Below are 284,187 nucleotides of genomic sequence, written 5' to 3' on the forward strand. Positions count from 1 at the left end.
GCTCTCTCACACACACACACACACACACACACACACACACACACACACACACACACACACACACACACACACACACACACACACACACACACACACACACACACACACACACATATATATACTCAGACAATGTGAGGATGTTGTGGAGGGTGGAGAGTGGAGGGGTGTTATTGATCAAGCCCTGGGCTTGGTGATGAAGGCAGCTGCTTTGATGTGAGCACTCTCTCCTGCTTGGTGCTCTGTTTCTCTGACAGCAATGCCCATTAAAAAAAACCTCTATGAACTCTAAACATCAGGCTACATTCATTTCTTTCAGCTTTGCATGTTAGCATGTGGCTCAACTATCTATCCATTTTCTTTCGATAAACAGAGCAGCCATTAGTATTGCTGGTGAGGTACAACAGGGTGTAAGGGGCAGGAGAATAAAACGGGGCGCGGCTGGAATTCTTAAGTTTGAATGTCGAGATCACATTTTTGAGTTGTATTTCTCTTGGTGCACTAACGCTAACTGCTGCAGCTCCCCTCCAGCTGAAAGAGTATTCATTACAAAAACAAACCGTCAAATGTCGTAAGAAGGAGAGAGGGAAGGAAGGAGAGAGAGGGGGGAAGGGAGAGAGAGAGGGGGAGAGAAAGGATAAGAAAAGAAGCTGACAGATGATTCTGCTATTCTACTCAGCCCATGTGCCGAGAGGGATGGACCTCAGCCAAACCTCAGCACCTAACTCAATAAACAGGCACTGACACCAGGCAGGAAGAGAAAGATTGGGAACAAGAAGAAAGAAAGAAAGAAAGAAAGAAAGAAAGAAAGAAAGAAAAAGAAAGAAAGAAACGCAATAGATGGCCAGAGGTGGCAGCATCTCTCTCTACAGCAGCAGCAGCTGACAATAGCGGGGAGCTGGCAGTGCTGATCAATCAGCTGTCTCTTCAGGGACTGGACACAGAGGAAGAAAGAGGGAAAGTGTGTGATGCGTGTGTGTGTGCGTGCGTGCGTGCGTGCGTGTGTGTCTCGAGGGCACTGAGTAGACCTTTTTCATAGCTCCTGGGCAGAGGGGTTGGAGGATGGGAGTGAGAGCACAGGTTTCTGGTTGGGCCTCCAGGGGGGGTCAAAGGTCAGGCCTCTGGTTAACCCTGCACAGCCGTGCTACAGTTCATCTGGGGCAGAGGGTGTGTGTGTTTGGGGTCGGGGTGGGGGCTCAGTGACAGGCATCAGCTGTGTAGGCCCATCAGCTGCTCCCAGAGTGCTGACGGCTGGGAGATGTGTGTGTGTGTGTGTATGTGTGTGTGTGTGTGTGTGTGTGTGTGTGAGGCTGGGGGGTGGTGAGGTGGACCGCAGTATTGAGTGTGAGAGGGATGTGCTGCTGCCCCACGGGGCGAGTAAGACCACTGCAGGAGGAGACCTGATCAATACGCAATTAGGAAATGCTCCTGTTCTGAGAAACACACACACACACACACACACACACACACATGTACACACATGCAATTATTGCCTATACACACGACAACACCACACACAAAGACATTTACAAGAACATAGACATACTACACACTGCAGCACTCACATGCAAGCATACACACAGCGCTGTCTCATACACACACCCTCACACTAACACACACACACACTCTTTAAGAAGCTGTCTCCACTGAGGTGTGCAGAGCACGGTCTCTCCCTCAGGAGGGGTGCCACCTCAGAGAGCTGCACGCAAGGAGCTGCACACAGGCCTCAGGAGTCAGAGCAGTCTGGACCGCAGGCAAGACATCATCACGCACATCACACACTCTCTCTCACACTCACACACACACACACACACACACACACACACACACTCACACTCACACTCACACTCACACTCACACTCACACTCACACTCACACTCACACTCACACTCACACTCACACTCACACTCACACTCACACACACACACACACACACACACACACACACACACGGGATCAGCCGGGATCAGGGAGGGTGCCGTCTCTCGGAGCAGAGCCATTACGCTGCTGTCACAACCCATACTACTCAGGATGCTCGGCCCAGACTCATGACGCCTCACTGAGCTCAGCCTACACCAGAGCACTGGTCACTGACAGTCACTCACGCCACTGATGGTCACACACACATGTTTGTGACAATGACTGAGGCAGCGATGTAGGAAAGTGCTCTAGATAAGGTGGCTGTTAGGAATGATGGACTGCTAATGCTGAAGATGGCAATGGAGATTAGAATAATTACAATGAGATGGCACATAATGTTCCTGTCAGCTATGAGGATTTGTCAACTCATGCTCTCTGCTCCCCTCTCCTCTCTAATGCCCAACTCTCTTCTCTCCTTTCACTCCTTCCCTCCATTTCCCTGTGCTCTCGTTCCTGCTCTCCTCTCCTCATCTGCTTTCTCCATCTTCCCCGTTGTCCTTCTGTCCACTCCAGTGGCAGCATGGCTGTGCACTTCCAGTTCCAGAGGGGAGGGCTGCTCCTTCTCCTCCTCCTCCTCCCCCAGCTGCTCTCCCTGACCCACTGCTTGGCGGCACTCCTGTACGCTCTCACTCCCTCTCTCTCTCTCACTCACTCTCTCCATTCCTCTTTCCCCAGCGTCCTGGGCTCCCCTCTGCCAAAAAACACGGGCAGAACAAATCTGCTCCAGCCCCCATGAGCATGGAGGAGAGGAGAGGAGAATAGAGGAGAGGAGAGGCTTGGATGCATTATAAGATGGAGTCATATCAGAGCAAAGGTCCCACACTCCCTCCCTGGCCTCATCTTGAAATATAGCCATGGGCAGGCTACACAAATACATTAGGACTCTTTTCTGTTCTTCATTTTTGTGGGTGTCTGTGGGGGGGGGGGGGGGGGGTATATAGCTTGAGTTTGGACCGGCGTTCCTGCTAACCTCAAGGGACCTCAGGAGGGAAAAACCTGCCCTGATGGATGGCTGATAGTGCAGCCGCCGTGCTCTCAGGGTAAACGAATGGGCTGGAATTTTTTCCCCTGACAGAGGGAAGGAAAAAAAACAAAAAAAAAAGAGAGCGAGACGGATTTGTTTTGACTGCAAGAGGGGTGTTTGGATCACCGCGGAGTCCACCAGCGCAGGAGCAGCAGAAATAACAAGAGATGGACAGGAGAGGAGAAGACAGCAGGAGGGACGGGTCGGAGCTGGGAAACCTGGGAAACCAGAGACACAGACGGGCTGTGCACAGCCTGGGACAGCCTGGCGCTGGAGGCAGCGTGCCTCGGGGCTGATAAAAAAAAAACTCCTCGGCCGTGCCACTGCAACGCCGCAAGATGAACAAACGCCGGCATCAACCTAATTCACTTTAGCAGTCATTAAATTGAAGCAATCTATTACCACCGGGGGCAAAGTGGAGACACCAGGTCTAAGCTCATTGCTCTGGGGCTAAAGGGACAAACCGTAATCAACTTATGGGTCACACAAACACACATACCACACACACAGAGAACCAGAGAGGGCAACCACATCATGCTCACACATTCCACATGAGGCCAGCTCACCTCCGTGTGTTTGACCTGGTGCTTGGATGACCGCGCAGGACTGGTCTTGTGACGGCCGCGCTCAGGGAGGTGTGGGGCAGATAAGGGGCCTGCAGAGAGGAGCCGCACATACGAGGCGTCCTACAGCCAGCCAACAACAACAACAACAACAGAAGCCACAGGAACCAAGACCGCATTCGCACGTTTCAAAAATAGAAGCGGGCCTGTTGGTCACAGAGGAGGAGACAGCACAAGAAGAAAGACTAGCCTACATTTGGCATATGGCTAGGATGATGAGAGAATTAGACTATCCTACCCTGTGCCTTCACTTCTCTTACTCCCACAAACTGACAGGTGTGTGTGTGTGTGTGTGTGTATGTGTGTCTGTGTGTGTGTGTGTAAGGTGGAGGAGACAGACAGCAAGATGGGCACACTAATCACCTACTGGCACTGGCCACAGCCGACAGCTGGCGTGCACTTGTTAGATGGTTTGGCGCTTGGCGCTCCTCCTCCCAGACTCACATGTCGAGGCGATTAGGAGGTGGCGAGTGGACACCGGCCCAGAATCCAGAGGCCCGACAGCAGGAGAACCTGAGGCAACAGAACCAGCCTGATAGAGGCAACGGAACACAAAGAACCCTGATGCTGTTCTAGGAGGGAACCCTGGGCAGGAGCTCTCAGGCCTCCCGTGGAGTCTCTCCTCCAGTCTCCGTCCACTGGATACCACAGCTGCACACACACAGCGTGTGGAATGAAGGAGTCTCTCTGCAGCATCCAGTCAGGAGGAATGCCTTGGGAGCTATGAGCCGTGTGTGTGTGTGTGTGTGTGTGAGCGTTATTAGATTACAGGCCAGGGTTCAGCTATGTGTCCAGTTCATTGTTGGTCTGCAGGGTGCCTGAGATTCTTTAAATATTAGACACACCGTGTGGTTGTGCGCTCAGCCCCCGGGCGGGACACCAGAGCACCAGAGCACCTAGAGCACGCTCAACAAGCAGGGCCGTCACACTGAAACACCACACCACACCACACAGGGGAAGGGCCTGCACCTCCAAAAAATTCACAGGACACACACACACACACACAGACACACACACACACACACACAGACAGAGTAAGAGAGAAACATTTTGCAACTTAGGAGTCAGAACTACACAAGAACGGAAAAACAGGTGGCTACATAACATTAATAATTCAGCATAGTTCTGATTGAAAAACATGACCATCTTGGCATTCTTACTCTGCCACTTTCTCTGCAAACATCCTGAACGATCTTATTATCTTGTGTTTTTTGAAAAGGAAGACAACTCCCTTCTTTAAAAAAGAAGAATGCCCAAATGTTGCAGGCCTCCTAAATAATGCATCTGCAAACAGAGCCCCTGCCTGGGCTGCCTCAGACTCTAATTAAGGTGGAGGCGCTGGGATCTGGGGCTTGGCGGGGAGGCGGCGCAAGGCTCGTTTCCCCAGCATCTGTCTGCTCTGCTCAGACAGCCGCAGGTTGTCCGTCTGAAGCGCTGCCAAACAGCCGAGGCTCTCAGGTGACTGGCACACCTCAAGCCTCTCAGCTTAGCAGGGAGAGAAATGTGTGAAGTTGAGAAAAACACACACACACACACACACACACACACACACACACACACACACACACACACACACACACACACACACACACACACACACACACACACACACACAGCTAAAAAACTTGAATTTCCCCTAGGGATCAATAAAGTATATCTATCTATCTATCTATCTAAAACACCCTTGGGCTACTTTCAACATCATACATCCCTCCATCCATCTCTCCAACCTTCCCATCAGGAGTCTGCTTGCTTTCTTTCTTTCTTTTTCTTTCTTTCTTTCTTTCTGTCTTCCTTTCTTTATTTTTTCCATCTAAAACTCTCTCCCAGCAAACAACGGGAGATCATAAATACAGAGCAGCGTTTTTAGGTGTGAAGAACAAAAAGGAAAAACTTTGATTTAGCTTTGGCCCCAAAAACGCAACCCTAGCCTGAACCCCTGAACACTCACACTGACTGGCTGCTCCAGAGCGGCTGCAAAGCAGAAGAGTTAGACCCTAGCAGGACAACCTAGACGGACTCTGTAGAGGGGGTGGGGGCTGGGAGGAAAAACAAGGTCAAGTCCTTCATAAGAGAAGCAGCACCACCCTCACCTCCACCACTTCACCAGCCCTGCGGGGCACAAGAGGACTGCAGCTCCACCTCCACCTCCACGCCCTGCGAGGCCATGAGTGCATACGACACATTCCAAACATTTTCTGCCTGTTTGGTTTTGCCAGAGCCGGAGAGAAGCACGCTGCCTGCGGACGGAAAAGCCCTCCACCCATCCACACGCCACCGCAGAGTCCCACACCCCAGCGCCTCCACCTCCTCCTCCTCCTCCTCCTCATTCACACCCATCCAGCCAGGCAGGGACCACCCCTGTGCCCCACCAACACCACCTCCCACAGTGCAGGGTGCAGTTCACACCCTCCTCCGTGGTCGGAGAAACAAACTGCGATGATGAACGTGCTTCATGGGGACTGATGAGCTGATTAAAGTTGTGTCCCCCGCCCCGTTTCTTGCTACACACCAGACACAGCCCAGACTGCATTCACATTTCAGACAAGGAGACGCTAAGCAGAGGACCTAAAAATGCTGCAGCTTTCCAGATGTGAAGAGCATTTAACAAAATTAAAAGACCTGAACATTCATCCAGAGACAGAAAAACAGATTGCTTCATAGACATGGGACTACAAAATCACACTGACACACACACACACACACACACACACCTCTTCAGTGGTTCACTTTAAGTGCTCAGGTCAATCTAATCCCTGCTGTTTAATCAAGCCCTGGTGGAAGTAATTAACACGTAAATCACTGGGATTGCTCCCTTATTAGTTCTGCCGGTGAGTAGGAGAGAGTGCTGACTCTCCCTCAGTGCTCTCGGTGTGGATGCCGTCTGACCCCCACACCGGACACCCAAGGGCTAATGGCAGCACAGCGGATGGGCGCTTGACCAGTGAACTCACTCACCACACTTCCTATCTGGCAGGTGAGATATGAATTATTCACCTGTGCTTTAGCGGAGTCTGGCGGACCTTTACAGATATCTGATACGCTGCAGGTTCTCTGCTCGCACACACGTGGAGCCAGAGAAGGGAGTCCGCCGGACCACGTGCCAAAATGGGCCACTGCTTTTATCCCGTTCTGTCAGACGACTCCCACGAGACATCCACGCTTCCAAGAAAGCAACAGTAAAATGTACACAGACATCCATCATTCATTAAGTACACACACACACACACACACACACACACACACACACACACACACACACACACACACACACACACACACACACACACACACACACACACACACACACACACACACACACACACACACACAAAAAACCTGGAATAAAGCAAAAGGCACTAGAGGGACGGCTTCAGACACAAAGGTTGGATGTACCTCCACTGTTGTTGTTTATTTCCACCTTGGGTAGAGAAAAGCCTCTTAACACAAAAGCCCACTAGTGAGTCCTGATGGTCTGAATGTTTCTTCTCTCTCTCTCTCTCACACACACACACTCACCTCCCCCACGCTCTCTCTATCTCGGTCTTTCAGTCCTACATTTTGTTTTAAATACCCCTCTCATCTCACAGCCTTTCATAAGGCTTGTCATTTGTCATTATGCCACTGGGCTACTTGGTTATTTTGGGGAGGGGTGTGTTTATGGCCGTTGGGCGTGACCTGTGCCTGTGACCCTGTGTTGTTTCACCACTGCGGGGAGCAACAACAGATCAATATGGGTAGCAAATGATACCTTCTTATTCAAGGGCCATGACGGGCATTGATCCCCTTCAGACCTCTGAGGGACCAGCGGTCAGGATGACCCTTTTCACACAGTCCTACAAGAGGTCGGACTTGATTACGCATTGTGTTGGCCTGCCCACAGGGCAATCTATGCAGCGGAGATTAGATCATGAATGATGCCCGCAATTTAAAAAACCAGGCCCTTCCTACATACAGAGGGAAATATACACACATGCACGCAGTTTGGTAAGATTAGCCACCTATTTACACACATAGAAACACACTCATGAGGCAGAAAGGATTCTTTTGTTATGCACTAAGCCCTCCTTGGGTGATGCTTGGCTGAGGCAGCCATGACCAGGTTTATGAAATGGGCAGATTGTAACAGTGTTCTTGGCCCAGGGAGGTGTCCTTGACTGGCACACACAGCACACAGAAACACACACACACAGACACACACAGACACTGCTGTTGCTGCTGCTGGCTTTACCCAGACCTGAGTGGGCATGGCCTCTCATTCATTCTTTCTTTCTCTTTCTCCCTCCCTCCCTCCCAAACCATGTCTCCTATCTGTTCCCTTCTAAGATAATACATGGCAGAGCTTGAGGTCAACTTCCTGAAAGACCAAAGTGTAGTGTTGTGGCCAGTACAATAATTCTGTGACAGCTCTCTCCTGTTGCTAAATAGTGACTCGAGGAAGTGACAGAATAGGGCTGACTTTCTCTCTCAGGTGTCGTCCATTTCTCTGGATGCTACTCTTATCTGCGGTCAGCACCAACGCTGCACGTAGCTCAGCAGCAATGTTCTGCTTGGACAGAGGAGAACGGCTTGCTTGCACTGTGGGAACAAATTGGCACTGACTGTCCAACCAATGAGAGCATCGCGCCACTGAGCGGGAGAGAGCAGACCGCATGGCTGACTGGACAGATGGCAGCAGCGAGAGCTCTGGACGGTGGACAGGATCTGTTTGCGTGGTGTGCTTGAGGTGCCAGTAGCCGCTGTGATCAAACACTCCTTACTTCCTTAAAGCCTCGGGAGTGACGTCAATGTTAAACAAATGCCAGCTGCAGTCGGTGTAACATAATGACCTTTGATTACCTACCTGCAAGGCCTATAGTGCTCTATCCATTCTGATGAAACAGCAGTTTGGTGGTCACACACCCTGAAGCCTGGAGCACAAGAGATGTCAGAAAAACATCTAGGCTACGGAACACTTCCTTAGCATCACATCAAAACAAAGTCTGTCTATGAACTACAGCCTATAGGAAATGTGGGCACAACACATTGCTTTAAGTTATGTTTTGTCCAAAGCATGTGAACATACGTGTATATGTATGCTAAGGTGGTTATACTGTATTACTAGCATGTACTGAAAACCCAAAACACAAGCTGGAACACAACCATATTTACCAATTAGCCATGCACACTCAGCAGCTGGGGGTGGAAGTGAGCTGTATCCAGTATCAACAGCCTCAGGAAATGAAGCACAATAGCTACTGGAACACTGCATGAGAGAGGGCACTCAGACAACACTGGTGATAAAGACGGTTAAAAAACTACCAAAGGTACCCTCGGTGACCTTAGAACTAATGCTACTAATGTGTGGAGTGAATTCAATTGGACAGAGACTTGTTTAGAATACCAGACTGCTACATAGGGAGAGGGTCACATGAAGACAACCTCATTTTAAATTCCTCAAGAGAGGGAGAGGCTTTTTGATGGCAGCCAGTACAGCCAAAGTACAATTGTACTGCAAAGACTTTTTACAATGCATTGCCACCAAAAATGACACAGTGGCGAAAAAAGATGGCAAGTTAAATCTGATGTAGCGGGCTTTGTCATTAAATGTAAATAAATGGAGGAGAAGCAGACACATATTTCGAGATATTCCCTTCCCCTGGCAAAGTCCATTAATTATTCATGTTTAATCTTATGGCATGAGATGAAAAGATGCTCTAGAGGGGGAGAAAATAAACAACGCCCAGGAGGAGGAGAGTCCTGGACAACCACTACTCCACCATGACCTGGAATAAAGACAGGCTCAATCTCTTGAAAAAAGTGGGGGAAAGCCTGCATCAATAAACAAACACAACCAAACAAGACATAACAGCCCCAGCTTTATGCAAACATACACCTCCCCCCTCAAACACTCACACACACACTACCACAGAACACGCAAATGTGCACTTCCAGGCAGTGCATTGCAGGAAAATAATAATAAAAAAAAATCCTTCAAAGCCAGTCTGAAAAGCTGACAGGCTTGAAATATTTATGACCCCCCCCCCCCCCCACGCAGGTCCTATTCTGCACAGCAGCAAGCACCCAGATTTTTGTCTGCTAGAGCCGTCTGAACCCTGCACCCAAAGCGCCACCTCCGAGCCGAGGCCTGCTTTTGTCCAGATCCGCTTAAGGTGCAAGTCAGCAGCCGCGGAACAGGCCTCCTTTTGTGAACGGCTGGAAATCCTCTGGTCTGGCTGCAGGCTCCAGCTCAGAAAAATTAATGCTTGTGGATGTTAGTTTATTCAACACGCGGTGGGCTTGTGTAATTCTGCTGTCACGCATTCATGAACAATATTACTGAGGTGTTGGATTTCTGTCGGGAGGACGAGTCAAGCGTGGGTCATGTACACATGGGTGTGTGCTGTGGAGCTTCATAAACCTCAACTTTAACTCCACAGCACACACACACACACAATGTGTGCACACAAAAACATACTTTTACCAGAGCTGCTGAGGGAAGAGATGAGTCATTGTAGCTTCTCTCTTGGACTTTTGCTTCATGCTTCTAGCCTGTCTTCTTACTGCCTGGATATTGCTCAATAATCATGAGGAATGAAAGGGCAAAGATGCAGGTTCACCAAAAGTGTGATGTCAATCAATTGAACGGGCTAGATTCTAAATATATTATATCAAATCACAAAGCAAATCACAAAGGCATTGGCTATTAATGCCTCGGGCACTGCAGCAAGAGCCTATTCTTGTTAACATATTGCCTAACATGACTTCATGATCCAGCAGTAAAATTCTAATCACGCCAACACTACTATGGACATTATAAGGGGTTCCAGTGCATGCATTTGGAATTGCTGAGATAGCCTAACACTATCTTCCTGGTCCAGCCTAATAAAACAACACCTCCATGACACTTGGGAGACTTGCACTCTGCCCCTGGCGATAAACACCATGGAGTGCAGCTCACACCATAAGCCACAAGTCTAACGCACCAGCGGGCAACCAGAAATAACGTGCAAAAAACAACGCCACGCCCCACGGGCCGCGGGAGAGATGAGGACACCAGCGTCTGCCGCTTCTGACAGGCCTTTCGCCGTCACGCCACACAGATGCATCGTGGGCCGCAGAACTTTCCCCTCGGCTGAGCTCACACCTCTGATTCTGTCTTCCACCAGAGGCCTGTGGCAGGGGAGGGAGCCAACTCCAGCTCCGAGAGAGCTCAGCTGCAACACCTCTGATTCACCGCATCACATCACCGGCGCGTCGCCGCCAGCCTCCCACAGCCAACTCCTCCATCTGTTACGCTCACCAATGACACTTGGCCAGAGTGCCAACTACTGTAGGAGAAAATACATGAGGTCCAAATTCAGATCAAGATGGCAAAAAGGACCCCAGTCATCTCCTATCAGCGTGAGCATGACATAAGTGAACATCCCAAGTTAACCGAAACAACATAATTTCCTCCCAGAGATACTGAGACAGAGCCAGGCCCTCCTCTGAAGAGAGCTGAGGTCCGGCTTTATCAACACCCAAACTCTACTCTTGGAGAACCAACAGTGTGAGAGTTGTGTCTTGAGTAACTTCTTGAGAGGAGGAAAGAGAAATAAACATTCAGAGCTGCAAGACCAAACACAAACATAACAGAATGAAATGTTCCCCACTGCTACAATCCAAAGCTCCCTAACTCTAGCTTGCATTTCAAGAGCTGGCTTTGAGCTGTTCTGTCTTTACAAGAAACTTCACAATAAAAAAAAAAAAACACCTGACTGAGGGAGTTACTGAAGTGGCCACCTGACCATGTTTGGGCTGTTGAAACGCATTAAAAACGTACTGTTCAATCCTCATAAATACTGGGAAATCATGCAGTGCCCAGTCATGTGCTCTGCTCTTGGGCTTGACCACGCAGCCCTGTCCAAGAACGCACTGCACAACAAGGAATGAGGGAGGTGGAGGAGAGCCAGTGAGCAGGCACGCTGAACCAGCAGAGATGGGCTGAGAGGAGAATTAGGCAGGCAGACAAAGCGTCACTACTAGACTTAATGCAGCCCATTTGTCTTCCTGACCTTGTTTTGCGTCCACCGGCCCCGGAGCCACTGGTCCGCATCCAGGACACTGACTGTCATCTGTCAGAACCCAGCAGATAGGACCCTGGACACATCTGCACTCACTGCCCCACCACTCTCCACATCAACACACAAGCAAAAGTGTCACAGTAAAATGCCACATGCTCCTACCACACAACATCTCAGCTATAATCCCTTATCCTTTCGCAGGGCTCCCATTGGATATAATTCTGAGTGCCTCGGTAAGACCCAAGGCCGCCACCACGCTGCCCATAAAAAAAGAAGCCAGAATATCGAGCATTCTGTGGGGATGATGAATAATTCACGTGCGCAAGAGTCAGGCTCCAGATTTGCTAGGAACTCAGTTTCACATGGCATGCAACTCACTTATTTATTAGTCTCGAATACAGGGATAATTAAGTACTGGGTAGGATAACAGCGCGTGGAACTCCCACACACCCTCTTGAGACAGACATAAAAAGGAAAAGTGGAAGACATAATTCAGGGGTGGGGGGGGGGTGCAATTAAGCATAACCTACACAATTTCCTCTTCCTCCCAAAAGAGGAGCACTCTAAGAAGGCAGTGGACCTGCTGGTGATGACACATATTGATCTAGCACTGTCTTTACACTCCTTCATGCTTCCTCAAGATTGATCTAGCCTAACCAAGGATGATCCTTGAGAATGAGGATGAGAATAACGACTTTACCTTTCAGAAAAACTAGCACCAACAAACTGCCTAAGCCCTGGGGCAACCATCTGGTTACACCAATATAACCATCTTTTTTTCTACAGTATAATTTGCTTCAGCCTTTTCGAATGAGATTCACAGGAAGTGAATCTCATAGCAGGAATCAAACTTTTATTTGATTTTGCAGTCATCGGTTTACATAGAGGATGCAAGATAATGAGATACTGGTAGACTGGGAACATAGGCCTACATAAATACTGGCATCTGTGGGAAGAAAAACAACAAACAAACAGAGCGAATAACCCAAAACAGAACCTTAGCGGCATATTAACATATCCACAACATCTCCTATTTCACAAAGCTCATCAAACAAATGAGTTTGTTCAGCTATGAATTTGGCCTATATGTGATGAGAGGATGGTACAGCCTAACCCGGCTCTGCAAACAGGTCGGAGTTGCTGGATTTGAGGTGAGATTTAGTCACTTCCCAGTCTCACTGACAGAAGTGAAAGAAGTTCCTAAGACAGGTGAGTCATACATTACTCTACATGACTACCTTCATCAACACCATACTGAAGATCACTTCAGCTGGTGGCAACCATATTCTTTTGGGTGACTAATAGTAGCAAAAGTCATGGCAAGTCAGTCTGTTGACCAGCAAAAGACACGGACAGCTATCAGACTGAGACAGCAGGACAGGAAGTGACATGCGGAGCAGAGCAGGAAAACAGAGGCCATGCAGATAGAGGGCGTGGCGATCAGTCATGCCACCCGGCTGTTTTCACTGAGGTGGTGAAAAAAATTTGCTTATTTGGAGGGCTGTATTAATCCGTTTAAACCCAAAACAAAATGATTAGGCATAGGCTTAAGTTTGCCTGGGAGATTTACCCTCTGCCCACACACACACACACACACACACACAGACTAGGAAATTACTGATTTGGGTCCTCAAACAGACTGACTGCCAACCATTGCCCTGTCATGAGCTTCTATTTCCGTTCCTCTCTCCCAGGCAACCTTCTCTCCCTCAAGCCTGACAAGGAAATAGGTCTACTGAAGCACATCAGCACCCAGTCCCCAATCTAATCAAATGCAATATAGGTCATTAGTGTGCACGGCCTGGCCTTATGCACTGCTCCATGTTACTGTTGAGCCACTAAGATGCTGACAAATTTCCAGCATGGACCTTTCAATCAGATATGGCCAACAAGAAAGCAGGTGGGCAGGTACTGTAGCTAAGGGTAACAGGGATTCTTTTCTAATCTGCTTGATTTGGGCTGTACTACACAATAGTAACAAACACACAACGGCTACATGGTTGACATCTAACTTTTCCTGTTGAGTTCTGATAATAAAGTTACTCGAGTCACAAGATAATAACTAGTTAAATCTCTTACCTCTAACTTCACTACAATGGCTAGACACACTTGCTAGATGACAGTGTGTCATATAGACCTAACAGCATAACATAGCCTCACAGCAACATCCCTCCACACCCTTGGTCCTCTCTTCCACAGCTGTGTGGCCTGTCTCATCTCTGTAAGAGGAGATTACAAGTTCACATATATCATTTCTTGACTAACTGCCCAAGAATAATGTCAGTTCCTCTCACTACATATCAAACCTATCAAAACCCATCTTGCACCCATGGCTGCTACAGAGCCTCTCATGCTTCTGATGGGTCTCCAAAAAAAGAACCTCTGCTATGACTTTCTTCATTCCAAAATAAAAACATGTGCAGGACAGACCATTTGGCAATGATTCTACACAGGAATAGACAAAGACATTATTCAAAAACTGACCTAGTGCTTACTCCATTTGTTACAGTGACGCATGGAAAACAGCTTAGTCTCCTTTCATACATGGAAAGCATGGATGGTTCATGGCACAGATTCACCTGCAATTTCCCACCAAAAAAACAGAATCTCTGAGAAAAGACAGGTAGAGCTCAACTTCAGCCACCCACACTCCAAAGTTATGTGGATATGCTTCAGTTAAAATGAGCCGGTTCATTGCCATTTCCTTTTGCTCAATTAAATAGCTGCTCCCATGATACCTTAGCCTTGCCTTTAACAACAATATTCCCAAAAGACTGAGTTTTGTGAGGTATGAGAGTTCTTGTTTTGTGAGAATATTCCAAAACAATCTTTTCCCAAATAACTCATATAATTCAAATAGATACGAGCATAAGCCTAATGCATAACATAAGATATTTTGCAGCCTTCTAGGTGTTCAGGACAGAACAACTGTACACGCACATGTTTCCATGGGAGTTGACAAGACATTCCCATTCACAGCTGACCAAAACTGTGAACAGTAGGCTACCAGAACCTCTTAATTCATGACAGTCTGTCTTGTCCCTGTTCCACTACTTCACTGGACGACCTCATCAACGCAAAACAACAGGCGGACCTTTCCAGAGGAAGCCACATGTTTGTGGTCCTCGAAAAAAGCTTATAGAAATGAACAAAAGCAATACAACTTATTTTTCTTTCTTATACGACTAAGTTAACAGGCCGATTCTTTCATGTCATCACCAACCTGGTCATCCTGTCAGAATAGTTTGCTGCACTCTAGCAATTGTGTCATAACTTGCACAATTTAGGTTGTTAGCCCCACTTTGTATTTGATCTTTAGATAAGGAGTAGCAAAATGTCACAGCACATAAGGGTGTTTGCCCTGCGTAGCCTATGTTGACCATAATGTGCTATGAAACACAATAGTTTACCTTAACTCAAAAACAAGGCTTAACGTTACCATTACCCTTCAACCTATCGTCTTGAGTCTTTATCAGTAGGCTACTAACGCCGGATAGATCAAACATACCAGATTTATCAAATAATTTACCTATAACCTAGGGAACGAAATTAACAGACTAGCAGTGTCTGTTTGAACTGTCTTTTCCTGATTTACACCTTGCGCATACTGTGTCCGCCTTGCCCAGTGTAACGTTAGCAATAAAAGGTGAATACCTTCGGATAGCTCTAGCTCCAGCTCCGCGAGTTTCTCTCGAACCTCAGCCGGGAGAGTCATTGCAATTGCCGGAGTTGGCTCCATCATCATCATTAGTAATCCAGTGGAGTTTCGTTCAGCCATGATGTTCCAGTTCACTCTGTGATTCACTGGTTTGTGAATACTCCTCCTGAAATTGTCCAACGAGCGAGTAGTGGTGGGTGGTGGTGGTTCCCTATTGCATGCAGATGTGAGATGATTCCACGGAGCGGTTGCATAGGCTACTGTTCGCTAGCACGGCTAGCACATTTCTCTCTCAACAGAAATGCAGGAACGAAGACACTTATCAGAATTCGTTTGCCACTGAAGCTTTGTTCTCCTTCGCGTATTCTTGCCACAATCCATACACGACACACGGAAATAAACTCATTCAACTTCAATCTTCAGCGCGCCGCCATTGCAGCAGTGTGGCAACAGCAGCCCTGATACTGCGCGTGCACTGTGCCTGGCTGCGCGTTATCGCCCTCAAACTCACCTAGATACTACTGGTGTGAAATAATTAGCTTTAATTTCTTCTTCAGCACAATAATTTCTCCTCTCATGATGTGTTTCTAGGACTAAAACACTGTAACCAACTTGAACCACATTGACGACTAATTTGCGCCCCAGCACTTTCTAGATTGACCATGTTAACTTTTGTAACGTCAGGCAGGTGCGTAGGCTATAAAGGCCTACGAGCGATGTGACCTGGCCGTGCCTGTGTTCTCTGTTAGATCTAGACCTTTAATGAATCACAGAATTGCCAAGCATTTTTATTGCTTAGCTTGCACAAATTCGATGCCATTAGCTAAACTGTATGAATATTAGGTCAGGTGTGCTTAGGCTGGTGCAAAGTGAGGATCAGCATTCCACAGACTATAGGCCTATTAAGCACGCTCTTGTATTGAAATCATATAGGCTAATTTAGTAGGAATGGATAGCCTAATTAGGACGCCGTATGTCGTCTAGGCTACTTGGGCTGGGCTATCCTACTTATAAAGGGCTTGGCTACATTCAAGAGTCGACGTCGCCATCAAGTGGACTATTTTGAAAAATACAGTAGAGCCTATTTATATCCCTCAGTGGTTTCGTTCAATGCCAAAATCACTTAGTCTATGAACACAGAATAACTGTATAAACACTGTATAAACCAAACCACTAATAATCGAATCTTCACCAGTTATCATTCCATACAACAAACAACACAATGACCATGAGGTTAGGTAGGTAAGGTAACTTTATAAATAGCGCATTTTTGTATGCAGAGTGCAACCCAAAGCGCTCCACACAAGACATTGACACATAAAGACAAAAGTCGCCAGCATACCCGTGAGTGAATAATTCAATTTCATTATTTTATTTATTTATTCATAAAAGGGACATATGTGTATAAACAATATATATTTCATAAATAATTTAAATTGTCCAACTTAAAGTGTACATAGACTAATATTGTAAAGCACCACCATAGCCTACAGTAAAGAAGAAAATTGTCTTGGATAAAAGAAACCGCTGCATCAAGCACACACATCAAATGAGACAATGATTGGCACACATTTACATCACTCTGACATACATTACAGACTCACTTCCCTTAAAAGCACAATAAATAAACCTTAAATTGCACACATATGTATTTTACTGACATGACTGACAAAAAATAGCCTACAGTCACACAACTCTCTTTTACATAATTCCACACACAACACAGCCACCCGTATAGCCTCACCTTACTTGTATCCTCTATGTAACTGATGACTGCAAAAATCAAATCAAAGTTTGCTTGTTGCCAATTTTCATTTGGTGCTAGGCAGTTTGTTGATGCTAGTTTTTCTGAAATCCCTGGTTAGGCTAGATCAATCTTGAGTTAGCATGAAGGAGTGTGAAGACAGTGCTAGATCAATATGTGTCATCACCAGCAGGTCCACTGCCTTGGAGTGCTCCTCTTTTTACACTTGCCACATCTGCCTCCAATTAGGCTAAGATCACTGTTGGCATGCCCTCCTAAGAAGTAACTTGTTTAATATCCTTATGGCAACAGTGCTGGTTACTGATTGATCTGGAATCTATCAGTGCTTCTTCTGTTTTGCGTACATTCATGAGAAAGTAATGCTCATCATCATCACACCAATGGGCTATACTACGAATCTCGATTAGTAGGTTAGCGAGGTATGTTGCGCTTAAAGCTAGGGTATGCTGTGACACGAAAGTGGCTCTGTTTTAGCGTCACTGTATCACCATGGTGTCTTATGCTCTCAACCACACCTGGTCGGAAGCAGGTTATGTGCTAAGTTATAGCTCAAATCGTGTAAAACTACTGCCCACTGACCAATCAATTATCTTGAAAAATGAAGTTCTCTCACATATAGGATTCTGTCATATATCTTACAGGTGGAGCTCCGCCTCTACAAACATTTTGGATCTCGTATGCCCTTTAATAGCGCGTGCAAATATGTCACTATGGACGTGCATACCATAGCCTACAACATCTGATGACAATCAATTTATTTGATGTTATAGGCTAGACACTAAAAATGACCGCAGTGTAGATTACCCTATCGCTCATAAATCCGGAAGTAATTGTTTTTTTAATATAGGCGGTCTTGTGCGTCTCCACGTTTCACGATTGGCCAACATCATCCCAACACAGAGAACCCGCACAGATCTGAGTTGAAAGCCTAGTTTGACAAATATATCACATAACTGCTATCGTAGTATCACTTAACTTATACCCCTGAGTCAAGGCTTTGTGTAGCCTCGATATGTCTAGATAGCCTAGATAAGTCTAACATGCTTCGTAGTATACCCCACTGTTCAACCTGTCCCCTCTGGCTACATGGGTGGCAAATGCTGTCCTTTAACAATTTATTTATGAGATAGATGCAAAATGGTGCAACCCACTTAGACATGTCATTGTAGCTGCTAAAAAGGATTAATGCAAAGTTAATAATGTCAGTCAATAACTAATACTAATCAAATAAATACTAAAATTAGCACCTTGTGATATCCTTGGGGGCAAGTTCACAACAACGTCAGTGCAACAACAAACAAGTACATACAAATTAGCCTAATGGGTAAAATTCAAAGAACATTCTTGAAGCAATATATATATATATTATTGTTAGCATACACATGCTATAAATGTATCTGAAAGACTGTTTTTCAAGTTCACAATGCAATGATATTCCCTCAAAATAAGGAATTATGACAGAAATAAAATTTTTCGAAGTGTGTGTCTAAGATCAAGTCCATACGTTTGTGCTGGATTCCTATCATTGTGCTCAAAAATTTTTTGATTCACCTCCATATGAACATCCAGAAGATTTCTCTTTCTGCAACAGAATAGAGAAAAAAAAATCCATAATACATAACACATAATTAGCAATGAATGACATAAGCATCAACTGTAATAATGATGATCTTAATGAACAAACATAGATGCAAGCAGCAATGAGGGGGCTAAGCAGTCAAGCATGCTATTAGCAATGCTATTACATAAGACATATGCATTTACATTTACATTTATTCATTTGGCGGACACACATTTGTCCAAAGCGACTTACAGCAATGCAATAACATTTAGGCCAGGGCTGTTCCAACTTCATTACCAAGCGGGACAGGAAAACCACTGGGTCTTTGCAGGCCACCCAAAATACGGTGTTGCGAAAATTAATCCTATTGCAGCTATAAGACATACGCTCATGAGTAGCCTATTCAGCTACATTTAATGAGTTCAGTCAAATATATTCACAAACACTGGATGTGGTGGACATTCCTTTCTGAGATGCATCAATAGGCTCTCAGAACAATTCCAAACAGACATAAGGTGCTTATAGGGCAGGTCTATAGATTATTTGTCAAATCAACCAGTAAAACAGTATACTATCAGGGGACAGAATATATAACATTCACATCCCAACATCCCAACTTCTGTCACAGCTCATAGAAAGAAATCAGTGAAACAGTATCCTGACAAACAATACAATACAAACAATCAAATGATAGGCTAATGGATGCAATGGCAACCATTGGTGGCGCTAGAGTGGTGCAGACATGAAACTTGGTGAAATGAATCATGGGACTGTACTAAGGTTGGTAATGAATAATCGATGATCGATTATTTGTTTGTAAGAATTTATTCGACTAAAATTCTAAGCCTAAGGGATAACGGCCGCCGAGGTGTCCTGTTATACGGAATTAATGGACGAGGGCGAGGGGCAAAAACTCCCCGACGCGCAGCAGTTGCCTCCGCCCAAGTCCATTAATTCCGTATAACTGGACACACCTCGAAGGCCGTTATCCCGCTTATCACCCGGTTGCCACTGTAAACACTGTAAACACGCGGTTCTGTTTAAAAAGAAGCTCACTAGTTCAGCTTGTTGTACAACTTTAGCATGGACAGTTAGCTTGTTTACAGTTGATTCCATTGTTGGGAAGCCTGCAACCAAAAGATTCTAGAGCGCTGCAACCGTCGTCCTACTATGGTTGTTATAGTTACCATTCATAAGCATTGATATGGAACGGTGTCCTGTTATTCAGAATTAAAGGCCACCCGCCAGCCAATCAGAAAAGAGTATTTCTTCTCTCCGGGTGATAATAATAAATAATCGTTCTAGTCGCGCGCATTATGAGAACAGCTATAACGTCCAGTATCTTGTGCGACAACAGACGACGAGACGAGCAGAGATGAAGCGGGCTAGGAGAAGTGCAGTGTGGGATTTCTCTAGAAAAGACGATAAAGTCCAATGTAATTATTGTGACGCCCTGTTTACCTACCATAGTGCAACGTCTCCACTAATATATAATCTGAAAAATGTAGGCTACATCCGAACGTTAATTCCGGCGAAGCCAGCTCAAGCGGAGGGATCCAGCAGCCAACCATTCAGGCTACACTAGCCTCCGTCCCATCTGAACGAGTTTTTTCAGCTGCAGGACTGACAGTAAATCGATTGCGCACACGCCTTACCCCAGAACATGTGAATATGTTGATTTTTATGAACAAGAACACATAGGTGAGGATACAAGGATACAAGGATACAAGGAAGTTTATTGTCACATGCATATAGTTACTGGAAGTAAGAAATGCAGTGAAATTAAGTATGGTGTCAGCCTATTTGTGCATTTATGGGGGGGGGGGGGGTAAAAAAGTGCAGTAGAAGAGGGGTTTAGTAGATTAAGTGGCAAGGGCTGCATAAGAAAGGTGGGGGAGGATTGCGATTGGGGGGGGGGGGGCACCAACAAGGAGCACCCAAGAGCAACAGGGGCAAGGAAAAACTCCCTTACCAAGGAAGAAACCTTGGGCATATCCACGGCTCAAGGGGCTAACCCAACTGCCAAGGGTCTTGGTGTGTGTGTTGGGGGGATGACAAGGGAGATGGGATAGTGTGCTGTGTATGTGGGGAGAGGGCAGTGTGCAATATGTGTGTTGGAGAAGCTTCCTCATGAGACAATGTGCTGTGTATTGGGGGGCGGGGGCAGTGTGCTGTAAGTATGTTGAGGATGTGTGTTGGAGAAGCTTCCTGATGAAATAATGTGCTGTGTATGTAGGGGAGAGGGGGGGGGGGGCAGTGTACTGCAAGTATGATGTATGTGAGTGATGACAGTGAAGATGTGTGTGTGGGCGGGAGGGGAGTGGAGCAGTGACTGTGTGTGTGTGTGTGTAGTGTGTGTGTGGGTAGGTGGGGGCAGTATGCTGTAAGTATGTAGAGGATGTGTGTTGGAGAAGATCCTGAAGACAATGTGCTGTGTATGTAGGGGGGGGGGGGGGGGGCAGTGTGCTGTAAGTATGTTGGGGATGTGTGTTGGAGAAGCTTCCTGATGAAATAATGTGCTGTGTATGTAGGGGAGAGGGGGGGGCAGTGTACTGCAAGTATGATGTATGTGAGTGATGACAGTGAAGATGTGTGTGTGGGCGGGAGGGGAGTGAAGCAGTGACTGTGTGTGTGTGTATGTATAGTGTGTGTGTGGGTAGGTGGGGGCAGTATGCTGTAAGTAAGTAGAGGATGTGTGTTGGAGAAGATCCTGAAGACAATGTGCTGTGTATGTAGGGAGGGGGGGGGGGCAGTGTGCAGCAAGTATGTAGAGGAGGCTTACTGTAGCAAGCAGTGTGCTGTATGTATGTGAGGTGATGACAGTGATGATGTAAGAGTGTGTGTTTTTTTTTTGTGTGTGTGTGTTGGGGATGGGGGGGGGGGGGGGACAGAAAGGCTAGGCAATCAAGGACATGGGTAGATAGATGGAGGAGAAATCAAAAATAATAAATAAAAAGTTCTATAGAGATGTGCAAAAGTTGGAGAAAGTCAGATATGTGTGTGTGTGTGTGTGTGTGTGTGTGTGTGTGTGTGTTTTGACGTGTGATGAATAATAAAATAAATAAAAGGTCTGCAGCATAGGGAGAGGGATGTAAAAGTGCTAAAAGTCATGTAGGTGTGTGTGTGTGTGTGGGGGGGGGGGGGGGGGGGTCATGAGTGCTGAGGAGTGGATGAGTGCAAAGTCAGTATAGTGTGAGTTCAGAGTTGGGAAATGTTTGAGAGTGCTGAGGAGTGAATGTGTGCAAAGTCAGTATAGTGTGAGTTCAGAGTTCGGATGGCCTGGGGATAAAAACTTCTCCTGAGTCTCTCAGTTCTGGCTTTGTGACTACATAGGCGTCTTCTTGATTTCAGCGGTAGGAATAATCCATTGTTAGGATGAGAAGAGTCCTTCAGAGTCTGTGATAGGTAATGTATGCCCAGACAGTCCATGCAGGCCAGTTTCTCACCTTACTGTAGCCTGCATCTCGCCAATGCGTTGCCACGACAGTCAGTTTATAACAGTTTAATGATCTAATATGGCAATAAGCCAGGTTTTGATATCATTATTGTGAATTTGTGTCGAGTTTGATGGCCGTCAATTTCGTTCATAGTAACGTAATCTAAGTTAAAACTCAATTGTCAAATAGGCTAATTGCCGCCAGCGTTGAGCTGAAGTTTAACAGAATACAGTCATTAGACCGTGTTATTTATTAATGTCTACTTGCCTACTTTTTTTTTTTAAAGTGATCAGGCAGGCAGTGATGCGTTTGCATAGCCTACATGTTAAAAATCCGTCGGATGCCATAATGCACTGTAATAAACTAAAGTTGACTACTAAATGGCGTATTTCTTTAATAAATCTATTTTTGATAAATCAGTCCTGTCATGTGCGTGTTTTGACCTTAATTTGTGTGGGGGTGATGGTGAAGGCAAATTCAAACCATGCGGCTCTGAGCGGAGACAAGTGACGTCATGCTTTAGTGAATAATCGATTAATTGTTTGATAACGTTATCAATATTCTAACATGAAAATTCCTGAAAAGTCCCAACCCTAGACTGTACCCAATCAGTGTGCCAAATCTCACAACTTTTTACCAGACGGTTCTATGGGCTGCCATCCCTCCCATTGCGAAGGATCCATAATAATAAGAAAACGTAAAAACACAATGGGCGCCATCGCAGCTTCGCAGGCCCCCAATAATGTTTTAAGACAACCCAAAACAAGCTTACCTTCGTTGCCCATTCAAAAGTGATGACTGCAAAGCTTGCAGATATGCAGACTGGTGGTTTTGCTCTTTCAGAGCTGTCTCCTGTGTCCAGCAGTGGCTCCAAAAGACATCTGCAGATGTGGGGATGGCCTCATCATAGGCCACAGCAGGCCCATCTGTTTCAAGATACTTATCCCAGTAGTTGTAGTAGCCTGAGCACCCAGCTGACCTCGGAGGCTCAAAGGCGCTGTAGCTCTGGACAAAGAATAGTTTGGGTTTGCCCACCAGCCCTGGACAGGAGTTGGAATTAAAGAGATGCCTGACCGCATCCAGGCTCAGGCCCGAGCCCTGTGGCTCTGTGCCCAGCAGGTGACTTTCGGAAGCCCGGCTGATGAGACAGCAGGCGAAGGCGTCCGCATCACAGTGGCGACTGAGCTGGGCCACCTCTCGCAGGGTAGACAGGCAGTCTGTCACACTCAGCAGCTTCCGCATGATCACGTGGAAATGTAGACACTTAAACGTCTGTTCAAGCCTGTCTGTGTGAATAACAATTGCTCAAATCAGCTGCTACAACCTTCTAGAGACAGATTTAGTGCATGGCAATAAAATATCCATTGTCGAGTTTCTTAACATTTACTCTCATTCTCAGCATAGTTAGATCATAAACTAGTGATAAGAATGAAAAAGACCATTCCAGGACAATGAGGCACTTTGTAAATGCTCACCTCCATCATATCCCACACAGTCGATGATCACACATACTCCACGAGGCTGGGCCTGCAATCTATACACATGCAATGAATTCTGCAGAAAAAAAAACATTACTACATTCCCATTCGGCCATTTAGAATTAGCAGTGAAAGGTCTTCTAATTGTGTCTATTATCAATACACTTGGAGACTAATAAATAGTTGACAAATTGTATGAGAAAGTTGTTCGCAAATGTAGATTGTAGTAAGACCAAGTATGCCAAAATGTATGTGTGTGGGGGTGGGCTCAATGAATGAACAGTGGCAGTCTTACCTGATAGGATATTCTTTCACTTTTGGTGGGCCTACCAGACATTCTGTCATTTTCTACATTAAAAATAGAAAGCGCATTCAAATAGAAACCAAAACTCAACTGAGAGACACGTCAGACAACAGATTGCTTTTATACAAAATGCACAACTAAACAATGAGAAACAAATTCTTAATATCATACTGTAATGAAAGACATGATTAGTCAGATAAATTCCATAACTTAATTTGAATAAAATTAAAGCAATGTTAATTTCTTCTTACTCTGAAGTTTGAGTAGTTCCCACTTCTCATTTGAAACCTCAGGGGTAACCCTGGACTCTTGTTCTGACTGCGGAGAGAATAAATGTACCTGTAACTACAAAGCGCTTCATAGGTTTCACTTGAAAAACAAGGTCACAAAACAGTTGTCTGGGAAAATATTTACAGTGCTTCTCACCTTTCTAAGATTCTTAATACCACTTGTGTGATTTGACACAGACGTTCCTTGTATTTCTGCTACTGGAAAAAAACCACACTAACATGACTCATGTCAGCAATGCAAAATGAAGAAAAGCGTGACACAGGCTACTATGAAATGATTAGTCGTCATCATCATAAGGAGATGAATAATCATAATATGTGGAGTGCATTTGTTGAACACAGTCTCTTTAAAAATGAATACAATTAAAAATGCTCACCTTTCTCCTTGTACTTGTTTATCTTTTTTACAAGATCAATACGGTGAATGCTCTTAAGACACTGTTCTATTAGGTCCATACTCCCATTGGACACTTCACCTTGCTTTTCAAGGTCAGTGACTATGTCCAAGAAACTCTGTGATATTGACAAAGAATACAGTCCTCTCTGTTAACTCCTCTGATTTGTTTGGTTTAAACAGGGACTTAAAAATAAAGTCTTATAGGCCAATGTAGCCTACCTGCATGCCATCCAGCCTTTCTCTTGACAGGGAACTACTGAGCAGAAATCCTATGGAGCGCAAATCCTCTGCTCCAATATTGTCACTTAGATCAACCATAAGCACTCTGAAATGAAATTGGAATCAGACACACTAGGCTTATAATAGCTTCATATTTTGTAGGTTTAGGCTATGCTTGACACGTGTTAAACCTGTGGAGAGAGTGTCGTTTATAGATCTGATGTCTAAGGCCTACAGGCTAACATTAAATGGCAACTAGCTATTGAATGAATGGCCTACGTGACAGTAGCCTACCTGTAGTTTGAGACGAACTGTACAGTTCTCAGTATTTCTTCAACTTCTGTCCTGCTGGCTTGTAGTACTTTCTTTAATATGTCGAAACGTCTCATCCTGAACATGAGTTCCATCAAAAATACATCCATATCCACTACATTTGTCACGCAACTCAGTACATTTCTGATATCTGCTGATGCGAAATTGACTTCCTCCACTCCGGATAAGTATAGTAATGTCTTACGCTCCGCAAAACTAAGACTTTCAGCAATTTGCTTAATAGTTAGCGATAACTGTCCGGTCATTATGCCTGTTGTGTGATCCAAAGCCATGTAAGATAGCCTACCTTAGTCCTAGCCTACTCAACCCGAAATGATCGGACAGTAGCCTAAAGAGAGCATATTATTTTGTCATAACATCTGAGAGGGAGGCTACCCATGACGCAATTTCACTTCCCCCGAGGAATCCCCCAGCAAGGGAAATTAGTTTTTTCTTATGAAAGGAAACTCATGTAAAGTGAAGTCATATATAGGCAACGAATAAGCTATAAAGTGAAGTGATGAGGTTTCGAGAAAAATTCCATTGCACTTCGTAGGCTTACAAACAAATTGAGAGTCGGCTCTTCCTGTCATTACTTCTACATTGAAGGCTATTTCTGCTACTCACAAAAAGGTAGGGATAGCCTATCTGGCTTTCGGGTGAAATTTAATGTTCAGTACAGAAAGTAGCCTAGCCTACTGAAACATTGAACTGTTGGACATGCGCATTCAAAAGTTTAGAAAGGTTAGGCTGGTGGATTAAGTTAATCCTGAAATTTCACCCGAAAGCCGTAGCCTGACTTTTTGTGAGTAGTGTGTTAAAAATAGGCCTTGGCCTAGTGAAAATAATAGAATAGCTGCAGTTTTCCCTAATAAACTTGATGCGTGTTGCTTCATTCCCAATGCCTGATGATGCTTGCAAAGAATACATAATATTAGTGTAAAGGGAACTGGCAAATTTCACCAAGTTGACTGCTCAAGTATATAGACAGATTAGATAGATATACTTTATTGATCCCCAAGGGGAAATTCAAGTATCACAAGAGTATACCTCAACATTTTTATGAAATTATTTGATATCTGGGTTGCTTAATCATAAGGACTGACATCTTAACCTGAGTTGTTAAGACCTTCAGTAGCAGTCACAACAACCAGCCACTACCAGCTCTCCATTTTATCTAAAATATTAGGCTATATGAAAAAGATCTAAATTAGCCTATACAATTGTTGCATTACTGGAGTACTCTGCAGTAATTATGACTGACTTGGGTGTAGCTGAGCAAATACAAATTAGACTTCAATGACACCATTGCATGTCTTGAAAAGTAAGTCCACAAGAATATCAGGGTCAGACCCAGATAGGTAGAGCAGAGTCAGGCAACATAGGAAACAAAACAGTCCAGGTAAACCGAACCGACCGAACAAAACTGTCGAGGTAAACCGAACCGACTGAACAAAAACTGACATTTTTGCTCCAAAGTTTTGAGGTGGGCAACTAGCATACTTATAGCAGGGATTTCCACCACAGTGGTTGCCTGTGAACTAAACGTACAGAAGTGCTCACTAATGATGGTTTTACCGTATTTGTGAACAAATAAACCTTTTCTGTGTAAGCTTTAGATCTTTTACTTCAACTCATGTAAAATGGGAAATTGAAAATGCTCAGTGAATATATTTTTGTTCAGTAGCCTTCACTTTTCTGATACTGTCCTATGCCATGATCTTTTTTTTTTTTAAATGCAGTAAACTGCATCCAACTAGCCTGGCTAGCATCCAACAACATCCTTAGTAATGCTGAACAGTTCCTCCCTGCTTCAACCCAAAACATGAAAGTGGTAAGCCTAGAAATTGAGGTGAAAACCTCATCAGTTGTTGAAAACACAAAGCAAGGATAACTTTTTTCAGTAAGGCATCGAATATACTTGATGCTGTTTGTACCACCCTTCTCACAAGGTTTAGGATGCTATTGCAATTGTAGCCACTGAAATTAAATCACCTAGAAGTGATGACTAAAAACTGCCAATTACATTTTTATATTATTTTATTAATGCATGTAGTTAAACATGACCATACAATCTAATTACAACATCCAAGGAATATTCATGGGAAAGACAAAAAGTACACATCTTGGTTAACACCATTATGATCACATACAGTGATAGATGCCTCCAAAGTCCAGCTTTTACTTCCAAAGATGAATCAGTGCTCTGATTTCTTGGGAGGGAAAAAAGCATACTCCACTGCCAGGCACACAGCAAAAGCAAGGAATCCTTTCTTGAACCCACGGGCAAGGACATCTTTAAAGGTAACTGGAACACCAAATGATCCTGTGTATCTCCAAGCTTCATTCCTGCAATACATATTTTAGCATTTAAACATTCACTTCCACAGACCACTTATAATCCATAGAGGGAATACAACACAGTTAAGAGTTGAACTACAGTTGAACTTTTTGGTTTAGTTTAGTTTAAAGGTGCAGTCAGGGAAGTCTATAGTCGTCAAGAGGCACAGCTAATTCAGAGACCTTCATTTACCAATTCTCTCCACTATTTGGCCAATGATGGGCTATCTGAAACTCAACATAAAATGTATCTTCCAAGTTGTCAATTCAAAACAAGCAACAAATTTACAATAATAAATTTGTGATAATGACAATAGTTCTATGCAAAGGCTGGTCTGGCTCCCTACCGCATCCATGGGTCCCGCAATCCCCTCCGAGCAAGCCTCTGCTGTGTCTCTGCAAGTGGCGTTCCCTCCCATTTCCAGATCTTGTAGTCTGGCAGTGCCACTTTGCCGTGGCCGTGATCCCCACCCATACCTGTCAAAAAAGTTTGATGTGAACATGTGAAAGTGCAGGGGATAAACAAAACGAATTGTTTCACTGGGATAGAAACCAATACAACATCATTTCCATATTAGACCTATGCTTTGTAACACCTAAATCAAAGTTGTCGAGAATTATTTTTTAAGCATGACCAGTATACTCAGAATAGAACTGTACAGTTATCTTGGAAAAAGTGCTCACCAGAACATAAGACTAGCTTTAACATTACCTCCAGCACACTGGCACAACTCAGCTAAGCAAAGTCATCCTACATCTACTTTGTTGTGACATGGGTCATTCCATGTAATTTCTGTTTAAATCCTAGGTCCTCTTTTTTTTCAGCCATTGATATTACTTCAGTTTTACAGCCTGATTTTTTTTTTTTTTTTATCTGGGAAGCAATGTTTGGGCATTAATATCATGAAAATCATTATTCATAGCCAGCCCAAACTCTGTAGGATGGAAGACAAGCATGTTCTCAGTATGACTCAGTATGATTAACAGTTTGTATGGCATGGTAGTATAAACTTGTTTTTTATTAAATGCAATATTTTAATAATCTGTCAATATTTCAGCTTTCCACATACAATGGGCTTGAAGTAGGGGTGTCATGATTTCGGTCTTAAGTCAAAAATCGATCAAAATTATATCTTGAATGTCGAAATCAAATGTAGAATTGACAATGCAGCCACCCCCCCAATGTCACATCCAGCATGCATGTCAAGAGACCAAAAAACAAACACACACACATTGAACTGTGGGTTCTGTCCTCTAACTTCAAGCTGCAAAAAAAAAAAAAAAAAAACATGAACCGAACTTGCCACTCTGAAATCTCCGGTATGGAAGTATTCTATTTTGTCTTTCATTCACGTCAGTTAACACTTACTTAGCCTACTCAACTTATAAAGTGAAGAGAAGTTCTAGTTACAGTCCAGAATTAGGCTTACTTTAAGGCATAACATACACATTAATAAGTGCAATATTCGATGAACACCTTGTGTCTCTTTGGAGTGTGCTGAAACAATGAAATTATAGTTTTGTGTCATTTCATGTTCACGTCTATGTTTAATGTCTGGTCTGTTCGCTGTAGGCTTGTTTTAAAATATGCAGTTTCAAAATAAAAATCCCCAAAACAAGGAAATAAGACAAAAAGGTAAAAAAAAAAAAAACTTGCATTAATAGTAATATAATTGAAAAAAGATTGAAAATCGAATCCTGACTTTAAAATCGAATATGAAATCGAATCAAGATTTGGAGAAGCGTGACACCCCCATCTTCAAGATTTTAATGATTAAACAGGGGAAAGTTACATTTTTCAGTGATTTCAAAGATTCAAAATGGTATGTGGAGTAGCTAGAAGGCACATGAAAATCTATGTGGAAGTAGCTCAATGTATGCACATTTAGTGAACAAAGTGCCAATGTTGTACAATGGATAAATAAGCTTAGATAGTAGGGGTTTAATGGTACATAAAAATCACGGTTCGGTGTGTACCTCGGTTTATAAGTCACGGTTCGGTTAATTTTCGGTACATGAACACGTAAATTCACGGACAATATTTTTGTTGCACGAATTGGAAATGGTATTTTATGTTTTTTAGTATAAAAAACATTTTAGTCCCATCAAAACTGCCAACTGTGTGTGTGAGGGTGAATGTGGATGTTTTGTCTATGTTAGGTGTGGGTATGTGGGGGTGGTGGTTGGGGGGGTACTGGGGTAGTTAGAGGGTATGTGGATATGGGTGTAGATGAATGCTGTATGTATAGCCAGAGACTTTCTAATGAGGAGACACAGCACTCAAAAATTCCTCCATAGAAATGCATGGGGCTAGTTTGTAACGCCAATATGGTAGTTGTCTACGCATATCACACCCCTTCCGCGGCAAAACGTCGACATGTGAATACATTGAGCCAATCATATGGTGTGATGTGAAGACATCGTGCCAATCATGTGTTGTGAACTCGCCGCTGGAACAAGATTGGTGTCGTGAAGCCTTGCACACGCGCATTTCTGCCGAACAGGATGCCCGATGAGTGCCCACAAAACGTTGAAATATGGCCGCCGGAGTGGAGGGACTTGCCTAAAAGGACTTTGGTATAGCCTATGTGGGTGGAAGCCATATTGTATTGTGTGACTGATTTGTTGTACTGTAATTGAGATTATGATGGTAAAGATCTAATATACTGTTGATATGCATATTGGGACTCCAATGTAATCTCTGAAAAGTAAATAAAAACAATTATAAAAAATAAAAATATTTTTTTTTTAAACTGCCAAGACAAATGCAATCACACCTCATTTTATCCTTGGCCGAATATTTCACGTGCATTTGCTACAGAGACTTCAAATATTGGCACAAGATTAAGTAACTATTTTTTGTATCCACATGACATCAATCAGTATTTTGATCCTGAATATCACCAGTTTTAGCCTGACGTACGTCTAGATTTCTAGGCTACACCAGTTTTGCACTTAGTTCCAAATCTAGGGCATGCACTACAAACTGTTACTGGTCCAGTCATACTGAGAACATGTGTTTCATGGCTTCCAAGATAAGACATTTTTGAGAGATTAACAATTATGGAAACATTTTTGGAATTTAACAAAATATATCTTACTGGTCTTAGTTTTGGGACCTAGGCTAAACATTATGTAAACAAACTCTGAGCAAAATCTGAAAAGGTGCCGCAGCAACCAGTCCTGGATTCTATCTGATTTGACATGGAATGACCCACACCACAGACGAATGGCACAGTAGACTGGCAAAATGTTATGGTAGTGAAATAATTAATGTTTACATGACTTATGTTTAACCTAGCCATCTCACACTATCTGGCATGTCTTTGAAGTTAGCCAGCTGTGAAGTTAGCCTACCGTATCTCTGCTAACATCATCTGCTATGGCTAGCCGGCTAGCATTCTGACCTCACTAACAAGCAGACATTAGGCAGAAGTCATCCATCCATTAATAGCTGCAAACAATGACCACAGTGCATTTCAATAAAACAGCTGTTCTGAAAATAAATATTATTGTAATACAGGAAAATATATCAAACCTTCTCTTGTTTAGGTTGGTGACCTTAGAATAGCCAAACACGAATACGTAGCCTACTGCGCACCTGCGCACTGGTATGGTTGTGATGCATAGATGTCACTTCCTCTTCACTATTGCCCTCTAGTGATTTGGAGAGCATACATACAAAGACTCACAAATCACAGTTAATCAGTAGGCTAAACTAGGCTAATGGGCAACCTAATTTTCGCTATTAATAATCAGCTTTTTGAATGAACACGCCCTATGGGATCTGATTAGATAGGATGATCTACCAGGCTACCATCAGGTTAGCCTAATTGTGTGTTTAAGCTATAGTATTTTTTGTTCCATATGTTCATGTGGCGTAACTGCACCTGAGCTCGGGCACCTGGCAGGCAAGGTTTAAACCGATTATTGATATCCTTTTGAAAATATCAGCTTTCAAAAATCAGACAAATCAACTACTGTTACTGTATACTACAAGTATTCTCTGAAAGAGTTAATTAAAAATAAATAAATAAATAAATCCAGAGAAATGGCCACTGCTTGAGCACATTTGATTTGCTCAGGTGTTTCTCATAAAAGCCCTGCACCCATCTGTGAAGTTTCACAGGTATCACAATGCTACTTAACTGAGACCTAATTTACATATAATCCACATTTGTTTCAGCACAGTAGGCCCTAGTTGCAGGGACATCAAACCCACCCCGACAATGAATCCCCTTCTCCCAATGTGTTTTATTTTATTTTTTTAAACAACCTACAATGTTTATTATTATAGCAGAATAAAACGTGTGTAGAAGTAAATCTACTTAATCTAGGCCTATCTGTTCCTTGCATGTCTTTGCATACATGGCAGCAACGGGGAGTGCATAGGCCTACAACTCTTAATATTAACACAGTAGTCTACAATAAAACCTATTTTGAACTGATAACAGTTTTCAGTTCCTGTTCTGATACACAGATGGAGAGGGAGGTGTCAGTGTGGAGGGTAAAGTCCATATTTGACCATCGTTGGCAAGCGTGAAGTCTTACCTGGCAAGGTGTGGCCAGCGCCAGTGCGCAGTCCAGTGAAAGACAGTCTTGGAGTAAAAAAGTAAAAACTTTGCTTTATTAGGTGGAAATTGTTTGGCATAATTAAATACCAGACGAGAATGGGTACTGGGCAAAAGTTAACATTTGGACTTTACATACTCTCAGGTAAGAGTTTTTACTTTTTTTCATTTATTCAGTTGGTAACTTTAATCAGTTTAGGTTGCCACACCTAACGTTAGACCATTTTCTAACTGATAGCATATTCAACTATTGTATTAATATGGAGCTAGCATTTTGTCTTTTGAGAAATAGTTGCAGTTCTTTGGATATTACAACTGCATATTTTGTCTTGAAGCTCTCTATGAAGTTCATTTCACAGAGTGATTTTGCTATAAAATAGCAAATATTTAATTGAGTGAAAAAACACAGTGTGTCCTTAACTCAAAATAAGTCTCTTTTTGCTCAAGGTGATAACTGAATGCAAACTAATCGTATACAATTCAGTAACCTGTTGTCTAGCTGTGAATAGGGGTCATGCTTGCTCATGCAGTGAACCTTACTTCCTGCACTTTGAAAAATGCAAATGTGTGTAATGTGTTGGTGCAATGAATCACCTTGGTGAAAAGAAAAACATCTGAAAGAATGAAGACAGAGATTCAAAAGACTTTTCAACGTCTTTCTGCTGGCAATTGCATGTCACTTTTGGCAAAATGTCTTTCAAGTGTTGCAAGGTCGCAGGTGTTCCCGTTTACTCCCATTGTATAGGTGTAGGTCAGATATATCAGCCGTTGATGTCATTACACTACACATGCAAGATTTGCTTGATATGTAGCTTACTTGTGTTACAAATTCATTGTCACTTCAGCAATATTGCAAAATCATTTTATTTTAGAATTCAGTTACCTTCGGTTTTGCACCTATGACTTCCAATTAAAATGGAAATTAACAGGAATGTGATATATAATTTAAATACAATGGAGGGAGTCCTAGCTTCCAGAAAGGCTTGTACTGTTGTCCTCAAAGTAGGGAAATCTTATAGGAAACACAATTCTTCAAAAATGATCCATTTTCATGTCAACATGATACAGATGGGATGTATTTTTTTGCACATCACAAGGCCAGGGCATGAGATTAACACCAAAGGTGCAATGGATTTATCATTTAGTTAGTCAAATGTTAATGTTACTTCTTTGTGTTTGTTAAGCTCTCTCAGTCATCTTGGGGATTAATGTAGAGTTTCAGCAGCCAGAGTATGAGGTTGCTAGGGATGATCCGGTCACCATGACATGCATTTTCCGGACCAAAATACCAAACAGTCCCACTGTTATAATCTCCTGGACAGCTGATGCGGATGACCCAACAGAGCCACAGGTGACACTGTACAAGCGTTATGGCATATGTTCACATCACAACTTTTTCTCCTAAATACTTCAAATGAATTGTCTCTTTGTTACACTGATTTCCTTTTAATGGGAATCAGGAAGATCTGTTGGACTTCATTCCTTTTACATTCCATGCTTTTCTTGCATATACAGATATCGATTGGAACTTTTTACCACCCTGGTAACCAGCTAGACATCAATACTGAATATGAGGGCAGAGTTACCATGACAAATGATGTAGCTGCTGGAATATCATCGCTGTCCTTCTCTCATGTCACCATGCAAGAGAACAGAGTTTTCCAATGTGCAGTGAAGATCCCTAAGGATAATGATGGCCAGCCAGCAGCCGCAACCAGACTGGTGGTACTGGGTGAGACACTATAACATGTTCTGAATGTTGACTTCTGTTACCTCTCAATTCAAAAGGGCTGATGGTTAAATGGCAGTTACACTTATGGTGGAACGATCAGTGAATGATAGTTCCACTTCTGATGGAAATCCATTTTAGTCCCATGCTCCCCCAAATGACCCTGAGCTATCAGTATTTAGTTTCTGGTTGCTGTTCAGAACATGCTACACAATGGAAAGCAACTCTGGACTTTTGTTTGCTCAATGATAGCTAATATCAATCAAAAATAAATCCATAAGCTTTTTAAATGTGATCTAACATGAAAGCTCTGTGCTCCGTGTCAAACAGAGGAAGGAGAGGATGTGGAAATACATTCAGGAAACTCAGGAAATTTCAGAAACAAAAGTAGGGCAGATCCAGTGCTATGAAAACTAGACCTACAGTGAGCATTAAGTGTAGTTTTACCTAAAAGTTTAAATAGCCAAGTCATTCTGACACAAATCTCGTTAAGGTAAATGCCAGATTTTTTGGAACATAATATATATAATAGATATACTGGTTAGCGCTTTAGACTTGTAACCGGAGGGTTGCCGGTTCGAACCCCGATCACAGGAATGGCTGAAGTGCCTTTGAGCAAGGCACCTAACCCCTCACTGTTCCCCGAGCGCCGCTGTAGCAGGCAGCTCATTGCGTCGGGATTAAGTGTGTGCTTCACCTCACTGTGTGCTGAGTGTGTTTCACTAATTCACAGATTGGGATAAATGCAGAGACCAAATTTCCCTCACGGGATATACTTATATACTATACTATATACAGTTTATAATTGTGCACAAATGTATAATAAATAAATGTTGAGAAAGTTAGTGAGTACAGGGCAATTCCACGGAAAATTTACTTTTTGTAACATCCATAACGCCAGTGAAATTCCTTGGCATTTGTATGATGTGAATGATAACATTCATTTTTTGTGCATTTTTTCTCATTTGCATTCTTCAGCCAAAAATAGCAAATGCTCAAATTTCATGTAATCATTCACATCATACCATACCATCACATTTTATTGGCGTTATGGATGTTACAAAAAATTTAATTTTCCATGGAATTGCCCTACAGCAGCCACTGATTATGAAAAAAGTGGCAGTCATATGAACCGTCAGTCACCTGATTTCTTTCAATTATCCATCCAACTGTTGGTCTTGCCAAGCTTAATTAATATTGTGTACAGAGGCAGACAAAGGACATGTTGGCCCAGAACACCTATCTAAAATGAATGCCTGTTTTCTCTCCATAGTTGCTCCATCTGTACCTGTCTGTAATGTCCAGGGTACAGCAGAGTATGGCCACAATATTAACCTAACCTGCAAGTCTGCGGAGGGGTCTCCACCTCCCACATACAAGTGGGAGAGATTTGACACCAGAAGTATCCCCCAACCCTTTCCACCAAGGACCACTGAGAGTATGTGTGTGCATGGTCACATGTGTTTTGTGTGTGTCCCTGGATATATTTTGTTCACCATTATTTTCTGTTATATTCTTTTTTTACTGTTAGTGTTTTAAATATGTTTTTTTCAATAGGCAATGGAGTTCTGTCTCTCTTCAATGTATCAAGGGAAACATCAGGATATTATAAATGCACCTCAACCAATAAGATTCGGTCAGTGTCATACAACATGACACTCAGTGTTATGCCACGTGAGTGTTGTTTTTAACCATATCCTTCAGGGCCATAGCAATGAGGAGAGGTGGGGTAGAAGTGGTTATTGTATTATCTGATATCTGATAGATGGATCTCAATTGATCAAACTTCTATGATCCTGCTGTAGCCCCATCACTCATGGTGTTTTGCATCTTTCTTTGACTGAACTCTCTCTTGAGGAGAATTTTTAGGTAGTTTAGGTTTGAGCTGGGATAGATCGGTTTTCAGTACAGGAGCTGGATAGAGGACATCTGTACTTCTGCAAAGGATATAGCCTTTTGCAACCAATTGCCATGTTTTATTGTCCATTTATTACATTCTTTCTCTCTGCAGCTTCCATGAACATCGGTTCCACAGCAGGTATCATCGGTGGTTGTGCTGCTGGACTAGTGGTCCTCCTCATTGTTGTGTATTGCTGCTGCTGTAGGAAAAAGAAGAACGCACCAGATCATGAAATGGGGTGCGCTTCTGACAACATATGTTTGTGTATTTTGTGTGTGTGTGTGTTTGTGTGTGTGTGTGTGTCAGTGTTGACTCAGCACAACTTATATAATAACTTTTTATAATAATTATTAACAAATAATTGTTTTCTAAACCCTGTAGAGATGCAGTTGAGTTCCATGATAAACCACCTTTGGAGACTGAAAATGAGAGTGATGGGATTCGGTATGAAGAGTCCAGAGAGGACACCATCAAACAACGCACCGGTTATCTAGTGGAGGATCGCAGTGATCGCTTTGACAATCACAACAGTGACACTGATGGTCGTCAAGGCGGCAATCGCTATGATGATCGCTATGAGGGCAGTCACAGCCGCTCTCGTGATCGACTTGATCGCCAAGAGGACAGTCGCAGTCGCTCCAGTGATCGACTAGATCGCTATGACGACACTCGCAGTCGCTCAAGTGATCGTCTTGACCGCTATGATGATGGTCGCAGTCGGTCCAGTGATCGACTTGATCGCTACGATGATGGTCGCAGTCGGTCCAATGATCGACTTGATCGCTATGATGACAGTCGTAGTCGCTCCAAAGAACACCTTGATCGCTATGACGACAGTCGCAGTCGCTCTAATGATCGACTTGACCGCTATGAGGGCAGACGAGATCATTATGACGATCGCAGTGGCCGCTACGAGGACCGACGTGATTACAGTGATCGTTACGAGGACAATCACACTCGATATGATGATCGGCGTAACTATGAGGACAATTGAGATAGTTATGATGATCATCGTTAATACCTGGATGGTCAGTTGATTGTCATGATGATCACAGAAATGGTCGGTAGGATGATCGTCTTATGGATTATGGCCCCTTTATGGGACTGAGACTGAGACTATCATACATTTCAAGCTTGTGCTTCAAATTGTCTTTTATTTTATGCTTACAAGGATTAGGCAATTTAGAAGTTTGTGTTTTTTATTTACTATTGCAATAGCTTTCTTACCATTGGCAACTGGTAATGTAAGTGCAGTTATTATTTGTGGATTAACATCAAATTAATGTTCATTTTAACTTCAGGAATTTTTAAGTGTTGTATCATGCTTGTGTGTCTCCATAGTGATGGTCTACTTAATCCATGATTATGCTTTACTTAAGTCATGTGTGCAAATCATTTTAGAAATTGAGTAGCATTTATTAGATCTACATATAAAAGTATTGTTTTGTTTGCTTTTCTTTTGTAACTTTGATATCATTTTAATAAAAATCTTGATGTTTGCTGATGAAATAGAAAAATATTCATGAGATATGCAGCAAAATGTATTGAATATCATTGATTAGTATGTTAATTCATATTTGTTAAAATATATTACTTTTGAATAGGGATGTTTGCTTGTCGTTCAGCAATTGCGGTAAAGCAGGGTTCACCTAGGCCCAGGCTAGGTTTAGGCCTTTCAAAACAATGTATAATCTTCATCTGGAATGAGAATGGGATTACAAGATTTTAAACTTGTAGATATTTATCAAACCTTCTCAGGAGATGGCAGCGTATTTTGTTTCCCTGTGCAATTATGTTAGGGCTATAATACCCGATTATGAAAATCTTGCACTGTAAATTCAAGACTGTTCTATCACAAGTAGGGGGTCGTTTTCATAGTTTATTAGGCTACACTTATATAGGCTACATTGTATGTTAGGTGCAGGTGTGGATTGCCCATTGAAATCACCACATCTGTAATACTGTCCTGTATGCCTGTAATTGTTGTCTTTAAATGGTGAGGTGGGTAGGATATTTTACCCACGGTCCTTGCTGAAGCCATACAGCACCCCTGTTTTTGAAGTGGTATAGTCCTTAGTCCTGGATTGACTGCGTCTTGCTTATTCCTGCACAGAGCCTGAGAAAGAGGTGGAACGCGGTTTGAGAATGAGATGGACTGAACTTCTATAAATGTCCGTTTTATTATTCGGAAATGGCCTTGACGTTGAGTTGGATACTTTTAATGTTTTTCTTTGGTAAGTTTGTCATTTTCGGTGTCGATTCAAAATCCTTAAATCGAGTAGCAGGTCGCGCAACAGGTTGATTCCAGTGGTGGGTAGCGTTGGCTATCCCCGTCAAAATATCTTTGTCTTGAAGTTCTTGTAACCAGTGATTTAATGGATGTAGATAATTTATTTTTAATTGCCATGTTTAATATCGACTGCAGGCTAAAGGTTCTGTATTTTTTCTGTTGACCAGCAAAAAACAAGCAGCACTCTTATAGAATAGGCTAAACGTACGCTATTGCGGTTTTTTTTATGCTGGTTGATATAGCCTAATAATTACAGTTTTAAGTGGGGTCATATCTTCATAGCCTATGCCGTTTGCCTCTTACTCAAGGACGAATTTAAAAGTAGCCTAGCCTAGGATAACCTATTTCCAATAGGGGGCCTACCGTTATCTCCCGTTAAGTTTCATTTTTCGATTCGGTATCCTACTAGAGTTTTGACTATAAATTGAGTTTGAATTTGAGAACTGAGAAATTATTTGGCCTATATGATAGGCCTACGTGTTGACTGGTCTTCCACCAATCTTTAATTAAGGAACACAGTTGCCCAGTTTAACTGTTGGAATGCTGCTTTTCATTCCAGCTTTCGATACATTCTTGATCGTTGGTCTTGATCTTGAATGTTGCATTTCTACAGAGGCCTATCAGATTGCTTACTGTTTGCTATGAAAATTTCCATTAGGTTGAAATGGGAGATGTAAAGCTCTTTTGGAGATGGAGAGTCATTTTGCTCTGAAAGTGTTAATATAAACTCTAAAGGTAAAACAATCTAAGTATTGCTTATTTGAACACAGAGGTACCCATTTACATTGTTATGAAGGAAGCTTAGATAGCAACAGCTGGAGGGTTTCTACTTCACTTGGAAGAGGTGAGAGACTTGTATTATTGCTGTGAGCTAGACTGGCATATTTGAAATGGCTTGGTTTAAATCTCTAACGGGCAAATGGGTGTTCATGCCTGACTAGGCCAGTGAGTTTATCTCATTGGCTAGGAGTTTTGTCTCCCCCTCAACTACCCCTCCTGCACAGGATCCTTTGGAGGGGTGGGAAAAGGAGGGGGGTCTCCCTAATGCCAAACAATGAGTCAGAACAGGGAACAAAAGGACAAAGGGAAGGACTGGACAACCCTGCAAGTGAAAATTTAGTACTGAACTCTAGCGTCTTGCCAACCTGTTCTGTCTCCCATTTTAGAGTCATCTCCTTTCTCAATAGCCAATGCACTAGATAAACCTTGCAGCATTCCAGATCTGGACTACCTCTGAGAAATGACTGATGGCTGAATTTGAAGCACAAACGCCCTTGTTGAGTATCTGTATTGAACATGCGTCACACACTTCCTCTCCTCTGGGAAAGTTTAGGCTTTGCTTCCTCAACTCCAATCAGATAGTTTGAGAGATGATGACAAGCACTGCACCACATCTATTACTTCTCTCTCTCTCTTTCCGTCTTTGTCTGACTTTTTTACCCCCACACCCAACTGCCTCATACCTCTGTGCACCCCCCACACACAGTGGAATGTAACCTCTCTGCCTCTGCCTGGTTCAGGAGAGGAGATCAGGCCAGTGCACTCCTCATTTTGTCCAGCTCACTGCTCCGCTTTCTCCCACACACGAGTCTTAGAAAAGCACCCCGGATTACTTGGGCCAGATGTTTTTGGGCGTTGGTGTTTTCAGTTCATCACTCCCCTCTTTTTCTCTCTATCTCAGACACACTCTCCTCTCTCTGATCTTTTGAAGATAAAGAGTACTCTCTTGTTGACAAGGCCTCCTCTTTGACAGGAAGAAAGGAGGCACAGTTTGACTGGGTAATAAATATGAAAACACAAGCCTGTAACTGGATCTGATTCTTTCAGAGTGAGGGGACCCTCTATGGTTTTAAAAGTCCTCCGTTCCAACACTATTTCTTTTCAAGTTTATGGATCAGTAATCTATCATCCTTTATATACTGATTATATTGTCTCATGTCTGTTATGATCAAATGAAGGGCAGTATGATTTAAAGCATTATGTGTCTGAACTTTGATCTAACGTCTCTCTCCCACTCTTTCTTTATTTCTCCCCCTCCGTCAGCGTTGAGCTGTAATGGTGTTGACGTGCTGGTGCGAGAGAACAAGAAGTTCGCCACGCTCTTCCAGTCGGTGGTGCTCCCATGTCAGTACTCCACGCCCTCCACCCAGAAGGCCGTGGTGCAGTGGTGGTACAAGTCCTACTGCACAGACCGCACGCGCGACTCCTTCTCCTTTCCCGAGACCCTGGGGGTCCGCGCCTCCGAGCTGGGCTCCAAGTCCCATTTGGAGTGTGCAGACAGCACCCGCACCGTCCACATCGTGGCCTCCGGACAGGGGGCCTCCCAGACGCTGTCGCCACAGTACAAGGGGAGAGACATCTCCATCATCAACCGTAATGGCTCTTTATTCACTTGTGTAGAAACTAATTTAGCTGCTTTCAAAATTGTTTGTGAACATTCAAACGTACACACATAAATAAATACGCATAGGCAGATGAAATGAGTGCTTATTCTAAGCAGTGACCTCAGTTCCTGTTGTTTGGGATATGATCCAGTGGGACCTTTTTTACGTATTCTTGTTCCTTTGGAGAAAGATTATAAGCACATACAGCTGCATTGTGTGAACAAGGGAGAAATATCCCTTTCCAGCAAAGACTGGGGCAGTGAGTGTACATGTTCACTCCCCCCAGCAGGAAACATAGCCGATTGTGCTTGGCTTTTCCTGTTCCCCTAAATAGGTCTGTATTCTCTCTGCGGCACAAAGGAGCAGGCAACACTCTAAACAGATACCCCCACACGACACCACCTCACTCACCCAGACCCAGTATTAGTGCCCTTATCACAAGTAAACACTCTCGTCCTTCTTCTCCTATCACTGCCGCCAACCCCTAGGTCTTTCTTTGTCTAACACAGTGGAAAAGGTTGTGGAATAACAAGCGTTATTTATTACTGTCTTTGTGTGTGGAGCTGTTTGATTAATTAATATCTGAATGACCTTTGGCCTTTGTTTACCTTACCCTGGCAGAGGCGGACTTGCGCATCGGAGAGCTGCAATGGGGAGACAGCGGCGTGTACTACTGCAAGGTGGTCATCGCCGACGATGTAGTGGGCCAGAACGAAGCGTATGTGGAGCTCCTTGTAATGGGTGAGTCGCCTGAGGAAGTGAGTCATTATTTCGGACAGGAAACTCCGTCGGCTGGTCTGAGGGAGTGTTTGCTTGCAGTGCTTAACGGTATACTGACCCCGCAGGCCATTTCCTCTGATCCTGCAATCTAGATAGCCCACATTCCTTGCATCTTCCCTCTTCTTCCTTCCTCCTGCAACTCCTGTTCTGTTCAATGATGGGCAGGATCTGGATCATGGCACACGGCGGCTACCCCCTAACACAATGAAGGCGTTGTTTGTTGGTCTTAAATGAGGACAAAATGCTGCATGTTTGTGTGTGTGTGTGTGTGTATGTATGCGCATGCACACTCCTGTCTGTTTGGAATGTTTTTGTTGTTGTTTTTTTTGTCGTTGTGGCCGTTGGAGTACCAACTGCGGAGCCCTCATCGGCACCAGTGTCTGAGTTCCGAAGGGCCCTTACAAGAGCTGCCATGACGACTGCTGAATGGCGCATGCCTCTCGGCAGGGCTCCGCTCCTCAAAGAGAGCCTCTATTGTTCTGCGCTCCCGCTAAAGCCAGTGTAGCTTAGTGAAGCCGTCCCATATCAGAGGCAGGGGAAGGTATGTTTGTACAGCCCAGGAGAGCCACATGTAGCCTGGCTTCACTGCTATGGCCGCACAGACAGAATTCCAAGGACCCTCCTCGCCAGACAAAAGAAAAATAGCTCGTAGTTATTGACTCGAGCAATGTAAGCTACTTCTTAAGCCATTTCCATGGAAACCGAGGGCTCCTGCGAGGCCAAAGGACCTCTGTTGTGGAGTCCAAAAAAGATGAGGTGGACAGAGGGGCAGGAGGGAGACAAAGAAGGACAGACTTTGGGACAGGATCTTGAGGGAATTATTGTAAACTCTTGACGAATGTAACAAGCTTTTCCTGGCTTGAGTAATCAAGTTATAATTGACTTAGGAAAAGGTTGGGATGATCAGTGGCTTCTTTGTCTGAATGAGCAACAGGTTGATTCAGCTGTTACAGTACAATCAGATGACTGAAACCTCCCTTTAGAATGCCTTTAGTCATCGGCCTCTCCTTTTAGCGCTTGGTTCTTTCTTTTTCTTTCTGCCTTATCTACTCTTCCCCCTCCCTTACTTCTCCCCCTGCTGTTCCGTGTGACCTCTCTCTCTCTCTCTCTCTCTCTCTCTCTCTCTCTCTCTCGCTCTATGTCTACCTCTGGGCTTCAGGTTCAGTGTTTTCTAAGACTCTCCAGTTTCGCTGCTGATGACTGAGAGGTTGAGCATGTGGCTATTTCTCTCCCTCACGCCTGCTTATTCAGCAGTGACATGACTAGAGCTTAAATCTGCAATGACAGCTAACCAGCCTGTGTCCTACAGCAGTCAGGGGGAGAGGTGGTGGGTGGGGGAACAGGGGGAGGTGAGGAGGGGGGCATTATGTGCGGTTGAAGTGAGTAAGCTGCTTTTAAACTCACAAACAGTCATGGCACCATGGAGATGGCAGATAGTTACAACTGTGTATGTATTATATCAAGGTGACGCATTGCTGTTGCAGTATCTATGGCACATTCAGCAGTAAGCCAGGTGTTTTTTGGGGAGGAATATGTTGCTATCTATGGGTGCATGTCATCAGGAGATAAGACCAGCTAGATTTGGGCTGCTAGCTCTTCCACTTTGACTAATGTTGTTAGTGTAAGGGTTTTGATAACACTCAGATGATGTGGGAGGATGACTGTGTTCTCTCCTGGCTCGGTGGGAGTGTTTTTTAGCTGCCTTTTTTTGGGAACATTAGCAACATTGAGGTCAGTTTAAACTGTGACAATTCTCTGTTGTCATTAGCTATGTGAGAATATGTGTCTCTCTGGGGAGTGACCCTTTCATGCAAAGTCCTGATCCAGTCGTAGTGGGAGGGAATTGAAGGATGGATCTCTGTCTGTCCAGTGTTGATTGGACAGTCAGGTAGGACACCCATAGCTTCCTAACAAAGCCGGCACTGTTGCCGTGGAGATGACGCTCCCATAACCCCCATTTGCCTGAAAACTAATGAGTGGGGGAGTGCTTAATTAGACCCATAATTCCTCCATGTCTGCCCCCCTTTTGTGTGCTCAAACTGTACCCTTTCCACCCTGCCCCTGCCCCCCCACACCACGCTCCTCTGCCTGTCCCCATGGCAAGCCTCTCTGGGCCCCACAACCATCTGTAGAAACGGATCTGCTGTTGGGGCTAAATATAACCCTACTGCAAAAGTTCCCAGGAACAAACAACTTCCTACCTGCTGCCACCCAACCATGGACCTCATATTGGATTAAGTATTTTAATTAAGAAATCTGAAGAAAAGCTCATTTACTTACTGCGGCTGTTGGCTCACATTGATATGTGTAAGACTGGTGTTTTTCGGCAGGGCATGTTCTGGTGAGCAGATGTGCTAAAGATAGGTGGTGTCTCTTAGAGGTGTTTCATGGATGTCATATAAGCATGAGTAAAATGAAGCGCTCACGCAAGCCTGAGACTAAAATGAGTGGTGCCAGACATGCCTCATCCACACAGTCCAAGTGTGTTGTTTACGGTGTCACATCAAACAAGCATCAGTGCTCCTGCTCCAGTTCCCTCTCAGCTAAAATTAGTTTCACTGCTCGTGAGAGGATACTTTGCTCTCTGAACCCTAACACTTGCCCTTACCGTCAGAGAAGTCATTCCAAGCGTAGGTTCTGATCATATTCACAACACTCACACATGCTGATTCAGTTCCACCTCAAAAAAAAACATCACCCATACACTGAAATAGAACATTCTTTGTTGCATGCATGCATGATGTAACGTTTCTTTGAATGCTTAGAATTTCTCTTTGAATCTGTTTTTAGGGAAACTCTTGCCATTCTGTTTATTCGCTAACTCTCGATAGTCAAGCTCTATCACAAGCTTCTCTGCATCATCACTTCCTCCTCCTGTTCGCCCTTTTTTGCCGAGTCTGACCTCTGCCCTTTATCTCTTCGCTGCCAGCCTGTCGGCCGCCGCTCACCTGTGCTCTCCCTTTCTCTCTAGGTAGGACAGGTGAGCTGGACGATATCCTGCCTGAGTTTGATATGGAGATAATGCCAGGTATGGCGGCTTCCTCTCTCCCTTCCTCTCTCCTGCTCTCTCCAGCAGTTTCTCTTCTGCTGCTGCCTGCTAGGAGTGCTGCAGTTTCCCCTCCACTGGCTCTCTTCTCACTATGCCTCTGTGATTCATTCTCTCCAGCTCTATAGAGTAAGCCACTAATGAGTCATGAGACTAACGTTTTCAATCAAACACAGGACACTCGCTTGTACCATCCACTGTCCCAATAGCTGATTAGCTTGTGGTATTTATTAATTGTATTGCATTGTAGACCCTTGTCGGTAGAATATCTAATGAACAAGGGATGATTGGAGTGAGTTAGATAACAGGAAGTCCCTCATTATGCTGGTGGGTTTGCCCAACTTTTTGAGATAGCATCAGAGGCAAACATCCACACCCCAGCCCATCAGCTCAAGATTAAGGGATCAGAAAAGAGAAATACAGTGGCCTATTGAGGACATATCTGAGTGCCTGACAAGCATTGTTTTGTTGACATTTTACCTGGATACAGAGACCTACAGAGACCTGAAATTTACTCTTTTCTGAAAAGAGTGTTTTCTGAAATTCAAATTAAAATAGTTTAACAATTTATAAATATCACCTGTCCAAAATAGTTGTTATAAGTTCTTAACATGGTTTATAATGTGATCATCTGTAGGTAGTCTATAACACCTTAGTGTTTATTAGTCTAATTGATTTAGTAGGTTTAGAAATGCAGAGCTCCATTCCATGTGAGTGGTGTTGTAATGGTGGGCTCCGCCTGCTGGCGTGTGTCTGTTCCAGAGTGGCTGTTTGTGGGGGCTGTAGTGCTGGGCAGCATCCTCTTCCTGTTACTGGTGGGCATCTGCTGGTGCCAGTGTTGCCCTCACTCCTGCTGCTGTTACGTGCGCTGCTGCTGCTGTCCAGAAACCTGCTGCTGCCCACGCCATCGTGAGTGACACACACACACACACACACACAGAGACACATACATACATACACACCACACAAGGCATATAAATATATTTCATGTACACACACATTAACATGTACACAGATAAATAAACTGGTATATACTGCACGTGTGTACAGGTACCTTATATTTATATTTGTATATATGTAAAGCCCTGGTATACCCTGAGGCTGTTATAGTTCTAATGTTATTATAATACAATATAAGCAATATCAATTTCAATACTTACATACAGGTAATGAGCTAATCTACACCAAAAAGTAGTTAAACACATTACTAATGGAGAGACAGATGCAGAATGACACATAGCGGATGGCTGAATGACAGCCATATAGACAGATGCTGAAGAGCTGCACAAATAGTGGTGTGACTAATAGGGCTCGTGGTTTCTTTGAGCAAGCCTCTGTGTAGGCGTAACACTTTACTGGGATAGTCCGCCCGCAGAGATGATCTCTTACCATTTAAGTTCAGTATGTAAAATTTTGTGGAAAAATTAAGTATAAGTATATATACTCTTTTGATCCTGTGAGGGAAATTTGGTCTCTGCATTTATCCCAATCCATGAATTAGTGAAACACACTCAGCCTACAGTGTACACACAGTGAGGTGAAGCACACACTAACCCGGAGCAGTGAGCTGCCTGCTACGGGGGCGCTTGGGGAGCAGTGAGGGGTTAGGTGCCTTGTTCAAGGGCACTTCAGTCATTCCTACTGGTAGGGGTTCGAACCGGCAACCCTCCGGTTACAAGTCCGAATTGCTAACCAGTAGGCCACGGCTGGCCCCACTTACTGAATTTCACAATTCTGAATTTCTGAATCACAATTACTGAACATCAATATAACCAAATCCAACCCTTAAGCACAAACTGTAGTTCACATAGTGTCAACAGATGGTTTGTTGATTATTATTATTATTATTATTATTATTATTATTATTATTATTATTATTATTAATGATAATAATAATAAGCTTTATTTGTATAGCACCTTTCATACACAGAATGCAGCTCAAAGTGCTTTACATTTGGAGCACTTAACACAATAATGTCTTAGCATCTGTATCTACAGTCTGTGGGCGGACTATCCAAGTAAAGTGTTTTATATTTTATAGCCCCAACTGACTTTTAATAAACTTTTATAGTCCCAACTGACTTTTAATAAATAGGAGACTTAATTAGAATGAGTTAGGTGGCAAGGTATTACAGAACTCCCAAACACACACACACCCATGTCAGTGTCTTTATACATGTGCACCACTGATGACAATGTGATGTGCTGCGCTCCAGTGTATGAGGCAGGAAAGATGATCAAGAGCACCCAGCCCACCCCCATCCCCATGTATGCGCCCTACTACCTGCCCGGCGTCCCCACCATCGTCCCCCAGCCCTCCCTCTCTATAATCGAGCCCAAGATGGCCTCCGTCCCCCCGTCTGTGGACCACAGCGGCCCTGGAGGTGAGTGAGCCTCTTTTCCTGTGGTGTGGGGTCCTGATCAGGCTCCTACCCCAGTCAGTCTGCTTATCAAGCTAAGCTTCTATAGTGAGGCTTTGTAGGTTAGTCCATTTGGTCAGTCCTTTACTCCGAAAATTCAGTCCAATACTAATGTTCACTAACATCATTGTAGATTGTCATTCAAGTTCATCTTAATCCTCTAACTATGTGTCTCTTTTCAAGTCTCTTTCTTAAATCACATGATGTAGTATCTTTTATATTTCAGTGTTTTTTATTTTAAGAAGAAAGACTGGTGACAATTGGTTAGTGTGGTTTCTGTAAGAGGGCTGAAAGCAAGGGAAAATCAGTTGACCTCATAAAGGGGATGTTTGATCTGGAGTGGCTGACCGTGTGAATGTCTGGAAAGCCCACCGTGTGAAGTGAGTAGGTTGTGGATGACGAACACAGAGGTGTGTGTGTGTGTGTGTGAGAGAGAGAGAGAGAGGGGGGCGAGAAGAGAGAAAGAAAGAGAATTTACCTATAGTCCATCTAGTCTCTGTGTGTGTCCACAGTGCGCAGTGGTTATCGACTCCAGTCAAGTCAGGGTCAGGACTCTATGAAGGTTGTGTACTACATAGAGAAGGAGCTTGCACAGTTCCAGCCCACCCCGATGACAAACCATAAATGTAAGCCTGTGTGGAGTTAGCCTAATTCTTTGCAATCATGTGACCTTGTGTGTGTGTGTGAGAGAGAGAGAAAGAGAGTGGATTTGCTTGTGCACGAGTCTGTGTGTGAGTGTTAGCAGTAGCTGTAGCTGTGTGTGTGTGTGTGTGTGTGGGGGGGGGGGGGGTTGTTTGTAGATCAAAGGTCAGGTGAAACGTTTGCATTTATGGCCCATGCCACCCTTTCACTTTCCCTTTTTCCACTCTCATACTCTCTAGCCTTTGTCTATAGATTTGCATGCATTTTGTTACGTGTGTCATGTCTGTCAAGTGAATGTCACTGTACCCGTCCACAGACAAGTACTGAACATTTTCATGTGTTCATGACCTTGATATCAGTAGTCCACTACAGTGACTTTTAGGACGGAATGTTTTCTTCCTAAGTCTTGTATAGTCAGGAGGTTTGACCAGAGAGGGTTAAAGCTAGTAATCAAGGATCTTTGGTTTGACTGTTGCATCACTCGAGAGTAACATAGCGTGTTGAGTCATTTTGAGTCACTGGAATATAAAGAGAGAACAGTGTCATCATAACTGTGGAATTCGGTCTCCACACGGTCCTAAATTGCACATTACATTTCAGCTGCTGGAAGTGTATCAGAATTAAGCTCTCTGCACGAGGGCGATACAGATTTCCGGCAGACCTATCGGCAGGTGCAGAGGAAAGCTCTTCCACCAATCAGTGACTTTGATGATGAGCCGCGTGTCCGGACGGGTTCCACCTCCCATGGACACCGGTCCACACGCTACCCCAGCAACCACACAGAGGAGCACCATGATGGCAGGTGTGTTTGGGTGTGCGTGTTTGTGTGTGTGCATGCATGTAGTTGTGTGTTTATGTTGTTCTTATTACACTATATACACTATCTGGGTTTCTACGTTAACTGTATCCTCAACTGCAGGTGGAACCCTCGCTCGGAGCACTTGCAGAGGAAGGCCTTCGGCACCAGGGGGCGCACTGGCTCTCTGGACGAGCTAGAAGAGTTTGCCAGGTCCTACGGGGATCATGGCCGCCGGGGCGAGGCCAGAGACCTTGAGCGCGACTACGACCTGGAGCTCAGGCCACGGGACAACTATCCGACCTATCGGGCCGGCTCGCCGAGGCGCTACCGCGATGATGACGGCGGTGGCAGCGGTGGCTGGCATAGCCGTCATAGCCCACCGCCGTCGCCGCGGAAGCGGCGGGACACGGCCGACAGCGAGCGGCGCGGGCCCCGCAGCAACTCCTACGACGACACGTTCCTGAACACGCTGCTGGAGCGCAAGGCCCGGGGCGGGGGCGGGAGGGGGGCGCGGGGGGAGGGGGACGACAGTGACACGCCCTCCAAGGGCAGCTCCAAGAAGAGCAGCGACTGCTACTACAGCCGCTCGCCCAGCAACAGGCCTGAGGAGGATGACCCGTTGCCTCCGTACACGGAGCTGGTGCTTGAGCGGAACCGGGCCCTCAGTCCACCCAAACCGCCCGATCGCTACCGGACTGTGGACCCCAGTACGCAGCCTTTCTCGTACACGCGGCCCGCTAACGGGCAGAGCATGGCCCACACCTTGCAGGAGCGGCGTGATGACCGTGACAAGTCCAGGAAAGTGGTGAGTTATCTGTAGGAGAAGGTGGCCATCCGAATTGGCGGCCTTGAGTTACTGTAAAAGCTAAGCTTTAAAGATGCCTTGCTATGGAGCTGAAGACACCAGCAAAAACTCAGAGCTTCAGATATGCAGGAATGCCTTCTGTATTAAAGCTACACATCCAAGATGTTCAATCTTCAGCATCAGTTCAGCAGCCTTATCAGAAAGTAAGCCTACAGTACCTCACATTTGCGAGCAGGAGGAAGCAGGTGGTCAGTCCTTAGTGCTCAGGAATAGCCGGTTACTCTGTGTAATAAACAGGACCAACTCCAAGCAGCCCTGGGCGTTGACGAAATAGGAAATATCTGATGCTCTTACCTCAGAGTCGCATAACCAGCATCTTAACATCAGTCAGGTTATAAGAGGCCTCTAAGCCAAAATAGGAAGTGGACATAACTTTTTGCACCAGTTATGCTGTAAATTTGATCTGTGTGTGTTGCCAAACTGTATGTGTCTTATTGAAAAGTATTTTTACCACTGTAGTCATTTATGAACAGAAATTATCTATTGAATATAAAAGATTATCTATTAAGATGATATTGTGAATATACAAGTTGATTTGATTTTTCTGTGTTTTTAGCACTGTCATAATTGGTTAGCATTTTTATTTGTATTTTATTTTGTTCATGTTATTGTTTTATAATTGCCTAAATGTACATAACACATACCTAACAGACCTTACTAACCGAGCATGAGCTGCATGTTTGCCGTGGATCCTCACAACTCACTGACATACCTGACTAATCGAGCTTGACCATCACGATAACAGGGTCCCTAATGTCTGGCATTTGGTGTTTTTTAACAGAACACTCATCTAAGCAGAGACTCTCTCATAGTATGACTCCACCAGAGAAGCTTGCGGGCGCAAAGCGCCAGTCACACACAGCAGACTAACTAAGCAGCAGATACGCCAATCTGCCCGAGATCCAGCGATCAGACTGACTGAGAGGAAAATAACTGGATAACTTACCCAGAGGACACAAGGATTGTGTGTGTGTGTGCGTGTGTGTGTGTGTGTGTGTGTGCGTGCTCGCGCACCTATGTGTGTGTGCGTGCGTGTGTCAATATACATAAGTGTGCATATGCACATGTATTTCTGTGTATTTACATATGTTACCTAACCTGACTAAGTGCCGTGTGTGTGTGTGTGTGAGAGAGTGGTAAGATGTGCAACCCTCCTAGCCCACTTACCATCTCCTTGTCTTCTTGAAGTCATGCCTTTATATGCTCCCGAAAAAAGGAACACTAATGATTGTGATTGTTTTCTTTTTCAATCTGTACAATGACCATGCTGCATCCAATAACAGTTACACACTGCAAGGGAGCAGTAGTCACATAATGGGCTATGTTACAACAGCACATTATTGTGTGGACTTGCTGTGGAGCTTTTCTGTGCTGACGCTTCTCTAGAAGCTCAGTGTCACCTACACTCTTAAAACGAATGTGTTGAAAACAACACAACTGGCGTTGTTTTTTTAACACATCTCTGTGTCCAGATAGGGACAACACATTTCTTTTAAGAGTGTACAAGTTTATTTCTTTTTATGTACTGTAAGTGCACACACTCTAAAAAATGCTGGGTTATTTTTTCAACCCAAACGCTGGGTTGAGGCTGTTGGGTCGTTTTGTTTGGTTGTTTTTACTCATATTGGGTCATTTCTGTAACCCAGCTTGCTGGGTTGATAGTTTATCACTGCTGGGTTGATAGTTTAGGGCTGTGCTCCCCCCTGTCCCCCACCTGACGTGGAGTACACTACCCAGCACCAGGGTGACTTCAACACAGCTGCATAGTTATTTGAAGGTTGAGAGAAAAAAAATCGGCAGGCAGGCATATTCTTTCAACCGTCCAGTCCAGCAGCTGTCAACATGCAATGGAGATCAGGTGATTTCGGAAGGTATGTATCTGCTTTTATTTATTTATTTTTATCCAGACGGATTTTAAAAGTCCACCCAGAGACATACCCTTCGTGATATCAAGGAATATTCTGCCTGCCATTTCGTTCAGCTTCAAGCAGGTTAGCAGGTGTCATTCATTCCAGCTAATATTAGCTACTGTTAATGTTAAATCTACACAAAGACAGACTCATAAAACATATTTCTGTATTCACTGGGTAGGAACTGCTGAACAGAAACAAAACAAACTTTTACAACGAACTACAATTAGCATACCAGCAGCTGGTAGGTAACGTTAGCAGACTTGGAAACTTTATGCTAATTAAATATGCTTCGTGGCTAACGTTTGTTAACTAGCTAACACAGTCGAAGTAGTCTCAGTCTTCACAACACACGTAACTTACGATAATAATCATGCCAAACAACATCTTATTAAATCATTCAGGGTAGCCTCATATTATAGCCATGTAACTTACTGGGTGGTTCTTGGTGGTAACATTAACTTGGATTCACTAAGAATGTGTTAACATAGCTAGCTAACGTTAGCACTGCTGACTGTCAGCCTAATGTTAGGCTAACGTTAATGGTAATGTTATATGCTAGTGTTATCAAGCTCATCTGACATAAAAGCACGTTTTGTATTACCTACAACTCCATAATATAAGGTGGTCATGGTTTCCGAGTGTGTTGCACTAATAATTTGTCTCCTGGTGGATTTTTATGTCTGTCAACATCATTCACTGGTAATGGTTCATGCACGTCTTGATATAAAGTTTTGTAGGCTAACCGTGATTAAAATGCACTCTTTTTTTCTTTGATTGACAGGACTGACCCCCAAAACGGACTTTGGAATCTGCCTGCCTTCATGGAAGTATCACATGCATTTTATACTAGGCTATCTATTCAAAAATAAAGAAAACTATCAAATAAATAATTATGTTTAACTGTTTTATTTCATTGCATGGCTTTTGATGGACATTTAATATAGACTGTCTATATCAGGCCTAAAGCTGTTAACAGAAGGTGTGACTTTCAAGTAAGTAAATACAAACTTTGAGTTATTACAAGTTTGTACAAGCAGAGTATTTTAAAAATCAACCAGTAGTTTTGGGGGGATTTGGTTACATAACCCAAACGTTACGTAACTTTAACTAAACAGTTGTGTCAACATAACCCAACATATTGGTTAAATGTCAACCCAGTTGTTGGGTTAAATTTAGTAACCCAATTTGCTTGGTTAAGATAACCCAATGCTGTGTTGGACCACATTTTACTCAGCGGCTGGGTTGAAAACAACCCAGTTTGGGTTGTTTTCAACCCAGCATTTTTTAGAGTGACCATTGCCTTTTAAGTGTTCTAAATTTGCACTATAGTGTAGTATTACTGATACAGAGTTAATCAGTTGGCCCACACGGGTTGGCAGTTCAAAAAGGTGCCATTCTTTTGTATGTATTTGTATTTCATAATGTTTGCCATTATGATGTTTTTGATATAAACATGCTCTCTATTTTATGAAGTATGTGTGTTTTTTATGTGGCTGCTTGATAAATCATGTGTGTTGCTGATAAAAAAAGTATATGTTTCTTATCGCTAATTAGTGTAAACAGGCTTATAAATGAGCAAACACACACCTACAAGTACAAACACACAGACCCACCATTTTATCTTTTTATCTTTTAAACAAATATGTTTACCTAATTAAATATTAAAAGCATCTCCGGTATACATTGTTTAGATACAGATGCAAATGGTGAGTTTTAATGGTTAATCTTTTCAGATTTTGAAGAATGAGGGCAATTGAAAGTGGAAATAGTACAGGATTTTTAATTTCCCAAGGGGGGAGAGATCCATCCTGTCCAGGAAGAAATCACAATACCAGGAAACAAGTGACATTGTGCTTCACAGGTGCAGGGAAGACTGACTTGGATATGGTCCAACCAGGCAGGGGGAAATCACCAGTACAAATACATGCAAAATGTGTATCAAATGTGAGCTACAAGTAGGTTAAAGAGAGCTGAGGTCTATCTGTATTCATTAGTTGCCTCTGAGCTCCTGTATCTCTGCCAGATTGTGGATTCTTGCCCTCCCTCCTTGTGGGGAGCACTCATTTACTTCTCTTCTGCATAAAGACCTCCGTGTAAAGAGCCATTATTGTGCCAGTGGAGGTCCTCGCACAAACATGAATCCTATAGGGTAGCTTTTGGTGCCCATTATGCTGATGCAGGCTCCCCAAATTTCGAAAGCAGAATATTTACACACAAGTATAGGACTACTCAATATGCCCCCTGGTGGATTCTGGAGGAATCATAATTTGTGTCTTTGTAACTGAAGATTAAACTGAATTGATAAATTATGAAATGAATGATACAACTGCCATCTGGATTTTTTTTCTAGTCGAGATTAAAGATTCGCATTCAAACTGATGTGGTGGTTAAAGCCCAACGTATGCGCATCCATGTTGTGAGTGGAGTTTACTCTGAGATGCACCTGTCATTGTGGGGTGGGGTAAATGATGTCACTTGGAGCAAGCTGTGGGGGAGGGGAAAGGAGCGAGGAGCACTGCACTGGGAAAAGTTGCGCTTCGTTGTGTACCTGCGGTACAAACAGTCTGAAGTGAGTCTGAAGTTCGGAGGAAACAAGGAATTATGATTGCCTTCATTTAAACATGATCTAGCACGATCATTTTTTTTTTACTTTTTAACCATTACATCGTAATCATAGGAGTTTATCTATAGGCTTCGATAGCTTCCGCGTTGGATGTCCTTCGGAGAAAAAATGGGAAGTTTGATACTTGTAGTAGTTCTGCTTGGAATTCTCCCCAAAGGTGGGTTAGAACAATATTTCCACATTATTTCCTGCTAGAGTATGATGTCTATAGAATAAGGTACAATGTTGTTTTACCTCAAAATTTATCTTTTCTACCGAAACTGGCAAATGTTAATTATCAACAGGTGTAAACACGACAACGGAGACCTTTGCGTCACGTGACGATGTTGTTTAGGCCTAGGCCTACTAATAACTCTGTTCTTACTCGGCCTACACACCGATTGATCATAGAAGTATAGACCTTGATCGATCTAGCAAGAAACAAGTATTTTGCTTCTAAAATGTTAGGCCTTGTATAAGGCAATGATAACTGACCTTTTAGACTCCTCTCTCAGATGTTTGCCGTTACCGTTTCCATTGCGACGCCATGCCAACCCTAGGTGTAGATGTTGATAAGTAGACTGTCTCACGTTCAATTGTTGTGTCTAACGCAGAGTTACAGTCCATTCAAGTGACTGTTCCTCAGACAGAAAGGAGCACAGCGCTCTTTGCATCTGTCATCCTTCGCTGTGACTACTCAACAAACGCCAATCCATCAGAGGTCCTAGTTACATGGAGGTACAAGTCTTTCTGTAAAGACCCTGTGCTGGAGTACTACTCTACAGGTATGTTAAGAATCCTGGCCTTGTGATATTTGGTTGATTGTAATAATTGAATCATTAACATGCAGTTTGTCACTTTGTCTGTCAGATATGAGTTTATGTTCAACTACTTTTTAAAAATGGATAGACACACCTGCTGTTCTAGTAACCATCCAGCCTATGCACTTTGTAGTTCTAATTCTGGTCAGAATAACTCACATTAAAGTTAAAATTACTCTCAGCACGGAATGCATTTGAGTAGGAGATACATATGGTCTTGAAATCTGTAAGCATTTGTGAATTGTCCATGCAGTCAAATGACCAACACAAATTACCATTTTGACACTTAAGTCTTAAATGAAAATATTTTTTTTTCATTATTATATACCTTACCCTACTTATTTGAAGTTCATAAAGACACCTGACAGTGTCGACATAAGAGTGACATGACACTGTCATGAACGTGTCATAAACAAGTCATAAACGTTTATGACATAATGCCTCTGTTATTAAGTGACATTCGGTTTTTGTCATAACTAATTAGGGTTAGGTTTAGAGTTATGGTTAGGGTTGGGGTTAGGATTAGGGTTAGAGGTTAGGATTAGGGTTAGGTTTCATGTGTCATGTCACTCTTATGTCGATACTGTCAAGTAAAGTGTTACCTGTAATTCATTCAGTTGGGTATTGACATGTGCAATTTAATCATAAATCACATCTGTCATTTTTGGAGAAAAACACAAGGGGCCCTAATTTGTTTGGTGGGCAAAGTGCAAAGTCTGTCAGCAAGCAAAGTGTGCTCATGAAATACAGTTATCGTGTGCCATATGGAACCATTGTGAACAAAACAGGAGGGTGTGTTGTTTGATTCATGTATTTGAATCTTGTGTTTTTCTTCATGGATAAAGTATGTAATAATCACATCAGACAGTTGAATGTGTCTTAACTCATTTTCTCTCCCTAGCCTATCAAGCCTCATTGGCTCTGGGGCAGGACCCAGCCAATGACTGCCCCGATCGTCAGCGCACAGTTCGTGTAGTGGTTCAGAAAAGGGGCACCAATGAACCCACACTGGGCTCAGAGTACCGTGAACGCAAGATCACCATCCAGAACAGTGAGTCATAATGCATATCAACTACATTTTGTGGAACCTTGTTTAAAACATCTTGTTTACGTTGACTAAAAAGCCCAAAGTGATGTCATGTTTTTCATATCCTTATGTGCATCTCAGAGGCAGACTTGGTCATTAATGAAGTCATGTGGTGGGACAACGGGGTTTACTTCTGCTCTATCGACGCACCTGGAGACACCACGGGGGACTCCGACCGGGAAATCAAACTCATCGTGTATCGTAAGTAGGAAGAGGAAGCTGACTCCTCTTTGTGTATTTACAAACTGTTTACACTGTCAAGAAGAGCAGTTGTTCTGAAACAGATAACAGATATAAGAAGTAGACTAAATGTCAATAAATGGAGAAAGCAGTGCATTTGTTTCCTATTTGCATGCTGTTTCAAGGTAAACAGTTTTATGCAAAGTATTCCGAGAGTGATAGCAGACAGCACAGAAGCCCTGTGTTCTCTGTTCAGATTGGCTCACGGTGCTGTTCATCATCATCGGGGCCCTCCTCCTCATCATGCTGCTGTGCATCTGCTGCTGCCAGTGCTGCCCGCAGAACTGCTGCTGCTACGTCCGCTGCCCCTGCTGCCCCCAGACCTGCTGCTGCCCAGAGAAAGGTGCCGCACATGCCCACATGCCCACTGCTCCACACACTCCGTCTCACCAGCCTCGGGGGTCTGCACACAGGGACAACAAAATCTGACATCTTGCCAGTTTTGGGATGGAAACTAACTACAATGCCGCCACAGTGTCCATCCTACTTTTTATTTTTTTATTTATTATTTATAAGGACAATGCTCATTAATTAACAGACAAGCTGTAAATAACTCGGCGTTGAGAGTGCTAATTTCCATCCGTTGTCCCTAGCCAGTTCTTAAAAAGACAGCCTCAAATTAAACAGCAAATAAAAACAAAACAAAAAACAGTAAGTGACTAGGCAAGCTGTGCAAGCTGGTACCCAGACCAAATATGCCCATCAGACAACACAGTACAGTAAAACTGGCTACATTACACACAAGACTAGGGATGTAACGGTATGAAAATTTAACCTCACGGTTATAGTGACCAAAATTATCACGGTTTTCGGTATTATCACGGTATTTTTAAAAGTGTGTTCAATATGTTCAGAAAGCACTGATAGGCCTACACAAGCTGAAATAGTTTCAAAAAGTGTCCCGTTCAGTTTTTCATGTTTAATTGGCTATGTGCTTATCGCTTAACTTACCCTACCATGACTTGGAGGTTGCTATTACTGTTATTTGGATCCAATGAGTGAGACCAGGCTTGGAATTTCACCATTCTGGGGGCAAGGCCACTTGGCCTTCAGTTGGGCATATTTGGTGGAGGGCACAAAGGCCACATAGGCTATAAAAAATATCAAAGTTGTATAGCCTATTCACTGCAGTAGACCTGCATCACTGTATGAAACATTACAAAAACATGAAACATGACATATTATATAGAACTGCAAATCATCTGAACATCTAATATTTACAGATATCTAGGCTATATTTAACATTTATTTTATATTTGGCCTGTTATGAAATCATGTATTGAACAATTTAAGCACAGTTCAGCTTTAAGAAACTCAAATAGCCCAGATGCATGCTTAGCATTTTGTGATCTACTTTCACAAACTCTTAGTCAGCTGTCCTCTGATTTACCGATATATAGGCGATATTTGTAACATTTATTTTGTATTTGGCCCCTTATGAAATCATGTGGAACAATTTAAACACATTGTAAAACTTAAAGCCCAAATTTGGAGACATCCATGCATGTCGAAATGTAGGCCTACTGCCAATTCAAAAGTAGATTACTCTAGAACGGCTAACTGTACAGGGGACTGCTTTACACCTTTATAATAATAATAATAATAATAATAATAAGCTTTATTTGTATAGCACCTTTCATACACAGAATGCAGCTCAAAGTGCTTTACATTTGAAGCATGTAACAAAATAATAGTCAGTCAGTCATTATCAATCACATTTCTTCATTGCTGGGGCCGTTTATGATCCACTCAGCAACATATCAAAAATATAGAAAATGACATGTCATAAGACTGGCAGCCTTAACCCTCTTACCCCCCACAAGCACGCCATATGGCAACTGTGGCAAGGAAAAACTCCCATATTCCAGGAAGAAACCTTGAGCAGAACCTGACTTAATAGGGGGAGCCCATCTGCTTCTGGCTGGCTGCGCCCTCCAATAGCAGCAGATGTAGAATAATCTGAAAAAGTAGTCTACAGGATAAGACGAGTTAACTAAAAGCTTTCCTGTACAGGTATGTTTTCAGATCTTTTTTAAAAATATTTACTGAACTCGCCTGCTTGATGTACAGAGGCAGGGTGTTCCATAGTTTGGGGGCATAATGGATAAAAGCAGCTTCTCCACTTTGTTTGTGGAGCACTTTGGGTACGATTAAAAGATTAGAATTGGATGATCTAAGTTTCCTTTGTGGTTGATAAGATATTAAAAGCTCAGAGATATATGAAGGTGCTGTGCCATTCAGAGCTTTGTAAGTAATTAACATAACCTTAAAATCAATTCTATAGGAAATAGGGAGCCAGTGCAGTTCAGCCAACACAGGGGTGATGTGTTCTCTCTTCTTAGTCTTAGTTAAAAGTCTAGCCGCAGAGTTCTGTATGAGTGCCAATTTCTTTAGATGTTTTTTGGGAAGACCAGTGAAAAGTGCATTGCAGTAGTCTAACCTGCTAGTGATAAAGGCGTGAATTAGTTTTTCTGCATCTTGTTGAGTTAAAAAGGGCCGCACTTTGGCAATGTTTCTCAAGTGGAAATAGGCTGTTTGAGTAACTTTACTGATATGGGGCTTAAAACTTAACTCTGCATCTAAGATGACACCGAGGCTTGTTACTTTTGGTTTGACCTGGTGTGCCAAGTTCCCCAGATTACTAAGAACAATATCTCGCTTTAGTTTTGGTCCCACCAAAAGTACCTCTGTTTTGTCATCATTTAGTTTCAGAAAATTTTTGCTCATCCACTGATTAATGGAGGTTAGGCATGCAGTGAGGGAGCAAAGGCCATCTGGGTTAGTTGGCTCCACAGAAATATACAATTGGGTATCATCTGCGTAGCTATGGAAGTTTACATTATGCTGACTTATGACATTTCCCAATGGAAGCATATATAGGGAAAATAGCAGGGGACCAAGGCAGCTCCCCTGGGCCACACCAAAAGGCAAGTCATGTTTTTCAGATACATGATCTCCTAGACTGATATAAAAATCTCTGCCAGTAATGTAGGTTTGAAACCAGTTTAGAGCATTATCAGAGAGACCCACCCACTTCGCAAGGCGGTGAATTAGGATGCTATGATCAATGGTGTCAAATGCCGCACTCAAATCCAGAAGAATAAGGATTGAGACTTTGTTTGAGTCAGTAGCCAGTCTGAGATCATTGACTATTTTTACTAGAGCCGTTTCTGTGCTGTGATTTGATCTAAAACCTGATTGGAATTTTTCAAGGATACTGTTTTCGTTGAGGAAGGTATTTAACTGATTACAAACAACTTTTTCAAGTACTTTGCTCAGGAACGGTAGATTTGATATAGGCCTGTAGTTGCTCAGATTGGTATGGTCAAGATTTGACTTTTTAAGTAAAGGTTTCACAACAGCGGTTTTAAAAGCAGTTGGAAATATACCTGTTCGGTAAGGTCTGCTGTTTATTGTGATATATGGTTTGTCGTGTGTTAAACGAAAGGTTCGTGAAGTATTGCACCGAGAGGAATGGGTAGGGAGATGGACTAAAACATTCAGTAGAATTTATGATTAAATTTAATTATATTATTTACGTTTCTCGCGAACCGTTCACCACAGCAATTCGCGGCTAACATCGTTTAAAAGCTGAGAAAAAGCTCTTTCATGTGATACTTGTAATGTCTGTGTGATGAGTAGGCTACTTCGCGAGTAGTTCAACTGAGAAGAATAGGTGAATTTAGACGCACTTTCTTTCTTGCGCTGTCACTTTCTCCACTGCGTAAAATAAATTAATTTGCGCTGTGAATGCTAAGATTATTTTGACAGGCCATAGGCTAAATAAAATTTGCTATAGTAGGATGCAAAGCAGAATATTGAAAGAAGGGCACCAAGGGCACCGTGGCCTGTAAACCTCTGATTTTCAAAGGGACATCACGGCCAACGCAAGGGGCAAAAACGTGGCCGCCGTGAAATTCCTACCCTGAGTGAGACCAAAGTAAGTGTTCGAAATAAAACTTTAGGCTACTGTGTTCTTCTGATAACGTGAGTGGAATGGATTTAATGTGCACGCGAACATAAAAAGACGCAGAGTGCAAATGATACAGTGCAAGTTTTGCGGTGAAAACCTGTGTTCCGCCTTTTAAAATCAGTTGTAGCCTAATCCAATTCGCAGTTAAAAACATCAATTAGACAACAGAATCAGTAGGGTACCAATTTTGCTTCATTGTACCAGGCCTACTGTATGTCAAAAGCAGGCTCGGATGAAGCTGGGAAGGATTAAACACACGGTTTCAACACCGTGATAATCAACCGTGATAATTATGATATTTCAAAAGAAAACGGTAATTGTTATCGTCAACATTTTTATCACGGTTTATCATTATACCGGTAATCGTTACATCCCTACACAAGACAAATAGCTATTACAACACATTACACAACAGAACAAACATGTAAACAAAAGCAAAATACAGTAAAAACACCAGAAAGACCAGAACAGTGTAGATAATGTACATATTAACAGTTTAGAAATGAAGTAACAGTGTGAGTCTTAGGGGTGTGATTACCCATGGTCACAATTTTGGTTTGCCTTAATCCATGTTTTAAAAGTTGCAAAGTTGTTGCTCTCTCTTAACTCATTGGGTAGACTCGAGTGAGTCTGCTGCAACTTTCTTTCAGCTTCATGAACTGGCTCAGTGGGGGAGGTGCTAGCCCATGTAGAACCTTGTAGATCAGGCAAGCATCAGTGAAATGTTTAACATTATCAAAGTTAAATAAATTATATTTCTGAGTTATATGACAGTGGTGATAGCTGTTGGCCTTACGGTCAAGTGTTTGTAATGCCTGTTTGTAAAGGGACTCAATTGGTTGCCGAGTTGTTTTGTTTGCCTGTGACCAACTAGTAAAGCAGAATGAAATATGTGAAAAAATCATAGCATGCATAAAGATCTTAGCGGCATCTGTAGACAGGTATGGTCTTATGTGCCTGAAGTTGGCAAGGTTGAATTTGAGGTTGGCAAGGTTAAATCTTTCTTTTTAGCATGCTTTTGGAATGACAGAGTTGAATCTAAATTAATTCCTAGATATTTCAAATCTGATGCCAACTTGAGCTTTTCTCCTTTCACCAGGACATCAGGCTTACTTGCCATACCGTTGTTGAGTGCATCAGTGTTGTGTATATAATGCATATTCCAATGGCCAATAAATTGTGTTATTGTGTTTGCAGTGGTGATGCAGCACCGGATGCTGAAGGAGGCCAAGAGAGCGATGGCCCCGTGGCTCCATGGCCAGCCCATATACGCCCCAGTGTCCAACGGATCCTCGCAGGCCAATTACCCTTTACTCTACCCAGGTCAGTCTGCCGAGGAGCCTCTCTGACCGGGCTGAGCTTATCAGCTTTATCAGCTGACTTTATCACTGAGTCCTATTGAGCCGCATGCTTGGCCTGGGTTGTGTTGATGCATGCAGATACTTGGACATTAATCAGGTTGATATCAAACTTTGAGACCAGGCTTTTGTTGGTTGTGATTTAAACAATCCACTCACAGGTGTGTGTGTCTATAGAATATACATTAAATCTTGGAATTTGATCATAGGGAATGGCTTCTCTTTCCACTCCATTTGTTATTTAGTTTTTTTTGTTTTTCTTAGGCTCTGTCTCCGACTACCCCACCAAGCAGGGAATTCCTATGGGCCCAATGGGCTACCCTCCTCAACACCAAGGCCCACCTGTCATGTCTCATGGTATCTATGACAATGGCACTGTTCAGGGAAGTGTCCATGGGAACAATCAGATGCTGGACTTTCTGGAGAGCCAGGTGCGGAGCATGGATGTTCCACAACCCTTGGTCCATACCCAGCAGGCCCCTCAGCAAATGGCGGCTCACCCTGTCCAGTCGTTACCCCCCCACCACCGAGCCACCCCACCGCAGGCTGTGCCGTTCTCTGCTGGGCCTCCCAGCATGCTCTCTGCCCTGGATGAGATCGGTGTCCACGGCATGGAGCGACGCGTCATCCAGCTGCCACCCATCATCGGCCGCGGGTCCGGCCAGCGCAGTTCTGGTGGCACCCGCAGCGGGCCGCGCCTGTCCAACCCGTCTAGCGACAACTCCAGCCGAGGGGGCTACCGGCGCGACCCCCGAGGGGGCCCCCGTGACCCGCCGTCGCCACGCCGCGGCATCCTGCGCAGCTACAGCGACGAGTCGGACTGGGACGATCGCCACGGGAGACGGACGACGGGCGGCTCTGGAGGCAGGCGAGGAGGAGGAGGAGGAGGAGGAGGAGGGGCCAGGGGAGCCGAGGGTTACCGTCCTCGCTCGCGCAGCCGAGATGACGTGATGGACGAGCTGCGTCACGTGACCCCTCGCCGGGACAGGAGCTACACGCCCCCGCCCCGCCGCCGGGGCTCCTGGAGCTCCGAGGAGGAGGACAGCCGGAGGGGGGGAGGCGCGCGCCCCTCACGAGGGAGACCCTGGCCTGAGAAGCCACCCAGCTACTCCTCCATTGAGATCCAGGCAGGGTATAGCAGCAGGAAGAACAACATAGACCGCTTTTCTGTAAGGGTTTGAACTTACAATCAAGTGACGCTTCATGACTCAAATCACTGTTTTCTGACCAAATTCTTTCCATCCTTCCCCCTTCTCTCTGATCTGCTCTCTTCACCTTGTCTTCCTGCCCTTTTCTTGGGACTTTTTCTGTCTCTTAGGAGAGGAGTTCTCGCAGTGGCAACAGTGTGGTGATCTGAAACCTGCCTATCTTCAGTTTAAGCAGAAGCAGAAGTAGATGTCCTCACTTTTCACTCATTTTTATGTACTTCTAGGGAATTGAACCACAGGACTGATGGGTTGTCAGTAGGCAGTAGTCACTGACAGTCAGGGGTCCGTGGTTACAGACACTGTTGTTAATTTCTGAGATCCAGAAGTATCTCATTCATTCTTTTTTATGTTATAAGTATGTGTGTACAAATATGTATTTTGGTTGTTTTCGATGTTTTTTACGTATTTTAGAAGTTTAGTTTTAACTATTGGCATCAGTACTTTTAAAGGTGAACGCTGTGGAATGCGCAAAGACACCACATTTCATTCTTTCAGATATCTTTTACCTCTTTTTTACCAATGAAGTTACTAGAAACTAACCTCGGGCTTCTAGTGTGTGTGTGTGCGTGTGTGTGTGCGTGTGTGCGTGTGCGTGTGCATGTGCGTGTGCGTGTGCGTGTGCGTGTGTGTGTGTACTCCAGTTTACATGAATTGATTAGTGTGTGTTCATGTGTTCAAAGTATTTGAAAGCCTCACCAAGCAATGTTGCATCAAACAATTTAAATGACCACTAAGGTAACAATGAATTTAGCACTGAGGGCACAATAAGATTTTGGATGTGTTATAACTTAAGTAAGTATAAGTATATATACTCTTTTGATCCCGTGAGGGAAATTTGGTCTCTGCATTTATCCCAATCCGTGAATTAGTGAAGCACACTCAGCACACAGTGAACACACAGTGAGGTGAAGCACATACTAATCCCGGCGCAGTGAGCTACCTGCAACAACAGCGGCGCTCGGGGAGCAGTGAGGGGTTAGGTGCCTTGCTCAAGGACACTTCAGCCGTTCCCACTGGTTGGGGTTCTTCTGCTTCTTCTGCCGTCAGGCTCAGCCCCTGCCCCCTGCCCCCTGCAGTTTAACATTTTATACTGACTTCAGTCCTCCCGAATGGTTGTTGCTTAAAACATCTATCTGAACAAACAGCAATTAATATGGTTTTGTACAATTACTGGTGTTCTCTTTTTAACTATTAGAGTTTAGGCGATAACTGTTCTGTCTATATAATGAAGGATACTAATGATGTAAATGGGGTAAGAAGTCTAACACAAGTTTATCTCCATTTGGATAGAAATGTCAGATGTGTCTGCCCATGTTTTTTGGACATTTAGGCTGGAGATGTCATTGTATGCACTATATTTGGATTGTGAAGTATGTTTTGTATATATTATGATTTTTAAAATATGTATAAAGTTTTCAAGGGGAACCATAGAATGGTGTAAACTGATTGGTCTAATTGCAAGTTCAAATAAATTATCAAAGAAAACTTTCTTGTTTTTATTCTTGAATGAAGTATGAATACAGAGAAGTGAAATGTTTTTGTGTCCATTACAGTTTTTTCTGATTGCTTAAGCACATTTTTTGTAACTATGGCTTTTTTTGCAAAACTCTACACACAAATGGCAAAACCTCTCACCCAATCAGCAAAAGATTGTAGTTCTCTTGCAAAAGCTAACACATCTTGCTTAACTCTTCACACCTTCGTAAAAATGGTGTTTTCGTATCTAACAGTAAACACAAGCCATCACAATAGTAAGCACACAATGTGCCAACAACACACTGATGGTATGAATATAAAACACATCTGGCTTTTGCTTTCTCTGTGCACAAGGTAGACTATGTCAGTTTGAGGTCATACTTTTGTCATAGTTCTGTAAACATATACAGGGATCCAAACTTCAAGTATTACAGTAGTGTTTATTTACACACATCAAAACAAACACAAGTGTGTTTTTCCAAGTCAAAACACAAAATAGCATTTCACTGAGACAAAACAAATCAGTCTACATCGGGTCGTCTCTCTCAAAATTCTGTCTACATCACATGCAATGTCCTAGTCCAAGGCACCGGGAAAAATATATTCTGGAATGACGTATCCAGGCCTGACATGACAATATCCCCACATGTAGACTGTTTTTTTTTTCTGTAAAAGGGCTATTTCTTTCTCTTCTCACTCTTCCTGCTCACTCCATTGTACCTGATTGCAGAGTGAACTAATTATCTAAAACAGTTTTCACATGAGAAAGTGTGCCAGAGAGTTGGCAAAATAGTGTAAATAATAGCCATTGTGCCTACAGTTGTGCAAAGTGTGTGTTACAAAATTGCAAACTGAGTGCAAAGCAGTGTTTGTGCTTTTAGTTTTGCGAACTCAGTGAGTGGTTTTGCCATTTGTCTGTAGAGTTTTGCAAAAAAAGCCATAGTTACAAAAAATGTGTTTAAGCATTCAGAAAAAACTGTAACTATAGCTATGCTGCCCTCTTGCTTTAAAAGATATACAGCACAATCTCAAAACTGGCATTGTGTGACAAAATGCCTCTGTGGGCAGAGAAAGAAAAGGCCTGTGGGAGAAGGAAAGAAAAGGGTTGGGAGACATAAGGGGGGCCATCACACATTACATTAAACATTACAGGAGCCCCCACCTCCACCACCACCTCGCTGTCAGAGCTCTGGGGGCTTAGAGGAGGGCAGCCAGAGGAGACATGCCCTCATGGGGGAGGCCCTGGCCTGAGAAACATCCTGGCTACTCTGAGCCCTTATTATAGAGGAAGACAATGTCCAAGTCAAATTTGGGAAAGAAAACGAGAGCAACAAAGCATCACATTAAACAGTATATTTAGTATATATGTTGGCTCCTCAGATGAGAACAGGTTTTATAGCTTGTCTGTTGTCTGTTGTCTGTCTGTTGATGACTGTTATGTGTTTTTATTGGCTTAATAGTAATGTGATAATTTGCCAACTTATGGGACAATCACAACTGTTCATGCACACTTTGATGCTAAGACATTGTAATTGTGCAAATATTATTACCAATTAACACCAAATAGGTGCCAGAGACTTTTGTCTTTGCTTTGGCACTTTATGTTCGCCCTTATTATGATGTATAATTTGCAGGTGAAGCTGGCATTCGTTTCTTTTTCTATCCACTAGATGACGCTGCTTGAATTGAAATAGTATTCACATCAGGTCAAGTTCAAAACTCACATCAAATAATTTATGAAAGTAGGCTACAACTGAGCGGTTGGATGAAAGAGTTAATATTTCAAATCCCATACCCTTACTTTTAAATCCATCCAGAGTATCCATATATTATCTGCTATAGACCCCACCCCAACACACACACACACACAAAGTTATGAATCGTCTTATTACATACCACCAAATAGTTGAAAAATCGCTGAACAAATCAATGCCCCTGGGCCATCTTCCATTTCGTCACATTCAAATAGTCTGTAGGGCTGACTGCTGAAATGATTTAGCTATATTCATTGCGCGAATAGGCTATGGTAGGCCTACATAACAATCGCGCTCTGAAATTTCATCCAGATCGTTAATACAGTAAAAGATTGTCAATGTCAATGAGCCTGAACCTTGGCGCTGTCTTTTTGTAGTCTATGTGGTGATCGGTAGATGGCACTCTTTTCTCCCATCATAAGAAATATTACATGCTATGGAATAACTAAGCCCGTCTATTTATACACCCATTCATATTTAAGATTGTCACTAGAATCGATGGTGTTACATTTGTGACCTAATATTGATCTAAATGAATCATTATTCATATTAATTAATGTTATTAATCAAGCATCAATATTGTTATAGCGACAGTATTTTTATTATAAAAACTTCTGTGGCATTTTGTGGCACCCAACAGAGGCCCTAAACATTTTTTTTTGTTTTTTGGTATTTCTTTTTAGAGTTGTTTTTCGTTTATTAACATAAAAGATCGTGTCAACTACAGCAACATCAATGAATCCATAACGGTAGCCGACAGTTTGGCACAGTGCGTATTTGCATGAAGCTGGGTGATGAATTGTGTCAGCTGTTTCATAACCTAATCTCACTTTTGAATAATTGTGACATTGTCTTAACGTGATGTGAAGTGATGTGGCTCTACCTCTTTAAGGTTTGACTGAGGAATTGAGTCACGTCTATCTCAGTAGATTCATTGTTGCCTGCCCAGCCAATCATTGAATTTGACGACACAATAGAGACCAAAGTTGCAGTATAAAAAGCCTTGCAGAATTTTAAGCATGACACCTATGAGTGTGGTACTCAGTGCTGATAACCTCGGGTGTAAACTTGTATCAACTGGATCCTAACGAAGTGATAGAACATGCATTTTGCACGACTTCTGATTTCTGTGTGTTTTTTAATTGCACTAGGTCCAGTGGGTTATGGTGAGATCACAACGCACCACCAGACTTCAGTTGCGTCGGAGGACAGTGAGCAGTGCACAACATGTGAGTTTAGACAGCAGAGCAAGCTCATGAGGTTACAAGCCATCAAGTCCCAAATTCTGAGTAAACTTCGGCTCAAACAAGCGCCCAACATCAGCCGAGATGTTGTCAAACAGTTACTACCAAAGGCACCTCCACTCCAGCAACTCCTTGACCAGTACGATGTTCTTGGAGATGATAACAGGGACGGCGTTATGGAAGATGATGATGATCATGCCACCACAGAGACAATCATGACCATGGCCACCGAGCGTAAGTTCTACTGTCCTAAATGCTAAGATACTAAACCGCGCGCTGCTGGCGTGGTCGCCAACTGGGTACTCACCGGAGCGCAGCGGTTGCGTTATTTTACGCCGAAGGTTTATGTGTTCTACTTTATTATTGAAGCGCATCTCATATGGCCAGATTATTGATACATTTCAGAAGAATTCGAAAACTTCGTATTTCTTCATATGCATGACATTTCACTTTATTTAAAAAGACTCATCTGATAAAATAAACCGATAATTGTATTTGTTTGATTCTGCAATGTGACAAAACGTTAAAAATGGAAAATAAAACCATCCACTTCCAAAAATCTTATTAGCGTTAAACGTCATTAGCGTTCCTTTTGCGCGTTGGCACTTCCCTTACAAGTGCGCACAGTGGCTGTTTCCTCGCTGCTCTTAAATCTGAAAGCGGAACCATTTATGTTGAATACTCTTGTTACTGTAAAACAGTAGGCCTATTTATTCTGAGAGACTTCTGACTGACTGACTGACTGACTGGATGTCTCTTTTTCTGTGTCTCTCCTGTTATTTTTTTATCTAGCGGATCCCATCGTCCAAGTGGAGCGGAAACCCAAGTGTTGCTTTTTCTCCTTCAGCCCGAAGATTCAACCCAGCCGCATCGTGAAAGCGCAGCTTTGGGTGAACTTGAGACCAGCCGATGAGGATACCACTGTATTCCTTCAAATATCGCGATTAATGCCAGTCAAGGACGGAAACAGGCATAGAATCCGATCGTTGAAAATTGACGTGAAATCAGGGACCAAATCATGGCAAAGCATAGATGTCAAACAGGTTTTGACTGTGTGGCTGAAACAACCAGAGACCAACTGGGGTATCGAGATCAACGCGTACGACGCAAAGGGAACCGACTTAGCTGTCACCTCTGCAGAAGCCGGAGATGAAGGACTGGTGAGTTCAGCTGACTTTTCAATGTAACACAAGACATGTTCTAACAGTCTTTATTTGAACAACTCACTCAATTCACTCAGTTGCAGTTGTATGATTATATCTTCACTGACAAATATGGGATGTTCATTGGACCAAACCACTGATGTTTGGAGAAAAAGTCTGTGACTGGCTGTAATTATTTATGGGCCTATTATTTAAACATCTGTGTACCAGAGTCCCTTTTGTTTCTACATTTAGTTGAGGCTTTTATCTGGCCTTTCCATCTTTCCCAGGTCACAAAGGCCAAATAATGCACGTTTGCATGTACATGGCCTTTTTCATTATTATGCATGGCTGCTCTCCTTCTAGTGTAATGCCTGCCACAACACCAGAGCTCCCTTTGCACATTTTACTTAATGACTGCAGGATGTAGCTGTAGAGATCCATGATTACTGTGGTTTGACTTTCACAGCAACCTTTCATGGAGGTGAAAATCTCTGAAGGCCCCAAGAGGTCCAGACGGGATTCTGGACTAGACTGCGACGAAAACTCGCCAGAGTCTCGCTGCTGCCGGTACCCTCTCACCGTGGACTTTGAAGACTTTGGCTGGGACTGGATTATCGCCCCCAAGCGTTACAAGGCCAATTATTGCTCAGGCGAGTGTGAGTACATGCACCTGCAGAAGTACCCCCACACCCACCTGGTGAACAAGGCCAACCCGCGGGGCACGGCCGGACCCTGCTGTACCCCCACCAAGATGTCCCCCATCAACATGCTGTACTTCAACAGGAAAGAGCAGATCATCTACGGCAAGATTCCGTCCATGGTGGTGGACCGCTGCGGCTGCTCCTGAGTAAGCAGACTCACTGCCAGTCTCATCCTTCTCCTGGACTTCTGAAAATAATCACTTTAACCATTTACCAGTGCTTTCTTACACTGTGCAATAGAGCCAGAAACCACAACAAGGATGCTCACCCATTTGCCGAGCATAAGTGTCACATGGATATACTGATGGAATGTCATAGAGTTGGACTTGGGAATGGACATAGAAAACAAACAAGAGAAAATTTGACGACATTCAATGACAAACCTTTTTTTTCTCTTCAATCTGCTTGATGTTTTTACTGTCCCTCACATACATGCTGTATACATTCTCTTGTGTGCATCTCTCTTACATGTCACACTCATTTTGTAATATCCATATTTTTGCAAGTATGGCTGTCAGTGCCAGATGGCCATGCTAACCTATTAAGGCAATATTTTTTAGGACATGTTTGAGTGAAATGGAGAGGGACTCAAGAACATTTGACTAGAGCTGGAGATCCTATCTGAAGAGATCCATCTGGCAAACAGAACCAGGTCTCATGTACATTGCCATAAATGCCACACTCAGTTCATTCAATTCGTCCTGATTATAGCTTTACCATTACTCAACTGCTTGAACTTCCCTACACACTTGAATTATTATATAATTATATATGTGTATATATATAAATATAAATCAGCATTACTGGGCAGAAGGACTTGAACCAGAGGCACTACGAATGCAGTCTACACATATATACGTATGTGTAACAAAGGCAGAGGTATATGAAAAGAATGAATGTTTAAACCATGCTTAAACTCTGTCTTTCAAACAACACAGTTTGCACTATGGCAGACCAATAGAGATAATTGGTTGCTAAAAAGTTGTAAAAACTGATTTTGATATGTTTGCTAATTGTACTATATGCCATTGTTTCCAGTAGCTGTTTACTTTTTTAACCTCTGTTAGTAAATGTATAAGACCACAACCTAGCAAGAAGTGCACAATATCAAATCTATATATCTGTTAAACAAATAAAGGTGCTTGCTCTATTCTGTGATTAATTAGTCATCACTGGACTACAGACTAGGCCAAGCAGTTTCACAAGATGTGTAGTTTTCCGTTTGAACCCAGCTGCTCTTGTTTTTGTGCATGTTTTTCTTCGTGTGTATCCTATGGCCATTTATGTTTCAGAACATGTGCGCATTTTGTCATAAGACAGAGTGAATTCAATTTACTCTAGATTAAATATGAGGGAATAGATTCCATGTGATAACACAAGGGTCGTTGAGTAGAATCCAGATGCATCAGGACACTGGGGAAAACATCTGATCAATAATCTGGAATCAAGGGAGAGAATGGTCAATGGCAAAGGGCTTGGCTTCCGTTTAGCATTTTTAAATGGTCCTTATGGTGTGGCTACTCAAAGGTCTTTGACCATTGTTTGTCATCTGCCCTCTGATGGTTAAAGTGGCCAACAGTGTAATCATACTGTTTATTGCAAGTTGACATTGGGGTTAGAGGCATTTTCACACATTCCATTTACAAGCATGTGAGCCTGATTTCAAAATATATAAATATTCTGGCCAATAATTCTATTTCACTTTTTATTTAAAATTCCTATGATCTAAATTTCTTTACATAACGGTTTTGAAATCAGGGCTAATTAAAATGACAGCCTATTGAAGCCTTCACTTCCGTCCAGAAGAGGGCGAACTGTGCTGTAGGAGAGGCACTTCCTTTCCTGCTGTGAGCTGGACTGCAGCCATGTTGACCAGGTGGGACCTGCATAGAAGTGAATAGACCAGTGAGAGGGTTACAATTCCCAGAGACATAGTATTGCTTTCCCCATTACGGCTGAAATATGTCCTCTGTCATTTTTTGGTTTTCATTAGACTGTATTTGGTACTTAAAGATTCATTCATTCATGCCATTCAGCTATAATCAGTCAGTATGTTTTGCCTTGCTTTTTAGTGAAAGTCCTTCCTGAAGAAGCAATTCATGAAAGTCTTCATTCCTGAGACCTAGATAGCTGGTATAGTGTAGAAGGATGCCACTGGTCCATATGACATGACAGATGGAAGATTCCATGTCCATACTGCAGCACTGAAGAGAACAAGCCACGGAGCCCCCACTAAGATTTACCTCCAGTCCCTTTTTTCAGCCCACATGATTGATGTGTTTTCTTAAGCATCTTCTTTCCTGCTGAAAGTATGACAAACAGGAACACACTAGTGGCTGACTGAGTGCTGTTACATCTGTCACGGGACGCTCCGCTCCGCACCCTGTCTCTCCGCTGCCCTGCGCCGGCCAGCACATTCCCACACTGACAGGTGAGGAAGCCACTGTGAGAAAATGGGAAGAGGCGAAGAGGCACTCCTCAGGGGCAGAGGCGCGCCGACACAGCTCATCTCCGCGTTCCAGGATTCCCAACATCCTGCGCCTAGCCATAGGGGTGCCTTGTCAAGGCGAGTAGAGTAGCCCTCCAGATGAGGGGGAAACACCACACCAACAACAGGAAGAGTGGGGGGAACAGCTGCCAGGTGTGGTCGAACATCTGCAGCCACAGTTGTGCTCGTGCACTCTGAGATGCTGAGACAGAAAACAGCTGGACTCGACAGCTTGCAGTCCATGGGGGGGGGGGGGGGGGTGGGGGGGGGGGGGCGTAAGGTGCGGCCATCAAGAGTTTGTGCTAGAGTGATTTCTGCACAGCAGGGTTAAGCCATCATGCTGAGAATGTTTCAGTTTCAAATGTTCCTGTCTCAAAACATAAATGACAAATGAAATGGCGACAGGAATAAAGCCAGCACCTATCCCCCCCCCCACCCCCCCAATATGAACACTGCCAAAAGAACACTGACAATCACCTTGACCATCCATTCATCTTCACAGTCATAATTTGTCACCTGGTACAAGCAGACAGACTGAAAATTCAGCTGTTACTTAACACATTCGAGTTCATCATCAACATACCTTTCGCAACGCAGTAATCGCCTGAATAATCTAGGGGGACATGATTTGGGAACCAGGCAGACAAGTTTGCCTAAGCTCTGTGCCCGCTGCAGCCAAAGAAAGCAATGAAAATCAATAAAAGACATGAGTCTGGAGCAAGGGCAGGCAGATGTGCAGCCGCTGACAGGTAGCTGTCATCAAGGCTGATGGATTTATCCAAGGCACCCATACTGGGACTTCTACTCACCAGCGCTTGTTTTTTCACTTAGTGTTGGAATGGGCAACCTTTTCCCAGACGTGTATTGACCTCTCTGGAACTAGAAACGTGATTAATTATATCGTAAAGCTACTGGAAGTTCACGGGGTGACGATTCGTCAGAGATTGTTCTGTTTAAGACATGCAATATAAAGTGGAATTCCGTTTTTTCAGTGCTGGTAGAATGCAGATGCCATTCGTCAAGTTAGTGTTTCCAGGCCTGGCAATATTGGGAGAGAAGACTTTTAAATGATTTTCTTCATATTTTATTTCAAGGTATGTAAATAACTAATCCAGAAACAAATAAACAGTAACAGGACAAGGCAGTAAACCATATGTTCTCAAGGGAACAATGACTGACAGCGATGGAGTATAGATGCTCCTCTACGGAAATAGTCTGGACGACTTGGAAAAAATGAAAAAGTGTCTCCTCTGGATTGACTACAACTCCAGTCTGAATGCTAGAGAGGGGCAGAGGAAGGTATAGTGATATCTGTTGATACAAATCAGGTTGAAATGAAGTCTAAAAATCTTTTTAAAATCAAACAATAAGGTTCCTCAGTGTGTTCTTCAAAAAGTTTAATTTTAGTCAGAATCATCATGTTCCTAAAAGGCATGCTGTTTGCTGTGCTTTCCACCTGCATTAACAAGCAGCCCATCTCAGATTTACTTTTTGTGTGGAAGCAGAGCAAACAATGTCTTTAAAGATGACCTGCAGGCAGATGATATCTGATGCCTCATCCCAGTTTTATGAGACCTCTCAGGTCATTCATACACACAAATCCCACTGAAGTATAATGGATCATCCCACCCACAGCGTTCAAATGAATCTAGTGCTAATAGAATGGAGTGGGACTATGACGTCAAGAATGAAATGATCAATGTTGAGGGACAGCAAAGCTGTGCCCCTCACCCAGTGCATATGGATTCATGTCTTTCCAGTTTAATAGGACATTCAGTGTTTCAGTTTTTTAATGACAGTCAGAAGGTTACACTCATGGCTCTCTCCAATTAAAACCATGGTTCTCTGATAGATTATCTCAAAGTCTTGACCTGCAGGCTTTTCAGCCTTCTGTTCCCCGCATCTGGACCTGTGACATGCAGTTTTATTCAGCTACTGTCATATTCCAAACCATAATCCATCTTCAGCCATGACTTTGGAGAATCTGATAAACCAGTACCTTTGGTTTTGTCATCACACAACATTTTGTCTTGTTAATTAGTCTAGCTATAATATTTTCTGACACAAAGTCATATCACAGACATCACCAAGTGGAATACCAGAACCAAGAGGGGATACTTTACATCATGTCTAACTCTTCTGGGTAAAAGCTATTAAAACTGCTCAGTCTGGTGTTTCAATTTGAAAAATACTATTTGGCAATGATGACTGCAACACAACATTAGTGACTATATTCTAGGTCTGCATCAATATAATTATTTAAGAGGTAAACCTAACATAACATGATGCATATACAGTACAGGCCAAAAGTTCGGACACACCTTCTCATTCAATGTGTTTGCTTTATTTTCAAGACTATTCACATTGTAGATTCATCAAAACTATTAATGAACACATGTGGAATTATGTACTTAACAAAAAAGTGTGAAATAACTGAAAACATGTCTTATATTCTAGTTTCTAGTCTAGTCGACGGAGGGGGCTTAAAAAACACCATCGCGCAAGTACAGCACATTACACCAAAAAAATCATTCCAAAATCCATCAACATGGCATTTCATTTGAATATACATGTAAACTGAACTGAGTTTTGTAGATTAGCATTGCCTATTTATTCATCTCATAGAGAAAGTAACTATGCTAATAGGGTTCACACCCCAGTCTGTTAATATCTGAAGAATGTGAAGGCCGCACAGGACGAGTGTTCAGAGTATGTAGAGAGCATGGCCAGGCCTGGGGAGAAGGCAGATGCAGGAGGCCACTTTAACTGGTCAGGGCTTTGTTGGGGATTTACCTTGACCAAGCGACTATGTGCACCCCAGGCTGGCAAATATGACCATCATAATTCTGCTCAGAATGACGAAAGTAGTTCCTACCAGAAGCATTAATCCTGAAGCATAAAACAGAAAATTAACAATCTCCTTCAGCTGTTCGGCTGATTATTTAATATTGTGTGTGTGTGTGGTTTTCTCCATGGCTCTTTTAGAAAAGATATTGCTACAATAAGATTTCCAAAACCAAAGGGGATCACTCTTTAACATATCAGCATCCACACTGCCTAAATCCACACTGAGACGTTCTTCTTTTGTCCTGAAACCAAATGTATTCTTATTGTGGCAGTGGTTATATCTATCCACCCAGGCCGATGTGGTTACATGAGCTGACAAATCATTGAGGGGTTTTAGGCTGAAATTGATAGTGTGGGGGGCACTGTGGTGCAAGTGGCGACAGCCATGATCCATGCAGGTGCCCCCAGGGACTCAGCCATGATCCATGCCATGTGTGGGTCCAGGTGCCCCCAGGGACTCAGGTTTGAATGCAACCTGAGGTCATTTCCAAATCCCACCCCATCTCACTCTCCCACTCACTTCCTGTCGATCTTCACTGTCCTATCTAAATAAAAGGCAGAAAATTGACAATGTGATCAAGAGAACAACCTTTGTAATATCATGTAGCACATGTGTGCTTGTGAAAGTACTCATCTCGGTCGCGCCAGCTGACTACCGACGTACTGTATGCCCCTGTGCCCTTTAGGGACCCTGACAATGGCAAGAACCCTGCTGCCCCGCTAACTACTGAACCACTGGCATGGCCATTTGGCCCAGCCCCACAGAGAGTGACGTGGAGGACATCACTGCTACACCAGTATTTTCCCCTCGGTCAACGTCAGCTGCTCAAGTGTCTGTCATCGACAGATGGTTGCGTATGGGATGCAGGCAATGCTTCAGAGATTTGCACTTTAACCGCAAAGTTTCGCAGATCCCTGACATAGTGCTAATGCCCAGAATTAGCTTGCTCCCATCCTGCATGCAGATGACTTACGACTGAGACAGAGTTCCCCTTGAGTAGGCCTTCAGGGAGCACGGCAGCAGTAGGAGAGAGAGTTCTCTTTGAGTAGGCCTTCAGGGAGTACAGCAGCAGTAGGAGAGAGAGTTCTCTTTGAGTAGGCCTTCAGGGAGCACAGCAGCAGTAGCAGTAGGAGAGAGTTCTCTTTGAGTAGGCCTTCAGGGAGCACAGCAGCAGTAGCAGTAGGAGAGAGTTCTTTTTGAGTAGGCCTTCAGGGAGTACAGCAGCAGTAGCAGTAGGAGAGAGAGTTCTTTTTGAGTAGGCCTTCAGGGAGCACACGGATACTGTGGGGATCAGTGCTCTCAAGGAGACGCTCAGATATGCACGGTAATGAGTATCTCAGCTCTCCCTCCATTTACCTTGAGCCTAAGTTTCCTCTTCTCTCTCACACACACACACACACACACACACACACATTTCTCCATCCTCGTGGTCTGTAAAACAGTGTAAGGTTATCCTGAAAGTATCCACGGCTGCTGCTCAACACTACAGCAAATTCAATCATGCGAGGGAACCCGATAGGCTGTCTTATGATAATATTATAGTTAGCACAGGGAAAGGTCAAACCGCAGCACACGTCTTGGTTAACACGGGCCCTGCCATGGCGCGTGCGGATTGGCTCACATGGCTACAGGGTGCAAATTCTCTAAAGAGGCATTTGGAGGCAAGGTTCCCTACTCCTCTGCGTAACCCTCATTTGAGAGCTCAATTAAAGTAGCGTGTGCTCCACGGCCGACTCCTAACTGCCAGGGCAGCAGAATCTGGCAATATGTGCTGTGCCTGGCATGGGGGAGAATATCACGGTGATTAGTGAGGATTAGCTGATGGTCATCTTTTGAACGCATGACCACCGAGTTAAAAAGGTCACTTAGAGTCATTTTACCAGATGTCGGGAAATTATGTAAGGTTTTTTTTTTTCTGTCAGGAGAAGGTTGGTAAAACACAGATAAGCCTTGTGCAAAACATAATAATTGTGCTGAATGCAAAATCAATCAGTGGCATCTCAGAAGTGGAAAAGATTAGCGGTGTAAGCATTTGTTTTTTTTTTATTTTTATTCTTTATTTTGTTTCCTTTACAGTCTAAGGCACTAACCCACGTTCAACATGGATTGCAACTTTTTGGGCAGTGGTCAAGTGGGAGTAACTTGATTCAGTCATCAAATCCAAATGAACCCTGTATCGCAGCCACCTGTTGGCTCACCAGTCGTGGTAAAGATGACAGTGCAAACTTGCATTTCAATCCACATTTATGATTTTCATCTCCAAACATGTTTAAGTACACACACAGCCCTTCACACACACACACACACACACACACACACACACACACACACACACACACACACACACACACACACACACACACACACACACACACACACACACACACACACACACACACACACACACACACACACACACACACACTGCTCTGACATGTCTGTCCACTTAAGTAACAAAAGCACTGGATCATAGAACAGTCATATACACACACACATGAGAATGCAGAGATCAAATGACTTAAGGTCCATAAGGTGGACCAATTCTGGCAATACAAATTTTTAAATGGCACACCCCCTCCCCCACTCCACTCTATCCACATGTATTCACACATGCACACACACTGACACACGCAGGCATACTCAGGCATACTCACACACACACATACACACACACACACGCACACACGCATGCCTACTCACACACACATCGACACACACGCATGCCTACTCACACTCACACCGACACATGCAGGAATACTCACTCACACACACACTCTCTATCTCTCTCTCTCTGCCGTAAATGGTCCTGCGGAGCCCTGCCCCTGGGACTGTCCCAGAAGCCTCCACCTGATCCATTTCACTCCCCTGCTCTCCCTCTCTGCGCCGCCCTCCCTCTCTCTGCCTGACTGGCGGTGGGCACAGGCCAAACTCTCCATTAGGGCCGGTTCCTCTGGGCGCAGTTACTCAATCACTTTATATTTATGCCCCCCGTTAGGCCATCCATCACACACACTCTGCATGGAGCATATGTTTGTCTTTGAGCAGACTGTGAAATGACTAATGCTCCAAACCAAAGAACTGTAAAGCATTTGTAGTGCGAGTGTCACATGATATTTGCCCTGGAATACAAGATTAAATTAAGGTACATCATTAAAAAGTATGGTCTGGGAAAAAAAAAGCCATTTCTGAGGCTGTCCGTGCACACTTGCGGAGAATAAAACATGATCATGATGAGGTCTAAAGGCTATTGTCAACACCTACTCAGCAGTCATTGCAATTTCCTCTCTGAAAGGTCAACCTGGGCTTCAAAGGAAGGGGATGTCAACTTGGAAGATGGAAACCATAACTTCTAATTGATGCCTGCATTCAAAAGGCATTCTGCAGAGCTGGTTAACCCCGCACGGGGCATGGCTGTGACACGGGCAGCGCTCTGGTCAATGAGGCCAGGGATTTGTTTCAAAGACTTCAACAGCTTCACTGACAATAAAGCCAAACGTGTTCTCACACCAATGATAATTAAGACCAGACATGTTTCCTAGAGTCCGACAGTTGAGGGGGAAGAATTAATTGCTCGCCACTAGTTAAATGGCAAAGTAATGGCCACATGAAGACAGGCGAATGTCAATCCACTCCAAACAAGGTTTGAAGGGGTAAATTCCTCTTCTGAGAAGGCCTGTCAATCATCATCTCATAAACCCATGAACTGGCGCCACAGTTACTGAAGAATTCAGATGAATCTAATCATGAGAATTAGGCCATAATGTTTATTTTGATGATTGAACATCAGTGGCAGGCAAGGTTTAGGATTATGTGGTTCATATCAGGGATGACAGGTCTGTTCCTACTCATTTAGACTGTATCTATTCATTTAGTCTCAAAATAGGAACAAACAATGTGGCTAAGTGATTACTTTTGTTAGGGGATGTTAAGGTGAATTGCCTAAAGATGATGAAGCACAGGTAAATCTTTATCTTGACAAAACAATCTGGCATGACTTTTTTGGTCTGAAGTCAAAGCTGTGTAGTACAATACAAATTAACATTACTATATTGAAAAAGCCTAAACCAAGTCTTTGCATTTCAAAGACCAAGTCAAACAAGCATCATGTGGAGAGGGTCAAAGCACTCGCACACAAACCATAACCCTGTAAGGAACCAACAGTTAAAATGGCTCCCCATCTGAGCTTTATTTATGACTGGTAATTGGATGGTTCTGACTGTGACTGTGCACTTTTGGCAAACCAGTTTGCAATGTATTACGTTTTATAGCCTTCAAGCTCCAACTTTTGTGATCAAGGTATTCAAGGTGCTGATTTTTAGGGGTACAGCAATTTATAGCCGCAGCACATTAAATTTTGTGGTTCAGTGGCTTTGGCCGAGGGGTCACTGATTCCTGCTTGTTTTTATTTCTAATCAGAAATCAACAAGGCAAGTTGTTAAATTTGTGACCTTAACCTCGCAGCAATTAAAGATGTTTAAAATGTATGTGATTTGCAAACTTAGTATATTTCAAACCTTGTCTCAAAATAAGTGTAGAACTGTACTATTTCTAAAAATATATTTTTATCAAGATAATTTAGAAAATTCAAATGAAGACTAAAATAGACTACAGAATGAGTCACAGTCACGTACACATAAAATACCAGCATTCCTTAAGGGATTTGTCTTTACACAGTGCAGGTTTCTCTCAACTGCAAATGCATTTCAAAGGAAGAACTCTCTTTTTGACACTGAAAGCCCTCTCTCTGACACCGCCTTGAACTTTCACATGTTGCGGATTAGTGGTGATGAAGTGAGACACCTGTGGCCACTCATAAAGCAGCAACCACGTGCCACTGAACTGACCTTGATTTACAGCAAGACATCTCCATTCCACTTGGACCATAAGTACATCATATGTACTGATAGATATACAACGGTCAAGACGGCATTGCGCCAACCCTCCGGACAGTGCTTTCACACGTCAGCACATTGGGGGCAGTTCATCTACGCACGCTGTCCAAACTGTACAAAGGTGCATACTACAACACTGATGATATAACACTGGTGTCTGTTCACAATCACATGTACAATCAGCTGTAAATCTTGGGTGAAATGAGTTGCCCAAAACAGTTGGCAAAACAGTTAGTGGGCCTAGCTGTCATCAAAAAGTGCATTAGGACTCGGAGCAATACAACAGTACAGTATTTAAGAACAAAATAAGGAATCTCATAGATGCCTTTACTTATCTTGACAGCAATGTTAGTTGCCAATGGATATAGATGAAATAAGTCTTAAGTAGATTGTAGTTCTGTGATTGTGATTTCACACAATACAACACAGTGTTTACAATAAGGCCAAAACTAGATGACATGAAGTAGACACTAATGGGAGAACTGGGCCTTGTCTGCAGGGCCATGGGTTTAAACTTTTCTTGGCTCAAGCACCTTCCCTAATGTGTTTGGTTAGAATGAGTTCCTTCTCAATTACCTGAATAACTGTCTCTATTGGGAGTCCCAGGAATGACAGGCCTAAGTCTGGCCTTGTCTGAGATTGAACAGGGAAATATTCAAAACACTGCTTTTCTCCCTTACTTATCATCATGGTCTCATTGATTATGGGGCCTTGAAGACTTTGCTTACAGCTGAAATTTTGACATAACAATACATTTGATTATCAGACATTTACAGTCAGATTAACACAAACAGTAAGTAAAGTATCTTAAATGAGAACATAAAAAATAGTGAAAATACATTTATTTTTCAAACATGAGCATTATTTGATAATTTAATGAGTTGAAAATTATGACGACTAATCTATGCAAATTCTATAGAGAAAACAACACAAATAAGGCTAATTTATTAAACTAATCTCCATATATTATTTAAAATGATGTCATCATGTGTTGGACAGGGTCACAAGAGCCTCCTCGTCCGTCTCAGGGACTTTGGACAAGAGATGGAAAAATGGCCGTCCATGGATGCAGGACTGGGCTTCTTCTCCAAGCTGTTCTCGCATTCGACTTAGTGTGTTCTCTACATCATCTCGAGATTGATTTAAGGGCAGCTGTCTGACCATCCGCACGGCTTCCCCCTTCAACACACACAGAACAAAGAAAAATATCCGAATAAAAATAAAAATAAAACATGCCTGAGTTTTTTTGAGTGCATACGCTAAACAGAAAGCTTGAGGATGATGAGGAGAACATTCTGAATTTGACAAGAGTACTGGATTACGATCACGCACGGCACCTTTAACAAGAGTACTGGATTAAGTGACATGACACTGTCATGAACGTGTCATAAACAAGTCATAAACTTTCTGACATAACGCTTCTGTTATTAAGTGACATTCAGTTTTTGTCATAACAATTTGGGGTTAGGATTAGGGTTAGGTTTAGGGTTTGGGTTAGATTTAGGGTTAGAGGTTAGGATTAGGGTTTGGGTTCATGTGTCATAACAGTGTCATGTCACTCTTATGTCAAAACAAAAAACAAAGTTATCAGAGATTCCAAACCTCAAGATAGCGCGTGGCTTTCAGCGGTCTGCACTGACGCACAGTTTCAGCCTGTCGATCCTTCACCGCTGTCAAAATTTCCCTCAGGTCGGCGATGCCGAAGAAAGGCATGCAATCAGCCATGCTCGCCACTTCCATGTGCCTCTCGGTGGATGACAAGCCTGGCCAATACAAACTGGGATTCATATACTCTAGGTACAACAGCTATCTCCAGGAAAAGATAATAAATAAATATTGTGATTTACACCCTCTGGTAGGGGACCAAGTCAAACAAACCATGCTGCAAATTACGCACTAAATAACGGTCACAATAACTTGGGAGGCTGCAGAGGAAATATGAAGAGGAAGAGATTTGCAGGAGATAATTTAATGACCATGTGGATCACCATGGGAATCTCATCACATGAAAATGAGCAGAAAAGCCATTATAAACCAGTGGATATATGATACTTCTGTTTGAAAGTGTTATGGGACTAGTGCATCACAGTGGAAATGCTATGTCCAAAGCAAATCACATCACACACAATAACACAAGCTTACATGTAACACTGAAAAAAATATTTATGCAATTTACAACTCATACAGCTCACCTTCTTGGCAATATATAATCTCTATAATCACTAGTGCCAATACATCCACAGGAAAAACTGTTATACGCTAAGGCACCAGTGCCGGCTTTGCACACTGACTGCGCTGTTGTGACACACATAATATTGGATGTTGTTGAACATCTTAGTTGGATCTCTCCCACCTCCCATGGGCAGGCCATGCCCTCCTGCCCTCGCCATGGTGCAAACCCACTGAGCTGGATAACTACACTGGCAGGGAGCCTCTTTCAGCCCAAGTGCCCAGACCGGACCAACCTCACGGTGGGCTGACGGTTAGGTTCAGGGGGTGCCGTGTGACCCTTGAGGAGCAAGGAGGTCATGCCATCTCACGACATGTTGTAGAGGGAGGGGGAACAGAATTTCAAAATCATGGTCAAGACCACATTCTCTTGTACTGAGAAATTAAAGGTGACAGCTGTAGTCAAAGACTATCAGAATGGGTATGCAGGGCACCAACATGAGGGTGGGGGCAACTTACAAATACTAACTTCTATAGCAAATAACAGGCTCTCTTGTGCCTCGCCATCGTCAATACAAACATACATGCTGTTCCATAGGTTGGAAATATGGTGTTTTCTTCTGCCCTGGCTTGTTAAACACTGTCACAGCAGCACTGTCAGAAGCAATTGACCTTAATCCTGTTATTCAGGCGGTGATGTTTGACATTGCAAAATTATTTGTGAACTGTGCAATTAATGAAGTCCCAATGTGCCCAACCTTTGTCAAATCAAATTAGACAACTTGTGAGGCCTTTAAACAGCATGAACTAAGGAATTGCAGCGCCACATTTTCTCAGGGGAAATTGCGGTAAATACTTATGACTGGAAATGACTGAATGAAGCTGGTAAATTATGAAAAAAAGAAAAAAGAAAATCAGGTCAGTCAGTGTCAGTGTATCTTGGCCTTCTCAAAGCCAGAAATGAAAGTCACCCAAATCATGTACTGTTAATAGCATGTTAACATGATACCATGATTGGATGTATAGGAATGTATATTTTAAGTAATATATAAAGACCATATCTAATATTTAAACATACTTAAATATTGGTGTCTGGAAAAAAAAGTTTCCAACCTGAAGGGAATTGTCTCGTAACATACCTGGAGAGAGCCTGATCTGAAATCCGTTTGCCACTAGCCTGGGATCAGAGAAGTAGGTTGTACCGTTCAGCTCTTGTTGTCCTTTCCTCATGTCATAGAGGACATCCATGCACTCTGATCCACCCAGCACACTGGCAAAGGACAGAGCACAGCATTTAATTTCATATCAGTGTATTTTTACATAAGACACATGTCTTTGGTGTGTCAGTGTCAGAAAAGAAACAGCTATGACTGTTAAGTACTAAGATTTCAAAATATGAATTAATCACTTTCCACATATTCCACTGTTAGGTGGGAAACTTGAGTGATACGTTACCCATCTGTTAACTGTATAGGGGTCTGCAGGCACGCTGCTGGAAGTATATTATTCTCCAGAAGTCTTTTAAACAGCAAGGCCTCCTCCACCCGAAATGGATTTAACAACATGAGCTCCCTGCCACATAAAACGACCCAGGCGCAGTGAGAAGCCAAGCGGTTTACAAGCCTGAGGCCCTGTGGGCCGGAGCCACTCTGGGACGACAGGAGGTTAAGCCTGCGCTTGAGGGCAGCTAGGCAGAACGGGAGGGGCTTGGAGACCTTTGCTGGGGCACTTTTTTTCACCGGCTGAGAGGAGAAGAGTTTGTCAAGGAGCTGCTGGTTGGAGAGCGGAGCCTTGCGCTTCAGGCCTTGGGGCTTGCTGACCGGGGAGTCCACTGCTGACTGCAGCCGTTTGCCATCTCTAGCCGGCGTCTGCCCCTCTTCGGCACGCAGTTTTTGTAGGTTGTATACGTCGACAGCCTTTTTGGCTTTCTCCTCATACCTGCAATAACAGGCAAAAGGCATGGGGATGAGTTATCCTGTTCACTTCCTATTATGAAATACGCAGACAGTTGGTTTTATACCAATTAATAAGGCAAGTGCTCCACTGAGTATCTGCTTTTTCTGCTTCAGGTATGAACATCGAGAACCAATTACTCTGCAGGCCTAGTGGAGTCTGGTTTACTGAGGAGGTCAGCAGTTGTGACTAATTAAATATGCTCAATTCACATAAGGAACCTTGATTTCATTTCCTTTAGTGAATCTAAGTGGCACTTTGGGAGTGGCTATAAATCACTGCATAAAAAAACGTGCCGAAACTGGCAAGATAAAAACCATCTGCTACCTGTGACCAGATGGGGGTGGGGGAGTAAGTGGAGAGACAGCTTACACTAAATCCCTGCAATGCAATTCTGAACTTCCGACGGAAGGCGCTTCACTCTGCCATCACGTAACATCTGCACCATACATACCCCACCACATAGGTGGATGTGCTTCTGCACCATACGTACCACACCACATAGGTGGATGTGCTTCTGCACTATAAGTACCACACCACATAGGTGGATGTGCTTCTGCACCATACGTACCACACCACATAGGTGGATGTGCTTCTGCACTATAAGTACCACACCAAATAGGTGGATGTGCTTCTGCACCATACGTACCACACCACATAGGTGGATGTGCTTCTGCACCATACGTACCACACCACATAGGTGGATGTGCTTCTGCACCATACAGACCACACCACATAGGTGGATGTGCTTCTGCACCATACAGACCACACCACATAGGTGGATGTGCTTCTGCACTATAAGTACCACACCACATAGGTGGATGTGCTTCTGCACCATACGTACCACACCACATAGGTGGATGTGCTTCTGCACCATAAGTACCAGACCACATAGGTGGATGTGCTTCTGCACCATACGTACCACACCACATAGGTGGATGTGCTTCTGCACCATAAGTACCACACCACATAGGTGGATGTGCTTCTGCAGAACTGAAAGCCTGCAAGTTCAGAGATCTGCATTCAATTTCTCAGTGAAGTTACAAACATAATGCTCAACATATTGGGAATGGGAGGACATTTCTCAAGGAGAGGCATTTATAGTTTTCACAGACATTAAAGTTTTCTATTTTATGCCAAATTCTTTATGTATGAAGGCAAGTGTACACTTAAATCTGAATTATCAGCGACCCTAGAATTTAACCTTGGGAAACACCACATGTTAAAGAAAGGTATGCTATTTGAGGACATTAATATTGTGAAACGGCTGATAACCAGCTTCTCATAGCTGCTGGGTAAAAGTCCGAAAAGCTGCAAAACATAAGCCTTTTCAGTTATGTGACAATAAACTGTTAGTTTCCTGTATAACCCTACAAAAACTACATTGGCTAGAGGCTGATGTTTAATAAACTACAGGGAGAATTAGACTAACACTAACATTAGACAAGGTTTGTCCTTCCAGCAAAACTGCTATCTAGATCATGCACCATTGCTACATTCTTCAGTTAAAAATAATTTAGCTCCAATATTTCATGTTACCTCATGTCCTGAACAGGAAGTTCTGATTTGAAATAGTTTAAAAGGGAAATGCACTGAAGGTGATATGTTAATCATGAAGGACTTGCAGATAAAAGGCCACACATGCAATGATGAACAAAAGTAGCACAAGGTCTTACGGCAAAAATCACATCACATTGGCAGTAGTGGCTCGCATGACCACATTCGAAATTGCAAATACAATGCAAATTCTAGAAATACCTGCATAGCGTCAATTAAGCCAACAGCACAAGCCCACCAGTATTGCGCCCAACCATTCTCACCTAGAATCTGGGGGAACTAAATCTTTGGGTAATGGTGTGCTGCTTAAAACAGGATTTTGCTCACACTGAGAATTAAAATCAATCCATTCATACAGAGAGTGCTTTAAGTTAAGCAGACACAGGGACAGTGACGGCTCAAGACAATAACAGTAGTCCACACAGTGGATGAAGCACAATGGAAAGCAAGCTACAAATCTTCTCAACTCCTGCCCATGCTTAGAACAACTTTCCTTTGCACACTTGTGTGAAAGGCCATGTGGGGAGCGCTGTTTGTATTGCAAGCCTGGAATTCATAACGAGGATCAAACACACATAAACCAAGCAATAAGAATGCAATGCTCCCTTGGTGTGGGTACTTTGGAAGAGTACCAAGTTCATATAGCGTTGCTGGAGTAAGGCCAGATTTTTTTTATTGCGGTATCTGACCATGACAAGGAGTGTGCGCATGCATTCACACACACATGCATCACATACAAAATAAAGACTGAGAAAGGTGGTGAAAAAAAACGAGGCTGTGATATATAACTACAGGCACATGTTACATGATTTCACGTAAAAGGGATTCCTAGAAGTGCCGTGCAACTTAACAGGGGTGGCAAAATATATCCCATATTTGCGTAGCCTTACTTCAACACCAACACACAGGGGGATTCTAAACAGATGTCTTTTTCCATAAGCTCAACCATCCTTAAGTGCGACCAGCAACACCAGTGATACACTTTTTCCATCCTTTCAATTACTCTAAATAGGTATGAAGTACGTATCTGCAATTTACTTGGGGGGAGTTGACCACTCCCTAGGAAGGGGTAATGGTTAGATTCCATTCCACAGAGACAACCATGTGTATTGCTCCTTTTACTGGGCTATATCTGGTGTTTAGTTAGCAACAGCCAAGAAAATACAGGTCAATCCATCAAAAAAGTGGAAATATCCGACGAATGACTGATTAGAAAACTGTCAAGTGAATTTTCAACCGTATGAAATTCACAGTTATACATCATTTTGGAGTTAATATCACCTTTGTTGTCATGTCACGCACAACAACCTTCTGGTGCTATAAATACATAACATACTTTGGAAAATAGAGAGGTATTTTGCAGGACCTTCCATTTACAGTGGAAAATATTGACCATCTCACCAAGTAATCAAACACAGTTGCCTGGAAAATGAAAACATAGTTTCAAATCAACAATTCTCCATCTGGGTAGCAACACGAACAGGCCAGGAGGATTTTCCACGTCGTATTTTATACATGCAAGTGGCAGGTCGATTTTTTTAACCAAATGAATCACAACAACTGGAAACTGCTGCTTCAAGGGTGAAGGTCTGGAAACTCACTTCTTCCTGTCTTCCTCCCCAAGGCTTTCCCATCTCTCTTTAACAGCAGTGGTGACATCCTGCACACCGGCTCCTGGGTCCTCCTGAAGGATGGACACTCTGCAATCCCGCTCGAACAGGGCACGGGCAGACAGGGGCTGACGCACGGGGCGGGAGCCGATCAGTTCGTAGGCCGTTGGCTTGGGCATTCTGGCCACAATGACATTTGACAGCTTCTTGGACGGGCTACTCCTGCATTTGTCTATGGTTTCTGGGACTCCCCGGGGCTCGGATGGGACGTGCAGCTTCACGGGCTCCAAACAACCACCGGTGACCGGATCCGTCAGGCCCCGGCCCCTGCTCCAGCTCTCTGCAGAGATGCTGCAGTCTGCACTGGGTGTGACCGCAAACAAGTCAGCACTCTCCTTCCCACCATCTTTTGTGTCCCCTGTGCTTAAACAGTCGTCATCTAGCAAGGAACCGTTGACGTGACTCAAGTCAAACAAGCTCTTATTGATTATCCAGTCCTCTGATGAAGATGAAGAGCTGGTCTGGTTTAAAGATGTGTTACTGGCTGGATCACCTGTCTTTGTTGCGATAGTTCTGAACAAATCTACGTCAGAGCAGTCTAACGGGGTTTGAGGCGAGACCGCAGCGTTGTGACTGAGTACATCCTGTGCATCAGCATCATTAGTCCGTGTGTTACCAGGAAGCTGCTGGTGTGTTGCTAAGGCCCCAGAGGCTGAGCCATCTCCTGTCACCTCACAGCTGACAGAGCCTTCAGCGTCTGCCAAAGGACCGTAGAGTGAACCCAACATGGACTCCACAGCAGCCAACACTGCTTCCTAGGAAAAGCAAAAGAAAATGGTCTGCTCATTGTACTGCACATTACGTGTGAAAATATTGATCATTTAAATGAACAAAGATAAGCTATGCTAAATAATGTACACATTTGACAGCCAACATTTCACCTTGTTTTGAAGCATAACTTGAGTTTTGTCAGGAGTGAGGTTGACATCAACCGCGGATGAAGGGACCATAATGTTCATCATTAGGATAGGGTAGCGACGGCAAGACGGATCTCTACTACAGAACTGCTTAACCAGCTGTGAATGTCAATAAGAGAGATCAGCTTATTACAATAAGTCAATAAAAATGTATGATGAAAATCAATGAAATTAGGAAAAACTTAAGCAATGGTTCTTAATGTAATCCCAGTTCAGTAAGTAAGGAAGGACTGTTGTAGATTGTTGCTCAGCAGTCATTGTTCTGAATAAGTTCTACAACAATTGCAATTTTTTTTATATTACCTTTTGATACATTCACCCATTAAACTTTGGGCTGCTTAACCAGAGAATGAACATGTACATGAAATATTATGTGTAATCTTGAGAAAAATTGCAAGTTTTGTAAGAATGAATATGTACCTTAATACTAAACAATCAGTGACACTGGTGTACAACAAAACATGTGGGAATCCCAATATTGCAGTTTTTGATTGTAATAACAAATTACTAATTCATCATACCTTCATAATGTCTTTGTGATGAACTGGACGGTTATTTACAAAGACAAAAGTTCTGTCCGGATTACTGGAGCTTGCTGAGGCATAGTCAGAGTCTGGCTTTGGGAAAAATCCCTCGATTGAAATCTGTTTTAAAAAAAAGCATACAAGTAAAGGCCTACACTGACAAATTAAACTGGCATGAGTCCTTTCATCTGGGATCATTTAAACGAACTGAGATCCAATAATTTATTATTCATTAAGAGGTACAACAGTTCTCAGATTGAAACACATGCTGTACTAAAAATAGAAATAACCAAGGTGTGTAACGACACACATAAGATTTCCTCAAAACAAACAAATGACTCGTTGTTTGTTTACCCATTTCACCAATTTAGCAACAAATCACATTCTTGGTGAACAATCATAACAGATTTGACACGGTTTTACTGCACCATGGGCCCAGGCTGCTAAGATGTGAAATGAAAACAGTTTCTGTTGGCGCTGGGTTGTACACACCAGTACATGCCCAAAACACAAAATGGCTACAAATTACTCAGAGCGCTCCCTTACGCTGTAAACTTTGGGTACAATTTTGAATTAACAAGCGCAGCAGGCGGAGGGCCAAGGGACATTTTAATTGGAAGCTTTGACAAAGTCTCTAATTGCTGTGATTGTGACTTTCACAATACCAGTGTTGCGTTACATACAGTTTGCCATTACGACATATGTCAATTAGAGCAGCAAAGGTGATCCTAAGCCCTGAAAATGAGGCTCTGAATGAGGCCTATTATTCCACAGACAGTTCACCCCAAGACCTAATGGGCCACATAGGTCGTAATGTTTGCTACTAAACCCACTTTGTGTTGCTGAACAAGCACTACTCTCGAGCTGTTTCTCAGCACGGCTGACCATGCAGATGGTTAACACAAGTGCCCCCTCCACACCCCCCTACGCCAAAACATTCACATTGGCATTTCAGTTAGTAATGGATGCATGCAAGCATAAACATACGAAAAAACGAATCAATCAGTGAATGAAAATCTAAAGTGACGAGCAAAAAACAAAAGACAGGACAGATTTTGCAATGTCTTTGCATAGCAACGGAAGCAGATCAGGTAGTCCGCACAGGACGACCTAGTTTAATGAAACGCAGCAGGGCTGATGGGAAGAACACCTTTCCCCATTGACCTCCCTGCGAAGGCTCCCGTGCTCCTGGGCCGCCCAAGCCCCGGCTCACGTGTCGTTTCCAGGAGGTGCGGGGGAGAGCCATGTTTTGGCATGGTGTGGGAGCTGACGGGAGAGCAGCTCACCGGCTAATGACTGATTGCTCAAACAGACATCTGCAGCCATGAAATATCATACCATAAATTAGCATCTCACTCTCTCCCTCCCCCTCTATTGTGGACATTCTAAGAATTTATTAATAGGGGGCCGATATGCATCCTCCTCTGGCATCCTTCTCCGGAGACGCGGCCAAACGCAGCTCTAGTTATGTATACAATACAGCCTCCCTATAGGAGACCCAACAGTATAGTATAGTATAATATAGTATAGGATAGTAGAGTAGAGTAGAGTAGAGTATAGTATAGTATAGTATAGTATAGTATAGTATAGTATAGTATAGTATGGGTGATCAGACTGTATGATTCACATAATGATTTCCAAAATCACTGATACACACACAGTAGTACAGTAGTTGAGCTGACTTTCATTGATTGCTTGCAATTAGTGACACTTTTTCCACGAAAAATCATTTAGGGGCAGCTGTCTATGATTTGTTTAAAAACAAATGTTTTACAAGGTCAATGTGCTTATATAATTCAATTCTAATTTAGAATTTAGGTAGTTTTAGAATGAGCTAAATCTACCTAACAACCTTACATCCATTAACTGAAATTACATAACTGGGTGTAAATGTTGGCACCCATCTTTCTCACTTAGGAAAGCATGAAGCAAGAATAATGCTTCACTTGACAGAAATGCTGTGATGAAGTGATTTCATTATAAAGCCACATTAAACTAATGAATATGGGACAAATATATTATTTGTTAATCCATAATTAATATTGTTCATAAGCGCTTAATTGCATGCCCATATGGAATAAGCATTAATCAATGCATGTGTTAACTACTCCCTTTGCATTATTTAGCGTTTGTAACCCATCTCTCATTTGCCTTGAAACTCATGATCACCAAATGAGTCCATGAGAACTATGATAGCCGTGTCAAAAGCAATGTCACTGCTGAAGGGCTGGAGCGGAGCGGCGCTGTATGCACGAGCTGAGTTCATGCTGAGGGCTGAAGCCTGGCCAACTGCTAAAGTAGGTGTCAAACTTCAGCACACATTGTTCCAGAGATCCACAGCTCATGCATCCTCTGACTAAAGGAACACTTCCTCCACTCAGTGGTCACTAAGGTCTGGTGAGGGAAATAGGCACGCGGGGAGATCGTCCACTGCTGAAGGGATGAAAAGTCAAGTCAATGATGCTGGCCTTGACTTGAGAAAACAAACAACTCCAATCTCAACAACAAACAATGTATAGAGGGGTGAGGCAAAGGGGAAATGTGTGTCCAAGGGAATATATGTGCTGGTAGAAAGCACACTACACCTGCCGAGACCAAGCACTGGCATTCCTTCCAGCACTCAATTACTATCACTCCACTGCCTCTTCCTTGAGCACGAAGAAAGACATTCCTCCCTTCATATGTGAATGAATGGGGGAAAAGTGTGGGAAAAGGACAGGAAAAAAAAGACAAAAAAATTTAACTGGCCTCCTTCTAACAGATTGAACAGTCCCCGCTGAACAGTCCCCGCTTTCAGCCATTTTGCCCTTGCACAATAACGGACCTGCGCATATACGGCAGCATGTGGCCAAACATGCGCTCTGGGGTCTGCTGCGTGCACTCGGAATCTTCTGGAAGAATAATTGGTGCCAGCTCAGTGTGGGGTGTGGCTCGATGCCAGTGAAGGCCAGTCATGTCCCTCTGATGCGCTCTGGCCGCATGCGTGGCAAGCCGTGCCATCCTCTCTAACTCGCCGTGCGGGCTTTTGACGTATTCTGTCACATGGCCAACAGTCCACAATACCGATCCAATTTCATAGGCACCCGTGCCAGACTGTTTAAATCCTCTCTTTTTGCCTAATGGACTACACGACAAGATAAAGAATGTTGTGCATAGTGTGCACAATGCACACACAATCATAACTTGATTGTAACAAGAGACCATGAGTCTAAAAAGATCAATATTATAAAAAAAAATTGACAATATTAGCCATTTGCTATTACCAGTTCATTCATTTTTCAAAGATAATAGTAATGGCATTCTCCTCATTTGTGAATATCTACTGTGCATTAATAAGAATGCACATTGCACTGATTACTACGCCCCGCGTGCAGAATGCTGCAGGGTGACGGGAAACTTCTGGAACGGTCGAGGTGATGCTCTCCATCCTAATCCGAGCAGACCCTCCACGGGACTTCAGCCTGCGGTGAGGTTCCTACAACTTTTACACTGAGGGCAACGGCAAGAAAACGCTGAGTCAGTCATGTAAAAGTAATCGCCGTGGAATGCACTTCAAGGGAAATAAGAGGAAACAGCACTCCAGGGACAGAGAAAACTGTTAAAGCATTACATTGAACACAGGCCTTGAATTTAGCAAATTGTCATGCAGCCAAGGATGTTTCAATAGTATGTCCAGGCTTCACCTACAGCTTACTTGGAATGGTTTCAAATAACGTTGCAAATCATTAGCAGCAGCAGCAGCATTAAATGGCATGCTGTTTATGATGTAGTCCATGGCCTAAGCCCCATCTCAGTCACTATGCAGTGCACACTGACCTGTAGAGGAATGTGTACAAAACTCAGGGGCTCAGTAAACCTCTAGTCTAATGTTCAGTACTGTACTTTCTATGCATCCACTATAAGAATTTTAGGAATTCCGGTCCCATTATGTGCGGGCCATATCAAACAAATATGCCTGGATTTCCTTAGCACTTTACTGACCTCTGGATGCTCCTGGCGATGTTGGAGTGGGAACATGTTGGCCATGAGAGCCGCTCCAATCACAGCCATGAGGGCCGCTCGGTGATCCGACACCCTGGACTTCTGCCAAACCACGACCTGAAACAACATGGTAAAACAGGTCAAGTTATTTTCTCCCATCCTAAAATAGGAGCACCTGTGGGATAATGTGCCCACAAACAGATACTCATCACTAATCAGATATCCTCAATGGAGAAATTACCCTCTCGAGTCATTTTAATGGGCATAAGAGCAGGCAAAAATGACACTGCCTGCATTGTGGATGGTCTGGGGATTTAAATGAAATCATAAGGAACAGAGAGAATGACATTTCTGTGAGATCACAAAACAAGCCTTGTTCATGCAGAACTGTTGCAATGATTTTGCAAAAGAAGACAGCTCAACTCAAAGTTAATTAGACATTTACACCTGAATCTTTAACTTTTGACTTATTGCTAATATCCTCATGCTTGTTAGCAGGATATCACAAAAGTAAGGTAAGGTGACATGTTTGGGGTGTGTGTGTGTGTGTGTGTGTGTGTGTGTGTGTGTGTGTGTGTGTGTGTGTATGTGCAACTAGTTCATTTGAAAACAGGATGCACATATTGACACCTGTGGCTTTGCTTCATGTTCGCTTTTCCACCAGTAAGCACTTCCCGGGTGTGGATTTCTGGGTGCGTGCTGTTTGCAGCACACACCTCTGCTATGAAACATACAATTTGGTAGCAGTAAAGAGATCACTCTAGTAAACAGCCCTAGGAGAACCCATGAAATCTGAGTGGGAGACAAAGTGCAAAGTTCGTGATACGGGATACGGCTGCAAGTGCTGATGGGACAAAAAGCAGGCGTGCTCCTCCCCTATGATGAACGAATGAATTAAACGAAAAAGGATTTCATTTCATCAGAGTGCACTTAGGCCTGGCACTCTCGCCCTTCCAAATATCTCCCATAGCTTTACCTACCTATGCCCCTGCAGTCCATGGGCTGGCAAAACACATGCACAGAGAAAGTGCACACAACAACATTGCTGCATTCACAGTTGCTCTTGTGCTGTTTGGAGTATAGCGAGGAAAAACTGTCAGGTATTTAAGGGTAAACTTCCGGCAAGCCAGCCCAACAGCAGGAGTGATGGTCTATTGGGCTACATGCTGAAGAGGGAAGTTCGCACGCGTGCTGATCGAATTAGGGAACACCGAGAGCCCGCGAGGCCAATTCCCAGAGGGGGCGAACTCTCCTCCGTAGATTCACGTCTTAACGCTCTCCTTCCTGGAAAGCCGTGATTAATGGTGGAAAAATTCCATGTCTCTGCAGGTGCTGGTCAGGTTTCAAACTATGTCTTGGCACGTGGACAGTCTGTGTGTTATATTAGATTGCTCTGAAGGTCTATTCCTTACACCACTCTCAAAAGATCTTTTTCAGAGGTTGACAATACTAGACAAATATGCAAAGGTGCGCCCAATCTTCTGATGCTAACCATGTCAGTCTCTTACACCCATGGGAGACAAGATTATGATGAGCATGAAGAGGAAGATTGATGCACAGAAACTCTCAATCTCAAAATCTCCAAATAGATGGGAACCAACCATGTTGCTATATAGTCTGACACATCTTGCAGCAGTTGATTCTATGTTGTGTCAAGATCCCAGCATTCAATCTATGAAGCCATTTGTGGACTCACAGAGACACCTGGTGGCCCACAGTTTGACCACACACTGAAATATATTTCCACAGATGTCTATAACATGGCGAGCTCAGATGCTCCACACAATCAGGGGTGTAAACAACTCAGACAGGTGAAAAGAGCTGACATGTGGCATGTGTGCCATCCTACCTTGTTGTGAGCGAAGGTTATTCTCAGCTCAGGCTTGACCACAGCATAGGCCATGAGCAGATCCTGGACTTTCTTCAGCTCCTCTTTGCATTTCTTTGTGTTTGAGTAGTACTGTCTTCTCACGGGGAGGTTCTTAAACAGTTTAAGAGCACACACGGTTGTCCCTGAAGTGGAGGGAGAAGCGATGTCATTAAATGTATGACACTGTCAGTGCTGCTAATAACTATGGACTAAATTCCCTGCTGACCTTGGCCAAGATGTGATGGCTTCTGGGAGACGATATGCCCTGTGAGGTTCAGTGTATATTGCGTGCTGAAGTCCTCCTCTGCTGTCTTGGTTGTAACAACAACCTGATTGACAGATCCAGTGAGTCCATCAATGGCAAAATCAAATAAAATCTGTTAAAATAACACACATCTGAGATCAAAGAAAGCTGCCTCCTCACCTCTGACACAGCACATATGGATCCAAGCGCCTCTCCTCTGAATCCATACGTCTCCAGGTGCATGAGGTCATCGTGGCTGGAGATCTTTGAGGTATAGTGTTTCACTGCCATGACTGTCGTGTCAGCAGCTTTGATCCCTGAACCATTATCTCTCACCTCAATGCGATCCAGTCCATAATTTTCCTATGAATCGAACAAGTCAGTTATTAAGTTTAAAAGACAAGTTCTGACATCTGAAAACAGTCTACATGTCAAATAATAATACAACAGAACTACAATCACACTCCACCTTAGTTATCACGTTACTACACCTGAAAAAAAGTTTGAGCCTATATCAGTAATCAATTCTTTAAAGTTTTACCAGGACTCATAATAGCTTAAAATAACAATACCTCTAACGTTATAGGCAAAGCTAGATTTTTAGAAAAACGGCACGGGTAAACTAAACTTAAACCAGAGGGACACCTTTTGGGGGAGAACATTTTCTGAGGACCCCTCATAATCATAACAATTAAGCATGCATTGGTATTCTCTGAAGTTGTGGCCAAGTCCACTATCCCGTGTTTTCTGGAAGGTCTTTTGTCAATTTTGGATTTTGCATCACTGGACAACATGGACTGACTCAAACATTTACATTACACATTCATCAGCTAGCAAATAAGCAGGAGTAGGAATGGTTCATCATGACCTGAGTGAAGTTTCTCTTAAATGTTAATATGCAGGGCTGTACAGTGATTTATTTATGTAGCACAAGCGGAACCCCTTGGCTATAGGTCGCAGACCCTACTTTGAGATCCACTGCTCTAAACCACTGGACCTGGCCACAACTTCAGAGAATACAAATGGCATGCTTAATTCTTATGATTATGAGGGGGTCCTCAGAACATTGTCTACCCCAAAAGGGATCCTTGGCTTGGAACTAAAGAAAATGAGAACCCTTGCTAAGAACCAATTTCAGCCTAAAGTGACACCAGTGAAAAAGTGTTTTGGATGGTTGTGAATGCTTGTATCATTACCAGTTTAACGTCGATGCTTGTTGAACCTGCATCCAGTGAGTTCTCAATCAGCTCCTTGACGACACTCACAATAGATGTAATGACTTGAGAACTTGACAGCAAGCGGACTGTCTCTGCTGGAAGTTGCTTCATTGTGTCGCACACCTGGAATAACATTACCATACGTTAACACACAATTATGACTTACTTTGACGCACATATAATAAAGTTAGACCTATTCTGCAGTGCAAATGAGCCATGACGTAATGCCAACTTGCAGTGAGTATCTGGCGGGAGGTTCGAGCATTCTCATCAGCATCAGCAAGGGCTAGCTCGCAACTAGCAGTCAACTAAACTGCTAACGTTATAGCCTTAAATCAACATTCAACACATTCATATTCCATAATCCCCCTTCCTACAGTTACTCAGTATAGCTGTCAACGTTGTTTCTAGTTATCTGATGTTAACCAAATGCTGGTCAAGTAAATTACACAACACGAAATTGCGTTTTACCTACCTGACAGTCATCTAAGGTTAGCAACTTAGTGATGATGGTGATGATTAGGTTGAAACGAACATACAGTACTTATCCAAACAGGTTTAATTTAAATCGTAGGTTAACGTCGACACCAGATTTTATCTTATTTAAAATGCGATATTCTGCTTGATGAGAGAAAAAGCTAATGCTTATTACAGTAACATTCGCGGCTTCTGTGTAGGCCTATTTGCAATTTGTTCTTCTATAACATTCTAGTCAAGTTGATAGTACCAGCTAGCACCGCTGTCACGCTCATACGCTAGCTGGGTCGCGGCAAAATCAAAACACTAGCGCGGAATAAGTACTTCCGTTAAGGTCTTTACAAGACATGTCAAAATAGCAGTCCTATGTTTTCTTAAAAAAACATAGTACAAAATAATACTAAAAAATCTGCATATGGTTGAACAAAACACGCAAGGCAAGGAGTGTGCGTTTCAGTGTAGCTATCAAAAAGGCTATAGAACAAAAGTCAATAAAGTTTAATAAAAGTCCCCAAGTCAACATCTTTCTGACTTGCATGAATTGACAGTAAACATCCATGTGGGTTGGTCACTTTTAAACATTGCACTAACAAAGATTTTATGGAGTCTGCGAAATAATAGTCTTCCCCAAAAATTCCGGACTGAAAATATGTGACCTATAGGCTACACACTATGTACCACATGGGGGCAGTGTTGTCCAAATAAAGTGAACCTTTTAGAATGTTTTCTTTGGGTTTATGCCTTAACCTACTTTAGTGTGGGTTTAATTGCTGCCGAATATTTATAAAAAGATAATGTGCGTCATGTAAGTCTGTGATCTTTGTGACAAATTTAAAGCCTCTTACTTGCAAATGTGAAGGCCCATATGTTTTAGTGCTCTCTTGAGAAATAAAAACGTTATTCTGGGAACGCTTAGCTAATCTAATATCAGATAGATGAATGCACTTAAAGATAAAAAAAATAAAATAAATAATAGAGTTTAACAGCAATATAGCCTACCTACAATCTGAACAGGTGCATGCCAGGACGCATTATGTGGGTTACAACGTTTCTCTGTGTAGAGAACACAGATGTAGGTTGACGTAGGCTATGGATACTGCTCTCTTCAGTTATCCCACAAGTTCAAGTCCTGAAACATCTGTGGTCATTTGGTGCGGCAGGCGAGATGACAGGAGGACCTCAGACACGTTTGGTGATCCGGAGAGATTACTGCTTGCTGTCTTATCAAAAGTAACCCAAATGTAGACGTTTGGATTTTATGACTTGGATACGTTAGCCTACTGTGATGTTTCTATTTTAATGTTTTTATTCCAACGATCAAATCTCTTCCAAACAGTCAATGCGAAGGTACGTGGGCTATTTGACCAATCTTGTCTAACGATGCATTTTATGCCAAGAAATAATATTTTAGATATAGGCTATGTCTACAATTATTGAATTCATTAAGTGAGAATATTTACATGCTCGTTTGGCTAGGGTATATACCCAAACTAGCAATAGGTCAATGTTTTGACGTCGTAGGCTACATAATATTTAAATGACCATAGACTTTAGTGTAATTTAGTGTCATTTAGTTTTGACCTTGACAAGATGTTAGTGCCCATTTTGTTGTTTCCGCAATTGTCTGTCAACAAACAATGAGGAATCAGTTGCAATGTCAGAACAATTCATAATTAATTAACCCCACAGGCGCACACTTTACTATTTACATTGATATACTCTCAGGACAGGCTAGACTACTCTCTATATATCTATTTAGCCATTTATGCAAATCGTTTACGAATGAAAGTCTGCTCAATTAAAGTGATATTATAAGCACTTAGTTCTAAAACCTAAACAAGAGGTCAGTCCGGATGTCTTGACGCACGGGCGCGTCCATGTTTACCTTTACTGGCGACCGCCTGGTGCAAGACTGCCAGCTAGCTAGGCTCACTGTACTGGCATACCTGATTAATGATTATTTGGGTATAGCCAGACAACGTGTCTGCTTTCACAATGCGCGCAGTGAATGTGAGCTTGGCATACCCAGTATATATTTTTGAATCCGGCGTAAACCATTTGGATATTACTTTTATCTATTTAATGCCTGTGCATTGAAATTATTGCATTTCATTTTGCTCAGACTAGTAGTAGAACATCTCATATGGAGAGTTAAAAAACAAAAGAGATGTGTGTTGATATGCTTAATCTGTAATCAATTTGTAATTACATGCCTGATTTAGAACAAAACACGCAAGACTTATATGAATAATCAACCAGTTGCACCCTCTGTAAAGTAAACTGAGTTTACAAGCCAGTCTACATTAGGGAACATGGGCCTTGGAGGAATGGTCATCTCCTCTCTCCCTTTTTCTGTTTCTCTCCAGAGGCCTTTTAGAGAGGGAGTCTACCAGACCATGAGGGGTCCCACGAGCAGGGCTCTTTGTCTGGACTCTTTCTGCATCCCTCTTCTTGGACTAGCATCCTCCTCGTAGCCCAGCGTAGGCCGGTACCAAGCACGGGAAGAACAAACACACAGATCGCCCTCCTCCTGCTCCCTCTAACCCCACCCGCCTCCCACTTCCAGACACCCAATGCTACATTATTTATATCATGGGATGCGTCAAATCGAAGAAGAGCGACCCCACTCAGAATGCGAACTCTGTGGAGAGGGTGGATGGCAAGGTGGGGATGCAAGGTGGAGAGAGGACCGTCCTGGTGGATTCAGAGACGGGGCCCGCACAGGATTCGCCGCGGGTCAACCCAGTCCTGCTGGACTATGCCCAGCGCCTCTCCGAGGAGATAGTCACCCGTGCCGTGCAGCAGTGGGCGGAAGTGGACAGCCGGTACAGTGACATCCCCTACATAGAGTGTGATGTGCCATGACGACACCAGGCCCTCCGAAATGGACACACGTGGAATTTCGGGGAGACAGGGTAACGGAGGGATGGGAAATGCCACATCACAGACCCTTGGATGGGAATGTGACAGCTGTCCTGTTAGGGAGAGGATTTTCACAGCTCAACATAAGAGGGGAACACTCAAAAGTGAGGAAAGGGCTTGTGTGCTTGTGGGCAGAGGAAACAGCTTCTCTGCTATGGCTGCGTTCAGCCCATTCCTTTCATTGTGTGTCTTCTGGAACTGTCTGAAGTTGCCTGCCTGGCTGTCTGTTGACCATGACAAATAGACATCGCAGGGCAGCTTATCTTTCATGCTCTCATGACACCAGCGTGGAGGGTCACCTCACTTCACTGCTTCTGCTTCTTGGCTTGGCTCTCATTGGCTGTTGCACCTCATTCCACTCGCCCTCGCAGATAAGTCTTGGCCTTTAATTGTCAGATGAGGAAACACAGTTGGAGGCTCAACTCAGCTTTCATGTTTTATCAGTCTGTTCTGTCAGTGTGTAGAATGTCCATTTGGGTCAACAGATACAATTACATGCACACACACACACACACGCATACACACACACACACACACACACACACACACACACACACACACACACACACACACACACACACACACACACACACACACACACACACACACACACACACACACACACACACACACTCCCATCCCATTCATCCTCTTTCCATCTGCTTACCAAGACACAGCAACAGAAGGTTCATGGTTTCTCAGTAATGGGGTCTTTGGGGATTTGCTGTGGACTTGTGAACTACAGACATTTATTACCTTGCCAGGTCCTCTGTCAAACTCAGTTATCGTCCTTGTGGGTGGAGATAGGAGGTGGTAAATCACTATGACCAAAAAGCAAACTCGCAAATCACGGTTTGCCACGGTTACAACATGCCACTGTGCTTTGTTGAGGGAAGATGTCCTTGTGGACATAAAGCTGTTGGCTGTACAGTATATTGTTTGTTGCGATCACTCAAATGACTTGTTTCTTTTTGACTCATCTGATCTGCAATTGCTGTTGTTCAGCTGTGGTGGTGATGGAGACATTACCCTCCTCAGTTGTTACCCTCGGAGCATTGCTGCTGCTGCTGCTGCAACCAATATGCAACTCGTACAGTATGCAGGGCCATGGCATTTCAGAGAATTTATGTCACCTTAAAATAGCCCACATGCTATTTAAATTCTACAAGCCACACTTGGGGGACCAGTGAACATGTTTAGATATAAGTTACATAACATGCCAGTGCCCTTAATGAATGGTGAAACAAGCACAAACACACCAAGTTGTGTGGTCTGGTACACAGCTGCTGCCAGTCCACGTGTACTTAGCATTCAAGTGCAGAGGGCAAATACGGAGATGTCACTGTTTGCCAGCCAGTGCTGAAAGCCCTTTAAAGCTAACTTGTCTCAACAGACTGGTGTGTCGAAAAGGAATACTGCCAACAGTGTATTTTTGGTGAGAGGTAGAATATTGTATAGTGTAAAAGGGAACAATCTTGAAGAAAAATAAAAACCAATTATCCTATTTAATAAATGTTAAATGTGTTATTATATCCGAGGCCTTTCTGCACACTATGCAGCAAATATGCTTGTTCTAAATAAACAGACGCTCAGCTCTACTAAAAGCAACAAGAGAGCTACTGCATGACAGCTGCTCATACCAGGAGAAAGATTTAACCAACCCAGGCAAAACAACTAAAATTCTTTACATATTTTGCAATGAGAAGCATTATTATTTGTTATGTGCAAATGGAAGATAACAGTGTATTTGCTGTTCTGTAACTAGCCAAAAACTGTTGAGCATTCCAGTTTGAACACTGTGTAAATAGGTGCTATACACTCACACGGTACAATGAATATCACAGCGTGTTGAGCAACATATCTGACTGATTTTAGCTCATGGCTGTACTAAGGAAAGACTTGAGGTATTTGCATACATCCTCCCTGTTATTTTGGTCTTCTTCAGGTTCAGTCTACCTTTGTACACCAAATGTCACATTGAGTGACATTGCATATGCGGCCCCATATTGATCTCTCTCAAGGTCCTGGCCATTTGATTACCCAACTGGTGCTGACCAGACTCCTGACCGAGGAGAAACTCTAGAGGGTTTCTCAGACTGTTGTTTCCATTTGTAGCATAACATCCATAAAGATGGCTATTACTTGTCTTTGGCCAAACCACAGCCATGGATATCTGTAAATAATTCCAGAGGAGAAACGATGCAGAGCCAATAAACCTGAAATAAATGCATTTCTCTGACTTTCGAATTCTATTTATTATTTCTTCTAAATGTTACTAGGACAGAATCAAATAATTGCATTCTCTGAGGTATTTTGTGTCTCATATGCTAACCTTCAATGTAAACAAACACATACAGCAATGTCATATGGCTTTGGTTCCCACAGAGATCTCAGGGGTAGAAACGGCAGGTTAATTCCTCCACCAGCAGGGCCAAAGAAAGGCCATCACAATCATTAAATCGACTCCTATCTTGCTGCTCAAAGGGAACTACTAATTGACTTACATTGTGGATCAATTAATTAGCTGGCCTGAGACCAACATCAGATGTCATTTGCACCCCCAGCTTTTAAACATCCTCAGCTACCTGTCGTATTTGGATTACATTTTGTCGCTTGACAATTTACACATCAGATGCAGTAGGCAATAAAGTCTGAATCATAAAATGAAGTACGATGATTGTATTTCCCTCGCTTATTTGCTAAAGGTTTCAAGGAGCATGTGACATACTGCAACAATGCCTCTGATCTCTCTTGAAACACTATAGTGGTTCCTGTGTCCTTGAAGAACTGCCAGAACTGATGAAGTGCCGACTGATAGCCTTGTAGGTGAAATGATATTCATAAATGACATGTGAGAGACTTCCCACAGCTTCTTGATGTCTGTTTCAAGGAGAACAGGAAACATTTCTAATGCCACTGCATGTGCTGATCAACACAAGTAATAGGATAAAAAAAACACTGAGTACACATCTAAAGCCGAGTTCTTTATTAAGCCTGTTCATCAACTGTTCATTGAACTAGTTCATCTATTTCAGACCATGTCAGATACCTTGAAAATAGTCTTTAGTGAGGACATAGGAATGCAATTAAAAACAGAAAGATTCAGTAAATCAGACCACAAACTCCATTTCTATATTTTTTACAAAACATCAGCAAATAGTATCAATCAAATATAAAGCACTGAGTGGTGAGTCTGCATGGATGTGTGCCAATCATGTGGCACATACTGTAGTGTCTCATTCCGAGCTGCCACCATCAGCACAGAAGAGGGCTCTGTGGCACTCTGTGCCCACTACCACAAAAGGCCACGGTGAGGGTGGCATGTGGGAGAGCCTGCGCGATAAAGACCCCTGGGGGCCTGCCAGGACAATGGTGCTACAGCTTGAGGTCATGTTCCCCCAGGGACTTGAAGCCGTCCTCCACTGACTGCTCGGAGATTTCCTCCAGGGTGCCTGGTTTCCACTTGGGGCTGTGGTCCTTGTCAATCAGAACTGTGCGTTTAGAAGTGGAAGGAGTGACAGATCAGTAAGGCTGGGGTGGAGGCATGGGGGTGGATACAAACACATTTACAGCAGTAAACCAAAGAGTCTGGATACAGATAATCCATGGAACTATGTTGACGACTGTTGACGATTTTCGCAACTAATAAAACTGACAGATTCTTCCTTGTTTATGAAAAATGACTCATTACTCATGACTTAGAAGGTCATGCTGGTTGCAATTTTGTCTGTGGTATTTGATTAAGTACAAAAGGGGGACTTCATTGCTTTATGTCAAAGTAACCTCTCCAAAAATGATATTCATAAATGACATTTTTGTGTTGTAAAGAGTATGACCACCTTACCTGCTCTAACTCCTTCATAGAAATCTTGACCTTTCTGTAAAAAGGAGATGATACATGCACATCTCAATTAACAAGGACTATTAGGCTCATTTCAATAGCATATGATGTACCCTCAAAATACATCTACACTTCAACAATCACACTCCAGCAATCTGTGATGGCAATGAAGAGATCACGTAATATCCAAAGATGACAGTGGGAGAAGCTGGAGGGAGGGAGGGGGACTGAGACGCACCATGCAGGCTTGGGTCAGCCTGTACTCCATAACCAGCACCTCCTGCAGGGTCATGGAGGCCCCATGCTCCAGCTGTTTGAGAGTTAACTTCATGGATGTGGGAGACATTTTGGCAAGAGTCTGTGTAAAGACAAAACAAACATAAACAAACAGAGTGAAAAGAAAGAAACTGGCCGCCATCACATCTCTCCCATCTACTGCCACTAAGGAATGCTGATGGTCAGATCACCAGAATACACAGAACATTTCACACACAATTGTTAATCCAAATGCACATATTTAAAGGCGTATTAAGTGAAGATCCATGTTTATGAAGATGATGTTTATCTATGAATATATCAATGTTTAATGTTGATCTTGGTCTAATCCAAGCTTTCATATTTCACTGGTAATCAGTAACACTGGAGGGATAAGTAAGACACCTGACCAGATTCTTAATATGGTTGAATTAACTAAGTATTATGAGGTAATTAGGACCTGATTAAGTTTTAACCTCATTAAAAAGGTACAGTATGTCCATCCCCATCATCATAATTGCCTTCCCCTGAGGCGTAGATCCGGGACTGCATGACACTAACTGCTTATATGATGACATCAGCATATGCATATGGGCAGGAGATCTTGATAAGACCTTGTGGCCCTCACTCTCCTCCACTTCTCTGAAGCCACTCCTGCTGTAACAGCTGATGGGGTTGGCCAGAGACAGCTAGCCCGTAATAATAGGTCTGGGATGGCCAGGTTCAACAGACGTGCTGAGCTGGGCAGGCCATGAGCCCACCTGCACAGCCACCGCACCTCCCTCTCACCTCCCTGAGCTCCACTCAACCTTGTGGTTTTATCATCAAAACAAAAGGAGCCTGCAGCGAGGTCAACATTAGGATGACCCTTAAACCGCTCTTACTGTACGTGGACACGTCATTCAATATTGTCCACCAGACAACAGTCAAAGACTGTTGACTGCTACTATTTCATTTCAAAATATACTTCTGCAGATATGCGTCTTCTGGTCAGTTTATCAGATAACATGTTCAATTCATACATTCTCTGAAACAATCAAATATTGACTTTACTTGCTACTTTGCATTTTTCAATGGAAGGTGACCGTTGCCGGGTCAGCCATTTTGCCTTTTGCAGTAGGCTCACAGACCAACACTTGCAAAGAGATTCTTTTACGTTCTGCACATCATCCCCATGCTGTGAGAGGCAAGTCCGAGCACAAATAGGCTTTCTTCCGCTAATGTTTTATAATTGAATTCAGCCGACATTACGCAACTCTGGAGCAGCACAACAGAGGGCTTTTTGAAAAGTCAATGAAAAACAGAACCCAGCTGACCTTGTCCATTCTGCCTCTTCTCTCACCCATTCTCAGACCTTCATGGCGACCCTACCTCACAGTGAGCACCAAACATAGGTGTTTTTCAGCACCTTTGCTTAAGCCGGGAGGATAAGCTTAACCCTATTAAGAGCTTACACAGCACTATTACGTTTTTAATGAGACGGTCATCACAAATGTGCTCCCACTAATGGGGAAGAGGGGGGGGGGGGGGGGTCAAACCTTTGCACAGTGCTGGAGCAGTTGACAGCAGCTGACATTATGAGACTATTAGGTATCTAGTGGTGCATTTAGTTCTCTGGTGCCCTTCCCCTGCATATGACTAATATTTACACTTTCGTGGTGCATGTGCTGCTGAAAGTGGTACCTGTGATGCTGGTGAATCAGAGATCCTTAACAAACAAATGAAGCTAAAGTGGACCACACATACACCTGTTTACATTCTTGGGCTTTGTGGAAACTAAAACAAGGACGGACATAACCACATCAATATACAGTCCATCCATGTTAACATTACTTGGTGACAGGAGAGCGAGCAAGAGTCTGGGATGCTTTAAACAGACAAGGGGCGGTTTAATTGCTCCATCAGATAATCATTACATGACATTCTCTTCTCAATGCGTACCTCCACCTGCTTCTTAGCGAATGGGGAGCCATCCTTCTTTAGATTCTCAATGATCCCCTCCACACTGCCAGCATCAAACAGCCTGCAATGAAAAACCAATAGAGTGAGCTAGAGAGGACCCAGGAGATGTTCTCATGATTGACTGACACTGCCGACAGCAATCCAAACTACATTCACGTTTGGGTGCGATGTGATGCTTCACACAAACCTAATCTGCAACTCATCTTGAGATGTGAAATCCACCAGAAAGCACAGAGGCAAATGTCACAGAAGTGTTTACATAAATTATTTAGGTCTGCAACCCAGCCACAGTTACACACGCCGCCCTCTGTACCAGGAGATTTGAAAAAGCAAACTTTGATAAGACAGACTTTTCCCCTAAGGCAACAGAACAATGCTTATCAACACCGATAAACCATGCACTTTGTTTGGGGAACAGCAATCAGTGGATTGTTCTTTGAACTTGTGAGTAATGGCACATACAGTATTCCAAATATGGCACTACCTAAGGGCCAGCAGGAAGGAACAGGCCTCAGACTTTGTTGTGTTGTGAGATTTCCCCATAACCCACTAGATTGTGGCGAGCCATTTAGCATGCCCAATCAGTTTTGGAGTGTGACCATCCGCTGACGTCAGTCTGTTTTTCCCTTGAGCCGATCTAGTTTCACAGTGCAATTTGGCTGTTTTGTGAGTCTGCTCATGCTGAAGTGTCTGTCAAGACGTATGATATTGCTGGACTATGCAGGGTATCTACTGGGGTTTCTACACTGACTGTGGAGATTTTAGGTTATTAGAGAAAAAACATTGCATTATGTATCCATCTTTATTCTGTAACATCTAAAAATGTTGAACATTTGCTATTTCTCCTAGTTTCCATTCTTTTTGTATCAGGCAATCAACTATTTTAAAGCAAAGAGAGCAGAGAGAAATCAGGAATAGACAAACATAATGTGACAGTTTATCTTAATTCAATTAAATTCAATTAAATTCAAATCACTTTATTCATCCCCAGGGGGCAATTACATGGCACAAAGAGCATCATCATACCTGTTGATTGTTTCCATGTGCTGCTCAAGGGCAAAGGGTTTGTCTGCATCCAGTCCACTCTACAGGGGAAACATACAGGTCAGCTCTTTAGTGTGTGTGTGTTCACTGGCCTTGACATTTTTGACCATTTCAGTACCGTTCGATCACTGACCACTGCCCTCCTCCACATTCTAATGTGATGAGGCTGCTGAGGAGTTTCTCTGAATACGAACCCCTCACAGGCAGCATGTTTATATAGTCACCTTGTAGGCACACACACACACACACACACACACACACACACACACACACACACACACACACACACACACACACACAAACACAAACACAAACACAAACAATCAAACAGAGCCCTTGGTCCAACTCAACTGGTACTGCCAAGGCCCCCTATCACAAAAGTGCTGTGTATTTACATTCTACTCATGCCATCTTGTTGTGGGCAGCATTAAAGTCTGGAGAACACCATGCCTTTCCCAGGATATACTGGGCGTGCCTGAAAAAGCTTGGTCATGAGACAATAAACAAATACAGGACTTATTTCATTACACTAGATCATGCTGTGACCTGCAGTCCACCTACACTGATAACACACAATCTTCAACATGGAAAAAAAAGAACAAAGCTCTTGGATATACAACCAGAGAGCACACATCTACAAAGCAATAAACATATAAGACCTCATAAATCAAAAGGCAGAGGGCAAATCTAAGGACCTGCCTTTTTATTTTACAAAGGGGGTTTCCACACAATGCCCAACACATTTTCATAGGGCTGCTGTTTAGCTGCAGGTGGCCCTCTCAGGCTAATGCCTGGTGCAGGGCTCCACTGAGTTGGAGCTTAGTCTGCTCTGCAGTCCTGTCCAGCTCCCCTCTGGAGCCATCCACCCCTGGACAGGGCAAATCCAGCAGGAGAACTGAACTACTCTACACAATAGCTCCATAAAACCCCCAAGCAGAGCACTGTACTTTGATCTCTAAATTGTGTAGACATGATGAGGATATACAGACTCAAACAGACATTAGACCCACACTATCCTTACTGGAAAGTGTAACCCACTACAAACCACTAATGGATATATTCAAATCCAATATCCATTTATGAGGTAAACAACTTAGTATATAGTACGTCTAAATCTTTACCTGGTGCTGGTATGAGTCCAGCACTTTAGCCACATCACTCATAGAGGGAGACTTCAGGTCAACCAGATCCTTCTCAAGGGCACCAATCTGTAAGGAGAGTACATCACCGTCAACTGGAAATACTCAGCTGTGGACACACATACACTACAATACACTACAATACAGCACCTGTACAGATGTTCCAACACATCCAGTCTTTTCATGGAACAAGTCAACTGAATTACAGGATAGACAAAGAAATAACATGGACATGACAGGCAGGATGACTGAAATGGACATGGGAGTGGGTGGACACAAACAGATGGAGAGAAAAGTGAAGCTACAGACGGAAAGAGCTTGTACTGTATGTAGCATGCAGTAATGACAAACTATATAGATGTGATGATAATCAGGACATGAAGGCCATTAGCCACTATCCTGGTCCTGCTCATGGTGATAGTCTACACTACAACTCAACTGAACAAGGTCTGCACTGTCCAGGTCTATTGTACACATTCTACTGGACTCTAGTTGCCCTGTCCACTAGACTCTCTAGTTGCCCTGTCCAATGGACTCTAGTTGCCCTGTCCAGGGCTATTCTACACATTCTACTGGACTCTCTAGTTGCCCTGTCCAGGGCTATTCTACACATTCTACTGGACTCTCTAGATGCCCTGTACAGGGCTATTCTTCACATTCTACTGGACTCTCTAGTTGCCCTGTCCAGGGCTATTCTACACATTCCACTGGACTCTCTGGATGGCCTCTGGCTTTGTGTTTGAACACACACCCCCTCTCCTGCTAACGGGTGACCTGTCCTGCTGCTGTTGCCTGGTGTGCTGCCCTTGACCAGTGTTGCTGCGTTGGCTTATCACTGCATGACTCTGGCTCCAGCAGTGCCTGTTCTTGGGACGTTCACTCGCTTTTTCCCCCTTCAGTAGCATGGAAACAGAGCCAGTGCCGCAACTTTTGCCTGACTAGGTCCTGGCATGGGCTGCTAGCGCCCCATCGGTTGGCACCGGCTGCAGATGACTCAGCGGATGGTTCTTGGGCAGTGCCCACTTCTCGGCGTGAGCAGAGCCGTGACGTACCTTCTCTGACTCCACAAAGTGTGTGGCCACGCCCGCCCGCAGCACGTCCCGGCCTCGGAGGCGAAAGCCGGTCAGGGCCAGGAAGAGACCCAGTCGGCCTTGAAGCCGGGGCAGGAAGTAGCCACCCCCCACGTCAGGAAACAGGCCTAAAAGTGAAAAGATATACATACATCAAAGAGGTCAAAGACAAAGGTTATGGGACATCCAGAAGTGAGAGGTGGTTGTTCGTGAAGCGTTGCTTCCCCAGACAAAAGAACCCAACCCTGAAACAGTAAACATCACAAATAATCAAATTCATACGGCAAGGCCCCTCAATTTCAACAACAGCTTAGACTGATTGATTCCAACAATAACATTTACAGAAAATCCTAATAAGCTCCATACTTGGGGCATCCTTTCTCCTACTGGTTTACATTCCTGATAAATAGAGCAAGCGTCTCATTCACATCACTAAGGAGACTGCGGGAGCCAGAGAGCCAGCGTCTTCCAGTCATCCAGAGGGAATGTCCCTCTCAGAGTCTGTCTGTGCCAGCAAAGAAAGCGCTCACTGACGTCTAAAGAAACTAATGGAGACAATGTGGTCGACCTTCCAGTAATTTCATGTCTGATGCCCATTAGAAGCCAGAGCTACCACAAAAAGGATAACTCTGTCAACCAATTAGCTGTAAATCTATTTACGCAAACACCGCAACTATGATGCTAAATATATGGGGTTTTGGCTGTTACATAATGGAAGTCTGGGACTGAACAAGTGGCCCGTTCAATTCTCATGTTTCAAATGCGATTTATCATCGTATTACGGGATTTGATTCATAGAATGCTAAAATATAACACTCTTGGAAGATCAAATTGTTAAATGAGCCGATGAGTTTTGAGCAGTGAACAGGGGGTTTCCCTCCTCCCTTTCCTATCCCCCAAAAAAGAACAACAAAAACCCATGAAATAACACCATATCTCCCAATATGGCACAGTAGGGAGGGATGTGGCACTGGGATGGGGGTAGCGGACAGAGGATTAGGCCTTGCTGACCTGATTCTGTGCTGGAAAATGTAATATCATAAATGCAGATTACAGGGCGCTGTTCGCCCACTTGCTTTGTCCCACCACCATGGGGACAGTTTAAGACACCAAAATCCCTTAATCTCACCACGGAGGGGGTTAAGGCAGTGGGGGTTGGGGTCTGTAAGCAACAGAAACACAGATGGAGAGCACATTGTCCAGGAGGATTTTGGTCCACTCTCTTCCCAATATTCAGCGAGCGAGTTCACACCATGTGATATAAAGTGCAGAACAGTGTCTGGCGACCCAGTGTAGCCTCTAGTCAATAGGCAAGGGAGGAGGTGGGTCTCTACGCCTTTCGCGTCAACAGTTAGCACATTCTGGTTCACAACTGCCATGACATAAAAGAGAGCTAGGCATTGGTCAAGCCTTCAGAGCACGCAGGCTGAATTAATTACTAAATGATTGACACTAATGCACCAGCAAATCTGAGTGACACGTCATCTCAGAAACAGAACATTTGAGGGCATAATCCTGTAATTAAATTTCGCATATTATTCTGGGAAGGAAGCGAGGAAATGAGAGGAGGCGTTGTGCCTCCAGCGCACTTCACCCGACCCAGTTGGCCATCCCCAGTCTCGCCACATTAAATCAGGACGCCGAGCAGAAGAAACTTTCACCGTTGTGGCAGCCATGACACCAGGGACCCAGGAGCACTGGGGGACAGAGGGGACAGAGGGAATAGAGAGGACAGGGGGGGGGGGGGCGTCATGCCTGTCCTCCCGCTTTTGGCTCAGCCCTTGTGTGTAGAAAAGCTGGAAATCCTCTGAATGGCCAACTCAGCATTACTATGGACACGGCGCTGCTGCTGTGGGATCTGGGCCAAAGGGTTTGTGTGGGGAGAGCAGAGAGGGGAGGGGTCATCAGGGTGGGAAGTAGGTGGTCCGAGGGGGTCCGGATAAGGCCAATGCACTCTTTCCGTGGGGTGGGGGAGCTATGTATGGGTCAGCGCTATTCCTGGAGTCCTCACACCCCTCTGACCTTCGCTGTCCTTCAGGTGAAAGTCAGAGACATCCGCTCAGCAAGACATGACCACTGCCACGAACCCCAAAACAAAAACAACACAACTACTTGCAAAGATGAATTACTTGTTATCTTCCATGGAATTCTCTCTTGCATCATCCCTGAAATCTTCATGGTCTAAACAAAGTCTCTCCAAAGTCAAACATACCGTGTTGCGCAAGATCTACTCACTAGCAGATTTTTGAGTAAGAAAAGCGTGGTGTCTGTGCAGAGTCTGCCCATTAAGCTCAATCAGAGGCAAAGAGGATTAGCCTACTACTACTTCAAGCTAAAGGACAGTGAGAGGTGCTGTGTGTCTTTATGGCATTAGCCAAATGACTGACAGCCAGTCAGCAACACACATATTCACAACCCCCCCCCCCCCTCTCTCTCTGGAGCAGGAGCCCAGAGTTGTGTGATGCGCAGCACCATCCGCTCATCACGTTCAGGAGCGGATGGTAGCGCTGATCCCTGGGATCTGGCAAAGGCGCCGCTGCTCATCTACTGCTGAGGCGCAGGCCTGCATCGCTAATGATGGGGAGGAGAGGACAGGGCACTGAAGGTCAAGGACAAACTCCGTTCGTCACAGATCCAACGATTTACGACATGGCTGTGAAAAAAAATACTTCACTCCATGCGAAGCAGGTCAATTTTAACCAGAATGCAGTGCTCTAAATGGCCAGACATCTGTCTCATTGGAGAGCACTATGACATTAGAGAACAAATGGTGCGAGGATAAATCTGGACAATGCAGAAGCATTTAAAAACGAGCAGATCCGATGCAAACTACTGTACATGCTCTGTTGAGTGCCAGCAAATTACTGGCTCTTGAGTCTGAGCTTCACGTGTTTCGGCAAGCAGGAAATATCCATGAATAATACAAGAAGACTGTTGCAGACAACATCAAAAAAGCTGAGCGGGTCCAACAGCTTTGGGTTGCTCACAGAGCAAACACCCAAACAGACAGAGAGTCGATCCCTCCAGTTTTTTGTAATTCTGTGATCGCAGAAATTACAAAACGTTTTCACATTTGTTTGTGATGCATGGATATTTTCTTATTTGCTGCAAAACGTGCATAACATAACCCCAAAAAGTCACTGATGTTAAATTTCAATGAATTTCCGTGTCCTGCTGATGGCAGACTTTCTCCGTCCACTATTTACAATTAAACATCAGCGCCCAATGGAGCATTTTGAAGATGAGTAGCATATGACAATGACTGAATTTCAAACGAGAAATATAGCTGCAAGCAGCAATGAGGGGGCCAAGCAGAATAGGCCGGAGTAGCCACGGCGACAAGATAGAACTCAGCAGACACCTGTGATCAACACTTTCAACAAGTGTCACATCAAAACATAGCTGATTTTGTAGGGCTGAAACAGGGCTGAGTATTGCCACCGCCTCCGCCAGCCAGCCCCCCCCACCTAATCACCCCTGCCCGTCCCACCTGGTCCTGCCCCGCCCCACCCTTGCACGCACGCATTAGAATGAACTGGATGGAACATGTTGTCATCAGTTTCACATAAAAAAATAAAAGATCAATAACACATAGGCAACTACAGATCAAAATGCAATATTGATAATTGCAGCACCCCCTACAGGTCAAAGGTCACCAAAGTTTTTGAGCGTCCTCCTAATGGGGTCATGAATCTATGTAGTAAGTTTGGTTATGATACATGGCAGGGTTGCTGAGATATGAGCTCACTTCCTGTTTGGCGGCTTCGCCACCAATTTCGATTGGCTGTTACGGGCGAATGCTTTTGTCAATTGTTCCAGAAAGCAATATATTGATTTTGTAGGGCTGAAACAGGGCTGAGTATTGCCACCGCCTCCGCCAGCCAGCCCCCCCCACCTAATCACCCCTGCCCGTCCCACCTGGTCCTGCCCCGCCCCACCCTTGCACGCACGCACGCATTAGAATGAACTGGATGGAACATGTTGTCATCAGTTTCACATAAAAAAATAAAAGATCAATAAAACACATAGGCAACTACAGATCAAAATGCAATATTGATAATTGCAGCACCCCCTACAGGTCAAAGGTCACCAAAGTTTTTGAGCGTCCTCCTAATGGGGTCATGAATCTATGTAGTAAGTTTGGTTATGATACATGGCAGGGTTGCTGAGATATGAGCTCACTTCCTGTTTGGCGGCTTCGCCACCAATTTCGATTGGCTGTTACGGGCGAATGCTTTTGTCAATTGTTCCAGAAAGCAATATATTGATAGGTTATGGTCTGAAGATGGTCTCTGCCCATTTTGGTGAGGATCCGCTGAAATATGTAACCTGCGAAAACTTGTACGTGTTTTTGATTAAATCCAATATGGCGGCCAAATCAATTACGATGACATCACAAGTTGGCTTGGGTCGGCCTAAGGCCCTCCAACAGTATTACCAGACACCAGTAGTGCATTTTAATTCTAAGCACAACAGCAGCTACAGGCCAAAAGGCATGTTTCTTAATTACAGCGCCCCCTAAAGGTCAAAGGTCACCAGATTTCTTGAGCGTCCTCCTGATTGGGTCCTGAGTCAATGCACCAAGTTTGGCTTTGATACATGCAAGGGTTGCTGAGATATGAGGTCACTTCCTGTTTGACGGCTTCGCCACAAATTTCAATTGGCTGTTACAGTTGAATGCTTCTGTCAATTGTTCCAAAAAGCAATGCACTGATAAGGCATGGTCTGAACATGGTCTCTGCCAATTTTGGTGAGGATCCGCTGAAATTTGTGACCTGCGAAAACTTGTACGTGTTTTTGATTAAATCCAATATGGCGGCCGAATCAATTACGATGACATCACAAGTTGGCTTGGGTCGGCCTAAGGACCTCCAACAGTATTACCAGACACCACTAGTGCATTTTAATTCTAAGCACAACTGCAGCTACAGGCCAAAAGGCATGTTTCTTAATTACAGCGCCCCCTAGAGGTCAAAGGTCACCAGATTTCTTGAGCCTCCCCCTGATTGGGTCCTGAGGCCATGTATTAAGTTTGGTTATGATAGATGAATGGGTTGCTGAGATATGAGCTCACTTCCTGTTTGGAATTGACGTCATAGGGTGCGTTGAACTCTGCTTGGTCCAAGGATTCCAACAATACCTCATTTTTGACAAACGCCCATACGGGTCAAAAGTTACTTGCGTGAATGCACATCCGACTTAGGCCTGTTGGTGGCACTAGAGCGCTCGAGGTGCTGGCATGAATCTTGGTGAAATTAATCATTGGACTGTCCCCAATCAGTGTGCCAAATTTCACAACTTTTTACCAGACGGTTCTATGGGCTGCCATAGACTTCAATGGCGGAAGCGTAATAATAAGAAAACATAGAAACACAATGGGTGCCTTCACAGCTTCGCTGCTTGGCCCCCAATGACAAAGTCAAAACTATGTATTGAACTGTCAATATGCACCAGGGAAGCTACAAAGTTTCCGAAAACTCTACAAAAACAAGTCGATTGAGGACATCTTACATTCAATCAATAGATCAATCTTTGCTTCAAGCAGCTAAAATTATATTAAAAGTTCATATTCACAATAAAGGAGCATTTGTGTGGTTATCAATTGGATATAGTACTTGTGAATATTTCCTATGCCCAACAAGGACTACTTCAGTGGGTCATACAACTCCCCTTGAAAAGCAATCTGCCCTCAATAAATCTCTGCACAGGCCTGACAATAAATCCAACATGGCGTGTCCCTCAGATGAGCAGTGCCTGAGAGCGACATAGCTGGCCAGCAGACACAGTGAACTGTCGGGGTGGAAAGAGGGGTGTGAATGTGGGCGTGAGCGGATGTCAGCGTGGCATGAGCCAGTGAGTGTGTGGCATGCAGTCCACTACAGGAGTTCTGAACATCTGAATGCCTTCTGTTCAGAAGACCTTGGGTGGCAGATGCACCGCCTAACTTGTGCCTCTCAACACAATACAAACAAGACTTCATGTTCATAATGAATGTAAACATACGATTGTTGAATGATGGACATGTTTCAGCTCCAGATTCTGCGGACGAGTAGTTGTCTGATGATTATGACCTTGGGTTTAAAGGACTCCATATTACACAACAAACAGTGTAGGACTAATTGTTTCCTTACCTCTAGCTAGAGCCCATCTGTTGGGTTTTATGATTAGCTAACAAGAAAAGTTCAGAAGGCTTTAATTCTCTGAGGAAGGGGGTCAGCAACTCTACTGCTAATGCGGACATCCTACCCATTTACTATTTAATGAGACTGGAAAACAAAGAGCTCCAAAAGGAAGCCCAGAAGCACTACACTCACAAGCCATCAGTCAGAGGATTGCTTGCTTACTTTGGCCTAAATACATAAAGCACTATACATTTCTAACCAATTCATTTCAGTTGTGGTAGTAGCATTCAAGTTGGCTGAAAATGCTAGAACATCTGAAACATCTTCTGATTGTTTACACCCATAGTGCTAATCCCAGAGTGATTAGATATCCTCCAGGGCCCCTGCATGTCGCTTCCGTCTCTGCAGCGAGGAGTTTTTCCCCATCATGCAATGCATCTGGCCCAACTCACGCTGGGCTCCGGCTCCAGGACAAGACTCTCCTGAGGCCTGAGCCAGTGTGCTATCACGCCCCCTGCATTATTAATGCCGCCAGACCAGCACACCAGACTGGCCACAAACCAGAGCTGAGTGAGAGGAGACAGAGACAGAGAGAGAGAGAGAGAGAGAGAGAGAGAGAGAGAGAGAGAGAGAGAAGAGAGATTGGGAGAGCGAGAGGAAAAAGAAGAGGCAGACAAAGAGAGAGAGAGAGTGAGAGAGAAAAGAGATTGAGAGAGCGAGAAAAAAGGGAGAGTTCTTACCTATGGCAGTCTCTGGCATGGCGAAGAGTGTCTTCTCTGTGGCCACCCGAAACCGTCCGTGAACCGACAGGCCAACGCCCTAAGGGAGGAGAGAGTGATAGAGAGGGAGAGAGATGAGGAGGAGAGGGAGGGAGAGAGAGAGAAGGAGAGGCATGAGCGATCGATACCTGGTACTGAGCAGTGAGAGGGGCAGCAGATGGGCAGGACCCAGAGAGGGCAGCAGGATGAGAGTGAAGCCACCACGACCCCCCCCCCCCCCCCCAGCTCTGCCCGGTTAATTAAGAAGAGTGGAGGGTATTAGGAGGGAGACCACGAGGGTTAATGAAGGGAGACGGCCTTGGGGCAGATGCTCAAAGAGAGAGGGAGTGGAGAGAAGGACATTGAGAGATAGATAGAGACAGAGAGAGTGAGGGAGAGAGAAAGGGAAATACATGGCAGGGCCGCTCCCATACACATCTACCCGGCCCTGTTGTCATAGCAACACGGACCCACATTCCTGACGAGTGATCGGTACACCAGAAGTCGGAACCTGCAGTCAGAGTGTATCCCCGGCTGCTCCACACAGCTGCTGCAGTGACTCTGTGTCTGGCAGAGACAGGAGGGAGGGAGGGGCGGCGCCCCCAGACCCACCCATCGCCAGCGCTGCCACCACCCCGCTCTGCCACCACCCCGCTGGCTCACAGCCACACGACCGGTCACCCCACCGCCAAAGGACGCCACCGCCCATGAACGCGGCGCTCGAAAAAGGTCACAAGGTGCTGTAGGCACGCTGCCGGCACCACCCTCCTCCTCCACCACCACCACACATCACGCCAGAGGAAAAGCACGACGCAGGAACAAGACACACCAAAGGGGCCACAGCACTCACAGACACAGCAGCAGACAGTGGGAATAGGGTATAGGACATGTAAACAAGAGATTTAAAGATTATGTGCGCAGAGTACAGGCAGTAAACCTGCATTCAACTGGGCACGACACAGAAGAACAGAACACTAGCATTGCTAATCACAGCTCAGCGTCAGACAATCCCCTCATTTCATTAACGTATACAAACCAGCCACAGCTGATGCTAAAGCAACACCAAGCACAGGCCCTGGGAAAACGTCCCTGGGAGACAGGCAACCTTCATAGATCATTAGGAGAGCGAAGTTGCCCTTACTGACCACAAGCCTCATCCATCTCTGTCAGTAATCTGGGATGCACACAGCAATAAGTTGAGGATTTTTCTTTGGTCTGAGGAAGTCCCTAAGGTGGGATTTGCCCGCTCAGTATCAACTCCGGCCAGACCAGCACTTGCTGGACGGTGATCGATACGCCGGTCGATGCATATAAATTCTCACCAGTAAGAAGCCCCCACTGGAAACCAAGTTGCGATTTCTCTCAACTGATGGGGCTACTATTTTTTTTCTTTTTTTTCCTTCTCTGTTGCCATGGAAATATAAAGTCATAAATAAGTATAAGTATATATACTCTTTTGATCACGTGAGGGAAATTTGGTCTCTGCATTTATCCCAATCCGTGAATTAGTGAAACACACTGCACACAGTGAACACACAGTGAGGTGAAGCACACACTAATCACGGCGCAGTGAGCTGCCTGCAACAACAGCGGCGCTCGGGGAAATGCATGTAAAATGTCCTGCTAAAGTGGAGAGTTGCAACACATCTTGATCTGCTCCTCACCCCTCAGTGGCCAATCGTAGGCCTACACAGTGGGTGGGTACATGGGTTTTCACATTCAGTGTATACATTGCACAAGCACAACTATGACAGATTACTGGCATCAACCACTTAATGTAACCTACAGTGCGAAGGCGCTCCGATGTCTTCCCGGCAGGTGTTCTCTGTCATCTTTACTCTCCTCTCGAGGCACTTGCGCTGTGTGAAGAGTGGGGCGGGAGGGGAGTGGAGGGAGAGGATAAACTGTGACACTCAGGCTCCAGCTCACCTCAGGCGTGTGAGTGTCGCCAACCAGAGCAGACTAAACAGCAGCTCCATGGCTGACACTGCCCAGACCTCCAGATGCCTCTGTTGATGGCAGGCGCACACACATGTGGTGTTGCCCATGCTGTTACAACACAATTCAACCGTTGAATAGTGACTGTGTGGGTGTCTAAGAGAATCTACAGCATTCAATCTGATTCTCAAGGCTTTCTGCTCAAAACAGGCATAATGCACTCAGCTTCCATCACCCAACGCTAATTTCACATCAGTATTTTTAATAGGGATTTAGGATACTACTCGCTTTTTTTATCAGCCTAGAGCAGCAGCCAAGAGCTTGGAGCTGGGATGTTTTTTCAGCGGCGTGGACAGATGATTTATAAAGTGACTAATGGACGGCCGGGGTTTACTTTAGGGACACCTCGGTGTTCCCGCAGGCTCTTAAAGGCTTGTACAAATCACACTGGAGTTAAAGCAGAGCAGAGCGCTTTTTCCCCTTTATTCATCACCCTTACACATGTCTTATGTCACTGACGCTGCAACAAGGCCTTTGAGCAAAAAATTGAGCAAAGGTGCGTGTCCATGCAGAGCGGGCTTCTCAAGAGGGAGAAATGGATGTGGAGGGGTCGGAAGAAGAAACCAACACTGAAAAAACATTTTGTCCAATACATTAAGTTTGATATCAGTACAATTACCTCTACCCTAAATGTCTACATGTCATTTTTAATTAAAGTACAGAGCATTATCAGATTGAAATCAGATTGTTTACGTGCATGCAACATCATGTCTCCATTCTATTTTTACACGTGGAAAATAAAATGTTTTAACGGTAATGGTTGGTCCTAGGCACTGTGGGCAACATCGGTCTGGTTCTGTTCGGTTCATATGACACACGTTTTCAGGTGGAGAGAAACCATTCTTACCACTCAAAGATATTTACAAGCTCCTAGTAACAGCCAGCTCTTTAAAACAGGGACCTCTTCTCTGAAATGGAAAATACCAACTGTCAACAAGCAATATCTCACTGAAGTGGTCAAGAAGTTTCCTCCAAACCACGTTCAAAGAATCTCACATAAGAAATCTCTTATCTGCGAGTCATCATCACACTGAGCATCTTGACTCTTTCACTGCAGTGGAAATGGGTCGCTGTGTACCAGGAGCTTTGAAGAAATCTTCCATCTGACATTCCATTCAGAGATGGTCATTGGCTGGAAACAAACATGGTACCAGAACATGGAGCAAACATCACAAGGTCTTCATGGGAAATGTGAAAACAAGGAAGTAATGATGGGTGAAAAAATTAAACAATAATTAGCTTTGTGTTACTTTAAGCATTCCATCATACCACTTGTGTATCTGAAAGCAAGCAGTAATGCACAAATGCACAAATAACATTTGTAACCCAGAAGTGCATCATTGCCTTAGACAGCACCAACCGTTTTCTCGAAGATGACATGAAAGACGCTAATGGCTGATAAAATCTCCCTGTTTGAACAGTGAGAGCATTTACATTTACTGTAACAAAAGCCTCTGTCTGTGGACGAGCACGGCATGACTTCAATCAGCCATTCATGCAGCATAATCAGACAGGATGGAGGGCTTTAAAGCAAAGCAAAGCAGTGCAGAGCCACGATGTGTCCTGAGCAGAATATAGTGTCAGAGTTGTCTCCTGGAGGAGGTCAAGCAAACAGTAAATAAAGCTGCAATGAGTCACAGCTGACTGTGTGTCTCTGTTTGTGTGTGTGTGTGTGTGTCTATTAGTGAGACAGAGAGAGAGAGAGAGAGAGAGAGAGAGAGAGAGAGAGAGAGAGACAGAGGCTGTGTGTGTTTGTGTGTGTGTGTGTGTCTATTAGTGAGACAGAGAGAGAGAGACAGAGGCTGTGTGTGTGTGTGTGTGTGTGTGTGTGTGTGTGTGTGTATGTGTGTAAGGGGTTGTGACTTGCCGTGCTGCCTTGCTGCTATCTGCTGCTCCTGGCGGTAGCGTCATGCCTGAGAGAGCCTGGTGATTAAGAGCTGCACAAGGGACCTCAGCACTATTTTGCTGCACTCCCAGTCCCACTTTCAGAGAGGGCCATGGCTGTTCAGACTCCACACTTAACATCCATATAAGGGCAACAAGCTTTTCAGGTCGAAGCAATCAAGACCTCTGTTTACATAAGATAGCATATGTACCCAGTGCTCAGAACAGAACATCACCACTGGAATCTTGTCCGCTCTGTGCATTAATTACAAACATGACCATAAGGCCATTATCTTAATGTTCAGTGAACTGTCCATGTAAATTACCCACATTTGCACTTACAAGAGTGTAGAGGACCTTGAAGGTGGGGATACTCAAGCACGCATGCATTCTGAGTGTCTCTGTCCAGTGCTAACAGGCAATGTTATCACGCACATTACCGTACCGGTAAAGGAAGGGAGATGACAATGATAGATATGGAGATTCTCTTCAGTGGCAGGGACCAGTGCTCCAAAGAGGTAGGCAGCTGTGTGTAGCGAGCTGTGACTTGTGTCCCTGGCGGCAAGCAGACCTCATTTCACAACCCAAAATCACCTCAAAACACACGCACAAACACACTTGCAACTTGGTGACACATGGTACTCGCTATCTGTAGATTTAACAGCATCGCAAAAGCCAAAGGGACTAAGGGATGGGTCAAAGTAATCGTCATTTAAATACAATGGTCAGGCTCTCACCCTTTCTACCATCTGTCACATATGACCTTCTGCTGACAGAAACAGGACAGCACCTATGTGAGCACAGAAGAGTATTTGCTGAGGCAGGTGTGCCCTGGTTCTTGGTGCAAAGGACTAGCTGGCTGATAAGGGTCCAATAAAATCTCCTATCTCGAGAGAGGATAAAACACTGCTTATCAAATCAACACAAATGTCACAAATGTCAGCCATCAAGGTATTGTTTGTTATATCATTTCTTTCGTTCAAAAAAAACTTGGATTATGACTATGACCAATCAAGCCATGAGTCAAACCTCAGGAAGAGCTCCAGCACACTGTCCAAATGGCAAAAGAAAAGCACCTCTCTGCTGCTCTGCAGCTGTTTAGCCACGAGTGACCAGACACCAGATCTGCCTGATGCATTACCCAACCACACATCATTATGCCCACACAGGTAAGCCTTGTTGTTCTGCCTGATGCATTACCCTGCCACACATCATTATGCCCACACAGGTAAGCCTTGTTGTTCTGCCTGATGCATTACCCAACCACACATCATGATGCCCACACAGGTAAGCCTTGTTGTTCTGCCTGATGCATTACCCAACCACACATCATGATGCCCACACAGGTAAGCCTTGTTGTTCTGCCTGATGCATTACCCTGCCACACATCATTATGCCCACACAGGTAAGCCTTGTTGTTCTGCCTGATGCATTACCCAACCACACATCATGATGCCCACACAGGTAAGCCTTGTTGTTCTGCCTGATGCATTACCCAACCACACATCATGATGCCCACACAGGTAAGCCTTGTTGTTCTGCCTGATGCATTACCCTGCTACACATCATGATGCCCACACAGGTAAGCCTTGTTGTTCTGCCTGATGCATTACCCTGCCACACATCATGATGCCCACACAGGTAAGCCTTGTTAGCTGCACCTGCTCTGGAGAGCATCCAGGTGCGTCCTGCCAAAAGGTCTAAGTTATGACCTCATCACTGAGAGAAGCAAGATGTTTTCAGCTGACCAGGGAACACAGCTGGTCTGCACGCATCAGCTTCTGTTCCACGCCCCGGCTCCAGTCATTCACGGAATTTAAATCTCTTTCCCTGCATGAATCTTCCCTTATCCATGCTGGAAATATGCATTGAAAAAAAACCCTAAATTCTCCAGTGACTTGGAGTTCAATTTAAAAACCCATGTGTAGAGAGGCAGCGATCTAGAAATAAACCGTTATTTCCATCTCCAACAGCGGAAGAGTGATGGAGATCAAAGGGTCTAGCATCTTTTCTGAGAAACTTTCTGACAGAGTATGATTCTATCTAGTGATTCTATGCCAAGTATGATTCTATCTAGTGCCATGTCTTTGCCCATCGAGCATTCCAGGAGTTCTTCAAATGTGGGCCTCTCAGTCTAGTCAGTGAATGATGTAAGGGTAGGGTTCCACATGTGTTTCCTTCTCTGAAAAAGGCCAAGAGCTTGTTTCTGAGAAATGGCATTTTTCTTTCGCAAAAGCCATTTGTTCTGACCCTTAATAAAATAAGATCAACAGGAGTCTGTAACCCCAACAAACCACCGTATGATCAGCCTCCCATCTCATATGAAGCTCACTAAAATAACTCACTAAACTTTGAAGGGGTAAAGTTGGGCTGTGTATCCTCCGGGCCAGCCCCATTTGTCACACATCGACAGCGGTCAACACGCCCCCGTCTCACACTCTGAACCCCCACAGCCCCAAGATTTAGGGCCTAAATAATGTTCCAAATATAAATCTAGGCTGATGTGTTTGAGCAACCAGTCACCTCATTTTGTATTTGAGCCTTGCTGCAAAAAAGATGCATGTTTGGGTGCAGGCTCCAGACTTTGCACAGAAAGGTCCTGCCTAACCATCTCCACAGTGTCTAGACCCTTAGGGACAGCAGTAACACGATATATGACAGGAGAAACAAATCTATATCTATGGACACTCCACCTAAGAGGCTGTTGCTTATTAGTTAGGGGGACTTGAATGCAAGCGAGTCTGGCAGCTCAGTGAGTAGGTGAAGCATCACGTTGACAGACTGATGGACTGGAGCTGGCGGCTTCCTCCACCTACACGTTCTCTCTCCGCTCTCACGGCGCCAGCCAGACACGAGCACCTCGCCCTGACCACTGCACAGCCAGGGGGACGGAAGACAAACGAGCAACACAAACAGCACTGACAGAACCAGAGGGCTGCTCTCCTGTGGCGCATCAGACGTTACACACAGACAGCAACAACAACAAAAAAAGGCTGCTTTCAGTGGGGCAGGCGTGTGTGTTTTCCAGTGTGTTTTCCAGGGTGAGCAGTGGCAGAGGGGTCCTACAAATCAAGCAAACTGCACTCATAGAGTTGTGCTCCAAACTGCAGCAGCAAGCAAATGCTTGTGTCACTGGGAACATATGGAAGCAAGGATTCAATTCAAATTCTAGACAGGTCTACTGGAGAGAGAGAGAGAGAGAGAGAGCGAGAGAGAGAGAGAAATCAAAGTATGATAGCAACATACTCTCCCCTGTGTCACTCCACATCCTGACCAATCAGAGGCCATCTGAGTCTTAATTCAAAGGAAACTAGTGAGGGTATGCCAGCCAAACACAACTCACTGCTGCCCCCTGCAGGCCTGCTGTGAGGGGATTAAGCCATGTCACAGGTCACCACTAGTACTTATACAAAGGTCACATGCACACTCGCTGTGTGCCAGCCAAATAATAATTCTGACCTATCTGAAACAACTATCCACTAAATTCAACACCCACACCCCCAATCTCTCTTCACTACAGACATTTTTTAAAAAGTAATAAACACACAACTGACCCAAATTCAAGCATCTTTACGCTAACCACATAATTAGTGTGAGTGTGACCCCACTCACAATAGTCCCAAACATCACAGCTGCAGAGCTGAGCGCATCAGCATCGGCTCTAGCGTGACTGCAGCTCTTGGTAGTATGTCATTCCAGAATGCTATCATTAATCCCTGCTGGATTTATCTCTGAACTTCCAATTAAAATAGTCCTCCAATCTCCGATAGCTGATGAACTGAGAGAGCTCCTCAAATTCAGCGGACAAATCAGAGGCAGCCAGCACCGTCTGGAGCCATCTTGTTTTAGATAGGAGAGAGGGAAGGCTCCAGAGCCTATGTTTTGCATCACCCATTTCCCCCAAACAGCTTAACTGCAATGAATGAAAACATGTATGCTTGGCTGAGGATTTGATCTCCTTTGGTGCGCTCTGCCAAAGGATTTCTGATTACATGCACACTGAGTGCCATCTAGAGGTCCTACGGAGAACTACAGAACTACAGTCAAAAACATGATGCCAGTGCTACTTACTCCTCCCATCGTTATTCCATCAATAAGGGCAACATAGGGCTTCGTATATGTACCTAAAACAGAGGAGACATAATTAATTAAGACACATCAAAGGACCCAACATTAACAGAATAATGCAACACTAAATTATTTATTATTATCCAATTATTTTTTTGAACTTAACAAACTCACCAATCACATTGTTCAGTATGTACTCCTCTCTGAAGAAATCTTGAGCAAGTGGATCACCTACTTTTCCTGCATCTGTTACAGCTAGAAGGAAAGGAAACAAAGGTAAACAATAACAAACAAAGTCAAATCTAACTAAGCATGGACAACACTTTACCATCTGTTTGGCACAGCTGTATGGCACTAATAGATACACATGAACGGTGATGCTCATTCAGCTAGAGGTCTTACCTCTGATGTCCCCACCCGCACAAAAAGCTTTTCCTCCAGCCCCTTTGATGATCACAAGGTCGATATCTGAGTCTTGGTCCCATTTCTGTTGAAAAAATTAGAACTAAGATTAGACCTATTTCTAAAGTTCTCTGGCAATCAATTAATCAACACAGGCATTTCACACACAATGAGTGTAGCATGAGACCCCTTTCACCTTTAGTTGTGGATATATGTGTCTGATCATGGGGAGATTGAGTGCATTCAAGGCCTTGGGTCGGTTCAGTGTGATGACTCCAGCATTACCCACTTTCTCTGAGAGAACCTCAGATCCAGCATGACTGGACATCTGGCAAGCAATAAAAGCATGGGACATCAATGTACAATTTGACACATCTGTTGCAATGACACAGGTTGATGTCAAAATGCAAGGGGTTTTATTACATGCACTTACCATATGACCTCGTATCCTTTGCAATCTGCAGATTGACCTCAGTCTACACGTGGTAAGTTGTGCACAGAGAAAAGTAACTTTAATTCAAATTCATAGTAGGCCTACATGGTTCAGTTGATAGAGCTGTACGCCATATGTATGCAATGTCACGCCAGATATAGTTGGCAACAATGTATTATTGTGACAGAAGACTACATTTGCCATTTCTTCCTCGTTCCTTCAATAGGCCTGTTAAGGGTAATGTGGCACAACTACGTTACACTAATCAACTACTTCACAACAGTCCTACAGCAATACTCTGACGACAGCAGGCATCATAAGTCTTTAGTTAACAATTGTTTCAATGAAGTAGGCTAATAATGAAATGCCTTCAGACGATTTTGGCACCACTAGGCTAGCTAGCAGTTGCCCTGCAGGAGCTGTCCTTCACTTTGCTTGACAGCTTTGCAGTACGACGTGTTTTTACCAAAATCACAAATTACATGCAGGTGCACACTTACTTAAACGCTGATTTCAATACTGTTATTGACATTGTGGTGCTTTGCCTTCCTTTCAATGAGCCAACGTGAGCCAACTGTGTTCCCTTATCTTCCGAGCAGAGCTCTGGCAGTATCAAACTACTGATTGGTTGCGTTCATGTTCGTCATGGGGGCGTATACGGACGCAGGCACCATCGACAAAGAAACCAAAATAAAGTTGCACGATTCATACCGCAACACTGCCACCCTACGTGTGTTAATGATATAACAAAGATGTAAATAACCCATTCTATTCTATTCTATTCTATTCTATTCTATTATCCTGGATGTGTGTGTGTGTGTGTGTGTGTGTATGTTTTGACATGTAGCCTAAGTTCATTCTAGTCAAAGCTGAGAAGTGTAGAATTGTTTGACAGCATTGTGCGCAAGTTAACTTTACTTAGGTGTTGATTATTCACTCCTGGGGAATTTATGTTTTTTATAGAAGGAAGTCTCCTATCCTGTTGTGTTGTGTTGTGTTGTGTTGTGTTGTGTTGTGTTGTGTTGTGTTGTAGTATAGTATAGTATTATGTTATGTTATATTACATAAACAAGAACCTGCTGTCAAAAACTGCCACATAATATCAGAAATATCAGATATAAAAACTTTATTGGATGTATTTTTAATGATCACCATCAGACAGAAAAAATAACCTAAAAAGCTGCAAAAGCTAAATTGACTGATTAATTCCAGACACAAGTTGAGCATAATGCAGACACTTTTTTTTGTAACATGTAACCATGAAAGCTGAATGTGCTGAGGAAGAGCTGCAGCTGGAGCGGGTTGTTGTTGAGGCAGCCCTCATGGTGGCGCTCTAGTCCGAATCAGAGCTGCCATCACTGCAGGAGCTGCCGCCAGAGTGCTACGAGGGAAGACAGTGGAAAATCACATCAGCATTCAGCATCAGAGGACTGATTCATGTAGTAATGGGAGCTACTGGAGTTAGGATCTGAATTTAGACAATTTGAAATGCGTTCAAAATCAAAGAATTACGAATGATTAGAATGAGTCTAATTTCAATAAACTTTCCAGCTAGATTGCTGGAAATGGATCCAGTGTTATATGGGTGATATGCCTTCTTTTAATACTTTACAATAATAGGGATTATAGGGATTCTGAGCCCTAAGGATTCTGAGCAAGTGTTTTGGGAAAGGACACCATATCAAGGGCTGCCCACTGCTCTGGGTGTGTATGTGTGCTCTGTGTGTGTGCTCCTGGGGAGCGCACTGCTCCTAGTGTTTGTGTGTGTGTATGTATGTGTGTACACTACGCTCATAATGCATTAAATGTAGTAACTTAATTGAACTTAAATATCTTACCTTTCCTTTTCCATGCCTTTTCTTGCCATACTTCTTCTTGCCATGCTTGCACCCCTTGCAACGTCTACGTCTGCGTCTACGTTCTCCACCTTCACAATCTGAGTCACTGGAGCTGGAGCTGCCGGACTGCAGAGAAAGAAATCATAGTGTGGTTCTGGACCTCGGACAGAATAACATGGACAAACCTGTACCTGTTCATCAGCTGAGGGTCTATGCATCCAATAATTAAGACCAAGTTTCATAGTCTAACACATTTTGGATATATCCATTCACATTCAGATACATTTATAAATCCATTTATGTTCAGAAAAAGGGCATACCCCGTGACCGTGACCATGACCGTGTTTGTGTCCGTGTCCATGACCGTGTCCATGACCGTGTCCGTGTCCGTGTTTGTGTCCGTGTCCGTGTCCGTGTTTGTGCCCATGATCACATTCGTTGCCATGGCCGTGTCCGTGTCCTCCATGGCCGTGTCCGTGTCCTCCATGCCCATGTCCCCCATGCCCATGCCCTCCGTGCCCCTGGCAAGCCCCAGAGCCAGGACATTGTTGACCCCCATGGCCTCCTTGACAACCTCCTACATATTGAGGAGGACCACAACCACTAGGGTTATGACCCTGGCCAAACATACTTGCAGATCTGCAAAGATATAACATGCAGAATTAATATACTAAAGCCAAACACCAGTCAGTGATAACATCAAACCGGTCAGTGATAACATCTAACCGGTCAGTGATAACATCAAACCGGTTGGACACGTCTGGCAGGTGGAGCTAATCTGAGAGTGTACAGTACAATGCAAACTGAGGACGTGGTGGACCACTGCAGAGGCACGTCTCCCACGCAGAGGCAGAGAGTCATGTGAAACAAGCACTTTGTTCTACTGGCTTTAATCTTTTAACACCACTGCCCAGTCACACATTCAATAATACCTGAAAATATCCCAAGAATTTCACAAGATTTACTTAAAACGTATTCCCTAGAAGAAATAAATATTTAACTAAGTTTCCGAAAAATGCAAATAATGTAATTGCTGCACAATCATTTGCTTATCAAGGTATTATGTCAAAAGACTAAAACTCTGCTAAAATGTGCAAAGCCTGTAAAAGGTGGATACTTACAAGATGCAGAGTATGAGTGTGAGTGTCCTGTGGGAGGCAATGGCAGTTATAAGCACCACACCACGCCCACCCTTTTGGTCCTGAGTGTGTTAGGAGGAGGTCTTTCTGGAAAGTTTTCAATGATATCTTCAGTAGATATTTTGTATACAGTGTTATATAATGGAAGAGGCCAGTTTGTTCATTTTTGCTCTGTCTTGTTAACGTCTAAGTTTCAAATTGATACAGTGGAACATGCCATCCAAGCACATCTTGCAAATTACCTGTCATTGTACCATGCATTAACTTTACTGTACTGAGTGTTTCACATGTGGTTAGTATCTCTTCTTAACATGAAGGGAACTCATGACCTCTTGCTGAATGACTCATAACTTGGTATTCAAATCACAAATGCATTGCCTGGGAGATTAGATTGAGAAATAAACCAACAAAAGTCACCTTCAGCACAGATGATTGTGCAATCCGGTGACACACTTGTCAAGTGTTTGATTTATATCATCTGCAGATCGCCTGATTATTTAAGGGCTTTATTTAGGCTTAGAGAGCTGTGGGATGTGTGATCAATATGTCTCTTGCTGACACTTTACTGAAAGGGAAAATAGGTGTATGATTATGAGTATGAGGAAGTGGAAAATCACGAAAAACACTTGCTCAACATCTCTTATGATCGCCTCTGCTAGGGACGACTGTCTGCAGTGTTTTCACGCTCTGCTGCTTATCCATCATCGCCTCCCCACCTTCTACACCTCCATCCTCAGCCAAGACCAACATTCCATCTCCAACCACTCCTCACGTTCCACTCGCCCCTCATAACCGTAACTACTGTGGCGCAAGGGTGGAGGCGTTTGATTGATTTGCTTCAAATGACCAAACAGGGGAAAGCTCAACCGGTTGGTGTTGGGTTAACAAAGAGTGGATTGTACAATAACTAGATGTACCGCATAGCGGTACAAAATATGACCGCCGCTCAGTCCTGTCCATTCCGCGAAAATAAATCATATTAATGAATTTGTCTCCATCTTCTACTCCATCCCCCACTCTTGAAACTTTTGTGTATGCTTGTTTGGAATGTGTGTTTGCACACATTCCACACACAAAGTAGCCTACTGGCGCTGCAAAGGTGAATAGATTTGTTTCTGGGCCAAAAAATTTGTAGCATTGTTATAAAACCTTTAAAATCTCTAAACAATCACAAGTAGGGCAGTTCATCACAGTCCATCCATTGCAACTGGACTGATGAAAGGTACACCTGTAGGCTACATTGTATTTGGGAAAAGCAGAAGGTAGCAGCATAATGTATTTATTTATTTATTATTATTAAACAAAACAATCCCTGTCAGTTCCATGCAGTTTTCAACAGCTATCAAGAAGAGAGGTCATGTCATGGATTTTTGTGAATGTTTCTTCTTCTACATATGCATAAATGTAGTCATCTAGTTCAAATGATATTCAGCTTTATTGTCAATGCACAAATTAAATACCAGTAGTCTAAAACAAAATGCCGTTTTACCCAGTGGTGCAAATAACTGACATGTCCAAAAGGGCCTTCATGAAATGCGTTGCGAGACTGTAATACACATTTTATTGCAAAGTTGAAGAGCTGTCCGTTATTGTTTGTGCAAATAATATGCTGATTCATGTTCCCTTGCATTTTGCAACTATGAGGTCCATGGTTAAGCTCAATCTTTTGACTTTCACCCAGCCTAGTCCATGGTATGCGCCCGATAGAAATATTGTTTAATTTTGCGATTGAGATATCCACGCACTGGCGCCCCCCCTGCGACGTGTTCGCCCCCCGGTTTCAGAGCTAAATGCAAAAATGCATAGAGGGAGTTATGACAAAACCGTGACTGTTAACAAACTATAAGCTATATAAGGTAGGCCCTATGCTAGGCCTATTATACAACACTTGTCACTAGGCTATGCTAGCGACCCAAATAAAATCTCCTTTGGAACCAATGGCTTACACCTTACAGTATCAAGCTGCCACCTCTTGGCGAATCACGGAAAGGGCGAATGAAGTGGACACTTCTAAATGGAACCCAACCCACTGTACAGTTAGCTCAAGGTCTGTGGCTAAAGCAGCCATAATGAAAGCGTTATCATTGTTTGGATACTTCACACACACGTGTTTTTTAATCGCATAGACTAACTACCAAGCTGGAATCACATCGACTCCCCTCTCACACCCTAAACACGCACTTCGAACAAACAAAAAGCGCCTCAGTCTCACGGAATAGCCATAGGCAAAACTGTATCTGACCGGTGTAACGTTGGTACTAAATCATCCATCGCAAAGAATGATTTTTGTAGCACGTGCAACAAATATGTGTAGGTACAGCCCTGCCCTGAATACATCTCAACGTGCGCTCTAAAACATCTGGTTTAAATGGAGATGTAGATCATCACGGGTGCGTTAATAAATCTACATTGCAGCGAGTTGACACAAATTATTCACTTTGACGAATTTATGTAGTTTCAGTTACTTTACTTTGAGCCATGCTCTTCCTTACTTGAATCACCTTTGAAAATGGATTGGGTGTTTGGGAATGAACGTTGACTCAGATGCTTTTTGAGACCTTGAGCAGAAATGTCCCAGCGGTGTTTAGGATGCATCATAGACAGGTTATCTTTCAGGTAGCCTATATATTTTCCATTAAAAAACCATCAGGTAGCGAACGTGTTGTGGCTAACTCACTTAGCTCCTGTTAGTAGCCTAGGTTATGGTCATAAGCAAATGAGATGACAGTTCAAAGATACAATTAGTGCTGTTATCGATTTGCTTGGTAGCCTATAAACGCATTTATGGTTTTCTACAAATACATCAATAATCAAATTGGCCTCCATCACTCAACCATGCTAACGGTAACATTATTTTACCTACGTTCTGCTATTGATGCTATTGATAGGATTAACGTAGCCTACCTGCAGTAAAAAACAAGCAGGTCCGATAAACATTCTCAGATTTATTTCGGCTTCAAGAGGAAGTGGGAATTACATGTCATGCAGAAATCATCCTACCCTTAGACGTTCTCTGCGGTAAACTACTGTAGCCTACAGTCTTGTCCTTGTAGGAAGCGTAGTGTCTTTCCAACCCACTTAACTTCCAACAAAATTACGTCTCACTGCAACGATGCGCCATCTAGTGGACAAACGACTACGTGACGCCAATACTGGAAATGCAGCCAAATTATTATTATGATGAATATTTGGTTTTCCTTAAATCCTACTGAATTTGTAATTATGTATCGGCCGTTCTAATTGCCGATACTGATGGTATACGTGCCTGTGTGTGTGTGTGCGTGTGTATATGTGTGCACCACCATCTACAGGCCAATGAGTGTACAGTCACTAAATATACACATAACTTAATTTTTTAGACCCCCCCCCCCATGGATGAAATTCTACGAAACTTGGCATACCCCCAGAGAATGTCAGGTTAATCATACACATAAAATTTGGTGCAGTTCTGAACGTCTTTACTGAAGAGAGGGGCGATTAAAGCAGAATGATATTGCATTTTCATTTTTTACCGGGGGGGTGCAAATCACAAATGAGTGATTATGGGCTAGGTTGATGTGGGTCCTTGAGTCCAACATACCATAAACATTTCGTCATCCTCGGTGCCACGGTTCAGGTAGTTATTTAGGAAAAACTGCATTTTTTGGGTTTCGGGGGGCCCAGCGCGGAGGGGGAGTGGCCCCCGGGGACCAAACGAAATTTTTCCGTAAAAGTCTAGTGGGGCTACATACCCACCAAATTTCATGTGCCCCGGTGTTTCGGTGCCCCGGGTATCGTTGACCAAAATTTCAGGAAGTAGATGACGAAAAAAAAAAAAAAAAAAAAAAAAAAACGTTGACAATCCCTATATGACCGCTTCGCTAGCTTCGCTAGCGGCGGTCATAATGAATGTTTACAAAGCAGAGCTCTGTATTGAAAACTATCAAAACTCCATTGTTGGTGGTTTCCTGGCCAGTATAAAAAATACCGGTGTAAAAAAAGTTGGTGATTTATTGTAATCTCACAATGAACAAAATGAGGAAAAATCCAACCTTGAAGGGAAGCACATTTATTTTGAGAAAAAGGAAAATCTCATAAAGAAATACATATTTTTAACAAAAACACGTTGCTCACAATTTTTGACACCCCTGCTTGTAATACCTTCTTAAGCCTCCCTGTGCCACTAATTGTAATATTCTCACCCCATGAAGTTGGAGAATACAAAGCAAGGGATTTAAGACCATTCGTCTTTACAAAATCTCCCCAGATCATCCAGATTATAGGTCCACACTCGCATTCTCCTCTTTGACTCACCCCACTGTTTTTCTATGGAGTTTAGATCAGGGGACTGAGATGGTAATGGCCGAAGTTTGATTTTGTGTTCCGTAAACCATATTTGTTTTGATCTGGACATTTGTTTTGCTTCATTGACCTGATGAATGATCCAATCATGACCAAGTTTTAGTGTCTTGGCAGAGATTGACAGATTTCCTTTGAAAATATTCAGGTTTAATTATTTAATTAGGTTCCCAAGGCCTTTAGGAATAAAAACAGCCATCCAATAGCACAGCCCCTCTACCATAATTCTCATTAGGCATGGGGTTCTTTTCAGTATAGTCATTCTTCTATGTACGCCAAACACACCTAAAGTTAGACAAAGAGCGCAATTTTCATTTATTCTCACAATAGACTAATACACTTCCAGACAAAGTCACCACTTTGGTGACCCCAAGATGATGCCTTTTTCTGTAACTCTCCAACAGTGGTTCTTATTAAATTGTTTGTCTTACCATCCTCCATACTGTACATGGGGGCAAGATAACCATTGGTCTTTGTCCAAGTATGTTTGTCACATTTCCAGTTGATTAGAACCTTTTAATCATTGTTTTAACTGTAAAGATATTTTTAACAAAGACATTTTTAACAAAGTACCTAGTTTTTATACATTCCCTGATTTATGTTAGCTTCTGTGTCACTTTATTTTCATACCTTAGTGAAAAAGAAAGTCATGAACTACTTCTGAAAGTTCACAGACACTCTTAAATAAGTTGAAAGTAGACGCTTCTGTTTTTGTATAGATTTGTCTAGGGGTGCCAATAATTTTGAGCAACGTGTTTTCATTAAAAATATGGCTATATATTTCTTTATGAGATTTTCCTTTTTCTCAGAATAAATTTGCTTCCTTTCAAGGGTGGATTTTTCCTCATTGTTTTCATTGCGAGACTACAATAAATCACTGTTTTTAAGTCAACTTTACTGTACATTCATAGCACGATATAATATGATACCATTAATTGTTACATGCATTATGACCTGTAGCTTTAATGTATTATAAGTAGGCTAATTATATCAGATTATATCATTATGGGCCAAACATCTCAGATCATTTTGCACAATGCACCGATCCTACCAGCTCATGACTACATCCCTGTTGCAAATTGCACTGATGCAATTTAACAACTGCTTAGTGATTTCACAAGATGGAATAATATGTTATTATCATTTCAATGTGACATAGGAAGTCTCTGCTTACTTTAAGTAAAGTGTAAAACTGTCCATATCAGCACATCATAGGCAGGCATGAAGCATAGACTACTTTAGGGTAGTGAGTCTTATAAATAAATAAACGCTCAGGATCAACAAATAGATTCATAATTTTAGGGAAAATACTTAGCACTAGCAATACCATACCTTCAATAAACTCATGTATTATTCCCTTTCTACCACCCAAAGCGCTTTACAATGTCATGCCTCACATTCACCCATTCACACACACACACACTCATACACCAATGGCGGAGGCTGCCAAACATTTGAGTGTATCCAAAGTTTTCCCATATGTACAGTAACTGTCACAACAAAACTGGTTGTGTTGGCACTTAATTGGTGTCATCTTAAAGCTCTTTTTAAAGCACGGTACCACTTGATATGGAATGTCTAATATTAGAGGTGATTGCTACACACAATGTATCTACTAAAAAGAATAATCAAATTGATGTGAACATGACTGTAACAATAGTACAATGTTAGTGGCCCATAAATCTACTGACTTGTTGGTTATCAGTTATCAGCAATGTTGTGTTTAGTCTAGTGTTTAGCAAAGGAGCGTTTTGTTATTCGGTGTGTGACAAAAGTGGAATGGGCTCAAGGACAAAATAAAGACCAGATAAATCTAAATGTACAAAATTATATTTAATCACCTTTTTGAAAAGACAAAATATGTGTCCAGATGCATAATGTCTGGATTTGAAGAGTAAGAAATGTTCATCTCTGTCTGTATCTACGACATTTCTATTGTGTTAATGGTACATTATTCCTTCTGTAGCAGCAAAAGGTTTGTTTTGATGAGGAGCAGCACGTCACCACGGGTCTCCCTGTGTGTTCCTGCTGGGTTGGTCACTGCCCACCCCTCACAGCTTGACTTTCCCCGCGAGGGGACTGGAGGGGTAAAGGCGTGAGAAGCGTCCCAGGGTCCACACCGGGAATACGTTTCTGTAGGAGGTGTAGCTTATGGCACAGCTTTTGTTAAACACCCCAGAAATGTTCTCCTGCAGTGGACATGGGAGGAAGGGGGTCATCATTATAGGTAGTGTAGTAGAGGGCCTTGTCACATCACAAAGATTCGGGACGTAACAAATGCAGAAGTCTATTATATAACAATACAGTTCCAAAGATTAGAGAAACAAATAATATTTCTACAAAACACAACCATTGTGACCACCATGGAAAAAAGCTCTTGAAAACGGAAGCCAACCTGTGGCCAGTCTCCATTGGGCATCTGCCTGTCGACGAGGACCTTTACTCCTCTCTCAATGGCTCTGACGTCAGGGTAACTGAGGACACATGATGGCAGACACGTTAGAAGAGCAATAGGTTCAAAAAAGAATTGGCACCACTCCAGAACTGCATTCCTCCAAAAATCCCTCATCGCCTAACAAGCTGTCAGCTGTCACAGACACACGGTGTTTGGTGTTACCTGGCAGCCATCAGCCCTAGCAGGGCCCAGCAGGTGTTGTGGATCTGGGAGTTCTCGCTCTGGACATAGCGCCGTTGCTCGCATGACTCAAAGTCCTCACCCCAGCCCCCGTCCTCCATCTGCTTGGCCAGCAGGAAGTCGCAGGCTCGCTGCACCTCCGCACACGCCGGCCTGTGGCAGGGGAGAGAAGTGGACCATGACCAGAGAGGCCTGCTGGTGAATCCTCCCCACCACCAGCACACCACCAGCAGCACCACCAGCAACAACAGCACCAGCAGCGCACATTCTACTACTAGTAGGCAGCGCCTACTGTTCTGATCAGTGAGCTATCATGTTCTTATGGCTTACATTAGCACGTGTGAGGAATATGGATGTGAGACTAATGTCTTCTTCAATACCCATTCACATTTTTTACACTATTTATTTATATACTTTTATATAGTAGTAGACACATTAGTACACATTAGGCAACACATATAGGAACCGAAATGCTGGTTGTGGAATTGAAACTTGCATCTGTGGACATATCAACCTACTTCTCCTGGAGGGTATGACCCATGCATGCAAACGCCTCCAGACCAAACCAAATGCCATAAGTGAAACAGACCCCCCATGACCTGGGAAGACAGAAGGAAAGAGGAACACGACCTGAGCATGACATGATCATTTCCATGACCAGTTTTGACATATCGCACATGAGGTGCTGGATGTTATTCATACCCTTCCCATGATCCATCAGGTCTCTGCACTCTCCTACAATACTCCAGTCCTTCCTCCAGGGTGGACCTGAGTTGGAAAGTCACAAGCAGACAGTCAGAGCTTCTACAGGCTAAATGCTGATTAGAGTTTGTTTAGGCTTCTAAATGTTTCACCTGATCTCATCTGATCTGTGCTGTGGGTAGGCATGCTGGAAGTGCCTCAGAGCCTGCATCACCGCTGAGGTGCACTCCACATATGTGTAGTCAATCATAATATCACCTGCAAGATGAACAGAATATTTACTGACACAAGGGCACTGTAGTACAGAAATGTAGTTAATCCAAGAGGAGAAAGGACAACAAACAATGTGTATCCTTCATCCTCTGAAATGTCTTACCAAACACCTCAGAGGGGTTCAGCAGCTCCAGCAGCCTCCCTCCACGTTTAGTCTCATAGGTGGCAAACCCCCCATCGGAGTTCCTCATGTTTAAGAGCTGCAACACACATATCACCACAAACTCAGAAGCCGTAGAAGACATTCATTAACTCTCATGAAAAACTAATCTGAAGGATGTAAGACATATTTCTGCAGTGAGCAAAGACTTCATAGTGATAACAACTCGGGTGCATTATTGTAAAACAAATGGAATCCAGGCTACAGTTCCCTGAGAAGCCTCAGGGGAGATAAAGACAGCTCAGCATTAACAGGCAATGGACAGAGATGTCTCCTCTTCTGCATATCTCACCACATTGACAGCGTCAAAGAGTCTCTCCTGTGGGACTGTGTTGGTGATGAAGGGGCACTGCTCCTGCAGCAGCATCACAGACTTCAGGCCCTCAGCAGTGCAGTCAGCCACGATCCAGCCGCAATCTCTGTTGCTAAAGGGGAAACCACCCTGCACCATCGCACATGCACACACATACACACACCCACAGAGAGAGAGAGAGGGATAGACAGACAGGTAGACAGAGAAAGAGACATTTCTGTTTTGACATCTTCTCTGGCATCTTTCTCTCAACAAACGATTCTCCATTTAAACATTCCTTGAAATTTTTACATAATTTCGAAAGGTGTACCTTGTTCATTTGACGATAGTACTTCTCATAATCAGGAGGATTTTCTTTTATCTTAGAAAACAAGATGTAGACATAGATTGTAGTACGCCACCCTCTTTTCTCATGAAAGCAACATAGCAACATGTTCACATCATAACAATAACAACTTTATTGTTCAAGAAGTGAAATGAAGATGTGGAGGAATGTTCCACCATCATGGTGTCAGGTATGCTTGGGTGACACAGGGTTTGACCTTCTCAGCATACTGAACATGTCCTCTACACACCTGTGTGACATTGAGAAAGTCATGGGCATGTCTCAGGGTTTCAACAAACGCAGGGCTATCCTGCGCTCCAGCCTGTGGGAAGCAATGAATAAGAGAACAGGGGCCAAGAATGTCAGGGTGGGGCTAAAACATACAGTCACGCTAGTTGAATCTGCAAAAGCTGTTTCAATACAAGTATTTAATCAAGATATACCCAGTGCCAGTGAAGTAATACTTCAAGCCCTCTATTAAAATATTTCTATTATTAATGAACTATTAGCTAAGTTAACTAGCATTATGACGTTATTACCTCCAGATACGCTTGAACAGCAAAGGCAGTGTCCCACAACTGGGAGCCATTGGTCCCCTAAGACATCAGTAATGTCAGAGTGAGTTGATGACATATGATGACAATAGATCAAAACCTTGACAAAATTATAGAAGTATTTGCTTCTAAATCCGTGCATCATTTGGATTCTTTTAGCTCACCTGCATCTTCATTCCATCAAGACCAATCCTACAGGGGGAAAAATACACAAAAAGGAATTGAACTTTCATAGTCATGATTTTACACATTTGCATTTAGGCATTTAGCTGACGCTTTAAAAAAAAATGCATTTGTTTTCAAAAGTTTTATATGATTTTAAGAAACAGACATGGATATGAATATGACTGACCAGAGATAGTCTGCTATCCTGGACACGTGTTCCTGAAAGGCAGGTGAGGTTGGTCCTTCCACATACCACCGTACCAACATGTTGATAGTTTTAGAGATCTAGATAAAAAGAAGGTTTACTTGGCATTTCAGGACAAGAAAATGAATGTTACCACAAGAATCAAGAATGTTTTTATTGCACATCATTCAAAAGGAACCACTGAAAACACAACCCAAAAATAAGCTTAAAGTGATTCTAGGGTCATGCCCTGGATAAGGAAGTTAAAAGAGTTTCATGTGTCTATTGCTAATCTGCAGTGGAATTTCTTTTGACTCAGACTCATGCACTCAGCCCTGTGTGTGTAGGAGGGGTTCCCTCACCGGGCCAATGCTGATGCACTTGGTGAAGCGATCATCCGCCTGAATGTGGTCATAGAGTTCCTTCACTGCCTTCGCTCTCAGAAATGAGCTGTGATGGGCCTCATACACATTCATTACCACTGTAAACATAGCATTTTAAGTGCATTTAGATACTGGGATTAAAAGACTCAAGGCTGATTGAAAAAAGTACTGTATAAGTTCAGAATAAATACTAACAGTATGCTATAGTGAGTAGGGTGCTGTGAGGAGTATACATATCACAGGGTGCAACGTTGTTCCTCTGGGCTGGCCAGTCAATTGTGGAGTAGTCCTGAATGTACAGCTCCTGCGAGAGACACAGAGAGGTGAGTTGTGAGGGACAAGTAGTTTGTTCTGTGCTGCCTCCTATTGGTGAAGAAGAATCAGTACACCTGTCGTAGGCTGAGAATTAAGGGATCCTCCTCTGCAGCAAGTCTGACAGCGTAGCAGTAGCTCATGGGCAGGTACACTTGTCGACAGTGACACCATAAGGTGGAGGGGTGTGCTGGCATCCACGTGGGGAACAGCCTGAAGGAACAGAACGTGTAGAGACGCTCTGTGAAACTCAGTGAGAACATTTGAACAGTCACACCAATGAGTGTGGTGGAGATTATTTTAATCAGTGGAAAGGCTTACCACATCTCTGGCAGAAGGGTGTTCATGCCTTCCCAGCTGTATACATTCAGGATGGCCAACCAGAATTTACCCCATGAAGGGATGCCCACAGCACCACCTTAACAGCAGAGCATATACAGAGAGCCGTTTAGAGTTTTTGATAAGCTACATCAGTAAGGCTTGTATTAATGTAATGAGCTCCTACCTTTGCCGTGCAGGTTGCTTCTAGCTCGAACCATATCTGGGTCATCAGGATCAACCCCAAGAATCCTCAAAGAAATGTAACTTAGCGCCGTCCCAAACACAGTTGACTTGTCTTCAATATGCCTATCAGAGAATGTACAGTTCTTGTCCATGTGCTGTCTAGTCCAGCGTTACATATCACAGTATACTTTGTAAACATTATGCAACGATAGACTAATCTACACAGTAATACAGCATGGCTGTTTCAGTGACAATGTGATGGCCTGATGTTGCCATGTAACTGGACTGATGTTGCCATGCCAGATGTTATCATCCAACTAGCCAGATGTTCAGGTGCTACTCACAGGCCCCAGCCTCCATCAGGAAGCTGCACTGAGCGCAGGTAGCGCACCATCTCCTTCTTCCAGGCATCAGGGAGGGGGATGTTGGCCACATGACACGTGATCAGCAGGCCTAGTAACAACAGCAACATGCATGCAAGTTTAATATGAAGTGTAACTGAAGAATGTTTTTTGCTGTTTTAATAATGATAATGCACATATTCAAAAACAGCACATAAGCAAGTTTGTAACAGGCTGAGGCTAGGGAGCTCAAAATGGCATTCCAAATGCAATATCCAATGCAACGCAAAACTCAAAATCCCTTGATGGTGAATACATGCAAGATGATACAGCAAGGTGTGAAGAGTTGATATTCACCAGGCAGAAGGAAGAGAGGTCCACCATAGTCCCCAGCCCAATGACCATCCTCTGCCTGCAGGTGGCTGTAGAACTCCATGCCTTTCACAGCTGCCTCCACAGCAGTTTGGGCTGCTGGGGAGTCTCCGATGAACTTGGCCTTGGGGGAAAGGTCGTGATGTGCAAAGGTTAAGTTATACCGAGAAAAATAGACACATGGTCATGGAGAATTTTGTTTGTTGCTATATTTCCTTACAAAGAAGCCTTTTACACACTAGGCCTACTACACAACTTCTGCATAGAGTATAGTTGAAAAGACTTCTGACGTGGTGATTTATTTAGATCATTTTAGTTTGAAAATGGGATCATAGCCAATGTCAACAAAATTCTGCGTCCGCATCTACCGTGTCTAGTCCGAGAGAGTGCGCCTCCAGAAAGCTCATGTCCCGCTCCGCGGACACCCCATCTTCCACGTACTTCCAGCATTGCCTGCCCTCCACATTACTGAGTCGCCAACGGGTGAGATCTGTGGCAGGATCTGTCTTGTAGGGCCCCCCTCGTCTTCGGAGACACCTGATTTAGGCAGATAAAAGTGCTAAATCCAAAATCAACGTTACATGGAAAACAATGGAGGAATACTACGCACATTGTATTGTTGACATTTGACCCGGTGAATTAGGAGGGAATAGGATAATTATTTCAACAGGTAGCCGACATACTTTCAGGTATTGACAGTGCATGTTTTTCAGTTTAAACATGGTGATACGACTAATATGAAAAAAAAAAAACAGATGAAGTAGGACTAGGCTACTCGAGCATAGGTTATGTAGGCACACCCCCCATTCAAAAAGTTGAAATACTTACGTTCCTTCTGTCATCATTCAGCTGTAAGCATTTGAGAGACCCGCATCTTACAGTGAGTTTGAGGTGGCTCAAATTTCAGCTGATCGACGAGTTACGCCCCAGATCATGTTGCTACAGGTGAATGTAGTCCAATTGTTAAGATATCTTGATAGTTGACAGACACAGATCCCGTTTATGGACTACGACTACCATTGCGCAGCACGATGCCTTCCCGACAGGTTTCGGCATGGAGAGACATGACCAGAGGAGACGTTATCCAATCAAAATGAGAGGGGGCGGAGTAAGGGGAGGGGTATGGGTATCACCACCATTCCACCCATTTATAAACTCTAATCAACACATCAATTCACAGCAACATCATACAAAAAATACTCTTTATTTCGCTGACAAATCCACTTAAAAATACAAAAAAAAAATGAAACAAATACACACATTGAAAGCAATTTGATAATTTGCACAAGACTTCTGAATGCAAACTAAGTATGTTTAAAATATCACTCCACCACCAACCAGGAGCTTCTAAATCATTCAAACTCTCATGATGATGAAAAGCAACATCTGCTAAAACAAACAAACAAACAAAAGTCTAACAATAAAAAGTTATTAAGTTCTATTTTGATTACATTGACCAAACTAAATACAACTGAAGTAATATCTGCTGAATGAACCTCATTCAATGTGCTATAAAGGCCTTTCTAAGGTATCATTTGTAAACAGTGAAGGAAATAGGTTAAGTCTCTCCTCAATCATCCACAATGTCCAAGAGGCTACTGAGGGTAAGTCCAAAGGCAAGTTCCTCCTCTCGACTGGCGGCGATCGTACGGTCCAGATCCTGAATGCGTTGAGCGATGGACAGTCTCTTGAGCCGGTCACCACCAGACTTCTCTGGATCATCAGCGTCAGGTGCCTACAAGCACAGCCACAAAACCTTAAGCTCAATCACAAAACAAACAACCAAGCTGTCTGTAAACGTAACAAGACTTAGGCGGGGATCACATCAGCCAGCGGCAAGCGGCAGGTTTCCTATTGTTCGGCAGCAGAACGGTGGCAACGCTGGCGTAACGCTAGCGTTGAACAAGCTGAGCGTTGAACTTGGTTCAACTTTCAAAGCGCAACGCGAGCGTATTCAGTTGACAAACCGTTTGTGTTGCTTAGGAACGAGCTAAAACTTATTACGGCCTGAGCGTTGCGTTACTTTTGCCGCTGCTGCTGGCTAATGTGATCCCCGCCTTAAGGTGCCGCTGCGGTCTTTGGAACAGGAGGGATGCTGCGTGAGTTGTACCTGTGTGAGTGAGGCAGCCAGGGCCATGGTAGCGGCTGTGGGGGATCTCCTGGTGTGGGTCATGAGCTCCGGCAGCGTCAGCAGAGTGGAGGGGACGAACAGGGGGAGCGAGGGCGTGTCCAGAGAGTCTCCGTCCAGCCAACGCCTCAGCTGCTCCTCAAACCTAGCGGGGCAGAGGAAGTAAAAGGGTGGTTATGACCACGTGCTCTTGGACAACAAGTGCAATGTGCTCACGCTTTAAAAGCAAGAAACATTTGTTTGCCTGAAGTAATCAGAAACCACTCTAAATAATAATCTGTTTTCAAATCTTAAACAAACATGCCCGTGCCTGAATTCCAGCACAGTGCTCAGAGAGTCCTCTAGTCATCTATGCGTCCATTTAGTCCAAAAGCTGTGGACAAGAGTGACCCTCCCTTGGCCATAATAATCACTCGTATACCATTCATCAAAAAAAAAAAAAACCTCTTTGACCTCTGACCTTTGGCTATGGGCCTTTTCCTGCTCGATGCCGGACAGCAGGCGCTGGGGCAGCAGCTCCTGGGCTGAGGGCGTGTGGGTGAGGTCCAGCTCAGGGGGCGTCTCCTGCACCTCCATCACACTCTGGAACAGATTCTGTCTCAGCATGTGGACCGGAGGGGTGAAGCTCTGTCTGGAGCTGGTTCTGGACCTGAAAAACAAACACATTCATACAGTAATTCAGACCTTACATGCGCAACCTTACTTGTCATTCTCATTCTAGGGGGCGCAATCTGATAGAGCTTCTGCTGTTTCAGAATTCAATCTGTTACTTTAAAATATAGTAAAACAAAGTACTAGCAGCAAACAATTTAGCACCCTCAAAGTTACAATTTCAAAGATTTTACAATTACAAAGATTCTACCATGAAAGAAATGTTCAGAGGCAAGCTGTGTTTGATATAAATGCTGCTTGGATCTCCAGAGCTCTGCTGTCTTACTCGTGTAACTCCTGCTGCTTCTCCTGGTGTGTGCGTTTCAAAGCCTCCCCCCAGCTGGCTGGAGGTACAAAGTCACTCAGGCCCTCCCTGTGGAAGTACACCAGGATCTGGCCGTCAGCAGTTATTGCATCTGTGAAAAGTGAGAAATGACACCATGTAAGCTCCATCCTTTCTCTCTTTTTAGTATGTTGGCCACTGCCCCCCTTCCCATCTCCTCCCCTCCCATCCTTCTCCCACCTTCTGCAACGGGGCATTCTGGGGGTCGCCAGTCCTTCAGCCGGTGGTCAATGCAGAGAGCTATGATCTCATCCCAGGGCACGTGTTGGAAGGAGGGACCTGCCTTCAGATCCTCCTCCTCGTCCTCCTCTTCCCCAGGGCTCTGGGAACGCACTCTCACCATGAGGTTCTCCAGCCGAGACATGAGCAGGGGCTGGCTGTGGCGGGACGAGGGGATCTGAGACACGTACTGGAATATGGAGGAACACAGGCAAGGCCAGGAGGCTGTAGAGCAGGGAGAGGGGAAAGACACAGGAGTTCTGTTTTTATTCATTCATTTCCTAATTTGCAGTGAATGAACCCATCTGATAGTTTGTTTACAGTGACTCACTTGAGAACTACTGTTGAGTTATAAACTTGACTAGGAAAAAGTGGATTCTACCACTTCCTAAAACATTCCCTCTAACAGAACAGTCATTTAAAAACAAAAAAATTCAAATATTTTTTGGCACTACACAATCTAAGGGAGTCAACTAATGTATGTAACCAACATCCACTACTACCAGCAGAAGCTCACCAGTCACTGGGGGCAGGTCCCACTCGGGGAGCTGCAGGGTGAGGATGGCCCTCTTCAGCCAGGCCAGGTGTGCTGGGGCGTTCCAGTCCAGGTGGGGCAGCAGGTCTCGGGTTTCCGGTAGAGAGAACTCGGTGGGGGGCCAGGACAGGTTGGACAGCTGCTCCGAGGAGACCAGTCCGGCCAGGAAGAGCAGCACGCTGTTGTAGAGCTCGATGATGGGGGCCGGGTCCTGGCAGGGCAGCCCTGCCTGCGCCCGATCCTGCTTGTCCCGGTACAGCCTGGAGCTAAACTCGTGGCACAGGCCCGCCTCGACAAAGTCCACCAGCGTCTGAGAGGTGAGCGGGGAGGCGGCTGAGGAGTGGGCAACCAACCACTTCATCGCCTGGCTGACCTGGTGCACAGGACACAAGCATTAGCACCAGAAGGAATATTCTACAGAAATAACATATCGGTCAAATGGGCCAAAAAGAAGAAAACAATATTTTCACTGATTTACGAGCCGAGTAGACATACCTGCTCTGTTCCCTGCATGTCATTGGTGGTTTCTGGGATGCGAATGAATATATACTCTGAGATGAGGCCATCATCCACTAATGCCTTCAGCATGAGGTCTAGACAAAATAGAGAATTTCACAAGATGATGAAGACTACCACTACAAGATAGATAGATAGATAGATAGCCTTTATTGTCATTGTATAGTTGCCTGTGCAATGAAATTAGGGTTGCTACATCTGCATTTAGTGCATTTAGGGTAAAAACAATACAATAAACAGCTAAAAAACAAGAATGAACCAAACACTTAAGACAAGGACAGTGAAATGGCGTCTAATAAGTAATAGAATAAGATAATAATAATAAGAATAGAATTAGGCACTTGGAGAGGAAAAAACAGTCTTTTGCACATGAGCTATTGTACGAGCTAGGGACTACAACAGTGACTACCCCTACTGATTAAAGTGGTGAATTGTGTGTTCCTCTGGCTCTGGTAGTAGTTTCAGTACCCTACCTTCCTCCAGCTTCCGGTCGTTAACGGCTTCATCCAGATGCCCGGGCACCACCACAGCCAGGGGCATGGGGGCGTGCCAACTGCTGGCCTGCTGGACCTGCTTGAGCTGGAGCAGGGCGGAGAGCATGGACACGTCCTCCTCGTCCTGCTCCTGCTGCCCGTGATGTCCAGCGTCCAGGGTGGGCGGCAGCAGCATCAGCAGGGCGTTGGTGCCCAGCAGCTCCTTGCCCTCCTCCAGCTGGGACTGGGCCTCCTCGCCCAGGGGCCCGCGGCTCACCTGATCAACAAATGCCAGTCACCACACGGTAATGCCAACCAATCACAGTCAGGTAGCAACTCTATACAACATATAATATGGGTGTATAATTTTGTTTAATTTAAGACAATTTACACACACTGTATGCTCCACATAAATTTGCTTCCAATTCCTTGCAAAAGAAACATAAATCGTCTTTAAAAAGCTCCCTACGCTACCTTGATGCAGACGTGTACTTTGTGTGTCCGCTGATCCAGCTCCCTGAGGCCATTACTGATGCTGAGGGTCTGCAGAGCACCAGCAGTGGCAAGATCACTGCTGTCCAGACGCTCGTCTCCACCACTGAACTTGGCCTCCAACCAGTCCGTCAGGATGCTGCAGACCAGGGCAGGGGACAGAACAGAAATAAGAGCCAGGGCCATCCACCATAACACTCATCGCTTTGCTTGTGGCATCCTGGATTTTAGTCTGCTTGCTGTTCCTTTCATACCTGTTTGTGAGGCTGGCATCACTCTCGTGACTGCTGGGCAGCATCAGCATAGCCTTCCAGAAAATTCTGTCAGGTGGGTTTGGGATGCTCTCGGCCACCAGTGTGGGCAAGTCCAGAGGAGTCCAGACACATTCACTTAAAAATAAAACAGGCCGTTAGAAACCGGTACTTTATAGAACATCATTTAAAGACAAAACAGGCTACGTTGGACTACAGCTGTTCAATCTTCACCTGAGGAGCTGACTGTAGAAGAAATGCACCCTCATCTGGTGAAGTGCCTCCTTCCTAAACTTTAACAGCCTGCAAAGAAGCAATGGAATTACCATCTATTCAAAATACTGACATCAGTCACATGTAAATGCACTCTGGGGGCCAAACCCAAAGTTTCGCGAGAATACGCACCAAAGTCCGTGAGTCCCGACTTTGGGATTGGCCCTGGGAAAACATTGTCAGTTAAGTGTCAAAATTTAGCCAATAGTACCTTGTGCAGGATACTGCCATGTTCCCTGCGTTGCCCAGGTTGACCAGCCCCTTGGCCAGGCCATCCAGAGAGGGGATGTGGGGGGCACTGGGGGCCAGGGCCTTGAGCTTGAAGCGAAGGTCCACACAGCATGGGGCTGCTGGGAAACCTCGCATCTGTCTCTTCAGCTGCCGGCGCACAGCCACCACATCACGCCACCTAAAGGCCACACACACACAGCTGTTATCGAACACTGCAAGGAAGAATGAGGGATAAATACAGTCGATTTTGTTTTTAACAGTGTTGTGCACAGATATTTTTCAAGGACAGGGTGAGAGGTTTAAAAAAAAGTTACCCTTATCACCCTCTGGGATTTATGCGTGCAAACCTACTGGCTATCACCCTCTAGACAAACAAGACAAAGGAGGTGGTCACCACTGACTTCTTAATGAACTTGCGAATGCGCTGCAGTTCGGCATCGAGGATCTCCTGAGCCAGCGTGCAGAGCTCCAGCTCCAGGGTCTCTTCCACCAGGTGGTCACACACGGCCTGGGAGCTCCGGGCCACACACGCCGCCTTCTCCTCCTGAGACAACCTAACAGAACGCAGCACAACCTTTACAATACAATTCAAAACAACGTTTGCAGGGCTACTCGATTATGGCAAAAAGCATTATCACGATTATTTTTGTTCAATACTGAGATCGCGATTATTAAAACACGATTACTCAGTGATTTTGGAACCATCATCTATTTTCAAAACATTTTTAAATTGAATTTTACATATAATCCAACAGACAAAAAATACATACAAAAAGATAATGCACACGACAACTCAAGACAAAAGGAGAGCACTGTTCTGAAACTGAATGTAGCAAAATAATCATTATATATTTCCATTATGTTGGATGGAAGTCATAATCATGATTAATCGATTAACTAGATTTATTGCACAGCCCCACAACACTGCCCTGTGCTTGCTAACCAGAACATTTCTTGACATTTCGTGACATTACACTTAAATGCAAGCTCATAACTCTTTATTACATATGTGCTACAGAGCATTATAATCATATCAGTCTATATAACTCAATCTTAATAAGGCAAGCACAAGACATATCTTCAAAGTGGTGCGGGTGACAAAAGACAGCCATTCACTCAGGAAGACTCTTGCCTGTTTTGTTCAAATTAAGAGTCAAATATGCTTACTGAATTTCTGAAGTGGCTGTCTCCTTCACGCACTCTATAACCACTTCCTCAGTGATCTCATGGCAGAGGTCAGCGCTGAAACGGTCCAGGAGGGCCTCGTGCTCCTGCTTCCGTCTGGTGGAGAGAACCAGAGATGGTCAGAGCACTTTGATGGGCACAGCTACACTTAACTGGACCAAATAATGATGAGGTCAGAGTCCCACCTGGCCTCCTCCAGCTTGCGCTTCTCCTCGGCGATGCGTTCCTTCTCAGCGTTGATCTCAGACGAAGAGACGTCCCGCAGCATCTCCTGCACCACCTCGCTCACCATCGCCTCCAGCTGGACGTCGCTCACACTGCACACACAAAGATATAGATAAGTCAGAGATCCAGCGCTGAAAAACCTCCCTCACTCTCAGTTGTTCGGGCCCTTTGGCAGACGGTCTCACCTGAGGGCTGCGGTGACGTACTCTGACGCAGCGTTGGCCACCGCTGCCACCTCAGCCACCAGCACTTCATCCACCACCGACTCCACCTCTGCCATGATGTCCTAATAAACAGAAGACCACATTGTCAGAGGCAATTTCACTCGACGTTTCTCAAGTCTCTCAGAACACTGTGACACAGGAAGCAAAGATTATACAGTACATGGCGAGTTCAAAATGAGTTGTACGGCAGCTCACCTGATCAGAGTAGATGACCTCCGGCTTGGGGGGTGGGGATGGAGGCCTGTCGGGCTGCGGCTGCTCTATGGGCTGGAAGAGGCTCTGGAGCTCCGGAGCTGGTCCAGACAGGGCAGCTGGTTGGCTCTGCAGTCCCGCTGCCTCACCGTGGTCCGGCTGGACCGACTCCTCTGCAGCCTGAGGCTGGGGCTCCACCAGCTGCCTGGGCCTCAGCAGGGGCCTGGGCTCCGACTCCAGAACAGGCTTCTGCTCCAGCTTGAAGAGCGGAACTACAAAGACCCAGAAATGAGTAGGCGTGCCCAAACCTTTGACTGGTAGTGTGTGCATGGCTTAAGGCCCACAAACAAATCCCTAAAATGGGTGGTTGGAGATCAGTTCTGATCAATGACATCATCTGAGAATGACTTCCCATTGGTTTTGTGAACTAGACTGAAAGAGTTGTACTGCACATTTTGGGGAAAATATCTAATTGCGATTTTCCTGACAGATATTGTGATTTGATTTGAAAGTCAAGCTTCAGTTCAATATTTCAAATTTTGCTTTGCGTTGGGACACTACTGATTGATGAGGACGCATGGAGTATGAGAACCACAGTACTCCTGTTGGGTGAGCTTCACCGTCTGTCACAAAAGGAGGATGCCATGAATATAAAAATCATAGATGTGACCAGATCAACCATTGGGACAGGGCTGTGAGCTGTACGATTATTTGCAGCCTTTGTGTTTAGCTAATTCCATTCGTTCAAATGGTGATTTGTATTAAAATATCAATTAATTGTGTAGCCCCAGTGCAGTGCTCACTGCTCAGTCAGGGTCACTTTGCTTCCCGTTTACAAAGCCAGGGCAGTGTCTGAAGTTCCGTTTTTTCTTTTTTAAGCAGACACTGCAGGTTAATCAAGCTCTATCTATACCTTTCAGAGTTTAAATGTAGAACCTAGGAGGAAAAGTCAGTGATGATTGGTCATGCACTCACCTCGAACACCAGAGGGAGCTGGCTCTGTTGCCAGTGCCTCCCCTCTAAACTTGTTCTGGGAGTCGAAGCTGCAGACGGGCACATGCTGGGGTGGGTTGGGCAGGGCTTCGCCATTCACCACCTGACCAATCAGCACTGTCCTCTTCTTCTCAATGGCCAGCGATTTCCGTTGAGGCAGCGATAGCTCCGGTTCCTGATAGGTTGTGCGACTGAGCTCCACCATACTGGAAAATTGGAATGCAGAAGAAAAAAAAAGAAAGAAAAACAATTGATGTAAATATGAGACTTCAAACATTGTAATGAAATTAAAAGGGCACAAAAGTAAAAACAGAAGGTTAAATTGAATAATATTCTGTAATAATGTGTGTGCGGACAGAGTCTGACCTTTCGTTCATGGCAAGTCCATAGTGCTGGATGAAGCCTGAAGCTTCATCTACGTTACGGAACATCAACATTCTAACCAGGTTCTCGATAGGGAAAGCTGTGGGTCTCTGAGACCCAATGGTGTAGGCCACGTTGAGAGCTCTCAAAGCCTCTCCTCTAACCTAGACATACACAACAAAGGCAAGGGACAAAAAAGATTAAGAGCTGATAGCAATTTGAAAAGATCAACAGTCTAACAGTACTGCACAGTGAGTAGACCTATTTTCTTACCTGACTGAAGTATCTGTGCAATAAGCAGCTTGCCAAATATGAGGCACCCTTCACCAGCTTGAAGAACCTAACAAAGTTATTGCTGTTGAGAGCTGCAAAGGCCTGCACCGCAAACTTCACCTCTGGGGAATTCCGCACCTCCTCACGGAACTGCTGCACCTCTCTGCAGTGAATATAATAATAATAAATAACATAACATAACATAACAAAAAGATGCACATATAGTATCGAAAGGCTGTGTGATGACCACAAGATCAGTAAGATGACAGAGGCAACAGTAGTGGCAACTGACCGGAGGATGTCTCCATCGTTCATCTTGAGCAGGACATTGTACTGGCGGAACTCAGCCTCGTGGGGGCAGTAGATACTGCGGGAGGCCAGGTCCTGGTACATCTCCTTCAGGCTCTGCAGGCACTTGGTCATGTTCTCATTGTTGATCTTGGCATCAAAGGACATCATGGGCTCCTGGCAGAGGTGGTGGGCACAGTGGATGTGGAAGCGGGTGCACTTCTCAATCAGGGCCACAGTTTCGGGGTCGCACAGGTGTTGCTGAGTGATGTCCTGAGGAGGTGGCAAAGAGTACATATTTTTACAGATCTTTTTTTATGACCACCAAACATTTAACTATTTTCATAATTCTAACATCTACACATAACACTATGGGCCCTATTTTGGCGATCAGAAACGGATGGTCAGAGGCGTAAAGTTTATAGACATTAAAGGTGTGGCCAGGTTCGTCCTGTGCTACCTTGCGCCGTGTGCACGATAGAGCCCAACGGGTCTTTACTGGAAACCAAGCATGCTTTTCTCTGATTCAAAGGCCAGTAAGGTACTCACTGACTGGTAAATATGCACTGATATTGCACAGCTGTGATGATAAACAATGCACCAACCTTGCGAATTCCTCTGGTTCGATTCCACACAAAGTCGTACCAGTCCCCATAGTTGCCCTCACCCTGGTCCATGATCTGCGTGACCAGGTAGTCCATGGTCATGCTGAGAACAGGAAGTGGTCGCAGCTCATGGGGGAGAGGTTCTTCCTGGTCAGCCGACGATCTGCTATACTCTTTGATGGCTGCACAGTGGTCCACCTGATAGACGGCACAGAGGCATGTCCTTAGCACTCAAACAGCATCAATGGGTTTGTAAAACGTAGAGCAACCATACTCTGAAGTCTGGCTGGTAGGCAGAGGATGAAACCAACCTTCTCAGTTTCTGGCACCACCTCAAAGGAGCTGAGTTGGTTGCGGGTCTCCCTCATGTAGCGCTCCTTCTCAGGACACATGTCAGGACACGTCCCCACAAACACCTTGGACATATCCAGATCTGTTCTCTTGGGGCGACCTGACAACATATATTAATAAACAAACCTGAATGAGAATACCTCACCTCGATATAACAAAAACAACAAAGTGGATAAAGGACTTGACAAACTATACTGAAATTAACTACTTAATGAATGTAGAACTGTTGTCCTAAAAGACAATGTCAATAAAGTCAGTACATGTCTCAGAACAGAACCACTGACATTTTATTACTATTGCTAATAAATTACTATGAGGAAACGGCAGCAATAAGTGGCAATAGGTGTGCCCTTTCTTATTGATAGACATGAATGAGTAGCAATACAAGTATCTGATCTGACGTTCTACTGGCAAATTCAGGAGTGGGTACCTTGTCGGAGGAGCTTGTCCCTCTGCTCAAGGAGGCGGTACTTCTCCTCTGCTGTCTCTGCCAGCTGACCAACTAGGGGCAAGAGTGAGGAAGGCAGGCTGCTCACCGACCGGTCAGAACTCTGGCCCTCAGAAGCAGATTCCTGCTGTGGCTCATTCTCAAACAGAGATTTGGCTATCACAGACTTCTTAAGTGGAGACCTGAAAATGTATCATAAAGTAAAACGTGTTTTATAATAAACAGCATGTTCACAACACACAGCTTTCACATTTGGTCAAATATTTCACTTTACAGTCCAGCAAAACACCACATTGAATAGACATAGTAGAAAATACAAATACACTGTGTACTTACATAAGAAAACAAGAACAACACATTCGCTTACCCTTTGCTTGTAGAAACAGCACTTGAGACAGTTGCCGACCTTGGCAGAGGCCTTCTGAGTGGCGAGGATGAAAAAGCGGAGGCCTGGCTAAAGGGGTTGCCACCAGCAGCGTCCTCTCCCTCCAAGGATCCCATGCCCTTCTCTGCTGGACCTTTGGAGAGCAGAAACAAGAGATAAAGATGGCACTTGATATGTGTGGCTAATAAACACATTAAGTTAACATATGTATATTACATACATGTTCAGTTAGTAACCCAGTGTAACTTACTTTGCTTCTTTCGCTGCCAGAATAAGCTCAGTTCATTTCCATGTAGTGACTTGCCCCTTTTCTTTGCCTTTGCTGCGGATGCCTGACAAAGGAATACAAACTTCAAAAGAGCGACTCACAAACACATATTAATGTAGTATGATCCTCAATGTCACAGTAGGAAATGAAAACACATCATCAATTTATGACTCACATGGTCCTGGAAGTGCACAATGGCCAAATTCTTCTGCGGTCTGCAGAACACTCTGCGCACTTTCCCAAAATGGTTGAAGTGCTTTTCAATGACATCTTTCCTGTTTAAATTGGGAGGGACACCCTTGCACTGCAGCACTGTCATGTCAGAGGGAGAGAGTCCCCCTAGGCTGTCTGCACTCTCCTGCCGTTGGCGGCGCTTCGCAGGTTCAGGGGTCGCAGCCTCTGGCTCTGTCGCCTCAAGTGAACCTTAAAGACAAGAAGATCATGACATTTTTTTTAGGCATTTCAATTTTGTAACAGAATTCAAACGGAAGATACCAAAGAGCAAGGTGTGCAAGATCGGGTCAACCCACTCACCCATTTCTTCTGCCTTTTCAAGAACTTCCCGAGTTGGAGCTTGGGATCTAGGTGGAGGAGCTGATATGCTGCCCATTTGGGGGAAGGGGGCAGGGTGATCAGGCCTCTGAGTTTGTCCCCACTCTGGGGGTTGATCATCCTCTTTTGGAGGATCCCTCTTGACAGGATTAACAGAGGACTTCAGGACACTACGCATGGCATTCCCAAAGAGCCCTCCGGCTAATGCACGGTTGCGCTGGAGAGGCCGTTTTGATGGCTGCCTTGAAGCACCTGCTGATCCTAGAGCATCCACCTCCACCTTGGCGGTCTTTCCCTGAGCAGCAGTAAGGTCATTGGTCTCCTCCTTTCGTTTGGTTCCTTTTCCGAAGTTGCCAAATGTGCTTTCTCCCGAGTGTCCCTCATTCCCACGGCTCATCTCGGAGTTCGCAGTGTCCTCAGGCTTCACCTTAGGGTCTCCAAAAGCCGACAGTCTGGCTCCGGCCGCGCCGAAGGAAAACTTTTCCGACTCCCCCTGTCCCTGGAGCACTGTGGCAGAGAAGGTGAAGGAGGACGGGCTGCTCGGCACGGCTGTCGGCTGGGTCACACTGGTGCTGCTGCTTGATGGAACAGCAGGCTGAGAGAAGGTGAACTGCAGGCCGGTCACAGAGCTGGTGCTGGCCGGGAGGGTCTCCCTCTGAGGGGCCCCTGCAGCTGGGCCAGAGATGGACGGCGCCACGGCTGGCTGGGAAAAACTGAAGCCCAGCCCTCCTGTCTGGAGACTCTGGGCTGCTGGAAGAGAGAATCCAGTGTTTGCTGGTCCACTGCTGTCCATGCTGGTTGGAGCTGACTTGGATGTCCCGAAGGGTTCAGATGAAGTTTGGGCGTTAGTGGGCTCTGGGCTTGCACTGAAGATGGGCTTAAAGACAGCCTCATTGGATGGTTTGAAGCTGAATTCAGATATGCCAAAGCCACTTTTTGGGGCAACATTCGGGACATTTTGGACATTCAAGGAGGTAGTTGAGGAAGATGTTTCTGTGGGTTGTGAGAAGGCAGACTGCGTGCCAAAGCTCATGGGCTGAGCTCCACCAGAGCCTCCAGAGGAGACTGACGCTCCCTGTGGCTGTGAGATCCCCGGTTGGAGGCCAAATGCAGGTGTCTGCTGACCAAATCCGCTTGTTTGCCCAAACGCAGGGGTCTGTCCAAATGCAGAGGTCTGTCCAAACATTAACCCCTGAGTCTGTCCAGTTGACTGTGGAAAAGGTGGAGTGCCAAACCCTGTAGTGGCTTGTCCCAGAGAAGACTGTCCAAAGGCTGGAGTCTGTCCAGTGCTTTGAACTAGACCTCCACTTTGACCAAATGAAGGAGTCTGACCAAATGCTGAGGACTGTCCAAACACAGAGGTCTGTCCGGTGGTCTGACTGTAGCCTGGTGGCTGATTAAATGCGGATGATTGACCAAATGTTGATGTCTGTCCAAAGGTTACGTTCTGTGGGGCGTTAAGTGTGTTTTGCTGTGCAAAGGACTGAAAAATACTCCCGCTACGGTTCGCATTATTTGGGGCCTGAAAGGCACCCTGTTGACTGCCAAAAAAATTGGATGGATTCATTGTCAGAGAAGGAAAAGGGCAAACTTTCTTCTCTTGTTTTGCTCTAGTGCAGCAAAAACACCAGGAGTGAGAAACACCTCGGCTTCAGGCACAGATATTAAACTTCAACTGACAGATGTACCAAAAGAACCTGCAACATTAGAAACAATACAATCAAACAAGGCAGCGGGCTCAATAGCATAACATTATTCAAATCATCTAAACTTCTCGCCATGTTGAAGTTATCGTAACATATAGCTGTTATCGTTAGCATGCCACTGATCTTAAGAATCAACAGTAGCGTTGCTGGATGTTTATACAATTTATAGTTACACCAAATATAGTTAAACTTCATGGGCGACTACATATTCTATTTAAACCCCCTTGTTGGAATTTTTACTCACCCATTTCGAGATTTCTTTCCAAATGCTCCAGAGAATGTACACGGACCGCCAACTCAGTCAGATGAAAACAGGACTGTGGTATTTCCGGTTCCTGTCCGTCCTGTTTTGAATCACGAAGAAAACACCGGTCAAGGTCCGCTAGTGCTGTAGCTATAGGCGAACAGTGTAGTGTATGTGTCATCTAAGGACATACACTTAATTGGATACAAGAGTTCGCTGGCATATGGCCATCAAGGCACTGTTTTGAGACTGCATATTCTGTGTGACATTTAGTGAAAATGCGACCCTCATTTGATAGTAGCGATCACATTAGCTTGCAAGATAGCTAACACTTTGGTAGCAGTGACGTTAGCTAACGTTAGCGAAGTCTGTTAAAATCGTTTATGATCGACATGTTTTTTCAGAAACTCTAATGCGCCCGACGAGTTGGTGGATAACTTAACTGAAAGTTATCATTTGTTCTAAGAGTTATATATTGTGAGGTGTTTGGTTAAACGTCCATGCAACACTAGACTTAACGTTCATGGTCATTTTTCTGCCATGGGTGTAGTTATTCGCAATCTCCAGCACGTGGTGCCTGTGCGGCGCGCGAGACTACGCAAAGATGTCGATACGTTGAGGCATATTTTAGGCATTCAGAAATTTGACGTGGGTTTAATATGTGTTGACAACTGTAAGATCCAACGGATAAACAGCATCTACAGAAAAAAGAATACACCAACTGATGTATTATCTTTCCCCTTCTACGAGGTAAGAAGTTATTTTACATTTTGAAAAATAGAAATGGCAGGCTTGGTAACCCTCATCAATGAACTGGACGACTTAAATATTTGTCATATTTGAAGGACCTGAGACCTGGTAAACTCCCGTGTGGATTGCAAAGAGACGAACACAACCTCGGTGACATATTCCTTGGAGTGGAGTATGTGATGCAACAGTGTAAAGGGAAATCTCAAGACTTTCACAGCGCATTGACAGTGAGCATAAAATAAAGGCAAAGTCGTAAATAGTTAGATATTAAAGTTAAGATTGGCGTACTCTTTCAAACCTCTAATATTCTTCTGTGCAGGTGGTCACAGCTCATGGGATTTGTCATTTACTTGGATACAGACATGACACAGACGAAGAATGGAAAGAGGTATTCGTTTATGCACTTTGTTGTGTACTTAAGCCAGAAGAGCATCGCTTGTCGTTACATATCTTCTCGTTTTTTAATAGATGTTTCAGAGAGAAAGCTACATTTTGGCAGAATTCAACAGACTGACTGGCAGCCGACTGGAACCACTTTCAAACAAATGTTCTCAAGACAGATAATTATATTATTGCCTGGGAGACTAACGTGACAGATGAACCACACTGTCTCACCTCTGATATTGTGAAGTGACCTAGTGCACTATTCAACATTATACCTCAAGGTCATGCTGATGAACTTTTACCTTATCTTTACACAGTGTGATCAGGGTTTTGCCAAGCAGCTATACTCGATAATTAAACACAAGAGATGTCTTTTCTCATGTTTTATTTAAATGCGCTTCAGGAGGCTAAAAGCTGAATGTTGGGCAATTTTACAGAGCATATATATATGTATGTGTATATCTCATTGTTACTGTACACTTCATATGCATTCACACCGTTCATTCAATACACTCTTGTTGCCAAAGAGCTTATTTTAAAAGAAAATGTAAAAGCAGACTATAAAGATATTACTGGCCCTTGGTTTGAACATTAAACAAAACACACAAGTAATTTCTACACCAGTTTGATGATTTCTTTTTTAACTAAAAAGTGTGGTTGGTTAAAGGACAAATGAACTACTGGTATTTTCAGTAGAAGCTACAGGCATGAGTGATTTTTTTCATATATAAAAGACAGGCTAAATTTTGCTCATAAAATAAAACTTATATAAAACAAGTCACAGGTAAAGCTGTAAAGATAAACCAGAAATCACCCATCCATCGTTATAGGACAAACAGACGGCAGTAGGCCAAATAAATATTGCACCATATTTATCTGCATATAGAAGTAAAGACATAGTTCACACTGTCCATCTCCCTTCTCAGAACACATACAAGAATAGATTTTTATTAAAGAGAATTACATAGAAAGCTCAAAGGCGAAGAGGTTGTTGATGGCCATAAGAAGGACCAATATTTCTAAAATTGAACACTTCCAATGAGGTTCTTGATGCATGACTTAATGCATTGCTGTACCAAAGAACTACTTTTAACAAGCATTGTTTGGAGATAAGCTTGGGGAATACATATATATATATATATATATATATATATATATATATATTCTTTCAGGCCAAACCATTTTAAACCCAGAAATGTGTACAAAGCATCAACATTTATCTATTATGATTCAGAAATAACAGTGTGCCTCTAACATGACAAGAGGACACAGGATTATGACCAGTATTAGATTTACAAGACTAAAAAAATAAAAGAAAGTGCCCAGAGTACAAGAAAGTGGACGGGTGATCAGTAGTACGAGAAAAAAACAGGCAGCACATTTAGCCACCTGATGACGTCCTGGAGGTGTCAGATGTCCAGTCCCAGACAGACACACACACACACAGACACACACAGACACACACACACACACACACACACACACACACACACACACCTCTCCTCAGAGAGGCTGCAGTACAGTGCGGCTCGCTTCGTTGCTGCCTCCAGTCCTCTCCAGCTCCAACAGTTCATCAAATACATCCCTAAAGACAACAAGGGAACATTAACGTTTGATGCACAGCAAAGAGCACAAATAATTTGGGAGGAGACTGCTGAACCAATGGTTCTCAACAGGTGTGCCGTGGATTTTTAAAGAACCAAATATGTCACATGAAATAGGCTACAGATTGCAACTGCAAGATTGAGCAAATTTTTCAACTGCTTGCTCTAGTACTAAAATAATAATAATAATAATAATAATAATAATAATAATAGAAAAATCTGAGGATGTGCAACTTTTGACAGCATGCTTTTTCCTTGTCGAGCAACAGAATTAAAAAAAATCACCTTTACCCTGTGAATGTCATAACTTGCCTTTCTTTTGAGCTCAGCTCATGAACATAGTGCATGTACAAAATAAGATATGGGCATATGAGAATGAACACCCCTAGTAATAGCCTATTATGTGTGTGACAGTCATCAGTAACCATAGGTCAGTGTGCCTTGGCGTTTTTGTTTGACCTTTGGTATGCCTTAACAATAAAAAGGCTGAGAACCTCTGCAAAACTACTCACTTGTGCATGTAGAAAAAGATGTATCCACTTCGGTCACGGTCTCTCTGAACAGTAGACTCCTGGGTCCGTGACACATCCATGTCGTTAAAAGTCAGCCAGGACTGCTTTTTCATGTCATAAACGTCACTGATGTAGTGGCCTAAAGGAGGACCATTAATAGAGGTTTATGGCAATATTAGGCAAAAAAGATTAAGCAAAAAGCTTAAAGGAACCGTATGTAAAAATGTGTCCATAAACTGGTACTAACAATCAGTCTTTCAAATTACTGTAGAGCGGTGTATCCCCTTCCCCTCCCCTCTGACTGGCAGATGTTGGCAACCGGATGACGAAACACTACTGACTTTGTGATTAGTAGATAGGTGAAGGTGGCGCATTGTTGTCATGTTGTGTTTTGGCCTAATGCGCCACCCTTCACCTATCTACTAATCACAAAGTCAGTAGTGTTTCGTCATCCGGTTGCCAACTCTGCCAGTCAGAGGGGAGGGGAAGGGGATACACCGCTCTACAGTAATTTGAAAGTGATTGTAGTACCCGTTTTGGCCACAATCTTACATACGGTTCCTTTAAGACTATTGACCCTTTTACATTTTTGCATGCACATACTGAAGCCAAAAGTAACATGCTACCCCATTCATTCAGACCAGAGGGTTGGCTACCGGCTCATCCTGTAAGATACTGAAAGGACATATTACACTACTTTAAACTAGTTTTCAACGCTGATTAGTGTAACTAGCATCAAGATGTCTGGTTGTGGCGTGTTCAGGTAATTTCCGCAATCTTTTTTTGCTAATCCCTTTGCATAGCTTGACTAACTAACTTCCAGCTCCATGCTGCGCACGCATCAATCACTGTTTATAAACAGTAAAAGGGTCTATTGACTACTACATTTACAGCATGTGCCTTGTTTTAGACAGAGAAACGATTTTAGGTTGTCATCAGCAGGATGTTTCTTTGAAGCAAGAGTGCGTCCAAACTTGGCAATTACAGAATTGGTTTTAGGTGCACTCCAAAAATGACATCTTTCAAGCTCATTTCAACGATTGTATTCACCAGTCATATTTTGGGTTTGGGTCATTTTTGGAAGATAATGATGGATGAAAGCCAATGCAAAATGTTAGGAATGGCCTGTTACCTGTTTGCTACCCCTACCTAAATGTGTGTACCCTTACCTGAGGAAGAGCTGCTGCCAATGTGACTGACCACACTGATGAGTCTAAATGAATTGGCCAAGTCTCCACTCTGAAAGAGTTGGGGGAACAAGCATAAGTTCTCCTCAGAGCACTCAAACATACACAAGGAAAAGGTCATGTACATGTACAAATGAAAACTCAAGACTTCAATCTCGGTCCTCCATCCCTCACCTCAGCATTCCTCTTCAGGTCCTCAGCTTCCGATTCTGTGTACTCCATGTCCAGCACATCCTCATTCCCAGAGTCGTCATCAGAGCACAGCAACTCTGGCAGGGAGTTGTTAAACTCTACAAAGGTGAACATTCTGTAGTCAGGATCCTGCTATCAAAAGCCTTTCTAAACTTGACCATCCGGCCCAAATCAATAGCATACTGAAGATATGCCAGAAGGATGGCAGGTGTAGATTCAAACTCAAAACAGACCTTGAAGACTAAGCTCTGTGGCTCTCTTCAAATCATCATCCTCCCTCATCTCCCGAGCCTCCTGTGGAGAATCACGTCAAAAAAAAAAGAAAGAAAGAAAAAGTCACATTTCTATCTAAGCCTGTGTGAAGTACACAGGACATCCACTCTAGAGCGAAGGGCCTCTTACGTGCTCCTGCAGGCTCTGGGCTAGCGCCTGCTGCAGCTCCTGCTCCTCCCTCTCCTGGTCCAGGTTGTACTGCTGCACCCAGTCCAGCTCGCCCTGCGCAGCATCCGGAGTCTGGTTCTCCTTGTTCTCATCCATGGTGAGATCTAAGGAGTCGAGCACATCTAGAACAAAAACAAAAACAAATAAATAAAACAAACAAGGCAGAGATTTTGTTGGTCTCCTTTTGAAACAGTGTCATACACCCTAAACTTTTTTTTTTTAACCAAACTCATTTCAGACATAAGTCATGCAATACAACACAAGGACCCCAATGCCAAAGCAACCAAATTATACCTGCTGATGGCTTGTCTGCTTCCATCAACTCCATGTGGCCAGTCAGGTCCTGGCCATCAGCGTCTCCAAAGCCTGTGTCAGGGCTACTGGTGGGGTCATCCTCCGGTTGTGCGGCCAGTGTTGTCTCATGACGACTCATCTCTAGCACAGCTGCCAGCATCTCATCATCACTGATGCCAGCAAAGTCAGACTGCTCAGTCTGGACACTGGGCTGGGTCTGAGGGATCTGCAGATATGTCAAATGGGAGATCATTTAGCACAGTTTGGGGGCTAATAACAACCTGTATTTGCCTGTGTATATATGACCACCAATACTTAAACTAGCAACCATGTCTTGCTGTAGGCTACTTATCACATGACAGCTGCAGGTTGTGTGTATGTGTGTGAGGAGAAAAGATACATAGGCTACAGGAAGCACTAGAAGCTTTTGCACGCTTTGCGTACACCGATCTGAAATACGTATCTTTGGTTACTGCAAAACATCGTCATCTGAAAAGTATCGATACTAATTCATAGTGCTGGGCGGTTTACCGGTTCACACCGTATACCGGTGTATATTTTCGTTATGATATGAATTTTTAATATACCGCCATACCGGTGTATTTGATTACACAACATTTGGAACGCTGCGCCGCGCGACAGTGTTTCAGACGGGACTTTTTTCACAGGCACGCATGGTGCCACTGTGAGGGTAAACACAAAACACCTTAAGTTTTTCCCCTGAAGTATGACCCTTAAGGCTTAATTTCTCCTTAGGTAAGGGGTTTATTTAAGGGTGTTGCACAGAATACCTTAAATTGTTTCTTTAGTTAAGGAAAAACGTTGAGGGATACTGCATTGAAAAGGATTTAGCCTACCGTCACGAAAATTCTATTGAGATTGTTCAACAGCTGTAACTAGCTGGCTAGTAGTAGGTGATGTCGTTAGTTAGCAACCCACCGAACACAGTGAAGTTTAATGATCTTATCATTCATCTCACCTTAAGAATATTCGCTGAAATTATCCAGGTAGCAAGTAAAGCATGTTATAGACATGCACTGAGCAATACTAGCTGGCTAGTTAGAAACTAGATGTACCGCGTAGCGGTACAAAATATGACCGCCGCTCAGTCCTGCACATCCATTCCGCGAAAATAAATCATATTAATGAATTTGTCTCCATCTTCTACTCCATTCCTCACTCTTGAAACTTTTGTGTATGCTTGTTTGAAATGTGTGTTTGCACACATTCCGCACACAAAGTAGCCTACTGGCGCTGCAAAGGTGAATAGATTTGTTTCTGGGCCAAAAAATCTGTAACATTGTTATAAAACCTTTAAAATCTCTAAACAATCACAAGTAGGGCAGTTCATCACAGTCCATCCATTGCAACTGGACTGATGAAAGGTACACCTGTAGGCTACATTGTATTTGGGAAAAGCAGAAGGTAGCAGCATAATGTATTTATTTATTTATTATTAAACAAAACAATCCCTGTCAGTTCCATGCAGTTTTCAACAGCTATCAAGAAGAGAGGTCATGTCATGGATTTTTGTGAATGTTTCTTCTTCTACATATGCATAAGTTTAGTCATCTAGTTCAAATGATATTCAGCTTTATTGTCAATGCACAAATGAAATACCAGTAGTCTAAAACAAAATGCCGTTTTTCCCAGTGGTGCAAATAACTGACATGTCCAAAGGGCCTTCATGAAATGCGTTGCGAGACTGTTCATACACATTTTAACGGGCAAAGTTGAAGAGCTACTCTCCGTTATTGTTTGTGCAAATAATATGCTGATTCATGTTCCCTTGCATTTTGCAACCATGAGGTCAATGGTTAAGCTCAATCTTTTGACGCAATCTTTTGATTTTCACCCAGCCTAGTCCATGGTAGGCGCCCGATAGAAATATTGTTTAATTTTGCGATTGAGATATCCACGCACTGGCGCCCCCCCTGCGACGTGTTCGCCCCCCGGTTTTAGAGCTATTCTAAATGCAAAAATGCATAGAGGGAGTTATGACAAAACCGTGACTGTTAACAAACTATAAGCTATATAAGGTAGGCCCTATGCTAGGCCTATTACACAACACAAATTGTCGCTAGGCTATGCTGGCGACCCAAATAAAATCTCCGTTGGAACCAATGGCTTACACCTTACAGTATCAAGCTGCCACCTCTTGGCGAAAAAGTTAATAGTTTTGCATATCAGTAGTAATACATTTCACGTAGCTGTGAATCACGGAAAGGGCGAATGAAGTGGACACTTCTAAACGGAACCCAACCCACTGTACAGTAGCTCAAGGTCTGTGGCTAAAGCAGCCATAATGAAAGCGTTATCATTGTTTGGATACTTCACACACACGTGTTTTTTAATCGCATAGACTACAACTACCAAGCTGGAATCAAAGCACATCGACTCCCCTCTCACACCCTAAACACGCACTTCGAACAAACAAAAAGCGCCTCAGTCTCACGGAATAGCCATAGGCAAAACTGTATCTGACCCTTGTAACGTTGGTACTAAATCATTCATCGCAAAGAATGATTTTTGTAGCACGTGCAACAAATATGTGTAGGTACAGCCCTGCCCTGAATACATCTCAACGTGCGCTCTAAAACATCTGGTTTAAATGGAGATTGTAGATCATCACGGGATCATAGACAGGTTATCTTTCAGGTAGCCTATATATTTTCCATTAAAAAACCATCACGTAGCGAACGTGTTGTGGCTAACTCACTTAGCTCCTGTTAGTAGCCTAGGTTATGGTCATAAGCAAATGAGATGACAGTCGAAAGATACAATTAGTGCTGTTATCGATTTGCTTGGTAGCTTATAAACGCATTTATGGTTTTCTACAAATACATCAATAATCAAATTGGCCTCCATCACTCAACCATGCTAACGGTAACATTATTTTACCTACGTTCTGCTATTGATAGGATTAACGTAGCCTACCTGCAGTAAAAAACAAGCATGTCCGATAAACATTCTCAGATTTATTTCGGCTTCAAGAGGAAATGGGAATTACATGTCATGCAGAAATCATCCTACCCTTAGACGTTCTCTGCGGTAAACTACTGTAGCCTACAGTCTTGTCCTTGTAGGAAGCATAGTGTCTTTCCAACCCATTTAAGATTAACTTCCAACAAAATTACGTCTCACTGCAACGATGCGCCATCTAGTGGACAAACGACTACTTATCGCCAATACTGGAAATGCAGCCATGATGATGATGATGAATATTTATTTTGGCTTTCTTTTAATCCTACTGAATTTGTAATTATGTATCGGCCGTTCTAATACCGATAGTATGTGGGTGCCTGTGTGTGTGTGTGCATGTGTATATGTGTGCACCACCATCTACAGGCCAATGAGTGTAGAGTCACTAAATGTACACATAACTTAATTTTTTAGACCCCCCCATGGATGAAATTCTACGAAACTTGGCATACCCCCAGAGAATGTCAGGTTAATCATACACATAAAATTTGGTGCAGTTCTGAACGTCTTTACTGAAGAGAGGGGCGATTAAAGCAGAATGATATTGCATTTTCATTTTTTACCGGGGGGGGTGCAAATCACAAATGAGTGATTATGGGCTAAGTTGATGTGGGCCCTTGAGACCAACATACCATAAAAATTTCTTCATCCTCGGTGCCACGGTTCAGGTAGTTATTGAGGAAAAACTGCATTTTTTGGGTTTCGGGGGGCCCAGCGCGGAGGGGGAGTGGCCCCCGGGGACCAAACGAAATTTTTCCGTAAAAGTCTAGTGGGGCTACATACCCACCAAATTTCATGTGCCCTGGTGTTTCGGTGCCCCGGGTATCGTTGACCAAAATTTCAGGAAGTAGATGACGGGGAAAAAAAAAAAAAAAAAAAAAAAAAAAAAAAAAAAAAAAAAAACTTTGACAATCCCTATATGACCGCTTCGCTAGCTTCGCTAGCGGCGGTCATAATTATCCTGACTGTCATCAGTGCACCAAAACAAACTTTTTTGTTAATGTTTTGCCTAGCAAACCGAACCGAAGCGAAGCTCATGGCAGGCTAACAAGACATCCACATCCACACGAAGTTAACGTTAGCCTACCACTAACGTCATGTAAAGTGTAAACCACACAATAACAATACATTTCTGATAGGCCTATTTGACAGAGTAAGCATATTAACAGAGAGGTTTTATTTTAAATTGTATCATTTTCAAAAAAGTATAATTATTGCAAGTTGCACTACTTTTTGTATTGGTTTTATACAAGATGTACTTGTGAAATTTGCACAGTAAAAGTTCTGTATTTTGACTGCAATTGTCTTTGCATTCTGATTAGATTCTTCATCTAGAATCATGAGTGGCTCTTTGTAAACAGCATTATTTTCTGGGGCCATGCAAAACTGCATTACCACTAGTGTGGAGTTATTCTACATCATGACAGTAAAATAGACCATCCTTAGTCAATGTACTGCAGCAATTCCTCTCTCAACCTGTAGAAAATCCTGTGAACATCTGATTATGCATGAAAAAAAAAATACTGTCATATACCGTGAAACCGTAAGTATTTTGAAAAATACCGTGATATACATTTTTGGTCATACCGCCCAGCACTACTAATACAATTAAGTATTGTGACGTTTTTAGTTTCAGCGTATTGCAATACTTTGCTAGTATTGGTGTGCCAACTGCAGATTTGACAAATATACTGGCTGTACATTTAGTACCCATGTGGTTACGCAAACCGCAGCACAGACACAATCATTCAGAATACCACCGATTCTCCTCTGGTCCAAGCAAAAGACATTAAAGGAATACCTCCTCAGTTCTGTCGTCATCAGCCAGGCTTTCACTCAGCCGATGTTTGCGGGTGACTGCCACTTTCCTGACTAGCTCCTCTTCACTATCAGAGTCCACAATGGTGTAAGTAGACGTGCAAGGTTTAAGGGTCCCTTTTCTGTTTAAGAAATACATCACAGTTAAAAAAAAAAAAAAAAAAAAAAAAAGCCAAGAAAGTAAAAAGACTCAAACTCAAAGTGCATTTTCTTTTGGCTCAGAAGCTGAAGCAGGGGCTGACCGTAGTGAGGAATTGTTCACAGTCTGGGAGGTTTTCAGCGTCCGTGACCTATAATAGCACAGAGAACAGCACCTTACAAAGTGTGACATGAGCAACTGTAGTACTGTCCGCCAGTCTATTTTAAAACAAACTGCACACCCATAGGCTACAGACACACACAAACACCTTATTACAACCAGGTGTAAGACTGCTTACATGGCTGCTTGTGCGCTCCAGCCCAGACTGAGAGGAGGCCGTGTGGAATCAGTGCAGTGGGACAGCAGCGTGAGGTATTTGGGGATCACAACCTGCTGGCCCAGCTTGCTATTGAGAGACAGCTGAGCATTGTAGCTGTACCGCTTGAGATGAAGGATCAGAACCCTGCATGGGAATACATCAAAGGGAAAAAAAAAAATCAGCCAGATGGTAGACGGATGATGCTGTGGTCATTGTAACCAGGTGAATTCAAGAGACAGACCTAGGCAATCTGCTGAATTTGTGCGTCACTGTGGCTGCTTTCCCACTACACTTCTCGCACGAGTATTCAATCTCCTCCATCTGTAGAAACAGACATGGTGAGGGCTCTGTAGCACTTCTGCATCGCTTCAGAACTACTGCTATCTAGTGTCCATAGGTGCTCCACACCTACCCTGAAGAAAAGGTCAAGCGAGTCTTGGATAGATCTCAGAGGAATGGTTTTCTTCCTGCGTGGCAGGTCGATTGACAGGTCATTGAACCGCTCACGCTTCTGAACTACTTCTCCACACCTGCAAACAAATGTGCCATTGTAAAATGTTGCCAACAGAAACAAATATGCTACGACCATTGATTCTTTACTGGTAACAAACGTATATTTACCAATCTATAGCAATGAAAGATGATGAGAGCATGAAATTAAAATATTTTACTCACCCTTTACATGTGATGGTGTGCAGCACCTCAAACTCCATATTGACGACTACAGGGCAGGTGTAGATGCGAGAGGTGTCCGTCTCCTCGCCCAAACGTGGACTCTGGGACTCATCCAATGGCGATGGCTCATTTTTCCAGCTTTTGTTCACTTTTTCCACATCCTCCTTCAGTTGGTCCAGACACTGGCTCAGGAACTCATGGGCATCCTATGAGATTCAAACATGCATTTCCATCAAACACAACACCTGTACGCGCAGACTTCTCTTCCTTAATCAGGTCAAAACATCATTCTACTTTATTTGGAAATCCATACCACATACACACAAGAATGTATAAAGTTAATAAGTATAACCACAAACTTACATTTTGCATATATCCAGAGAACCTCTCTGCGGTGGATGAGATGGAGTTCTTAACCCTCCTCAGCAGATCTTTCTTTAACTCTGGGCACGAGATATCCTTTTTGGCAAGCAGATGTGCAAAGCGTCTGAAAAACGACAAGGGACCAAAAGTGCATTTAATAAATAAATAAATAAACAAACAAACAAACAAACTAATTTAAGAAGGCTTAATTGGGGTAATATCTATGAGTCATTACCTGAGTAAGGCATTACTGGGAACCTTCTTCCACGGGATTCCCTGTTTGAGTAGGTCATTGGAGAAGGATGGCAGGCTGAACAACGACTGGAGGATTGCATTCATATAGCATGTGTTCCCCAAGTTTGAGAATCTGAAAGCACAAACCATGCAATGTTAACAACAGCATTTAGTGGAGATACAGGCGCATTACATTGTTGAGATAAAGCTATGGATCTTGCATTGCTGCTTACTGTTCTGAACACAGATCCATGTAAATCAGAAGTAATTCTCACCCCTGTAGTGAAGGCTGTGGCTGGGTAAGAGTGGATGGCCTTGGTTTGTTCCAGCCACCATAGTCGAGTGAAGGGCGCACTTTTTTAAAGGGAGTGGAGTGATTTGGTAACATCAAGCTCCGTTTAGTAGAAGGAGACTGGCTCGTGCTGCTGGGCCTGAAACAAATGCCCAAATCATGAGCTCTGCCACTTCAAACGGTATGCACGTGTGAAATCACTATCACACACACTATTCACCCACTATACCAGTCACTCCAGGAATTTGCAATCAACTCCTTGTAAATTCATATATTGCCTGCTACTACAGATTACAATTTTCTTTAAAAAAAAATATATAGTCATGGAATTTCTTAATTATTTGCTACAAGAAACAATAATTCCTGGCTAAAATTCAGACAGTTTGGACTGCCAATATCACAACCACCTTTTGCAAGATCAAGGCACCATCATCATTTCTAGGAATTCAGATTTAGATTTTTTATTTGTCCATATAATTTCTGACAATTCCTTCAGCACATGCACTTTTGGCCACAACAAATCCTCTCATGCACCTGCTACTGTATGCCATGACAAATTTCCAAAAAGTCTTGGAGCACACAACATAGCACTACTGGCCTCATACCTGTCCAGAAAAGAATGGCTTTGAGTATAATCCTTGGGAACGGGTCTGCTGCCATAGAATGACGATGGCTGTAGAGGTGCAGGTGTGGCTGTGAAGATAAAGGACACCATTATCAAGAGAGGCCACCACACCACAACTAACAGTATAACTAAAAAAAGAACAAGGCTTTAAACAAGGTCATCATGAGAAGGAATGATGAAGAAACACATTTCAAACACTGACCAGAGGTCCTGTTTTCCTCAGATTGCTTCAACTTCTCCTTGCAGCTGAGAAGAAACTTCCGGGATGGATCAGATATCGCCTTGTTGTTGCTGTAAAAGGGTTCAACAAGATTACATTTTACCACCAGAGGGGTATTTCACAAAACCTAGATAAGCGATTAAGCTGGAATTTTTTGGTTATCTTGGATGAATTTAACCTCGACTTGGTTTCACAAAAGAGATGGCACATAAGTTACCATGGGGACCAGGCTAACAGCCAAGCCAAGTTAATTCTAATGGTAATTATGTTGTCTTATTGGCTCAGCTAGCGGTCATTCAAATCAGACCTCCGTGCTAATTTTTAAGGAGCTTTATTCCATTTATATACTATTCGCTAAATGTATTTGCTCGCAAAACAAAACAGATTGTCTGCCTACTACCATATGGTTATTATTTTAATTGTCTTATAATTATTAACATAGGCCTAGGTAGGCTACTCGTTGTTTGCTTCTTTTGTTGATAGACGTTTGATGAATAGCCTGCTGTAGTTGATTGGAAGTGGAGGACAAGTTTTGGAAGGTATTTTCAACTGTAATATTAAGGTAAGCAAGCGCTTTCGTGCCGAGACAAGGAAGCACGTGGGTTCATACGTACATTTGCATTCAGTTGGTCTACCACGCCTACTGCTGTTTTACAGAAATAGCCATGATTCCCAATTCCAAAAAGGACAACTTTACTTCATTGTTAGTCTATATCAAAAGCGGTTGTTCACTTTGTGTGAATGACTCTATTTTCCGCGTCTTTTTTATTCCAACCGTCGGCACTTTGGATCAGAAACGAGAATGCGCACACATCCTGAATTACTTACACCTGGCTTGACATAGTCGCTCCTACTCATCCTGGATTGGCATTAGTGAAACGAGTTGAGCTAGGATGACCAGAATGTCAATGTCAAACCTCGCTTTATCACTTATCTTGGATGTCTTAATTCTGCCTTTGTGAAATACCCCTCGGCATTGGTCACTAAGTTTGTGATAGAACCCGCTTTTATTGTTTGTATTGTGCATCAATCTTGTTAATAACTGCGCTCACCTTGACGAGTCGTTTTCCTTGGGATAATCCTCAGCTATATCACTTTCCGAGTTCATGAGCCTCTTCCTTTTCTCACTTCTAAAGGGAAAGATAAAAACCATGTTCCACATAGTCCAGTACTTTAGAAAATTGATGTAGTCACCAAGTCAACCCTTATCCAAATGTATCTGATGACTTACAGATCAATTTGTGATCAGGGTGGTGTCGGGTTATGAGATGAAGAGGCACAAGACCTACATGATGGCCTACCTATTTTCGGAGAGTCCAGGTCGGACAGGTGTAGAGGCAACTCGGCTTGGACTTCCAAGAGGTTTCCTTGGGGTGTTCTCCTCCCGGCTATCAGTACCTGGTCGTCTGGGAGTGGTCTGTGGATTCAAGTTCGACTTGTTTAAATGTTTGATAACAATGTTGTTTCACTAATAAATTAAAAATACTTCTAAATGTCCTACCTGTCTCTCTGGTGTAGACAAGGTTGTCTCATTTTTCCCTGTACGGTTTCCAAGTACCCCCCCAAAACTAGCACTTCCCTGATTTGTTTTCAGTACTAAGGGAAAGAGAGACAGATGTTTGAATACACTGCAGATCACTTGAAATTTCTTAAGCAATTACACTTCTTACATTAAAGACATCAAAAGGACATTTACCTGTTTGTTTCCCCTGTTTAAGTGACTCAAGATACTCTTTCATTTTCTTGGCGACTACGGTAGGTATCTTGTCGAATGTAACAGTACCGGTGTCCTTCAGAATGATTGACAGTCGGCTGCAAGCGGCTCGATTGGGGCCCAACACAACATTCTTCACATTGTGGTTCAACTAGAAGATACAAAGCAAATATCATAATTTGTCTATCAAATGTCAATATCAAATAATGTCTAAACAAGGGGAAAATACAAGTGTTTGAGAAAGAGACTTTTGCACAAAAACTAACCTGGAAGTTTTTAGGGGTACCACCGCTGTTGAACTTCAGTAACAGGTTAACTTTGTTGTCCTTCTCGTGAATCTCAAAGACACCTTCTTTCCACCTGGTGGTACCCAGGTCCAGACTGTTGATGCGAATACGGACAATGCTGCCACTGGACAGTTTAGGCACTGCGACTGCCATGACAGCCTAGATGCAGCGCTCTTGATCCTGAATTTTGCAGAGGCTGAAGTCTTCAAAAGTTCTACATGACAGCGGAAAGAAAGCATACAGACCATTTTTAACAAGTATCCTCATTATCTAGGTTTTGTGGCAGGTTTCTATGTTATAGAAAAAAGAGGGAACGTTTATGCTAATGGTGTTATTTCATAACACAAATGACAAGCGGACTCTGTCGGAACACCACTCAGTGTTTGCATTTGAGAGACCTTTTAAAAAGAAAAAAATAAATACCACAGGTAGAGCCTTGTAACATGGTTGCTACCCCTTTCCTTTATCTATATAACTAATGTTACCTGAGTAAAACTAAGTTCAGCCATCATTTCATTTTTTTTTTTTATCCAAACTTTGCATTGATATCAGGCGGCTTGGCTTGACAAACAAATAAACAAAAGTTACCTTTAATTAACCTCTTAACACTACTTTCATACATCCATCCAAGAGATAGACAAACGAGCAGTGAGCAGGCAAGCCAATGCGACCTGATCTATGCATTACATTTGGTCAATGGATATCGTCACGCAAAGGACTTGCAGGACAGTGGATTAACACACACACACACACACACACACATTCCCGACTTAGATATAATTATTAACGTTACAACGCAAGAACTGTCAAAAATTACGGTCGAAACCTTGTCCCATTAGCGAGCGTTCATTCGTTCTGTGGCCATTGCAGACTATTACCCCTTTACTAGCAGCATCCCTCGCGCAATTAGCTAGCTAGTGATGGTACTGCTAACGCAGGAAAGTTGGGACATTTAAAAGTTAGCTATGGGTACCTTAAATCATACCAGTCATCATCACAATCATAGGAGAGTGTGACTTGTTACGTCGGAAATAAACTGACATTTTAAGAAAAGAAGGGCGGTGATAAGACCATTAGCAGCCTTAACATTACCCTATTCCGTCAGGCACGGTAAAATTAGTAGTTAGCTAGCAATGGATAGCAAAATCATCATAGGTGCGTTAGCCCGCTAACAACATCACACGCGGTTGACCTGCTGTGTACGTCCAGGCTAGGTTATTGAACGCAGGATACAACGACACATACCATGTCAAACAACGCATGACAAAATTGCACATTTTAGCAAACCTCATTATTTCATTGACAAAAGTTATTTCACAGGTTACTAGAATATTTACATAAAACCTACTCGTTAGCTTGCTAAGTATAGCCATAAACCTCTGCAGGCCGGAGTTAACGTTAGCCCGCTAGCTGAGTGATTCGCTTGCTTGTGATTTGAAGATGAAACATTCGCCCAAACCCAGTTATAAAACAGATATAACTTACTTTCAGCAGGGACTTATCCTTACAGATAAGTCAAAGGGAGAATATCGATTCCAATGATCTTCCGGTAAAAGTATTCCTATTTTGCCGGCATGGAGTGATACCAGTACGGTGTTGTTGACAGTGTGGTCCACGACGTTGTACTTCACTAGTCGATGATGGCGGGAATGTGAAATTTTACAGCGGAAATGGCTCGCGCGACCTAAATGAAGGTGTCTTCGCGCGAGATGACTCTAGGCGCAACAGATTCCAGATGTTTTTTTCAGCGGTTAGTTCTTCGTTTTAGGTATACTGTCTATGTTCATAACCCTTGTTAGAATCTTAACCCAATCTTTTAACCCCATGTTTTTGTTACTCAGCCAATGTTCCCGGGTCTGGTGGACCCACCACATTATTAGGCTTTTAAATCAATACAGCTATAACAATGTAGAAATATCCTTATCAGATGTTTAGGCTAGGGAAGCCTACTTTAACTCAATTAGGCCTACCATGATATAGACATCATGGTTCATAGCCTAGTCTATTTGCCATTTAGCCTACCCCTGTGAAATCACATGTAGGCCTAGCCTATGATCATATGAATGATTTTAGTTTTTTTATGAGAAAATTAGGAAATTAAATTAAATGATAAACAAGGTAAAAATATAGAAACAAGATTTTTGATCATTATTGATATTTATCTCTTAAAACTTAATCAGAGCAAGTGCATGAAATGAAGGCTATAGGCCTAACAATTTTGTCATGTAGCCTATTTATGAAAGCCCTTTCTCTACTAGGGTAGCCTGCACACCAAGATTTTTGACTGCATTGAAAATTTGCTGACATGAAATTAAACTAGTTTGAGCAGGACTTCACCCCACCCCTAAATTTAATGTTGTTTTTAAGTTTGGTTGAGATAGCCTTACAAAAAAGACAATCATTGTCACTGAGGTAGGCTAAGTCACAGAGCTGAAACAATCTGATCACGGTCAGATAATGCATTATTTGGTTCGTCGTGTTTTGTGTCAGCAATTGTTCCCTGGAGATACTCCCTCATTTTTTACCAGTAAGCTACAGCTACAGTAGTCAATGTGCTGGAGTCCCTCAAAGTGACCACTTGGCTGTGCAAGTGGATCATGGGGCCAACGTAACAACATTCCACATTATGGTTCAACTAGAGGATTCACAGCAAAACTGTAAACATGTCTTGTGTGTATGTATACATCAGAGGAGGCTCCTTCATTGAGGAAAGGGAGGAACACCCTCCCTAAAATTTCAGAGAAAAATAAAAAATATATTAAGTGAATTACTATTCTGATAAATTACTGTTAATATATTACTATTTGAACACTTTAAATGAACAAAATCGTTCCCCTAGGTCAAAATGCCAACAGCACCCCCTATCGCAATTGAAAATTACTGTATGGAGGAGCTTCCTCCTCAAGCCCCTCATTGAAGTCTATTATAAACGCCTCGGACCCCAGCGGCTCGTGAATCACGTCGTTTTCAATGGCCAAGGGAGGTAGCTCCTCCGTACAGTAACTTTCAATTGCGATAGGGGGTGCTGTTTTTAGCGGCAACGGTGAACTAATGAGCAGCTAGCTGCTCTGCAAGCAATCTGCAGTCATACAACGAAGAGTCTTGTGTTGAACGGAAAGCTTGTTTTTTTGCTCCTGAAATAAACAGTACAATGGAATCAGAGGACAAAGTCCATCTTTTATACATTCAAATACAGTGCAAAAGTTAGGATCAAAGCAGGAAGACCAGATCCAAAAATGAAGGATGGTAAGGCTAGTGTAGTAGGCTACTGAATGCTACATAGGCTAGTATGACAAATAGCCTACTCCTGACTAACTGGTAACGTTAGCACAGGTCTGTCACAAACGTGGACAGTTCAGGGATTTGGTGATAAAAACATTTTCGGATAGTTATGCGTTGTTATAATCATCCAAGTTATGCCTCAACTAAACAATTGTTAAATTATGTTCTTGTTGTTAATATGCTCTTGTTTTCACCGTTCTAACGGTATCTTTGGATGGTTACATTGTTAATGAATGTTTCAGACCATAATGCATTCCTTTAATGACGTCTTCAATAACATTTGCCTTTCGAGTATAAATTCCCACTTAGCTATTACAACCTGTCTTTAAATAATAGCAATTTGGCTTTAAAAACATTAGCATGTTACAAATAACCACTTTTAAGGTCTATTTTTAATGGTCAATAGTTACATGGTTTTATATAACAAGTGTCTATTTTTAGTATTATAGACTTTTTTGCAAATGTATTACATTGAGCAAAACCTCCAGACTTTTCATAATTTTGCACATCAGGAAAACAGTGTTTCATAACTAGACCTACATATCTTCCCTGACTTCCCAGACCTAAATTTACATTTATTTACATATACATTTATTAATTTAGCACTATTATCCAAAGTGACTTGTATATTTAAATTATATTACAAAGTGTATTGTCCCTGGAGGAAATGCACAATGGTGGAAGCCAAGAACTGAACCCACAACTTTTCTGGCTACTGCATGCTAGCCTAGCTCCTTAGGTCAGACCCCCCCCCCCCCTAAGAATGTCAGAACAGCATTTATTGCACAACATTGCCAGTTAAAATGCTTAATAGTACATTCTGCTGCTATAAATGTGTCTGGGTAGGTGGCCTACATACTTGTTCACATATGCCACCAACACCATCACAAACTTACATTTGCCACTAACACCAATCAAGCGGACATTTCTTCCTCCGTTATTTTTTTAACCACCGGCCGCCACTGGTATACATATACATGCACATATATGTACAGCACCCTTCAGAATTATTGGCACCTTTGGTGAAATTGACTAAAAACAAGTATAAAAAAATAATCTTTTGGTGATTTATTGTACTCCCACAATGAAAACAATGAGGAAAAATCCAGTGTTGTAATGTAACGGAGTACAAATACTTTGTTACTGTACTTAAGTAGAAATTTCACGTATCTGTACTTTCCCATACACAAATGTGATATATGGCAATATATGTCAATCACATATATGATGTATATGTCAATGTATGCCTCACACATATAAGTCACATATATACACATACATGTCAAATATATTTCAAAATATAGCAAAATTGGCCGTTTTTATACGTCACATATATTTTCCCAGATATACAAATATATTACAAATATGTCAGTTGCATATATGTTAATATATGATAAGTTATGTATTTGTATGCATACTAGGGATACCAATATATTGCAAATATATGTCTATGGACATATATTTGCACTCATATAAGGTAAATATATTGCAAAATATATGTAATGTTCTGCTATGTCACATTTATAGAAATATGTCACAATATATGTATCAGAAATATAACATTGTTGTTGTTCCAAAGAAAACACACAAAATATTTGTTTAACCTTTTATTAAAGTTTAGTTTTTCCACACAAACAGTGAGTACACTCTCCAGGTAGAAACTTGTTTCCCCTTTATGGAAGTGGCACACATTGATTTGGCATATGATGCACTCAGTGTTCTCAGGGCAGCAGTCCTCACAAATCACCACCTGCAAACAGGGAACAGAGAAGATTAATATGCTGTAAAACACACAGAACATGAAAAGACCATCACTGAAGCACTACGACCTTCACATGCACATTCACATTCACACGCATCTTTAATAAACACACACCTTGGCACAAGTAAGCTTAAATAAGGGCTATGAGATGAAGAACATGTAGCCTAATGATCCATACATCAGAATACTTTGACAAGATTTGGGAAAGATTCTTGAAAGATTGGAGTCTTTTAACTAATGCCCCCCATTCAAGCTTTACTCAAAAGACTATCTTTCAAGAATCTTTCCCAAATCTTCAAAGTCTTCTGTTGTAAGGATGGCTTAACACTACCCTTCACAAACTAAAGATCCATTTAGGCCTACTAACATTCACGTTAGCCTGCATGGTTATTAGCAGCCACTTTAAATATAAGTTAGCTGCTATATCGTAACTCCTCCTATTACCGTCGGTCCCGTATTTCCGCCGTCTTGCGTGTATGTGTCACTTAATATCCATTTCTATACAAACCAAGACAGCGGACTCCTAAAGAAACGCAACCACCCACACCATAGGTGTATCTAAATTAGCTATGTACCAAAAATGACATTTTCAGGGTATATGCAGGAATCATAGAGTTGAATTTACTTCTTTTTACTACCTTTTTTACTACCTCCACAATATTTTTTACTACCAACACGACATCAAGCAGCAGCCCTTTTTTTTTTTTTTTGGGGGGGGGGGGGGGGGGGTGGTACCACTTACTACTTGCTATAAGGTATAAATCATAAATATTAGGTACACTAATAATTTCTAATTGTGATCATTAAGTATGGTCATTGTCAATGACAATGTTTTTTTGTAGTGTCGAGGAGTTCAGTTTCAGTTGTCCTTACCTTAACCCTAGCTCTTGAGTTATCCTAACCAGCCCTTAGCCCTAATAAGGTGAATGATAACCTTGGCACAAATGACGCTAAAACACCAAACATGTGTGGTGAAAAATGAAGAACAAACACCGACTACCCCGCCCCCCCCCCAAAAAAAAAAAAAAAAAAAAATACACCAACTCCAGTCTAAGGATAGGCCCAGAAATCTATTTATATGGATAAAGCCATTATTATTGGTATGGTATTGTTGTTGCACATTTGACACAAAGCAGTCCGTGAAAACATGCACATCAGTGGACTGCTTTACTGATGCAAAATTGAAAACTATTATTTCATTGCATTACTCAGCATGGATGCACGATGCTTGCATGATAAATACTTCCCAAAACAACAGTTAGGTATGTAGGTAAGGATGCCATTTAGGAGTGTAAATCAAGTTTAATCACAATTTGATAAAATATAGATTCTTTAAGCCATTGATTTGATTCTTTTCAATACTTCAAAATGTGTAGCAATGCGATTCGATGCATTACTGGTCTGTTGTCGATAGGAAATTATAGATTTTGGTTAGTTTTCATGGATTCAAATGCCAATATTATAGGCTAAATTATAGGCCAAATACTGAACATTGACTGTGGAATCAAGTAGGTTACAGAGTTTCTTTCCCCCCCTAAAACCTCCTGTCACTAGCTAGATGCTTTCAAATTTAACATGGTTTTAAACTCATATGTGGCAGTTTTCTGGCACTGCAATAAAACTAGCCTATTTGGAATATTTTGTAGGCCTGCTGTTCCTTTTATGAGAACAATTTAACTGATCAAGTTTTCATAGGCTATTGAATGATTTAAATGTGAATGCCATAAACTTAATTCGCCATCAACTTTAGCGTGGTTCGTCACGCAGTTGTCATCTTAATGCAGTGTTTTGTAGGCTATTCAAAGAATTTCACGTTCATCACTCAGTTGTGGTGTAGGTCTGTCTTGAGTGATCGCTGTCCCTTTAAATGTCTGGGACTTTAAATAACGGGACTTTTAAACTGCATGCTGTTTTTGTTGATGCACCGTCTTTGATTCAGTTTTCTACCGTTTTAATAAATGACACGCGCACTTGCGTGGTTAAAACTAAGGAATTGTTTTCACTCGTTTTCTTGCAATTACGTAACATTAGATACTAGGTCTAGGTTACGTTAAAAAAATGTTGTCGGTTACTATGTCAGTGACTAGTTCGAACTTTGTTACTGATGGGATAGGTGGAATTTTATTGCACGGTTCTGGATGATCACAGTCAGATGGCAGCGCTACCGTCAGCTGAACGAAAGCTTACACTAGTCAAGTCCACAGTTGTTAAAACTTCCAGCTGAAGTAGCCTAGTGTAAACTGAGAGAGTTGCCTCCTAACGGAGTGAGTGTAGCCTATATTTTTTTAGCTGCTATCAGAGTGATAGGCTAGCCTAGGCCTACATCTACCGCTCCTTTGCTACATGAACAAATATTATTAGATGAGTGACAGAAGCACCGGACACCGGACCAGCAGGCCCATATGATAAACGCTGCTCTGGTAGCCTGCGGTAGGGCCTAGATAGATGACGTGAAAAACGCGAGAGTCGCCGAAAAGCATCCCTGCATCCCTGGCCCCTAAAAAACTCTTCGGATCTGCACGATTCATATAAGTCGCCCAAAGCAACGTGAAGGAGTCACCGAAAAGCGCGTTGTTTGTATCCCTGTAATATCAACTGAAGCAAAAAGGCGAAAATGTTGTTTGTTGGCGTCGCTGATAGGCTGTCAACCACGGAACTCTACACAGTTTACTTCTACATCATTGCTATCGACTCCGACTCACTCAGGTCCTGTTAGCACGTATATATTTTTTAATTAGGCAAGATGCAGTTAAAACATGTAGACACAAATATTAAGCAAAAAATGTAAAATCATATATTGAGGTGGTGATGAAAAATTTACTACCAAGTCAAATTGCATTTATTACCTTTTACTACCTTTCAAGGGCCTTAATTTTGGTAGATTCTATTTACTACCTTTTACTACCTTTTACTACCGCGCGGACACCCTGAATTTTTACCGTGACTCGAAGAGCTGTAAACAGTGTTGTAAGGCTGCGTGTACACAACCGCTTGGACCTCCAGTGGAATTTTAATTTCACGACGAGAATTCTCGGTCTAACCGTCCATGTGCCGTTGAAACGGTGTAAATAGGCGACCCATCAGGCAAGCACTATAACTCCAAGCGTGGTAAACAAAATCGGATATTTCAGGCAGTAAATGCTCCCGTTAAGAACCAAACCAGATTTTGTTCAAATCTACAAACCTATGGCTACTGAAAAATGTAAGGTTCATTTAGTAAATGTTATTTTGAAGTGTTGAAAAACATCATTGTTTTAGAATTTCTGAACAAAAGTGGTGATAATTGGGGGTGTTACGATAGCTAGGTTAGCTTACTCACACCTGATATTTCATTCAAACTAAAACTTATATTCATAACGACATTTCAGACAGGCTTGTTGTTGGATATGATGTTAACTACCATTCTAGATATTCCACATAATGGTAAAGTTAGTTAATGGAAAAGTTAACATTAACAACTAACATCGCTAACGTTAGCAATATTAGCTCGCTAACGTTATCGATAGCTAATTAATAACATTAACGTTAGCTAATTCTAACATGATGGTTAGACTGTTAACAAACGGATTTGGTTAACATTACATTATAAAAACAATATTTTCTAACTAATTCCCGTTTACTAAAGGCTTTCTTACCTTGGATATGATGACAGCAGAGTTTGTACAGCTTTCTTACACAGTCGGATGCATGACAAAAAGTGACGGTTGAAAGTCACCGTGGTTGGAGTTCAAATGTCAGTCCAGGGTGGGGGATGGGTATTGCTGTGTGCGCATGCGCATATCAAGATGCGATAACCATCCGTTATATTTAACCCTTTGCAGACCGCGCCGAACATTCCATTTTTTCATACTCGATGGCCTTATGGCACAAAAAGGCTTATTGTGTGATTATGCTACATGACAGAGATATGATTTACCCACCATTATAATCAGGAGAAATAGCCCTTTCAAATGGTATAAAATATAATTAATAATTTTGAGGAGAACACACATATTTTTAAAAATATATCTTCAAAATTCAACCTCAAAAAACACAAAACTATCAGTTTGTCAAGATTAATCTCATTTTCCCCCAATTTCTGTTGTAGATAGAGAAAAACTTAGAGTGTATAGGAGATTCACAATTTTGTCCTCTACTCAGTGATGAAAACAGAATCAATGTATCACCTTTTGTTCAAAAGTTATGATAAATGTATTAGACCTTTGCAGACGGCACAAAACATTCCGATTTTTCATACTTGATGCCCTTGTGAGACAAAAAGGCTTATTGTGTGGCCATGCTACATGGCAGAGATAAGATATACCCACCATTGTAATCAGGAGAACTAGCCCTTTAAAATGGTACATATCATAGTTAATAAGTTTGAGTGTAACACACATTGTTTTTAAACAATACCTTCAAAATTCAACATCAAAAAACACGAAAATATCAATTTGTAAAGATGAATCTTGCTTTTCACCTAATGTCTATTGTAGATATAGTGTGTGAAAGATAGATAGTGTTGTGATCTCCTCAGTGAAAAAAACAGAATCAATTTATCAACTTTGGTTCAGAAGTTATGATTAATTTACTCATAACTGCAAGTCGCAGTAACATGTAGAATTTTTAAAGAGTAGGATGTTTTCCTTTCCTGGTTTGACATCTGACCAAAAATACACAGATATAATGGTCATGTAACAAATATAAGATGTTTTACCATCAAAACAAGATGCATAGCTAAATATAGGATGTCTTACTGTACTCTGAAGAGGCTAAATCAATTGTGGGGAAGAAAGATAAAGGCTGAAATAAAGACTATCCAGATGGTAACTGCTTCTCCATGTGCTTCATTCTACTATGAAAACAAGAATAACAGACACTGGCACACGTGTTAGGTTTACGAAAGAAGAAATAAATCATTTTATTTAGATAAGTCTTTAACAATTTCATTAAATAATCAGGAACAACAACTTCAGGTAAATAACAAAACATATGTTTACAAACAAGCAGTAACTATTAGAACTACAAGAATGACAAGACAACAGTATAACAAAGATCAACAAAATACTTTAACATGATGAACAAAGCATCAATTCATATTAACATTCACACTAATAAGTGTTAATTAATTAAACATTAGAAGAAATTCAATACATTTAACAACCATACAGCATATAATTTGATACAATATATAATTATCGATATCATTTGCCCTACACATAAGGTGATACACTAACGCCGCATTCACACCAGATCTGTGTGTGTGTGTGTGTGTGTGTGTGTGTGTGTGTGTCCATCTAAGCCTAGCAGACGATGAGGTGTACTGTAAATGCTACTGGAGTTAGTGTCCCTGTCTGTGTTAGAAGGATAGGCAAAGTGTATGCTTTCTACCTAACATGGGACTTGACCAAGCACAAAATAAAGAAATTGTCAGATAAGAAAATTAGAAATTGAATTACAAATCTAACCAAACTATTATCACTATAATCCCTGTCATTATTGTTATAAGCAACACTCTTATCACAACCAGAAATGTGCATACGCCCAGTTGGGCGAACACACACACACACACACACACACACAAACATGCTTACCCAGCTGAGGATGATGGGAGATTACTCTCCTCCTCTACCACATCATTGTCTTCCTCTTCATCCAGAAACTACCCATCCATGTCCCATGTCCATGCCACCGTGGTCCTTGGGGTCATGTTTGCCATCAGCAGTCGGCTGCTTTCACCTCAGTTGCGCATACTTCTCTCCCTCCATCTAAAATAACAAAAAATCACAGGTCTGTTAGTAAATAGGTTGTTTAAGATTATGTGGAAGTAATGTAAAATAAAACTAATCACCACCAACCATGACTCTTTTCACTAAAAGTATTATTGTCACTGGAGGACTCCAATATTGCTTGGAGAGGTAACATTAGTCTCAGAGCTCACTAGGTGTTATTGCCTTGGCTAAACCATACATAGCATAACCGCTTACAAGCAAACATTGATTCATGAACATGAGTCAGGAGATATGACAGAAAACATCTAAACAGCGTATGCATACACATACACACCGTGCATAGGCTACTGCAGTTGCGTAAAGACAAAACACCCCCTTAGAAAATAATGTGTCGACGAGTAGGCTTGGGCGTATGAGCTCCCATCATAGTTAGCCACCCAAAAACCTCATACCTCGTAGCAGCCAACCTTACAGCCTAAAAGCTAAACAATACTAAGACACATTTATAACAAATCTTCAGTCATGTATTCATGAAAACAGCAGTCAATGAATAAAAACCTTACGTTACACCATCGGTGATCAACACAGTCTTCACGTCGGTAACGTAACATTAACGTTGTCATTCATGTCAGATGTTTCTATCTAAGTAAGCTAAGCAACTTGGCTACAAACAACTGTAAATTGTGCTATACATATTACGAAGGAATGAAAGGTTTATTTGACAATAAAATACCGATTAGGTGTACTTGACATAAAGTTGGCAGTCATGAAGCACGGGAGTGAACTTTATCGCGACTACGCGTCAGGGACATGTTGCAGCCTCTTCTGATGCTAACGTTACCTAACTTAGCTAGTTTTCTGTATCAGCTGACAAGCAAGGAACATCGTTCAAAATAGAACAAATCGTTAAAATGTCAGTCCTAGTAGGTCTGTAATCTTGGTTGACATATAGTAACCCCCCAGAAATGACTGAAAATAATGAGTTTACTAAAGATTACGGTGTGCTAAAATATCAGCTGTCATATCAGCTGAAGTGAACACACACACGCATTATGTTACGGCCATGCATACAAGGTGTAATTACCAGCAAAAATAACTTTTAAAAACGATTTTGAAGTAATAACATGGATAACAAGTAGTAATAACATAAAAAGACTTGTTTTTACCTCAGATGATCCAGTAGTTTCTCCTTTTGACGACGTCAAGATCAACGATGCATAGTGCTTCCTGCCGTTTTTCCTCTAGTGGAGGGAGACATCAACTCTTGATTTTTCCTTCACGTAGTAAAATAAATTCGCGCCACAAATCCCTTAACCAATCATATCGCCAGAAAGCCTATGATGTGATGTTTTTGAGGAAGTTTTCATTGATAAAATTGGTTGGGGTATGGCTGAGTTATTAGACTGAACGTCATCGGTACTGGGGTACCGAAATTAGAAGTGCGGTCTGCAAAGGGTTAAAGTAGCTTTGGCTTCACACATTTTTCATGCACATAGTGCAACCCAAAGCACTCCACACAAAACATTGACACATAAGGCAGCATAGTCGACACCATATCTGTGACGCCAAGACATAAACAAATATATTCACACTGTTCTCCATTTGGAAAATAAGTAATAGTGTATGGATATGTATGCCACCATGGAGACTACAAATATGTCTGCCACATATTCACACATAAAGTTCTCCATATAGCCTAGGCTATTTAGAAAATAAGTAGTGGAATCTAGTGTATGGATGTATGCCACCATATATGGAGACTAGCCTACATATAAGTCTGTCACATTCACACATAAACTTCTCCATATATTTGGAAAACAAATAATTGGATCTAGTATATGAAGATATATATATCTTATATGGGAAATTAAAATATTTTGTATGCATGTATGGACATATAGCTTTGAATATATGTTTGACATAAATATTTGAATCACATATATGTCCATATAAGTAAAATTATAAGTCCCTGTTATTTGACATATATGTTCATATATTGCCATATAGGCTATCACATTTTTGTATGGGTTACTTCGCTATTTAAATTTATGTCAACTTCCACTTTTACTCCACTACATTTCCTAGATAAAATGTATACTTTTACTCCGTTATATTTCCACTAAGCATCTTCGTTACTCGTTACTAAAACATAAAATTAGAAAAAATGTGTGCGACTGCAATAAGGGAGGTTTGGCGAATCACTGCTCCTAGATTGCATTACGCACGCTGCGCGCTCTATTTCAGCTCTTGTTTGTTGCTTAAGGAGGAGGACGCACAACTGAAACCGCCATGGAAGCACGAGCACCTACTGGACGACCACCCCGACGATAGTGGTGAACTCGGTGAACAGGGTAGTGGTAAATATAACGTCATACACCCGTGGCCGTATTTGCAAGAAATGTTTCTGTACATCGGCTACCTGCCCTAGCGGCCTGTGAAAGGCTATTTATCCATAGCATCGCAGGAGTTGTCTTCAGTCCAAGAAGAGTAAGACTGAATCAGGCCCGGGGTGGGTAATCGGGAGAATTCCCGGTGGGCCGCTTCACTTTTGGGCCGGTCGAGGAAACAAATATTGACATTTGTCACGCTAGTCTATCTTTTCTACGTTCCGCGTTCTGTGCATGACACCAATGCAATGCCTCTGCATGGGTTGTAGCCTACGTGAGGGAGTTCTCCCCTCCCAAAAAGAGTTGGTTGGGTCCATATAGCCCGTCTTTTCCAAAAAGTTTTCTCAGATACGGACAGTGCCGCCGCTACCACCACGCGCATCACGCACTGTGCGTAGGGCAACAAGGGGCGTCGGGGGCACCAACATTCACCCAATAAATATAATACCGTAGCTTTACTTCAAACTGCTTTTCATTCTTCCAAACGTTTACAATGTCAAAATGCAGCAGCATGTAACATATGCAATGATGATATGGGTCCTCTCCATCTCCACAATGCAGTAGATCTAATTTGAACGTCATGCTACTCCATTTAACTGGGAACGCATCTTAAGCGCGCAGTAGAGGAGAGGAGAGAGAGGTAGTGGCAGGTTCCAGCTGCCTTGTCATTGTTAATAATTGATATTTCCTTTTTGATATAAGACACTTTTTAAAGGAATTCATGAAGGCAACAAAGATAAGGCTAGAGGAGATTTCGGAGTTATCCGGTTCCCACTACTGACCACCATTTGTAAACTGCAAGCATGGCCGTAGCCTACCATAGAGGACACCGAGATAATGTCCTCAATATTTCTTTCTTAAAGTTCCGTGTTATCTATGTCACGTAGCCTAGTTGCAGTATAGCCGTATCTACCATAGAGGACACCGGTATTTCTTTCTTGTTTCGTTTCCTTTATTGAGTAAAAATAGCCAACGAGACAATTATCCTTGCCTCAACACACCGTCAGGTGTCACGTATTATAGTTGCAGTGTCATGACGTATCAAGTTTCGATTCATTTATTAATTCAAAATAGCTGACGAGACGATTATCATTGCCTCAACGCACCGTCAGGTGTCACGTAGCCTAGTTGCAGTTCTGACCATATCTACCATAGTGTTTCTTTCTTTAAGTTTCGTTTAATTTATTAAGTAAAAATAACCTTCCAGACAATTATCCTTGACACGTGACACGTAGTTGCCGATAGGCCTATACTCTGACATGTCAAAACGAATGAGAAAGCTAATGGTTACATACAATAAAGATACAATAGGGCCACCAATGAGATACATACCTGCACTGGAAATGTTATGCTGAAATTCAGTGAGAAGCACCTATCTAACCTGCACTGAACCTTAAGTTATATTAATTTTTATATAGGATGGATATTTAATGTTGTGATGGATATTATCTAAGCATGGCCCAAACATAACTTGTTAAATTATATTATTGGTTATTTAGACTTGTTGTTTTAAAACACAACACATGAGACAGGAGAATGAGAAATCAAACAGTTGAGGAGAGACACCGTGTCACAAGGTATTCAACATTTCTAGCGGCATTTGAAAAATCCTGGCTACGGCCATGACTGGGAGAGGGCAACAGGCTGCACTTGCTGTGATTTCAATCAATCATTTCATCATTCATTCCTTTACACTAAGCATTCACATGAAACACATGATATGTCTATTGAAATGTATTCCAGTCAGACAGGGTATGGCTACAGTACTAGGCTCATAATTCAATTTCAAACAGAAAATGTATAGATAGCATCATGTCATGACAGGCTTCCTTTTTCAAAGCAATGAAGGCTGTTTATATCCACTTAGTATTCTGGATACCATTGTTAAAATTGTACTATAAATGTGGCACAAACAATGCTAGAGTTTCTTTATCAACCAGTCTATATTTGAATGGAGCTGGCAGAAAGGTCCATGTAGACTCAATGCCCTTGAAGTGACCGTGCACAATTTATACTATTTTTCTTAATAAATTCATATTATAAAAGGTGTGTGTGTGTGTGTGTGTGGGGGGGGGGTACCACAAAGCAGTTATGCTTAGGGCACCCAAATGGCCAGCAGCGGCACTGGATACGGATAGCCAAGCCGGCCCTACAGTAGACACAAGCGTCAGGAAGGATGGAGGGTAGAAAGAGGCCAGGAGAGACTGAGCAGCAGATCAACCAGTCGACCACTGAAAATGATGACCCCGAAATTAGTGACGAGGAGGCCATGACTACAGGGACAAGTAGAGAGGATAAATTAAAGTTATTTAATGTAAGAAAGAGCAATTACCCTACATGATAAACCTATATGACTTGTTTGCTCAGAAGAGGGTGTAGTAAAGGAGTAGGCTAAATCACCAAACAACAATATAGCCTACCCATGCAAAAAACATGTAGCCTAAACATTAGTTCAATATGCCTCTTTGTGGAAGCGTGGGATAGGCTACATTTCAAAGGCTTTCTTTCTTTTTTTCTGTCTTGGTAACTTGTGGAATAGTGGAATATTTTTTGTTAACTTCTCAGTTGAAGTGAATTATTATATAACCTTTACACATTTGTTGAACCATGGTACTAATAAAAACTACAGGATAATAAGAGCTGAAATGTTGCTTAATTTATCCAATTTCCACCACTATGGTCGGTCTTGGGCCTGAAACTCCCGGGCACTGAATTCTGGCAACTTTGAAAACCAGCTTCTTTTGAAGATGAACAGACACCTTTTCAGTTTCAACTAATGACTGGCATATTGGTAGCTGCTGGAGGTGGCCTGTGTATGTGTGTGTGAGTGACGGTGACCTGGGGAGTAGGCCTAAGCCCTAGAAATGCTCATGCCACATGACCAAAATGTTCTTCCTACAAGCAGGTCATTTTTTTTGTGAAAGAAATAAGTTATTTATTTTTCATTTCAGAGAATTGTGCCTAAAAAGTCCTAGAAAAGAATGTGATTTGATTTGATGAGTGAGATTAAGAAGATATGGGAAACCTGAATATGCTTTATGCTTTACTATAAGAAAGCCCAAATATAGTTTACAATAAAAGTTCAAAATAAAACCGATTGCTTTTTACTTTTTACTTTTACTTCAAATACTTAAGTACATTAAATATCAGAAAATTACTTTTGATACTTAAGTACAGTATATATCAGATACTTTAAGACTTTTACTTAAGTAATATTCTAAAAGGCAACTTTCACTTCTACCAAAGTCTTTTTCTAGTACGATACTTGTACTTTTACTCAAGTATTGCTTTCTAGTACTTTATACAACACTGGAAAAATCCACCCTTGAAGGGAAGCAATTTTATTCTGAGAAAAAGGAAAATGTCATGAAGAAATAAATAATTTTAACGAAAACACGTTGCTCAGAATTATTGGCACCCCTGAAAATTCTTGTATACAAAACCTAACAGAAGCATTTTCCTATCTAATTTCAACTTATTTAAGTTAATCAGAGTGTCTGTGAACTTTCAGAAGTAGTTCATGACTTTCTTTTTCACTATGGTATGAAAATAAAGTCACACAGAGGCTAAATCCTCTAGTCATTTTTCAACATTGGAAAGACAAGAGAATACACTAAATTTAAATAAAAAAGAAAGTGTGTTGTAATTTGTAAGTCATAGAATGTCTATGAAAACTAGGTACTTTCTTGAAAAGGCCTATATTTGCTGCAGAGGGCTGCACAACAGATCATCGGATGCACATACCAGCCCTTTCAGACATCTACACAAGCCGATGCAGGAGCAGAGCGACCTGCATCATGAGAGACTCCACCCACCAGAAGGCTGCGTAGCATCCAGGCAAGGACCACCAAGAACAGTTTCTACCTGGATGGTCAGACTGATAAACTCCTCCACACTGCATGCCCTTGAGTCATCTGAACAATTGCACTGCACTTACTGTCCTTACTTGCTGCTATTCTGAAACACTGTGATGTGTTCTTATGTTTTTAGAAGGATAGGACTGCTTTTAGAAGGATAGGGCTCATGAGGAAACGTTTTATTTTTTTTATTATTTTTATTTAATAATGACTATAGTAGTTGGTTGGCACCGAGACCTGAGTTCTTATTTCGCTCTCCTCATGCTCCCATGTTGTGAGAATGGCAATAAAGTATCTATCTATCTATCTATCTATCTATCTATCTATCTACAGTTAAAACAATGATTAAATTGTTCTAATAATCTGGAAATGTGACAAATATGCTTGGTCAAAGACTCAAGATTATCTTGCCCCCACGTACAATATGGAGGATGGTAAGATAGGCAACACATTCCATAAGAACCACTGTTGGAGAGTTACTGACAAAGGTATCATCTTGGGGTCACCATTCCCCCCCAACAATCTTCAAAAGTGACCTCACTGCTAATAGATTTTTTTGAGGGCATGCCAGGTAAAAGCCTGTCCAGTCATTTAATTACCAATTTAAACAGCAGGAGTTACTGAATGGTACAGTGACTTTGTCTGGAAGTGTGGTCTATTGTCAGATGAAATAAAAATGTGCTCTTTGGCTAGAAACACTTTAGGTGTGTTTGGCGTATATAGAAGAATAAATGAAAAGAACCCCATGACTAATGAAAATTATGGTGGAGGGGCTGTGCTATTTTGGGGCTGTTTTTATTCCCAAAGTCCTATGGTCATGAACACCAAGAAAAACCTGGACATAAAGGAAATCTGTCAATCTCTGCCAAGACACTAAAAGTTGGACATGATTGGATCATTCATCAGGTCAATGAACCAAAACAAATGTCCAGATCAAAAATATGGTTTACTGAACACAAAATCAAGCTTTGGACATTGCCATCTCAGTCCCCTGATCTAAACTAGTAAAACAGTGGGGTGAGTCAAAGAGGAGAATGCATGCACAAGTGTGGACTCAGGAATCTGGACGATCTGGGGAGATTTTGTAAAGACGAACGATCTTAAATCCCTTGTTTTGTATTCTCCATCTTTATGGGGTTTCATAGGACAATATTACAAGCTGTTTTATTGGCAAAAGGAGGCTTAAGGAGGTATTACAATTTCTCAAAATAAATTTGCTTCCTGTCAAGGTTGGATATTTTCTAATTTTTTTTTCATTGTGAGATTACAATAAATCACCAACAGATTATTTTTTATACCAGTTTTTAGTCAACTTTTGCAGAGATGCCAATAATTCTGGAGGATATGTATGTATGGCTCTGTCTTGATGTACTCTGCTTTGTGTTTAGTTTTAAAATAAATTGCTCGCTCACACATGCACTGATGCTTCTCTGTTGCACAGTACCAGAAAAGAGACAGGGGAGGGGTGGCACCCCAAGTTAAAGTTCACTTTTCGCGGGGTACAAGCCCCATGTCACACCTACACCAAACGCCCTTATCCCTACACATGGGAAAATAAAGAAAATACAGAAAATCAACAGAAAAGCACAACTCGTGTGAAATTCAGGGATACAACATTAACTCTAATCCCTGCACCCCTGCATAGACTCTGGACTGGCCTTAAACGCCCCAACAGGCCACTATGAATACCTCATCCTCGTCCTGTTCAGTTTTGACCAATGCCCCAGCGGTGGTCCAAGCCCTAGTCAATGATGTCCTGAGAGACTTTCTGATTTTTTTGTGTACCTTGATATTTTAATTCTCTTCAACATCATGGTTCCATATCAGGTAACCGCTGACAAACTTGTCAAGGCAGAGAAATGCAAATTTCTTAAGAACTGTGTCTTTTTTGGGGATTCATTATTTCTTCTTTCAAGGTCCAGATGGATCCCTTGACACCAGGGATGGATTACTGCACGGGCCTACCGGGCCCAGGCCCAGGGGCCCAAGGGGTCAGAGGGCCCTGAAGCCCAAGCCTTTGCATGGAATCATTGCCTCAATATCAACAAATCAGGATGTAGGCTATGAATCTGATTGAATTTAGTATTGACCATCCCCAAAATGCACCAGATTACAGGAAATCACATCAAACAAATTAAAAATGTTCTGGGGGAGGACCCCCAAACCCCCCTCCTCCCACATATACGACAATAAGTGGGGGGCCCTTAATACATCTGGGCCCAGGGGCCCGAAAGTTCATAATCCGCCCATGCTTGACACTGAGGGCACTGCCCACTTCCATTTTATAGGTTGATCAGGGATTACAGTTCCGTGACTGGTCCCCTCACCATATTCACCTCTACCAAGGTCCCTTTCCACTAGAATGAAAAAGCAGAGAAAGCCTTTTCTGTTCTCAAACAGACTTTGGCCCCTCACCATTCCTGATCCCTCTCTATTTTGTTGTTGAGGTAGATGGCTCAGAGTCTGGAATAAAGGATGTACAGAGGTCACCCAAAGACAACAAACTAGTGTAGCTATGTCTTTTTTTCTGATCGTCTCTTGCCAGCCACAAGAATCTAGAATACCTCAGAACTGCCAAGCACATCAACGCACGACAAGCCAGGTTTTTGGAAATGAATTGGTGCCTCTCTCCGTATGTTTAGGTTTCCATCCATCCCGGCTGGAGTTCAAGTCTTGAAGAAGAAGATGGCTAGTAAACAACACCCTCAGTTTCGAGGGATCTACTGGACTTTGACCGTCTGATTTTGGATTGATTCAGGCAGGAGAATCTCACAATATTAAATTACAGTGACTGGTTAAAATAAATGCTTGTTTACAGTACATTGCTGTACAGAAGACATCTTGCAGTGGAGTGCAAACCACCTCAGTTGTATATTTTTGGTTACAATTTGGTCATTATTAGAACAGTGTCCATTTCTTACTTTTACCAAATTGTAATAGAAAATGCTAAACAAATTAGATTTGTCTCCAGGCAGTGTTTTGTTGGTGAATTTCAGAGCTATGCAGACTCAAAGTCTTTGTAAAATGGGACATTTTATTCCCCAGTCTAATTACAGGGTAGTAAATTGCAAAATAGCACCTGAGCATGTTTTTGACAGACCAAAGTTGCATACTTTCTGTGCATCAGAGAACAAGGTCAAATACTCCGGTAATCATCTTTGAGGGTTTGAGATATTTTTTGCAGTCTAGAGATTGGAATTCTAAAGGGAAATGATGCTACCTGAAAGCAAGAATGTAAAAATGTAAGCATTGTGTAATGTAATGCATTGGGGGAAACTTATAGAAACTGCATAGGAATGCCATTTACTGGCCCAAGAACACACTGATTGAGATCCAGACAGCAGAGCATATACACAGGCATCACAACACAACTCAACAACTTGCAGAGCCTAATGTGATGAAATACATACAGGACAGGACAGAAGTGCTGCAACAATATATTCCTTGATAAATGCATATCCATTTCTTTGGCTGAAGAATCTGAAGTAGATATAATCGAGTGCATTAGGATTTCAGCCATCAGAGGAGTGCTTTCTAACAGATAAACGCAACAATGGTTCTTACCTGAACATTAGAGATAGCACTCTGGGGGCCACATTATTACATCAGGATGTTTTCCTGAGCAAATGGCCTGAACCGAGTTTAAATATTTATTTATATATATATTAAAAAAAAAACAGTAGCACCAATATGCATGTCAGGAATGTGTTCTAGTGCACTCTTAATTACATTACATTACATTTAGCAGACACTTAATGGATCCATTAGTCAGGGTTAGGCCTTTCTATTTCTTTTAAATTAGGATAGTCCACAAAACTATCAAGAGAATATGAAGAGTTTGGCTCGGCATAAGAGTTTGGTTTGGTATAGCGTTTTGGAACCAAACTCTTCATATTGTTTTTGAACTGTCAAAGTAGTTTTTCTTGTTGCATCAGCTGTTTGTATGTTTGTAGGCCCAAATTTAAAGCAACAATTTACCACTTTTTGAAGTACATTTTTTAGGCATCTAGTTTCAGCCAGGGATGAGCAAATATACATCAACATGTATTTTAAAATAAAATATCAAATACCCTAATTTTAAGTGTATCAAAATAAACTACAAAATACAGTAGCCACGCCATGTATCAAAATAAAATACTGTATTTTTATATTTTGAAAATACTAAAAATACTCTTTAAAGGGGCATGAAATCACTTCGCATACCTTCCATATCTGTCTATTTAATCTATTCCTTCATCAGCACACTGACTCTGCTGATTAAGTGGGCAGTGTTTGAAAGGAACAGATTTTCTCTGCCTATAAGACATGTCAAAAATCTGCAAACATCAACAGATCAACATGCTGACCTGCCTGTAACATCTACTGTATCAGTAATGTACTCAAGAACTCTGGGGGCAGCCGTGGCCCACTGGTTAGCACTCTTAGGACTTGTAACCGGAGGGTTGGTGGTTCGAGTCCCGACCAGTGGGCCACGGCTGAAGTGCCCTTGAGCAAGGCACCTAACCCCTCACTGCTCCCCGAGCGCCGCTGTTGAAGCAGGCAGCTCACTGCGCCGGGATTAGTGTGTGCTTCACTGTGTGTTCACTGTGTGCTGTGTGTGTTTCACTAATTCACGGATTGGGATAAATGCAGAGACCAAATTTCCCTCAGGGGATCAAAAGAGTATATATACTATACTATACTACTATACTAAGAAGTCACAACTGAACTTGTCAAGTGGCACAAACCACTGAACCTATTGAGAGCCACAGAATTTGGGCTTAAAGCAAATGCAGTTCTGTTACCTTAAAATAACGGCTTTAAATTCATAGTACACTATAATATGGAGAATGTCATTGTCAGGTTATATTTTACTTTTTGAGCAATGTTGCAGGGGAACCACATAATGAGTTCCTTGGGTTCAATGATTAAAGTTCTCAAGAAATTGATGGTTAAAGTTCTCAAGAAACTTGAGGTTGGTAGGCTATGACACTCATCTTGCACTCATCTTCCTGAATCTCAATATACAGAACGTACAGAACGTACTATAAGAACTCAACTCCCTGCTCTACAAGATATCTATTCCAGAAGAGTACTCCTAAGAGCCCAAAAGATTCTGAAGGACTCTTCTCATCCTAACAATGGATTATTCCTACTACTGAAATCAAGAAGACGCCTATGTAGTCACAAAGCCAGAACTGAGAGACTCAGGAGAAGTTTTTATCCCCAGGCCATCCGAACTCTGAACTCACACTATACTGACTTTGCACACATTCACTCCTCAGCACTCTCAAACATTTCCCAACTCTGAATTCACACTATACTGAATTTGCACTCATTCACTCCTCAGCACTCATGACCCCCCCCCCCCCCGCCCCCACACACACACACACACCACACACTACATGACTTTTAGCACTTTTACATCCCTCTCCCTATGCTACAGACCTTTTATTTATTTTCTTATTTCATCACACGTCAAACACACACACACACACACACACACACACACACACATATCTGACTTTAACTTTTGCACATCTCCATAGAACTTTTTATTACTTATTTTTGATTTCTCCTCCATCTATCTACCCATGTCCTTGATTGCCTAGCCTTTCTGCCCACCCCCCACCCATCCCCATACTTGCTGCACACTGCCCCCCCCCCCCCCCCCCATACACAGCACATTGTCTCATGAGGAAGCTTCTCCAACACACATATTGCACACTGCCCTCTCCCCACATACACAGCACACTATCCCATCTCCCCTGTCATCCCCCCAACACACACACCAAGACCCCTGGCAGTTGGGTTAGCCCCTTGAGCCGTGGATCTGCCCAAGGTTTCTTCCTTGGTAAGGGAGTTTTTCCTTGCCCCTGTTGCTCTTGGGCTGCCCCCCCCCCCTCACACACACTACACACACACACACACAGTCACTGCTCCACTCCCCTCCCGCCCACACACACATCTTCACTGTCATCACTCACATACATCATACATACAGTACTCTGCTTGCAATAGTAAGTCCCTTCACCATACTTGCAGTACACTTCCCCCCCCCCCTCCCCTACCTACACAGCACATTATTTCATCAGGAAGCTTCTCCAACACACATCCCCAACATACTTACAGCACACTGCCCCCCCCCCCATACACAGCACATTGTCTCATGAGAAAGCTTCTCCAACACACATATTGCACACTGCCCTCTCCCCACATACACAGCACACTATCCCATCTCCCCTGTCATCCCCCCAACACACACACCAAGACCCCTGGCAGTTGGGTTAGCCCCTTGAGCCGTGGATCTGCCCAAGGTTTCTTCCTTGGTAAGGGAGTTTTTCCTTGCCCCTGTTGCTCTTGGGTGCTCCTTGTTGGTGCCCCCCCCCCCCCCAATCCCAATCCTCCCCCACCTTTCTTATGCAGCCCTTGCCACTTAATCTACTAAACCCCTCTTCTACTGCACTTTTTACCCCCCCCACCCCCATAAATACACAAATAGGCTGACACCCGACAAAATTTCACTGCATTTATTACTTCCAGTAACTATATGCATGTGACAATAAACTTCCTTGTATCTTTGTATCCTTGTACAGGGGACGCTGGCCAGATGCGCCGCTCCGTTTGGCCTATTTTTGTTTGATTATTTTCTAATATTTATATAACTTGATTTACATATTTTTTTGATTTGTATATTTTATTCGTTAACATATCAACTCGTTCGTTGTTTTTGTTGTTTTTGTTGCGTTTTTTTCCCTTTCCGTGTTTTTTGTCTGTTTTTGCCTGAGAAGGCATTCCATTGAAAGACCGTTATCTCCGTAACATTTGCTATCCAACTCATCAGCATAAGGACTTTTACAGGCTTTTCCCAAATCACGGAAGAAACGTCGACGCAGCGGTATAGTAGCAGATAATCAGGCAAGTCTTATTTAAATAAAGTCCTGGTGCACTTACAAACTTTCTAATGCCTCGTTATTGGACTAAAGGTCATAGTTGTACTACTGCAGAAGTTTCGTACCATTCAGGGCATTATTAGTGGGGTAATTTACGAGATAAAAGTTGGTTCCATCACGACTGCAGAACGTCATTAGTTTCTGACAGCGCTACTCGACCAGGGTTCGACCAAGGGAAAAAAGGTTCTGGGAGGGTGTTTGGCTCGGGGTCATGGTGCAAAGGACCCTAGGGTGAAATTACTCCGAACCATCGCTTTAAGTCCTTATCAATCTGGGTTCAGAGCTGGCCACAGCACAATTACAGCAGCAACTGCTGTAGTAAATGATATAGCTACTGTTGTTGACAGTAAGAAACATTGTGCAGCTTTGTTTATTGACTTGTCAAAGGCTTTTGACACTGTTAATCACAGGTTACTTCTTGAAAAACTAACCTCTTTTGGTCTAGATGAAGTTTCCTTTAAATGGTTTCAAAATTACCTCTCTAATAGAACACAGTGGGTAGATGTGACAGGATCAACCTCAGAGCCATTGAGACTAAATAATGGTGTTCCACAGGGCTCAATTTTGGGACCACTGTTGTTTACATTGTATATCAATGACATATGTGCTTCAATAGAACATTGTAAAGTGCATTTCTATGCAGATGACACAATCCTTTATGCCCATGCACCATCTGTAGAGCAAGCCGTGTCATATCTTCAATGTGCATTTGATTGTGTGCAGAAATCCTTGAAAGATCTTAAACTGGTTCTAAATGAAGCAAAAACAAAATATATGATCTTTACTAGATCGAGAAAGTGTGACCTTGATGCCTACAACATTTGTTCCCTAAATGGGGCACAGATTGAGCAAGTTTCTCAATACAAATATCTGGGCATTTGGCTAGATAACAAACTAACATTTAGAACACATGTGCTTGATCTCACAAAAAAGTTAAAAATTAAATTAGGTGCACTTTACAGGATTAGGTCTGGCTTCTCTTTAGAAAGCAGAATGACCATTATTCAAGCAACTATAATGTCAGTCCTAGACTATGGTGACATTGTGTATATGCATGCAGCCCCTTCCACTCTGAAATCACTTGATGCAGTTTACCACAGTTCACTACGTTTTATAACTGGAGATGGGTTTAAAACTCATCACTGTAAATTATACCAAAATGTAGGATGGTCTTCCCTCTATGATAGGAGGGAAAGGCACTGCCTCCTTTTTGTTTATAAGGCATTATATATTCTTTCAAATGGCCTGTTCACATACTGCATATTTCTTGATGACATCATCTGATTGTGACATGTTTTACTCAAGGAGAAGCAGCCACTTTTATAAAGCTAATTCTGTCAGAGGAGAGAAAAATAGAGTAGATGCAATAGAAAGAAAGTGGTGCACAGTCTTTGGGCAGCATAACAGCAGTAGGAGTGGCGAGGAAGGAAGGGGAGGAGGAGGGAGAAAGGGAGGGGGGTGGGGGATGGAGTAGTGCATCACTGTTGACTGTGGCTCAGTTTTCCCAGCCTGCCTCCTTGCTCTGACTCAGAATAGCCTGTGCAGTGGGGAGCCTGGCAGTCAGGCGGTGAAAAACTGCCTGCTCTATCCCTGAACACTCCCTGTCCCCTGGGTCCTTATAGCTGTCTGGACAGTGATATTCCCCCTTCATTTGGTGAGTACCCTCTCAGTATTTTGACCCTGTGTGTTCATGCTTTGTATCAGTGAAACATTTGGTACTGTCATGGGTGAGAGTTCAGCAAAACCTGCCTTTTGCTTTGGTGCGGATTTCATCACTGTTTTCCAGTGCCCTCTTGTTTTCTTGTCTGGCTCACATTTCAACACATGGATTTCATTTGCTTTTCCCTTCAGCAATTTAGATGGCTGCTCTGCATTACAGCCAGCACCGCTCCAGTAACAGATTGCGAAGCTGAGAAATTGCAATCCTCTCTGAAATGCTTTCTAGCTTTTTAGCAGAGGTTTAATCAGTTATGTTGTTCTTTGGTTTTGTAGTGGAAGGGCCATTGTTAATCCATCAGCTGATTTCCCTTAGGAGAAATGTCTTAGTCATCCATTTCATTTACCCCACCGCAAGCAGGCAAGCAGTAACAGCTCGAGGCCTCACTATCAATTTAGCAGACATTCTGCCAGCTGATGATCTGAAGATGTTAAAGATGCCTTTGTTAGAGTTGGTACAATTCTCAAACAAGGGGCCTTTTTTCTCACAGGCCTGGAGTGTTTTTATGGCATTCACTCTTTTGTTTGTGACTGTTACGTGTTTTATCTGAGGAACCTCATCATTAAGCGGAGTTATTTTGGAACTTCAAAGGGAGTGGCCAAAACCAGCATTGTATAAAATATGAGTCCCCCCCCCCCCCAAGTCCCATTGTCACAGCTTTTCCCTTTTTCCTTTGGCACAGTTCAGAAGGATGTATAAATTGACAGCAGGATATAATTTTCTTTGTTATTCCACTTTAGCGGTTTACTGAGATAATCAGTAGAAACACACAGCCTATAAGCTGAACTAGTTAAATACCCATAGATGTATTATTTGTAAGGACAGGATTGACTGTTTACTTCTTCTCTAGTGGTTAGTCACTCAAGAGTTAATTGTCAAAACCACAGAATTGTTTGCATATCATCACATGGTCTGATAGTGTGTTCAAAAGTTAACTTCTATCTCTTGTTAACCAGAGAACACACTATGATTCAAGGCACTCACTCTGTGACAAAAAAATAATTTCTTTGGCAGAAAACCCTTGGCATGTGATAAATCAACTATGGAATCACCCCAAAAATTACGTAAGTTGTGCTAAACAGAATCATGGCAATATCTCATTTTTCAAATCCACCAAAGAGAGCAAGTAAATCTTTCAGCCACAAAAATAATCTCAGAAAATTGAAAGATTTTTTTCCCCCTGTCCAGGTATTCAGGGTAATGAAAACCTTCAGCGCATGATGGCAGGAGCTATGTTGCGGAAGGTTAAGTCTCGTTCTTCAAAGAAACAACGCCATTTCAGATTGCAAGAAGACTTTGCAACTGTTGGGTACCAATCCAGTTGGACCAAAATGTCCAACTCTTCCTGTAAGAAATGTTCATGTGTAGACTATTCCCTTCTATAATCCCTATAAATGGCTCAATAAACATAGCCTCACTGTTTTGCACTGGATGACTCAGTCTTTCCTGACACTTTTGCAGTCTCTGTATGTGATGTGGAGGCAGTGCGTGAGGGACATCAGTCAGAAGTCCTGCAAAGCCTCGCTCAGGAGTTTGCTGCAGAATGTTGCTTTACACTGGTGTTCCGAGGCCGCCGTGGCAACCTGGACCTGGTTGCTGAGACAGCAGAGGAGGCTCGGGCATGGATCCAGGGTCTTCGTGCTCTAATTGAGAATATGGAGAGCATGGATGAACGGGAGAAGCTTGACCAGTATCCTTATCAGAAGAGATAGACGATAAAATGTCAATTCACATGACCAACATGGTTGTCTCTTTCCTTAAATAACTTCTTTGCTTAGGTGGATCTGTGACTGGTTTGTTAAGGCAGACAAAAACAAAGATGGCAGGATGAACTTTAAGGAGATTCGTAAGCTTCTGAAAATGATGAATCTGGACATGAACGAACAGCATGCCATGCTGCTGTTCAAGGTAAGGACCCATTAATAGTGTTGTAAACATAGTTATGTTTATCTTGTTTTTGACCGGTTGACATAATTGTGTTGATATTTGTCTTTTGTTTTCTTTTCCACAGACAGCAGATAAATCTCAGACCGACTCTCTGGAGGCCGAGGAGTTTGTCGAGTTCTACAAAATGCTGACCGAGAGGAAGGAAATTCTGGAATTGTTCCAGGAGTACTCAAGTGATGGGGAGAAACTGTCCGTGTGTGATCTGGTGGACTTCCTGAGGGAAGAACAGCTGGAGGGTGACACGAGTCAGCAACACGCTGTTGATCTGATTGACCGTTACGAGCCCTCAGACAATGGTATATACCACCACAATCACCCACTTCCTCCACAATCAGTTACTCAGACCAGCCACAATGACCACCCACAATAACTAAATGAACACACAAGACAGAAACAACACCTCAATAAATAGCACATATCCACTTATCTTACATCATCCCTGTAGCATGAAATGATTTGTGCAGTGAATGGGGCATATTGGAGAGTGGGGCATATTGGCAGATATATTAAAAGCTCATTCTTACCCAGCGTCCTGCTCTTCAAGCCAAATTGAAGGAGTCTGGTGTAAGAACAACCTAGGGTCTATTTTTGGATGATAAGATAACAAATGTAAACTTTCGTTGGAGACCAAAACAATGTTAGTTGGTGCAGTTTTGAGATTAGGACTGAGATACACATTTCCAACTAAAAGCATATATCATAGCCTTTGGGGGCAGCTTTGCTACAACAAAGGAAATCACTCTTTTAAGCCATCTAGTGAGAAGAAAGTCCATACAAGTCGATCACCGAACTCTGTCCATGGACAGTAGCTTGTGCTGCATTTAATAACCGACTTGGACTTCTCCTAGAAGGATGGTGGGGACCAGGGGCCTCATAACAGACACTTCCTAACTATGAAATCCTCTTATCTCAGTTTAAGATGACATTAAGGATTTATGGTATTACAGAAGCATGTTTCCTAACTGCTTTTTAGAACAAATCCTATCTCAACTTAAGATAGGAAGATTGAGACAGAACCATCCTCACTTTGAAATTTTCTAATTTAGCAATCCTAAGGATTGCACAGACCCTGTCATAAATTCAAAATAACTGCCAAAATCCACTGCAGCAGACACCTGACACTGACGCCATCAGTGCAGCTATAATGTTCAACAGCACTGCTAACTTATTCCTCTGTCAACATTTAAAGCCCACCCATGCCAGTTAAGCTACTGTGAGTTCAAATGTGCTCACAGATTTGTAGGTTCACCAGACCGCATTAATTATAATTTGTGCTCTAATATCACAGCCTTTGGAACCAAATGACGTCTATGGTCCTCCATTATACATTTAGGAACAAAACTATTCACACCCCTGGCAAATATTGATTTTATGTTGATTTTCAATCTGACCAATATGTTTGTTCTTACTGAAAATGACACTGTCACATGCCAAAAGGCTGTAAGACAGTGTGGTAGAAACATGGAATCAGAAAAAGAAGCGTTTTCATCTTTTTTACAAATGAAAAATGGTGTGTCCAAAATTAACCCTTTATAAATAGTCAATTGGAAACATCTTTATTTGCCATCACAACTCTCAAAATGGTTATAAACGTACCAAGCCTCTTCATGTCTCCACAATAATTGATGATGGATATGAACATGTGAGATGAATTAAACTGTTTGTCTTTCTTCTGTAGCTAAAAAACGGCAGGTCATGTCCATAGATGGCTTTCTGATGTACCTGTGCTCTCCTGAGGGCTCCATCTTTAACGCAGAGCACCAGGGACTGTACCAGGACATGAGCCAGCCCCTGTGTCACTATTTCATCTCCTCCTCCCACAACACCTACCTGCTGGAGGACCAGCTGAAGGGGCCGAGTAGTGTGGAAGCTTACATCCAGTATGACACCTCCGAGGCTGTCCTGTCCTAAGATATATCATTGTGGCTAAAATGTAAATAGAGGATTATACTCAAAGCATTAAGAAATCCACTATAGCAAGAAGCCAATGAAGAGGAAGCAGAGAATGAACCCCAGCTCCTTTCTAACAGTATCTCATCCATTATTCACATGCTGTGATCCCTTAATAGTTCCAGTTTGCATGTCTTATTCAATAGGTCTTCAAAAGGTACACACATGTGATGGAATCTTCCAAAATGTTCCCGACTTCCGTACTACACATGCAAACGTATTGATTTAAAAGGAAAGGCAAGAAAACACCATGTTGTACATGGGCAGCGCTTTTAAAGGGAGCACTTAACTGAATTGTTCTCCCAGGAGGTTGATATGCTTTAGAAAAGGTTTATGATGGAATTGGATCATGACTCACTTCCTGTCCATTCGCATAAGGGCTCTGAAGCGAGGCTGCCGCTGTGTGGAAGTTGATTGCTGGGATGGCCCAAATGGAGAGCCCATAGTTTACCATGGACATACCTTGACCTCCAAGATCCTCTTCAAAGATGTCATAGCCTCAGTGGCAAACTATGCTTTCAAAGTGAGATGCTTACCTGAACTCACTATGGGTGTTTTGTTTCAGACATTGTTGTCCAGCTTCAACATTATGGTTTACAGAGTTTAGTTTGATTTTCATTGGCCTGAGCAGTATGTCCTGGATGGAATTCTGCTATCTGTGTACACATGATGTATTGATAAGGCTCTGTGACACTATCTTTCCTCTTGTTAATCAGGCGTCGGAGTACCCTGTTATCATATCCTTGGAAAACCACTGTAGTATTGAACAACAAAAAGTCATGGCCAAGCACCTTAGCAGCATCCTTGGTGACAGTCTACTGAAATTCACATTGGACGGAAAAGTTCCCAGTGTGCTACCATCTCCAGAGGTGAGATAAATATGCCTTTCATCTCTGATTCTTTGAAATTATATTTATATTGAATATATAAATGAAATATCAACCTTAATGACATAAGATGATCTCATTAGCAGTTTAAACCTGTCCTATTAGTGTATGCACTGTATATATATTGATATGAGTCTGGTGTGACAGTATGGTGTGACTGAGTAAGTATGAATGTATACTACTATGCACTAGAAGCATCTGTCCCATTGTGTGTATGAGAGGGTTTTGTGGAAGGGTATGGCGTGAGTATGAATGTGAACCTCTAGGCACCAGAAGGAGTAGCACTAAATTTCGTTGTGACAATGTTTTACAATGTTTTTACAATGACAAATAAAACGATTCTGAACATTCATAACAAAGCTACAAGGAACATTTTAGCTCTTAATGAACCTAAGCAGCATTAAACAAGATAATTAGTGTGATTGTTTGTGCTCATGAACACAACTACAAAGGCCTGTGTTATATCTTACATCTATAACTTACATGTACTTCCATATGCATTTTTTCCGGTCCATCAAATACCGAATGCTGCAGGAGGAAACCGCATGCATTGACATTATATACGGATGTGAAAATGTCAATAATTGAACCTGTTCTGAAAACCTTTTTGATGAACTAAAGTTTTAGGTCACTGTGCAAATGTAATTGACACAATGTGGTCATAGCATGCAGAGGCCTTAACCATGAAATACAGTACATACATTCAAACACATGGTGTTATACATTGAGATCCGACTCATTCCATTGTTCTGTTCTCTCTTTCTTTTCTATCTGTGTGTGTATGTGCCCTGTTAGGCCCTGAGAGGGAAGATACTGATAAAAGGAAAAAAGATTGGTGGAGTTGAGAAAAATCTGGATGGAGCACAGGAGACCCTCACAGGGGAAGTGAGCGATGAGGACGAAGCTGCTGAAATGGACAAAGACAGCTTACCACCTGAGGAAAGCCATGGAGAAAAGGTACTGGACATAAGAGACAGACTGTCTGTTTTTTTGTTTGTTTTGTTTTTCTGTTTGTTTGTAGACTTCTTTGAATTAAACTATTTTACGTCTTATTTTTTACGTATATTACGTAATATGTCTCTTGCAGAAGTTGAAGCAAAGTCTGTGCAAAGAGCTATCAGATCTGGTGGTGTACTGTAAGAGTGTCCATTTCAGTGGTTTTGAGAAATCTCGTGAGATGGGAAAGTCCTACGAGATGTCCTCTCTCTCCGAATCCAAGGCCAGGAAACACATCAAAGAAGCAGGTGGGTCCATGCTACACAGCTGGAGTCAGCTTTCACTTTAAAGGAACAGTAGCAGAGGCCATTTCATAAAACAAATGCAACTGCATTGAGTGTTCCAACTCTGGAGCGGGTGTTAAATGTCAGCTGGTTTCTGTTTGGATAGGGACAGAGTTTGTGCAGCACAACTCAAGGCAGCTGACCAGAGTATACCCTAGCGGGATGAGGACAGACTCATCCAACTACAGTCCTCAGGACATGTGGAATGTGGGATGCCAGATAGGTAAGAGTTTTATACGGTGGGTCTCATCAGATGAATTAGTATTTACCACTCTGGTTTTGGAAGTAATAATGCATGTTTACCAACAACAGATAACGTGAACATTGAGATTAATATTTTTGTGATGTTTATGAAAAAATGTTGACCACCACTTGCTACATTATATTATATATATATATATATATATATATATATATATATATTATATTATTATTATTATTATAAGCTACACTCATATTAAGATACTCTAATAAGATAAATCATGCATGGCTTATCAGTTTTATTTGTCTTCAATCACAGTGGCCCTGAATTTCCAGACAGCTGGCACTGAGATGGACCTCAATGATGGTCTCTTCAGTCAGAACAACTCTTGTGGCTATATTCTAAAGCCTGAGTTCTTAAGGCAATATGCCAGTACCTTTAATCCAGATAGACCCCAGGAGTTCTGCAACGATCATCCACAGAAACTCTTCATCAAGGTACCCAGCACCCATCACTGACCTACAGTCTACTACAGACAAGGATGGATTTTGATCAGTTAGTCCATGTTCTAAGCTAAACACAAGATAACACTAAGATGACACAAATCTTTCCTTTATCAAAGGTAATTAGTGGTCAACAGCTTCCCAAATTAAGTAAGAAGGAAGGCTCGATTGTGGACCCGCTCGTCAGGGTAGAAATCTACGGTGTCCCCCAGGATCAGTCCAAACAAGAGACAAGACACATTGACAACAATGGTGAGTTGCAGTTCTTTTGAAAAAAAAAGTTCTTTTTCAGTATAGCATGTTTTCATTGCTCTCCTGAAGCGTCGTTGAAGCCAAAGAAAAAGTTTCAGTGATTTCATCCAAGCTATTTCTGTCTGTTGCAGGATTTAATCCAGTATGGAATGAAAGCCTTCAGTTCAGCATCCACACTCCTAAGCTGGCTCTGGTGCGCTTTGTGGTGGAAGACCACGACACAACAACCAGGAATGATTTCATAGGACAGTACACCTTGCCTTTCACATCTATGTTACAGGGTAAGTCAGCCGCTGAATGAAAAATGGCATTTCCAATCACAAGAGAATAATTCCACTTTATGTGCTGGTATATGGTACATTTGCAATCACAAGAGAATAATAATTCCATGTTATGTATTGGGATATGGTATATTTGCAATGCAAGGAACATAAAGTATGTGTAATAAGTAGATGTATGCTTGTATGTTTGCAGGATATCGTCACATTCGTTTGCTGTCCAAAGACGGCACAAGTCTTGCTCCGTCCTCTCTGTTCGTACACATCCGTATAGACCTTGCATGATGAACAGGCATCAGTACCAGCATGTTAAAAACATGACATCTTTACCTCATGTCCTTTTGCTGTTTTTTTATGAATAAGCTGAACACTATATGCAATCACATCATTTTAAAAAGAAGCAGTGTTATTCGGAAACATCAGAATGTTTTCTCTGAAGAATAGTAGGATTACTAGCATGCAAGGTTTTGCATGTGATGTGATACTTTTAAGCAAACTAGCCTTCATATGTCTTATATTCATATATTTCATATATGAATTCATTATAAAAAAACAAAGAATTCACAAACATGTCATGTTATTTCCGCCCCCCTCCCCTTTTCAGGGTTCTAATGCATTTCCTTAAGTGCCACAATTGTTCTAATGATGTCTTTGCAGAGCATGCAATTCAGTGTCCTGAACTGTATGATTCCTGCTGGTATACTAGCATAGAATTTAAGAATTCTCAGCTTGTTCTGAAGCTTAGGTGTAGAGGCCTTAATACTCAGTATTATCTTTTATCTGAATGAAATAGTTCAAGCTCTTTTACATTACTATGACTTTTTAAAAAAGTAATTTTCATTTTGTCATTTTATGACATAATTTCCAACTCTATTATTTTATTAATTTGCTACTATTCATGTATTATTATCATTATTGTTTGACACACTCATGTTGTGTTGAAACAAATAAATTTCAGCAAGACCAAGTAAAGTGAAATGTCTTTTGTAAACAAGGTCCCTCAGTTACTTTTTCATGACCTGATTATTGAATGAAAACTAGACAACCCTAAGGCGAGGCATTATAGGCTATGTCAATTTAAGGATAGATTGGAATTTACACTATGTACACAAATGTATTGGGATGCCTGCCATTACACCCACAGGAAGTTCAATGACATCCAGTTGGTTCCCCCTTGGCAGCTGGAACAGCTTCCACTATTATGGGAATGATTCCCACAAGATTTCTAGAGTGAATTTTTGCCCATATATTACTTCCAAGCAGCATTCTGCCATTCTTTTTCAGCGATTACATACTGTACATATTATAGTTCAGATATAGATAGTTGTACATAGCGTAGTAAAATGTAAAAAAAAAAAAAACTGATACAGAGCAGTGAAGCTATTTTTCCAGCATACAGGGGCACATGTGCAACAGACCTCGGTCCTTGTGATAAGAAATTGATCGATCTATCCCATGTATTCCTGCTTAAAGAGACTACAGTACAATATTATGAGCACACAGGAATAAGCCTTGCTGGTCGTCAGCCCTCATTTTCCTCTTGAATGCTGGAAGCATCTCGGTCCGCCTGCTGGGCCTCCTCGTCCGCGTTGTCTGGTGGCTCTGCTGGCACGGTGAGCCGGGCCTCTTGAAGCGTCAGGAGGTGAGCGCCTGGGTCTCGGCCCACACCCTCCCCCACGGGCTGGTCCGGGTGGTGCCGCTGCAGGTGCTTCACCACCTGGAACTTCTGCTTGGCCCGGTAGCTGCAGTGGAGGCAGTGGTAGGGCTGCTGGTTGGTGTGGGTCAGGTAGTGGTTCTTCAGGCCAGCAGCCCAGCGGAAGGCCTTGGAGCACAGCTTGCACACAAACGGGCGCTCCTCGCTGTGCTTCTTCTGGTGGGTCTTGAGCAGGAAGCGCGTCTTGAAGGCCTTGCCGCACTTCTCACAGATGAAGGAGCGCACGTCACGATGGCGAGTCTCTCGGTGTACACGCAACGCATCGGGCCGATTGGTGCGATACTCACATTCCTCACATGCATATGGCTTGGCTCCTACCAAAAGTGACACAGCAATGAAAAAAACCCTGTTATATGCACATAGGCTTATACGCATACACACTCATCAGACATGGGTGGGCAGTGTTCCCTTACCTGTGTGCTTCGTCATGTGGTACTTCAGCTGGCTCACCCACTTGCATTTGTAGCCACACTCTGGACAAAGGTATTTCCGTTCCTCCTGGTGAATCCTCATATGATACTGCAAAGTTGTTAATATATATGTAATATGTTATTAACAATAGCATATACACAAGCTAAAGTGTATGACATAAACACTGTGCCAAATGTACCTACCTTTAGCCTAGATGGCTCGGCGCAGGAGTAACTGCACTGCTCACAATGGTAGGGCTTCTCCCCTGTGTGGATCCGGATGTGCCAAGTGATCTTCTGCCTGTTCCGTGTGGAGTACTGGCAATCGGTGCACTTGTAGAGTCGGGTTCCCCCATGAGAGCGGATGTGCTGCTCAAACACCAGCTGATGGCGGCAGGCGAAGCCGCAGACCTCACACTTCAGGGACTTGTCCTCGACTGGCCCGCCCTCGTGCTCCTCCAGCAGGTGCTGCGCAAGGAGCTGCCTCTTTCGGGTGGCGAAGGGGCACTCAGGGCACCGTTGGGTGAGGTGGGTCTTGCGGTGCTCCTCGAGGCTCTTCGGCGTCTCGAAGCTCACCTGGCAGGTGGCGCAGCGCAGCTGAGGGTGCTCTTGCTGTAGGTGCTCTTTGAGAGCACTTCTGCTCGGGCAGGTGAAGTCGCACTGCGCGCAGGTGTGCGTCTGCCGGCTCTGGTGCCGCCGATTCTGGTGCTGCTTCAGGGCCGTCTCGGAGCTGAAGCGCGCCTCACACTGGCCGCACGCGTGGCAGAGCTCCCCTGTGTGGCAGCTGAGGGTATGGCGGCTGAGGTCGTTCAGGCTGTAACCACTGTAGTCACAGAGCTGGCAGAAGTGCGTTGCCTGCCTGTCGTGCACGCGCTGCCTGTGGAGCCGCAGCTTGGACGTGGTGCCGAATGTCTGGCTGCAGAGGTCGCAGGCGTGCCGACCAAGACCCGTGTGCAGGGACTCGTGGGCATCAAGCCGGTACCGGCGCGTGGTGCTGAAGGCACAGAAGCGGCAGGGGTACGGCCTGGCTCCCTCGTGCTTCAGGGCCACATGCTGGGCCATGCAGCGCTCCTGCTTACAGCTGAAGGGGCAGGACTTGCACTGCAGCCGGGCCTTTCTGCCTGTAGTCGGAGCCTGGGGCTTCTCCTTCTTGTGGACTAGTACATGCTGGACAAGCGCTTTTTGCGATTTAGCCACAAATGAGCAAAACTGGCACTGGATTTCATTGGGCTTCAGGCAGCCCCGCTTTCTGTGGCTCGCTAATGCTCTCTGCTGGTGGCATTTGAAGGAACAACTGGGGCAGGACAAATGTCCGTTCCCTTTTTCTTTCCTCAGCTCCTCTGAATTACTGTTACCGCCGCCTCTGTCTTCACTCCCCACCTCAGCATCAGAATCACTGATGTCTCTCTCTGATTCTAGGCCTTCTTTGCTTGGGCTGGCATTGCCTTTAGAGGTGAGGCAAGAGGTACAATGGCGCTCTATGGTTGCAATCCTAGAGGAGGAAAAAGAACAGATCTTGCAAGCAAACTTTCCATCTGACTCAGTATAACCCTGACCATCACCTTCTGAGCTCAATTCTGCATGGCATCTCTGCTTTGGAGCGATAGTTGTAGATGTTACACCACTGCTCGCCTTGTTTGTATCAGATACAGAGCTTCCTTCCGCATCCGGATAATTAGTCATATTATTATTAGCGGAGCCCTCCTCACACATAGCATTTATTACATTTGTTTGGTCCGAAAGTTGTGATTCTTCCCACTCCTGCGTGGAGTCACTGGGTTTGTCCAACCCTGCTGGGGGCACCTGGGAAAACTTTCGGCCCTTCTTCACGAGCACGGGGCACTTCTTGAGGCGGTGGGTGTTCAGGCCCCGGGACTGTTTGAACTTGGCGCCACAGTCCGAGCAGCAGAGCGGCGTTGCTTTTCGGGCCCCGCACGCAGAGCGGCAGTGCTGCCTGAGGGACGTCTGCTTGCGCGTCACGTAGGAGCAGTGCTCACACCGGTACACGTCGGCCTGCGTTTGGACCACCAGCATCTGAACCCGGCCCTCCAGCACCAGGGCCTCTGCTTGCTCCTTGTCCTGCTTCTTCATGGCTCTCAGGGCAGCCTCAGAGGTTCCAGTGGAGGAGTGTTCAGGAGGAGAGAGAGCGAGCGGCAGGGAGGAGGGAGGCTCTGTTGGCTCCTCACTATCATTCTGCTCCTCACATTCCTCAAGAGCTACATCATTCTGATAATTTACTGACTCTGTGAGGATCTGCAGTTTTTCTCCTTCACTCTGTGGCTCCGCTGAGACAGTAGCTAAACGTTCAGCATTATCAGTCCCAGTTTGTGAGCATTCAGCATCACTTACAGGTGTTAAGACTAAGGTACAGCAGGATTCTTGGTTATCATCAGACGGTTGCCCCTCTATATTTTCTGTCTCTGGAACAGTTTGGTTATCTACAACAGTTTCCAAAGTTCCTGATTCAACTGACAGCTGTTCCTGGCTTTCACAAATAGTGATAACAGTGTCAGCAGCCACCATATTCTGATGGTCTGACAGCACTTGCCTTGATCCACTCACACAAGGATTAGGATCAACTTGGCTACTAGCTTTATTTCCTGTACAGCTTCCATTTTTCCCTGAAGAGGCTGCCGCAGTCTTTGAAAACAAGCTCTGAAGTGGATCTAGAGCATTACTCTCCCTCTCTTTCTCTGCATAGTTTTCAAGCCACTCAACATCCCCAGGCACATACCCATGGATCTTCTTTTTGTGCAGGAAGAGTCCAGTGTTGCTGAAAGTAGTATAAGGACACAGGGCACAGCGGAACTCTCTGTTCCTGGTGTGTTTGCTGTTCTCATGATTCTGCAGAGCTTGGCGGTAGCGTGTCTGGTAAGGACAGTATTTGCACTGAAAGACAGGAGGCTGGCACTGCTCTCCTGTAGAGTGCTTCAGCTGCATGTGTTTGCGCAGTTCACTCTTACGCTTGCAGGAGTAGGCACAGACCTCACAAATCAGTGACTTGGCCTGGTGACGGAGCTTGTGGCTGTTTAGTTGGTCCGTGCGATGACAGCGGTATGAACACTGATTACACTTATACCTGAAAAAGAAAACAGATTGTTTTGCTATAGCCTATATAACATAGAAATGCCTGTGTATTTTCAACATCTGCATATTAAATGAAACAAACTAACCTGAGGTCTCCAGCATGTTTCCGCATGTGCACACTCAGATAATGCTTCCACTTGGTGACATAGCCACATTCTGAGCACATATGATGCTTATCATCAGAATGTGTTAGCATATGTTTGGAAAGGTAGGTCTCATCACGACATCTGAAGTCACAAAGCTTGCATTTGTGGGGCTTCTCACCTAAAAATATGTTAAAATGACAAATGTGGGATACACTAAGCACTTGAGGAAATAATAGAAATACTCCAATCTATAATGGTATAATACATTAACACATTTCCATTGTTATTGCTATTTAGTAACATCAACAATACATCAACAAGTAGTGCTAGTGCTAGCAGTACTAGGAATACAAAACTATTTTACATAGTTATTAATTACAATAACTCACTTATAACTAGGGCTGTCAAAATAACTGATTAATTTTGATTAATTAATTTGAGAAAAAATAACTGATTAAAAAAAATAACGCAGATTAATCGATTCCGTATGACCTTTGACCCCGAGCCGTTGTAGTCAGTAACCATTAGACTGTAAAATGAAGGAGAGAGAAGAAAATGTGCTGACTAGATCATTGATTGGAACATTTACTTTTAAACAACGGCCTGATGGTGTTGATAAAAATAAAATGTTGATTAAAATAAAGTCCTCTGCAATGTCTGCAGCAAGGAATTTGCATATCACTGGAGTTAATCAACTCTAAAGTCGCACATCAAAGCAAAGAAATAGTGTTGACATTGAGGGAAGATTATTCAATGATTTATTTGAATTTAAAAATGTAAAATACTTTCACAGCAAAAAATATATATGCGATTAATTTAGATTAATTAATCACAGAGTATGTAATTAATTAGATTATTTTTTTTAATCGATTGACAGCCCTACTTATAACATATACTACTCACCAGTGTGCATTAGCATGTGTCGGTTTAGAACACGTTTATGGGCTGTGACAAAATCACACTGTTGACAACGGTGGATCTTCTCATTTGCATGGAAATGGCCGACATGCTGCTCAAACTCCACTGGGTTGAAGGTGGTAAAGGTGCAGAAGTCACAGTGCAGCTCCTCCTTGCCCGGATGCCCCTGTCTCTTGTGTTGCTGGAAGCGGCTCTTGTTGGAGCAGGAGAAGTCGCACTGCGAGCAGTGGAAGGCCTGGTGTGTGCGCAGGTGTCCCTCCATGGCCTCAACGCTTCGGAAGAGAGCACTGCATGCATGATGACGACACTCGATGGCTTGAATGCCGTGAGCATCCTCCATGTGTCTCTGGAGCTCTCTTTTCTCAGTGGTCTGAAAGGTGCAGTCCTCGTCGAGGCAGGTCAGAGGCTGACCCTCTCTGGCGGTGTGGTGGGACTTCATGTGGGCCTTGAGCATCCGGCTCTGCCGGAAGGTGTCTCCGCAGGTTGGGCAGGGGTACTCGTCCGAGTATAGCTGCCCCCCTGCCTGGTCTCCATGCACGCTGGCGAGGTGCCGGCGGAGGGAGTTGCGCTCCACTGCTCCGTACTCACACAGATGGCAGTGGTGCAGCTTCTGGCCGGTCTCCCTGAGCATGTGGATGCGCAGCTTGCTCTTGCTAGTGAAGTGATGCTTGCAGGTAGGACACTGCAAACTCGGGTCTGGAAAATGCAGGTGCATGTGTTCCACCAGGTGGGACCGAGTCTTGAAGCAGCGACGGCACTCTGAGCAAATGTGGGTGCGATACAGGTGCTCGGCACCTTCAATAATGTGACCTTTTCCTGAGGGATGAAACAAATCTATGTATTATTATTTAACACTCTCAGAGAAAGAGATAGAGAGAAGAGATTCAATATTGAACAGTGAAAGTTAAGTGTACCTTTGCTGGGACATTTTGCCTCTGGGGTGGGTGTCTTCTGGGTCTTGGATTTTGTGCTTGTGCTGCAGCCTTCCGGCTCTTCCACAGATTCTGCATTTGTAGAGCAATTTTGGGCCCTTCTTTTTCTTGTGGCTGACTGTCTTTTACCCAGTCCCATCCCCGCCTTTAGCTCCAGCATACTGTCCTGATTATCCATTTTCTCACCTTAACAAAAAATGAACAGTTGTGGCTACTTGATATATGCTTAGTGAAGTTCACAAATATATTGACTCCTATGTCAACTTAACAAAGGTACTCACCCATTGCAAACCAACAGAATGTGCACAAGGCTATTATGTTGCTTTATTTTTTAGAAAATAGCAACAGATTTACATCCCTACTTGTAATACAGATTTATTTAATTACAAGTTGGATATTCGGTTCAATATAATTAAGACTTCATGAAACATGAAAAGAAATTTTGACCTACTGCGTGGGATCACTTGATTTCTGTCTCCGGACAACAACGAATTGTAGCCTAGCCTACATCAGGGTTTGTCTACCCGTCCGAAGCGAACCAAAAAACGAGCTTATTTGCATGGATTTTCATAGAAAGCAGACGCCTCTCTCGCAAGGACAATTGTAGTTTTTGGCTTAACGAGCCTTCTAGCTAAGTCCACAGCCATGCAACGCTAGCAACTAACGTTATAATGCTACGTTAGGGGGTATGTTTGCAACACACATACATCATTGCAGTTGTCTTAATGTACCAGCATTGCCAATATTCCCAAGCAAATTAATTAAATAACATATGGCATGCAATGACTTATTTCCAATAATTGAATCACTGAATGTTATTATAAAAAAGCTTTTTTTCCAGATAGATAGGACCTATTTAGATGATCTATGTTGTAGCGGACATATTATGGCCGAACACAGGAAATACATTAGAGGTCACCATGTGACGCGTCGATTTGTCCAATGGAATCATCAAGATCGTGCTGCTGTTGAGCTTGGCAGTGTTGAAGTCATCCCAGACATCCCAATTCATAGCGAGGGATCCAGAAAACAGACCAAACAAATGCCGAGCATTTAATTGAGCCGTTGGAAATAACTTAACGGTATTTAGATTTTTGATTTGCAATGGAGCTTGGTAAACAGCTCAAGTAGGACAGTAGTAGGAGTCGAGTAGGAGTCATTTAATTTAACGTTACAACGTACGTTGAATACTTGACGCTGGCTGAAGAGGTGTTTGTAATTATGCCGTTTTTACTGTGTATGAGTTCTTCGTTGTCTTGACATAGGTTGCATAGTTTACATTAATTCCACGCTGCTTGTCCTCAAACTAACATTTAAGCCATGCCTCTATCAGACTTTCTTGCTGCATTGAAGGACAACCCTTACTTTGGGGCTGGCTTTGGTCTCGTGGGTGTGGGCACAGCACTCGCAGTCGCTAGAAAGGGGGCACAGGTCGGTATGATCTTTTTTAGGAGGAACTACATGATTACTTTAGAAGTGCCCAGCAGAGACAAGAGTTACCACTGGCTGTTGAGTTGGATTACTAAGCACGCCAGGCACACACAACACCTCAGTGTGGAAACTTCATACCTGCAACATGAGAGTGGACGAGTGCATACACAGTTCGACTTCCACCCCAGTCCAGGCAATCATATTATTTGGTAAGCCAAACTTGTAGTTTCAGTGCTACCTGTGAACATTTAACATATCAAATCATGTGGAACATTTTGTCATTAAATATGTTTGCTTGGACTCGGTATGACTAGGTATGGAAATAAATGGATCCGAGTCGAGAGAACAAGGGAGAAACAAATGGTTGATCTCCACACAGGAACCCCCTGGGAGTCTGTGACCTTCACATCCCTTGGGAGAGACAGACAGTTGTTCGTAGACATTCTTCAGGAAGGTAAGTGAAAGAATCAAGGCATTACACTATCGAACTTTGAAATTTGTTACGTATGGCTCACCCAGCTCTTAATGTAATATGTCTGTGTGGGGGTCTGTGTGTGCGTTGTTGTGTGTCTGTCTGTCTTTGGTACTCCTTAGCACGGGAACTGGCCCTGAAACAAGAGGAGGGGCGGACGGTGATGTATACTGCCCTTGGAGCTGAGTGGCGGCCCTTCGGGTTTCCACGGCGACGACGGCCTCTCTCTTCAGTGGTTTTAGAGAGAGGGGTTGAGGAGAGAATTGTGGATGATGTGAAGGAATTCATCAGCAACCCAAAGTGGTACACAGACAGAGGTAACACACAATGAAAAAAGTAATCATTCTACATTTGCATCTGACAACCTGTGCACAACAGTAGGTCTGACTGATGTCTTCTGTTATGTAGGAATTCCCTACAGGAGAGGATACCTGCTGTATGGCCCACCAGGGTGTGGAAAGAGCAGCTTCATGTGCGTACATCCATATTATGTTACTTTTGTATGTGACACATGTTTATAGTTCATGTTTGACTGTGGCTGTCTCTCAAACCGCATACTTCTGTCAGTACACTGCTAGTATCTGCTGAGCGCTTACTTGTGTTGTGCCCACTTTTCGATGGTTAGTATTGTTTCTATGGGCCAATCCCAAAGTTAGCCCTGAGGACTAAGGACTAAAGACTCACAGACTTAATTGATCTCGGGTGCTAAGTGAGTGAGTGTGTGAGACCACATGGGTTCAGATAAGTGTAAATGGGATAAAAAATCCGTGATTCTGTGAGTCTGGACTTGGGATTGGCCCCATATCTGCACTATATACTTAAACTAAGTATTTGAAGTCTGCAAGTAGGCGGTTTTAGACACAGCCAGAATCTTGATCATTCTGCGATAGATACTGATGACTGTATCTGTGTGCGTGTACATCATTTAGCACGGCCCTGGCAGGAGAGCTGGGCTACAGCATTTGCCTGATGAGCCTGAGTGATCGCAGTCTATCAGATGACCGGCTCAACCACCTGCTCACCGTGGCTCCTCAGCAGAGCATCATTCTGCTGGAGGACGTGGACGCTGCTTTTGTCAGCCGGGAGCTGCTGCCCACTGAGAGTATGTTTTCCGAGGTTCAACACTAGTGGCTCTTTGCTTTACTTATTCAAAGTTATACATGTTTCGGCAGCACCTGGGTTCTATTTGGGTCCTGTAGTATTCCTTTTTGGAATACTGCCTCAGCTGGGTCTTATTTGTGTTCTATAGTACCGGTATTCATTTTTGGAACAGCGAACAGTTTTCTTTGCTTTTCAGATCCAATGGCTTATCAAGGCATGGGAAGGCTGACATTCAGTGGACTTTTAAATGCCTTGGATGGAGTGGCTTCTTCTGAAGCAAGGATAGTATTCATGACTACCAACTTTCTTGACAGGTATGTAAGTCAAACATTAGGTGTTTGTCCTCAGTTATGGGAATAACGGCGTTACTTTTTTCTGTAACGAGTAATCTAATTGATTAATTGATCTAAACTAATCACTAGCACTTTGCACATCTTACCACATAACTCACCCTATCACTTGGCTTGAATGCTTAAATATGGGTCGACTTAATTGCCATGGAAAATTGAGACCAGACCAGTTAAGAAACGGTGGGTGTGGGAATTTAGTCCGTAGGACTATGTAACATTGAAGGCTTTAAAATGTGTGCTTAGCAAAAACGAATTGGCTGATCTCTCCTGTAGGCTTGATCCTGCTCTGATCCGGCCCGGTCGGGTGGACCTGAAGCAGTACGTGGGCCACTGCTCCCACTGGCAGCTCACGCAGATGTTCCGCCGGTTCTACCCTGCAGAGTCTGCGTCGGCAGAGAGGTTTGCGGAAAGTGCTCTCGCCATGTACCCGGAGATCAGTGCTGCACAGGTGCAGGGACACTTTATGCTCTACAAACTGGATCCCATCGGCTCCATCGACAACTTGGCCCAAATGCAGACTTGACCACTCAGGACTTAATCGGAAGTGGTTGGTGATGTTCTTTCAACAATTCTCACCATTCTTCAATGCTTTTCGGAATGACATGAGAAATATAATGTTGTGGGGTAAACAACATACAAAAAAAGCTAATACAAAATCCAAATAAATAAATGTTTTCAATGAAACATTATTGGCAGGTCTACTATTTAATTGAAAAATAATATTGAAATAAAATGCATCAGAGATGGGTCTAGTTAGGTATGTTTCAGGACCTATCTATCTATATCTGTATGTATGTAAATATGGTACATGATACAATAAAGAGCATAGTCACAGAAAAATGACTAATGGCCAGAAGAAGCAGTCTTTGAATTGGTTCACTGTTTGAAAGAGTTTTCTGTGAGTTAATATTTGCAGTAAATGTATCTTTAGTTTTACATGAAAGCGTTACATCATAGAGAAAAGTTGATGCTGTTGTGAGAGGTGCATAAAAATCCTTTCATTTACTTCATATCATGTGGGTCACCAGTAACAATACAGCTTTACAAATGTGCTAAACAAAGGGTTAACTCCTTGACCATGGCCCCGCCCCCTTCCCTTCCGGAGTGTAAGAGGAGCTGTTATTACATTCCTTAGGCTGTTAGGGTTATGGCTGCACGACTGGCTCTCAGCTTGGCTGGTCAGCTGAGCCAATGGCTACGACCGCGGCCTATATCCATGGTGCTTCGCTGCAGGCGAGGGGTCGGGGGAAATTCCGCGGCGTCTGTGGGGGTGCTGGACAGCCCGGGCAAACTAAAGACACATGAGGATCTGCCACAGATCAAAACCTGGGAGGTCTTGTACAGATTGATTTTCAAAGGCTATCTCAATCATCTGCACGAGCTTCAGGTATGGTGTAGCATAGCACCAGAAACTTCTGGGCTTTGTGCTCTCTAGACATGATTACATAATGGATCCATGTGCTGAATTCTGTGTGGTATAACACTAATGACTTTCATTTCTGACCAACACTGGCAGTGACATAAATAAATAAGCAAGATGTCTGTTATTTATGCAGGTGTTACTGAGCTCATGTTGCCACAGCAACTCTCTAAAAAGAACAGAATGAGATAAGGCATTTTTACTGCCTAAATGTCAGGTGATCCCAAGAGCGCTTTACACTTAATATTTCCCCTCTGCAGGATTGCCCTTAACTCATTTGTAATACATGCTTGTTTTGTGTGTATTAACCAGAGGCGGACAGAGTACACAGCTTCATTACTTGAGTAAAAGTACAGATACCCTTTGCTAAATTTTACTCAAGTACAAGTAAAAGTACAACAGTCAGATGTCTACCTAAGTAAATGTACTGAAGTACTTGTTTTTAAAAGTACTTGAGTATCAAGAGTACAAGAGTAGCCTACATTTTCTAAATATTGCATTACTACTGCCACAGTGCTTACATTTATGTACAGAAACGTTCTACATGGAGTTATGAAAAATGTTAATGTTAATACCTTGGAGAATTTAAAATGAATTGGAAGTAAAATCAAGTCATTTTCATCTTTTTACCATGTTGCCAGGGATGGGCAGTATTTCTAATACATGTATTTCAAATACGTATTTCAAATACAAAATACTATTTTGTAATTGAAACACTTGAAGTGAAAACTATCATTAACTTGTTCAGAAAATTGAAATAGTCTGGCGAGGTGGGGCCACAGGTTGGCACATTCCCGGGATGGACCTGCTGCGTCTTCATCCATTGTTTCGTCCATAGTTTCGTCTCTTATCTAAATCTGACCATGGAGTTGACTTTGCCGGAAAGCTGAAGGTGATTGCTGATAGGCTGTCCCAATCAGTGGCGCCTGCACAATCCAATCACGTTTGAGAGGGAAACAACAAATTGAGGGTTTCCGAGATTTTTCATTTTTTCTTTTTTTTTAGAAGTAGTAACAGGTACTCACGTTTATGGATAGAAATGTAGTGGAGTAAAGAGTACAATATTTGCCTCTCAAATGATACTCAAGTAAAGTACAGATCCCTCAAAATTGTACTCAAGTACTGTACTCAAGTAAATGTACTCCGTTACTGTCCGGCTCTGGTATTAACTTTTTTTTTCCTGATTACCAGTTAATTTGTGATTCCAGATATATGAGAAACAGATATATGGACCCATATATAAAGTGGCTACTGGCAGCCTTCACTCAATAACATTGAACAGTGTGGAGCTGGTTGAGGAGCTACTCAGGAAGGATGAGAAGTTCCCTTCTCGTGGAGACATGAGTCTCTGGACTGAGTATCGAGACATGAGAGACATCGGCTATGGCCCCTTCACAGAGTAAGGAAGTTCTGTTATTGTGTGAACTGTATATGATATTGAAATATAATGGTACAGAATTTAATACAGTAACAAAGAGGAAGAGAGAGAGAAGCTACTGCCTATTTATTCCAAGTGTTAATATACAATATGACTTATTTTGGTGACGGACAACCCTTACAATGAAGTTTTACTGATTACGATTATATGTTCACATAAATATTGATAACTGCCCCAGCAGTTCTGAATAACCATGCACTGCATATTGCCCCCAAGGCTGAAATACAACCCCGAATCAGAAAAAGTTGGAACGTTGTGTAGAATGCGAAAAAAAACAATGTTGTAATCTGCAGATCTCGTAAACTCATACTTAGTTGCCAAAAAGTTGTGCGATGATAAAGAAAACAAAAAGAAGGAATGTTTGACAACTAATTAGGGTAACTAGCGATACGATCGGGTGTGAAAAAGAGTATCCCAGAGGGACAGAGTCTCTTAGAGGTAAAGATGTAGGGGTATTCATCGCTCTGTGAAAACCTGTGTTTACAAATGATGAAACAATGCCATTTTAATGCTTCTTAACATGAAATTGTGAAGTATTTGGGGAGTTCATCATCTACAGTACATAATGCTTATATCATTAAAATATTCAGAGAATCCAGATAAATCTTTGCATTGCAAACTAGGGATAGAGCTCTGACAATATTGGATGGCCGTGGTCATTGGACCTCAGGTGCACTGCATTAAAACCAGACCTGTTTCTGTAAAGAAAATCATTGTATGGGCTCAGGAAAACCTCTGATAACCATTGTCTATGAGCACAGTTTGATACTCAATTCAGAAAGGCTAGAGTAACCATGCAACAGCCAAAATTGTATTTAGGCATGATACAGAAATACCACCATCTGGGACTGAGCTTCTTTAAAATGTAAAATGACTGTAAAGTGGACTGTAAAGTGGAAAAGGTCCTGTGGATAGACCAATCAATATTTGCAATTCTTTTTGGAAATCATGGACTCATCTGGGCTAAAGAGGAGAGGGCCTATCCAAGCATCCAACCTTTCCAAGTTGTTTTGGTCCTCAATTCGAAACTCAACATACGGTATATGACGGTGTGGAAGTTGATGGTAATTTTGATACCATAGATTTAGTAGAGACCCAGTCAGACCAATAGTATGAAAAATCAGGAATAGAGTTTATTTACAATGATGCGCATCAAGGGAGAGACAGCATGACTTCACCTAAAGATCCATCAGCTGCTCTAACTAGACAAGGAAATAGTTAGAGTTTAAGTATCCTTCCAGGCTGATGGGAGATGGCGTTGGTCATCCCATCTCACGTGGACTACACTGAATCAGACCCTGATTAGTGGCAGCCTGGCAATCCGGAGCAGATAGCTACTGACGCAGCCATGCAGAACAGTGAAACACTGCAAAGTCATAATATTCCTGCTATCTCTAAACACAGTCACACAGAGATATACACAGGGACAGTACAGATAGCATACGGTCATTACATAGAATCATACTTTTAGTATCAAAGTGACCCACTAATGAGAAATGCAGAACATTAACCCACATATTGGAATATTGGACATAATGCAGAACATTAAACCATATATTGGAATATTGGACATAAAGTTCTATTCCACTTTCTCTGAAAGTGCAATAGTGCCTACAGCATGGACATCTTGCACATCTGGCAAGGCACAATCAATTCGGACTGATGTATACAGGTATTTAGCAACATATAGGCCTACTGCCATCCAGGCAATGTTTTTTTCCAGGGAAGATCTTGAATATTTCAGGAAAACGATGCCAAAGTGAATTCTGCACATTTTAGTCTAGCAACTCTCCGTTGGCTTGCGAGCTGAAAAAATTAGACTTCGATCAGGCCAATCACATCGTGTATAGAGTCGGTAGGCAGGCTTCACATAATGATTGATGGCAGAGTTGTGACTGTTTGGCGTGAATTCCCTGCTACTTGCGTGACACAAGTTTTTTTTTTCTCTAAAAACTGTAGCAACTGGTCTTCTCAGTTCCTAAACAGAATTTTGTTAAATGAAGAGGTGAAGCAGCACAGTGGTAAACATTCCATGTCCCAACTTTTTTAAAAACATGTTGCTGGCATTAAATTCAAAATGATCATATATTTTCCATGAAATAGTGAAGATTTTCGTTTTCAACATTTGATATGTTGTCTATGTCCTTTTTGATTATATGGGTTTACAATACTTGTGATCACATTCTGTTTTTATTTGCATTTTACACAACGTCCCAACTTTTTCTGATTTGGGGTTGTGCAATTGTAAACTAACAGGGATAATCCTCCTCATTCTTTGTTAATGCTGAAAAATGCTAAAGGTGTTTTGCAATAATCTGACCTGATTCAGTGTGACCTTCTGCATGTGTCTTGTAGAGAGGGGGAGAAGTGGTACAGACTGAGAGCTGTGCTCAACAAGCGCATGCTACACCCCAAGGACTCGGTGCAGTATGCAGGCGTTGTCAATGAGGTTGTTACTGACTTTATCAAGAGAATATACCACCTACGAAAGACCAGTCCAACAGGGGATCTAGTGACAAATCTCTCCAATGAGCTCTACCGTTTCTCTCTTGAGGGTACTGGTTCATCAGAGGATTCTCAAATATCTACTATGATATGATTTACCAGGTTGAAGTACATTATGATCATATACCAGTTCCTGGACATGGCTTTAAAATGTAATCACTCATTTCCTTTCTCCATCTATATGAAGGAATCTCATCTATTCTCTTTGAAACTCGGATTGGGTGTTTGGAAAATGAAATCCCAAAGGAGACGCAGGATTTCATCGACTCTATCGCCCAAATGTTTACCTACAGCATGCCTGTGGTGCTTACACCCAAGTGGACACGTAGCATCCTGCCACTTTGGGATCGTTACATTAGAGGTTGGGAGGGCATCTTCAAATTTGGTGAGTGAGTTACAGACACTACAATGTACTTGAGGATGTGTTTCATGAAATATCTCCAAATGCTGAAAATAAATATATAATAAATAAATAAATAAATGCTCTGAAATGGTCTTTTAGCTGGACAGCTAATAGACATAAAGATGGAGGCCATTCAGAAGCGTGTGGACACAGACCAAGAAGTGGACGGAGAGTATCTGACCTACCTGCTCTCCAACACCAACATGACCAATAAAGAGGTGTATGGAAGCATTGCTGAGCTGCTTTTGGCTGGAGTAGACACGGTATGAATGACTTGGTTTTGGGTTATGTATGTAGAAAATAATGATTGGTGTGTCAACTACTATTATGTGTTTTTTTAAGACCTCAAACACCATGATGTGGACACTGTATCAGCTCTCTCGAGAACCTGAAGTTCAAGACACTTTATATCAAGAGGTGAACCATTGTGTTAAAGGAGATGGCATTCCTACTGCACAGGATGTTACAAATATGCCTTATCTTAAGGCTGTCATCAAGGAAGCTCTCAGGTAAACATTTTTTACATTAAATATTTGTCTTTATACATTTGTTATTACATTTGTGCTCATAAGTTTACATACCCTGGTAGAATTTGTATAATGTATACCATTTTTTGAAAGAAAACACAAGTGATCAGGCCAAACACATTACTTTTATATTAATAGAATTCAAAGGCACAAAATAAAGCAATCATTAAACAAAACATAGCAATAAAGAAAGCAATGAGACATACCCGTAGTTCTTATAACCGTGTCCTACCTTTACCATCAGTGACTGCTTGCTTGGCCATAAATGGCCTACATTTTATAGTATTTTAAGGTTTTACCTTTTCTTTTTTATTATTGTATTGTTTTATTTAGTTTTAATGTATTTTTTTTATCCTGCAGCACTTTGAGGTTTCTTGAAAATGTAACGTTTGTTACAAATAAAATATATTATTATTATTATTATTATTATTAAATGGTGTCACCTGACCACTATACCTAAATAAAAGAAAGATATTCTGTCAGGGTATGTAAACTGAGGAGCACAAGTATAAGTATGAAGAGTTCAGAATATCGCTGCATTGTTTTATTGTTGTCATGTTATCTAGGATGTACCCAGTTGTACCAATGAATGCTCGGCGCATGTCCGAAAAAGACGTAACTATCGGTGGCTATTTTTTCCCAAAGAAGGTGAGGTAGTTTTGTGTTGTCTACTGAGGAACTATCATGGCTCCCCACTTGCTTATACTGTCCCTTCAAGACTAAAATGTGTAACGTGGTCCTTTGTTTGATTATACCAGACAGCTTTCACATTATGCCATTACTCCATCTGCCATGATGAAAAAGTATTCCCTGAACCATCAAAGTTCAAACCAGAGCGCTGGCTAAGGGATGGAAGAACCCGGCCAAATCCCTTTGGCTCCATTCCCTTTGGCTTTGGGGTGAGAGGCTGTGTGGGCCGCCGCATAGCAGAGCTGGAGATGTACCTCGCTCTGGCAAGGGTGAGCCATTACAAAGTTCATTTGATATGATCATATTTGGAGGAGGATGAGTTCATGCTAGGGTTGGGCCAATCGTGATGGTTGACCGACATTACGATGGGAAGCAACCATCGTGATGCCACGCCCCCACAAGCCAGACACGCAGTAATTCTATGGACTCTGCTTTGACATAGGCTAAAACATAAAAACATTTCCCTGCAAATGAATTTGAGCCTAGTACTGATGCATATGAAGGTTACTTTAAAGACTGTCAGCCAGAGAGTGTAAAAAAGAAGGACTTATCTGTATGTGAAACTATGTGAAACTACTGTCTTATTCAAATAATTCCTGAATGTGACATTGTTATTGTCTTTTTTACATGTCTTGCACTGTACATTGAGCATCAAATATTTAATATTTCAGCAGAAAATAGTCCTTATGAATTACTATTATTGTTACGATTAGAGGAAATTCTTGCTGATTGTTACAGTTTTACTGTACACATCGTCAATAAAGGGGACATCGCCCAACCCTAGTTCATGCAGGAGTTCGCGTATTTCTGATTTCTGTATTTCTGTATTTCTTTCCAAACTGTTCATGACTGTAGGATCATGTGTGTGGACCCATTAAAGTCGGATGGACATGACTGCAGTACTACCGCAGCACAGCATTGTTGAGCAGTCTTTGCTGCTTTACCGATGACCTCCTTTTTTGTCCTTCTAGATCATCAAGCTGTTTGAAATCAGACCAGACCCTAGTATTGGTGATGTGAAAGTCATCAATCGCACTGTGCTGGTAGCAGACAGACAAGTGAACCTGCACTTTCTGGAAAGGAATGGTAACATTGTACTGTGATTCTTTTTGCAGAATTGATGATGACAATCAAAAAAGATTGCTACACTTGTTTGTGACATCTTCTCAGTGCTACTGTGAAAAGAGCTTCCTGTATATTATATCACATACAGTATATTTTTTATAGCACAGATTTGCATGTGTAGGTGTATACAAAGCAACCTGAAGCTTGTTAATGCCCTGAACCTATAAGTGGCTAAGAGACCATCAAATGTAAATGTACTACACTTTGCATGAGGTCAAATTAATATGAGATACTGTATAAGGCATTTTGTATTTTGAATAGATTTGACATATATTTTTCCACATTTATTGTTGTAGGTTGTATTTCCTACATATGTTTAAGAGCTGATGTGATCAAACCCTGGCACATGGAATGTATAGTTAAATACAGTATGTAGTATATATGGTACACAATACGTACGATGAATTGAAGTTAAAATTAAGTGAACATTATGGATTAAGAAGGAACCTTATTTTTTGCCCCCTACAAGATAAAGTAATTCATTATATGGTGATTTGTAAATCTTTTCTGGTAATCTTTAAATAAACTAGCCTGTTTTTACCAAATTGACTTGAACAGTGTTTTCATATTGAAGTGAAGATAGCAGGGGCGGAGTGGGATATTACAGAGAAATTTCAAGCTCAACATGTTGAGAAGAAGACATACCATACATAACATGTTAAAATACATAAATACATACAAAAAATTACATTTATTGATAAAATCCCCTCTTTAATGTTAAAGTGATTGCACAAATATTCACCCTCTTCAAGTCAGCGTTTAGTAGATGCCGCAATTACAGCATGGAGCCTGCGTGGATTGGTCTCAGTTTGGCTTGCACATATGCAATTATACTCCATTTTCTTTGTAAAACTGCTCAAGCTCTGTTAGGTTGAAAAGGGGTTGGGTATGAACAGATGTGTTCAAGTCCAACCACAAATTTCTATAGGATTTAGGTGTAGGCTTTGACTCTGCCTCTCCAGAGCATTCACCTTGTTGTCTTTAAACAATTTCTGTGTAGTTTTCGCTGTATGCTTCGGCTCATTGTCTTGCTGGAAAGTAAATCTTCTCCCAAGTCGTAGCTCTCTTGCAGACTGAATCAGATTGTCCTCCAGAATTTCCATATATTTTGCTTAATTCATTTTACCCTGGGTTATTGCACGCACAGAAAATAACCACTCGGTGAGTTGCACAGTTTTGAAAATTAACTTTAAGGGTTATTTTAAGGACATGTTTTTGCATGCCTGTAGCCAGCCTCTCTGAAGCAGTCAAAGGCGATTCTAAACGAGTCAAAAAGTTGAGACAGGACCCATCGTCAACATTTCTGTGTCCACCAGTCTAGTTCATCCAAAACAAACCAGAAACGGGACATAAATACACCATGTCTGCCATCTTAATTATGCATGATTGTCACATTATGTATTTCATAATGCTGAAAGATGGCTCTAGACACGACATATGTGTTAAAAGCAGCATAGCATCATAAATGTAGAAAAAGGGCATATTTTGGTGGCCATATTTGAAGTCAAGATATGGGCCACTTGGGGGCGCTATGTGTTGGGGTCCATTTACCAATTAATTTCTAATTTGTCTGATACATTTTTGATTACACTTTACTTGACAGTGTCGACATAAGAGTGACATGACACTGTCATGAATGTGTCATAAACAAGTCATAAACGTTTATGACTTAAAGCTTCTGTTATTAAGTGAGATTCTGTTTTTGTCATAACAAATTAGGGTTACGATTAGGGTTAGAGGTTAGGGTTAGGTTTATTTAAAACCGCCCCCCCCCCCTCTTTATTCCATATTATTATTATTATTATTTAAATATTGTTATTTCTTTTTAAAATGGCTTCAAATATATATATATATAAATATTAATATATTTCAATTTCATTGGCACTGTGCATTACAGGGGTGAAATCTATGATAGACAAGTAGATTTGATAATATGCAAAGATGAAAAGCCAATAGGACAGTGGCTATATGAAAATATTCTGTGCTCAGTTGATACTTCTGTCCTTTACTAAATTAGCTATTCTTTGGTGCCAATCCTCAGATCACAGGAAATCACTGAACAGAATTTGGCAACTCAAAGCCTTAGGTCCGCAACCGGTGTGCAACAGGATGTTTGCTAAAAAACGAAAAGTAACTGACTTATTTTGTGTCTCTTTCTAGCTTGTGCACTACATACATTTGCCATCTAGTAACTGATTTATTAGCCAGTAACTGATCCATTTGCCAACTAGTATAACTGATCCAGCTATTTTGCATCGGTAAGACTCGGTTTTATTCACTGGTCGTGGAGTTACTGTGTCTCAGTTGTAACCAGGCAGTGCACATGAATATGATGAGGAGCAGGAGCCCCTGGTTGTTCTTAAAGCAAGCAGCCACCGCGGGCTTTTGCAGTACAAAGATGGCCAGTAAAGTGGCAACCACTGTCAGTGATGCCAAGCTGAAATCAATAGAAGATCTTCCCCGTGTTGGGACTTTGAAGATGCTGTTCAGGGTGATTTCCAAAGGCTATCTCAGTCGTCTGCATGAGCTGCAGGTAAGCTGATCACTTTGGAGTGTAAATACACCTTGTGTCAATCAGCATCAATATCATTTGTGTTTATCAACTTGGTGTTATCTAAACCAGTCTGGTTTTAATGTGTATATTAAAATGTGTCTAATTATTGTTTAAAATGAAACCACAATGCCAGATTGTGTATTGAGACTGAAAGATACCTCACTGACTTGGGGTTTTATCCATTTTCAAGCTTTGCCATGACTGCTAGGTCTATGAGAAACAGCTATATGGTTCCATGACTGTTGTTGTCCCAATCACTAGGTCTATGAGAAACAGCTCTATGGCTCCATGTACAGAGCATGTGCTGGCAGTGTTCAGTCCGTTGCTGTGAACAGTGCAGATTTAGTGGAGGAGCTGTTCAGAAATGATGACAAGTTCCCCTCTCGCGGAGACATGGCGCTGTGGACAGAGTACCGAGACATGAGAGGCTATGGCTATGGTCCCTTCACAGAGTAAGGACGTTATGGCAATGTGTGGCACATATCAAAATATATTAGCATATTGAATGACTGTTAGAGTATAATTTGAATTTTATTGAACAAACCTCAAAGAAACAAAACTCCAGAAGCAAATTTCTTCACAGTACGATGATCACGCATAAGTTTTCGGGAAATATCCAATGTTTTCATACCTTGTCCAAGGTAGATTGATTTCAATGATCCAGAACCCTGAGACACAATACCATCCATGAGTTTAATTGAAAAACAAAAAAATAAATGTTTATGAGTATGACACATAAATCCAATTTGCATAATAATTTGGAACACAGTGTAGGCCTACAGCACAGTTAATCAGTAAGAATAGAGGGTTCACTTCGACAAATGAGCGTTATAATTAACAGTCCTTTTTCATTTAATTTCACACACATCTAGACAAGGTAAGAAGTGGTACAGACTGAGAGCTGTGCTAAACAAGCGCATGCTACACCCCAAGGACTCGGTGCAGTATGCAGGCGTTGTCAGTGAGGTCGTCACCGACTTCATCAAGAGAATATACCACCTACGCAAGACCAGTCCAACAGGGGATCTAGTGACTGATCTATCCAATGAGCTCTACCGTTTTGCTCTTGAAGGTAATCATTATAATAGATAAGAAATAATGTAATGTTAAATAGATGAAAGAATAGTGTAGATATGTGGACCAAAGATGCCATGTCATGATATATGACGTCTACTGTACCTAGCTGGTGTTGGAGCTTGTCCTCTTTAACATGAATCCGAAATGACCAAATATCAGTTTCATACTCCATGTAATCTCATTGCTTTCCTCCATCTATATGAACAAGGAATCTCATCTATTCTCTTTGAAACTCGGATTGGGTGCTTGGAGAAAGAGATCCCAGTTGAAACACAGGACTTCATAGACTCTATTGCCCAAATGTTTACCTACAGCATGCCTGTGGTACTTACACCCAAATGGACTCGAAATATCCTTCCATTCTGGAAAAGGTACACTGCTGGTTGGGAAGGCATCTTTACATTTGGTGAGTTGGTTACTGAACAATGTTATGAAATAAAAAACATAATACTGATACTTACAGTGGTCAGTGTATCATAATGTTGACCATCCTTTAGCTGGGCAGCTAATAGACATGAAGATGGAGGCCATTCAGAAGCGTGTGGACACAGACCAAGAAGTGGACGGAGAGTATCTGACCTACCTGCTCTCCAACACCAACATGACCAATAAAGAGGTGTATGGAAGCATTGCTGAGCTGATTTTGGCTGGAGTAGACACGGTATGAATGACTTGGTTTTGGGTTATGTATGTAGAAAATAATTATTGGTGCGTCAACTACTATTATGTGTTTTTTAAAGACCTCAAACACCATGATGTGGACACTGTATCAGCTCTCTCGAGAACCTGAAGTTCAAGACACTTTATATCAAGAGGTGAACCATTGTGTTAAAGGAGATGGCATTCCTACTGCCCAGGATGTTACAAATATGCCTTATCTTAAGGCTGTCATCAAGGAAGCTCTCAGGTAGACTCTGTATAACATTAATTGATGAATTGCTTCACTTTGTCATGATCCCAATAGGCAATATCTATCGAGAGAATCAGACAATATGCTACTGACTTCAATGATGGGGTCAAATTTTGAAAATTACATTCATTTATAGGATGTATCCAGTTGTTCCCATCAATGCCCGCCTTATATCAGAGAAAGATATGATTGTTGGAGGATATTTCTTTCCCAAGAAGGTGATTTCTCAATCTAAACACTGTTGTACAGCCATCTTTATATCGTTACAATGCTGTGTGTGGTTCCAAAGCATTACAATTCACCATGCTTTCTCTCTGTCTCACCACAACAGACAATGTTTTCATTATGCCACTATGCTATAAGCCATGATGAAAAAGTATTCCCTGAGCCATCGAAGTTCAAACCAGAGCGCTGGTTAAGGGACGGAAGAGCCAGGCCCCTCCCCTTTGGCTCCATTCCCTTTGGCTTTGGGGTGAGAGGCTGTGTGGGCCGCCGGATAGCAGAGCTGGAGATGTACCTCGCTCTGGCAAGGGTGAGAACAAGCAACAGAAATGTATACGTAGGAAGCGTAGGAAATTTTTTTTACATTTATTTTGTGAATGTGACGTTTGAATGTGTGTGTGGTGTCAGCCTCTTACTACTATCTAAATGTGTAATTTAATGGGTAATCTTGTTATTTATTTTCTCTTTCCCACCTACAGATGATCAAGCTGTTTGAGGTCAGACCAGATCCAAATGTGGGTGAAATGAAAGTTCTGAATCGTACTGTGCTGATTGCAGACAGACAATTAAACCTACACTTCATCGAGAGGAGTGATACTTCTACTCAATAAGCCTACACTCATTTCTAATTAAACCTACATTTTATCGAGAGGAGTGATACTTCTACTCATTTCTAATGGCTTTGTTGTATCTAATTTTTGGGTTTCAATTTTTTGGGGTTGTCAGGTCACACCCATGATAACTTAAAGGTGTCATTAATGGTGTATTTTTCACTTAAAAACGTTTTTTTTTATTGTAGAAAAACTATAGAAGATAATAGGGGACAGTCCATTTTTCAGAATTTGTAATTTTCAAAAGTGATTCTAATAAAGAAAAAAACATCTGATAACCTAATGAATGACATATTCCTATATAGAACAACTACCAGATTTTTTTTGGATTAAATAAATTTGATTCTATTCCAGAACAGATAATCTAGTCGAATGTCCTAGTACATCAGCTTTGTGTGTCTTTTTACATGTTTCCTCAGTAGTTTTCATTAAATTCCAAGTGAGTTTTGGTTTTAAAATGGCTTGCATTAGGCCTAGTCTGTGTTTCTATACACCAAATTACACTGTGCTGCAGACTGAGTAAGATTTTCATGTAAGGCCTATAGACCTATTAGTTCACAGGTCTTCTTTTTTTCCCTTTTTTACAGTTATATGAGTGTAGATGTCTAACTTGCATCACATGGCACTATTCTTTATTGGATAAAAAATGTTATAGGCCTATGACAGATGTCCTATATAGCAATAAAACACTAAAAGTGCGGTAATGGGATCTGTGGACGCCCTGCAACGCACAAATTACACTAGAGCTTTCAGTGACCAATATATGTCGGTAGATGGTGCCGCTACCCCATGTAGGCGAGGCCTAGGCTTACTGCGAATTCAGGAAGTCGAGTCGAGTCATCAGTCGGCTGATCAGAACGTCATTGGACGCCACCAGTGCAGCAGCTGCCATGCTAATGCTGGACGTTTTCCTAGAACATGAGAACACGCTCATAGCTCATCTAAACAAGCTCCTGGAGCTCCAGAAAGAGGCGACAGAAGTAGAAAATAGAATACGAAAACGGTACGTTCACATTTCAGTATGTTTGGTCGTGTACAGACTTGTTTGCAAATGCATTTTTAACTCGAAGGCTAGCAACTAGCTACCAGTGTGCTAAAAACAATAGCGACGTGACTGTTGTCTGTGAGTGTTGATCTGCTTCTAGTATTCTATGCAACGCATATCTTCTAACATCTTTAGAAGAAAATGCATTTTAGAAGCTGGATGTGAAGAACACCGTCTTGGCTGTCCAAAAGAGGAAGATGAAAACGACTAAGAAGTGGTGTTCTAGAAAAGTTTGGCCAAAACCAAAGACAAAGTTAAATATATGCTTCTATCAACATTGTGTTGGTTGTATTACGTATATGACGTGTCTTGCTGACACTATTCCTGTGTTTTGTAATAAAAGTGTTAAACCTTACATTTTATGTTTCTTTATTTATAAATCAGTATAATGAGGGGGACATGGAAAGGCTTGTGTCGCACAGTAATCACATTGTAGAACCATATAAAGCCATTCCAATGAATGTGTATGAAAATGTCACATTCCAGACTCAAAATGGGCCATTTCAGCCATTTGCACCTGTTATTTTTAAAAGGCATAAGCACTTAAATCTGTGTGTGCATCAGAAAAGGTCACATTCCAGACTCAATGGGCCATACAGTGGCAGTGTCATGTCACTCTTATGTAGATACATACCATTATGAAATCCTTCCAGCTTCATCACACCTACTTACAATTAATGTTTCTGTCATTATAGACCAGTCTATTTAATGGGGGGAAATGGAAAGTTCACATTCCAGACTCAATGGGCCATACAGTGGCAGTGTCATGTCACTCTTATGTAGATACATACCATTATGAAATCCTTGGCCACAACTTTGCACTGACATGGTTCACACTATCTGCGGGTGTGATGGCTCATATGATTTATGGGTGTGATAACAATGCAAGGTATCCTTTGCATGACTGCAGTGAGGTGCCTTTGTAACAAAACATACTTGGGTGACATAAACACTCAGGCTTGGATAAGTTACTCAATATGTGTTTATTTTGAATAAAAAAGTTACAACAATAACAAAAGTGCAAAATAAGATTACAACACAAAAGGTTAATTTAAGTTAAAAAATAGTACCAAATGTTACAAAAAAAGTAAAGTAAAAAAATAGTCAAAAAATCTTCACAAATCTTCCCGCCTCACTTGCTTCTCCACCATCCTGCTGAACAACTGGATGAGGGCACTTCTATCTTCCCTCATCGCCCTCATCTCCGCCAGGGTCTGTTCATGGCTCTGTGCAAGCCTCTGTGCAGCAGTCAGCAGACGTGTGTCAGCAGAATCAGACCTCTCGAGGTAGGCCAAGAGGCCATCCTCGAGCCTGTGCCGCTTCGGCGCCCTCGGGGTGCCAGAGGGTCTGGTGGGGACGCGAGCTGGAGTGCGCCTGGCTGAGGGTGAAGCTGGAGATGGAGAAGAGGAGCTGGTGGACTGCACTGGAGAGGGAGCTCTGCCAGAGGGTGTGGTGGGGTCACGAACTGGTGTTCGCCTGGCTGATGGTGAAGCTGGAGAAGAGGATGGTGAAGATGGAGAAGAGGAGCTGGTGGACTGCACTGGAGAGGGAGCCGATGAGGGATTCGAGTGTGGTGCGCTGGACCGCCTCAGAGCCTCAGGAAAATAAACACAATACATGTTACAGATATTGTAACAGATATAGTATTCCTATACTTATAGGAATACTATTGTATTTTGGGACATACTATAGAAGTACTATAAAACTACTATAGTGGCTTTAGGATATTATAGAGGTATTACAGAACATAACAAACGTCTGAGCTGTACTGTAATCACAAAAGTAGTCATATAGTACTTCTATAGTAGGCCCTATGCCTGTCCACTAAACCACTAGCAGCAACACACATTATAATGTTTTTCTACAGAACATTTCAAGTAATTCTATTGTTGCAAGTCTTACATTTCAGTACTATTTTGCCATTTTCGCCTATTTATTTTTTCAACAAGTGCAGTCGCGTTTTTCTCGAGCCACCAGGGGCAGTGGCAAGCTAGTTGTTGTTATTGTTAGCAACGTAGCCTTTTAGCAAACCAGTTCGAAAACAAAACGTTACATTGTATTGCACGCACAGCAAAACCGTGTAATGCATACATTGGTGACCGGACTGAAGCAGCAATGTAAATAGGTGTGTACGAGCATTTAAACATTAATTTAAACGACATTAAAACGACCAACGTAGTACACATACAAAGACAATACAAATCAACTTACCATGACATGTGGGCGCAGCCATCTTTGTTTATCTCTGTTGTGCGAGTCGTACGTTCTTTCTGGTTCAGCTCGGAGTACTCTGAGGAGCCCGAGTCGGACGGCTGATATTACGACCTAAACGGGGCGTGTCTTCCCAAAATGCCGCAAGAAAGCTGGGTAATTTACACTTTCCAACCCGGGCGGCGGATTTACGAGACAAATAAAAGCAGCATAACTATCGACTGTATGCAACAAACTTTAGCCAGTAGGCTATCCTACAGCAACCTAGTCTTCTTATTCAGTGTAATTTAGATGATGAGATTAGACGGATGGATTAGATTATCAGATAACCGAACTGTAAAATTCATATTGGCGAACATATATTGGCTATAATATAAACACGTGCGCCACATTGTCCACTGACTCCAAAGGTCCGCTTTTTATTGCTTTATTCTTCTGCTCAATCAGCGTCTATACACTTCACTGTAGCCACAGTTGTCGCGAACAGCACATTGACATAGTTAATTAAAGTGTAGGCTAAGTATACTAATTCATTCATAGACGAGCTGAATAAATATTGCCTACAAAGTGCAGATAGAGTTAATTAGATTGCTTTTGATGTACAATGAATCGTATTCATACCGCCAAAGTAGTAGTAATAGGGGCCGGATTTGCGGGAATTGCAGCTGCAGCCACCTTATTTGAGGCTGGTTTTCAACATGTGCAGGTCCTGGAAGCCATGGGAAGAGTAGGTGGCAGAGTGTACACAATGAGACCATTTGGCTCTGACATCATAGAGCTGGGGGCAAACTGGATTCATGGCCAGGAAGGGAACCCTCTCTTTGAGCTTGGTAAAGAGCATGGTCTGCTTTCAGAGGGGCACTCAGCCAGCACTAAAATGTGCCTACCTGGATCTATAACCCCTTGTGACTACTTCTTCAAAGAGGATGGGAGGTTGCTGCAGGCTGAGGACGTCGAGCAGGTGTGTGCCCTCTTCAGTCAACTCACCACCAGGGCATTCGACTCTGAACTGGAAGATAGGCACCGCTGCCTTCGCCTTGGGGATTACCTTGACAACGCCTTTGCTGAGTCGCCATTGGCAGCAACAGAGGATGGCCTGAAGATTTTTGAGTGGTGCAAGAGGTGCGAGTGTACGGACGAGGCAAGCTCTTCCCTTTATGAGGTGTCTGCCTCCCAGATTTCGCACTATGAGGCCCTGGAGGGAGGCTTTTTTAATTCCCTTGGTCCAGGAGGGTATCAAGCATTTATAGACGTCCTTTTAAGAAAGTTGCCAGCAGGGGTCATTATGACAAGTACCCCTGTGGCACACATTGAATGGGCCTTAGATGAGAGTGGCGAGAGGTCAACTCATCCTGTGCAAATTGTTTGTGAACATGGTCAGAGCTTTGAAGCAGACCATGTAATAGTGACAGTCTCGTTGGGGGTTCTGAAGCAGAGGGCTGCACTGATGTTTCGTCCCCCTCTCCCAAACTCCAAGATGGCTGCCATTGATAAACTGGAAATTGGAACAGTAGACAAGATTTATCTCTGCTTTCCTGAGAGGTTTTGGCCAGAAGACTGTGCTGGGATACAACTTGTATGGGACAATGGACCTGAGGATGCCGCTGTCTACACTTCAGAGCTGGAAGGGGAGGCCTGGAAGGAGACATGGTTTAAAAAAATCTGTGGCTTTGACACGGTGGCTCGCCACCCGAATGTTCTGTGTGGCTGGATCACAGGCAGAGAGGCACTCCATATGGAGACATTGGAGGATGTAGAAGTAGGAGATGTTTGCATGAGGTGAGATTTTCTTTCCATATACTTTATGCCAGTAATAAAGGCCGTTTACTCTGAGAAGGACTACTCTCAAGTCATTACCTCTGTCCTTGAATTTCCCCTTGGGGATCAATAAACTATCTATCTATCTATCTATCTATCTATCTATAATTTTCTATGTTTAACACACTTGGAGTGTTTTCATGGTCAGGAGTACTGTAGGATACGTCCTTCAAAATGAACAAGCATCTCTGTTAATTTCTGAAGTATGATTCATGGTGGAATATATGAATACAAGTAGGTCTACTACTTGAAAATGATAAACATAAGGTGGTGGTCCTAATCTCTTTTGTTGTCCTAATCTCTTTTCCCCCAAAAGATTACTCAGGTCCTTCACTGGCTGGCCTGTGCCTGAGGTCTCTCAGGTGTTGATATCCAGGTGGGGGCGTGACCCTTACGTGCGTGGCTCCTACACGTTTGTGCCACAGGGGGTGCTAGCAGAAGAACATGGGGCTCTGGCTGCACCTCTCCCACCTGAGCCAAGTTCTGACGACAGAAAGGTATTTGTGTCCAACCATGACTAACTTTGTACCATCACTGGTGAAGTGAAACATCTGTGTAGTTGTCCTTGAGTATTCCAAGTAAGCGTTGTGTTGTAATATTTTTGTTGATTATGAAAGAAATTATTAGATGGTGCAGGTGAAAGGTGAATTCATTGTTATGTTTTGATTCTCTTTTCCTCCAGCCTCTGCAGGTGCTGTTTGCTGGAGAGGCGACACATGTGAACTTTTATACCACTACACATGGAGCTTATCTCACAGGTATCAGAGAAGCACAGAGACTTATTAACCTCTACACCTAAAGGTTCTTAGAAAAAGAATGACTCACTGCCATTATGGAATTCCTGGAAGTTCTCTTTCAGCTCATTCTAAATAGTCCATGACCTAACTAAGAATGATCTTTGTGGTTTTTGAAAGGTATCTGATACTGTCTAAAGGTAATTGATTTACCACGTTGTTTAAAGATAAAAGTAATAAAGAAGAGTCTTTATCTACCCTAATAATTGATTGTGCTTACTTGCAAAAGCCATAAAATGGAAAACATAGGGGGAAAAGCTACAGACAGGATAATTGATTTCATTGTTTGAACGGTTCTGGTTCATCTCTCTAATATCATTGGGTTACACCATTAATCATTTATTCCAATATTAATTTGTAATTTACAGAAAATCATGTTCGGTGTTCAATTAAATATATCTATATTTGTCATCTGGACACAACATCCGTGTAGTTTCTTTCCTAACTGCTGTTTATACTACTGCTCTATCTACTTTGAAGATACCCGATCAATGTGTCCTTTCATGTCATGAATACTGTGTCAAACAAAGTGTCATAAAAAGTGGATTGTGGTAAAAGGGAACTGCAGTTTTTATAATGTTTATTTACCAGAGGTCAGTTTTTATTGTTAAATATTGATAGGAATATATTAATGTGTATCTTATTAACAATGCCATGTAGTACATTAGTTTGTAATTAACACAATTCCTACAATAAAAAAATCAAACAATACATTAACATTATAAATCTACTTGTTAAAGGTATTTAGAACAAAGTCTCCATACCACCAAATGTGGCGGAAAGAGGAGTTTAAGTGGCATATCAAAATGGCAACATAGCTGCATGTCAGACTAGATGGAACTAATGGAATTACATGTATGATTACATATTTTTTGCTAAAGAGAAGGTACATAAATAATGTGATTCCAATTAACCAGCTGGTCTGCAAAACAAAATTACAAAGTAAAGATTCATGTTAGACATCAGTAAGAGGAGTTCTCATCACAGTTGAGGAGTGCTCATCACAGTGTGTGTCTCTCTAAAACAAGCCCTTCTTCTTCTTAAGACTCTGCTGCTTCCAATCGGGCATGGAGTAGAAGTCCATGCGAGCCATGCCCAGGATCAAAGTAAAGTCTTCATTTGAAAGGTATTCCTGCAGTTTCAGAAAGAAATGAACTATTTACAGAGGCTCTAAATTCCATGTCAAAACATACATTTACATTCTGTTCATTTCTGCATAATTATATAAAGTTTACATATTTGGCTTGCGAGATAGGATCTAGGGTTCGTCCTGGTGAGTCTTTACCTCCTTTTTCGTGGGATCCACCCCCTCAGGCAGGTCCTCAGCCAGACAGTTAATCAGCTTGTCTGCTGGAAAGGCGGGCCTCGTGGTAGGAACCATGCTGATAGAAGATTCCTTTTTGTTGGTGCTGTTGAAGTTGTTGCTGTTGGTCATCTCCTGAACACACAGGTGAGATCATGCGATTCCAAGTTAGGCTTAAAGATAGTGTAGTGTATCATAAATCTTAACTGAACTGTACAGATGTGGACAATCCACTGTAAGGACGCCACCCACAGGTAGAATTAATAGGCAAACATGTTTTGGAATCGATTAGGAAAACACCTGGAACAAGGTCTCATCTTGAACTCACCATTGAAATCTGGATGATGTTAGTTGCGTCTCCGAGCTCAGACTTCAACTGCATATATGACTTTCCATCCTAAACACAAGATTTGAGAATATGAATACGTCACAGTGTGGTGTATTATGGTGATTCTGTGAAGTCTTTGGCCGTCGTTTTCACAATGGAGCTGTTTTTACTCATTCAAGTCATTGCCATTTGAACAGTTGATTGTTTTGTTCTAAATGAGCACATACACTCCACTTGTGAGGATCCCAGGCATGGAACCAGCCAGTGAAAGTGGGAGGCTCAAAACCCTGCTTGACCATCAGGATTGGTGTGTTTACATCACGTCCAGCTGGGTGGCTGCGCAGGTATTCTTGAGCAGTGACGACTGCTTCCTGCTTCTCCTTCTCATTGGCACCTTTCCCAATCCACAGGTATATCTGTATGAGAGAGATGTAAACAGCTATGTTTCTACATTCTCTTGAAATAATCAAATTAATGTTATTCATTATCATGGTGGTGCCACACCTGGTAAAATCAAAAGAGGTATCTCACCTGATCCCAGATATCCAGCAGCATGACATCCTCCTCATCCAGGTCATCTTGGTTGAAGTTTGTGATCTCTGTGGCAACAAACGTGCCAGTCTGGGTGGAGCACTCAAAGAGGCGTGGGGTGATGTTGTCGTGCTCCTCCTGTAGTCTAATAAAAGGCACAGGGAATGAGCAGAAGAGGACTACACAGTGAGATCCATGAGGAGGACACATTAGAACAACGGCTGTACCTCTTACTGCTGGCGTATTGGGATTTCCCTCCAAGGTTCACCCAGAAGTCAGCTGGTTCCTGGCCCTCTGCAATGACAAGCTTTTCCCTTTTGGAGATGATATCCGCCAGAGATTTTCCCATCTCCCTCTCATCCCCACTGCATCCCTGCAATGCACACCAGTCAGATATAGACCCTTTTAACAGCATAAACAAACATGTGCGTTCCCACAGCATTTCCGGTGGCACAGAAATCAACATTGAGCTAATGGTAACGTTGGGACAAAAACATGCTTTAAAGTCGACATTTTGTAGAACATTTTAAGCTAAAGCCCGATTCATTTTAATTTCAAAGTATCTGCGTTGGTTTTGAACTTTTCAATTGGATATCCTCTAGGAAAAGATTGAAAGAGTCTACATATGTCAAAGCTGTTGAGTGTTAGATAGATAGATAGATAGATACTTTATTCATTCTGTGGGAAATTTTAGGTAATTTTCGGGCAATGTCAGGCAATGCGCAAAATATCACAAGCAACTACAACTATTGCATGGCATGTGGAGCATTGAGCTGAGCCACTAATCTTTGGGCTTATCTTGGTCATGGTATCAAATTATTAAGTTCGATATGGCCAGACTATCAAATGTTAGCTTTAGTTAGACTTTAGACTTTGCTTGTTATATAATAATAAGGGCACCTTATGTACATCATTCTGCACCATCACATGCCCAAAGCAATTACTCAATAATTAAGTGTGACACTAAATCATAGTGTGATACTAACCTTTCCGCACCACAGATAACAGCAGTTCTCAGTCTTGAGCACAAACACATCATTGGAGTTGAGGCTGGACGAGCGAGCTGGCACCTCGATGGCGCTGGTGTTGAACTCGTTGCTGCCGTGAATGTGGAAGAGCCGCATGGCTGGCTTGGCATGAGAGGAGGTTTCTCTGGAACTTCCTTCCTGCGGACAATCAAGCAAAGGTCAGGAGGTGTGCACTTCTATTTCCACTGAGCTTGACGCCAACAATGCAACAATAAAGAAAGGGGAAAAGAGAGCTGTTTGACGTACCTCATACACGACCATCCTGCCCTTGAAAATGGCCATGAGATGCATAGGTTCTTTGCCCATAGGCACTCGCACCTGGACAGGCTCCCCGTTGTACTTCTGGTCCAGGGCCACAGCTTGGTATGCACAGGCGGCCAGCTCTGCAGTGCTGGCGTGACGGCCCTGTGACACAACATGCATTGACATTGACAACTTGCAGAAATGTGTGGCACTTCTCTTGCTGTCATCAAAAGAAGGGGGAGTTGTACAAGGTGCTTGTGGAATGCATATGAGTGCTACTGACCTGCCACATGTACAGTATGTAGTGCTTTTTGTTGCTGACTTCATATTCGTAGAGGATGAGGTAGCAGTCTCCACCGTAGAAGTGGCCCAGCCACCTTCTGTCCACTGGAACCAGCTCACTATCCTCGATCCTCCATACCTTTGTGCGTATGAGAGAGATATGTGCAATTTGTACACTGGGAAGCAGGCAGAGGTCTTTATTTAAAGTAAGGAATTGAATCAGCTGTCAGTAAGCATGCTGGTGGTCAAATGGTCCTGACCTGTGCTTCACCGGTTCCATCGTCCACCATTTTCTGCTTTGCGGCCAGGTCAGGTCTGGCATGCATGGATGTGGCATCAAATTTGACCTGTTCCACCTTGGCTGCAGCATGCAGAGAATGGCAGAGTTATAATGGGGCTCTTTGATGTATGGCAGATCGACATATGAATATTTTTATATTTGTAATATAAACTGGTCCCATCAAAAGCTGTAGAGTGAAATGAAGTGGTCAGGTCTACCTACCAATTTTCCCAGGGTTGTGTGTTACCCCAAGCCCCGTAGTCTGGTTCTTCACCGTCCACTTCTGGAAAAGCTGTTTGAATATGGCGGACTCGGCCCCATCATTCACGGTCTCAACATAAGTGGACAGAGGGTAGCCTTTAGCCTTCTTGTAGGCCTTGGAGAAGGGAGTAATTGGTTTAAAACCAGTAAGAAACGACAGACCATTTGTTTGTTCACACGTTTGCATGTTTTAATTAGCATGTATGTCCTTGATTGTACTTCTATAGCCCTTGACCGTCAGTAGGTGTATTTATTGGTACTGAATTTACGTGCCGGTTAAATACTCACCTCTGCTTTATTTAGAGACTCAGACCTCTCTGTCTTGGAGGCCATCTTCCCTTTCCAGATGAAGATCCTTATCCCACCCTGGTCCAGCAGATAGCAGTCCTGTAGGAAGAGCACTGAATTGTGTTTTTTGTGGTATCACTGCAAATGACTCTTTTCAGATTCTTCTTCTGTGTTTTATTTTCTATAAATGTTCTTTGGTTTGAGCAGTCAGCCCTACTATTTCTTCACTTCTCTAGCGTATACCATGCATCCTGGTAAGAAAAAGTGTTAGTATACAATAAGGGAAATGAAATTATCAAATGAATACATTTAATAATTTGTACTCACTGACAAACATCACAAATGAAAGTATGGTCTTAACTCTCAAAGTAGCATGTATGTTTTGTATTCTTTTGTATTCAACCTACTCGTAAATGACCATAAAAGGGTTTAGCTGAGAGCCTGCCTTTCGGAATTTGTTTTTACTTTTTAGAAAAGCTTTTTAATTATTGAATATCAATGTGCGTGAGCTAAATAATCTGTCCTTTCTCTAGTCAGTGGTAAGATGGCTTGCTTCCTGTTTAGTATCTTTAGATTTACAGAACAACCTTTTGGAGAACTAAACCCTAAAAGGAAAAAAGCAAGAGACCAGCCAAACCCTTGTGGGTAAAGTCAAGGTCTGTCAGTTAATTTCACTTCTATTCCATGTAATGCAAGCGCCTCATGCTTAATCACCCCTAAGCACACTATGTAGATACTGTTTTAGACTTGATTTAGATATAGTGTTATTTAGTATAACTTGTTTTTAGTATATTCTCTATCTTCTACTGTCCTTATTGCTTAGTTGTGTTTTTTATATTATATACATTTATTACTTTTTCTGCTGTTAGTGAATGTTGTGTGTGATATCTATCTATCTATCTATCTATCTATCTATCGAATGCACTCTGACACTGTCCAAACAGAACAGAGTTTCACTAGGGTATAGGCATGTACCCATAATTATGTTTAATCAACCTGTAAGGGCAATACCACAGCATGAATGGATATTATTAGTATGTAGGCTGTACTGAAAGTAAGAAGCATGTATTTTAAGGTTGGAGCAGTGTCAACAATGTTTATCCTCTCTTCCGTCCATTGTCCACTGTTCCGTCCACTGAAGTTTATCTTTACTCTTTAATCTCTGTAGTTGGAGCCCAGCCCTCTTCCATGGCACATGCACATTTCTGAAAAGACCTCTCAGTTCTCCATTTTTACTTTATATCTCACCCACATTATTTAACACCAAATAGAATACACCAGCTACATCAGCTGGCAAGAGGCAAATGTCTCATTTTAACCTGATACACTTGATTGAATCTCAAACATTTCATTGTGTGGTAATAACACAACCATAGCATCTGCATAATTCAGCTACTCCTTATGCGTATTAAAAAGTGGTAGCTTACCTCATGCCTTAGCAGGTCCTGTGTCAGGGGTTTCACAGCCACCTCCTGCACCACCAGGTTCCCCTGTGCATCTGAAATGCTGTTGAAAGGTGACAGCCCTGTTGTATTAGGAAGACATCCATATGTATGTAGGTCAGTTGAAGAGCTGTATTGATAGTCAGTACTCACTGAAAGAGCTTGATGCTGGTCTTGAGTTTCTCATCCACCACGGTGTCGGGTATGGTGTCTTTGATGTCCCTCCTCTCCCCCAGGACCTGTTTCATGAGCTTCATGGCCTCCTCGGAGGACTTCTCGTCATCTCCATCCACCACAGTAACCTGTGCTCGGCCTCCTCTCTCCCGGTCACGGATGTCCTTGGCCAGATTCACCCCCTGCAAGAACAGCAGTTTGCTTAGAATGTGTGCTCAATAACCCAGTTCAGAATATAATAATATCAGTCTCAGAGGGATGGTTTTGGATGGTGTGAGCAAGGAATGGTGTCCTGCCTTCAGTCTCTCCATATGGTTGCTCTTCGGTCCATTCCACTGAATGATCAGGCTCCCCATGTCCAGCAGGAACACGTCGCCCTTGTTGAAACTGTTCCAGCTCAGGTCCACCTAAGTATCAAACATGACAGATTAGACATATTGGATGGGAGACCTGGAGTGGGATCTATGAGTTTATGCCAGTGGCTTGAAAGACATGCATTTGTGTGGACCACAAGGAGGTGCTAGAAAACATTTTGTTTTGAAAAAAGTTGAACTAGCTGGTTGATGTACTGTGTTTTTAAATTTGTGAAACACGGATGAGGCTGTGTCCCATAAGATACATGAAAGGAAGGGCATGGTTGCTTAATCTTCATCTGGTTGATTGGGTTATGCAATTTGTATGAAATGTTACCCAGCAGTTATCCTGTGGCTTGTGCTCTAGACTGAGAGAGAGCGCTCATCTTTCCTGACACTGATTAGTTTCTCATGTACTGTGATGAAGTCTTAAGGCCTACTGTACAGATGATTTCACTGTGGAAACTTAGAAACAATTCAACTGACCACAGCAGTGTGTGTCAGTGTGGTTTAGCAGGCTGTTTTGGACCTTTTTTGACCCTGGCTGCAATAATTCAGTGTCTCCACGCTCTTGCGAAAGGCGGGGTGATGTCAAAACATTTCACGCCCTCTAACACTGCCTGTGTCTCTGCTCTGCAAAGCTGGTGGAAATGAACTCGCTCAGAGCTCTCGCTATCAATGTGTCATCCACTGTGTGTCTTTCTGTTTGTCGCTGGCCTTCTATAAACAGCTTGTTAGCTGTGTGAGAGGGTGTGACATTCTTACCTCTCCAGCCACAACATTCTTCTTCCCCTTGACATGCAGCAGTCGGCGGATATTGTACGTGTTAGTCTCAACCTGTTTCAATCCAGACGCCACCCCTCCCTTCTTGTAGCTATTAGGAGTCAGAGGACAGATGGGTTAAGAAATTGCGTATTTTTTTCCCAAAGGATGTGTAGTGTGCTTAACATTTATAGTCTGCCAGTTCTTAGAACAGAAGCAGAAGTAAACCCCAGTTAGATCTTACCCAACTTCCTCTTCATTTGGTGTCATAGTATTACTTGTCTGATACACAACATTTTGTAATATTTTCCTAAATCAGAAGCCATATCCAATAAATGGGTGCCACTCTGGTGCAACATTGCCCTAAACCGTTGACAGGTGGATGACAGAAGGATGACAGGTGTTTTTCCCATAATGGCACGCTGTGTGCCTGTACACAGAGGCCTACTCACATGATGCCCTGCTTGAAGTATCCTCGAAAGGTGGCGCTCTCGTAGCCCTGCGTCTCACGGTGCTGCACGGCCACACCTCCCAGGTGCTCGTCCATCAGGGTGGTGTAGATGGCGGCTGCCCCTTGCTCGTCCTGAGAGGTGTTCTTGCCCAGCCAGTAATGGATGTCATAGGAGTAAGCCCCGCTGGTCTTATGTGTCTGAGTTGCCATGTAAAGTATGAGATTGGTGGACATTTTTGGATTAATGGATAATCAGTTGTAAAAACACTTGATAATAAGCCTGTATTGAACTTATGGACACTTACATAGAGTATCACATAGCTGTCTCCCTCATAGAAGTGGCCATATGCTTTTGAGGGGAAAGGCACCATCTCCATGTTCTGGTGGGAAAATGTAAAGCACATAAAAGACACATACCTATACGACATACAAATAATTCCACATGTGATGATCTCTTTGTTAACCTTTTCAAATGAGATAGCATGAAAAATGTCTAAACAAAGGTCTTCACATGAATCCCACATTTTCAGTCATGCTACATGTGATGGCATTAGGCAAGAATGATTCAGCTCATAGTTCATGCTCTTTTACCTCCACCCTCCATATCTGTAGACCAGGGGTTGTTTTATTGAGGACTTTTGGAATCTGAGATTTGACTTGAACTTGTGGCATGGTGCCAGCTTCAGCTCCTGGGGAATACCTAGATGTGGGAGAAGAAGAGAGATCTTAAGAGAGATAGTCTGGGGAGTTGCTCAACACAGCGTACAGTTCAGGCCCAGGTGATTGGTGTGTGTGGCCCATTAAACAGGGCGCAACGTTATATTTCTTCACACCGCTCTGTTTCCCTCACAGTGGTCCAATGTCACACCAATCCAGTATCAAGCACTATGTTTATTGCATAGGATTTTCAACTTTGTGCATGGACTCATGTGACCGCCTGTCATTGAGTGCTCACCGGAAAATTACTGACAGCACAGCTCAGTACGCAACTTTGAACTTTCTTGTCTTCATAATGTGTTTTTATTAGCCACATTAATGATCCTCTTTTATTGAGGCCTTTCTCCAAGCCGTCCTGAGGTTATCAAGTTGACTTATGATCCCCCATTAATAGTGTGTAGTGAGCAATACTGGGTGGATCCCCTCTGTTCAGCACTCCCTGATCGCTTCAACATTCTCACAGAGCAACAGCAAACCACACCACAGGAAGTGAAACAACCACTGAATCTTTTTAACAGTTCAAGTTTCCGGACTGGTGAAGGTGTAAACACACATGTATGTATTAAATGGTTCTTGCTGCTGCAAACAGGACATGTGTTTGGTGTGAAATTAGCAAAGGTACAAACATTAACAGCAGTAACAGCAAACACCAAATTGAAGAGTTATGTGCCAACATCTAAATAGGTCTAATTTACATGACCAGAGATAGTCAAGTGGAAATCCCTTTTAGAACTTCCTGCCTAGCCTCATTTCACATATCTCTTCTCAGCAGTTAAACCTTACTGACCATACCCACTGAAACATTATGGTGCAGTATATATACTAGTAAGAAAAATAGTGTTTAACTCTAGTGTCACAGCTTTTTGACAAACCTGTGTTGTCAAACAATAGTGTTTTTAAAGTTCAGTAAATGAATACTGCTGTTCTATTGAAATGAGTGAGTGACTCGTTGGGTGGAAAAGGCTATGCGGTCTAAACTCATCACGGTGGAGCACGTCAAGCTCTCTTTAGCATGTGTGACGGAACTTGTGGGAGGACTGTGAGATAAAATGACCAGTTAATCTCACTGCCACAGCCTTCTTCCCTAAGGGCTGAGTGTACTGTTTCATATCTACATCTCTGCCTTACAAACAGCTCTGAATGCAATAACCTAGCTTGGTTCATGCACTTTGAATGTCCATTTTTAAAAAGTGCAGTGCAATTGAAGCTGAATTGTTTAAGTTTGCATGCAGATCAGCTTTCACTGATGGCAATTTAGGGCTCAATAAAACAGACTTTGTATATCTCACAGGGAATCATGCATGTTTTATGATTAGCTGGCCATAAATTGTTATTGTTGTGCCATGTTTGCCTTCATTCAAGGGACAGACTTTCCAGCTGTGTTAATAATAACCTTCTGAGCAAATATTACTCAGTTCAAGGAGGCCTCGCCCACATCACGATGTGGCGCCACAGATGATTATTACTGTACACCCTCCCCCTCCCCCTCCATTTTTGACATAAAACATGTTAAGCTTTATGTCAGGCAAACATGTTTTTGTTTATGTTGAACTGCTGCTGCTGAGTGATCAGGTGAGTTTGACTCCAGCCATCTGTGAAGCGTCTAGTGACTGTCCTCTCCTCTGAGACTGCCATGCTGTGCCTCTCCTTTTCCTCATTAAGGGCCGTGATGGCAGTCAGATATGGCTACGCTCCCATGACAACATTAGACCTCTGAACTGATGGCGAGAGGGATATGAGGATGTTGTTCTGACAAGTGAAATGAGAGGCTGTCTTTTCCCTCAACATTAGGAAACAGGTACTGGTAGTATGAGTACATTGACAATGACAATGCAGTGACAAAGGTTTGCTTTAAGTGTTATATGTAGATGTATTATATATCTCTCTTCACTGATCTCATCACACAGTTGATTTGTGGGTTTGCCCATAATAAAATAAACTTTTTATGAGCGTCCTTATCAAGCTTATCAATGCATGACCAAACTGCTGTTCAGAGGTCTGTGGATGTTGTAATCTATCTATGGCATAGTCTCTTTGAGGGGCTCTGTAAGAAACAAAGTATTCCTAAAACAATTACTTTACAAAACCAAACACAACTCTCACTGTGCCACAGAGATATGCTATGTGTGAATTACACATAACATAAGAATTAGCATAAGAACTATATATGGTTTCTGTATGATACATAAAAATGGGCAGCTGAACCTTATCTCCTTATCTAGTTTTTAATCGAGAGTGCCCATAATTGTGAGAGAAATTGGCAGAACAAGCAGGACAGTGTACCCAGCTATTACGTAACAGTGGCCTGGCATGGCCTTGAGCGATAATTTACTTCACAGTTTGAATGGCAAGGCCCCCTCCCTTCCCCTCTCCTACATGCACCTCCAACAGGTCGGCTGCCTCCCCTGCTGGGAAACCCTGTCTCTTCTCACTGACATCTGTTTGCTCTGTGTCCCAGAATCGCTTTGCAGCTGGTTACGACTACTGACACGTTAACGCATATGTAAAAAAAGCTTCAGTTGCTGTTACTGTCGTACAGTTGTTAATTTTCACCTTTTTATTTCAACCTGGCACCTAACCTAATTCTTAGAAGAGTATGCATTTGTCTGTCATCATATTTAAGCCCTGGTAGACATGAGATGTATATCATTGTGAAGCACTACAAATTGAGTGAGTATGAACCTAAAATCCATTGAAAAAAATGTTAACATATGGTTCTCTAGACAACTCAAACAATACCTGCTCCTGACCACACCCTGGAGATGGACTTGGACAGTGTTATATCTGTCCCTTTCATATGCTACTATGTTTATGATGCCACTCATGACACCAAATTTACACTAAAATAATTTCTGAATTTAGATGAAAATGGACCCAGTCCATTATGGAATAAAAGGACATAGCATGGTTAGCATATTTGCAGCAGTGTCATCTCTCACATCCCTACTCTGTACATTCCTGACCCATCTCTTATACGCTCCTGGATCAATTTGCCACACAGTGTCTCTATTTTAACCCCCAGAGATGCTAGAAAAGGTGTGCTCAGCAGAGTGGCACTCACCTGTGGCGCGGAGAGTGGTGGAGAGAGGTGTGGGAAGAGACGTCGCAGCATCGAAACAGGCAGTCGCAGAGTGTCCGCTGCTATCCCTTGCCTCTTTACAACCCGTGAACTTTGCCTCTTGCCCTCCCCACTCATAAAACGCATCGCTCCCCCATATATGGCAAGCGGTGGAGATCTGCATACAGGTGTGTGCCATCCATAGCTGGCCTCTGCTAAGAGCTCGGCCCCCACGTCTGTGTCTGCTTCGCCGGCCGGCTGGAGCCCAATTGGTGCGTCAGCCTTGTTTGCTTTCTTGGTCTCACCTGGGATAGGTGTTTACCCAAGGGCCAGGCTTCTTTGTTAGTGCAGTGAAGTTTAAATGCAGGCCTGATTTGCTCTGCGTGCAATTACCGCAGACTGAGAATGAAACATTGGTGCAGAGCCAGAGAGCTTTGTTATTCGATTCTATGGCTAATTTCAGTCCTAATGTGTTTATTTAAGAACAGAGAGCTTGCTGCTATGCCATTTAGCCGTGTGTGTGTGTGTGTGTGTGTGTGTGTGTGTGTGTGTGTGTCTGCCCGCTTGTCCCCGAGTGTTAAATCCTCTCTGATCTTCAGCTTATGGGATCTCGGCTAGATCTCCTAACAGAAAGCCAAAATCTCTCGTGGAATGTGCAATGATTAAGTCTGTCTTATTCTGCCCCATAACTTAGATAGAAATTACATTATGTTCCCATGTACACACAGTGAACATATCATGCATGAGCCTCGCTCAACCACCGCTCGTGTGAATACCACAGAAAATCAAACAGTGACCAAAAGATCAACTGCAAATGTGACTATCTTGCAGTAAGACACCCTAATGACCTTGAGCTTCTGTTGTCTTATTGATTTATTAGTAATCAGGAGGGCCCACCTTACCCAACATTTACTGGCAAAGGCACAAACAACACTTTAAGAATTCCTTTGGGCACAGAGACTAGGTCAGCATTGCCCACAGCCAAATGGACCATCAAATGTGAGCTCAGAGTTGTTTGTGGTTGCTGTTGGTCTAATCTTGGCGACATTAGAGGAAGGTCATGGGAAATTGCTCATGAGGAATGAGCATGAAGAGACTTCATGATTAGTTCATTGGCCCCCTAGTGATCGATCCCCCCCAAGACCTGCTTTAGCACTCGGCAGTTCTTAAAATGCCTTTAAGTTTGACAAAATCCACATACATCAAGCTATAACAAGACTACTTCAAAGAAAAGGTCTGCACAGCCCAAATTCCAGTAGTAATATTTTCACATACCTGATTCTTGGACTCCACGGCAGGGCAATGTCAAGTTCTCTGCAGCCCTTTCTTCCTCACACTTTGTGAGTGAACTTCAGTCCCTACACCTCCCCTTCCCTCCCCATGCTCACACTTATTAACCACACTCAGATTGGAACGGCCAGGAGACAGGGAAGGAGTGAGAAAGGGAAAGAAAGAGTGTATGAGCAAGAAAGAGAATATAAGAGTGAGGGAGAGGGGGTATCCCAGGGCTCAGTTCCACTAAGCAGTGGTCACTGGGTGTTTACGGTGCTCTGTGGTCCTGGCTTACATAATGCTGAAATGGACTCATTTCCGCGTGGTTGTTAGTTCAGCTCTGCGGCTCTCCTTTTGTTAGTGTGCCGTGAAGTGTACCCCTCACACACTCTGAACAAGCCCCTTACTGTCCTCTGTGTTTGTCGTTAGAAACATCCAACATCTTTTCATTTTCTTTTTTTCACAAATGTATAAATGAAGAAAATTCAAATTCATCCTCCAATTTTTAAAAAAATTAAAATTGGTTTGAATAACAATACTCCAAGCATGAGCTCTGTGTGGAATAACACATTTATTCAGATTGGGCTTCAGGACACAATTATTTTCAGCCTTAGCAGTTTATATGCACCATATACACACAATTTCATGTTTTCATTGATTTTACAAATATACCACATTTACTACTCATCATGACCATAATAAAATCAACAAAAATGACAACCACACTGAGATTATTCTTGGTTCAGTTCAAAATGAATTAGACTAAACATAAAGAACTCATCTAAAAGTAATGTTGAATATAACTAAAAGCAAATTCATAACAGCAACTCATTCCTGAACTCTTGACGCAATGTACATAAATCACTTGTCTTCATAACCTTTTTGAATTGTGTTTTCAAATTTGACACCATATCACCAACATATTTAAATATACACACTTTTACAAAACTATATTAAAGAATAAACAGATTTTGTTTTGCTAAAATATTTTTTCATAATATACATATAACCATATTTCCTGATTCCAGAAAGCACTATCTGTCTCTGTACTAAGACATAATAAAATAATAAAAACTATATAGCCAGAGTGTCCCTTGATATATGTCCAGTGAACCACCTCTGTGTTACATTGGCAAATTGCATACAACAGCAGTGTCTGTACACATGTGCATACTCACTACACACTTTAACAGACATATAAGCAGTCACATTCTTTTTATACACAGTGGTAAAGTACCTATGTTTGAGCTCACTCTCCAGAGAATGTAGGATTTGTCACTGTAGTTGTTGCCTCCTTAAATAAGGGATTGTCAGCCTTTGAACACACACACAAAAAATTAGATGGATTAGCAGTTAGACATAATAATGTATTGGGGCAACATTGACTTTTAAACTTACAGTGTAGAGGAGCACACCAACTATTGATTATATTAGCTTATTTGCCATCTACCATGGACTATACATACCATTCTCTTCTCTGTGAGTGCAATAACCCAGTCTGATACTGTTAACCTAGCTTAGCATAATTCACTGGAAGTGGGTTAGCTCTATTAGCGTATAGCTAGCCTATAGATAAAATGTAGGCCTAGCTATAGGCTAAGTGGTCTAACCCAAATAGCCTAAGCCAATTTCCCAAGAAGTTGGTGTGTTCCTGTGATGTCATACTTACATTGCTCCATTTGCTTTTCTTCTTCTCATTCTCAAACTTCTTCCATTCTTTTAAGTCTTTTGCATACAGCAGAGCCTTAATGATGAGCAGAATCAGGAGTCCAATGAGGGCCACTCCAGCAACAGACCCAGCTACAATGGCAGGGATGGGTGGTGGTTCGGGGCACCCTAGAATCACAGGCAATAAAGAATTAGAGTTCAGGAAAAATACAATTTATCCCAATTCTAAATTAACTGAAGCAAGAAGCCTTACTTCTTTCCTTAAGTATCTCAACAAAATAGTTGTTCATTCCTTCCATTTCCTTCATGGTGAAGTCAAGCCAGCAATTTAGGGAGTCTTTTACTTCACACTTCTTGGCCTGTGTGTTGAATGATAGTCTTTCCACCATGACGTGCTTCAGGTGCTTGCAGGCAGTGGTGCAGTTTTTGTCGTATGGACCACCACCAAAGCCAAGGCACTCAATACAATTCCTGCGAAATGGAGAAACAACATATCTTAACGCTAACCAAAGCAAACTCAACGTCAGCAGAAGTATTGGCATGACGGTGGTTTCCATGGGAGTGTGTAGGAGTAGAGCTGGGAGTGTCTCTTACGCCGACTGCTGACACGGCGGCGTGCAAGCCTGGCATTCCAGGCAGAAGGGTGGTTGGTAGCCTCCTTTGCACTTGCAGATGTCACATTGGCATTCCCCACGGCCATTGCAGATGCTGCCGCCAGTTCGGCAACCTGCGTCTGACACTTTGCAGTGGCAGGCATCGCCATCGTAACCACTGTGGCACTTGCATGTACCGCATCTACAGTCACCATGACCTGGAGCACAATAGAAAATTAGCAAACCATGAAAAAGCTGCAAATGACACTAAATTACTAGCCTGATAGCCAGAACTTAACCTCTGATGAAGAACCTTTAATGGTCCTGATAGCCAGAACTTAACCTCTGATGAAGGACCTTTAATGGTCCTCAAATGTTGTGGGTGGGGGTTATATTGGGGCTGGCTTCCAGGCCACTAAATTACATCAACATAAAAATAACTCTGAATGTACTTCACTGACTGTTCATACCCTGATACTTCTGCTACTACAAACACTATTGAGAACAATGGTAATGATACATACAGCAATGCATAGTAAGGCTAGAACAGCGTCGATAGTTTTAGTGATAGTATGTTTAAACGTTGTTATTGGATCATACCTGAACACTCCTTGTTGTTGTGCATCTGGCAGCCCTCATCGACACACTCACAGTATTTTTTATAGTAAGGGTTCCCATTCTGGCTTTTGTGGCACTGACACTCTCCACAGACACAGTCCCCACGACCCCCACACTCAGTGCTGTTGTCGCCCCGGCACAGTTGCCTCAAGTCTGCATCATTCCTGTCCCCCTGTTTGCATTTGCACTTCTGGCCTGTATAACCCTTATTACATCTAGGGAAGCCAGAGAAGATAAGAGATCACTCACTTACGGTCATAAGTAATAATGGCTCAGTCCTGCAAAGTAGGCGAAGAAGGTATAAGTGTGAGAAATCGGAAAAAAAAAGACTTGTTGCTCTCATACTTGCATGTTCCACATTTCACCTCTCCTTGAGAATTACAGAGTGGATCATTGGGAAACGGAGGGTCATCACATTCACATTCACAGCGGGTTGAAATGGTCACCTTCATTTTTTCAGTGAAGCCCCTTGGGCCGACATAGAAGGAAATGTTGTTCATGCATTCATGTGCTGTCACTTCAACAAAGAATTGAACCTAAACAGATAATTAAAAGAAATGGGACATTAGACATTTTTGAAAATTAATATGGTAGAGGTTGTTAAACATTGTAGGCCCTATCTCAGCAATCTAAAAATGGTCATTGGAGAATGGCTTAGGGGTTTGTCCAGTCCACATTGGGGGTGGTTTTGTTATCAAACATTATCAAACGTTGGGCGCCTGGTGCAAAAAGGCGGTTCTTTCTTCTGTCATCGGTGTGTTTTGGGCATAACATCCTTTAAACCAATGAAAATTACAACTGTCATTCCCATTAACAGCAAGGATCGCAACAGCGGTCGGGATCAAACAGCGCATCGGTATTTTGATAGTCAGCGGCGCATTTGAAGGAATCTAACTGTATGGTACAGGTATTCCACTAAACCAATGGCTGTGTTCGAATGACTGAATAAAAAACCTAAGGACATTTAACCTGCAGAGGAGTTGCTGCTTATATCTCGTGATCTCACGTCTTCAGATGTGCTTCATATGCGCCTTTCGCTATAGACCAGGCTTTTCTTGGTCAGTGGCGTAATGCTTTTTAGGTAGTGTAAGATAGCGATTTTTAGATAATGCACCAGATTGTCACACCCCTGAGCACAATGTTCAATAAAAGAGATGCGCATGGCGAAAAATTCGACTGTAAGATAGGAATACGCTTTGCGTTGTGATAACAATACGCTTTGTGCTGAGTTTTAGATCGCCAAAAAGAGCCCTGTGTCTATGAAGGTTCATTTAAACATCCAGGTGATGGTATTTCTTTTAAAAAGTTTATAAAATAAACTATATTAAAGTTTTTCCAAAAGTAATCCCTACCCACTTCCCCTCGATTACTGAGTGAACTTGGGTGGGAAGCTCCCTCGCAGTTAAATGAAGTTCCGTTGATTAGCGAGGTATAGGGTTATAGAACTTCACTCTCCCTAGAGGAAGCTGGTTATCACAGAACTATCGATTTGTTTACATGCGCTGCCTACTTATTTACAATACTTGGAATACTCTCCCAATGGACCTCAGAAATATACCAGCCCTAACTGTTTTTAAATCCAGGCTTAACACACACTTTTTCCGTCTGGATATGAATCAACTGCTGCTGATCCTGAAGCTGGGTCAATATTATTTTCATGTCTGTCTGTAAATACTGAATGTTTGTCTGTGTTTGGTATGTTTCTCTTTTCTTTTCTTTTTTTTACTGTGTGAAGCACTTTGGTCTTAAACATGCTATATAAATTAAATGTACTTCATCCTGAAGTAGACCTTTCCTAGTCATAATGTACACCATGATGTATTTGCATTGGTGGATTCTTATGTGTGTGTGTGTGGTTTGCTGGGTGCTTTGTGGGATGGATACCTCTTGGCCAAGCTTCACGTTATCACAGATACCCTCGTCGCCTGGATTGTTTCCCTCTGGACAATTTGAGGTGTATGTGACTGTGACCTTGTCTGGCAGTACATCATGGGTCACAATAACTTTAGAGGAGAGTTTCTGTTGAGAAATTAAGAATACTAATTATCTTGAAAGCCAATGATTGGATGGGGAGAATCTGAATTACTCTTAGCATATATTTTTTCATAGCATAGCATAGCACATACAGTAGGCAACTGATTACAGTTATGTTTTAGAACAAAACTAATTTATGACATAAAAGCATTTACTATTTGCTTATTTAATTAAAGGAAACATATCACGATGAATTAATAAAGCCTTACATCATAGGCATTCTCGATTAGTTGCACCACATTCGATGAATCATCAGTCAATTCTCCCACCACAGACTTTGGGATCAATTTGCTCAGGTCCTGGGAAAAGATGTGTGGGAAACATGTATTAGCCTTATTGTCTATAGCTGAACAACAGAACAACAGAACTTATACTAGACCATTGCTTACATCATACACTCCTTTCACTGAGCTTGTGACCGCAAAAATAGGCTGAATGTTTTTCTTCTGTAAGGTCCTTGCAATTTGACCAACAGATGGATAGTCCTGAAGATGGAGACCACAATAATGGGGAAGAAAAATGGCTGTTATACATCTTAATTTCTATATTACACCAAACACAGTAATGATTTTACCGCCTAGCACTCAAGTTCACAGGTTGTCAAAGGAACAATGCGCACCCATGGGGTTTTCAATGAAAAAATAGGTGTGGTCAGGCGCATAATCAAACATTGCTATTTTAAAATAATTATCCAGAGTAAAATGCACTTTAGATCTATTTACGGATGATTGGGAGTACATACGTTGAGTTGACATCCAAATCATGTCATTCGGATGTGCTTTGAGACGATTGCTGAGTGTGGAGTAACACGCTCTGGAAACCCCCCCCCCCGCGCAAAGTTTAATTCCTTATTTTGCACGTTTATTTTTTAAACAATGCGCCCAGGGGTGTGGCAATTAACAACTTAGGGAGTGGCCTGGCGCATTGTCTAAAAATCGCTATTGTACACCTGGTCAGAAGTCTATGGTGAGTTTTTTTTATGTTATTTTAAGAGCGCATTGTCAACAGTCATATTGGCGGGTGCACAACGCACCATCCTTCTATCATGAACGCACACCAGCGCACATCCATGCAAAACATTACAAATTGCTCTATTGCAATGGGAAACATAATTAGAATAAAGATATTACGAAATACTGTACATCTCATGATGAGTAGTTATTCACCATCATTTACAAATTGGTAATGACGGTTAAAAGTGATTAGGGGAGAGGCGAGAGACACGTATGGAGCACAGCTGAAGACGCACTGTCAAGAGATATAAGCAACTCCTCTCCTCTTCAGGATACATGTTTTATTGAGTCATTTGAACAATATTAGGGTAAGTGTTGCTTTTTCCAGCCTATGTTTTCGATGGTAACCCATTGTCAGTCAATAGTGAAAGTAACTTACTGCATATAACTGTCTTGTCGTTGACTGACACACCATGGTAAAGTTAGTTTCACTTTGCCAATGAGTTCAAATAATAGACGAGTGCAAATGTGTGAAGGCTATGCTAGGTTTTAGTAAAGCACGGTTTAGTGGAATGACTATTCCATATGGTCTTGCAAGCAGCCTCCTTCAAATGTGGCGTTGACTGTCAAGAGCATGCATTAGGCGTGTTCGACTTAAGGGAGATCTGTGCAGATCTGACTTGATGTGATGCATGCTGGGTTGAACACAATGCATACTGGGATGGACGCAATGCTTGCTGGTTAGAAATTCTGTCCTACTTCTGTCAGCCGGGGAGGGACTTACCACCGTGACACCATGTCACATGACCTTAAAATATCGCGGGAGTCAGACAGATCTTGCAGTTGCCTTCCACGAACTGCACGAGCTAAAACACGCCCTCATGACGTCAGTTCAAAGACGTGATAGGGCCATTTGGGAGGAATGTCCTCATGACGATTATGACGGGAGTCTCATGCTGCTTCCTTATGTTGGAATATGCGAAAATAAACAGAAATCGAAGGGATACCTTCTTATACGTGATTTCTGCAACAATGGTAGGCTAGCCTACTGAAAACGTTTGGATATTCTGTTATTTTCTGCTGTTGGCTAAATAGATAGACACACATATAGGGGAAACACTTGATATTGAATTTATGTGCTACAATGCAGGCCTGTGAACTGTATGACAACAGTGGTTTATTTAAACTACATCATATGAATTTATTTCGTCAGTCATCATGCTCATTTTAATGAGTAAGAATGAAAGTTCTGCTGTGTTTATTGCAAACAACATTCCGCGATGTTTACCGCGTTCAGTTCAACGTTCACGAAAAAATGCACGCACAACACTGTAAATTACGCCGTGAAAATAGCATAGCTTAGAGGTTTGTCCAGTCCGCATTGGGGGTGGTTTTGTTATGAAACGTCGGGCACCTGGCGCAAAAAGGCGGTTCTTTCTTTAATCAGTCATGGGTGTGTTTTGGGCACAACATCATTTAAACCAATGAAAATGCCATCTGTCATTCCGTTTAACAGCAAGGAGCGCAACCTTAAACAGCGCATCGGTATTTTGATAGTCAGTGGCGCATTTGAAGGAATCTAACTGTATGGTACAGGTATTCCACTAAACCAATGACTGTGTTCGAATGACTGAATAAAAAACCTAAGGACATTTATCCTGCAGAGGAATTGCTGCTTACATCTCGTGATCTCGTGTCTTCAGCTGTGCTTCATGCGCCTTTCGCTATAGACTAGGTTTTTCTTGGTCAGTGGCGTAATGCTTTTTACTTAGTGTAAGATAGCGATTTTTAGATAATGCGCCAGACCACTAGCCTGGACTGGACACGCCCTAAATGTGCTTAACCCAAGTTTAGACCAGGCATTTCAGACCGTCAAGACAGAGCCCCTTAATCTACTGTACAAATCTATAAAATGAACACAAATTGTTCAAGTCACTACAATTACTTTAGTTTATCATACCAGTAAATTGCTTTTGCTGTACATGTTCTGGGTCAAGTGGCATAATTCATCATTTGGTTCCAGAATAGCGGCCAGTTTCCCATCACCAGCCATATGGAATCCAGCATCGGTGGCTAGAACTAGCAAACGAGTGGCATTTCCCCAGCCAATGTCTCTCTAGGAATTAAACAAAAGTTGGTCAATAAATAATAATATAGATCATGTTTCACATTTTGCCTAGATGTTCTACTTTGCACATTTAGACAAAGGCCTTTATGTTAAGCACTGAAACTGAGGGACACCTCTTCACCAATAAAAACATGAAACATGAACATGTTAATAAGTCATGCTTAGCATTTTTGAAGCTTTTTGAAACTTTTTCCAGCATCCTACCTCGCACATGGCAGCCTGCATGATGGCGTCCAGACTTCCTTCAGGAGTGTCGAGATTTCCAGAAATGTCCTGCTTAGATACCTCTTCATTAAATGATTTGTAGTTATTTGTCAGGTCGAGAACATGTTTGAAACCAAATGGTGGTTGACAAGCCACCGTCTCCTTTTCATTCGTTGGGCAAGGATTCTTAAGTTTTTCTTTGTTAGTGTTTGTAAACGGCAGGACAGTCTTGTCAACAAATGAGCCAAAACCTTTGGTGTAAGAACAAATTCGTGGATCAGTTTAGTTATTTGCTTAGTTAGTCACAACATATAGTTTGGATGGTATAAATTGCGTTACCAATTCTTGCTTTGTCATTGCCACCGGTTATTTTTTGTAGTACTGCCACTAAATCTTTTCCCAGAGTTTTTAATAGTTTCAGGTCATCCACCATGGAGTAAGAGAGATCCATTAAGTAGTAAAGATCCACTGGATAGCCCTCTGCTCTTTTAAACTTGAGTGTAATCTTTTCTGGAAGGCCTTAAAAAGATGGAAGATGGGTTTAGAAACTTGTGGATTATTTCTGCATGCAGATATAATTAAGGCATCGGCAGTTTAATGCATCCACTGAAACTGGTGATATTTTGGTATTTTAAAACTCTGTAGTGCACAAATAGCACTGCCCATCAGAACATCTTATATATGTGAGTAAAAAAATTACCAGGGCGAAGTTCCAGTTTAATCTCTTGAGGCTCGATCTGGACTGCGTCGGTGGTTGAAGTAGGGCCAGACAGTGGTTTTTGTTTAATGTTTTTTTTGGAGTTTTGTGGAGAGATAATGTCAGTCTCCTTGCAGCCTTTTTCCATTAGCTTTGCCTTGGTTTCACAGCGCTCAGCATCAGATTCGCCTTGGTTTGTGAAGTTCTGTTGTTGGATAAATAGGAAAGACCGTTGTGAACTAAATTGTGAACTAAAAAACTAAAAAAAATCTAAATTAATTGTCGATGGAAAATTGCTCTCTGTGGATCTATGTGAACAGTGGGAGGCAAAAAAAGAAGCCTACCAAGCACTAATTCACACATTAGAGCTTTCATAGAATCAACCCTTGTGAATATCTTACCACAGATTTGCACCAAGAGCAGAATGCTCCAGATTTGATACAGTCATTACAGGAGTGGACGGCTCCCTTCTCACAGGTTTGCTCAAGCCAGACTATATGGAGAGAAATAGTTAAAGTTGAACTTGGAAAATATGATCTACACCTGCATTATAATCAAATAGTTTCTTGTACACTTCACAATACAGTGAAAAATAATTATCAAAGAGATTTGATTGACATTTGCTTTTGTCGAACAGTTCATTGGTTACATTGTTGTCTGTAAACTCACCATTTGTTGTTATTGATAGCAGAATGAGGACTTGAAGACGCACAGGCGCGGCCATTTTCTGAGGGAAGAAAGAGATAATGTGCATATCACCAAAGCCAAAGATATGATGCAGCTGTACCGTAAGACCACTAATGGGATTGTTTAATCTAAGATTGCATGCTCATTGCTCATGTAAGACTAAACAGCCCTCAGTTTTGGTCAAATATTACTTTGCCAGAGAAAGTTACAAATGAAATCAGTTTCATATTGTATACCATCACTTTTCTGTGCTAACTGTTTAGATCTAGAGTTTAACAGTAACCATTTACCAGAAACAAATTGATGGAATGATAATTTTTGTGTTGCCACATTTTGCTGGGAGGCGTGACACCGAACTTAACCATAAATGGCTATGCCTTCATGTGTGTGTGTGACGTTTGATTGCCTCATAGGATCTGTTTTTAGAGAAGTATTTAAACGCTTCTACTTTCTAGATGAAGGCAGCATAGCATGTGACAATACATAATAATGAGTTAAATATCATTTTGCTATGAAAAGGAGTACAAAGATGTATGTTAACCAGCAATTCTCTTAATACTACACTGACATTGTAATGTTGCTCACAACATGCAATAAACATACTTTTCTTAAAAAAACTGTAGATTAGTACCATATAACCACTCAGTCTGTTGGCACTAAGACTAGCATTGAGGTTATTTTAATACTTATTTTACTTTACTCATTTTGTAAAATAGGCATACAAACCTAACAAACACCTACATAAGATACGAGGTATAAGATATAAGACATAAGACAATTATTGTAAAGGAGTGCAGCTGTTTCTTCATGCGTTATGAGTCGACCCACTAATTAGCTAAAGCATGGTATTCTGAGTATTGTATTTTGTGAATATCCTTGAAGATTTAGGTTATTAACACACCCCTTGATTGCTCTTCCCTATACTCTGTGCCATAGAAGAGCTGATGGTAGACATTTTCTTAGCTGTTTCATCTTCAAACCAGTTCTGAACTTAGGGGAAACACTTTTAAAACATGTAACAGGAAGTCATCTTTCGTGTGCTAGAAAGTATTTCTATGTCTAGTTATTTTTGTCATATTGTTTTCATTCGCTATAGGGAATGTATTTCTATGATGACCTGCCCTAAAAACAACTAACCCTCTCAATATTACAAACTTTACAGATGCTGATTCTACACTGCTGAAAACACACCATTTTATAAAATGTTATAAAGTTTTAAATCCCCAGCAGAACTGAAAAGATAAATATGAGCTATGTTCTGTGTACTCACCACTTTAGATGTACAGTACAGCTGTTCACAAGAAACTCAATAGTGTGCTGGAACTGTGCACTCGCTCACTTCCACATACTAACATGACCACATTTACAGAACATGACCACATTTACAGGAAGGAAGAGTGGCAGAAAGAAGGAACTTAACTGCTGTTTTGCAGTCAAAGAATATGGAGACATGCTATCTAGAACTGTTTACCTAAATGTCTAATGCAGACAGAATACTGTGTGGATTGAGATATGATGACGAGAGACAACTATTCCCCGAAGTGATGGGGCTGTGAATGATTTATTATGACCGCCGCTAGCGAAGCTAGCGAAGCGGTCATATAGGGATTGTCAAAGTTTTTTTTTTTTTTTTTTTTTTTTTTTTTTTTTGTTTTTTTTCCCGTCATCTACTTCCTGAAATTTTGGTCAACGATACCCGGGGCACCGAAACACCGGGGCACATGAAATTTGGTGGGTATGTAGCCCCACTAGACTTTTACGGAAAAATTTCGTTTGGTCCCCGGGGGCCACTCCCCCTCCGCGCTGGGCCCCCCGAAACCCAAAAAATGCAGTTTTTCCTAAATAACTACCTGAACCGTGGCACCGAGGATGAAGAATTTTTTATGGTATGTTGGTCTCAAGGGCCCACATCAACTTAGCCCATAATCACTCATTTGTGATTTGCACCCCCCCGGTAAAAAATGAAAATGCAATATCATTCTGCTTTAATCGCCCCTCTCTTCAGTAAAGACGTTCAGAACTGCACCAAATTTTATGTGTATGATTAACCTGACATTCTCTGGGGGTATGCCAAGTTTCGTAGAATTTCATCCATGGGGGGGTCTAAAAAATTAAGTTATGTGTACATTTAGTGACTCTACACTCATTGGCCTGTAGATGGTGGTGCACACATATACACATGCACACACACACACAGGCACCCACATACTATCGGTATTAGAACGGCCGATACATAATTACAAATTCAGTAGGATTAAAAGAAAGCCAAAATAAATATTCATCATCATCATCATGGCTGCATTTCCAGTATTGGCGATAAGTAGTCGTTTGTCCACTAGATGGCGCATCGTTGCAGTGAGACGTAATTTTGTTGGAAGTTAATCTTAAATGGGTTGGAAAGACACTATGCTTCCTACAAGGACAAGACTGTAGGCTACAGTAGTTTACCGCAGAGAACGTCTAAGGGTAGGATGATTTCTGCATGACATGTAATTCCCATTTCCTCTTGAAGCCGAAATAAATCTGAGAATGTTTATCGGACATGCTTGTTTTTTACTGCAGGTAGGCTACGTTAATCCTATCAATAGCAGAACGTAGGTAAAATAATGTTACCGTTAGCATGGTTGAGTGATGGAGGCCAATTTGATTATTGATGTATTTGTAGAAAACCATAAATGCGTTTATAAGCTACCAAGCAAATCGATAACAGCACTAATTGTATCTTTCGACTGTCATCTCATTTGCTTATGACCATAACCTAGGCTACTAACAGGAGCTAAGTGAGTTAGCCACAACACGTTCGCTACGTGATGGTTTTTTAATGGAAAATATATAGGCTACCTGAAAGATAACCTGTCTATGATCCCGTGATGATCTACATCTCCATTTAAACCAGATGTTTTAGAGCGCACGTTGAGATGTATTCAGGGCAGGGCTGTACCTACACATATGTTGCACGTGCTACAAAAATCATTCTTTGCGATGAATGATTTAGTACCAACGTTACAAGGGTCAGATACAGTTTTGCCTATGGCTATTCCGTGAGACTGAGGCGCTTTTTGTTTGTTCGAAGTGCGTGTTTAGGGTGTGAGAGGGGAGTCCATGTGCTTTGATTCCAGCTTGGTAGTTGTAGTCTATGCGATTAAAAAACACGTGTGTGTGAAGTATCCAAACAATGATAACGCTTTCATTATGGCTGCTTTAGCCACAGACCTTGAGCTACTGTACAGTGGGTTGGGTTCCGTTTAGAAGTGTCCACTTCATTCGCCCTTTCCGTGATTCACAGCTACGTGAAATGTATTACTGATATGCAAAACTATTAACTTTTTCGCCAAGAGGTGGCAGCTTGATACTGTAAGGTGTAAGCCATTGGTTCCAACAGAGATTTTATTTGGGTCGCCAGCATAGCCTAGCGACAATTTGTGTTGTGTAATAGGCCTAGCATAGGGCCTACCTTATATAGCTTATAGTTTGTTAACAGTCACGGTTTTGTCATAACTCGCTCTATGCATTTATGCATTTAGAATAGCTCTAAAACCGGGGGACGAACACGTCGCAGGGGGGGCGCCAGTGCGTGGATATCTCAATCGCAAAATTAAACAATATTTCTATCGGGCGCCTACCATGGACTAGGCTGGGTGAAAATCAAAAGATTGAGCTTAACCATTGACCTCATGGTTGCAAAATGCAAGGGAACATGAATCAGCATATTATTTGCACAAACAATAACGGAGAGTAGCTCTTCAACTTTGCCCGTTAAAATGTGTATGAACAGTCTCGCAACGCATTTCATGAAGGCCCTTTGGACATGTCAGTTATTTGCACCACTGGGAAAAACGGCATTTTGTTTTAGACTACTGGTATTTAATTTGTGCATTGACAATAAAGCTGAATATCATTTGAACTAGATGACTAAACTTATGCATATGTAGAAGAAGAAACATTCACAAAAATCCATGACATGACCTCTCTTCTTGATAGCTGTTGAAAACTGCATGGAACTGACAGAGATTGTTTTGTTTAATAATAAATAAATAAATACATTATGCTGCTACCTTCTGCTTTTCCCAAATACAATGTAGCCTACAGGTGTACCTTTCATCAGTCCAGTTGCAATGGATGGACTGTGATGAACTGCCCTACTTGTGATTGTTTAGAGATTTTAAAGGTTTTATAACAATGTTACAGATTTTTTGGCCCAGAAACAAATCTATTCACCTTTGCAGCGCCAGTAGGCTACTTTGTGTGCGGAATGTGTGCAAACACACATTCCAAACAAGCATACACAAAAGTTTCAAGAGTGGGGGATGGAGTAGAAGATGGAGACAAATTCATTAATATGATTTATTTTCGCGGAATGGATGTGCAGGACTGAGCGGCGGTCATATTTTGTACCGCTACGCGGTACATCTAGTTATGTAAGGGATAATGTATACAATGCCGGTCATTATCTGGAAATAGGTCCGTTTCCAGGGGTCTTGTTCCGCCCTGAAGGGACCTAGTTCCCGATAATGACCAGCGTTCTATAGGCTACATTATCCCGCTTATTAGGCCTACACGGCTACTTGCCAAAACGAAGTAATAAAATCCCCACGATATGACTCTTTAGCCTACATAGCCTAGGCTATAGCCTATTTGTTACCGTTTCATCGTGGCTTTTGCTGAGAAACAAATAGTTCGCAACAACACACGCTGAACTTGAACCAAACATTCTTTAGAACACAGCTGAGCAACCGTCTGCTTTCACTTTTGAATGAAGTTCCAGTACTTGTGGAGTGATATAAAAGACGTGACTTAGAAGCACAAAACCTTGGCAGCGGTCTGTTGGATTAGATAGATAGATAGATAGATACACATACACACACACACACACACACACACACACACATACATATATACATACATACATACATACTTTATTGATCCCCAAGGGGAAATTCAAGGTCTCAGTAGCATACAGACATCACATAGCCTACAGCATTCACTAACAGCAGAAAAAGTAATAAAGGTATATAATAAAAAAAACACAACTAAGCAATAAGGACAGTAGAAGATAAAGAATATACTAAAATACAAATTACACTAAATAACACTAAATCTAAATCAAGTCTAACACAGTATCCACATAGTGTGCTTAGGGGTGATTAAGCATGAGGCCTTTGCAATGACTGAGGGACTGAGCCTTGAGTCTCTGTGCATAGTGAGGTAAGGTGCTCTGTGAGAGTGAGTGTCATGGTGATGGTGCAAATGAGTAAGTCCCACGGTGCAAGAATAAAGTCTAGAGACCAGCATCAAATAAATATGGACATACAAGAGAGTAGGCAAGGTAATATAAAAAAAACTATAGAAAAACTATATCAGTGCAAGAATGTTATCGAGAAATAGGAGACCACCGAACGTTGGAAGGCCCAAGTGTGAATGGAGCATTCTTCAGCATTGTGAAGAAATAAATATATACAGTATTACTGTATACTGTACATTAATTAAATTAATTAAATGATACATTGTGTGTGTGTGTGTGCCTGTGCATATGTGTGTGTGCGTGCATGCATGCTCTGACTCTATCAGAGCAATCATGCATGCATTTGTGTTGGTGTCTGTGACCTTTGCACAAAACCAGGACTTGTGTAGCAAGGTGATGAAGCAGTTTTGGTCATTTACAGTGAGTTTAATACAAGCATTTATACCGTTGTTCAGTTGTTTAGCAACTTTAATTGTCAGATCTAGAAGTAGGAAGCATAAAAAAAGGAACAATTGGAAGTTAAATGTTGAAATGTGGAGACTGACATTGCAGGTATGTAATTTAAGAGGAAACTTCAGAACAATACACCTTGTTCAAGACAGGCCCTTATGTCAGAATGGCAGCAAACAGATGACATAGACACAGAGTGTATCTATCTTGTTAATATATTGAATGTCTTATGTAATATTACATGATGTAATGTGCTATATATGCTACATCCACATACACGTAGGTCTACATTTTAATATAAGCATAACTTTGTGTAACAGATGTCCCGTTTTATGATCATAACAGACAAGGTAGAGGAAGAGAATGGCCCGATACAGAGTGGAGTGGGGTTTTCCTCAAAAAACTATAATACACACTTTTCCTCAAACCCCAGCTACAGTTTACTTTCTATAACTTTATGAGCAAATCACCAACATCTTACTCCACACCAACAAACAAGCAATAAGATTGAATATGATGAAAAGTAAAAGAAAATGACAGACAGGAGGCAAGTGAATAAAACTAAGGAAATCTCACAGTGCATTTTCATGGGCACATATGATATTATGATATATATTGTCTCTGGGATTTATCTCCATATTTATATGATGGCGCTATATGTGTTAGCATGTTCAGAACGGCAGAATTCTTGACATTTTTGAGATGTATTTAACATTTTGGTTCATGGTAGCCTTCATTGTAGGTTTGTGCAGAGTCCTGCTATATAGTCTTCTGGTTTTCTCCAGTGATTTCAGTCCAACTTAAGTTTTTTATAGGCCTATTTGGATGCCAGTCTCAATAATCACATGGCCCCTTAGCAATGGTTATTCATGTGTGTACTATATGGCGTGTGTGTATACAAATTTAACCTCGTGATTGTTTTTTTTTCTTTTTTTGTCTGTGAGATTCTTAGGGCCCACTAGTGATGGGCCCTGTCCATTTATCCTGTTGTGATCACTTATCCTAAGTGGCTGCCCTGATCCATTCATCTGGTCATTTCTGATGACCATTTTAGTCCACTAGATGGCAGGCTAACTTTGCAGATGTGTAGTGTTGTGTGACTTTAACCCATAAGATTCATGATTAGATTAGAGTTGTGATTAGATTGACTGGATTTGATTCATGTAATATTTGTTTAAAGAGACATTATTAATATATAAAATGTATCTAATCTACAGATCAAGGTCAAAATATGGATAGATGGTCAAAATATGAACTACACTCATTTTATGAAAAACTGCATGGATGTCACAACATGACTTTGAGGTGTAGGTCAAGGTAACTGTGGAAGAGGTCAGTATTTATGGCCCTTTTATTGGAGTTCATGATGCCTGTTTCACAGAACCACTGACGGTAGTTTACATGTGGTGGAAACTCACAGCAAAAGAACAGATTAGCAAACAATTTTGGATTGTTTGTATCCCCTGTAACTGCACTGGACTTTATAGCCCAAACACTTGTCTGTGTGTTTGCAATGTGATGTTTATCCTGTGCAATAATACATGCAAAATGATTGGACTTCCCAGAGCTTCACTGTGTTTTGAAAAGAAGATTTCCATGAAAAGTGCTTTACACAGGGCATCAACGGTTTGGGCGTCACCAACCAGCCCTGAGCAACCTTATCCTCCTGGCAGGGAGGGACCACAGAGACACCCAGACTGACGCAAAAGGCTACTGCAGTCACCCAAAGCTGGGGGAGGAGTGGGGCTTAGAGAGAGGCTTTGAGGCAACGGTCAGACCTCTTTCCTTCCATCTTCCTTTCCTTTCGATTTGGTCTGTCTTTTACTTTCTCTCTCTCTCTCTCTCTTGCCCATGGCCTCCTGTACAGTAAATTAGAGTGAAACGATGCATCGCCAAATCAGATGGAGGAAGCGGTAAAAAGGAGACCTGAATGGAAGTCTTTAATCTCCTCTAGTGCGCACCCATGACCCGAGGAAACATTAGGGCTGGTGATGAATCCACAAAGGATGCCTCCTCCTTTTCCCTCTCTTCCTCCTTCTCTTGTTCTCTCTCTATTTCTCCTTCTCCCTCTCTTTCTCCTTCTCTCTCTTTCCCATTCTTCCTCTATCTCTCTCGGTGTCTGTCTCTGTGTTTTTTTGTGAATAAAGAGCACTGCAGTGGTCCATATGTGTTTGTGTGTGTGTGTGTGCGTGCGTGCGTGCGTGCAGTCAGTGGAGCTTACTGCAGGTCTGCAGCAGGGGAGATGTGAGGCGGCACACACCAGGGTATGCTGCTATTTATAGCTGCCGCTGTATAAATAGACCAGGGCTACGCCGTGGGGTCCAGCTGCATCAGATGTGCTGGTGTTGATACCGCCAATGATGAAGTTGGTGCCCGGGTCCCTGTACCCGTCCACGGATTGGAACAGGTCCCCCCTGTGCACACTGACCTTCCAGTCCAGAGGAGAGGAGTCCATGAAGGGGAAAGAGAAACAGATTATAGGAAGACTGCGGTGAATGCTTAGGCCCTTACTGTGTCCAAGGAGGCTCTCTGGTGGTGCCAGCAGCTTGGCTTGCTGTATGCAGATGGTGGCTGCTCCCTGTGGCTAGGGAGAGGGATAAAAATAGAAGCAGCGTTGCTACTTCATCCCTCCATACTGAAATACACGCGCATGGGCGCGCACACACACACACACACAGGCAGATACATCAGTGCACAAGCACATACAGTTGCACTCAAAGAGTGAGCCTAAATTCTGGAACCTGCTTGTGAGCCTGAATGACTGGTTCTCTCCCCGCTAGTTTTTCAGCTAAGCTAACAGCTCTGCACCTCTCCTCCATCTTCATTTGTTTAGGCCTGAGATACTGTATGAGGAAACTACTTTGTTGTGACCTGTCACTATAGCACTAAAATGTACTTAATGTAATATTTTGGAGACACTTTCTTTTCACTGCTGCCTTTGGGTCTTTCTGTCAGGCTTGGTTTAACTGTATGACAATAGATGAGCCAAAATGTACATGTGCATATACAGTCTGATACATAAGCATGAAGGGTTGCCGGTTCAATCCCCGACCAGTAGGAACGGCTGAAGTGCCCTTGAGCAAAGCACCTAACCCCTCACTGCTCCTCAAGCGCCGCTGTAGCAAGGCAGCTCACTGCTCCGGGTTAGTGTATGCTTCACCTCACTGTGTGCTCACCGTGTGCTCTGTGCGTTCACTAATTGACGGATGGGATAAATGCAGAGATGAAATTCCTTGTATACGCATTTACGCAAGTATACTTGGCCTACAAAGCTGATTTACATTTAACATTTTTTTATGGTGTTTTGGTCAAAAACTAGTGAAATACTGCACTTACCTAAAAAGCCAATCACTATCAACTGCCCAGATAAATTGCTATAAGCTAACAGATGTTTTGTGTTTTGGTGATACTGTTGCCAATATCATGTTGTGACAGGGCTTTTCATACATTTCTGCGTGTTGATCTGACCTGAACAACAAAACTACATAGAGCATAGACTGAGAGGCTAGTGGGAATGACAGGCGTGTTTATCTGGCCTTCACACGCCCATTAGCCATCAAACATAGTTATAAGATGCCAAAAATGGTTGTTCTTTGTGTTCACTAATTCACGGATGGGATATATGCAGAGACCAAATTCCTTGTATCAAAGTATACTTGGCCTAGAACTGATTTACATTTACATTTACATGTGAGAAATCCCAAAAATAATTTACACATCGAACTCTGGAAACTCATTCTCAGCTCAAACTCAACTCAACTCAAATTTTGTATTTTACATTTTGTCAGCATGGAGAGACAGGGTGTTGTGTTCTTTTGTCACTTCTCTATTCTGCTGGAGAGGGTGTCAATGGCTCTCTTTGCTGCAAAAAAAATTCCAACTTTTGACAAATCTGGCTGGATGCATGCACATCACATCTTCCCAGCCCTGCTGGCAGGATTCTCCTCTCTCATATTTGTAAATGGGCCATCCTAGCCCTGCTCCGTTTGGACTGCTATCCTACTCTGCTATTTCCTGAGTGCCCATTTCTCCTTTTCCTCCCCTCATTTAGGGATTGGTTTCCTCTCTCTCTCTCTCTCTCTCTCTCCCTCTCTCTCTCCATCACCAGATTTGGCTTCACCAACTCCATACACATAGCACCAATCAGTGTCCAGCTGGGTGCTTACAGTTTTCATCTCCAGATTACTATGAAGAGTGAAACTGTGGAGTAGCACTCTGTCTGCCGTAAGCCCATGGAAGTTTTGGATGGACACAAGTATGTTTGTGTCCTGACCACTTGAAGGACACCCTTCACACATAGCATGCTTTTCCAGATCCAAAAACTACTGGCTCTTCTGCTTCCGCTCAACAACGCCCTTCACAGCATTGCCGGAGTGGAGTGAATATCTGTGGGAAAAACAGATGTGACTGACACAGCCCTAAGTATAAATAGCTCTTCTACTCACATAGAAGATAAACAAGCTTGTGGCAATCTTGACAAAATTAAGTTTTGCATTAGCAATCTAGTCCTTGACCATGACCACAGAGTCCATGAAGGTTAGGAAGTAAGAGGGCTTCTAGTCTAACAGGTTGCTCAGGATTGTGCTTCCTAAGGAAATCTCAAGAAGCAGTCGTGGTTTACTATGACCGCCACGCTAGCGAAGCGGTGGTCATATAGGTTTAATATATCCCACATCCACTCTTTTGAGGTATAGCGCCACCTAGTAAAAATGAAAAAATAAAAAATTAGGCGTTGCAATCACAGGTATCTTTGGCTGACATGTTCAAAACTGCACAAAATTTGAAGTGTAGGATCATATTGACACCCTCTGAATGTTTCGTGGAATTCCATTCATGGGGCGGCATATTAGCTAAACACACACATGCACACACACACACACATAAAGACACACACACACACATGCATGCACACGCACACATTCACATGTGCACATACAGGCACATACACACTCACACACACGCACACATACATGCTCACGGAATAGGCAGCTAGCGGATCGCGAAGAGATCATTGCTGAATGTGAATGTTATGACTACACCTTTAAAAGAAGATCATTAATACACTCAAGGTTCCAATACCATCAGAGGGTTGCTTAGAAACAATGCTTTCTTTTTTAAAGGTGAACACCAACTTTGTCATGTTACCCTGTACTATAACTAGCTGCATAAAAGAGGGAAAACTAGATGTACCGCAAATCGGTACAAAATATGACCGCCACTCAGTCTTGCACATTCTCTCTGCAAAAATAAATAACGCTTGTCAATTTCTCTTCATCCCATTCTCTTGCAACTTTTGTGTATGTAAATTAGTGTTTGCATAGTGTGTGTTTGTTTTTGTGTATACACTCTAAAAAAAGGTGAATACTGAAGGGAGGGGTGAGCTACCTCTCTGGTGTGTTTTGTTTGGTACTTGGTTGAAATATAATGGATGTTGTTTTGGAAAAAAGCGTCTGCTAATAAAAATAAATGTAAACATAAACAAATGCGACTTCCTGTGCAATCGCTGACTTCGCCTGATAATAGCTGATAATAGTACCTCTGTTCGCTCTCAACAGAGAAAACAGAGACACTCACATGTAAATAGATAGAAGAATTACCATTTGGTTTTCTTAAAACACAGTGGCTTTTACAGCATGCACCGATTTTGCCTGACTCAGGCAAAAGCAAGTATTTCAGGGATCATCTCATAAACTAGATTTATGTAATCTGATCAAAACATTGTTTGACAAGGTACTTTACCCATTGCTTTAAGCCTTGTTTTTTTTTATTAATTTGGACTTTTTATTTCACCCTACATTGATCTCCGAGACGCTTAAGAAAAACTCCATCAGTGGCATAAGTGCCATTAGAGATTGATGTGCTGCAGTGTGCTGGGCTGCTGCCCCACCTGATCGGAGCTGCCCTAGGCCAGCCAGTGGTCCTCTGTTATCATACTCCATTAGAACCCCTGATTTCTTAATGAAACCTGGAGTTTGAAGAACTGAACTGTTCCTGGTGTAGGGCCACACTCGGAGGCTTTGGCTTGTGTGTAGTTGGACAGGGAGGGTGGGGGGGGGGTTATGCAAAGGGGTGTCTCAGCTTCAAAGGCTGTGCTGTTTACCCTGATAGGAAATGTTCTGTAATCAGAAAAGTAATTATGAATACATTATCACAAACACAAGCAATTATCCTCTAACTGCTCTCACTGAGGCATCTCATCACCTTATCCCTGCACAGTCAGCCGGATCCTCTTGGCTCTGGCCTGGGCTTGCTTTGTTCCATTCTGTTGTTTTACATGTGTGCCACATGTTCTCACCTCCACATTACTATGGGATTAGTTCCGTGCCTATCAATTTGTAGCCAACACTTCCTTACTCTGAGGGTTGTTGTGTATGAACTGCCAAGTGTAACAGACCTTATTTCATTTACAAAGCGCAATGAGTCAACAAAAAAGCAGTGTTACATGCGCATGAATGTGTTCTGTCACACTTGGTGACCCTAATTACCCTCACGCGCAGTAGGGGACAGCGTATTGTAATCAGGTCTGTCTGTCTGTCCGTCTGTCCTTGTTTGTCTTAAAAGTCTGGTAAGGGATTTGGATGCAGGGTTTCTTCCCTCTCTTTACAGACCAAATATAGGGGCATCTGGAGTCTTCTGACTGCAGTCGTTTTAAGAGGGCTGACGGAACACTGTAAACGCTCTTGTGTTTGCTGTCGGACAGAGCATTTTTGAGATGGCCTCTCAGACTGTCCCTCATCAATTATAAAATACTCTGCTTTAGCTGGCAGAGCTGGTCCCACAGAAGACCAGTCTACCATTTGATTCATTGAAGACATTTGATTTCCTTTATTCCCAAAGCAACTCCAAATGGTTGCCTATCTAAATAATAGCCTCTAATTGATCAAAGGTTGTGCCAAAATCTTGTCACTGAGTGATGAGCATGTCCAGCATCTGCAAATGTCCTTGTGGTAAAATGACACTTTGAAGAATTTCTACTGTGTCGTCTGTTTCAGCCAGGTCCTCCTGAAGGAACCATTGCAGTTTGTCAGTTTCTTGCCAAAGACCTGGCTTCTTGCTCAACCAGAATTTGACCTGAGACAAATGATAAATGATGGACTTTCTCCAGTGTTTTTCAAATCTTTTTAGAATCTGCTCAAAGTCTATGGTTTCTCTTTTACGACAGTCCAAGATGAACATTTCACTCCCAAAGCAAACAAGTGGACGTAATCCAAGTCCAACATGGGACCCACGACCAGCTCCAGACGTATCTGTGCTGAACTTTACAGTGGGTCAGCAGCGGGGCGCCCGGCCAGCCTCTGTGTGGGCTGTGTGGTAGTGAGCGCTGGGCCTAGGGAGGGGAGCAATTTTAGATGAGCTGTGTTGGTGAATGCATTAGCCTCCACTGTTGGACTGTTGGACACGAGATGTCAAGGCAGAGCCGATTCTCTAATTTAGGAAAGCAACTGATGAGAACTGACGTGCGTGCGTGCGTGCGTGACAACCAAGCTGTATGGAAAAGACATCCCAGAGTGAGGGAGGACGAGCCCATATTTGAATCTTCACAAACCACCTCCTCCTCCGTGTCAGTCCTCCTCGGCACTCCATAAATGTCTTCTGATTGTTTTTCCGTCCTTAATGCTCCTCGCCAGAAGCTCCCTGTCTCGCCTTGGAGCGCAATATTGGCACTTCCCTGTCTTCGCTCAAGGTTAATGCGCGGGGTCTGCCTTGCGTCTGCCGTAGGTGGCTGGCGCGTGCGAGCACCTCTCTGTGGGCGTGCTCCGCTGATGAATCCCGTCTTCATCCCTCACCTTAAGGACTTGCGCGGAAAGACAGGCAAGCAGATGTTCTTGGGGGATCCATCTAGTTGTGGAGAGACGAGTCTGCTTGTTGTCGTGCGGCTGCCTCAGCTGGTTAACCCTCCCAGCCACCTGCTTAAGCACCAGCAGGCTTCCGGCTCAGCCAGAGAACAGGGCTTGTTTAACTTGAGCCGTAATGAAGTGTGGAACACGCTCTGAGAATGCCACAGCTTCCTTTACTCATTACAGAAACAACAGTGGAGCTCACTCTGACATGGAGAGTCCTCCCAATAATGACAAACATGACGAACACTGAGCAGGACTTTGACTGTTTTCCAAAACAAACATACACTTTACTTACTAGTATACAGTACACGCAGAGAATTTGCCACCTAAAGTTTCTTGCTTTTCTAAAGTGTCCTACTTGACAAAGAGTATGTTACTCTCATATGGACAAAGGCCCATTGTAGCAGACCTACATGGCTCTTGTAATATAATATGGTATGTGGGTCTTATACAGAGTAGACGGGGTGGAGGGCTCATGAAACAGGTGGGTGGGTAGGCCAGGTCAGCGGTGTGGTAGGCAGGGAGGGTGACCATGGGGTGGACACAGTGACAGTGAAATATCGATCTGATAGGAGGCCAGACAGCGCCAGACCAAACAACTGCAGCTCATCCGCCACCTCACCACCAGAATAGAGGTGGGAGGGTAAGGAAGGGTTTGGCAGATTACTGGGGAGAATGCATCTGCAAGGCCTCATTAGATGCCGTGACAGGGATGTCTGAAGGCTGCTGATAGGTTTGGACAGAGACGAAGCTGATATGAGGTCGCAGGAACTGTGTTCAGTTGGGTCACATGGGGGGACATGCAGAGAAGGAACCTCCATTGAGCCCTTTATTCAAATGATAAGGAACACACCTTTTCTTAAAAGGTTGGATTGTGAGGACAGTGGTTGTGGTGGTCTGACTGGTTTGTCTGTTCAATAAACTGCTAAACCGCATCCCTAAAATTAGGCACTGAGCATTTTGGGGTGAAAACTGCCCTTTGTTTTATCTCTTGTCTCTTGGTGAGTGTCCATCCCCCTTTGGGTGCTTGTTACAGCCGAGGAGATAAACTCCTATCAGAGGCCTTTAATTGGATCAATTTAATTACTGCCGAGCCCTACTCTAAGTGCTCAGCATATTTATTGGCACCAGAGTACATTATGACCTTGTGGTGAAAACAAATTGTATTCTATTCATCTTTAACCTCAAGTTTCTGTTCTGCAGTTGTTTCTAAACATCCCATCTGTGAGCTGACGAGCAGTTCCCAAATGCTTGGCTTGTATTTTGATGTCTGCAGTTGCGTTGTCAGGGTAAATGTGAGCATTAGCCGGCTGTCATCACGTTGTAGCACCAACTGGTCAGATAGCAAAGAGCAGAGGCCCCTTTTCCATCTCCAGAATGCTCCTTTTCCATCGCTGGGGCACCAGAGCCAGACAGCTGAGAGTGGCTGTGAAGGAACACGTGGAGGAAGAACAAATGTGTTGGATGGCTTATGTCCCATTGAGGAGCTTGGCTGGGATTTCTACTGGGAATCTTACAGCGCGACGCTGCCCAGACATGTGTTCCTGTGTGTGTGTGTGTGTGTGCATTTCACAGCACACACGCATTTTCTCACAGTGCCACCAGCCCCCTCCCCTCCTGCCCCACCTTGCCTAGCCCAGCCTGGCATTCCTGTGGTTTGCTGCTGATTGGCACGGTGTGCTTATGTGTAATCCTCATCCGCTCGTCGTCGTATGCTGTGGTGTCACATACACACACACACACACACACACACACACAGACACACACACCGCATCTTCACACTAACCAGGTGATTCTGCCCACCCCGCCTCTTGAAGTCCCTGGGCAGACCTTTGAAGAGGCTGGGAGAGGGAGGTGGTGAGCTAAGTAGGAGCCAAAGATTTGGGTTAACAGCATGCTATAGTAAGACTTCTGTAAGACCTAAGGCATGTTTCCAGCATTACACCAAGGAGGGTTTTTTTGTGTGGTTTGTCTGTGTGTTTATAGGCAGGATTTTGCAAAAACTAAAACAAAGTTGTAGTATCGGACAAGAAATAATCAATTCAATTCTGGAGTAGATCTAACTCGTGGGGTGCTTTGACTAATTCCATTTCACTTTTGCTACGAGAGGCATCATTTGACGAATGCGGTCTCTGAGAGTCTTTCTAGTCTATTAAGAACTGTGCCATAGTAGGCTCCTTTCTAGTCTATTAAGAACTGTGCCATAATAGGCTACTATGTAAAGCTGCATATTGCTGACACTTCCAACAATGTTGTTAAAATGCTAGTCCTTGAGCCAGACCCCCTAATTTTGGTTCATCGATCCCATTCGAGGGGACTGAGTCTTATAGTGTTTTTTTTTTTCAAGGTTCAAGGTTTTCTAGAATTAGAAAATATGTGATAGCATTGTATTTGGGGTAGCTTTTTGTGTTTTATCACCTTGTTTAGGTCTATGATGTGTCTATGCAGGGATAAATTACAGGTGAATAGGGTAAAAAAAAAGTATTTCAGTACATAATGAATGACGAAAATAATCAGCGGGGGAAGTTTTGTGGGGATATTAGTTAAAATGTGTACCCTTTTCACCTGTAATGCATTCCTGCATCAGACATACAGTATCATAGACATAAACAGGGTCATAAAACACAAAACGCTACCACGTCTTGTGATATAATTTATTGGATTGTATACCTTACTAAAAATCTATATGAGATGTATTCCCCTCAGATTGTATCGACCAACTCCTCTGGCTCAAGGATTAGAAATCCTCCCCTAAAAGAAATGTGTTTGGCATGTCTGTATAATGCACAGCACTGTAAGAGTTAAACTTGCTTTTAAGCACTTAGAGAGGAAGTTGTTGTTGGGCGTTTTCTGCGGTTTACAAGGATCTACAACTGCATTTGAGTGCTGCTGGGTGATGCAGGCCGGAAGGGTGGTTGGGGGGTACTCTTGTCTTAGAGAGCACTCATGGATGTATGAAGACAGAGTGAAAACAGTGTGAATACCAACAAGAAGGCGCATGCTGTGCCTTGCCATATATACTATAGGTGGAATTTACTAAGCTTTCACTTCACCGCCCGTTGCCCTCCAACGTAATCTGTGGTGCCCACAACTGAACGGTATGCAGTCAACTGATGGCAAGGAAAGGAAAGGAATCAAAAGTTTAGCGATCATGAAATAATGCAATGTATTTTAACAAGATGTCAACTAGATAATAAAGGGCAGTAATTCTTCCCCAGTTTAAAAAAAAAAAAAACGGAACTGGAGCTAGTTGTGCAGCTATAGGCTATGAAAGATGCAGTAGTGTAGCAGGCATAGGGAAGTGGATAACTTAAGTGCTAAAGTGAAAGTGACACATTAAAAGGTTACCAGAAGTAAAAAATGCTTTTGACATGGTTCAGAGAAGCAGAACTGGTGCTTTGAATACTGGTCCTGTTGTTTCTGAATGTTTCCCCTATTAATACATTAAACGCTTTCTGGATTTAACCTGCTTATAAAAATGTTATTTTCATATATATGCCTGAATTATAATCAATTGTTTAGGCCCGGTACTCCCACTTTCCCTCGGCCTCCCCATGAATGCATATGAAAGAGATGGGCAGCTTGCCAGACTGCTCTCTTGTGCCCAGCAAAAAAGGCCTAAGTTTTCACTCATGTCTGTTTGCAGTGGCTCCGCCAGGCGTAATCCTGTACGCACTGTGCGTATAATTTTTCACCGCTTTATTCATGAAAATCATTCAATATTACAACAATAAAAATAGCTTGTGTACTGTCTTAATTGAAACATGCTTCACACACAAATGATAGCCTATGTTTAGGGCAAAGAGAATGGACATCTCAACATAAGGGGGATGCTCTGTTTGTTTTTGCATGTGGCATATAGCAGATGATCAAATTCAACGGGAGTTGGATGGGGGGTTGCGAGAAACGAGAAGGTATTCATGGAGGTCGCTCGTCAGATGACATTGACCACATAAGGCTACAACAGGTCGTAGCAGCATTGCAAAGCAAAGACAGGCTAAATAAAAAAAAAAAAAAATTAGCCTATACTTTTTTAATTACTTGCCTACTATTTAATTTATTCTTCAGTTAGCTCTTGAGCATAAGACATTTCATTATTAATAGGCTACGTTCTTTTTTGAGTAGGCTACATGACAATAAACTTGGAATTTGAACTAGATTATAGTTAGCGAGGTAGGCGGACAATGTAGGCACAAACCTTTTGCGTCGCTGAGTTAAATTTGTTTCTTCATGGAATAAAATTATTGACTTACTTCCCTTCATTCTATTCAGTGGTAGTCTGTGATACGCAGGACTACGCAGTATACCCACTTAAAAAAGCATCACCTTCTCAGTATAGGCCTACCCACTTGGGCAAGGAAACGTATTCTTTCACCCAAACTCGTGTCACAGACCTACGGTGCAAACAATCGGATTAAATAGGATTAACATTAGGGGTTGATCACAGTATTTCCACTACAGCTAACTAGACTACATCACAGTACCCACTACAGCTAACTAGACTACATCACAGCACATCTACTACAGCTAAGACTACATCACAGCACACCCACTACAGCTAGACTACTGTACATCACAGCACCCACTACAGCTAACTAGACTACATCACACTACACCCACTACAGCTAGGATTACATCCAGTGTTGGGAGTAATGCATTACAAAGTAACGCGTTACTGTAATTCCACTACTTTTAGTGGTAACGAGCATGTAACGAAGTATTTTTGTAAATCCAGTAATGCAATTACAATTAGCCTACTGAAATTTCAAAGAGTTCATTACTTGCGTTACTCTGTTGATCTTGAATTAATGACTGCAGACAAGATGCACATTTGCTGCTTTGTCTCCCGACCTAGCTGTGTTTCCAGCGATTGTGTTTCATGTTTAGATTGCAGATGCATTCTTTTTAATCTATTTAATAGCCTCCTCACATTCCTCCTTATTTCGGATTTTTGCTAAAACACACAAGAGTGCATTACGCTACAATTTAAATGGGCATCATAAAAGCCTTTTCCCTTTCGTTTCCATCTCGTAAGCTCCACTACAGTAAAAGCGCATTGTTGTTTATCTCCGCTCTTTTTCGCCTATTGCGCAAAAGCCTCGTCATATCAATTTCTCATTCTTACAACATAGCCACGCCACAACACCAATAGGCTACGGTAGCCTATAGCCTTGGCACAAGCAAGCACATGTTTAACTCGAGAGGAAAATGCAGATTTCACTTACCAGATAAAGAAACCTCCAAATAGCCTACCGTACGTAACAGCGACTTGAGTTATTTGCACAGTAGGCTATGTTTACATCGGAATTGACGTCCATGGTGTTATGGATTCATTTGTCTGCGACGGAACATGCAACTTCTCTCTGGAACACCTTATCAGATGAAGAGTACCTTCTGCATAGTGCGCGACAATCCCAAACTCTCGGATGCATTAGAACTTATTTCGGTATGTCAGCACTTGTGCAGCGCAGGCTTTTCCCAAACTGGTGGTGCTTAAAATGCTATATAATACAACTGTTTTCAAAGCAGGATGAGGATAACCTAAGGTTATGTGTGTGTGAGCAGACAATAACTGCTTTGAAAATAGGCCATTTAACATTGTTTCACATTACATCCCATTGAACGAATTCCATGTAGCCTACAGAAGGATTGCAATAATAACTAGAAAATGCAATTCCAGGGAATTACCATTGCATGTAAATGCAAAAAAGCTGCTGTGTATAACATTATATTACTTACAGTATGATTATTCAGATTACAGTCTTACAGTATTCTTGAAAACCACTTACTTGGTTAGATGTTAGCTTAGAGTATATGACAGCCAGTAAAAATAAATGGTCAATTCAATATTGATCAACATTCTTTGTTTTAATACAGCAGAATGATACTCAGAATACACTAATGAACACTTACCAATGTAAGCTTGAAGTAAAAATCACAATTGTGTGTGTGTATATATATATATATATATATATTAGGTCAAATGTGATGGTGACACTGAAGAATAAAAGAGTCAGCCCTTCAGATGATGATTTTCGGTGCCTGTCTGTCCTGGTCGGCGACTCGACGGAGCGGAGTGGCGTTGGCGCAGCTTCATCTGGCCCCCCTCGAACCCCGGTGCTTGGTACAGTGTCGACGGTTGTAAGGCCACCTAGGGCCCCGTCTGGAGAGGAGGAGTGCCGTGGTGACACGCCGCGGAAAGGGCAGCCTGAGGGCGGCTGCTGAGAGGGAGCTGGTGACGAGCGGGGTGGGCCACGTGGCTGCTAGCACGCCCGAACGGGATTGCTAGCAGCGTGGCGCCCCGTTGAGTGAGCTCCTGCGGCGCGTGCACCCCACGTGAGTTGGCGGTACTGTCGCACTGAACTGAGTGGCGGGCGACGCGCGCCGACGTTAGCATGTGGCTACCTCGTGGGCATTGCCGAGGACGGCAATGGCTTCTTGGGGGAGCTGTGTAACGTCGGCGCAAAAAGACAGTGTTCGCGTTCTCCCGCGCAGGGGATCCTGGGATACGAGAGCGAACATTTGGGGGGTTTATGTCGTTATTCTCCTTAGTTTTGTGTGTAATGTTAGCGTCTTTATTGTAGCATGTTTCCCTTTTAGTTCTCCCTCGTGTGTGATCCTTTTTGTGTGGGAGGCTGCGTCCTCCCCTGTATGTGTAGTGTGTGTGCGTGCTTGACTTGCCCTGTTTGCATTGTGTTCTGTGTCTATCTGTGTCCCTGCTCTCGTTCCCAGTGAATAAACCTTTTGATTGGACAACTGTGTGGTTAGCTATCAAATCGTTACAATACATACATACATATATAACGCGAACGTTACATAACGTTTGACGACATAAATGACTCAAATACTAAAAACCGGAACACTTACCTTGTCTGTAATTAGAGAAATGTGCCTCTGAAGGAGAGTTTTACAAGCAAATAAAGTGACCACAGCAAGCGAAGATGTCAAAGATTTACAGCTCCAGCTGTAGATCGCGTTCAGTTGCAGTCACGTCATAATGCAATTAAGTTGCCGCCACAGCGGTCAATGTTAACTCTATGAGAATTTCTTGCTCTTTTATCGTAAATATCTCAAAAAGTATAAAGTTCACAAATGTGAAAAGACATAGGACAAATCTCCGTTACAAGACCTTTGTAGGAGTGTTTGAATGACGTCAAACGGTTCAGTGGTTTCAGAGCCTTTAGACGTCAAATTTGGTCGGAAGAAGAATAATAATATTAAGAAGAACAGCGATAATAGTCCATTGCATTTACATGCAATGCAATGATAGTAATAACTTATTACTATATTGCAGAATTCAGTGTCAGTGCACCACCATGCATACTAGTAGAAGGCAAGCAGTAGGCAGTGTACTGTACATATCTATCAAACCACCTAGATGGTGAGGGTGGCGCAAAACCAGGTCAGGGAGGCCATGCATTGTAGAATGTTTTGTGGTCGGAAAAAGTTTGAGAACTCATGCACAAGGCTATTGATTTGAAGGGCCGTTGAAACTACAATAAATAGGTCCAAAAATTAGGTTTATTGTGTGTGTGACTGTTCAGTACTGTTCATATTGACATTTTAAAAGCAGACTTAAAAGTAACTCAAAAGTTACTTTCTCTAGTAACTAATTATGACCGCCGCTAGCGAAGCTAGCGAAGCGGTCATATGGGATTGTCAAAGTTTTTTTTTTTTTTCGTCATCTACTTCCTGAAATTTTGGTCAACGATACCCGGGGCACCGAAACACCGGGGCACATGAAATTTGGTGGGTATGTAGCCCCACTAGACTTTTACAGAAACATTTCGTTTGGTCCCCGGGGGCCACTCCCCCTCCGCGCTGGGCCCCCCCCAAACCCAAAAAATGCAGTTTTTCCTAAATAACTACCTGAACCGTGGCACCGAGGATGAAGACATTTTTATGGTATGTTGGTCTCAAGGGCCCACATCAACCTAGCCCATAATCACTCATTTGTGATTTGCACCCCCCCGGTAAAAAATGAAAATGCAATATCATTCTGCTTTAATCGTCCCTCTCTTCAGTAGAGACGTTCAGAACTGCACCAAATTTTATGTGTATGATTAACCTGACATTCTCTGGGGGTATGCCAAGTTTCGTAGAATTTCATCCATGGGGGGGTCTAAAAAATTAAGTTATGTGTACATTTAGTGACTGTACACTCATTGGCCTGTAGATGGTGGTGCACACATATACACATGCACACACACACACAGGCACCCACATACTATCGGTATTAGAACGGCCGATACATAATTACAAATTCAGTAGGATTAAAAGAAAGCCAAAATAAATATTCATCATCATCATCATGGCTGCATTTCCAGTATTAGTCGTTTGTCCACTAGATGGCGCATCGTTGCAGTGAGATGTAATTTTGTTGGAAGTTAATCTAAAGTGGGTTGGAAAGACACTACGCTTCCTACAAGGACAAGACTGTAGGCAGTAGTTTACCGCAGTAGTTTACCGCAGAGAACGTCTAAGGGTAGGATGATTTCTGCATGACATGTAATTCCCATTTCTTGAAGCCGAAATAAATCTGAGAATGTTTATTGGACATGCTTGTTTTTTACTGCAGGTAGGCTACGTTAATCCTATCAATAGCAGAACGTAGGTAAAATAATGTTACCGTTAGCATGGTTGAGTGATTGAGGCCAATTTGATTATTGATGTATTTGTAGAAAACCATAAATGCGTTTATAGGCTACCAAGCAAATCGATAACAGCACTAATTGTATCTTTCGACTGTCATCTCATTTGCTTATGACCATAACCTAGGCTACTAACAGGAGCTAAGTGAGTTAGCCACAACACGTTCGCTACGTGATGGTTTTTTAATGGAAAATATATAGGCTACCTGAAAGATAACCTGTCTATGATGCATCCTAAACACCGGGCTGGGACATTTCTGCTCAAGGTCTCAAAAAGCATCTGAGTCAACGTTCATTCCCAAACACCCATATAGGCTACTTCAATCCTCTATTTTCAAAGGTGATTCAAGTAAGGAAGAGCATGGCTCAAAGTAGGCTAAAGTAACTGAAACTACATAAATTCGTCAAAGTGAATAATTTGTGTCAACTCGCCGCAATGTAGATTTATTAACGCACCCGTGATGATCTACATCTCCATTTAAACCAGATGTTTTAGAGCGCACGTTGAGATGTATTCAGGGCAGGGCTGTACCTACACATATTTGTGTGTTACAAAAATCATTCTTTGCGATGGATGATTTAGTAGGCTACCAACATTACACCGGTCAGATACAGTTTTGCCTATGGCTATTCCGTGAGACTGAGGCGCTTTTTGTTTGCTCGAAGTGTGTGTTTAGGGTGTGAGAGGGGGAGTCGATGTGCTTTGATTCCAGCTTGGTAGTTGTAGTCTATGCGATTAAAAAACACGTGTGTGTGAAGTATCCAAACAATGATAACGCTTTCATTATGGCTGCTTTAGCCACAGACCTTGAGCTACTGTACAGTGGGTTGGGTTCCATTTAGAAGTGTCCACTTCATTCGCCCTTTCCGTGATTCACACAGCTACGTGAAATGTATTACTACTGATATGCAAAACTATTAACTTTTCGCCAAGAGGTGGCAGCTTGATACTGTAAGGTGTAAGCCATTGGTTCCAAAGGAGATTTTATTTGGGTTGCCAGCATAGCCTAGTGACAATTTCTGTTGTGTAATAGGCCTAGCATAGGGCCTACCTTATATAGCTTATAGTTTGTTAACAGTCACGGTTTTGTCATAACTCCCTCTATGCATTTTTGCATTTAGAATAGCTCTAAAACCAGGGGGCGAACACGTCGCAGGGGGGGGCGCCAGTGCGTGGATATCTCAATCGCAAAATTAAACAATATTTCTATCGGGCGCCTACCATGGACTAGGCTGGGTGAAAATCAAAAGATTGCGTCAAAAGATTGAGCTTAACCATGGACCTCATAGTTGCAAAATGCAAGGGAACATGAATCAGCATATTATTTGCACAAACAATAACGGACAGTAGCTATTCAACTTTGCCCGTTAAAATGTGTATGAGCAGTCTCGCAACGCATTTCATGAAGGCCCTTTTGGACATGTCAGTTATTTGCACCACTGGGTAAAACGGCATTTTGTTTTAGACTACTGGTATTTAATTTGTGCATTGACAATAAAGCTGAATATCATTTGAACTAGATGACTAAACTTATGCATATGTAGAAGAAGAAACATTCACAAAAATCCATGACATGACCTCTCTTCTTGATAGCTGTTGAAAACTGCATGGAACTGACAGGGATTGTTTTGTTTAATAATAAATAAATAAATACATTATGCTGCTACCTTCTGCTTTTCCCAAATACAATGTAGCCTACAGGTGTACCTTTCATCAGTCCAGTTGCAATGGATGGACTGTGATGAACTGCCCTACTTGTGATTGTTTAAAGATTTTAAAGGTTTTATAACAATGCTACAGATTTTTTGGCCCAGAAACAAATCTATTCACCTTTGCGGCGCCAGTAGGCTACTTTGTGTGCGGAATGTGTGCAAACACACATTCCAAACAAGCATACACAAAAGTTTCAAGAGTGGGGGATGGAGTAGAAGATGGAGACAAATTCATTAATATGATTTATTTTCGCGGAATGGATGTGCAGGACTGAGCGGCGGTCATATTTTGTACCGCTATGCGGTACATCTAGTTTCTTTTGATATACAGTAATTGGTAACGTAATTTAATTACTTTTGAAAGAAGTAACTAGTAACTGTAACTAATTACTAATTTTCAGTAACTTGCCCAACACTGATTACATCACAGTACACCCACTACAGCTAACTAAGACTACACCACAGCACTACAGCTAACTAGACTACACCACTGATTATATTCTATGTGTAACAAGCTGGGAGAGTAGCATGGTAGGCTACATGACATGTTATACAACTGACATGTGTGTCCATGATGAATGCATTAAAGCTTTTTTGGAACATTTCTTTGAGCAGGTAAGTCATGCATGAAGAATGATGGCCTAATATTTCTGTCTGGACATCTGTCTATGGAAAGGGCACATACGGACAACTTTATCTGCGTGGAAGCTAATGCAACTCGGCAGATGACCTTCTATTTAATGAAAGGAAAGCATGATGTTTTAAATAACAGATATTCTCAGGGTCATTTTAAGTTCTCCTCATTGGGCATGTAACCTTACTCAATTTGTGTTAAGGTATCATATAATGTTCACTGAATATATGTTCACTTATTCAAAATTCATTCATTCAGACAAAATTCATTCAATTCAAAGACCAGACAGTCCTAGTCATCATAAACTCATTTTAAGATAGCCAGGTGTGTTTGGCTTTGGGGCTGCCATATCACTGATATGAAATCATTACAATATGAAATTGAAATATCACAATTTTTGCAAACTGTCAAATATTGCAAAATTCCGTTTATGAACTCCTCATACACTTTGACTAAACTGTTCAGTGGAACATTCTAGAGAGTGAAGCCATGGCAGGCACTAACACTCTCATCTCCCCTGGGGGATGGCAGGTGTCATTTTCTCGCTGACACTTGTGCCAGTCTTTGCTGCCTGCAGGCCTTTGATTCTAAGACGAGACTAAATGGATGGATGTCTGTCCATAACCCCAGTAATCGTCTCTTCCCGGCAAGAGGAAAAAAAAGTGTCCTTCAGAAAACGAGGTGACGTAGCTTAAGGCTAAAGAAGATAATATTTCCAGTCCTTCTCCTCTTGTCCTCCTGCTTTGATTAGGACTCACTGCACTTCAGTGTCACCTCTGCAGTGGCCTGACCCTGCTAACGCCGGTGCTTTACCTTTTTTCTATTGCGCTGCAAAATAGGAGAGACTAGTCCTCATTGTGACAGCCAAGAAAGTTTGTGTGTGTGTGTGTGTGTGGGGGGGTTATAAACAGAGAGAAAAATACGCACAAGACAAGTATCCTTGTGAAGAGAGTCTACTGCTCAAGCAGAGAAGCACTATCATTATCATTGTTGTGTACAAATGTCTCTCTCTCTGGGGTCTTGGTGGTGGTGAGCTAGGAGATAGGGACAGAATCTCATCCGTGACAGCTGCCTCCCTCCAAACTCAATCTCCAGACAGCAGTTGATCAGCTCCCAAGCTGATATTTGTCTGATGGTGAGATAGTCGTGACCTACAGATGCCTATCTGTGCTCTGCCCGGTGCTGTTCTCTCTCTCATTGCTCTGGGCTCTATGGTTAGAAGCTGACCTGGCTCAGAACTGGACATACTTCTTCAATACTTAGGAAAGAGGCACAGCAACCAGATGTCTAGAGCTGTTTACAGTACCTTTGTCCTGGTGATGTAGGTATCTAAATGCTTATTTCTGCACATGAGTACAGGACTGAGAGGACCCTAGAATAAGCTCTCATAATAGAGCTTTTTAATAGACAAGGTATATTCATACAGTGGTACATCATACTGTGCAGTCTGGCCATATTTCACGTCTCTGTGCTCAGCTGCAAAATTGTGCTGCAAAGGGCACCTCCACCTGGTGCGCCCGCGGCCTGGATGCATTATTGGTAATCCGTGCTTAAGACCTCTGAGAGAGCGCTGATGTTGAGACGGTGTTGAAATGGGACGGAGGGACTTGCTGGGGACTGTGAAGGTCACGCCCAAGCAGCTCGTGGAGGCCTGGCCCAGACCCAGCAGTCACCCTGTCCCTCCTCAGCCCGCCCCCCACCCCACCCCACCGCACCCCGCCTCGCTGACCCAGCCTGCTGCATTTATTATTCAGGTGCCGCCGCTCAGGGCCGTCAGCTCCAGGAGAATGATTGCCTCCACTCCTCGCCAGGACTATTAATTTGAAAGACCTCCATGGGGGATTCCTGTTAGTTTTATTGAAATCTGTCGACAGAGTCGCAGCCATGCAGTCTTAGTGCTTAACTGTTCCTTTTTTGCTCCCCACACCCCATCCCCATAGGGGTTGTAAGGGGCACCTAGGGAGGGGATTTTTTTTGTGGTTGTCCTGCTCCATTTTTTCCTTGCGCCTCAGCGTGAACTTCAACATTTTCAGCCAACGTGCTGCAAAGATGAACAAGCAAATCAGCAGAGCTCTGGGGACCCATTTTGTGACCCATATCATGCCTGCAGAGACACGATATGCAGCCCGTTCTTTTAAAAAAAAAATCTACCAAGTCCCTGTTTTGTTTTGTTTACTTAAAAATTCCCCATTTAACCCACACTAGTCATTAGATGGTAGTCGTTTGTGGTCCCTTTGGAGCTCTAATGCCTTTAATCTGTTTATAATGTTGATGCACCAGAGCTGTGCTTAAAGAGGCCTCTGGGCTTTTCATGCTCTGCAGTGCACTGTTATCATGTTAACAGTAATAATTACTAAATATCAAAAGATTAAGGTAGAGAGTCCTTGAATAATGTTAAACCCAACTATAAAATAGAATGAGTATGTTATGTTGGCAGCATTATTTGGCCTGGCGCAGCCGTGGCCTACAGGTTAGGGCTTTGGGCTTGGAACTGAAGGGTTGCCGGTTCGATCCCCGACCAGTGGGAATGGCTGAAGTGCCCTTGAGCAAGGCACCTAACCCCTCACTGCTCCCCGAGCGCCGCTGTAGCAAGGCAGCTCACTGCTCTGGGTTAGTGTGTGCTTCACCTCACTGTGTGCTCTGTGTGTTCACTAATTCACAGATGGGATAAATGCAGAGACCAAATTCCTTGTATACGCAAGTATACTTGGCCTACAAACCTGATTTACATTTTTTTATGGTGTTTTGGTCAAAAACTAGTGAAATACTGTACTTACTTTAAAAGCCAATCACTATCAACTGCCCAGATAAATTGCTATAAGCTAACAAATTTTTTGTGTTTTGGTGATACTGTTGGCAATATCCTGTTGTGACAGGGCTTTTCATACATTTCTGTGTGTTGATCTGACCTGAACAACAAAACTACCGGTACATAGAGCATAGACTGAGAGGCTAGTGGAAATGACAGGCATGTTTATCTGGCCTTCAAACGCCCATTAGCCATCAAACATAGCTATAAGATGCCAAAAGTGGTTGTTCATGAAAACATATGTCAGAAAGTGGCAACTGTTACATTCAGCTTGAATTCAGTCTTTCTCTCTCTCTCTGTCTCTCTCTCTCCAGGGTTTATCAACATAGCAGACTAGCTCATTGATTTAAATGACCTCTGAACATGTTGGGAGAACGTGCTGTAATGATGCTCTGACTTACTGTGTCACTGCTGTGCAGATAACAATTAAACACAGTCAATACGCATTCCATTAGAGGGGTCTCTCATATTTGCCTGGAAGGTCATTTTTGCTCAGCTTAGTGTATTGAATTTATTTGCCGCCTAAATGTGGGTTACAATATTGGGAAGGACAGACATAACAGTAGCTTGCTGTTTTACTGTAAAGAGTGCTAAACTAGTGTATCTCCCTGACTGACTCTGCTCAGAAAACAGCTAAATAACTGATGGCAGAAAATAAATCAACCATTTAGTTTACTTTATTTAGTTTGGTGTGTTTGTGAAAACCCCAGATCCCAGCCTTGCATCGTGTGTGTTGTGGTCGTTGTGATGTTGACATGTGGAGATCAGCTGTGTCTTTGTCTGGCCGCTGAATTGATTTCCCGTTGGTCTGTATGTGAAGCCTGAGAGCGATGTTCCACTGATTAAGGATCTCAAGGTTTCTGCATGTAGTCTGCACATGTGAATCACACAGTGTATCACTTTATCATTTGTAAAGCTCCTGAGACAATGCCAATGTGCCACAGTGTGGAGGATCAAAAGAGTGTCTGTGAGATCAAAACATCAGATAGGCAATGTGCTTATAAATGAGAGAAACAAATGTTTGAAAGCCATAACGTTAAATCAATCAATCATACCATGCCATCCTATTCCGACTGAAAGCAAGAAGGATTATTTTGGTTATGATTGAAAGACATGTTTTGGAATGTGCAACTTAACATTCTCATCACACTCTTTATATGGGAAAGTGAGCACCAGTGAAAAGAAACATCCTTTGATGGGCTCTGGTTCAGGCGGCTGCGTATTTTAAAATAACAACACTGACAGAGTTAATCGAGTGCACTCTGTTATTGTTATTCCTGTAAGATTTTTCTTTCATGCAGTTGTAGTACATCTTTTTTTTAGTCAATCCGGTGCACTTCCAGAAAAGCTGACCAAGACAGACCTGATGATTAAACTGTCATCTTGGAGGTTTTAACAAGAACAGATCTATTTTAAGCAGAACTGAGCTTTAATGCTCATCTAAGCATGGTCTATCATTCTAAAGTGTTATTATCATTATCACTGATGCAGGACCCACATCTGACAGGGGGGGGGGGGGTCTTTTTTGGACTAATATATTTTGTTCTGTCTGTCATTCGTCCCGCATTTGTCCATCATCTCCTCTCATTGCAGACTCTGTTGAAAGAACACTCCTCTTTGCATTAAAGAATGCATTCACTTGTTTTACGTAATACACCGTTGCACTTCAAACATTTGTGCCTGAAGGCATGATCCTCTCCTTCTGGCCCGTGCTGTCATCGCGGCCCGGCCCGGCTGCTGTGGATTGAACAGCACTTTACCTGCAGAAGAGGAGCCACTTCACAGCGTGTGATGGATGAGCTCTTGATGTATGGCCGTGCCGTATCGCTGACAGCTCCCAAGCCTGCGTCGGGGTCCGAGAGGCCCTGCCACCAGCCTGAGACTGCACGCAGCACCAGGCTTGGAATTTCACCATCTTAGGGGCAAGGCCACTTGGCCTTCAGTTGGGCATATTTGGTGGGGGGCACAAAGGCCACATGTCAGGGCACCAAGGCCAAAGTTAACTATACAGTACAAAAGTTGTATTTAGCCTATTCACAGCAGTAGACCTGTATCACTGTATGAAACATTACAAAAACATGAAACATGACATATTACATAGAACTGTAAATCATCTGATCATCTAATATTTACAGATATCTAGGCTATATTTAACATTTATTTTATATTTGGCCTGTTATGAAATCATGTATTGAACAATTTAAGCACAGCACAGCTGTGCCTAGATGCCTGCTTAGCATTTTGTGATCAGTTAGGCTACTTTCACAAACTCTCAGTCAGCTGTCCTCTGATTTTAATATTTACCGATATCTAGGTGATATTTGTAACATTTCTTTTGTATTTGGCCTGTTATGAAATCATGTAGTAGAACAATTTAAACACATTGTAAAACTTCAAGCCCAAATTTGGAGACATCCATGTATGTCGAAATTTGCTGCAAATTCAAAACTGGATTACTCTGGAACGGCTAACTGTACAGCAGACTGCTTTACACTGTTCGGTAAGGTCTGCTGTTTATTCTGATATATGGTTTGTCATGTGTTGAACGAAGGGTTCGTGAAGTATTCCACCAAGATGAATGGGTAGGGAGATAGGCGCAGAACCTTAAAGGAACACGCCACCCAATGTCAGTAGTAATATATGTTCTTACGTTAACTTTCATGAGTTGAGTCATACATCTCCCGTGTCGGTACATGCACTCAAACACTCTGGCGCGCGGCGCGAATGTGTTAGCATGTTGCTATGCTAGCGGGGTCAGACGTAGCCATAGAGGGAGGAAGATAGCAGTAATCAAACACATCTACGTTTTCCCTACTTAAATACAGTTGCACAAGTAGTTGATAAAAATGTGTAAGGTCACACAACATGAAACGTGGCGATTTTCCAAGCGAATATAAACAGGAGAACTACAATGTGTGGCGCAATAGCACTTGGGAGTACTTCGACCTAGCGTAGTAATATTAATTAACACCTCAGCCTCCCCCTCCCCTCTGAACGAGAGAGAGGCACACACGCGACACATTCACCTCCGTAAATAGAACCAACTTGACGTTGACTTCAACCTATGCTAGGAAGCACCAAGAAATTATTTGCAATGGCTGACTTAATAGACGATGACGATAACGACTGGCTTGTAGCAGACCCAGAACCATATTTGTTTGAACCCGAATACACAGAGGAGGAACTAGCTTTTATGAATCGTTAAAAGGCAGGAAAGATGAGTGAGACGGTGAGAGAACACGGGCGAACAGCAACTGGTGGAGAGCCTGTGCTGTCGAGAATGGGATCTAGTGTTGCCATCGGTAGCGGGGGTCATAGATCTAGAAGACCCTGGCTGTGCCACAGAAAGCGATGCGTTTGCAGCAATGATTCACCCGGCCGTCGTTGACTTCTTTTTCCGACGTGACAAAGTTAATTGGAAGAAACGACCCACACCGAGTGGACCTGATAGGCAACTATCCCCTAAGTAAGTACCTGCTGAAACCATTCAAATATGCCTATCTAACGTAACATGCTACTGTTTATGTGCATTATACTTAGCCTATCTTCTCCTGTCTTCTCAGTCAAACTCGGTTGGTGTCCTACCGAATCGTGCTTGAATGGGCCCTACAAGGTGAAGTTTTGGGGAGAGAGCATCGGAAACCACTACCATCATGTGTTGTTGTGGCCATAAGACGAAAATATCCTTCTGAATCAGGTGTTTATATTGGATTCCAAGAAGTAAATGAGGCAGTGGACATAGGCCTACTGTAAATGGACGATGTGCTCGATGTCTGCTTATATTTCCCACTATCTGTGGGACACACACTGCACCTTATGTCAATAGTAGGCTACCTGTTTGTATTTTTCCATATTAGGCCTACTGTCTGACCATCACTTTATTTTCAATTTCCCCTTTTATATTACATTGCACATCATTAGTCAGTCTGTACATTACCCTGCTCTCTGAATCGATAGGCTACACTGTAAAAACTGTTACTTGGATCTAACTCAATACAATTAAGACAACATTTTCGGCATCTCTGTATCTTTGATGTACAGTAAAAGTCACAGAATATGAATTATTAAAAATATATGAACTTAATATGAATTACATATATGAATGTATTGAAACATGATGCCATCTTTTTAGGGGGCTGTCTTTTTTGGACAGTTCTACGAAAGGTTACTGCTTTGTGAGTAGTATTTACACAAATAGAATTACCCCAGTCAAAGTATTTACACAAATAAAGTAGGCCTACTTTGATTTCCTGTAACCCTTACTATTTACCTTTACTTATCATTTTTAATAAGCATCAATATGATCAGTGTGATTTTGGTCTTACTAACCTTAATTGCTCTTAATTAAAAAAAATTGAAAAAAAAAAAAAATCGCAACTATTTTTGCAATTTTCCCTCCCTCCCGCAATTTCTTCGCAACAAACAGCTAAAAACACCGCAACTTCCATCGCAATTTTTTAGAAAAGTTGTCGCGAAATCAGGCATTTTAGATCGCAACAATCTCAAAAAATCCTCGCAAAATCCTGGAGGGACTGATTACCACGGATTCCCATGAGTTGGATGGAAACGCTGAGGTCTTGACTGTAGCTAGACGTCTCGGTTGTTTTCCCATGATCATGAATTAATTGTGTTGTTTTCCCGAGATCACAAATTAATTATTTTGATACCTCGAGATAACAAGGTGAAA

The 284,187-nt window shown here is 42.7% G+C and overlaps 21 protein-coding genes and 1 long non-coding RNA gene across 28 annotated transcripts; 12 read left to right on the top strand and 10 right to left on the bottom strand.

Moving 5' to 3' along the window:
- Positions 1-16,501: 16,501 nt before the first annotated feature.
- Positions 16,502-25,801, bottom strand: LOC143100473 (CASP8 and FADD-like apoptosis regulator). 2 transcript variants are annotated; one of them, XM_076263687.1, is made up of 9 exons: positions 25,013-25,801; positions 24,719-24,824; positions 24,480-24,615; positions 24,239-24,297; positions 24,064-24,130; positions 23,804-23,856; positions 23,506-23,584; positions 22,803-23,316; positions 16,502-18,614 (listed from the first exon to the last, which is right to left on the bottom strand). In XM_076263687.1, the coding sequence occupies exons 1-9, from the start codon at positions 25,321-25,323 to the stop codon at positions 18,485-18,487; spliced, it is 1,455 nt and encodes a 484-aa protein (XP_076119802.1). In that variant the 5' UTR covers positions 25,324-25,801; the 3' UTR covers positions 16,502-18,484. The 2 variants fall into 2 exon arrangements, with proteins under 2 accessions (XP_076119802.1, XP_076119801.1); XM_076263686.1 differs by having other exon boundaries at positions 24,239-24,300.
- Positions 25,802-27,052: 1,251 nt separating this feature from the next.
- On the bottom strand, positions 27,053-30,998 carry ndufb3 (NADH:ubiquinone oxidoreductase subunit B3). Of its 2 annotated transcripts, none has more exons than XM_076263688.1 (3): positions 30,909-30,998; positions 27,718-27,847; positions 27,053-27,379 (listed from the first exon to the last, which is right to left on the bottom strand). In XM_076263688.1, exons 2-3 carry the CDS (start codon positions 27,843-27,845, stop codon positions 27,229-27,231), a joined length of 279 nt encoding a protein of 92 aa, XP_076119803.1. In that variant the 5' UTR covers positions 27,846-27,847; positions 30,909-30,998; the 3' UTR covers positions 27,053-27,228. The 2 variants fall into 2 exon arrangements, with proteins under 2 accessions (XP_076119803.1, XP_076119804.1); XM_076263689.1 differs by lacking the exon at positions 30,909-30,998 and adding an exon at positions 30,728-30,807.
- Positions 30,999-32,913: 1,915 nt separating this feature from the next.
- Positions 32,914-36,883, top strand: gpa33b (glycoprotein A33 (transmembrane), paralog b). The gene is made up of 6 exons (XM_076263693.1): positions 32,914-33,292; positions 33,457-33,673; positions 34,944-35,108; positions 35,228-35,344; positions 35,682-35,808; positions 35,952-36,883. The coding sequence occupies exons 1-6, from the start codon at positions 33,203-33,205 to the stop codon at positions 36,562-36,564; spliced, it is 1,329 nt and encodes a 442-aa protein (XP_076119808.1). The 5' UTR covers positions 32,914-33,202; the 3' UTR covers positions 36,565-36,883.
- An 815-nt stretch (positions 36,884-37,698) lies between these two features.
- ildr2 (immunoglobulin-like domain containing receptor 2) lies at positions 37,699-50,329 on the top strand. Of its 3 annotated transcripts, XM_076263690.1 has the most exons (10): positions 37,699-37,804; positions 39,904-40,233; positions 40,866-40,985; positions 43,996-44,052; positions 44,833-44,979; positions 46,287-46,454; positions 47,003-47,116; positions 47,733-47,934; positions 48,052-48,736; positions 49,578-50,329. In XM_076263690.1, the coding sequence occupies exons 1-10, from the start codon at positions 37,762-37,764 to the stop codon at positions 49,611-49,613; spliced, it is 1,902 nt and encodes a 633-aa protein (XP_076119805.1). In that variant the 5' UTR covers positions 37,699-37,761; the 3' UTR covers positions 49,614-50,329. The 3 variants fall into 3 exon arrangements, with proteins under 3 accessions (XP_076119805.1, XP_076119807.1, XP_076119806.1); XM_076263692.1 differs by lacking the exon at positions 47,003-47,116; XM_076263691.1 differs by lacking the exon at positions 43,996-44,052.
- A 2,882-nt stretch (positions 50,330-53,211) lies between these two features.
- Positions 53,212-63,483, top strand: ildr1b (immunoglobulin-like domain containing receptor 1b). Its single transcript, XM_076263694.1, has 8 exons — positions 53,212-53,489; positions 53,926-54,096; positions 55,034-55,183; positions 55,301-55,420; positions 55,656-55,802; positions 60,630-60,755; positions 61,055-61,959; positions 62,109-63,483. The coding sequence occupies exons 1-8, from the start codon at positions 53,423-53,425 to the stop codon at positions 62,145-62,147; spliced, it is 1,725 nt and encodes a 574-aa protein (XP_076119809.1). The 5' UTR covers positions 53,212-53,422; the 3' UTR covers positions 62,148-63,483.
- Positions 63,484-66,289: 2,806 nt separating this feature from the next.
- mstnb (myostatin b) lies at positions 66,290-68,542 on the top strand. Its single transcript, XM_076262618.1, has 3 exons — positions 66,290-66,706; positions 67,265-67,632; positions 68,084-68,542. Exons 1-3 carry the CDS (start codon positions 66,331-66,333, stop codon positions 68,462-68,464), a joined length of 1,125 nt encoding a protein of 374 aa, XP_076118733.1. The 5' UTR covers positions 66,290-66,330; the 3' UTR covers positions 68,465-68,542.
- A 10,874-nt stretch (positions 68,543-79,416) lies between these two features.
- Positions 79,417-95,388, bottom strand: pms1 (PMS1 homolog 1, mismatch repair system component). Its single transcript, XM_076263697.1, has 13 exons — positions 95,124-95,388; positions 94,628-94,771; positions 93,612-93,794; positions 93,414-93,516; positions 93,167-93,330; positions 91,318-91,434; positions 87,334-87,456; positions 86,777-86,911; positions 85,827-86,650; positions 82,171-82,653; positions 81,855-81,985; positions 80,149-80,309; positions 79,417-79,725 (listed from the first exon to the last, which is right to left on the bottom strand). Exons 2-13 carry the CDS (start codon positions 94,757-94,759, stop codon positions 79,531-79,533), a joined length of 2,751 nt encoding a protein of 916 aa, XP_076119812.1. The 5' UTR covers positions 94,760-94,771; positions 95,124-95,388; the 3' UTR covers positions 79,417-79,530.
- Positions 95,389-96,278: 890 nt separating this feature from the next.
- On the top strand, positions 96,279-99,620 carry akap19 (A-kinase anchoring protein 19). Its single transcript, XM_076263696.1, has 2 exons — positions 96,279-96,472; positions 97,492-99,620. Exon 2 carries the CDS (start codon positions 97,718-97,720, stop codon positions 97,988-97,990), a length of 273 nt encoding a protein of 90 aa, XP_076119811.1. The 5' UTR covers positions 96,279-96,472; positions 97,492-97,717; the 3' UTR covers positions 97,991-99,620.
- Positions 99,621-101,018: 1,398 nt separating this feature from the next.
- Positions 101,019-123,625, bottom strand: hibch (3-hydroxyisobutyryl-CoA hydrolase). Of its 2 annotated transcripts, XM_076263698.1 has the most exons (14): positions 123,524-123,625; positions 123,024-123,066; positions 122,787-122,918; positions 122,591-122,675; positions 122,363-122,443; positions 122,192-122,244; positions 114,221-114,299; positions 107,341-107,486; positions 106,271-106,357; positions 105,132-105,190; positions 104,085-104,166; positions 102,127-102,246; positions 101,892-101,925; positions 101,019-101,538 (listed from the first exon to the last, which is right to left on the bottom strand). In XM_076263698.1, exons 1-14 carry the CDS (start codon positions 123,553-123,555, stop codon positions 101,423-101,425), a joined length of 1,149 nt encoding a protein of 382 aa, XP_076119813.1. In that variant the 5' UTR covers positions 123,556-123,625; the 3' UTR covers positions 101,019-101,422. The 2 variants fall into 2 exon arrangements, with proteins under 2 accessions (XP_076119813.1, XP_076119814.1); XM_076263699.1 differs by lacking the exon at positions 101,892-101,925 and having other exon boundaries at positions 101,449-101,538.
- Positions 123,626-132,156: 8,531 nt separating this feature from the next.
- lss (lanosterol synthase (2,3-oxidosqualene-lanosterol cyclase)) lies at positions 132,157-138,519 on the bottom strand. The gene is made up of 22 exons (XM_076263700.1): positions 138,390-138,519; positions 137,930-138,098; positions 137,547-137,685; positions 137,193-137,301; positions 136,850-136,971; positions 136,666-136,762; positions 136,422-136,557; positions 136,228-136,336; positions 136,012-136,130; positions 135,653-135,750; positions 135,465-135,492; positions 135,286-135,342; positions 134,997-135,068; positions 134,732-134,782; positions 134,401-134,550; positions 134,052-134,148; positions 133,828-133,933; positions 133,676-133,741; positions 133,492-133,572; positions 132,956-133,126; positions 132,734-132,812; positions 132,157-132,527 (listed from the first exon to the last, which is right to left on the bottom strand). The coding sequence occupies exons 1-22, from the start codon at positions 138,404-138,406 to the stop codon at positions 132,390-132,392; spliced, it is 2,211 nt and encodes a 736-aa protein (XP_076119815.1). The 5' UTR covers positions 138,407-138,519; the 3' UTR covers positions 132,157-132,389.
- A 227-nt stretch (positions 138,520-138,746) lies between these two features.
- mcm3ap (minichromosome maintenance complex component 3 associated protein) lies at positions 138,747-152,104 on the bottom strand. The gene is made up of 29 exons (XM_076263701.1): positions 151,976-152,104; positions 150,008-151,722; positions 149,649-149,896; positions 149,456-149,537; positions 149,188-149,338; positions 148,803-149,002; positions 148,333-148,472; positions 148,022-148,219; positions 147,421-147,689; positions 147,129-147,291; positions 146,859-147,019; positions 146,475-146,698; positions 145,503-145,771; positions 145,269-145,369; positions 145,044-145,175; positions 144,841-144,954; positions 144,075-144,227; positions 143,654-143,851; positions 143,404-143,472; positions 143,173-143,307; positions 142,901-143,057; positions 142,427-142,703; positions 141,933-142,030; positions 141,420-141,810; positions 140,864-141,127; positions 140,627-140,756; positions 140,150-140,338; positions 139,672-139,834; positions 138,747-139,296 (listed from the first exon to the last, which is right to left on the bottom strand). The coding sequence occupies exons 2-29, from the start codon at positions 151,590-151,592 to the stop codon at positions 139,132-139,134; spliced, it is 6,426 nt and encodes a 2,141-aa protein (XP_076119816.1). The 5' UTR covers positions 151,593-151,722; positions 151,976-152,104; the 3' UTR covers positions 138,747-139,131.
- A 357-nt stretch (positions 152,105-152,461) lies between these two features.
- Positions 152,462-153,727, top strand: ybey (ybeY metalloendoribonuclease). The gene is made up of 4 exons (XM_076263704.1): positions 152,462-152,725; positions 152,821-152,952; positions 153,045-153,113; positions 153,194-153,727. The coding sequence occupies exons 1-4, from the start codon at positions 152,516-152,518 to the stop codon at positions 153,287-153,289; spliced, it is 507 nt and encodes a 168-aa protein (XP_076119819.1). The 5' UTR covers positions 152,462-152,515; the 3' UTR covers positions 153,290-153,727.
- Positions 153,728-153,964: 237 nt separating this feature from the next.
- Positions 153,965-168,638, bottom strand: usp37 (ubiquitin specific peptidase 37). Its single transcript, XM_076263703.1, has 24 exons — positions 168,493-168,638; positions 166,987-167,221; positions 166,703-166,871; positions 166,508-166,602; positions 166,308-166,423; positions 166,059-166,136; positions 164,989-165,077; positions 164,767-164,854; positions 164,145-164,300; positions 163,871-164,002; positions 163,636-163,759; positions 163,273-163,478; positions 163,010-163,127; positions 162,839-162,918; positions 162,577-162,741; positions 162,382-162,429; positions 162,123-162,261; positions 157,340-157,565; positions 157,007-157,167; positions 156,838-156,898; positions 156,587-156,702; positions 156,395-156,464; positions 155,226-155,364; positions 153,965-154,694 (listed from the first exon to the last, which is right to left on the bottom strand). Exons 2-24 carry the CDS (start codon positions 167,158-167,160, stop codon positions 154,613-154,615), a joined length of 2,832 nt encoding a protein of 943 aa, XP_076119818.1. The 5' UTR covers positions 167,161-167,221; positions 168,493-168,638; the 3' UTR covers positions 153,965-154,612.
- A 23,821-nt stretch (positions 168,639-192,459) lies between these two features.
- Positions 192,460-200,843, top strand: plcd4b (phospholipase C, delta 4b). Of its 2 annotated transcripts, none has more exons than XM_076263707.1 (16): positions 192,460-192,592; positions 193,612-193,719; positions 193,844-194,002; positions 194,117-194,345; positions 194,434-194,563; positions 194,667-194,898; positions 196,281-196,482; positions 196,931-197,075; positions 197,269-197,421; positions 198,235-198,396; positions 198,527-198,683; positions 198,826-198,942; positions 199,240-199,418; positions 199,544-199,676; positions 199,808-199,957; positions 200,151-200,843. In XM_076263707.1, exons 2-16 carry the CDS (start codon positions 193,698-193,700, stop codon positions 200,237-200,239), a joined length of 2,259 nt encoding a protein of 752 aa, XP_076119822.1. In that variant the 5' UTR covers positions 192,460-192,592; positions 193,612-193,697; the 3' UTR covers positions 200,240-200,843. The 2 variants fall into 2 exon arrangements, with proteins under 2 accessions (XP_076119822.1, XP_076119821.1); XM_076263706.1 differs by having other exon boundaries at positions 193,670-193,719.
- Positions 200,844-200,965: 122 nt separating this feature from the next.
- znf142 (zinc finger protein 142) lies at positions 200,966-207,864 on the bottom strand. Its single transcript, XM_076263705.1, has 7 exons — positions 207,553-207,864; positions 207,084-207,287; positions 206,155-206,985; positions 205,252-205,429; positions 202,283-205,157; positions 202,082-202,187; positions 200,966-201,982 (listed from the first exon to the last, which is right to left on the bottom strand). The coding sequence occupies exons 2-7, from the start codon at positions 207,277-207,279 to the stop codon at positions 201,477-201,479; spliced, it is 4,692 nt and encodes a 1,563-aa protein (XP_076119820.1). The 5' UTR covers positions 207,280-207,287; positions 207,553-207,864; the 3' UTR covers positions 200,966-201,476.
- Positions 207,865-208,035: 171 nt separating this feature from the next.
- On the top strand, positions 208,036-211,298 carry bcs1l (BCS1 ubiquinol-cytochrome c reductase complex chaperone). Its single transcript, XM_076263709.1, has 7 exons — positions 208,036-208,741; positions 208,847-208,986; positions 209,127-209,321; positions 209,413-209,476; positions 209,934-210,106; positions 210,302-210,419; positions 210,729-211,298. The coding sequence occupies exons 1-7, from the start codon at positions 208,422-208,424 to the stop codon at positions 210,976-210,978; spliced, it is 1,260 nt and encodes a 419-aa protein (XP_076119824.1). The 5' UTR covers positions 208,036-208,421; the 3' UTR covers positions 210,979-211,298.
- Positions 211,299-211,568: 270 nt separating this feature from the next.
- On the top strand, positions 211,569-219,108 carry cyp27a1.1 (cytochrome P450, family 27, subfamily A, polypeptide 1.1). The gene is made up of 9 exons (XM_076263708.1): positions 211,569-211,842; positions 213,084-213,274; positions 215,669-215,868; positions 216,006-216,203; positions 216,321-216,484; positions 216,564-216,730; positions 217,315-217,396; positions 217,507-217,707; positions 218,410-219,108. Exons 1-9 carry the CDS (start codon positions 211,603-211,605, stop codon positions 218,539-218,541), a joined length of 1,575 nt encoding a protein of 524 aa, XP_076119823.1. The 5' UTR covers positions 211,569-211,602; the 3' UTR covers positions 218,542-219,108.
- Positions 219,109-220,740: 1,632 nt separating this feature from the next.
- LOC143099693 (sterol 26-hydroxylase, mitochondrial-like) lies at positions 220,741-224,003 on the top strand. The gene is made up of 9 exons (XM_076262620.1): positions 220,741-221,096; positions 221,379-221,569; positions 221,990-222,189; positions 222,403-222,600; positions 222,692-222,855; positions 222,935-223,101; positions 223,241-223,322; positions 223,436-223,636; positions 223,806-224,003. Exons 1-9 carry the CDS (start codon positions 220,887-220,889, stop codon positions 223,935-223,937), a joined length of 1,545 nt encoding a protein of 514 aa, XP_076118735.1. The 5' UTR covers positions 220,741-220,886; the 3' UTR covers positions 223,938-224,003.
- Positions 224,004-224,806: 803 nt separating this feature from the next.
- LOC143099694 (uncharacterized) lies at positions 224,807-225,337 on the top strand. The gene is made up of 2 exons (XR_012981713.1): positions 224,807-224,940; positions 225,118-225,337. It is a non-coding gene; the product is annotated as an uncharacterized LOC143099694 (long non-coding RNA).
- Positions 225,338-227,424: 2,087 nt separating this feature from the next.
- On the top strand, positions 227,425-230,198 carry LOC143100492 (spermine oxidase). The gene is made up of 3 exons (XM_076263710.1): positions 227,425-228,972; positions 229,328-229,508; positions 229,694-230,198. The coding sequence occupies exons 1-3, from the start codon at positions 227,798-227,800 to the stop codon at positions 229,808-229,810; spliced, it is 1,473 nt and encodes a 490-aa protein (XP_076119825.1). The 5' UTR covers positions 227,425-227,797; the 3' UTR covers positions 229,811-230,198.
- Positions 230,199-230,408: 210 nt separating this feature from the next.
- On the bottom strand, positions 230,409-241,372 carry vil1 (villin 1). The gene is made up of 20 exons (XM_076263711.1): positions 241,310-241,372; positions 238,123-238,231; positions 237,837-237,911; positions 237,533-237,729; positions 237,084-237,192; positions 236,262-236,372; positions 235,945-236,147; positions 235,777-235,855; positions 234,350-234,448; positions 234,023-234,176; positions 233,781-233,881; positions 233,522-233,659; positions 233,242-233,400; positions 232,954-233,133; positions 232,195-232,340; positions 231,968-232,112; positions 231,664-231,852; positions 231,437-231,505; positions 231,091-231,243; positions 230,409-230,937 (listed from the first exon to the last, which is right to left on the bottom strand). The coding sequence occupies exons 2-20, from the start codon at positions 238,201-238,203 to the stop codon at positions 230,824-230,826; spliced, it is 2,502 nt and encodes an 833-aa protein (XP_076119826.1). The 5' UTR covers positions 238,204-238,231; positions 241,310-241,372; the 3' UTR covers positions 230,409-230,823.
- A 1,758-nt stretch (positions 241,373-243,130) lies between these two features.
- itgb2 (integrin, beta 2) lies at positions 243,131-253,628 on the bottom strand. The gene is made up of 16 exons (XM_076263712.1): positions 253,431-253,628; positions 252,143-252,200; positions 251,875-251,966; positions 251,477-251,678; positions 251,116-251,295; positions 250,777-251,027; positions 250,405-250,560; positions 247,881-247,976; positions 247,701-247,790; positions 247,342-247,476; positions 245,803-245,993; positions 245,440-245,672; positions 244,841-245,057; positions 244,500-244,717; positions 244,248-244,414; positions 243,131-243,893 (listed from the first exon to the last, which is right to left on the bottom strand). Exons 2-16 carry the CDS (start codon positions 252,195-252,197, stop codon positions 243,828-243,830), a joined length of 2,349 nt encoding a protein of 782 aa, XP_076119827.1. The 5' UTR covers positions 252,198-252,200; positions 253,431-253,628; the 3' UTR covers positions 243,131-243,827.
- Between the last annotated feature and the right edge of the window lie 30,559 nt (positions 253,629-284,187).

Source organism: Alosa pseudoharengus, unplaced genomic scaffold, assembly GCF_046254945.1.
Source record: "Alosa pseudoharengus isolate Yale_2024_CS ecotype anadromous, Long Island Sound unplaced genomic scaffold, YU_APseudo_1.1 YU_APseudo_1.1_scf_3, whole genome shotgun sequence".
In the NCBI taxonomy this organism is placed as follows: domain Eukaryota; kingdom Metazoa; phylum Chordata; class Actinopteri; order Clupeiformes; family Clupeidae; genus Alosa; species Alosa pseudoharengus.

Bases quoted from the DNA above. Each gene is read 5' to 3' on its own strand.
- plcd4b (XM_076263707.1), top strand. From the start codon at position 193,698: ATGGAATCACCCCAAAAATTAC. The intron at 198,684-198,825 runs GTGGGTCCATGC...CTGTTTGGATAG, and splicing joins GAAACACATCAAAGAAGCAG to GGACAGAGTTTGTGCAGCAC. The intron at 199,958-200,150 runs GTAAGTCAGCCG...GTATGTTTGCAG, and splicing joins TTTCACATCTATGTTACAGG to GATATCGTCACATTCGTTTG.
- pms1 (XM_076263697.1), bottom strand. From the start codon at position 94,759: ATGAAGCAACTTCCAGCAGAGACAGTCCGCTTGCTGTCAAGTTCTCAA. The intron at 91,435-93,166 runs GTAGGATGGCAC...ATGTTGTTTCAG, and splicing joins TAACCTTCGCTCACAACAAG to GTCGTGGTTTGGCAGAAGTC. The intron at 80,310-81,854 runs GTATGTTACGAG...TGTATTGGCCAG, and splicing joins TCAGATCAGGCTCTCTCCAG to GCTTGTCATCCACCGAGAGG.
- usp37 (XM_076263703.1), bottom strand. From the start codon at position 167,160: ATGGCAGTCGCAGTGCCTAAACTGTCCAGTGGCAGCATTGTCCGTATT. The intron at 164,855-164,988 runs GTCAGTGTTTGA...TTATCTTCACAG, and splicing joins TGAGGAAAACAGGACCTCTG to CCACACCTGCACCTCTACAG. The intron at 162,262-162,381 runs GTCAGCCCCTGC...TTTCTTAAACAG, and splicing joins GTGAACAATTCCTCACTACG to AAAAGGGACCCTTAAACCTT.
- LOC143099693 (XM_076262620.1), top strand. From the start codon at position 220,887: ATGAATATGATGAGGAGCAGGAGCCCCTGGTTGTTCTTAAAGCAAGCA. The intron at 222,856-222,934 runs GTATGAATGACT...TGTTTTTTAAAG, and splicing joins TTTTGGCTGGAGTAGACACG to ACCTCAAACACCATGATGTG. The intron at 223,323-223,435 runs GTGATTTCTCAA...TCACCACAACAG, and splicing joins GATATTTCTTTCCCAAGAAG to ACAATGTTTTCATTATGCCA.
- ybey (XM_076263704.1), top strand. From the start codon at position 152,516: ATGGGTGTAGTTATTCGCAATCTCCAGCACGTGGTGCCTGTGCGGCGC. The intron at 152,726-152,820 runs GTAAGAAGTTAT...TCATATTTGAAG, and splicing joins TATCTTTCCCCTTCTACGAG to GACCTGAGACCTGGTAAACT. The intron at 152,953-153,044 runs GTGAGCATAAAA...TCTTCTGTGCAG, and splicing joins ACTTTCACAGCGCATTGACA to GTGGTCACAGCTCATGGGAT.
- gpa33b (XM_076263693.1), top strand. From the start codon at position 33,203: ATGACATGCATTTTCCGGACCAAAATACCAAACAGTCCCACTGTTATA. The intron at 33,293-33,456 runs GTGACACTGTAC...TTGCATATACAG, and splicing joins ATGACCCAACAGAGCCACAG to ATATCGATTGGAACTTTTTA. The intron at 35,345-35,681 runs GTGAGTGTTGTT...TTCTCTCTGCAG, and splicing joins GACACTCAGTGTTATGCCAC to CTTCCATGAACATCGGTTCC.
- LOC143100473 (XM_076263686.1), bottom strand. From the start codon at position 25,323: ATGGCTTTGGATCACACAACAGGCATAATGACCGGACAGTTATCGCTA. The intron at 24,825-25,012 runs GTAGGCTACTGT...ATTTCATTTCAG, and splicing joins CAGTTCGTCTCAAACTACAG to AGTGCTTATGGTTGATCTAA. The intron at 18,615-22,802 runs GTAAGCTTGTTT...ATTCTGTTGCAG, and splicing joins CTTTTGAATGGGCAACGAAG to AAAGAGAAATCTTCTGGATG.
- mstnb (XM_076262618.1), top strand. From the start codon at position 66,331: ATGCATTTTGCACGACTTCTGATTTCTGTGTGTTTTTTAATTGCACTA. The intron at 66,707-67,264 runs GTAAGTTCTACT...TTTTTTATCTAG, and splicing joins CATGACCATGGCCACCGAGC to CGGATCCCATCGTCCAAGTG. The intron at 67,633-68,083 runs GTGAGTTCAGCT...TGACTTTCACAG, and splicing joins AAGCCGGAGATGAAGGACTG to CAACCTTTCATGGAGGTGAA.
- LOC143100492 (XM_076263710.1), top strand. From the start codon at position 227,798: ATGAATCGTATTCATACCGCCAAAGTAGTAGTAATAGGGGCCGGATTT. The intron at 228,973-229,327 runs GTGAGATTTTCT...TTCCCCCAAAAG, and splicing joins GTAGGAGATGTTTGCATGAG to ATTACTCAGGTCCTTCACTG. The intron at 229,509-229,693 runs GTATTTGTGTCC...CTTTTCCTCCAG, and splicing joins CAAGTTCTGACGACAGAAAG to CCTCTGCAGGTGCTGTTTGC.
- ildr2 (XM_076263690.1), top strand. From the start codon at position 37,762: ATGGCCTTGACGTTGAGTTGGATACTTTTAATGTTTTTCTTTG. The intron at 37,805-39,903 runs GTAAGTTTGTCA...CCCCTCCGTCAG, and splicing joins ACTTTTAATGTTTTTCTTTG to CGTTGAGCTGTAATGGTGTT. The intron at 47,935-48,051 runs GTGTGTTTGGGT...CCTCAACTGCAG, and splicing joins GAGGAGCACCATGATGGCAG to GTGGAACCCTCGCTCGGAGC.
- bcs1l (XM_076263709.1), top strand. From the start codon at position 208,422: ATGCCTCTATCAGACTTTCTTGCTGCATTGAAGGACAACCCTTACTTT. The intron at 209,322-209,412 runs GTAACACACAAT...TCTGTTATGTAG, and splicing joins AAAGTGGTACACAGACAGAG to GAATTCCCTACAGGAGAGGA. The intron at 210,420-210,728 runs GTATGTAAGTCA...TCTCTCCTGTAG, and splicing joins ACTACCAACTTTCTTGACAG to GCTTGATCCTGCTCTGATCC.
- akap19 (XM_076263696.1), top strand. From the start codon at position 97,718: ATGGGATGCGTCAAATCGAAGAAGAGCGACCCCACTCAGAATGCGAAC.
- cyp27a1.1 (XM_076263708.1), top strand. From the start codon at position 211,603: ATGGCTGCACGACTGGCTCTCAGCTTGGCTGGTCAGCTGAGCCAATGG. The intron at 215,869-216,005 runs GTACTGGTTCAT...ATCTATATGAAG, and splicing joins CTACCGTTTCTCTCTTGAGG to GAATCTCATCTATTCTCTTT. The intron at 217,708-218,409 runs GTGAGCCATTAC...TTGTCCTTCTAG, and splicing joins TGTACCTCGCTCTGGCAAGG to ATCATCAAGCTGTTTGAAAT.
- lss (XM_076263700.1), bottom strand. The intron at 137,302-137,546 runs GTGAATATCAAC...TGTTGTTACTAG, and splicing joins ACCTCTCTTCCTTCTGCCTG to GCCTGCTGATCACGTGTCAT. The intron at 133,934-134,051 runs GTAAGACATTTC...TTCATCTTGCAG, and splicing joins GAACCCCTCTGAGGTGTTTG to GTGATATTATGATTGACTAC.
- ildr1b (XM_076263694.1), top strand. From the start codon at position 53,423: ATGTCCTTCGGAGAAAAAATGGGAAGTTTGATACTTGTAGTAGTTCTG. The intron at 54,097-55,033 runs GTATGTTAAGAA...TTCTCTCCCTAG, and splicing joins GCTGGAGTACTACTCTACAG to CCTATCAAGCCTCATTGGCT. The intron at 61,960-62,108 runs GTAAGGGTTTGA...TCTGTCTCTTAG, and splicing joins ACAACATAGACCGCTTTTCT to GAGAGGAGTTCTCGCAGTGG.
- vil1 (XM_076263711.1), bottom strand. From the start codon at position 238,203: ATGCCACAAGTTCAAGTCAAATCTCAGATTCCAAAAGTCCTCAATAAA. The intron at 236,373-237,083 runs GTAAGAATGTCA...TTTGATACTTAG, and splicing joins AGAATGTTGTGGCTGGAGAG to GTGGACCTGAGCTGGAACAG. The intron at 233,882-234,022 runs GTAGGTAGACCT...TGCATGCTGCAG, and splicing joins ACACAACCCTGGGAAAATTG to CCAAGGTGGAACAGGTCAAA.
- mcm3ap (XM_076263701.1), bottom strand. From the start codon at position 151,592: ATGAATCCATCCAATTTTTTTGGCAGTCAACAGGGTGCCTTTCAGGCC. The intron at 149,538-149,648 runs GTGAGTCATAAA...TTCCTTTGTCAG, and splicing joins TTGTGCACTTCCAGGACCAT to GCATCCGCAGCAAAGGCAAA. The intron at 140,757-140,863 runs GTGGGAGAAGGA...CACTTTTCACAG, and splicing joins AGAATGCCCCGTTGCAGAAG to ATGCAATAACTGCTGACGGC.
- itgb2 (XM_076263712.1), bottom strand. From the start codon at position 252,197: ATGGCCGCGCCTGTGCGTCTTCAAGTCCTCATTCTGCTATCAATAACA. The intron at 245,673-245,802 runs GTATGAGAGCAA...TGGCTTCCCTAG, and splicing joins GTGAAATGTGGAACATGCAA to ATGTAATAAGGGTTATACAG. The intron at 243,894-244,247 runs GTAAGTATGACA...GTGTGTTCAAAG, and splicing joins AGAAAAGCAAATGGAGCAAT to GCTGACAATCCCTTATTTAA.
- znf142 (XM_076263705.1), bottom strand. From the start codon at position 207,279: ATGGATAATCAGGACAGTATGCTGGAGCTAAAGGCGGGGATGGGACTG. The intron at 206,986-207,083 runs GTACACTTAACT...TTCATCCCTCAG, and splicing joins GGCAAAATGTCCCAGCAAAG to GAAAAGGTCACATTATTGAA. The intron at 201,983-202,081 runs GTAAGGGAACAC...CACTTTTGGTAG, and splicing joins CCACATGACGAAGCACACAG to GAGCCAAGCCATATGCATGT.
- ndufb3 (XM_076263688.1), bottom strand. From the start codon at position 27,845: ATGGGTGGGGATCACGGCCACGGCAAAGTGGCACTGCCAGACTACAAG. The intron at 27,380-27,717 runs GTAGGGAGCCAG...TATGTATTGCAG, and splicing joins TTGCGGGACCCATGGATGCG to GAATGAAGCTTGGAGATACA.
- hibch (XM_076263698.1), bottom strand. From the start codon at position 123,555: ATGTCAATAACAGTATTGAAATCAGCGTTTAA. The intron at 104,167-105,131 runs GTATGATGATGC...TTTTCATTGCAG, and splicing joins CACATGGAAACAATCAACAG to GCTGTTTGATGCTGGCAGTG. The intron at 101,926-102,126 runs GTGCGTCTCAGT...TCCTTTTTACAG, and splicing joins GGCTGACCCAAGCCTGCATG to AAAGGTCAAGATTTCTATGA.